This window comes from Taurulus bubalis (genome assembly GCF_910589615.1).
Source record: "Taurulus bubalis genome assembly, chromosome: 19".
In the NCBI taxonomy this organism is placed as follows: Eukaryota; Metazoa; Chordata; class Actinopteri; order Perciformes; family Cottidae; genus Taurulus; species Taurulus bubalis.
Genome location: NC_136607.1, coordinates 10,146,786 through 10,431,785, shown reverse-complemented (window position 1 = coordinate 10,431,785; position 285,000 = coordinate 10,146,786). Strand labels below are relative to the sequence as shown.

Genomic DNA, 285,000 nt, shown 5'->3' with positions numbered 1-285,000 from the left:
TGTGTGTGTGTGTGTGTGTGTGAGACCACAAGCAGAGACATGGCAGCTTGACCCTCTACATGCCTCCCTCCATCACTCTAACCCTCCGCTCTCACTCATCCAGGTGCGAGCTATGCGTCTGTCATTTGTCGGAGAGCTCGGCTGGGAGCTGCACATTCCCAAAGACTCTTGCCTTCCAGTCTACCATGCTGTCATGGCTGCCGGTGCAAAGCACGGCATCATCAACTCTGGTTACAGGGCCATCGACTCACTCAGCATAGAGAAAGGTAAGTTATAATAAGAGATCACACTGTAGCTAACAGACCCTAATATAAAATCCAGCTCATGTAGAGTTTTCCTTTGGTGCTTCTCCCAGCTGAAGTCTTTGCTCTTTCTCTTCCCCGGTTCATCAGGCTACAGACATTGGCACGCTGACCTTCGCCCAGATGACACTCCCTTGGAGTCGGGGCTGGGCTTCACCTGCAAACTGAAGAGCTCCATCCCGTTCCAGGGCCGTGAGCGGCTGGAGAAACAGAAGGAGGAGGGGCTGAGAAGGCGCATCGTCTGCTTCACCATTGATGAGTCAGTAAAGCCTGAGAGCATATGCTCCGTCGAAAGACATTAATGAAAAAGCAGAACATTGTAATGTAAAATGTAATACATTTTTTAAATGAAGCTTCCTGTAGTGGAGCAACAAATTAATTAAATGGGACCATAACACAAAATAATTTAGACAAAATATTGATGCATTTACCAAATGTGCAGTGAGAAAATGTCATGCTGATTATGACGTGCAGCCACAGATATGCTGTGTAAATGCATTAAGAAGCAGTTTAATGGAACATTATTTAACTTCACGGCTGCCTTTGGCTTTTTAGACATTTTACATGCTAGATTTAAAGTTTATATATTCTTTTTAAATACAAGCCCATGAAGCTTAAAACAAATTATGTCTTTTTTTTTTTGATTTTTTTCCAAACACATTTTAAATATTTCACTCGGTCTAGATTCTAAGATGCAGATACATTAACTCGCGGTGTGGTTTTTATTAATGTTTAATTTTCAGATGGGGGATAACATCTTCGAGTGAGTTGAGTAAAGTCTACAGCAATCTGCCATCAAGAGAACATTGCTTTCTTCAAGTGAAAGAGATGTTATCAGAGTGGGCACATTCTGTTTAGTCCTGACAGTCATGATCAGTGTGACTGTGTGAAGTTGTGTACGCGTCTGTATATACAAGTGCATCTTATGTGTGCAGGAGGGAGTCAGTCTGCTGTGTTCAACAGACTTCTGCACATGTTGCTCTGCACAAAAACATACTTCATTAAATATGCTCTGGGTTCAAGTCAAACATTAATTAGTTGATTTTGTGAGTGTGTGTGGAAAGATACAACATGTGTGTTGTTGGTTTGAACGAGGTGAAACACTCCCTTCTCTCTTTTTCTACCAGAAAAATACCGATGTTCGGTCTGGAGGCCATTTTCCGTAACGGCACTCCTGTTGGTCACCTACGGCGCTCTGACTATGGCTTCTTTGTCGACAAAACTATTGGATATGGATACATCCGCAACCCTGATGGAGGAGTGGTAAAGGCCTTAAACACACACCACTTATACATATACCTACACACTGTATTCCTTTCATTAGCCTTTTTCATGGTTATGTGTTTAATGCATTTAGTGTCTATTCAGCCCAATTCTTCCTAAATTATGAATAATGGCGAGATAATTGCACTAATCTACACCCACCCCCCAGGTATTGAGTAGAAAATGAGCATTAAGATCAAGTATTGTACGAGCATTAAGAAAATATCTGTGGCTGCTTTTTTTTTATGATTTGAAGAATCAATAATTGACCAGTTTCATATTTTCTTATATTTGCTTGGGTACACTATATCTCTCAATTGTCTTAATTATGAGAATGAATACATACACTTAACTAGAAAAACAAAGTACTGTATTGTGAGTTGGTAGGTGCATTACACTCTCTCTTTTTAAGGTATTATCGTAGCCTCAGGCTGTCGGTCGTGTCCCACCACTCACTTTTCACAGAATAATAAGTTGTATTGGCTAGCATACAGTTTCTTGTTTGTATTATTATCGAGAGAGAAACACAGACACACAAAGAATAACAGATGGAACATCAAACAGAAAGGTGGAAGCAGCAAGAGAGACACAAAATATTGGTAGAAGTGGTGTGCTCCAAGGCAAAACATGTTTTATCCAGAAAAATCCTTCTGTGATTTGAGTATTGAAATCCATATCTATGAGTGTGTGCTCAGTAGACACACACACACACACACACACACACACACACACAAACACACACACACACACACACACACACACACACACACACACAAATGTGTGCCCTGGTATGTGTGTGCGCTCATATCATCCCCAAGTCGTGACCAGCAATGCAAAACAAAACGGATTGACCCTTGGCTTTGTCGAGCACTTCAGTCTGGAAATGCACTCACTAAGATGTGGACACATGTGCTTGCACACACACACAAACACAGACAGACAGGTCTGAGGGATCTCGTCTCCTGTCACTCAGGATGACAGAGCACATCACCTCCAATCACATCACCGGCTGCAACAGAAGTGTGTGTGAGAAGTGTCTCTCCTACAAAGCAATACTGTGTCTGCACTCCTCTGTATGCTTGATCGCTTCCATCTCTTTCTTTGCCTTCCTTCTTTATGTTTCCTTTTTCAATTCACCATTTCACTGCTCTGTGGTCTAGTGGTAACGAAGGAAGTGGGTACTGTACACCATTAAAACGTATCCCCCATTATCATCGGCTGTCAGACCGAATACTGTACATGCATCGGTGGTTTGACAAGTGAATGTACTCACTGAAAAGTAAGTGGCTGTACCGTTTAGCTCGTGTGCACTACACCATCAAGTACTGTTGGGCAAGCTGGTTAATTAAGTCAACTCATTCAAGTCCCAGTGAAACAGCAGTTAGAGCATTTTCAACGTCTGTAATGTGGCATATTTCCTAGTGAAATGTATTATATGGGCAGGGTTTAATTACAAGAGGGATTTAAATCGGGTTCCTCGTATTGGATTGGATCACTTGAATGTGGGCGTGGCCTGTGCTGGCCTCCTCCCTCACCTGTGTTGTCAGATCAGGGGGAAGAGGAGGTGAATTAAAGAAATTAAAACAGCCAATGATAAAACACACAACTCCTCCTATGATATTGCTCTGTTAGCTACCTTGTAGACAAGCTAACGATTAATTGCAGTTTTATATGACGTTCAAGACGAGTCATCCAAAACATTATGTTTTACAGGAAGAGAAAAGAGAGGTATTTGGCATTCATCAAGCGATACATGAACATTTAAAACAGGCACATTGAATCAGAACTTGAAAAATGTATTTTAAATTTAGCTGGCTCAATCTGAAGCAGGGCTGCCTAAAGTGTGGTCTGCTGTGAGCTGAGCCTCATGGTAATAATGAAATGATGTTATACACAAACTATTGACATAAAGTTAGTGAAGATACCAGGGCTGAAGTGTGAATTACATTATCCTTGGAACTACCACCGATATTTCATTGTGTTGTATAAGTTAGGTTTAGATATACTGTGGAATCACTTTAGAAACATGGTGTAATTTTGTATTTTAATATAATTCAGTTTTAGCGGCGGCAGGGTTGCTTTCAAGAATCTGAGGTTAAGAGGATTTTGAGGAACCACTGAATGCAGCCAATTGCATGTAAATTATGGATCCTTTCGTTGTTTGATGTTGTAACTAGCCAGCATGTGTAATATTTGTCCATTCAAACTGAGACATTTCAAACTACTTCCTTTAACGTGTAAGTAGTACAATCCAAAGGGGGATAAGAGGGAGCTCTGGGTATGTATGTGAATAAAATAGTGACAGATCAGTGGCAGAGCTGCAGGGAGGGAAGAGGGAGTCAGTCAGTGAAAATGAGCTCTCTGGGTTACGAGGGAGCTGACATTGACTCATGAGTCAATGGATTGCTTTCAGCGTTTTATAACTCCTGCGCCATTCTTTTCTGTCAGATACAAACGCCGTCCATTCTGGAGTGCTCTGCCAGCTGGGAACACTTATTTTCACAAAGAGTGTGGATTAATTGGTCATCTCGCTCTCTGTTTTAACCTCCATCTCCTCATCTACCAAAATGTAAATCCCCTCCCCTCTCCCCTTTTCATCCTCTGATCTACCTCTTCTTTTCCCTTCTTCTTTTCAGGTAAGTGCTGATTTCATAAGGAGCGGGGAGTTTACCCTGGAGAGGATGGGAGTGATGTACAAGGCCAAGGCCCACCTCAAATCGCCGTTTGACCCTGAGAATAAACGCATCAAGGGCATCTATGCTTGAGAAGGACCATGCACGTGAAAACAGAAGGAAAAACACACTCTGGTCACTGAATGAGGCTGAGAGAGGTGCAAGTTTTGCAACTGTGGTATATTTTTTGTACTTGCAGATGCAGCTGTTTTACACTTAACATGCTGGACTCCTCGTCACTGCTATGCATCTTAAATGTGATAATTTGTTTAAAGATTATCTGTATTTTAATATAACTGGAGGAGAAGAGATGGAACAGATGGTCCAAAATCTGAATCAAGATATAAAAAGTGCTGATTTGAATCTGGTATGAATGTTTTGTTCCCATATTTTGTTCTCTAGTGAGTCGCATTACTTTGAAGACAAATGAATTCTTATTATCTCCAGTAATCAACTTAGCAGTACACCTGGGTAAACTGGAAAAGAAGCAATCGTGGTCCAGCTAACTTTGAAAAAGCCTGCACGTTTCCTGGATTGATCTCAACACCACATGATACATCTTTAGTTTTAGAAACAAAAACAAAACTGAACAATAGTTGTTCCTTTCAAACAGTCAAATGAAGCTAATTCAGAATGTGTAAGCCACAACACAAAATACTTTAGGAAGACAACAGTAACAGAGAAATACCTTGTATTCAGCTCTTTTATTAGGCTTAAAGCTAGTAGCAGGTGATCGTTAGTATGTCCTCATAGTGCACTATATTGTATTATGATGCAGTGCTTTAATATTTAATTTTCAATTTATCCTATGGTGCCATAGATAATCATGTTAGGGAATACAGCTATGCTCAAACTTTACACTGGCCCTTGTAGCCGTTTGAGTCAAATTACAGTGACTGATGTTTGTCCTGATAATTATGACTAGAAAAAGGGTTTCACCGGCTTGTTTGGTTCTTAGCCAGACAGTGTTTATCAGAGTTGGAGGGAAAGGGAGGGAAAAAAGCACCCTGAGGCACAGACTACCAGCCGGGAACAAAACACTGCTGGAGAAGAATGACGGGGAAAGACGAGAGTTATCAGAAAGCAGTTGTTACAGATGGAACCCCCTTGATTTCTGATCCGTGCCCCATGTTGCTGTGCTCTGCGGCGGTAAACTGCTGTTGCATTTTTATTTGATAAGACGTGTCTACAAATTCAGGCATTCTTAAGAGCTCTAATTGTGTGTTGTATTGCTGTTAAATCAAACTCAACAGTTTTTCTAACTGACTCCCAACTCGTCAAATACTGAAGCTTGGTCAGGGCATCGGACTTTCATCCAGGAAACCAGTGTTTGTGTCCTGTGCAAAACCAAAAGTAAAAGGAGTTTGGAGTGAGAATGTGTTCGCCCGCCCAGAAGGATCAACTTTAGGAGGTGTTGAGCAACACATAAAAAAATGCCTTTGCATCCTCATGCTTTCAATTGAAAGTATGAACGTAGGAAAGTGGATAAGTGAGTGTGGCAAGACTGTATTCTAGTATTTGTTTAATGAAAGATGCGTCGATAATATAGGTACTTTGGGACTGGTCTTAATTTGGTAATTTACTGAGTCTACTCATAAACAATTGATGGTGCCTTTATACACTATGTGTGTGTGTCTATATACAAACTAACAAGCTAAAACTGCATCCACGTTTGCTAGCTAGGTCCTGGTTTCTTTGTGTTAAACCCCAAAAAAGAGAAATCAGCAGTTGAGCACCTTGATAGCTAATCCATGTCTTAAATGCAGGTATGACAGTGATGAAATATTTTATTATTATTATTATTTCTACAAAAACAAAGTTTAGGCCAAACAAAAAAACAAAGTTCACCACACACACACACACACTGTGAACAGCAGCCAAAAACAGTGTGTGTTGAAGTAGAGGAAGGCGTTTGTATGTATGTATGGCTACTACTTGCAGTGTTGCTCCACGTTCAGCACAAAATGTTTGCTAATGTGAAATGATTAATTGATTCAGCTCAGAAGGCCATTAATCATTGAAGTGGTTAATACGAAGATGTCTCTGGGAAATGTGAAGCAGACTAATAAAACACTATCACTGCTGGTTCTCTTCCACAATATGTTCAACGGTATTTTTCAGTTTACAGAATTTCTTTTCCTTCCTCGGTGTGATGTGAATATTGCAGAAGTCCTGATTATGGAAAGCAGGTGAAGTTGATTTTTAAATGTGAAACGTCTTCAGAGAGTTGTTTGACCAGTTCAAATAACAAAAATGACCATTCAAATTGAAAACGGAATGTCAAACCACACTCATTTAATCTGTCCAAAGCAATTTTGCATAACAATAAATTCCTTTTTAACTGCCAACCTTTTTTGTGACATTTATTATTTAATGCACAATAATAATTCAAGGACACACAGGGGGCATGTAGAGTAAAAGGAAGGGGAAATTACAATTTTAAACTGTAAAAGCGATGGATGAAAATACAAGTCATTTTATTTCTTTATTTTATGTGAAAGTAGTAAAATAATATAATTTACTGTTAAATGACGTGGCAGAAGTTAACGCGTTTGTCCCAAGCAACAATTCCTTAGTCACACTTTTATTTGTTATACATGCCAATCCCAAGTCCACGTCCCATGCTTTGAAACAAGACATACAAATAGGATTTCCATTTGTTTGTTTGTAGTGATAAAACCATAGACATTGGATATAAGCATATAATTACAGCGGGTGTCAAAAAACCCAAAAGAGGATCTTTTATATCCCCAAACACTGAGATAAAGCAGCGGTAAAATCTATAAACTCACATGGAGCTTCTTTAACTTCCCAAGATGAGGGACCCTCTCGTTGGGCTGAAGCCTGCGCCGATGCCCCATCCCCCGCTCAGACGGCAGGTGTAAGTGGTTGGCTGGTGGGATGTGCTCCTCCCTCACAAGGGTAGCGATGTTTTTCAAGGATGGAGGTAACCACCGGTACGGGTTGTTTATCCCACTCCCCCTGGATAAAACAGATTTATGATATTGGTGACGTTTGATGGGTTGTTTGGCAAAAAAAAGGCAGTATCCTTGATATTAGACTGCAGGTTTTATTGGATAACTGAACAATATATCGAACTTGTCGTCGAAAAATACTATCAATGCCATTTCTTTTTGGTTTTGATTGTATTTTTATGGCACATGGCTTTAAGACTGTGAAAAGGCTGCTTCCCTCTCTTTTCACAAGGTCCAGTTAAGCCGTGTTTTGTGTGAAATTATTAATTTCAGTTAAGTTTTTTGCCACTTTACCTGTCAATTACTTTCTGCTTGCGATATTATTGCTGCTCGCCTCATTCAGTGAAAGTGAATACAGGTGGTCATTGTTATCATTATGTCCTCCAAGCAGTGGGTGATTGGAAGCTGTCAAATGATGGAAGGAAGGGTACAACTGTTAAAGTCGGTGTGCTTGTGTATGTGTCTATAGCTATATTCAAACACATGAGAGATAACTAAGAAATCTAAAATGTATTGCTTCGTATGTTATTGTGGATTATTGGAATGCTTTGTAGCTGTCTGGCTCGGTGGGCTGAGAGGGTTCAGGAGGTTGAGAGGCTGTGGCTCTCAGTTGTTGATTTCAGCTGCAATTGTATTTGAACTTAACACATTTTTGCCTCCTACCATTTTTTGCAGGGGCTCCTGTCTATAGTTGAGGCATCGCTTGTCATTCCTTGCCAAGTATTCTGCTGCCCTTTTATATGGAAGTCCACGCTACAACACTGAGATCCTGACTATACCCTTGGCTGCTAAATTACTTTGAGATTATTTAACGCATGATGGCTTCACCCAAAATATCTTGAAAGCAGTTGTCAAAGTCTTTCAACTGCCTTCCCGTGGGGTCACCATTAATGGAGTACATGCCACTTTTGTTGTGGAAGTTAATGAAATGAATTCAAATGAATACTCTTGACGGCATCTGTGTATGAAGAAATCAAGCAGTATGTGTCCTTTCATGAGCCTCATCTTGATGTTTTAAATTACAAGCTGCTTTCCAAACCCGCTTACTTTATGTTGTGCTACACCTCGAAATTGTGCAACGTTTTCATCTAAGCACTGGAGTCTGCTCCTCTGCATCTGCCCTGGTTTGCACTCACACAACTGATGTCGCACATCAAGGAGAAATCTTTTTGTCTCTGGCAAAATTATTTTTGCGTCTATACATTTTTTGTTTGAATGATTGATTTCCTCTTATCCAAACAGAACAAACCGTGTGTGTGTGTGTGTGTGTGTGTGTGTGTGTGTGTGTGAGTATGAGTGCGAGTGTGTGTGTGTCTGTGTGTGTGTGTTTATAATACAAGTCAACAAGCTGTCCGTTCAGTTGACCAAACTAATCTGTCCAACTGATGCTAGTCTGGTTTTGAACTGGTTTAATTGGTCGTTTCTCGTGTGTGTGTGTGTGTGTGTGTGTGTGTGTGTGTGTGTGTGTGTGTGTGTGTGTGTGTGTGTGTGTGTGTGTGTGTGTGTGTGTGATTGGGGACTTACAGGAAAGAGGCGTGCACTCGACTGGTTGCAGTGCATGGAGATGGGGGCAGTATTATAAAGGGAGTCCAGAACTTCTTCAGTGAACGTGTCCCACTGTAGCTGAGAATACTGCTCCGTCACACCAACCTCACCACACACACACTGGTCCTTTCCGTGGAACCTGGAGGGAAGAGCGAAGAGAGAGGTTGAAAGAAAGTCGATAAAAGTAGGAGGCAGAGGGAGACTGAGAAAGGAGGAATAGGTTGGAGGAAAAAACAAAAGCAGTTAAAATTGGCATTAGGAGAACACAGTTTCACTTTGAAGGACAAAGCATGTGGTTTTTCGAGATTAAAAGAAGTAATCACATCTCTGGTTTCGGGAGTGAAAGGCAGAGGGAAAAGGGGTGAATGCTGAAAAAAAAAATGCTTAGTCACACAGGAGACGGAGGGGCCGATGCAAAAATTAAAACAGAATGAAGGACAAGAAGAAACAAGCAAAATATTTCAGAGAGAGAGAGGTGGTTTTCTGCATGTGCTACCTGTTAATGAAGTTAAAGTATTTCTGCAGGTATTCTGGGTCAACGTGGCTCTTGCAGAGCTCCAGCTTAGTTCGAGGGTAGTAGTGAATGTAGTTCACACACATTTCCTCCATGATGCCAAAACCGCCCTGAGGACATAAGAGATTTGGATGGAGGTGGAGGAAGGTGGAGATATATAGTACAAAGAGCATATGTAGGTATTAGGGAGGAGAGATGGAAGGATTACGAGAATGAAGGAAATGTGAAGGAGAAATATGGAGGGAGGAGAAAGATTAAAGAAGGCAATACTCAAGAGTATGCAAGGTGCTGTTGGCAGTGTTCAAGGTGCATTTACCACTGTAGGCTTGCTCCTATCTTCTGTGTTATAAGTACACTTTGTTATGAGAACATCACCCTGCAGGATCAAGCAGAGACACACCTGCAGTTCACCATATGCTATGTTTAACACCACTGAGGATAATTTAAGGTTACTGACAGAAAATTTGTAATTTAAGAGAGCCAGCGGACAGTTTTTTTTCCTTCTTTTTTTTGCTGTGTGGAGCACAGCAGCTGCTGCGGTTTTGTCTTCTGTCTCTTGAGAACTTTCTATCACAGCACCGATTTCACAGCCTGTCCCTATTTCCACTTCAGTTAAGCACCTTACACAGCGGAGAGGTATTCTAATTCAATACTTTAAATGCAGTGGGAGAAAAAAAAAAGTACATCTGGGGCACTGCCATTCAGATATAGTTGGCTGAGCTCGCAGAATAGTAATTTCCCATTCTTGTCTGAATGTAACATTTGCACCGTGGAAAACTAAAACATATAACAGTCACTGCTTTTGGCAAATACAGGCCCAGGGATCAACTTCATACTTACAGGTAAAACATTCGCCATTTTCTTTAGAACTCGGATGGTCTGTAAGAAAGATGACCAAAATCAAACACAGGAGATTAAAATGAAAATCCACCCAACATTCCATTTGGGGATTCTTGTTGTTGAGGATTAAACCTAGAAGTTAGGCTTGAATCTGTGATATGATTAGAATAATGCCAATGATCTGAGTGGATTGAATACAACAGTGCTTTGTTTTAGTTTTTGCAAAGTCATAATAAAATTCCTTGTTACTACTGGACACATTTTTACAATGTATTTTCCTCTCTAGCATCTTAAGTTTGGGCATAATTGGACACTTTGAGATTTATTTATATATTTACACAGCATGTTGCTTTTGATGATTTCCTTTGAGGCAGCTTTCACAGTTATTAAGTATGTGTGTGTCTCTCTCTCTATTAGCTTTGCTGCAAATGGTTTGATAAAGTCTTCATATGCCTATAACGGGGCTGCATGATTTCAAACAACACCACACAGGTACACTCAGATTAGACTAACATCAACAGCAGCTGGAGATTTTATCAGGCGGTCTAGCAGGCAGATGTCCTTCTCTGCCCTGTGCGTGTGTGTGTGTGTGTGTGTGTGTGTGTGTGTGTGTGTGTGTGTGTGTGTGTGTGTGTGTGTGTGTGTGTACCTGCCTCAGGATATTGTGCATAAAAAAAAACACAACAGATGTTGTCTGCTGTCTCTCAACAATGTTAATGTTGTTGTTTGTCAGTACTGATGTTGGGTCGCTCCTTTCTTTTATTCATTATTTCATGCTGCTGTCGTGTGGATGACGAATATAGTGTGCGGTGCCTTATGAGGCCTGCTATAATTGTGACTTTCTGCAGAATATCGGTAAATTGCACAAGAGCTCCAATAAAAGCTCACGTATTGTCTATTTACTCCTGTTTGAGTAACACCTACTAAAAACTACTACTACTGTAATACGTTCTTACTTAATTCCTTAAAACAGCAGGATCTTAACAAAAAATTGGCAACATAATTTACGATCAATCATTTGCTTGTTCATTTCAGCTTGTTCTAAAACCTATATGGTCACCTGCTCCGAAATTACCGACACATTCTAAGCCTTCATTGTAATGAGGTGGCAACTTTTTATTTTAAAAGGTTGAAGTAGAAGCAGAGGATAATCCTCGTCTCGCTGGCACACGGCTCAGTGTGATATGAAGTAAAGCTCACTTTGATCCAATCTAATAAAGTATAAACTCACAGAGGTAGATCTCTGCTCTGAGTTCCTCCGGGTAAACCCACCTGGTAGTGTGTACTGAAGTGCTGGTCCTCCTGTACCACCTCCAGCTCTTTGCCTCCCCTCACCAAAACTGTGCTCACCCCGCGCCCCGCCAGGTGGGTGTGCAGCTGGGACGCAAATACATGGATTCCTCCTGGAGGAAAAGCCTGGATAGACAAACAGATGGACAAAGAAACAGACATTTTAAGGTCAAGCTCCAACCAAGATTGTTGTGCTTTAGGGACCAAAACCTGAATTAATATGTGGCAGGCCAGCTGGAATATTTGCCCAGAATTTTTTTTTTATACATACAGTCTGGGTACACTTGGAGGTGCAATATCCGTTAAGGTTGAAGGTGTGTTGTTTGGGTGGGATAGCCATGATGGGAGTATAAACAAGACCCAGCTCCATGATCCCTGCATCGTACCGCCTCAGACTCTGGGTGTAATGTAACCGTATCCCCGATGAGTCCCGACGGCCTGCGTGAAGAATACCATGGAAGATTCAAATATGCAACAAACAACTAGTTTACCTGTCGATCATATTAAAAGAACATGCACACAATTGTAACAGAAAAAAACTAAAGCAAGATAGAAGTCAAGAGAATTAGAATGAGATAGTTCCGTAGGATTTATGCGTATTGTAAGGTCAGCTCAGGATAACAAAGGCAAAGTCTGTGCCGACTTATACGCCCCAGATCAAAAGGTATATCTGAACATTTTAAATTAATCGCTCTGTTCAAAATAAGCCCAGCACTCATTGGGAGAGGTAGAGAGAATCCTGCCGCTGTGGGCATGTGTTACAGCATGTGCTCAAGTTCAAGTGTGTCTTTTCTTCTTTCTTTTTTGTATTTGTTCGAGAGGGACAATGTACATTGATGAACAATGAAAATGTAAATGCACCCAATTACAGCCGCAAGGCTGATTTCCATTGTCTGTCCCTCTGCCAGAATGTGTCCTAGAGGAAAAGGTCATGCCACAGTGCAGTAGTAATAAACTACAATCAATTATAGTCTATAGCTGACAATACACAACAGTTAGATAATAAAATGTTAACAATGGATGAAAAAGGAATCGCATATATATATATATATATAAATGAAACAAGAGAAAAATACATGTGTGTACCAGATATAAGGAGAGGGTTGTGGTAATGGACCTCCAGACGGAGGAACCTTGAGGAACTTGATCCACCCATAGGCATCCCTGCATCAGGAGGATAGTAAAAAGCCTGCAAACACACACACACACACACACACACACACACACACACACACACACACACACACACACACACACACACACACACACACACATTCATTATTCCTCTCATGTACGCACAGCTGCTTTAAAGTCATAGAAAGACTCTTCTTCACCTGCAGTACAGATGATTGAGAGTTGTTGAGTTGAAAGATGTGTGTTTCTCATGTGCAAAAGTCAAAATACAGGTGCATATCCTTTATCCCTTATATCTTTACAATAATTTGTGGATTGTTTTATATTCTGTTAGTAGTTATATTAGAGGTGATTGGATGAACCAAACTATTTCACAGGCTGGGTCTTAAATGTACTTATGCCTCCCCTCCCCCCCAAAAAAACTAAATCAAGCATGGAGCTGAAACCAGCATCCTTGCTTAATCCTTTTTGGAGGCAGACGTTGTTATAGGATGACAAAAATAAGTAACCCAGATGTATATCAATGTGAAACATGTGCCAAATAAGTGTTCAAACGCATATACTGTATCTTCCCTCTCTGGAGTCTCGACAGGTGTTCCTCAAACTTCCAGATAAGAACGTTTTCAATTCACCCACCCATGTCTTAAAAGTCAATTATAGTGATCCCGGTCAAAGTGGTACACACAAAGAATCACAATTATCAGTCTTATTCATCTTCTTGCACCCTGCAGAGATAATATATGCCTCTATAGCTCCACTGGTGTGGTTCTCTTAAATGTTTGGTGATGACTGCTAAAAATAACGCCAAGCCCACTTACAAACAACCACCCACAGATTCTAAAATTGTAACACGGACAGATTGTAAGACAGGAAGAGATTTTAAAGTGATTATGATAGAACAAACTTATCATTTACACAAAATCAGTTTTGCCTTTGAATCATCTATGTTTCTTGTTGAGAATGTTGTTTGGGGATCTGTGAGCTGGCTCAAACAATGTTTATAGATTATTTATTTGCAGAGAACAATTGTATTCTCATATGGATGCAACCTCTGAGATGCTGGATGGACTTGTGAGGTATATAATTGTTTCATTTAATCTTGTTTAGTGTAATACAGTTAAATCCATAGAGACTCTCAGTCGCCGCTACACACAAGCACCTCATTTTCTCTCGTGCTTTCTTCTTTCTCCGCATTCTGACATTGTTGTATATTATTGTTTCCCTCCTCTTTCAAACTTCCTCTTTGTTTCTTGTTTTGTGTTTTTGCAAGGCCACGTTTCCCTTCTGATGCGGTGCCGGGGAGAATGAACAACACTATTAAGAGGTGATGAAAGAGGCCTGAATATTTCCCACCTAATCTTGTCTTCACAGCTCACAGCTCACAGAAGGCATCCTGCTTGTTTTTGTTTGGCTGGCAGATAATCCAATCAGAGAGGGACCGGGCTGGCCGTGATACTGTGGGGAGCGGAGCAGAGAAATATGGTGACATGCTCACCGCTCCCTGTCCTCTTTGCTTTATGTGACCAGCAGGCTGCTTGCTCGGTCAGCCGGCTGGTTGGTAGCCGGTGGAACGTAAGCGGGGTGATTTAATGCCTGATAGATGGCTGGCTGACTAGCTGGCTGAAGAAACAGGCGCGTTTCTCCTGCCCCGACATCTTTTTTGTGCCATCTTTTAACTGGTTAATGAGCAAGCTGATTGCTTTGGACACTTGGAGGCAGGTGAATAAGCCGTAACTCAGCATTGATATATTACCTTATAACAATGTTAGCAGTTGCCTACAGCACACACAGGCTAACATTGGCATTCGTTTGGAATCATGTTTCTGGCCAGCTGATGACTGCAAGTCACTCTCCTTTTGGCTTTGGTTTGGTCTCCACCACTGCTGTAGTGTACAGTGGGTTAATTAGAGTCCGGCTTTTTGCCAGCTGTGAAACGACATTGATGAGGGGGCAGGTTGTGGGTGATGGGTTTTGACACTAAGAATAACCTGTTCATTAATTGTTAATATAAAGTAGTTCAACGCTAGATATATTGCTGTGTCTACAAATAAAGAAATCAGGCTGTAAAACATTCACCATGTATAAAAGCAGCATGGACATGAGTTTATTGTCCTCAGTGGTAGTTAATGTCCTGCTGACTAATCAGGTAGTCAACTTGCTAAATTTCAGCCACGAGGAAACCTTGTCTGCCTCATGCCTCTCTAATCTACCAATGCACAGACATTTGTGGCTTTCATTCGAGTTTGTGTCGAGTGTGCATGTCAAGCAGTTTGTGAATATTTGCATGTTAGTGCACTTCCCACATACAGACTGTCTCTCAGCTCTTAATAGACTTGTGCTGCGTGTGGGATCATCTTTACAAGGTTTTCTGCTTGCTGTTCTAGGCTTGGATATTACTTGCGTAGGAGTTTTTGTTTATCTCTCATAATGGATACGAGGACAGGCCCAAAATCACGATTCATTCCAACTATTTTTCAATTAGACACCTACTCTGTGTATTTAAAACTTGTGAACTTAAAACACGTGTTTATTCTGCTTTTTCTAGCGATATTTGTGTGGGTTGGTTGTTGCATCTTAAGAGTTAGGACGTGGCTTTATTTGCATCATAAATATGATATTCAGGTAAGTGGTGAGAATATGTTTGTAGCACTTTCTTCCTTTGTGTTTGTTTTTGTTTTAGTGAACTGGGAGTGAACATCAGTCAGTGGAAGGTACCCTTAAGGACAGAAGTAAGGAGATGTGTGTGTGTGTGTGTGTGTGGGTGGGTGTCTGTTTCCCATCATACCTCAGCACCCATAGCCCATGCAGCGAGCACATGGCGGCAGAAGTTGAGCTTGCCCGGCTTCATCTTGTCATCACAGGAGCCGCTGTACTCTGGAACGTCGCGGATTTCCGGAGAACATTCAAACACTTCCATGTGATGCACGATGGCCTCGTTACCTGGAGTTACCACTGACTCATACTGACAGGAACAGAGAGATGGGGAAAAGTGAGAAACGTGGTCTTCTACCTCAGACAATATCTTTTAACATACTGTGCAATTGCTTGCATATCTTATAATACTTTCTGTTGTTAAACTGGATCTCTTCAAATGTCTGAGAGAAATCTATAATGTAATGTCTGTTGTGTTTATACAGTTTCTTAGATGTATGTTTCTAACCATAACACCGCCCCTATTGTTTTGTTAGGCCTAGCCGCTAAACAAGGAGCAATAATAAAAGTCTGTGCGCAGTCTCTATCCAAAACACCCACTTTACTGTGTAAAACTCTTTGTTCAGTGTTTCCATTTGTAGAGGCATTTATCAGCTACCATAACAATGTGGTTCTTTGGCATGTTTTCAGGCAGCGCCTGTATGAAGCACCAGTAGGTGGTCTCTTGATTTGGGATGACGACGTTTGGCGCCACAACGTCCAGCGTCTGCACGTCTGCAGGCAGGGTGGGTGACGGCGTGTCGGGCCGCAGCATCAGCACCCTCTGAATTCCTGTGTGGATCCGGGACAGGTTCAGCTGATCCAGGGAGGCGATCGGTTCTTCCAGCAATCCATAGAAGATGTGCACGGTTCCCTCCTGAACAATCACAAAATAATCAGAAAAGAAAGCATGTTCGATAGCTGCAAAACGGAGCATAAACACCAGTTGTGTTTTTCAAATGAATAATCTTGAATGGCAAACGGATAACTTTTCATCAGGTTGTCATGGTGATGACCATTGGTTTTGTTTCTGCCACTTAAAGGTCTGATGCGGCACCATGGAAACATAATCATTTTAATGAATGTTTCAGTGGATATTGTTTTGGACACTTGGATCAGCCCAACTCTTAGGAATTTGTGTCCACACCAGAAACCATGAGCTTTCCATGATATTCGCTCTCATTGCTTTTTTTAACATGAAAGACAGCAGCAGAAAAATATCACAAACCGCAGACACACACCCACCCTTCCACACACACACACGTACACATTCCAAACTAACACGAACACTCTGTCGTTATGTTACACACATTGTGGACTCAAATGCCATCTTTCACACCTTCCTGACATGTTATCTTCTCGCCACCTGTTGACATGTCAAGTTCATTCGGTTCAGGATTGACAGACATAATTTTGGCGTGAGGCCATCCAACATAAGTAACAGTCATTTTTTGGAGGGGAAATCTTTTGTTAACATATGCAAACTCAAGATTCAGAAAAAAAAGTGGATGTAAAAGAGAGACGTTTCTCTAATAAGTGCACATTCGACACATCGTCCCTGACGTGCAGAGACAAACTCACAGTGTGGAAAGAAAGACGTGACACACCTCTATGAGGTAGTCCCTGGGATCACAGGTACTGAACGACCTCTTGAAAAGCAGGTAGAATCCATCAGTCGTGTGTTTGGCTTCCATCAACTCGTAGTCTTGTTGGCTGTCCAAAGAAACGTGACCCTCATTGTCGCTCCACGCATCCTGAAGGAGAAGACGCATATCATTAATTTGACAAATCAAACCCGTAGATACCATAACCACCAGAGAGAAACAATAACTTATTTAAGAGGATGTTGAAATGGGCCAATAACATTTAGACTAGACCATACATAACCTTTCTAAACTGAGGTTTTGAGATATTTTCCATTTTATCAGAGGAGTAGAGGGTGTAATTGGGCCCATTTCACCCATTACAGGGGAGTGTTATGTCCATGCAAACCCGTTGGCAGAGTATACTAAAGAAAAAGGGCAGCTACAATTATATTGCAGGAAAATAACCACTGGTGGAATTTAGTTGAACATTTTTTACGGAGAAAAGTTTTGAATAAACTGGCCGAATCAATGTCATCAACTAGAGGAAAAGTGCTATTGTTTGTTCATTTTGAGGTTAACTCCAGCCAAAACAATTGTTTCAAAGAAATCAGTGAAACGGAAGCGGTTCGTGTTGAGAAACCTTCCCAACCCGGTGGACAGGATACACGTCTCTGCCAGGAGGCTTTGCAACAGCTCAGTCTATCTGCTTCTGTTATGTTTCTCACATTCATATCTGTCCAGAATAGCACCTAAGATCGCTGTATTTCTGTCTCCCTCTCGGCCCCCTCTTATGTAACTGTTCCACACAAACTGCACAAGATTTTAAAGCCAACGATTTTGAAAATGAATACATTATATATAAATCTGAGGAAAAATGTGGCCATACAGTGTGTGTTTTGTGTTTACAGAATAGGTACGACATGCAGATGACGGACAGACAGAATCATATCTTGAAAGCCTTAAAACTGTTAAGTAAAAAGTTGGTGTTTTGTTTATAGTTATGTTCAGGTCAAGATTGGAGAGGGCAGTTAGGTCTGCTTTTGGTGTAGTTTGGCTTTTTCTGATGGACCTTCATGTCTCTCTAAATGTAAGTTGGATTGCTTAAGAATAAAAGGATAATGGTAAAGGAAAGTATGTCTTATAACACTACTCACATTCCCACGTGTACAGGTTTGGTCACTCTGATCAATCCTCCTGGTATACTGGCAATGACGAGATCCTGGTTTACAACTGGTATTAACATGTGATCTAGATACATTATATAGACATTGACATCCTATCCAATGGCCTTCGGGATCACAGTGCATTGTGTGGCCTTCTACACCTTGCATCCTCATGTTTCACCATGATGGAATATTCAGACACATATCACACCTATATATGTAAAAAGTATAGTGGACAAAATCTACTGTTTTTTTATTCCGTAGACATTGCTTGCTTGCTGAGCTTTGGTGGAAGGCCAGTAACACAAAGAGGAAATGATGTTCTTAAATGTCCGTAACTTTGGAAGATACTCTCTTGATTTGTCAAACTCAGACTGCTGGAGCATCGTTTTGACTTCAGCTGAACTTAAGAATGCAGTTTTACACAGAATGAGGATCCCTATTTCTTGCATTATGAAGGGATTTCTTCATGGCCAGTGTGGAGAGAAGGAGCAATTACCTTTGCGTATAACAGCTTCAAGTGTACATATGGGCTTGTGAGTATTGTTTGCAGACAGACTTAAACATATTAAAACATATCCTTATCCTTATTTAGGTCCTGATGGGGACCAAATTGAGAGTCCTACAAAATGTCATGTTCTCTGTCAACTAATTGATATCACTAAACATACATGTGCATCAAGACAAGACAAGAAAAGTCTACTGTCTTCATATTTCTGGTATGATGTTGAGACTCAATCTTAAAAATCTCCATTTGACATCGACTTAAAAAGGGATTTTAGAAGTCTCTGAACTAAAGCATATCTAAAATGAGCCTGCTTTGTGAGAAGGAAAACATTAAATGAATGCATTGTTTCCAATTCTACAATGCCGAGTTTTTGTTTGTATTATTTAAATACTTATATACTAATTTACATAACAATTATTATAAAGCACCAAAAAGCACCAAACTAAAACTAAACCATGTATCCAAATAAAATAGAATACCATGATTATCATATTGTAGAGCATCGACCTCAAAGGTAGTACACTATCCTACCGGATATCCAGTTCAGCGCTATTCTAGTAATAGCAACATATGGATTTAATGTGCTAGCATAAAAGGATGGACTGGATTTATGAGACATAAGTATATGTCCCCCCATCCTTCCTGAAACTCTCTGATGTGCTCCACTCAATAGAAATAGTCCTCTGAAGTCCTGCATGCTCCCTCTGGCCTCAGATATAATCGGCATAGAGATTCACAGCAGAGATTTCTTTTTTCTGTGTTTTGATCTCTGAATAAGTCAATACAACTTTACAATTTAATGGAGTTTTCTGGCCATTCTTTGTTTTAAATAAAATAAAATGCTTATTTGTCTTCCATCGATAGCGATCAGCATTAACAAATATAGTTATACATTCTGCAGCAGTCCATTAACTATTACTATGATGACAGCTGGAGGAGAAGCAAATATGTCATTCTCCAAAACAAGTAATATTAGCTTTGGAAGATTAATGTTAAACATTATAAAATGTGCTAATAGATGGTCTCAATAAAGTACAAAAGCAGGATAAATCTGCAGCCATCAAAACTGGGACTTAGTGTCACCCCTTTATATATTTTTGATCCATTAATTGGTTTACATTTGACACTTTCTCAGTTCGTATTGCAGTTAATGTCAATTTAGATTTATTTTGTTGATTAACGTTCTCTACTGTCATAAATGAAAGTAAGTGATATGTAATATTTTAGCGGTCGTTAAAGAAGAACAAGTTGGACTAAAACGCTGTCAATGCACTTCGCTTATGACCTGACATTAACTCTGCTTTTCTTTCTGCAATGACACGCCTCTGTCATTGTGGTGAACCCACAAACCCTCAAAGCAAAAAGATCCATACCTTTTTTGCGGATCGCTTTTGCCATAATCAGAATCATAATCAGAACTATTTATTGTATGTTAAACATACAAGGGGTTTGGTGAATGGTGCATAACAATATACACAATGCAATAGAAGACATCATTTAAAAACAGAAAATATTCAAATGTACATTAAAAACAAATATATTATAAAGTGTCATGTATCATGTATATTATTGGAGTAAAGATGTGCAAGAGTGTGTAAAAGTAAAAAGTTATAGTTGAGCTGGTTTCTGAACGTGCATCATGCATTCAAAAACTAATTCGATGTTATAGTCTCAATTATTATGTCAATAACACGACACTGATCAAGTAAAGCAGATCATATTTTTTGAAGGAAGAAGAAACTGATACTGGATCATTTTTATCTGCAATTAGTATCCACTGTGGCTACTGCTTCTCATTGTTTGTTCCAAACCTTGAGATTAAATGAAAAAGTCGGTAGAGTAAATGGGGTTTTCATGGAAAAAATATTTTAGGGGTAAAAAAATATTATATTTTTTAAAGCCCTGTGCATGGCTAAATGAAAATGAAACATTCTACACATCTTAATTATCACAGGATTCAATTTTGATATGCTAATAATCGCTAATGATTCCCCAAAGAACTTCAGCTATTAGTGCAGTTTGAGTGCTTTCCCATTAGCAGGGGCCGATAACATCCTTTGTGACTATGTGATCACGAAGCAAGCCGTCCGCCGGCTCCTCGTGCAAAAACACCAATCTCACGCCTCGGGGACCACAGACAGATGAGGCAACCCTCCGTTCCTTAAGGACTTTTATGTAATCCCCCTGCATTTGTGAATTTGATAAGTGAGTGAGCAAGAAAGTAAAATTATTTGATTTTACACTTTGTGTAGAAGACTGCTTGATATCCACACCTTTTTAGAGGCAAGATTTAAGTCAATCTGAGTTTTTTTAGAGTTAACTCTAAATTAAATAATCTAGTTCATATAGATAACACACATTCCTGCTTACCCCAAAGTAGCTATTATTATTAGCTCCAGAGTGCCAGAGCACCACCAGGTCAGCGTTGGTCAGCTCCCCGCGGTCGGACATCCCCAGGACCACGCCGTGTTTGATGTCTGCCACCCTCAGCTCCATGTAGACCTCCTGGTCGGCGTAGCTGATGTTCCAGGCCAGCTGGAGATCCCCTCGTGGGTCGAGGGGCACACGGAAGGGCATGGGGAGAGGTGGGAGAGGTGGGAGAGGGCTGGGGGGGTTCGATTTAAGGCCGGACACTTCGATAGCATTGGTGGGCGCCTGATACGAAGCCACCAGGATGACCATTAGAGCAGCCAGGGCTGTGAAGTACATGATGGTGATGTCCTGAAGGCGGAGGTTCTTATTGCAGATTCTCATAGCCTAAATCATGGATCTCAATCAGTGTGGTTGCAATTTTTTTTCACTTCTGTTTTGCCTTTCAGTCTCTTCAAAGTATAAATTAAAAAATAAAAAATCTTCAGCTCTGTAGTTACAGTGCCGTAGTATAATAGTTTAAACTCTCAAATACTCACTGGTTTGGTTTTGTCTTTTCAGCTCTGCTCTCCTTTCTGGCCACAGTAGACCCAGTATCTCCCTCGCAGTGGTCAGGTGAGGTTGGTTATTCTTTTCTATCCACCCGGGCTCTTGTTTTCTGAAAAGTTTGACTTTTGTTTGAGTTCCACTAATCGTTCCAGTCTTTAGGTTTCTCTGTTTTCAAGCACTTGTTGGTATTGTCTCTTTTTCTGAGCAACTGCTGTCTCTCTCTGTCTCATCCCCCTCCCTGCTTTTAAAGAGACTCCTCCCTTGTGAGTTGTCTCTTTTTATCCACTCTAATGGTATTACATTTGTTGAGGAAAATTTGATTTTATCCTTTAAGCCCTGGGGTCAACCATGATTCTGCACATCTGCCCGCCCCTAATTGATCCTAATTCAACCATGGACAACGACAATCTGCCTACACTAACTAAACTTTATTGCTCGCTCTATCTTTTCATCATTTCCTGACAAAAAGCATTCCAAACACGATAACTTTTACTTGCTTGTTGGGTATTTTGATTCAAAGAGGATTCCGGGGGCAGCAAGCCCTTGTAGAGGTGAAAACAAGGCATTGATGCATGAGGCCCTTTCCTTAAGCCGCCGCCTCAGGCGGCAGAAGACCTAATCAAAGTGTCAATTATGGGTTTCAAACGCAAGAGGGACACATTCGGGCTTGGTTTAAAAGGTTAGCAAAGCCCCTGTGGAAAAGTGTGTGCTTGTGCTCTTTGGCTTGTCCCCACCTTCCACACACATTTGAGAATCACTTCAGCACAAAATGGAAGCTTGACATTGCAGAAAATGAGGATGTAGAGCAAAACCACACACCGTCAAGAAAGACAACAAGAACCGTAAAGTTCAAAATGAGGAAATGCATTTTCATAAAGTAATGTAAAATAAACAACGCATATAAAAACACATACATTTTTTAAAAGAGAATTCAAACCAACATTAAGAGTTACGAAAGGGTGTATTGATAATAATCATATGCGGTCTGATTACATAACAGTTTATTTGTATGGTAGCACTTCACTAAACCAATGTCACAGGGGCAGCAATCCAACACCCTGCAGCTTTTAAAAGGCCCTTTTCACACGCAGGATACTTTGACATGGCAAGTAAAATCAATGATGGCTGTTTTCCTTTTAGTTGCTTCAGTTTCAGGATCCATGGTGCATGTTGCCTAAATGTCACACTCTCATGACTCACTGGGACCCTTGAGTCAAACAGCTGTTGGTAATGGTATTAGTAACACCTGTGCTTTTCCTACTATGACAAGTCCAATGCAGTGAAAAAGACCTATCCTAAGTGTTCACTGATACGTTTTTTCCCTCCCCTTTAATGCTCTATAAACCGGATTCAGAGCATTAACGTGGTAGCCAACAACTATTTGCTATGTAAAGATACAGTGGAGTAATGTCTACCACACCAGAAAAAATAAAGTCGCTCTCCCTCTCTGTGTGTTGTAATCTGAGCTTCTCTGTGCTTTGTCTACATAGCCGGGCAGCTTAGCTGTGAGCCGCCGGCTCAGCCGCCGCCATGTTGAGAGCCGAGTGGAGGCTTACAATAAATATGCTCTGATTTCAATATTGAGCACCTTTAAAGGGTTTCTGTCAATTGCTGAAGTCTTTAGTTGGAGAGAAAGTCACAAGACATCAAGCACAAATAAATAGCAATCACTGCATATCATTTTTAATAAGAAGAGGTTTAAAGGAAGATAGTTATTTGAGACATGGAGACAGCCTATAGCCCAGAACGTTATGGGTTAACAGCTCACAAACGTGTTTAATGATTCCTTCAAGAGTAACTGACCACAGTGGTTCAACTTCTCTCCTTGCTGCAGGGGTGTACAGGTGTACCCCAGTGACATCACTGTTGGGGGATTACAGAGGCTGCAAAGGACCATGCTGACCACACCCGAGTGAAACAGGCTTTCAGCCAGAGAGGGCAGTGAAGCTCTGCTTTTCAGGGATGATAGGGATCAGGACACGTGCGGGATGGATGGATGGACAGTTTGCAGGAGATGCAAACTCATTTGTACATCTATTTTATATCTAGCCATGAAGGGCTGATTCAATACATGTCAAGTTCCCGTGAATTCCAGAGAAAGCTCATCATCAAATGTGCTAGGGTGTACATGACGTCAAACCATTTAATCCATTTTCCGTAAAGGAAAAGGTTTGGATCTAAGCAGAAAGCAGAGGGAGCAGAACAGAGAGGCACCGTCTGGTTAATGTAATAAAGGCTGTTAGTCCCTCAGGCAAGATGTGTGTCTCTGGCCTTCACTTGAGGCTCAATAATCTTCTCTTTCTCTATCCATCGTTCTGTTTCGTTCCATCTTTTACACCACAGCACTTCTACCTTTTTACCAGTCTGTCTCTCCTCAGTCACACTGCTCTCTGCTACTGCTGATCACCCTCTCTAACTGTCTTCCTGCCATTTAATTTCTCTTAGATGCACACTTATCTTTCTGCCACCGCTACTGACGTGTCAGCAAACATAAATGCCGTAAAGTCAGCTGTGATCTGGAGGGAACGACAAAGAAAGAGGAGGATAGAATGGGGGATGGGTGGGGAAGAACAGATTTAGGGAGAGAATGATGTGATGGTCCTTTGTGTAATCGTGTGTGTGTGTGTGTGTGTGTGTGTGTGTGTGTGTGTGTGTGTGTGTGTGTGTGTGTGTGTGTGTGTGTGTGTGTGTGTGTGTTTATACAAAAAGCCTGGGGGTCTATCTGACATTATTCTGCCTAGAACAATCCACATATTGCTCCCCAAACTTTCCCATCATGCTTTGCTTTGAGTTGAGGACAAGCTGATGCACCGGACAAACACAAAAACACAAAAAGATGCAAAAAATAACTAGGATTCACATAGTTCTATGTTTTCTTGTATCCATGCATTGTTTGCATTGCATTTATCGCATTACATTACATGTATAATACAAAGCAATAGTTAATAGTCCTGTAACATGTTCATCATCTCAGAAACTGCATCAGAGAGAGAGTGTGTGGATTTAGCTACATTTTATTGTACCATTTTTGTGTAAGTTATTTTTGATAAATTTATGGAATTTAATGTATGATCCGTTTTGCTTATTAGTGCGACAAAATTACATCACAGTAACACCTTTTACAAAAACACACCAGGAACTACAACCTTAATAATCAGGAGAGTTGATTCAACAACTCTCTGATAAAGTTTCAAACAAGCTTCATGAAAAGCATTGAAAGGAGGCTCAAGAGTTATAACTCATTATATTTGCATTAATTCAACTGAACAACTTTTTTTTTAAATTTGGGCCGTGCGCCTTTTATAGTAAACAGTATCCAAACTGGACACAGGACCCATATAGAGTTCACTGCCTGTTGGGTAATAATACAGAATATGCCTTAGATGAAGCTTATGTAACATTTGCGGAACAGCAGCCATTGTGTGGCAATTACAGGTTCATGTTAAATGCTAAAATGTGATGTAACAGAACCACAAGAAGTACAGTAGAGTCATAAAGTCAGCAATTACACAGCCATATATTTCCAAAGTTAGCTATAATTAGCTAATGTTAGGTCTTATAATAAAGACCAAGTACAATACAACCTGAATCTATTGAACTGAGCAACAATCTGTTTTATTGCTTATGAATTCAACTTTTCTATGGCACAAGAAATGTACTTGCATAGTTTCACTTTAAGTGGTGCAACTTCTTTATAAGTTTACAAAACACCAAAAACAGTGTATGTCGATTTAGTTAACCTGGGACATTCGTGACCCCTAGAGGTCAGGGGCCCAAAGCAGATGCTCACTTTTCCTGTTTGGTAAACCAACTTGTTGCAGTGGTTGATGTTATTGTGCATCGCTGTTCATTGATAATAAACCTACATTAAAATATTAATTCAAATTAGCTGTTGACTCTTATCTAATATGAGCTGCTTCTTGGCCACGCTGACACAGCTCACCCTGCATGTGTGTATACACACACACACACGCACAGAAAGAGAGAGAGAGAGAGAGAGAGAAAGAGAGAGAGAGAGAGAAAGAGAGAGAGAGAGAGAAAGAAATAGAAAGAGAGAGAAAGAAAGAGAGAGTAAAAGGGATAAAGAGAAATGGATAAAAGCAGAGTTCACATCAACATGACGAATCCAACCATCTCATTCTCTCTTGATATGAATATTTTATTGCAGCACACTCTCAAAGTGCACTAATCTCCACTTCTGTGAGTTTGAATAATGAATGCAATAAAAACTCACATTGCTACTCTTACCGTTGCCTCAAACTGCCCCCTCCTCTAATCTGAACGGGATAGGCAATCCGTTGTAGGGGTGGATTGGATAATAAGAGGAGACGATGAGTGAAGAGCCAGAGATGAGAAAGATGGATGAGAGAGAAAAATGGATGAAGATAAACTATGAAAAAGTATCCTTCCAGGGACAATTGTGTCCATTGTGCTAATGGGATTTAATGAACGCTTTGTGCCAGACAGAGGGACAGTTTGTTTTTTCCACCTTGGGCAGAGGACAGGTGCAATATTTTAATTATCTTTATAGAGTTGGCTGTCACATATGCATTTACCTTAGGTGATTCACTGCTGCAACTGGAAGTGGGAAGCTTAATGAATCTTCTCGAAATGCTGCACCAGCTTCTGGTCTCCAGTGCAGCAAGGGGGACAGAGTGATCTTTGATTTTGGCTGCAGTGTGTGACGGCCCATGGTTGTACATTTGCAGAGTTTGACTGAGGACAGACTCTTCCTCTCTCCACTTCACCCCTATGGCACTTTTTTCTGTTACTTGCGATGATGACCTTTTGGCACAGTATTCTATTTTTTTCTTTCTTCCATGTGATGAAAATGTCTTGCCACATCCCCGAACTAAAAACCCAGCCGCACTCAATGCCTTTAAGTCCCACCAAACGCACACAGCTCACGGACCCCCCCCCCCCCCCCCCCCCCCCGTCTCCTGTCTCTTCTAGCACCTCCAGCCACTCTGAGACTGTGACTAAAGCGCCATCTCTCAGGCTGCACACTCCAGGCTGCGTTCACTCACTGGATCCGCAGGCACTAAGAGCCACCTCTGAATGCAAAGCGCATGAGACTCGTCCTCGCGCTGCGCCGGACGCCGCTCTGCGCAAATCTGCAAATATCCAACAACCGTGCGTGAAATATACTGTAGCCTTTATTCTCTCTCTACCACCGGCAAACTGCAGACACTTTGTAGCCCTAGAGCGACTGGCCGGCTTTGCTATTCGCCAAACATGGGGCGCAAAGAGAGAAACGCGCTGGCGGGAGGGAGGAGATAGAGAAATAGATTGATAGAAAGAATTGAAACGGAAGAAGAAGAAAAAAAGTCGCGCGTCCATTGGTGGCGGAACCCGGAGCAGCATTACAGCAAATATCTGACCTCGACCTCCTCGGACGGTGGGAAACTGGTTGTTGAAATGAAGACGTCGAGATTTTCTATCTCCCCGTCTCCTCCTCCAACACACACGCTGCTGAGGCTGATGATGATATTTGCGTAGGAGTGTTTTATTTTGCGGGCAGCGTTGGCGAACCAGTCTCTGCTGTTCAAACAACTCCAGACAAGCGGTGGATGGAACTGCGTGCGGCCAGCACATCTTTCCAGAGATATTGTTGTTGGAGCGTTTTTCTCGTCTCTGGGGTGTTGTTTCAGTTGTCTTTCTGCGAGTCTGGAATTGGACAGAGAATGTCTGGCATGCGAATAACAAGAATGTGTCTGGAAAAGTAGTCTGGCAACAAAGAATACGAATATTTTGCAAAAGACGCATATGATATTTCGTCTTTTTTATTTTATTTGTATTAACAACTACAGAGGATCAGGCCCAGCTTGGTTTATTTGGACTCAAGTCAGCTCATCTCTACTTCGATAGCTGGCACTTCAGTGTTTTGCTGATTACTTTGCTGACACTGGGGCTTTTTTTGCTATTGGTCTCATTATTCCGTGACTGAGGTCGACACAAACTACAACCAGCAGAGGTCGGGACCTGAGCTCCAAGGAGCCACCACTACCCTAAATGTGACCCGGTGAATTCCACTTATCTCTGGAGGTAAGAGTCTTCCCCTTTTAAGAAATAACGTGTTGTCTTCTGGTCCATTCATTCACCCTTCTGCTGTTTTATTTTTTACACCGGTATACGATACATCTGCTTGTTGAGTCATGAATGCAATTGAGAAGTTGGCTGTTATTGTTAGAACATAGATATGATTAATTGTTGAGACAGATAGAGTGAAAGACAGATAGACCAACAGACTGAGAAGCAAAGTGCTACACAAGTTTCTTGTTTCAGCACCATGGACAGAACCACACTTGTCTTACAGCAGGCTTTTCTTAATACAATATTTCACCCAGAACATTTATAATTCACATCCTTATACCCAATATTGATTTACAGAGTGTGTTTTTGAAGCTTGAATTAAACTGTGATACAGTAGTGGATATGCAACAGCTATATGTATACAAAGGCGCAGAGATAGATGAGAAGGAGTGGATGAAGGATAAAGGGAGAGGTTCAGAGCTTTATATGACAGACTCACTGGCTCGCCTGGCTTGCCACATGCTGACAAAACAGCATGGCTCGTGAGCCACAGCTACTGTCACCAACTGTTAGCCATGGTCACATCCAAACCGTTCACTCTAGATATTTTTAGGCAGGATGGAAATCATCTCAAGCAGCATTAAGGCCATACAACACAAGAAAACATTCCACTGAATGCGGTTGAATGGACAAACATATTTCCGGATGCAACCCACCACCTACTGTGTGTTTCGGAAACACAAATAAACACTTGGTGGATGAAGAAATCGCTGTTCAGCTCACATGTGAACCATCAAGTCGCTCGGAAGATTAAATCGTCGCTTCTTACATAGTTAGAGGGTAGAAGACAGGGGGAGCAGGAAGTTGGGCTAAAATAATAAATTGCACAACCCACCTGATGATAACACCTGACCTCTGTAGTGCGTGTGTCTGAAGCATAATTGTGAATATAGTTATGAGGTGTTATTGTAAAAGGATGGACCTTAAGATTCTTGGGGATCATTTGCTGAGATGTGTTTTACTCAACGCCCGGATTGGAAAGTAACTTCTTTGAAAAAGTCCTAACAATGTATTTAACGTTTTCATGTTCTCAGGATATCCTAAGTTACTCCTCATTTTTTGTTTGTTTTACTCCAAAAGTCAAGCAACATACCTTCCTGTGAGAGGAGCAAAACTCCTCTGTGCTGTTTCAGTGCAAAGTTAAGCCACAGCTCAGGCTCCATTGTGCGCTTAAGTCACCAAAGGAGGCATAATATTCATTATTCTCTACTGTGCAAGTGTATCAGCAGACGTGATTTGGAGTAAATTATTCTCACATGTCATGTATTGCGTCTGTTTCCCTTAGCGTATCTCCCTGAATGCAATTAATTCACTGAAAAGTTTGAAATCAAAAAGTTTGAAACTAGACCCCCAAATTATAATCATTACATATAATGTAACAATTGTGTGATAAAGTCAAGAAGAAACCAAAATAAATGAGCAGAGAACAACAATGCAGATGCTTCCACACAGGGCACGAAGGCATGGATATGATGGGACCCATTTGCTAAAGACTTCACAGTCACCATATCTCAATGCTCTCCACCGCCATCATCAAAACACCAAGTGGAGGATATATATTTTGGCAGAATGGTGTTCATCCCTCCAGTGTAGTTAGAGAAGGGCTCTGGAGGCTCGTTGTGTCCCAACACCTTAGATGGTTAATGTAGGTCTTTCCTTTAATTTCCCGCGGGCAAAGAGGGCTGAAGGTTGCACATTTACTGATTGATACCAGGGAGTGCTCTGTTGTATGGCTGTTCACTGAGCTACAAAGAATTATGTGGCCATGTCAGTGCTGTTATTTTTCTAAGTCATGGCCAGTTTGTTGCCTTTGTTGTAGCATCACCGTTGTAAACACTCCATATCATATCATATCATTGCATATCATAACATATTTTATAGTTTAAGATAATGTGGCTTAAAGCTGGTGTAGGGAATAACAACTGGGACTTCATTCATGTTGTGGACTTCTAAGAACATGAATTCACATGCAAACACATATTGTGCGTTTAGAGGGCCGACAACAATGAAAGAATAGGACTTGTGTTCCCATGGCGACTTCCTCAGTGACCCTCGAAACAACCTTGGCCCCCTGGGAGATCTGTCATACTCCTGCGTGAAACTCTCTCACACGCACACACACACACACACACACACACACACACACACACACACACACACACACACACACACACACACCCTCTCTCTCAAGTGCTCCTCGGAACGTGACTATGAGTGACTGTGTGTTTCTCTTCTGCTTGCTGCTTCTGCTGCTTCTGCTTCTGCTGCTGGTCTCCCAGCCTCTCAGTCATTACAGCAGGAGGGAGATGAGGAGGAGACACACAGAGAGAGTGAGAGCGAGGGAGTTGAAGGACAAGCAGATGAGTAGGATGGAAGAAAGCAAATTTCAAAGACAGATGGGTGATTAAAAAAGATTAAGAAAGGTGTAGGGACAAGAAGGCATGTAAAATAGGGAGAGAGGGACAGTGAAGAGGAGGAGGAAGAGATGCAGGTTTCAACACTGCCACCTAAGAGTGAATGCAATTACAGCAGCAGCATATCCACTTCTGTTTTTTTCTTGGGCATTTAAAGTGCGCTCACATATCAGCCTAATTACCTTTAAAACGCACAAGCGGGAAAGGGAGTCATGATAGCTCAGCTGTGGTCGAGATAAAGAGGAAATGGGAGAAGCGGAGTGGATGGATTGAGACTGGGGGAAGGGAATATGGCTGCTCAATGATCATGTTAAACAGTCACCACCCGTTTCTCCCTTCCTCCACCCGTCTCTCCTCCCCTCCCTCTCGGCAACATGCTTCGCTCTCCCCCTCGCAGCTACACCCTGACATGCTCACACATCACGCTCACGCACAGATGGGTTCCCACGCACACAACAGAACCAAGGCACGCCTGCCTGGCGCGAGCACACGCCCTCATCCCAATGAGTGATTGTAAAAAACTGAAGCTTAGTGCAAAGAGTAGAAGGGAGGTGAGGGAGGCGGGGAAGACAAACAGGAAGAGGGTGAGGAGAAACGGCAGCAGAAGACAAGCTGGGAGTCCTTCCCTTCTTGTATACCTCATCCAGGCAGCTTCATTATCGCATGTTTCTGGCTTCTCATGCTCATGCATTGTAAATAGTGCCATTAATTTTATTAGTTATATGATAAACTGTGTTTTTTTTCCTAAGATGGGCCTTATTTCCATAGTCATATCCATCATTCCCTTATGGTTACAACATTTTACTCAGCAACTTAATTGCTGAGATTTTGAAAACAAATGATATCACGAGACGCACTTTACAATGAGGCCGGGCAAATGAGCAGTCAGAACATCAGAAATAATTTAATGAGTGACTTCTGTTCGAACTTTTAAATATGTAAGAAAATATAGGGAAACTGGGGATGTCCTTATCCATCTGTTGCTGTGCTCCCAGATATCATATTGAATTTGCTCAAATATTTTAAGCTACAAAAAAAAGCAACAAAAAGCTTAATTATACCTGAAGCCAATTGCACAACTGGCCTATGTGTTTATAAAGGCAAATGGCACACTGCTCAGACTAAGTTTATAATTTGCATTTTGTCTGTTTGTAGTATAACCTATAATATGCTGTATATTTCAAATGAGTCGAGGGGCCCTCTCATTACAAACTTTATAGCCCGAACCTACTTGTTCATTATGGGAACAGTCACGCTTAGCTGTATAATGTTAAATCTGAGACTAAAAAGCTGCAAACGTTGATATGGTCCCTTTGGAAAGTGATGAAGCGAAAATAATTCAAGAACGAGCAAGCTCAGCAAGGTCATGGCGTACTCTGCCATAAGCGTTGATCGCAACAGAAATGCACACGAGAGGAGAGATTCTCATTCATAAATTCCTTTTTTTCCAATGTGCTGTATCTTATTATGCATCTCTGCATCTTGCATGACTGCATTGTGCTTCATTTCGTATCAGCTTACAGATTAGCATACAGTGAGTGAGCCGGGGAAAGTTGCTTCAAGTACAATACGGGTAGAACTTTTAAGCGTAAACCACCCACTCAAGACACAGAAAAGGCAATGGTTAAATGTCAGTCTGTAATATCTCTGTCGCCATAGTAACTGAAGACGTGTTCGTACTTTAAAACACACTGCTTCTGGAGCACTGACCATTAGCACTAATACCCAAACAATCGTCAGCTTTGAGCTTTTAACATATTTTTCCGTCAACCATCTTTACATTTAAAGGACGTCTATCGGCTCAACCTCACAAAGGTGCTCCCTGCTGCCTTTTCTTCTTCATTTGTTCTCCACTTCTACATTTTATCAGCCTTTCTTTCAGCATCTGCTCTTGCTTTGACGTCTTTTTCCCGTTATCACTCCATCTTAGCCTTCTCTACCATCTTACCTGCATCCTTCATGTTGGCATGCCTGTCTAGTGCTGCTCCTGCCTGGACCTTCGAAAGCACACACATATTCTGTAGACACATGCAAAGAGTCATATCTTCGTATCTCTCTGTCAAGCACAATACTGGAAATATCCTGCGTTTGATGTGTTATTGTTTGTTTCTCTCTCTCTGACTTTCTCTGGCAGAGGTTTGGTAAAGGTTTTAGCACAATATATACATACCAAAGTCTAGGGAAAGGTCAGAAGACACCAACATTCACTACTGGTAGAAAACAGGACATGCCAAACAACATTACCACCACCTTTGTTCCTCAAGACATTCGTTGTAATTTGCACTGCCACTAGAGGCCTTCGGCAGGTAAAAGTAAACATTTTAGTTATTTCAACAAACAACAAATGTTGTTTTTTCAGGTAAGGGGAAATATTTCTCCTTTCAGTCACATAACTGATCATATTTTGGGTGTGTGCACGTTTTCCTGTGTATCTGTGAGTATAATTTCCCACATTGCATTATACAGTATGCTACAGTTGTGTGATTATTTCATCAGGGCCTCAGATACGTAGTAAAGTCTGACTCTCCTGAGACTCTTGTGAGTTGTGTGACTTCTTGTAAATACCATGTTTGCCTGACACACTCCGCTTTGAATATTCAAAGTGACACACAGCGGGATCCATCATTCCTGAGTCAGAGGGGCTGTCTTGGCTTGTGAGTGGCACTGCCGTTCAAAGTGATGTTTGGAACAGAGGCCTGCCTGTGCCCCCTAAGGCAGCTTACATCAGCTGGACAGACGGAGAGTAAGAGTGGCGGAGAACAGAGAGAGGGAGACAAAGACGGCAAAGCAAATGGGAGGAGATGCTAAAAAGACAGAGAAAGGGCACAGGGAAAGATAAAAGCGAGAGAGAAAGAGGAGATGGAGAGAGAGGCAGTGGAATGCCATAGCAAGGGAAAGATGTCAAGAAGTATGTCACTGGCAGGGTGCCAATAAGGTTGTCCTTTCTTGAGTTGACTGGCTACAAACTTCGACAAAGGAAGGAGTATGACTCTGGTTTTTAATGTGAACTACTGTATGAGAGCTCTAAAGGAAAATAGAGATGTGCCCAAAGTAAACCGACAGCTACAAACACTGTCACAATCATATAGTGTCTTCGGAAATACAGAAAGATACAAAACCATGCAACCAAGGACATTTAGTGCAATTCTTTATAATACAGCATTCAATCTTAGTTTGATTCACTTTGCTGCAAAGCCAAAAAGGAGCTGCTTCTTGAAACTACATTCTATTAGCCTACTTTTCTGTTAGTGCAGATTGAAAAGCGCGTTATGTCCATAACATGTAACATGGCTTTACGCCTCACACGCCTTTATGTCATATATGTCAATTTGGCAGCTTATCTGAGACCCATTTCAAAACGAATATTCACCCGTCGTCCCAAACTAACTAAGCCAACCAGTCCTCTACCCAGAGCTGAAATGATGTGTGCCATGCTGTTGCTAGGGGAGAGTAAGCAAAGGGAGGAACACATCCTGAAATTGGAATAATCTCACTGTCAAGTGTCAAGGAGCAAATATAATTTAATGGTGTCTTATCTAATTCAGAAAGACGAAAAAGGAATTACATTTATTTCAGGGCAGTGTATTACCCTCAGCAGACCATGTAGCCTGAGGAAAGGTGTGTGTGTGTGTGTGTGTGTGTGTGTGTGTGTGTGTGTGTGTGTGTGTGTGTGTGTGAGAGAGAGAGAGTGCATGCAGTGTATGGCCCTATGTGATTATTACTCTTTTGAGTGTTTTGCAATAACATCTTAAGCAGTCATAGGGGAAGACTCAGCACAGTATCATGGTTCGCGTTTTTCATATCACAAGGTCCTAACGGAGCTCTGAGTGTCACAACAGACTGTCTGCTCTGTCACTGCGATTTCTCAGGCGCACACTTGACTGACACTGAACTTATGAACCAGGAGTGAAACAGTGGCAGGCAGCTGCTACTGTTATGATCCTGTTCAGTTAGAATAAAATGCACACTGAGCACAAACCGACGTCTTGCCAAGGGTGAGCAGAACGTGCTGAGATATGGCGTGCATTGTTGTTATTATTTAATATGAAAAAACAAAACAGTGCAGAGAGTTTGCATAAATATCTCTCGACAGACTGATTTTCTGTCGTAAACAGCAGTTTATTTCTGCGGGGCCCTGAAACGTGCTGTCGAGTTGTAGCTCTGCTCCTGTCGTTTATATTTATGTGCCGCTAAGCAGAAACGGCAACTATCCATGATAGCATGGTGAAGTTGTGTGTGTGTGTGTGTGTGTGTGTGTGTGTGTGTGTGTGTGTGTGTGTGTGTGTGTGTGTGTGTGTGCGTGTGTGTGTGTGTGTGTGTGTGTGTGTGTGTGTGCGTGTGTGTGTGTGTGTGTGTGTGTGTGTGATGAGAAGGAGGTGATGATGTTGGAATAAATAGTTTGCTTTCTAGCATCAAACATAACTTCTCTGCTCACCTGAAAAGTACAAGTATGTGGACTTGCCTCAACTATGACTTATGGCATGTTGAACAAAGGTCTGCACACATTCTATTTATATTCTCCACTAAGTCTGTTTTTATGCAGTGTGTTGGTTGCAATTGTTGCTTCATTACCATGTGTATCTAATGGCCTCGATGCACCACGCTGACACTTCTCCATCCGGTGGCGCTTGGCCATCATTAAGCCTCTGTAACTGACCTGGCTGTAGTTTTTGCGGCTAGTCCAACACTTGTGACACTAGTGATCAGTGGCTGATTCTTGAATTGGCAACAGTCAGTGTGATGCTGTATACTATACACAGACCTAAGTCTCTAGAATGTATGTGTGCTCTGTAAAGTGATTAAACTTGCTCATTATATTTGGCCAAATGTAAATATTAAGGTATTTAATATAGGTACTGGCAAGGCCTTTTAAAACCCTTGAACATCACCTCTTAAGTCCACCTATTTCCATGACAAAAGCTAAAGTGTGCAGAGGAAACCTTTTCACTGCTTGCATCACTCAGTTTCAAGGCTAAGAATTGCTGTTCAATCCATCAACTGTGAAGTTCAAAGAATGGTTATATCTCTGAGCCAACTTTGGCTCCTGCTGGTGCCAAGATTATAGCCTGTCACACACAGACTAGTGGTATTATTTGCACAGCAGAGGGTGGAACACGACATTGCAGAGGGGAGGAGCAGGAAGTGCAATGGCAGACTGACAAAATGTGATTATATGCAATTATTTTGAGATGATTTGAAAGTGAAAGCTCATTTTCTTCAACCATTCCGGGGATAGGACAGTTGTCAAAAAATAATGTACTCAGACTGATGGATCGATAGATGACATCCTTTAAAAATATGGTTTTGTTATATTTTCATCTACAGTTTAAAATTAGACAGTTCAAAGTGAAAGAGGCATTGTCCCTTTTTAAAAGTGCAGCAAAATGAGAAGTCTGTCTGCTGCTACATTGCACCACACACACCCATGAACATCTCTTCTGTTACACTGGATCATGTGAAGCTACTCAGAAAAGCTTCCTCATAACTTGATTTTCTCCAGGAGTCGATTACTGGGAAACAATCCATCTTCCATTACATTCTGTACAAAACAGTAGAGCTGACTACTTCTGCCACGGACTCGGGTAAATACAGGTGACAGTTATAGTAGATCCCATACTGATTATGCATGCTAAATCTATATTACATTAGTCAAAAGATATTTATAGCTAAGAGGGAGAAGAGGGCAGAATAAAGGACACTGTGACTTTGAGAGAACTGACTTGCAGAGGTTCTTTACTGGAATATTTAATTTGGAACACTTTGGGTTTTGCCTGCATAATTATTTATTGTTAACTTCAGAGGTTAAATCCAGAAAACTGAGACAAAACCTAAAGTGGCATTTTGGGGCAATTCTGCACATGATGAAGTTTTGGAAAGACTTAATTTTCTACAGTTTTACAATATCATATTGCCATGACATTGTCAAATATTCCTAAAAATGGATTGGGAGTCCAGAGGGGGGGGGGAAAAGGATAAAATACAGGATGTCGTGGACAAGGAAGGGCATGCTCCGTCGGCTCCAGTGCATGCGTATCACGTTTAAAGTTACATTACATCAGCATGCAATTTGAACTGGAAGAGCAACGAAGCAAGGTCATTCAGATGGATGAGGGACATTTAGTGAGCTATGTAATTAAATGAAGAGACCCCCAGGTCACCATTTATTTCTTTTCAAATGTCCTTGTGGTGCTATATTCATACTAGCCGAGAGCCATTTTTATGATGTATCATCCGCAGAGGGGCACTAATTACAGAAACGTTGCCTGGGTAATGAAAGGGATAAAACTACTCCTTGTTTCCAATCATGGCTACACAAGAAAACTAGTTACTGTGTTTTCTTCATCCACAACCCCAAACTCTCTCTCTCTATCTCCTACAGCCTTTGGGATTTCCCGGGTACCTGATTCAAGGTCAGAGTTGGGGGTGAGCTAAGCTTGCCAGTGCTTTTCAGTGGAGGAATGAGGTAGGAGTTGAGTGCAGGGACACAAAGAAACGGCTGCAAAAGACTTTTTTTTTTGTACGCCTTGTGAAATGTTATGCTGGAACAGGGTGAGCCAGAAGCCTGAGAGCGAAAATCAAGGGCTGCTGCAGCCATGGTCAGTGCAGCCAGACAGGATAATATTATGACAAGGCTTAAGGAGGAATTTATAAGCTTTTTGGGGTTTATATTACTGCTTGCATTGAGGCTTAATGGAGATTAAAAACTAAATAAATAAATATGCATCCAGTCAAATCAATGTTGCACCATCACATCAGTGGTAACGCTCATTTTCATGCATTTAACTTCTTCAGGCTTTGGTATCATTTGTATGCGAAATGTTATTGTGTGTATGTATTCAGAATATTTTTTTTAGAAAATCAACTGAATTAGAACTTTAACATCAATTGCAATTAAAAATGTTATTTTACTAAAGCAGAATCTAAAAGTTTGCCAGGGAAAACCCTCCGATCGTCTCCTATTTGATCCAGTCGAAAAAAGAAATCCTTTCTATTTGAAAAGTCCTCAAAGGACAGTTCAAGAAATATGCTTATTCATAGTCGAGCTTGGGTCAGGAGGCTATTTGCTTAGTTTAGCATAAAGACAGCTGCTATGCAGATTTGTGAACTTTAGAGAGAGTCGGGCTCGCCGGTTCCCCTTGCTTCCAGCCTGTATGCTAAGCTAAGCTAACCGCACCGCACCCTGGCACAAGGTTAAACTATTCCTTTAAAGCTGCACATCTGTATCACCAGCATATCACAGCAGGAAAGGTTGTGCTCCAAAGGAACATTAATGAAGTGTACAAAGTGGATCACAGTGGCGCTCCATTGTCCTCATGATGGTGCATCACCCTCATGATCACACATCAACATGTAAGTGATGGTAGATGTGGTAAATGTTGCATAATGGAAATTTGCATTCATTTAAAATCTCCTCTGATGAGATGATGCACACTGTAGGTGGATGTTGTTGATTATTTTTTGCGAACACTGGTTGAATACTATTTGATTGCACAGTTTTTAAGAGGGTAGACTAATCGAGGACAAAGAGCTGTAATTAAACTGATTTTGTCCCAAAGAAGGTTTCTTGGTTTTATCAGATTGGAGCTCTGTTATCAAAGACTGTTTAAGAGCTTGAAAACTAACACCTGGCAGAGAGACCTCAGCACTCTGAAGGACGGCATTCACTAAACTTTTTAAACACAGATACATTTTTTCTGGCTCGCGTCATTGCTTTAGCGAGCCATGCATGTGTGCATGGACTGTGTCTTTGGATATCGCTGCAAATATGTGTGAAATCACTCTTTGACAGCGACAGCAGTAATAAGGCTCATCCCGTTGTTCTCGGGGCATGTTGTTGTCTCTTGTGTACGACTCGAATCCACCACCTACTCTGTGCTTCTCCCCCATTCTACTGAAAGCCTGTCAACAGCCATTATTCCTAGCAAGACCTCTGCTGTGATCCCTGCCATGTTTCATCAAAGCGTGGCAATTCATTCCAAAGCCCACTGTCTGAGCATGTTAGCTAGTACTAAAATTATTGCATGTGAGTGTTAGTGTGTGTTTTTGTGTGCGTGTGTCCACTGCTGTTCTTCTTCTTATTACTAACCTCTTGTCATTCCTGTGGACGAACACCAGCTAAAGGAACTGAGCAGACATGTTTGCCTTTCTCCAGTTTTATTTCACAATGAAGTCTGACATGCGTGTTTGCAAGCGTGTGTGTGTGTGTGGGTGTGTGGTTAAATAATTAACACTGTTCGCTGCTTCGCTGCAACACATCTTTCACACACTGTTCTGCTTAAGGGAGCCCCGAGAGATAAACACTGTCTGCCTTCCCTGTAAAGTAACTAATGCTGTGTGTGTGTGTGTGTGTGTGTGTGTGTGTGTGTGTCTGAGTGTGCGCCTGTGTGTGTGTGTGTGTGTGTGTGTGTGTGTGTGTGTGTGTGTGTACACCCAGTGGAGGATGGTTAAGAGAGGAGTAATGTCTTTTCTTGTGTCACTGGTTGTGTACATTGGCTCTGTCTACAAGCTTGTCAAGATTTTGAGTCATTTTTTTGTAATGCAAAGACACATGTGTGGTGTATCTCTGCATTATGTATCGTGTGTGTGTGTTTTCCTTACACTATTCTGTGTGTGCACTTCTTAGAGAGGGTCAGGCGTTAAGGAGTAGCACCAATTTTGTAGAGAAACAGTTCAATACCACCACAGGAAATATTGCTCATAGCATGGACAGGTCCACAGGTGTATCGATACAAATATATTTTATTAGCATAATATATGAATATTTGGTCTTTTGAAATTCTACACCAGTATCAACAAATACATAAAGAAATGTCATTGATTGTTTTTCTTGAAGCCAGTTCAGGGAAACTTATCTCATTGGTTGTATTAATTGTGTGGAAATAACTGCTTTTGGTAAGAAATGCCAGGGTATCTGACTGTATTGTTATGTCTATAAAGCAGGAATAGTTGATTTATTTTTCCCCACCTGGAAACAGTAGAATAATCTGTAAATACAATATTGATATAATTCTACGTTATCTCATCAAGCAGAAACAGGGCAACACTCATTTGGAGTCATGTGTTTGGCCACCTGGTCAACTTAAATCCAATATTTGGAGGGAATTGTCTGCCTCTCTTGCCGCTAAATGCTCTACTTTATTCCTCAGCTAGTCACTAATTCAGTTTGGTGCTGGCAGACAGCTGAACCAAAACAGCAAAGTTGCAACTAAACAAAGAGCTAAAAGATGCTAAACCCTTAATACAGATGAGGGGAACTGCAGAGTTGGGTGATAATTCTCTAGGGGTTTTGGATTCACTGTTAATTTAAAAAAATGGATAACGTATGGATTAGTGCAGCTATAGGTTAATCATTATGAGTAGAGATAGATTTTTTATATTTAACAAAACTCTAATTTAGCAATTAGAGAAGACTTGATTAGAGGCCTACAGTATATAGGCCATTTTCCCAGCAGCCATTTTACATGTCATTGCAGGGTAAACACAGGTGTAATTGATACAAATCTATTATGGTTCCATTAAGGTGGGCCGGGCCCTGGTCTTGCGCATTTTGGATCACTGGAATAGCTGTGACGCTAAATGTAACTGGATGATAATCAATGTTATCAATTGCACCTGTGTTTACGCTGCTATGACATGCCAAAATGGCTGCTGTGAAAAGGGCCTATTACATCAATGACTCTTCACCGAAGTGTCAGACAAACATTCAAACTCTCCTTTCCCCGTTCTCTTTTCCTGACACTAGAAATCTCCCCAAATCACCACATTTCCCGGTGATGCTCTGTACTTGCTGTTCCTTCATATTGATTTGGTTGGTGGACTGTGTGGCCGGCGAATTGGATTAGAGTCCAGCTGTGTTCCAGCCTGAGGGGAGAGGAGCTGTGTTGTGTTTGTAGACCGGGCAGATAGCTCCTGCAGAGACAGTCTGATCCATTCTAACTTCATAGAGCGTCTCTGGAGAAACATATCACAATGAATGCTAATATGGTTTAGACAAGTTAGCCACAGAGGAATTCAACATGGTTTAGAGGTGTTTCAGGGTGAGAAGGTCAGAGCTGTCAGTCACTTGGTGAATAGAACACACACTATACTATAGTAAAGTGTATGTGAGTAGGCTGAGGGATGCTGATGGAGAGTGGAAACTGGAAAAGAGACGATGGAAAGTGCGAACTCGGTACGTAGAAAAAGTTTGTTTACCTCACAAGCTCCATGACTTTGGCAGTCCTGGTTCTTTTTTCCACTTTTTCTATTTCAGAAATTTTAGTCCATGTCACAGTTGAGGTGCATCTTAACAAGAACCGGTCCATACTGCTGTGTGCTTGCTGTTGATAATGGTTTGCACTATTGAGTCATAGCTTAGCAACAAGCCTGCTGTCCTATTTTTGGTTTCGGGCAATTATCCACAATGCAGTGTGATGGTGTAGGCCTATGACACTTCCAGATTGTGGATGTAATGAAGAGAAAAAAGGTCTCTAACCACATCTGTCAAGGGTCCGCAGGGTTTTCCCAAAATAGATACTAATGTTACAAAACCTGGGAACAGAGTGACAACTTTGTTATATATATATATATATATATATATATATATATTTTTTTTTTTTTTTGTTATCATTGTCCGGTGTGCAAAAAGATACAGACACTTGCAAGACAAGGGCAAAAGGGCGCGGCAACACAAACAATGTTAAGTTCGGAGATAGGTGGAAACTAAACTTTATAAGATTATGGGTTTGTAGGAATACACAATTCACTGCTTTGGTGAAGTGATTTTATTGGTGATTTAATAATAATCATAACACATTATGAAGCATGCTATAATTACATAGGGTCAAGTGTCATAATACTTCATAATTGCTGGTCACTGACATGTTCTGCAAGGATCTTAGTGTATTATAATTATCATAGTTGTAGTACATTATGCTCTTTCTATAATGCGATTATTAGTTCCGTTAAAAATGTACTGCATTTTGTGTTCAAACTCTTCAGTTAAGTGACAGCCTCAAATACGTTACAGTGAAGGAGAAGGCAGAGAAAATAATTACTTTTGACAATTTGAATGACATTACAATGTTTGTGATTATGCTTCTTTCAGGAGTAAAATTCATATTTAAAGACTAGACTCAAGGCTTCTTCCCGTAATCCAGCTGCTGTAGGGACTGAAAGGAGGTAATTAAAGGGAAGCATTGATCTAATAAATGGAGAATGAGGTCAGTTCAGCAAATGTTCTTAGGACGTCTGTAGCATTCACCCCAGCTCATTTCTATCTGCGTGGAAAACCGAACTGTAACTCTGTCCATCCGAATAACAATAAGTATGTTTTGTGAATCACACAAAAGAACAGCTATACTACCTGGAATAAATTACATGTAAATACAAATGAAACATGCCATTTTTGCAGTAACAAAAAGAAACGATGCAATCGCATAAAAAAAAAGATGAAAAAAACAGATGACAGTAAATGTAGGTCTGCCATGTAATTCTCCAGAGATTGGTGAATACGAGCTCAACGCTCTCAGGTCAGCATCTCCATTTGTCTTTGTGTGACCTCTGATATACGGTATCATACGGTCAGAGTTCACAGGTTACCCACAGCTGTCCGGTTAAATGTTTCCCCTGATTGATACAAAAAAAGGTCCTGATCTTTCTCTCTGTCCACTTTGCACAGTACCTTACATTTATTGCTTCTTTTCGATCTGCTCATTGTTGAATCTGAGCAAAAAATGAGAATTGTTTTTCTCTCCTTATATGTACTTATGTATATATATATATATATATATATAAATATATATATATATATGTATATATATATATATATATATATATATACGTAAATATACTATGAGTATAGTATGACTCATAGTTATAGTATGACTCATAGTTATATATATATATATATATATATATATATATATATATATATATATACACATATATATATATATATATATATATATATATATATATTTGTGTATATATATATGCTCCCACATTTTTCTTCTTAACTGTACCTTAACATCACTCGCCATCTAGTACTTTTGGGCATTTCTCTATACTATGCAGCTGGAACAAACTACATTTTACATCATGAATAGTTAGGAAGCACAGCCTGTCTTTCTCTATCGTCTTACCTTTTTTTCGTCTTTCTCTGATTTACGCCTCTTCCTTTCTATCTGCCCACTGTTTTTGTCTCACCTCTGCCCATCTATCTCTCACACAACCGTCTTCATCACCTCCATCATTTGGTCTCTCCATTTCATATCTATTCATCATATCCCTCTCATCATGCGCTCCCTCAAGAGTTCCCTCTCTGTCACTCTTCCTTTTTTTCTACATTGCAGCCTGAGATCCTGTCAATGTTATGAGCAGCATTTGTAGGATTATGTTATTACATGTCTCCTAACTGCTGGATAATTCAATAAGCAGCACTAAGATGACACACACTACTTAATGAAGTCACTGTGCTGATGAATTGTGTGCTTTTTCCACCGTCATTCCTTTAACACTCACTCCTTACTCTCCCTCCTCTTTCCCCTGCTTTCAATCTCTATCTCTGTTCCTCTCCTTCTTCTTGCTCTCTGCAGGGTGTTGATGGAGAGCCATTCGAATGACAGCCGGGACAGTGGTCATCACTGGTGGAATTCTAGCTACAGTTATATTACTCCTTATCATCGCAGTATTGTGCTACTGTAGGCTGCAGGTGAGGCCACAGACTGTTTTTCCTGTGAAAGTCTGCAGAGCTGCAAGTAAGGGATGTCATTGAGTATAGCACTTTGCTGATAGTCATAACTGCTTTAATCTGTGAAAGTGTTTTTGTTACCTTCAGTTACCAAGGATAATAACATATTTCTTTCAACCAAAATGTTTAATTTAGGAGTGTAGCAGCATTCATTTTTGGTGTCTGATTCGTGCTGTTTGGAGAATGGTTTAAATAGTTAAAGACTTGTAAAGCCTGTCAGAGAATCTCCTGACTGCTGACACATTCAAAACCTAAAACAAATAGTGTATTCCGTGTCCCATAGTGGACATAACACCCATCAAATTTCACCGGAGTCTGTTGAATTGTTTTAAAATTACAAACAAACCCACTAAAGTAGAATTCAACAAAGCTATGAGTCTACAGTCATGCTAGCAGCTCTATATCGAAACATATATGTACATATATATATATATATATATATATATATATATATATATATATATATATATATGTATATATGTACATATATATAAATTAATGTTTTGACCTTATGATGGGGTTAGAAGAAAAGTCAGGGGGTCACCAAAGCTAATACAGTTCATCCTGAGGGGAAAATTAATCTCTGGCCCAAATATCTTGATGATCCAGCTCATAGTAGCTGAGAGTCTGGACCAAAGTAGTGGACAGACCATCCAAATGACCGACATTGCCAGCTCTAGCTAGCGTGGCTAAAGCGTATACTTAAAGCTACTGTGAGGAACTTTAATTTTTTTGTTGATTTTGTTGATCCTAGTGCATCAAATTAAATTGGTAGCAATAAAACCTGAGTCTCCAGCAGTGTGGTGTCGGTGTTGACTCCCAGCTGGAACGGGCAGCGAGGTAAAGCTCTGTTCCTGGTCAGAGGAAGAGCCGTTGCTGCCGGAAGCAGAGCTCTCGACCTCCTGCCTGAGCGCTGACTGCAGGTCGAGGGCAGCAGTGAAGCTTGGTCCGGATCTGGGCCTGTCCACGGTGCGCTGGTCGCTGCTGGAGACCTTGAGTTTGAGCTGAAGGGGTTTCATGAACCTGCATGGTTTTCTGATTTTGTGTGGAATCCAGCCCAAGAATAGCCAGTTTCACTCGCTGATGGTGTTGTTTAATTGCATAAGTCATATAGAGGCACCAGTATTACATTGAGACTTTCCTGACCAGGTAAAAGTTCCTCAAAGTAACATTAATGACAAAAAAACTCACTGAATGGCAGTCAGTAGTTCTTGATCCTGATCTTTGAGACCAAATTATGAACCGATCTATTCCAAGGCTGCCAGAATAAAATGTGCAATCAAATCAAATATTTTCCAATACATTTTATCTTTGTTTCACATTAGTTGTGTGACAGACTTCAGATTCATGATCATTTTGTGTTTTAAAACTCATGATGCTACCCATCTTTCGTTGGGGTTGTGCTTTGATGTTCATATCACTGGTCTTAGACAGGCCCTGTACTCTCAAGTTATGTTGAAACATCACACTCTTGTAGCTTTACAAGCTGCAACTGTAGCAGTCTAAATACCCTGAAAGTGAACCTAGAAATTACACTGCATTATACCCACTCAGACCAAAGAAGGTTTGTATTGACAAAAAGAGTATCCAGTCATACCCATTTTAACATGTGGGAAGCTCAGGGTACTGTTTATTTAGCTGTAGTATACACAAGAAAAAAACAATGGGCTGACATTGACAGTGAATGCTGCAGAATGGGGTGAGCAGTACTATACATATTTTAATGCCAAAAAAATACTTAATGGAGTTTAAATAGAACAGAACAAATACAAATGATGTTATGATTTGTACATTAATATGCGTGGCAAAACATGTGGCTATTGCAAAATAATTGTCCTACACAGGGATTCAAGAGCTCTGAACAGTGGCCAGAGACATTTTCCACCTTAATCATTGGATGTAAAACTTACTCTCAGATAGTTGCCTGTGGCTCAACAGGTTTAATTACGGAGTTAGTCCGAATTGATCCCAAAGGTTAGGTTAGGGCCTCATAGGCTAATAGCTTGCCAATGTGTGTGAATGGATGAATGGGAGGCAAATTGTAAAGTACCTGGGTAAAAGCACTATACAAACCAAGATCAAGCGAAAACTAAGGTAACATTTAGTAGAGATCAAATAATCCTTTCCACTTCGAGCTGACTACAGTTTTTGGGATTCTTATATTTCACAGCAAAAATCAAAACTGATACACAAAATATGACTTCATATTAGTTGGCAGGAGGCCAGGAATGTGTAAGCTACATTTTGTGGACCAGAAATAGCAAATCCAAATTTTCCACTGTTTGAACTGTAATTTGAACTGGATTTGGCACGATGAAAATAAATAATCGAGAGACAAAACCTTTTTGACATCATACTGTAGCACACGTGCCTATGATCATTGATAGGGCCATGTGGGATAGGGAAATAGGCTGAAGCGGGGTTAGATTATGAGACATCCTCGCTCTAAAGACTGTTGGGTGAATGCACACTAACCATGGTTACCATGGTTAGTGTGCTAACCAGACAAATCTTACGTTGTTGTTAAATGTGTGGATACATTAATTTAAACAACATTTATTTTATAGTGCTTGTTGTTTGACATTTTCTCCTACTCAATATGCACAAAACCTCTGGCTTTCTGGTTGCAAGTATTGTAAAATAGTACCACATTACCATAGTTATTAGAATATAGAGGCAGGCATCAACTTTATTGGGCGGATAGTGCACATAAACTAATTTGCCAAAGCATTTGTTTGGCTGTGTTTGGTCATGCTGACATTTCAGTGTAATACATGTCCCTTACTTTCTCTTATTTTTCTCTTTATTGTTCCTAGCAGTCTGTTATGTCTCCTTTTAACTCCCCTCTTCCTCTCCCTCACCAATTACAATTTACATAATTTGGAACCTTTTTACCTAAACTATTTCCCCCGTCTCTCTCCCCTTCCTTTTACCTCATCTCTGCTCTGCATCCTCTCTCCCAACACTAGTATTATTGCTGTAAGAAGGAAGAGTCCGAGTCGGAGGAGGAGGAGCCAGACTTTGCTGTAACGTCCCGCCTCCCACCGGTCCACTCCAATCACAACATTGTGGCGGCGACGGCCGCTGCATCCTCCATCCCGAATGGCCCCGCCCTTTTCTCCACCCCTCCACTGGCCAGGAAACTAACACGCTCACAGACCTTCTGTCCATCCTGTACGCACTATGAGATGCCTTTCTACCTCCAGCCTCCTGCTCAGCCGCAGATCCACCATCAACCAGATGGGTTGAGGAACGGAGGTGACCGGATTAGCTACCGCAGCGTCCAGCAGCAGGATCTGGACCTGCCAGTGCCTGTGAACATTTCAAACTACCGTAAACCAAACCTCGGCCGGTCGGTCACAATGAGAGACATGTTCACCCGCAGCTGTAGCATCAGCACAGATGTTTAGCTGCGTGAGTTTGGTGTAAATTCATGCTTGATGAACTGGGATGGCCCATTCCGAACTGGGCTTGAGTCAGACTTTTTGTCGTCTTGACCAGTTTAATCCAGTCTAGTATGGTCTGATGTAGTCTGGTCTCGTTCTACTGGTCACCTCTTGCGAAATGGAGGAATCAGATGGCTCTCAGGACATGATTTTCAAAGATTCTATGCTCAAGTCCAGGACCTCACACTTGGGCCACTATAGAGTTTAAAGTACTTTAAAGTAAAAAGTGTTAATTTACCAATGACGTGAACTTCTTGATTTTTTTTCTTATTCTTTTTCAATAGCTCTTTTGTAAAAATAAGAATGGAATTTGTTTTGTGGTTTGATGAAGTGTGTGTTGCCCTACTTTCTGTGGACTCTTGTACCCGTGGCCTGAAAGATACACAGATTCCTGCCATGTCAAAATGACATAATCGGCAGGGATTTTCTCTCTGCCATAGCTGCTAATATGATTAGAGAAGTCCAGTGTTTCCCTCTCCTATGATGAGATGATCTGTCTGTTCCTCCATCTCCAGATTATAGAGATTTTAACTGACATTTCAGATAGACTTAGCTTAGGCCATGATATTTTACGACATAAAGGGCTCACAGAAGATGGAAATCCCTGCTTGTTTTCCACATCCTTTCATAGAGGTCTCCAGTTTGACGGGAGGCTGGTTTCTCTGAGCGCCTGCTGACAACACAAAGTGTAAGCACAGTATTCAGCAGAGGCAGACCTCTGTGTTCTTGCAGGCAGGGTGGACGAGGTGCCAAAGGGGGGGGGGGGTAGGTTCTTGCATTTGTGTGCTTGCATGCATGTGTGAGTGTGTGTGTGTGTGTGTGTGTGTGTGTGTGTGTGTGTGTCTGTAACTCGATCAGTTGTTATACCATTACTCTTATTCCATACAATTAAACAGTCTGTCACCCCTATATGTATACCGAACCCAGTGGTGGGTTGCAATAACATTTTAAACATGTATTGTAAAGGGTGAAGGGATTGTATTAGTTTGCTACTTTACCTTTAAATCCACGCTGATGCAAAGAATGACCCAACCAGATGACGTGACAAACGCTTTTTTGTAATTGTTTATTTGACTGATAAATGTTATAACACAGACTGAAGTTGTAGGTGGCAGTCAGAGCAGTAACACGTTTAACTTAAGATATATTCATTTTAAGTGACATTTAAATGTGGGGACTCTTCACTGCATTCATTGTGCCGTCTCTGTGTTTGTTGATATATGGATACATGGGCTAAAAATTAATTCACTTTTAAAGGCACATCTATAAATATACAGTCCATAGCATACACTCCAGTCTCTCTCTTCTCCCGACTCGTTGGACTGAGGAATATTTGCTCTTCCTCTGAGGTACTCAGAGAGCTCCTTCTTGGGATTGTTTTTGTTTTCTGCGCCGGGATAGACGAGTCTGACTGGAGGAGCAGTGGCTGTTTTATTATGGACACAGGACACAATAAAGTTATTCAATGCTTGATATCAAGAAGAAATGCTTGTGGTAGTGTGAGGGGCTTGAAGCTTATTGGATTTACTCCCTCTCTCTCCCTCCCCCTCTCTCTTTCTCTCTATCTCTATTTCTCTTTCTGTCTCTTTGTTAATTTTATCAGCAATCATGCTCATTTATATTCCCAAAGGGTGAAACAGTGAGAGATTTTGTTTCAAGTTATCCTCTTGTGACATGTGCTTTCCTGCAAATAAACCAAGACACACACACACACACACACACACACACACACACACACACACACACACACACGCACACACACACACACACACACACACTGTCATGGTTCCACTTTACATTGACTTACATTTTTTTTCTGGAGATTTAACCTAACTATAACTACTACCAGCCTAATCCTAACCCCTATCCTAATCTTAAACTGAACCTAACTTTACCCAACTTCACCCTATAATGTAATAATGTACATTATGGGGAGATGAATTGTGTCCCCAAAGGGAAGGTGAGTCCCCACAATGTGACTGTATGAACAGATTTATGTACCCACAACATGAGTAATACACACGCACGTACACACACATACACACACACACACACAGACACACGCACACACACACACACACACACACACACACACACACACACACACACACACACACACACACACACACACACACACACACACAGTTCTCAATGCTTTGCTTTTACCTTTAAACAAATGTGACAGTTGCACAGGAAATGTTGTGCCATAAAGAATTATGAGAGAAATGTATTATTATAATTATTAATATTATTACAAGTGTATATTCAAATGCAGTGTTGCTTTTTCCCTACAGTATTTAATTACTTGCTTTATTTTATGATCCAGCTGGTTTTTCAGACTCAGTACAGTACAGCAGAAATGTCTCTGTCCTTGTTTCTAACATATAACTAACAGACACATTGTTGCTAATAAAATGGTGTGAAAATCCTTCTCATCTGTTATGTTGTTGCCGTTAATTTCACCAAAACTAAATGTTGGTTACAATTTTCTTGTGGCTCATAATCATGCACAAAGGTTTGTAATGAGAAGCCATGGGAGGTCATTCATTCAATTCAAGTAACTTACATTTAAACGGATGTTTGCATCCTGTCCTTTTAGTGCCGCATAATTTAAAGGTTTATCAATGGACGTTGACTGGAGTGAGAATGTGCCTCAGCTGGACTCCACCGGACCATTCTGCAGGCTGCCAAATGGTGAACAGTGGACTCAACCAAAAGCTCCTACTTGACAGAAACATATAAGATAAGAAGATATTACAAGAAAATTAATTAATAAGAGTTTGAATCTGCAGAAGACACTGTTGTAGAAGACCTATATTCATGTAGAGGACCATAATGCACCATAAGCTGATTTAGAATTGAAATAAAAAAATGTCCCATCCTATAATGAAAAGCAATTTAACTCTGTTTAGCCGGGCACATATGTTGGCTATTTGTTGTTGATGAAGCTAATAAGCCAACATCTGTTCGTCATCTCAACTCAGAGATAAAATTATTGTTATTGTCCAGCAGCAGCCAAAAGTGACTCTCTGAAAGCATACAGGTCTCAGAGAGAAATCAGTTTTATTTCATGTGAAAGGTCAACATTAGACTGCAACTGTATAGAAAAGTGACGCCTGACAAACCTTTAACCACAGCAACAGCGATTGGGTCTGTTTGCACACAGATCCAGTCCGCCCTGAGGGGACGAGGTGAGCAGCGTGACGGCAAACATATTTCAATGGGAGGGCTAAGAGACAAGAATGGCATGCCTAAGTGCGATGATAAACCAACCTGACAGTAAGAGGAGAGGAGATGATAGCCACAATGCAAAGTCATCCGGCTAAAAGATGAAAATGGGAAGCTTTATTCTGACAATAAACGAAATGAGTCAGAGAGGCGAGCAGACTAATCATACAATAGGAAAACCACGGAAAACTCTTTTTAGAGAGGAAATGGAGGTAGTTATTAGAAAGATGAGTCAGAACTAATGAATGAGAAATAGCACATACCACCGAACACACAGACAGATGGAGGCGTACAGGAGCTGATATCAAACTGAGACCTCCCTGGCAGAGACATGAATAGCCATTTTGAGATGGCATTAATACAACAGTACTGCACATGAAAAAACCTTTCAGATGATGATGGATTCTGTTTAATGTGGCTACATTCAAACTCTCATTTATTTCCACATGAATTGCACTGTAATAGGGAATTACTGTCACACTAGCGTTCCACACGCAAAGAAAAAAATGCTGCAAATGTATTTATTTATTTTCTTTACAGTCACTATGATTTACATGTGATGATACTACTTGTCCGATAACGTCCCATCTCAGTGTGAGGTCTAGAACCATTTAGCGTATAGCCTGGCTCAGACATAACTGCTTTATTTATAGCTCTGTCAAAAGTAAAGACATCTGAAACATTTAGTCACAAACACCTGATGTGGGAATCAATACTGTTTTGATTGAGATGTTGTTGTGAAAGTGAGGTTGGAGGTTTGTGGCGACATCCTTCCATCACAGCTGACACTGTCCAGCTCAGCAAGAATCTGCCTCATAACTAAAGCAGCCTAACAATTTATCAGCCGCTTTCCATCAAAGAGTCTTTCACCAAGGTTCTGGGTGCGTCTGAAAAGATAATATAAACGGCAATTTTACCCTCCAAGTTCACTCCGGCCAACCTTCCAGAATGTGATTGATGATTCATATACTGGTATGGTGCATAGCAGGAGTATGCATTTATATGTGGAGCTGTGTGTGTGTGTGTGTGTGTGTGTGTGTGTGTATGTGTGTTTTGTATCTATTTATGTATTTGTTTGCATAAAAGTTTGTACTGTATTTATGTGAATAAGTGCTTGTGCAGGCTTTGTGAATTATTTAGAGGCATAATCGCCTCCAGTGTAAGCAGAGCTCGTATAGCTCGGCCTTTAGAGGTGTATCGATGTTTTATGACATGCTTTGAATCATCCACCTCATCTACCACTCATCCTGCAGCAGTGTGCTCACTCCCTCTCACCCTGTCTGTCCCCTGTGAACTCCCTTGCTCTAACTCTTTAGTACTTCATGCTAAGTGTGTGTGTGTGGGGCTATTTGATGGTTCCCGGTCATAATTTCCCAGCAGTGGAATGTAGATGCAGTACAAAGGAGTGGCTGGCCCTCCATGAATTATGAACATGGTAGATATGAGGCTTTCCAACCAACATTATAAACCAAAGCTTACTACCCCTGCTCCTCCTTTCCTGGCCTCTTCCCGCTGCTCCTCCTCTGATTCCCATTGCTTTCTCCTCTCTTGCACTAATTTTCCTTATACTTACTTTTCTCACTGCCTCCTCCCACTTATGCAACCCTTTCACATTCTGCTTCACTATGTGAGCCTCATATGCAACTTTCTTCAGACTGTGAAAGATGAATTGATATCCTAGACATCTGTATCGAAAAATCATGGTTCACTGTTTTATTTATTCTTTTTGTGTAGATTGTGGGCAAAAAACATAAACAAAAAAACACTCACATATCGAAAGGGAATTGAAATTTGATTAAGCCTGTCACAAGACAGAAATATGCAAATGTGTTGCGCATTAACGTTCATTCTTAAAGGCCTGTGTCAATTTTCCAGACAAGTTAATCACGTCTAACAGGCTTCCTCAGTAGTTGAAGTTTGCTCAGAAAACGCTAGAAAATGGACCTAAAGAAAGACATCTGAATACAAAAGTGGAAAAAATAAAATGAATGATGGCTGTATTCCCTTTAGGTGCTTTACTCTCAGGGTTCTGTCTCACTGTCACACTGTTACGACTTACTGGGACACCTGAATAGAACAGAGTCATAATTAATGTTATTAACAACACCTGTGCTTTCCCTTCTAAGTCAATCTGTCATAACAAATAATAATTCACCCATCCACACTTGCACACTTGACAACTTCTAATTATGTTTGCATAAAACACACAGAAGTGTTCTTGAGCATAGCGAGGCCATACAGAACATCCCTTGCCAGTACTTAAGTCCTTTATCTTGGTGTTCCTGGACCCCTCTCCACCAATATGGACATTACTGCCTAAAATAAACACAGGGAGTGAGTCCAAGCTTTGAGAGGTTGGTAGCACATTAGGAAGGAGCACTTTCCTCAGACTAAAGACCAAAGTACAACCAACATCGCAAACACTTCCTCACATTAGCAATAACAGCAGATGTAACATTTGCTGCGACAACAATTGTCCCTGTCATCGCTGTGCTCACTGTTTCCGTAATTAACGAAACCCTAAGATGTAAAGCAGCCATTCAGAAAATGCAACACACAGACAGACAGACAGACAGACAGACAGACAGACAGACACACACACACACACACACACACACACACACACACACACACACACACACACACACACACACACACACACACAGAGAGAGAGAGAGAGATAGGGATGCATATTGCTGTGTCAGATTTGTGGAGAAATGGACATCCTCCACAAATCTCTCCCTCTCTCTGTTACACACACATGACTGCGTGCCGGAGCCATTACCAGCCAGTGTGTGTAATCTTGTGATTTCTAAAAGGAGAAAAGGCCATGCCTCCTGTCTGAATTTTTCATTCCAGACCCTCTGTCTCTGTATAACAACTAATAAATAAGCAATGAATCCTGAGGACACAACACAGAATGGACTCAATGTTATGTCCTCCTCACCCACAACACCAACTCCCCAGGATACACATTTTGGCTGCCTCTCTCTTCTTCTCTCTATGAGCTCTGCATCTCTGTCCTTCTCTCTGTTTTAAGAGTTTAATCTGTTGCTGTGTTCCTCTTCCTTTGGTACGTCCCTCGGGAACTGTACCGGGCCTGTATATGTGATGGACAAACGTGTGCCTGTGTGTATCTGTGTTTGTGGATTGAACGTAACCTTTTGCTTTTTTTAAATCCACCACCGATTTGGATTTAGACCGCTGGTTGCTTTGAATAAGTCTGAGTGGCAGCTTTGTCAGTGAGCAGTTCAGAGTAGCAGTTTAGACGTTCACATGAATATATGCCACCACGTCTCTTTCAGATTATTACTTTTTTTTCCACAGTCAACAAGGGAGTGGGTTGTTTCAGACAGGCAGAGAGAGAGAGAGAGAGAGAGAGAGAGAGAGAGAGAGAGAGAGAGAGAGAGAGAGAGAGAGAGAGAGAGAATATTTATGTTATGAGGGGAAATCAACAGTGAGACGTTATGGAGGCAAAAATATGAGGTAACTTAAATTGTACTTTGTCGCCATCTGGTGGTCTATTAAAGATAGTGGCGTGGTTGATACATCGCAGACAAACACATGATTTGACTCTGGTTGTAATAATTACAGACTCTTAAGTTTAGCTTGAAGACGAATATTCCGTAACAAAACAACTTCATTGAAATGGTCACAAAACAGTTTATGTTGTGCGTTATTTTGGAGTCACGTAATCTATAACTCCCGTTAATGATGTACACCTAAACTACATAACTCGAGTAGTCCGTTTTGATTTAGCTTCAGTGCTTATTACTACTATGTACATTAGAATTACATGTTAGGTCGTTTATGGACAGTGATGGTGTTAAATTATTGTTTAAGAAGTGTCAGAAAGTGTAAAGTCTCCCAGAACTCTCGCGAGAAGAGTGGATTTATGGAAGTCCCGCCTCTCAGTTTCAAGAACCAATCAAGAGTCTGTTTTCCATCAGCCGCGAATTGTGAACTTCCTACTTTTCTCGGTGACCATTTGCTGCTCCTATTAGCTGTTGTACCACATTTACCTTTATATTTAAGACGATATGAACACAGAGCAGTCTGATGAAACTCACTCTAGCCACAGTAAGTGTCCAGTTTCGACACCGGAGGGGTACGACTCGAAGAAAGGAGCACAGAAAAGGTAACGTTACCTTTTAACTTTTACATTGTCGTCCTGTGTCTCTGTGATGCTCCCCCAACACATTGCATAGGTGCTGTCGCTGTAACGTCAACTGTGTTACGTTGCTATATATACGGCAACGTAACACAGTTGTTTATATATATTTAAATGAAAAACCATGTGATAATTACTTGCAATGGTGATCTAATACCATCCATCTGACTAATGCTTGGTTTGATTGAGTTATCATTATTAAACCATAGCTAGGAAAATTATGAAGACAAATTTATGTTTACATTGGAGTTCAATTAACTTATAAAGTGATATGTGTTTGTTAAACAAAGGGAAATCCCTCAGTGTTGTGAAAGGTGTGCACTCTTGCTTTAAACCTGTTGTTGTTTGTATATGTACGCACAGATAATACCACTTTTGTTGCTATTATTGTGCATTATAAATTACTTTTTGAGAGTTAATGAAAACTGATTGAACGTGCAACCAGCCACTTCAAATAAATGTTATTCTTTATACATTTTTCTGATCAAGTTTAACATATCCTATCTTTAACAATAGCCCCCTCCACTCTCTCCCAAGAACTCCCTCCTCAACGTTTAAGAGAGTGCACTCAAACTTCAAATCTCCTGTAAGTAAACCCCATCTCTGTCTGTAATACACACATCCATGTGCATCCCAGCATCATGGTTGTCTGTTTTACACCTGACAGCTTCAAGTAACAGAGAATGCGAACGTTAGCCCTGCAGAGGAAATAGCTGAGCTGGAGAGAAGAAGAGAGCAGCTGGACACAGAGATAGCACAGCTGGGGGCTGAGTGAGTACAGCTGTGTTTTAGTCTTCATGTATTTTAGTCTTTGAGGTCCAACTTCAATGATATGCTAAAAGCATGCCGTGTTGATGATTCTGTTTAGTGTGAGAGGGCAGGGAATCCATCGTGTTGATCCCCTCCATTATAGTACTTGGATTTTATATAGCGCTTTTCTGAATACTCAAAGACGCTTTACATAGGAATCATTCAGTCACTGATGAGAGGAGCTACCATGCAAGGTGCCACATCAGGACTATCTTACATTCATACACCGTAGGCGCAGCTACGGGAGCAATTTAGGGTTAAGTGTCTTGCTCAAGGACACATCGACATGGGCTAGCGGAGCCAGGGATCGAACTGCCGGTTTTCTGATTGAAGGACGACCCTGCTCACCACTGAGCCACAGTCGTCCCCAAATAATAAATATATAATACTATGAATTAACTTTAATGCATGTGTCCCATGTGTACTCTTCTTGCCTGCACATAGTTTTGTTAATCTGATGTATTTTTTTAGTTTAGTTTTTTTGTGAGACCAGTTGTGTGTGTGTGTGTGTGTGTGTGTGTGTGTGTGTGTGTGTGTGTGTGTGTGTGTGTGTGTGTGTGTGTGTGTGTGTGTGTGTGTGTGTGTGTTTCTCCAGGGGATGCAGAGTTGAGGAACTGGAGCAGCATATTGATATGCTGCATGAATACAATGACATAAAAGACATTGGACAGTCACTCCTGGGCCGTATTGGTAAGAGAAACACTTGTATAGACATTTTATGTCACTAGTCTTTAGTAGCAAATAAAACGGCATAATGGTCACATGGGGAGTGTAGGAATGGGTCTAATGTTTCTTCCAAGTGAACTGAGGTGTGGAAAATGTATTTGTGTTGCGAAATGACAGCTAACCAAAACTGTCTGTTGAATGAGTTGACTCATGTTTTAAACCTCTTGGCTCATTAATGATAAGGCTGTGTGAACACTGAACAGACTAGATGAGACATACAACCATATGCTTTTTTTTCTGGTGTGATTTGGACCAAAGAAAACCAACTGTACAAAGGTGTCATCACATCCTTAAAACTACTTAAGTTACAGAGATGAGTGTAAATATTGAACAAAGACAACATCATGTTTACCACATGGGCGTATACATTTGTTGATGTTGTTGTTGTCACAGTCTAATACCTCATGGTATTTTGATCGGTACGCACCAATGAAATATTATAGCTTAGAATTATATCTGTGGAGAAAAGAAATGGAAGTGTACTCTTAAAACCAGATATGAAGCAATGCTCATCTTTATGTGTGATGAAATTGACATTCAAATTATTTAAAAGTAGATCATCAAAGGCATATTTGAAAAAGCTATTATCTAATTAGGTATTGCTACTATAGCCTGTAGGGAAAGTGTAGTCAAGTTGTTGTACAGCCTGGCACCAGAGGGCAACAAAGACACGGCTCTGTTTCCCTCTGAGGCCTTAATTAAAACTCTGGCCAGTATTTAATCCTGCAACGCTGATTATGTTGACATTAAGATTCTGTTGGCCTGTCTATAAAGCCTTCATTCCATTAGATTAACACTTACCCGGAAAATGTCATTGGTTGCCTCTCCTAAAGCCACTAAGAGTGCTTTCATGGTCTGTGTCCAGTAATATGTTGGCTAATATTGATGAGCATTGTTGTCATCCATGATATGATGACATGCATATTAATATTGTTAAAATTGGAATACTTCCTGGTGCTATTTTAATCACTTTACTAGAATCACTGATTATTTCTCAGAGAGATCAGAAAGTTGTGTTGACACCTCATCTTCTTCCTACAACCTTGGTCTTCATTCCTGTCTTGTGTGTGCATTCCTGTCCTATTTGTGTGCAGGGAGGTCACGCATTACACTCTTATTAAGGAAGGTTTTGGTGAATCACAGCCAAGTCACATTCTGGTCTGTGCATGCATCATAACAAACATGACTTTTTGCCTACTTTTAAATGCACTTGCTTTTTTGTGTGGTGTCAAATACAATCTGGACACCCTCTGATTTAGTCGACTGATCTTTGTGGATTATATACACAGAAACAACACAGACCAGTCGTACTTTCCTCAAATGCTTTAATGTCACTTATTTCCCACTTCTGCAGTTGTTAGTTAAGAAAAAAACTAGGCTATCTGGTTTTAAATCGATGCTGTGAGTTAAAAGCTTGCTATCTCTTTAAATTCTCAGTCAGTACAGTACGGAGGCGAGTCAGGATGATAATGACCTCTTAGTGAATGGAGGTGGTGTTTTCCCTCCGTCACAATGGCAGTCTTTCACAACACACACACACACACACACACACACACACACACACACACACACACAATTGCAATCTCTGTCTTCCATGCAGACGCATGCATACACTCACAAACTGTCAAATACAGGCACTTGCTATCATCCTCTATGTCCCTCCCATCCTGCTCTTTCTCTCAAACACACACTTTCACAAAGAGTCGATGCTAAAACACTTGCCGTTGTATGTGGTTGTTCTGAGAGGGAGGGGAAGGCCGTCTGAAGAGTGAGAGGAGGCAAGAGGAGATGCCCTGCAGTACCCTCCTAAAACAACTGTCCCTTTTGTCTCGTACCCTGTCTGTCTCAGCCATTAAAGCCATTGTCACATCTCCTAACAAATCTTTAAAATGTACACATTTGCAGACATTTAGAGCTATTTATTTAATCTAGGAGTTTCCCGAATGATACATTTGACATTGTCATATATATATATATATATATATATATATATATATATATATATATATATATATATATATATATATATATATGGAGATTGGTTATTTTTCAATAGCATTTTAACGCTACTGTATATAATTTTCTCATCAAGTGCATGCCTTGTATTAAAGTGTTTAGTACTGTGATCTTTGTTCAGTGTTTTTGAGGATGGTTTGAAAAGTACACTAGAGGGAGTTGACCCTGTAATCCGCCGAAGGTGCCTGACCCTGACTTTGCTATATCTTGCAGCTACTGTGAGGGGGGCCACCACGCGGGATCTCTACAGCCACTTTGGTCTGGAACTGGATGACTGAAGAAAAAACTCTGAAATCACAGTGGTGAGACTGGTTCCTCTGACCAAGGAGAGAGAGCCTTCAAGAGAAAAGGCCAAAGAATCTTTAGATGGGAGGATTGATTTGGAGGAACTGTGTTGACATCAACTTGCTCTCGCAGACCCAGGTTCGCCCATTTTCTTGGTGATTTTGTTTTCACCTCTTTACCGAGAGGGATTTCAAAAGTGGGAATGAGCATAATATGAGGAGAATTAAGCTGGCCCTGCATGCAGACAAGATATTTCAGAGGCCATCTACTCAAACCATTAACTGGAGAATGGCTGCATGAGTGTTTATTACTTTTCGGACTTTAGTTGGTTATTTATCAAAAGAGGGAGTGCTGGAGTGTTAACTTAAAGTGTAAAATAAAATGCACTAGCTCTTGGTACATTATGCTTTGTAAGCTGACGATAACATGTAATAAATAAAGGCTGTCAGACCACCACAGACACTATGTACCCATTTGTATTGTCACCTCATTGTCCACTATGGAAATAGAGTTAGATGCATCATAGCTTTAAGCATACATTTTGTGAATTGAAATAGTTGTGCTATAAACTCTCAGAAGGTATTACGATACACCGACAATATGTAACATTCATTCCTCCAACCATTAAGTAAATGCATTGAAGTGAAATATTGAAATGGATGCATTTAGCTTGTCTATAACATGCCTGCTGAATTCCACCCAAAATATGACATCAGTTTGCTAATGTCGCTCTTACGGTCATGTTAATCACTCTATTCTACTGGAGGGGAAAGGGATATTGGGTAACTATCACACTGGTGTTTCCTGTCTTTCTCCACTGTACCATCTGAAGTTTAACTTAAAAGGATTGGTTATTTGCTTCCATTATTTAAAGAAAAAAGACTCCACAATCCTGCTCTGCTTGCATGTAAATGTGAGTATGCTGAACAGACCACAAAGGATAGCAGCCGACTATACTGGGCGTGCTCTTATCTGTCTGAGAACCACTGATAATGTGTCTTCTTGGACTGATAGCGCCGGGCCCTAATGGTGCTTTGCTTGGCTGTGTGTTTGTGAGTCAACGGGCGTTGTGTGGAGTGGTAAGTGAAAGGTGAAAAGGTGTGTGTGCTCTTTAATCTTTCATTTACAGGTCAAAGCTCATCCCATTTTTTTGTATCATGATTTGTGATTCGCCTCACACTCATTTACCATCTCACAAACTGGGGTCAGTGTGGTAAATACAGTATGATTGTTTATCAGTTAAAACCAAATGATAGATGTAAAGCTTTGACTTTTATCTGATAAGTCTTTGGTATTGTTGTTGAACATGAATCCTCATTAACTTGGGCTCACTTGAATAGATCATTAGGAAAGTAACCTTTTTTAACTTGCAGCAGAGACCCACTGCACTGTTATGTCTTTTGCAATGTTCCCTGATAACACAATGTTTCACATTGCTATTATGAACACTGTGTAGAGTGTCAGCCTCCTGCTGCCTAAGTTATTATCTTGCATCATTGTGTTCGAAAAGACTCTTCTTGGTTTAGAAGTACACACAACCAACTTTCATTGGCCATATTTTTGCGCGTACAAGGAATTTGATTGAATTTTGTTTTTTGCACAATCAGCAAGGCCATTTTTGTTTTATTATGTCCTTGTGTGGTTTTGTATGTGGTTGGTTTGAGTTATGTGGCACAGTTATATTCATCTTACTGTACTTTTAAGTATATGGAAGCAACACCCACAGTATTTTCACATTTATCAAATGCCAACTATGTGATTGCAAAGACAACTTAATTTTTTTTTTATGTGCACAGCTATGCTAGAGCTTTTAAATTCAAGCAATCCGCTGATGCAGCAAAAAGCTGCAAGATGATGGGTTTTAGGGTAGATCTTGGCCTCGGTGGCCGCAACAAGATAGGAAACAGGCTATTGTGTGACACCCTGTTCTTCCTCATTCCTCGGTCTTCTGCGGGGTCCCTCCAGTTGACAGATGCGCAATCACAGCGCATCTCGTGGCCGGGCGCGCGCTGATGAGCGGCAGCGCAGCGCTCCTTTTAAGCCACACGGATCCGCATCAGGGTCTTGTCACTACCGGGTGGAAACCCATCACGCTTTTCTGTCGGCGAGCAGGCAGGCAGGGCCGCACCGCATTTCCTCTTCGCCAGAGCCGCAGACCCCGCCCCGGCCGGATGGGATGTATGAAGAATCGCCGTCGCCTATTGGCCCGGGCACCTGTCCGTCAGCGCTTATTTCTGATGCACTGATGGGTCGCTGACGGCGGTGGGCGGGCGCAAAGCTAAGAAAAATTATAAGGTCATTTGAATTACGCTTGCTAGCGAGCTTATCGGCTACAATGATTCCAGATATGATATCAATAATTGCGACAATGGACGGATGATGATCGCGGGGTCAAAGTCGACGCGCACAGTCAGGCGAATTTGACTCGCGACCCACGGGAGGAGAGGAGAGGAGCAGCAGCTCATTGTGGTATTAGAGCAGGAGGGGATCCCGGTGCGTGTGCCTGCCTCTTCGTGCGTTTCTGTGAGCCTCTGTCAAGCCAAGCGAGCGGCGGAGAGGAGCGGACAGGGCGGCGAGGCGAGCCTGTAAGCCGATCAGGGCGATATCGCACACAACGGGTTTCACGTCTGGGATTTCTGCGCACCTACATGCTGTGACGGAGTGGACGAGCGCAAGGTATGTAAGCAAGCCCCCCTAAAAAAAAAAAAAAAAAACAGCCACAGACAGAGCTGACGGTGCGCCCCCGCGATGTTCAACTTCACGGGTGGCTCTGCCCATTGCGTGCTAGGAGAAAGGGAGAGAGCCCGGTTTTGACTATTGTCCTCTGGCAACCTTGTGGGCGATCGACCCACTGATGGGACTCGAGAGGTGACGCTTTAATATCAGGCAGCTCTCAGTCCACGGAGAGGTGATTTATGTGAACGTGGGCTGCATATTCAGCGTGCATCGCCTCCCTAAAAGAGGCTGCTCTCACACTGTCCACCCGCTTCCGAGCTAAGCCGATGCGCGCAATATGGTGCGCATCCTGCTTCCCAGGCGCGCCTGTTCCCGTGATAACCTACATCAGGTTAGCACAATACATATTGTCCAATAACGGTGGACGGCCCTGGTTCCGAATGCGCACATGGCATAGATAGCGAGGCGTAGTCTAAGAGCCTCGTTTCCTCCATCCACTACCGCAATATGATGCTACGCGCTTCTTGAATTTCCGGGTGTAGCGGCAGCGAATGATGAAGCTTTTTTCTTTTTTGCCAGTGTGATGTGGCTCATGCTCTCTTCATTTATATTTTTTCCCCTAGACTTGTGAAAAATACCATTATGTCGATCCGTGGGATATTCAGTGTGCTACTCTAGTAACACAGCGTGGTGTCTATATTATAGCAGCAGACATATTGAATTGCTATGATATAGCCATCATCATCATCATTACAGCCTCATGCAGGGAGACAGAGCCATACATATCCAGTCAGCATCTTGGCTCGAGAAAAAGAGTCCAGGCCTTCTGCCATTAAACGGACATCTTTCAAATATGCTCAGTTGTTGTGAAATTATAATCCTGCAGGGTTTTTTTCTGCATAGGTTAATTAATATCTAATAAGCAGCAGCAGCAGCAGCCTATGTCAAGCTATCGTTTACTGCTTTAGGATCATCTTCCTAGCTATCAGGTGGCACTGAACACTAATGTCAACATGCACTGTCTTCTGCTGCTCTCAGCCGCCACTATAGACACTTTGCTTTGAGTTAGGATTTCTCTCAAGGTCTCCGTAGCCTTGGGTGTTATTCAACTGGAAGAGAACATACATATCAAGGATCTTCTCTGTTTTATTCTGCCTATGTGAGACGATATGCATTTTGTTTTACATGTTTATGAACACTTGCATGACACTATACAGTATATAACCGGTTTCATATGGGTAACCTCTTCCTCATATTGCCAGCTCGCGGTGTACCAGAGCTGAGTCAGTTGATTCATTTGGGCACAGGATGTCTCACCAAAATCATAGTAAATTACATTCTTGAAGTGGTTTCCTTAAATACCATCGTGGGACTGTTCAACATCCGTTTTCTTTGCTTACCGTACCCACATGTAACCTTTCTCCTACTGAACTGATGTTTGGTCTGAAATGTGTGTGATAGTTCTGGCGGTCTGCAGCCATTATCTGTGTGTTTATGTTTATTCATACTTGTGCATTCTTTCAGGATGATGCGTCTAGCGTGCTCCACAGCCCTGCTGTTCGTGCTGAGGCTGCTGGTGGGCTTGCCTTGGTACCAGGTTCTCCCAGCCATCCTGATCTTCTACCTGGGAAGCGGAGGATGGAGCTTCCTGAAGATTTTTGCCAAAACAATTGGCAGAGACTTACAGTAAGTGTGGGGATTTTGTGTTTGCACGGTTCCTGTGTTAATGAAACACAGAAAAGTCATGTCATTTGAATGTTTTTCTTTTTAGCATTTCAAATCTTTGCTATTGATTCACATTTATTTAGCTATTTATTTCAACCTGCCAGGTTTTGTCTGCCATTAAAGGGTGCCACGACCAAAATATAGTACAATGTCACTACACTACGTAACTGTAGGCCCATCATTGTCTCAATGAACAGTTTGAAACTTTTAACATGTGAGTGTCATTAGGCTTTAGAAGGACTTGCAATGATGCATCAGTTTGGTTAGCGGACGGGTGAACTTGTTACTGTGAGAACAGGAGCAACATTTGCAAGTTACGTGTTCTCACATCTTTAACGTTGCAAAAATGTAGCCGTACATGTTTTAAAAACCAGCTTCGCAGAACTCAGCACAAGAGGTGAGGCTGCTTTTACAGCGACCAGCTGCATGCTCCTGTTTCAGGTTTCAAAATGACATGTCAAGTAGCCTGAACTAAAAGGACAAAGGACAATAGAGAGGAATGGGAAAGAGCAGATCTTTTAACTGTCTTACCTAAAGCCAATATTGACATTTGGGGGTTACCATGGTATTTGGTTTGTGATTAACTTCCTTTTTTTTGTACAGCTCTAGTCATGGTAAAACAGGAAATTGTAAAAGTGTTTATGACCTCTCCACGACATATAAGCCATACTGACCAAACAGAAGTAATCAGCGCTTCTGTGACCCATTGTGTCCAAAAAAGAGCCTCTGCTTTCTAATTGGTTAGAGAGTCAGAAACCACAGTTTCCCAGGCTATTAAAAGCCTTTTGCTGAATTATCACAATAAGAGCTTGCCATAACTGTTTCCTCTTCTTTAGACCTGCTACTAGCTTCAGCTTCCTAGTTGTGTGCACATGCTCATATGCAAATACCCCTCGCTCATGCACTCTAAGTGCAGTTCTGATAGCGTTGTCATTATTTGTCTATATGTTGATAATGGCTGAAGCCCCAAGGTTAAAATTGTACCATATCTGACACTGTCAAAGCATGCCCTTTCCCCAGTGACTCGTGCATTCCTATTTTGTAATGTACTGTGACAAGGCTGAGTAATTCCCACTGTAAGAAGCAGAATTGCTCACACCTTAATGCCTTTGTGAGCAAAACCAACCTCCAGTATTCACATTTCTGTCCCTACAAGTAGCTGTGATTGTCACCAGGTGGTTCACTTAGTTAAATAATTGTTTGTAAATAGTTGGAGTTGGAGTTTTTTTTCTCATAATGGTTCAGTGCAGTTTGTTTCCAATATGAAATTCATGAAGGTGAATAAAGAAAAAAGAATTTATTAGAATTGAATAATATCAGATGTATTAAAGCTCTTACTTAAAGTAACTTTGCCAACAATAGAACAAAGTATCTTGAGAGAAAGATGATGATGATAAAGTGGGTTCATGCAGCTCCTCAGTTTCAACAGAATGAGCTCCAAACAGCTAAGTGTACTAATGACGGAGACAACTATGGATGTGAGGTAACTTGGCTCAGTAGATTTGTATGATGTTTGTGTAATAATACAGTGATCTGGAGTTTGCCCACTGCATTTGCACCATAAATGTAAATTATCAAGTGACATCTTTTGGTAGACTTTGGACCCACACAGTTATCTCTGTCATAATGTTTTATGCCTTGTGTTTTTTGCACAGTGTAGGAAACAGATGACCTTAGTTGATCAACTACAGATGTTAATGAGCTATGTAATAAGTCTTTATAAATATTTATATTTACTCTAAATGGCATGACCAGTGCTTTGGCAAATGTGGGCCTCCTAGCTACAAATTATGCACACCTTATATTACTGCTGACCATTATCCAAAGAATATCCTAAGTTTGTTGTTCAATTTCTCGCCATTAATGCATTTACTGTGCAGAGGAGGTGACTGGTTTCCATACCTGTCACTAAAGTGCAAAAACACCACAGACTGCTGCAAGAATTGTAACAGAATTATACCAGAATTATTGTAACTGAAGAGTTATTGTAACTGTTTTCTTCAATTTATTAATATTGTCTCTTGCTCCTCCAGTGCGGCAGGTGTGCTATTGCAGGTGAAGATGAATGTCAGGCGCCACCTCAGAGACAAGAACACCATTCCCAAGATCTTTGCCAAAACGGTGGCCCGCCACGGGGACAAAACGGCACTGATCTTCGAGGGGACTGGGGAGAAGTGGACCTTCCGACAGTTGGATGAGTACTCCAACAGGGTGGCCAACCTGCTGCTGGAAAGAGGTTTCAAGGTAGGTCTGAACAAACGAAAATATTCCTGAAGGAATTGGGCGAACAAGGCTTCTTCCATCCAGGATAGGGGATGACATGGCCACTGTACACTCGCGTTAAATAACAATAAACTTCACTCAATCAGTTGATGACAAGCCCCTCCTTTTGTGGTTTCTTTCTTCAGGACGGCGACGTGGTGGCTCTTTTCATGGAGAACAGATCCCAGTATGTGGGCCTCTGGCTTGGCATGGCCAAAATTGGAGTAGAGGCCGCACTTATCAACTTCAATTTGAGACTAGAGGCCTTGGTCCACTGTGTCACCATCTCCAATGCCAAGGCTGTGGTGTTTGGCTCAGAGCTGAATGAAGGTAAGAGCTCGGAGAGTTGAGGAGGGGGTTGTGCGGAGTTAGAGTTTAGAGAAGCATCTGAAGGATCTTTTTTTTGTTATAGTTGTAACAGCCAAAAATCTGAAGATCTTCTCAAAGGGCTTTAAAATCTGTACAGCATTGATTTCTGCTGATGAGTGCTTTTAAGTTTCCTTTGTGATGAGAGGGGTGAGTGGTGCAGAGAGAAAGCAACAGAGGTCATAAATGATAGATGGGTTTCAGAGGAGGTGTCTCTTCAATATCAGTCAATGGAGCTTTAAATGGTTGATGGAAGGGAAGAAGTAATGAAGAGCGAGTTGGAGAAATATCTCCACCATCAATCTGCAGTGTTCAAGGACTGAGTTGGTCAGAGAACCAAACTGATAAAATGAAATAAAATCTGGGAAAAAAAAGTCTATAACAACTTTTTTGACTGAATTTTGTTGAGGTACGTCCTGATGGTGATTATCTGGTTGTTATAGGTGTGGTTGAAACTCGAAAGCAAAAAAATGGCATGTCATCTGTGTAAAAATGGAAACTAATATTGTGTCTGCGGATAATGTATCTTAGTAGTAACATGTAAAGGAGAAAAGCAGAGACTGGCACCTGAGGTACTCCACACATCGAAGAGTCTGTGGAAGACGTGCAATCACCAACAGCAACACTATCATATTTCAGAGATACGAATAAAACCGATCTCACACAGTGTCCACGATGCCAAGATTACAATTGAATGAGCAATGCCATAGAACCCTGAGGTCAGAACATAGAACCCTGAGGTCAGAGAACACTGAGGTCAGAACATAGAACCCTGAGGTCAGAGAACACTGAGGTCAGAACATAGAAACCTGAGATCAGAGAACCTTGAGAAACATAATAGATAAACAAATTAGATTTAAGATTGAAATCAAATATTACATGATCAGATATGTGTGTTTGTATGTACAAACAGAACATATTACTTGTTCTAATGTCTAATATACTAACCTGTGTTGTATTATTATTATTATTATTATTATTATTATTATTATTATTATTATTATTATATTGCTTACACTTGGGAGACTCTTGTGATATGAAATTGCAGCAGCTCAGTTGCATGGTCAAAAATAAATTGGGGATCTATTTCAATCTCCTCATCACCCTCTTTTGCATCCCCAATCTGAAAAGCCCTCAACAGCGATAAAGAGTGAATACGTTTTGAGCTGTTCATCCCAGGATTGATGCAACAGTGTTTGCGTTGGATCGTGGACTGGTCATGTGCTTTATACCTTTTAAGTAATTGGAAATGCAGCCTCTTTGCGACAGGCCAAAGTCAAGCCAGTAGCAGTAATACTGAGCCAGCATGACATAAGGCTTTTACATTAAGATACACTTTTTTTACAGGGGAAGGTATGAGAGCTCCCTTCTAACATATTGATACTCTCATGCCCTTTTGTCACACTGCACATTTATTTCCATTGTATTTCTCTCTCACATTCCACCTGACACCTCTATTTAGTTCAACCTACTCTACCCTTGTTACTCTGCCATGTACCTCCTTCTTCCCTTGTCTGCTGTGGTGCTTAAATGTGGTCCTGCATGAAGTCCTCTTGTAATGTGGGACAGTGAAATGTATTAAACCTACTTCACTGTGTTTCTCTTTCACTCACAGCGGTGTCTGAGGTCCACAGTTTAATGGGGAGAGAAGTGCAGATGTTCTGTTCGGGAGACTGGGACCCCAAACGAGTCCCACAGGGAACCGAGTGCCTGGAGCCCCTGCTGGATAATGCCCCGTCTCACCTGCCAAGCCGGCCACAACGCTGCTTCACAGGTAAGACCATGAACAGATCTCAATCATGTTAATAGATCCAAGATGTACGTTAAATAAAAACACATTTTTACTTTTTGGGAGTCATTTTCTGTGGTGTAATAACAATAATTCAGCATAAAACGACAGATGATGGAACAGACCCTGGTCATGAGTAATAAAATGTAGTTACAGTTAATACAGCAATTTAAAACATTGATTTTGCATTTACTGATACAACAAATTAGTTAAAATAAATTAAACACTGAACTGAAATGCCTTTTTTTTCATACAGTAGATATACATATATATATTTTTATTTTTTCAATATTGTTTTCAAATTCATTATTTTAGATATTATGGTTTTTAATATATTTCTGACAGTGGTTAATTCATCATAACTTAATGAAGTAAAAACTAAATGTATCATATGATGCTGAGGATCACTCCTAATAAGATAAATTATTATCAAGCACAATTTGCTACTGATTTACTGATGACTCATCACCAGAGATTATATTGGTTTCTTGTTTCTGAGGCAACATGGGTTAAAGGGAGTACAAATTGAATCCACGGTATTAACAACATCAAGTCATGTAAATCATATTTGTAACACACATTTGCCTCTGAGGGCTTTACAATCTGTCGAGCATACACTACAATCTCTCCCGAACGCCTCGGTTCACACAAGGAAAAACTAGCTAGAGGAGACCTGCTCACTCCCTTCTGCTCTTGAACACTATATCTAATCACGGACAGCCACACAGACTGCTGCAGCAATAAAACCGCTGACCTTTGTTCATGTTCACACTTGGCAATACTTGGCATCCACTCAGCTGATATATAAATGCCTAACAACTCAGTGAAGGGGTTGGAAGTTTGTACATGGATTATAAAGTAGCACATAGCCACCATAATCCAGATCTCTCGCCCTGGTTGGAGTTTATTACAGATACAATTGGTTGTGAGCAAGAAAGCAAAATCCAAACACAAGGATGCAGGAGTTTGGGTCTGAACTGGATCGTGCTGTCTAAGCATTGACCACTTTGCTTCCACATCCCACTATATCAGAGAAAAAGGGGACTTGTTGGTGTAATTTTACAATCTTTAATCAGGGATTCTGCTATATTCTGACTATGCATCAGTGCAGTAGCTCAGTCAAAATTAGCTTTCAAATAGAACTGTGCTCCGGCCTGTATTTAAGGATCAAAGCCGAGCATTTATACTCCTGCACAGCTAATCAGAAGTGAGCATTCAGCTACATTTATTTCAAAAAGAGTAACACATTTGAACATAACAAAGCTTAATTTTTGTGCGTACCAGTCATAGCACATTGAGTTGTTGACATTTAAGTCTTCTCACTCTCACCCTGCTGTCTTTTTTTCAGATCGCCTGTTCTACATCTACACGTCAGGAACCACTGGGATGCCTAAAGCTGCTATTGTTGTGCACAGCAGGTAGGAAGGAGCCATGCGGCTAACTAACAGACCCACAGGAATTCTGCAGCTGTTCTCTTTGTTGATCCATGCCGCTTTCATGTGCAGTATAAACAAATAGAAGAGAAATATATCAAACTTATTTTTGACTTTCTTCTCTTGCCGTGCCTCACCCTGGTTTGCAGGTACTACCGCATGGCAGCCTTGGTATATTATGGCTTCAAGATGACTCCAGAGGACGTGTTGTATGATTGCCTTCCGCTCTACCACTCTGCAGGTAAAACTATAAATGTGTGGGATTGAAGTTGATATTTTAGAAGATAAAATCTGCAACATTCCCATGTCTGTTCTTGTGTTGTTGTGTCAGCTAAGTTCCTTATAATGTTCATCTTGGTGGCCTTATCTTGAAACAGTATCCAGCCTATTCAAGCCAATTGTCAACAAAAAAGAGTTGCAACTATGTTTTTGAATGATTGTCTTTTCTAGAACATACATAGTCGTGGTGTTCTTGACTGTATCTGCTGACAGAAAATGGGGTACAAGTTGCATGTTGTTGCTTTTAATTATGTCTTTGTTTGTTTCCCTGTTGAGGCTAGCATGATGATATTTCATAATTATTTCCCCACAGGTAACATTGTGGGAGTGGGCCAGTGCATAATACATGGCATGACTGTAGTTATCAGAAAGAAGTTCTCTGCTTCCCGTTTCTGGGACGACTGTGCCAAATACAACTGCACTGTAAGTACTAATGTGGATTACAAGTCACTGCCAAACATTTGGTGAGCAGAGTAGAACACCACAATCTCAGTGTTACTCAAAAGATGAATTTCCTGTCACTTTCTTTCTAAATAGTCTTACGATTTTATGATCTTCCCTAGTTAATCCCTCTAAATCCCCTTTTTATTATTGTAAGCTCTGTATTAAATCAATATCTGTCTCATCACTAAACACTTTTTTTCTCACTATTATCCTGCTCCATGCTCCTCCAGATTGTGCAGTACATTGGTGAGATCTGCCGATACCTGCTGAACCAACCAATCCGGGAAGTGGAGCAACAGCACCGGGTGCGCATGGCACTGGGCAACGGCCTGCGCCAGTCCATATGGGAGGAGTTCATGAACCGCTTCAATATCCCACAGATCGCAGAGTTCTACGGAGCCACAGAGTGCAACTGCAGCCTGGGCAACTTTGATAACAAGGTAAGAATGTGCGACGAAGTGGTAATGATGCTCTGACCAAACAGGCTTTCAGTTTAGGTTTTTTTTGCCTAGATTTTCTTTGCGTTTTAGTTGGGAGTGTTGTGAAATACCCTCTTCTGAAATCCTCACGACTACCACCACCCACTCACCTCAGGGTGTTTCACATTACGTTCAGTGCCTTTTTCTTTCTGATCCTCTTCATGTTAAGCCATCAGTTATTCTAAAAATGTTGTTTTCAGTTTTGGTAGCTTCTCGTCAACACAATACACAGCGCTGCAGTTCGGCTCGTTGGAACTGGTCTGCCTTGTTCATGTTTTTTTGTCTGTGCTTTAGATTGGAGCATGTGGCTTCAACAGTCGGATCCTCCCCTTCGTCTACCCCATCCGACTGGTGAGGGTTGATGAGGAGACCATGGAGCTCATTAGGGGATCTGATGGCGTCTGTATTCCCTGTCAACCTGGTAGGTTTAATCTATACACCTAAATGTCAACGTTACAACGTTACAACGTTACAACGTAAGCTGGAAAAGCTTAAAAGTACTTGCAGCTGCTCATTGATTCTCTTTCATCAGTGAAATAAATCTGGACACGTAGTCTGTACCGTATGTGCTCTGTACCGTATGTACACTGTGCTTATAGAATAAAGAATATTAAATGAAAGGAAATAGCCCCATATGTTAAGAAGATTATTGAAAACTGAAGACTAATTCTGATTATACATCTATCACAAATCACTACTCCGGGCACACTGCAGTTGTTTTTCTGGAAATGTTGAAATCCAAAGTTGAGTGTTCAACCCACCTCCTCAGCTCAACAAGGATTCCCTCCAAATGATTGTGTTTATAGTGTAAGCGTTGTAGACATACAGTCACACACTCTTTGTCCTTTCTGAAACTCCTGATGGAGCTCAAACAATCCACTTAATGTGAAATGGGAACTGTATTGATTAGCCATAATAATAGGCAGGTATACATTCATAAATTATTCTGTTCTCTATCTCTCTCTAGGTGAACCTGGGCAGCTGGTCGGCAGGATCATTCAGAATGACCCTCTTCGGAGGTTTGATGGCTATGTCAACCAATCAGCAACCAGCAAGAAGATTGCTAATAGTGTTTTCAAGAAGGGAGACAGTGCCTATCTCTCTGGTTAGAGTCACTCACTCTCTCTCGCACACACACACACACATACTCCATGCTGGCTGACTAAATTAATATGATATATATCGGCCCCCCGCTCTCTCCCCAGGTGATGTGTTGATCATGGATGAGTGCGGCCACATGTACTTCAAGGACCGTACAGGAGACACTTTCCGCTGGAAAGGAGAGAACGTCTCAACGACCGAGGTGGAGGGAACTCTCAGCAGGCTGCTGGACATGAAAGATGTAGTTGTCTATGGAGTGGAAGTACCAGGTAAAATCTGTCAATATACATGCTTGAATATTTGTTTTAGTTTGGGACATGATGTCCTCAATACAATGTCCAAAGAAAGTTGGCATTTTGATTTGGAGCTGTGCAAGAGTGGGCACGAGCAACATGTCTTCTTCCTGTGCGTGTCTTTAAAATAAGTCCCTGCAGTGTGTGTAGAGAGGTGAATGGAAAACTGAACAGGTATATAACAAGAACCATACTATGTTGAATACTATCTATAGTAAGCACAGATGCAGTAACTTGGCTTGCTCTTAATTTATTGTGGTATGAAGTGAATTGTACCATTTTGAAATGTCATTACAGATAAAGCAGAGCCATAGTCGAGGCTCTGCAGAGAAGAATCACAGCTGCCACCTTTCTGTAACTGTGATTAGATTAAATATTAGATATAATTAGATAACTTTAATAATCCCCATAGCTAGTTTTGCATGATCGGTGTGGAATAACGAGATACACAAGTCAGACCGATCACAGCTGCCACAACAGAAATAACACACAGACTAACATATATTTCAAGAGAGCATTAGTGTTGCTCACGAGCCCGGCTGGACACTAAATAAAAAAACAATACTCGAATACAATCAATAATGTATAAAGGTTTAGAGTGTCTCTTTCCATCCTAGCAGAATACAAGTGTACACGTGAGATCCTTTAAAGTCATAAGGAATGTTCCGCACAGCATTCAAGGCCTCGTTGCACAAACACAAGCATCTGTCTGATCTTCAACCTCAGTGGTCCACAGAATTAGTCCTCTGACATGGCCATTTCTTTGTGCACAGGAGCAGAGGGAAAGGCTGGAATGGCCGCCATTGCTGATCCGTCTCAATCCACTGACCTAGTGAAGTTTGTGAAGGACATGGAGAAGGCTCTTCCTCCCTACGCCAGACCTGTATTCCTTCGATTACTTCCGGAGGTCAACAAGACAGGTGAATTTTATTGTCACTGCTCTTTCACACTCTTGATTTGAATTTGAATTGAACTATAATTTTGATTGATTGCTGTGAATTAGACCTCAAACCTTCTTATACCTATTATACCATTAAAAACCTTATATTTTAAAGGCATAACATGAAGTCACATTGTGAGTTGCCGATGGTAAACACAACATTTACAATGTGCCCCTCCTCTATATAAGAAGCTGAAACCAGAAAATGTTTTTTGCTTGAAAAATGACTTAACTGAACAAAATAGATTAATTTTCTGACAGTCAGATAAATGATTAATTGACTATTGTAGGAGCTCTATAATATTGTTTGAACTACAATGCTTTTTAAGAGATTACATTTAAATGTTTCTTTGTGTACTAAATAGTGCTCTTAAAAAACATTTGATTGAATATTGGTGTGTTTAATATTTTTCCTACATAATAATCTCTCTGTCTCTTTTTTAGGAACGTTTAAGTTTCAGAAGATGGACTTGCGTCGGGACAACTTTGACCCGAACGCGGTGTCGGACAAACTTTACTTCCTGGATTCCAGAAGAGGCTCTTATGTGCAGCTGGACGAGGAGCTTTACCGCTCCATACTGTCAGGAAAACACAAATTGTGATGGGCAGGCTGACCACAACATCTACACGTGTACACATAGACGCACACACACATACAGAAAAGAAGACAATATTGCGTGACCAGGATAGCAGAATGCAGGACCATGTCCCCATAATTAAATACATATAAAGTTATAGCCATACACACTCCCTTGCACCCATATTCAAATGCCCATTTACGTCTACACACACATTGTATTCCCAAAACCACTTTGCTCTTTAAAATACCTAAAAGCAGACTCGTGCGCACCACACACACAGACACACACAGACACACACACACACACATGCACAGCACCTCTCCATCCATCCGTCCCCAGCAACTCCTCTTGCTACCTCAGCAAACACAGAGAGAGGCACAAACCTAGTATTTGGCAACTTGAAACCACCGTTCATAGCCACACCATCCCTGCCCACACGGGCCTCAAGCAGCCGCGCCAACCCATCCTGGTCCACTGGACCATGTGTTGCTGGGGGACACAACTGGGAGGGATGTGTGGAGTAGTAGTTGCCTGGCTTCCAGAATGCAAAAACTATTAACTACAAATATCCACAGACTTAAAGGATGTTGAGAAGGAAAATGGAATCAGTACAAAAAATGTGTGTGTGGGACAATGGAGGTACCTATGAGGACCTCGACTGTCTCTCTGTTTGTCAGCGAGATTGTTTCATAAAACGCTTGAGGCTCTACCGCCGACTTCTCCTGCACAATCAGCAGTGACAAACCTGCATGTCAACTACAGCTTTTTGAGGTTAACTCTATCATAGTATTTCTGGCACCTTTATGGTCTCCTTGTCTTCATTTCCACCACGCTCTACAGAGCTTGAGATGGAAATAAGCTAAGGACACCAAGGTTGTGGGAACAGCATGTGGATGTTAGGGATTTCGGAAAGCCTCTGACATGTAACTCGCGGTTGCAGATGTCAAATTAGACCAGTGGTTGAAGCTGAAATATTGACTAAAGTGCATTTGGGCTCCAGCATTTGCAGAGCAATAATCAGCCGCACCACAGGAGAGCTGATATAAAACAAAGATTTGTATTTAAATATGTCTGCATCACACCAAATATATTTAAGTTGTAGTGTTTGTTTACATATTTAAGATGATATTAAAGTTGTATTATTTTATATTGCTGTAAAAGCTTTCTCTTTTGTTATAGTGGAAATGTATCGGGTTGTTTTTGCTTCACGTGTATCCAAATCTCCGCTTCAGTAACTCTTGGAGTCCTCAAAAACCAAGCTTTAGTATGCATTTTATATCAGCTGCTGGAACACAAAGTCAAGTGATCTGATTGATTCAACCTTGGGCTAAATACAATGGGCTATTTCCATAAACCTTTATACTGAGCTGACATGCAGTATGTTTGTGTGGCTGTATTGTGCAGGTTTTGTCCTCAAAGGTAGTCTTATCATGTGTATTTTCTTCTGAAACCTATGAAGAAGACTGAAGATGGAGAAGCACCAAATCGTCTGATCGGGGACTCGTGTTTTCAACAACATTCTGGTGCTAAGGACGGATGTACTGCAAGATTCAAGAGAGCCGAAAGATCCAAAGATTCAAAGTTGGGAGTGGGGACATTGTTGCGAAGGACGTGGAACGGTAGAAGAAGAAACAATTTGCTTTGTCATCGATGTTTTGTCCATTGTTTGCAATAGCTGTCATCAGAGGTTGTCGTAGCATGAATTTGCATCATCAACCACACAAGCATAGCACTGTGCCTTACTGTGAGTTCACTCCCAGATTCACAGGCCCTGGCCCCATGTTAGACCTGTTGTTCAGCTTCTATCGACCATAGTCTCCAAGTTTGTATCGCAAGGCTGGCCTCAATCATGGGAGTTTATACGTTTATTCTGAAGGGTCCATGGCTGTCCAGCAACTGGCGCCTTCATCCTGCCAGGTGCAGGAAGAGGTTGGGTTGATGTGTCATTGGGCTTATCCTCCTTGCTTGCTCTCCTTTGAGTTTTTACCTAGTCCAAACTGTAACCTTAATTTGTCTTCTAGATTTATTTTTTGTTTCTTGGGTGTCTTATAGATATTGTTCACCCAAGTTTCTATTGGTCAGCATCTTTACTTTATTTTCATACTTTACCCTCATCATCTATCTGCCAACCAGCCCAATCCTTTCGCTGCTTCTCAAACCTCTTGCCTCGTTCCTCTCCCTCTCGGTCCGTGGCTATCCAACCCTTCGCTGTCTCCGTCTGGTACCGAGCCCCCATTCTCTGCCGTTTCTGCTTCATCTTGCTGTTCTCATGTTCAGACGATGGTAAAAACAGTAGTTTCAGATGTTTCCTACTTGGAGCTCATTTAGTGTTTGATGGAGGTTTCTTTTTTTGAGAAGTCTGGTGACAAAGCTCCAACTACACACTCAAAACTGTTCTCGAGTATCTTTTGCCGATGTGTGTTGTGCGTAGTCTGCCATTACCCCGTGACTTTTTGTCATACTTTTGCAACTGACACGCATCCAAAGTCATCTACAGTACAGTCAGGCGGGCCATTGCCGACAGTGGTTGTGTAACTGGCTGTAGTATCAAGGAGTTATTATTGTCCTTTTGAGTTGTACTTTTTAAGTTGTACAAAATAGCCAATGCTTTGGCTATTTTGTCTCCTGGAGACTGATTCTCGATATGTTCAAACAGCTTTTCTTAGTTCAAACTTTGCACTGACGGACGCAGGCGACCTTGACAGCTGCAGTCTGCTGCAGTGATCGTCAAAGTTGCTCTCACAAAGCCGTTTGACCGACATCTAGATTCATCTCTGCTTCCTCTGTGGTTAAATGAGTCGCTCTTTCACTTTTATTTATTCTTTAATGATGAGTCTGAAATGTGCTCATGAATGTCTGAAAAAGCAAATGAGTGACCAATGAGTATGACGATGTTGTGAAGTAAAGGTTACGTATCTAAAGGAACACAGTTTGGCTGTTATGATGCTTGTGGCGGAGGGTTGGCAACCCTGACCGGTCCCACAGCAGAGCACTCTGAATAAGATGTTTCCATTTTCCCCTTCTTTTTTTTAAATGAGTTTAAATTATTATTTTTTGAAGGAACTGTTAATTACACTTTGATTGTTTCACTGCTATTTGTTTTTGTTTTCTTTGCGTGAAATCATAGCATTTGTGATTTTGGTATGTAAAAAAAAAAAAACGGGATTCATGCATGAGTGTAAGACAATCGAAGGGCAGTTGAGTTTTTCTAACTTTTTTATAAATGGGACTAGGAAACAGCCAGGGAGCCACCTTTACTCGATCCAATTGGTTTTATAATAGATATTGACCAAGATATGACAATTTGCCATTTCACCGCTAATGGATACTGTTTTTAAAAAGTCTCTGTGGGACTGGGGTTATTGAGGTTTTGGTTACCCCTATTTTACCACAGGGGGCGCTGTGTCCTTTTCAGAAAAGAGAGAGTGAACATTTCCATGCCATCATTTAATCCAGTCTGTGGACGAGGAATGAAAAGACCTAATGATTATTTAAACTATTACTATTTAAACTACTGTAGATGGCAATGTATTGGTGAAAATTAAACCACACATGATATATTTATAAACCAAATTTTAAATATATTTAAATGTTTGAATAAGCCTGTTGATATTATTAGTATTATTAGTATTATTGGTCAAAATCACTTGACACTGTTTCTTTCATATAAAATCATCTTGGAGACAAATTAGCTTTTTTATTATTGATCCTCTGTATATTTTGAAGTCCTTACATGACACATTAAAACAATTTAAACCCAGCCCCTAAAATACACTAGGACTAAAAATGTTGCCGGGCCACGATGATCAATGTGAATATAAGTTTATTCAGTTGACATCAAACTGTCAACAGTAGCTCTTAATGAAACCAGTCAAGATATATCTGATTACACTGTAAAGAACCAGTCACCCCTCTGGTCACAGTTAGGTTTGGCATGAGGAGATCATTACACACCAGAACCAGAATCCCTGGCTGTGTCTCTGTACCGCTGTCCCTCACGCCTCTGATCAACATTTTCTCACACTGCTTTTTGCACTTTTTGTTTGTCTGTTTCCCTGCCGTGGCCCTCAGGAACATCAAGCAATGCTAGAGAAGGAAACAAGTGTGTACGCGTCTGCCTATGTGCGTGAAAGTTTTTTTATTACTTTATTTTATTGTCTCATTGCACAAGCGACAGCTCTCGCCCTGTGCGGAGTATGTAGGGGAGGTGTGTGAGGTGTGCTGTGTGTGTGTGTGAGACACACACACACACACACTGATGTCCTCTTGTCCACTGAAGGCTAGCTGTATACATCATTCATTTCAAGAAAATGAGATAAAAGCAGTGCTGCAAATGGAAAATCATTATTAATAAAAACCTATTTAAATTGTTCACTTGTGCTCTGATTGTTGCTGTGATTGATCAGATTTGATGGACGCCCGCTGTGTTCAGTGAATCCAGAGAGACCAAAACCTAAAACATCCTGGCGATAGTTCAACCCGAGTTTCAACAGTTTAAACACTAACAGCACGGCCAGCTGTTTAATGTATCATTCGCTTAAGCAGTTCACTTTTTATTTTATGTTTTTATAAATGATGGATTCATAGCAATCTAATTAAGGGTTAGTATAACTGGAATTACAAAACGTAGGCAGGCCTTAGTCTTTCTAATTTACACAGTACTATACAAAATTTCACATATTTAATTTAGTAACGAGAGGACCTCAATATATTGTAAAAAAAAAAAACACTGCTGTTTGATCTAATACATTTATGGAATACATTGTATGTCAAGCTGAGCTCAATGTATACAATGTATCTAGCTTTTTACTGTTTAGTTTGACCTTGAACTGTGAGCGTGTTCTTTTGTTTAATTTATCTTTACACATGTAGTTGTCAAACTTCACTTTAAGCCAAGAGTTAAGACAGTATTCTTCTTTAAACTACTACTGTAGCTGACATAAGTACATATTTGAAGTATTTATATTCTAAGAGAAAGAAAGAAATATTGTTCTTTTTTCTCTACTGCATTTATTTACCAGCGATAGACTAGACATGAAATGCAACAATGTAACACTGACATTCTGCATAATGCACACTTTTGATACTTTTTGTTGCTAATACCGAACCATTACCCTCTACATTATAGAGTGTTTATAGTGTGTCATACTTTTACTTCAGTAAATGATTTACAGACATTTTCCACCAGGGCTCTAGATACAGAACTTACTGATCCCTCTAAGTTTCCTCTTTCATTTGTTTTTGTGGGACAGCGTCTCGTGAAACCAGTGTGCCTCTGCTTGTGAGGGCAGCACATGAGCTTCAGCTGATTTTGAGAGACCACAAGCATGCGATATTGTTGCACCTACGGGAAGGGAAGTCTAAGTCGGGGTTGTTTTGGAACCACACATCCTCAACACTTGGCCACTGTTCTCTGATCTCCAGCCATGATTGGCTGACAACCAGGTGGGTGGATCAGGAGAAAAGCAAACATTGCCACAGGCTTTGCCACTCTGTACCTGTCTGTTTGACCGCCTCCAGTTCTCTCTCGACTCGGGTCAGATACCCTCTCTCAACCTTTCAGCCCATCCACCTCGCCGCTTGCTTTCTCCTCGCCGCCATGAGGACCACTGTGGCCGCTGTTGTCATGGTGATGTTGTGCGCGATGATGGTGGACGCAGACGTGAAGCCACAGAGAGATTTCAACCTGCGGCTGGTAAGTCAGACACACGTGCATCCAACTTTTTGTAATTTGTGGGTTTTTTTTAGCATTAATGTGTTTGAATCAGTTACATTTGATAAGTTAAAAAAAGCTCTGCTGTCACTGTTTGCTGATTATCCACAGACTCCATTGGTAAGGGAACACTCTGTGTTTGTTTGTGTCCGTGTCCATTTGAGATCAGCTACCCGGTTACTCGTCCTCAGCTGGAATTGTTTATGATTATCAAATCTGTGACTCATATTCCTGATTACCTCATACACAAGAGGTTGAGAGAGGTCGGCTTGACATTTCCCACTAAACAGATCATAAGAAATGTCCTCTTCATTTGATACTGGATTTATCCCAGAAGCTTTTTAAAGATCCCTTGTGTGATTGTTCCATATTTATCAAGAGGTCAGTTACTTGCCATCATTCTGGTGAGGTTTAATGTAAACTTAAGTCAGAGAGACTGACTTAATTTACAACAGTTGGTTTTGGTGTTTTTCTTGGGATATGTTGACTAGTATCGTAGTAGTGAAATTAAGGAATTACTTGTGTGTGTGTGTGTGTGTGTGTGTGTGTGTGTGTGTGTGTGTGTGTGTGTGTGTGTGTGTGTGTGTGTGTGTGTGTGTGTGTGTGTGTGTGTGTGTGTGTGTGTGTGTGTGTGTGTGTGTTTAGTTTGCAGGGAGGTGGTACCGGGTGGGCCTGGCCTACGACTCTTCAAGCTTTGCCCCCTTCAGAGACAAAGTGAAGGTCTCCATGGGCAGCGTCACAGCACTGCCAAACAGCAATGTTAACCTCACCATGTGGGACGCCACGTGAGTCTGTGTGCGCATGACATATAGTACATTGTGTCAATGAATGGCCAAAAAGTGTATGTGCTGTTCAAAGAACAGAGCAAAGTGAGGGATGTTTAGAAAAGATAAAGACTGTGTTTCCCATGTGTGCTTCAGACCTTTTGGTTGTCAGAGGAAGGTGTACAACTATGAGAAGACCAGCGTTCCTGGACAGTTCACCTACTTCAGCACACGTAAGTCTGCTCTCTTCTAATCTCAATTATCGCCCTGACAAGAGAGAAGAGAAAGGATTTTTTAGTAAACTCTGTGACTTTGTATCAGTTACAATGTCAATATTTGCCTAGTACTCAGTGAGTGCCTGCAACAGGAGGACGAATTGGATTCTGGATTTGCAACAGTATTGAGCAAACAACTACAACAAGCACATAGATAAAAGCCGCAGTGCCCAGGCATGACATGTGACAAATATTTCAGTCAATACACATTTTAGTTTATTGGTGTGTCTCTGTAATGTGATGCTCTTGAACAAATATGATCAAACATGGCAATCATATTTTATCTGAGTTGATAAATCCCACATGTGTGGAAGTAGGCAGCCGTGTGGCAGCGAGGATGCAGCGCTCCGAGTGGTTGTATGCAGACTGAGTGAGCCGCAAAGGTTTAAATGGACCGCCTACTGCGAGAAAGAGGTGGTGGACATACATGATTTAAAGGATGAATGGAACATGTGACCAGAGCTGCTGTGCGGCTGTATTACTGTGTTCCCAAATATAGAACGCAGGAAAGGAAATAAAAGCAAAGCAGAAATATAATATTCTATTTTATTTATTTTACCTTTAAGAAAACAAATCATTACAAAGATTTTTTACAGATAACATTTATTACAATTGTTGACTGTTTTTCATTTGTGTTATATCTGAAATTATAGACATAATAGTACATCCTGCATTTGGGCTGTGCATTTGATATATATTCTAAATCCATGCTCATCTTCATTTATTTGTACTACATTTATTCATATTTGTTTTATTATTTTATTTTTTATTGTTGTCATACTGCACTATATAAACTGTATTATAGTATACAAATGTATTCAATGTTTTATTATATTTTCATTTATATACAGAATATTTGAATATGGTTGCCTTTGGTTTACTACATCCAGTTGTATCGATATAACTCATTCTCTGTGGACATGTTCATTCCTAATCACATGTAAATCATCCAATTATAGGTTCTTTTACTTTTCAGATTTTATTAAATATTCTACAAAGTGTGTTACAGTGTCACTCACCTGGATTTCCATTCATTCTTATATTTCTCTGGTTTAGTTACTATTTAATACTGAATGACAGGAAGTCTTTGTGTTTTCTGTCAGGCCACAACATCGTGAAGGACATCACAGTGGTGGACACGAACTATACTGATTACGCCGTGGTTCTCAAAAACAAGGTTTTTAACAGAGAGTACACACAGGTTGCGCTTTACGGTGAGACAGAGGCTCATTGTTACATCACATCCAAGCATGTTCGTATGCAGAGGCCACACTCACTAAATGTGTTTTTATTCTTGTTTGCAGGTCGCACTCAAACGGTCTCACACGTGATCATTTTGAAGTTTAAAGCCTTTGCCTTGTCCCAAGGTTTCCCCAGAGACTCTATTCTGACTCCACCTCCAGCAGGTAAAGTAGAGAGAGCACATATGCAGGACACACACAGATCATGGGGAGCGTTAAATGACACTGAAGTTTTCCTATATGTTTTCTGACCAACAGAAAATTGCCCACCAACAAGACCTGGGCGTTAGGTGAGTCTTTTTCCAAATTGTATTTTAAAATGTTGACATGTTGAGTTACTTGTACATTCAGTTGTATGAGTGACTTCACATCTTCATTGTAAACAAGTTTGTGTGTCTCCTTGTAGGTTCTCTGATGTACCGGAGATGATGGCGGCATGCATTCCCTGACGTGCTGCCGGTTCACTTTTTCCCAGCATTTAACTTTTCCTCAGCAAACATCATCATTGAGGCTACAAAAATGCTAAATAGCAAATATCGCTGATGAAATGCATTTGTCATTCTCTGTAATGTAGTGTTTAACATTGTTTTACATAATTCATAGTTAATTAAACAATATTTACCTCCAGGCTATTTAACTAACTACATGTTTTTTTAATTTAATGTTCACCACCTGAATGTAATCAGATGTGTTGTTTCACAGTGTTGACATAGTCAAATAAACCATATTAACATCCATCCAGAGTGTGTGTGTGTGTGTGTGTGTGTGTGTGTGTGTGTGTGTGTGTGTGTGTGTGTGTGTGTGTGTGTGTGTGTGTGCACGTGTTTAATCCAAAGTGTGTGCTTCCTTGTGAAGAGATGTAGTTAACTTCTGAACACCAGGGGGCAGATACTACACATGCTTGCACATCAGTATCTTTCTACTGTGAGTTTTCTAAACAAGCTACTTTTAAAGCTGTCTATGTCACCTCATATCACACAGCAGCAGCACATATGACAATCAGGATACTCAGGTTCAAGCCACTTTCTGTAGAATCAGGAAATAATTGACTTTCAATAGAGACACTGTGGGACACTGTGGTCCTTTTTCCTAGTAATTATTAGCTGTTAAATTCCGAAATGTATTGATCGGTTGTTTGTTTAAGCTTCAATTCTGAAGTCCAATGACTCATTGCTGATTATATAAATTGCACACACTCGGGCAAAGACACGCAAAGACGACAAAAAAAGACAATCCAAATTCCGCTCTTGTAGTTTTGTGTTTCTTGTGGTGTTGTCGGAGGGGATTTAGAAAACCCAAACATACAGAGGGTCAGTTTGATCCAGAGGGACTGACAGGATGCAGAGAGGGGTGAGTGTGGTGTCTCTGCTGGTTCTGGGGTCAGCCTGGATCGTGCACACGGTCCCCGTGCTCCTGGAACCTTTTAACCTCACACAGGAGAACTTTGATCTGGCCCAGGTGAGCGGGCGGAAATACAGATTGAATTGTTTCATTCATAAATGAAAACGATTCTGTTGCCAAATTTTCCCCTTGCATATTTTTTTTGTCTTGTTCAATGCTTTGCTGTAGAGTAAATATGTCTGTGTCCCCTGCAGTTCATGGGGAAGTGGTATGAGGTAGCAGTGGTTTCTACTTGTCCTCACTACATGCAGCGCAAGAGGCGAAACCCCGTCATTGTTGCACTGGAGCTGCAACATGTGGCCTCTGATGGCAACTTCACAATGACAGCCACGAGTTTCAGGTCAGATTTACATGCATTCTAGTAGTTTAATTAAAGATGCTACCATTCAGTGTAACCAGTGATGTGTTTGCATGCATGTAGGAATGGCTCATGTCAGCAGATGTCCACAGATTATGGTTTGACCAGCACTCCGGGACGATTCTTCCATCATATTGCAAGTAAGTTTTCTCAGTTTTCCCTCCTCTCCACAAAGTTCTGTCCATTCCTTTCACACCACATAAACAAGGTAATACTAAACTAAATATATCATGCAAAGCATTGTGAACACTTTCCATTCGGCAGGGTTTGAGGCTGATGTTGATTCCTTCGTGGTTCATTCCAACTATGATGAGTATGCAATGATTCGTCTGCTGAGCGTAGAGAAACCATCAGGAAATAAAACCACCTCATTCAAGCTTTATAGTGAGTGACAATTGATTGCCTCTATCAAAGTGATTTTCATTCAATATGTGGATCAGTTTGTATAATGGTAGTTGTGTCTTCTTCAGGTCGAACTATGAGTGTGACGGCTACTGTGCTGGAGGACTTCAAAACGCTGGTGAGACAACATGGTGGGAGTGATGACGCTATCATCATGAATCAGGACAAAGGTAACACACTACTGATAGTACCATGTCTAACTAAAGCCCTCCTCAAAGTTTGAAACATGAATTACATTTACTACTGTAGGACTGTTTTGACACACAAAGACACATATTGTCTCTATGTAAGACAGAAACCCCTCTCTCCAATATACTGTCTTCCCAGGTGTGTGTGTTCCAGGTGAGCGAGTGACACAGCCCGTCACTGCTCAGCCTCAGGTACGTACTTTTACACAGTGATGTGCTGAATTGACATTTGCATACTGAAACCACAGATCTGTATTTGTACGTATCAGTCATTGGTTGTGGGTTCCATGTGTATCATCCAGATTCTTCTTCCCAAGAGCCGGAAAACTAATCCGGTGCCACCTATGGTTCCTGCACATGAGGAGTACGCTGGTAATGGTCTACCAGGTGAGGCCAAGCAACTCACTGTTTAAAGGTGCATGATACGAGATTGGGAGCATTTCGATTGTCTCTTAACGGCTCTCAACATGGTTACGCCTGAGCTAGCTTCTCACAGCGCTAACAGTACAAACTATGCCAAACGTGCTGACGGAGCTAACTATATCTTTGCAAATAGTTGTTTGCTGCTATATTAATGCTTTGTTTATGCACCTTGAAAGGTAACATTACTTAAATTCTGATACATGCTTAATTCCACTATTTCATTCCACAATTCTCTTCCCAGTCCATGGGAAGAGAATTTTTGATCTTCATTTGTAAATATAGAGATGAGGGGAGAGCAATGTTGAAAAAAAACTACAGCAGGCATTTTCGACAATACTTCTAAAAATATAGAAATATCTCATCCTCACACGCTCCAAAAGATACAACTGTGTTGACATTAATTTTATTTCTGTACAGTTTTAGCATAATAATAAATGCTTGTTTACTGTTACAGGATGACAGATCATGTGGATTAACGGAAGAGGAGGATCATCATCACACAAACCATAGATACAGCACATACTGTATAAACACCATATGCTACGATATCACCACTGTATTTTATTGGCTTAAATAAAATGCTTGGTACGCAAATTGAATTTGTAATGTAGATGCTTTTGTAATAAAGTGAAAGCAATATGAATGATTTAGATTGATTGGTTAAAGTTATCATTCTTACTCTTTCTCTCTTGTTGTTGATTATCTATGTTTTAAGGATTCATGGAGAGAACTCAGCTGTAGGTCCTTCTAATGCAAAATGGACAAATGCTCTTTGGATGTAAGCAATAGCTGAGCTTTTCCATATATCCAACAGCATTGTAAAACGTGTTGTGCTTATAGTATTTGAGAGAATTGTTCTTTCTTCTCAAAAAACAAACATGTACATAAATAGAACACATATATGATATAATATCATGTTACTCATTAGTGGCATGTATTGATTTGTTGATGTTGCAAAAACCAATCCAAGGTCCAATGTGTACCTGGTCAGCAGCCCAGGAAGATCAGAGCACAAAGTGAGAGACAGAGAGCAAAACTTTGCTCTTTTGCTTGTTTGCATTCTGCTTGGCTGTGGGAGTGAGTGCACTGCACACACAACACAGGTCAATGCCCTTTCCCATTTGAAGAGTTGAGTGAGGTGAGAAACACTGAGGAGGAGACACTTTTCCTGGGATTCAGTGATTCAGTCATCATTCCTCACAGACGAGTGGAAAGACTGATAGGATGCAGACAGCAATGATTCTGGTTTCTCTGCTGGTCCTGGGGTGGTCCGGGGCCCTTCAGGGGGTCCCTGTTCTCCCAGAGCCTCTCTACCCAACGCAGGAGAACTTTGATCTGGCCCGGGTGAGTTCTGCAAACTTGCACATGCTGTTTTAAACTCATACATTCAGTATAAAGGGAAGGATGACGCGCAGTACTTATGTGCTCTCTTTTCCACCTTTTTCTGTCTGTTAGATTAATAACATCTATTTAATATTTTGGGGATTAAATCTTTCAATATCTGTCAAGCCAACCCTGTGTCCTACAATATTAGGTTCCCATTAATATATATACATGTATTTTCTCCTGGATTACAGTCAGTTTTTAAACAGTTTGAAATACATGGTTAACATTGTTACTCTAAACAAAAATAAATTCAACAAAATTATTTTGTTAGGTTTCGTGAAAAGCACCAGGGTTTGGCTTAAAATTACCACACAATTGAGACATAACTAAATTAAAATGCAACACAAGTATGTGATTTAAACAGAACACAAACGGCAGTCTCTTGGGCGATAGTCCTGTTTTTTGTTTTTTTACCCTACTCAATGGAGCTCAGTGGACACATTTTAAGTTAATTTGTGATACGTCAAAAGCAAAGGTAAACCACGACAACATATGTTGGCCTAAAAACGTAAATCAGAATGCCATTTTTTTCGCAGATAGGGCAGTGGAACTTTTCATATTAATTAACTAAAAATTAAGAATAGAAGATCAAATCTAATGTGATCTGTGTGAGTTTGGGTTAGAGACGACAGTTTCAGTTGCATCGAGGAAAAGTCAAGTATAAATTCAGTAAGCACACATGAGTAAGTGTTACATCATCTGTGTGAAGGGAGATTGTGTGTCCTGAAGTGAAATGTTATTGTGAGATGTATTCTAATGAGCTTGATGTCTATAGTAAAATATTTAACTTTTATGGCATCTTTATTTTTCTTTCACCTTTATTTTTTGTTTATTCAAGTGAGGTAAAAAAATATATATGTTAATCTGGTACGCTGAATCAGCAGTCCACATTTCAATTATAGTTTGTATGTGTATTATTACACATTAACACATTACAGTTCCTATTTCTATCTTTTTTTCTACTAGTTTTTGGGAACATGGCATGATGTTGCTATGGCAAGCACATGTCCCGATGTGCAACGTAGAAAGGGAGATGCAGCCATTGGTAAACTAGTTCTGCAGACCGGCGCCACTGAAGGCCAACTCAAGGTGACTCGACGTATGCTGAGGTTTGTAGGAAGTGCATGCATCTCACATTTACACACACACTGACACACCAACAGACTAATGCAAACAATTTGTGTTAACACAGTTTGAACTTTGACTCTCTAGAAAAAGTTGTCCTTAAAAACGTTTTAGGAAATGTGATATCCAGCAGAAAAAAAACATGAATGTGTAAATAACAAAGACACATATTTTGTAACACATACTGAACACACATTGGCTAATCCTGGCAGTGTTTTGATCCGACAATATCTCAGTATCCAAAGTGCAACATCCAATGGTGGAAATTAACTAAAGTACTCAAGTACAGTTTTGTGGTACTTCTACTTTCCATTTTCTGCCACTATATACTTCTACTCCATTTCAAGGGGTAATATTCAAATTCACTGTTTTTATTTGTCAGTTTTAGTTTAGTTGAGTTAGTAATACTGTACAAATAAATGATGATGAATTATTACAGATCCGGCTACTGGATAGTATGAAACGTGGTTCAGATTAGCCCCACAACATTAGTGATACTGACACATTAATGCAGTAGAATTAGTATCAATGATATAGATATTATTCTGAGTACTTTTACTTGTACTTTTACTTGTGGTCATTTTATTTCAGTCGCATTTTTAATGCAGAACTTTTACGTAACAGAAAATGTCAACAATGTGGTATTGCTACTTTTACTGAACTCAAAGTTCTGACTATTCTTCCAACATTGGTCAAATGTAAAGGTGACAGTGCCTATACTGTGTATTATAAACATCCAAAATATTCAATACATAGAATGTCTTATACTTTGTTTATGTGCAGACTCGGATCATGCAAGGAAGTCACTATGGACTATGACTTGACCACCACACCAGGACGATTCAGCTACCATCTTAAAAGTGCGTCTCTCTCTGTTTAATCCTGCAGTGGTACAGCTCTCTGTTCAGTTTATTTTGTCCATGACGTTTTTACAGGTATAATTATCTCCTATGTCCTTTCCACAGGGTGGGACGCAGACGTGGACGCCTACGTGGTTCACACAAACTACGATGAGTATGCGATAGTGATGACGAGCAAAGAGAAAACATCTGGCGAGAAGAGCACCTCCGTAAAGCTTTACAGTGAGTGGACACTCTCACTCTAACATCTCATGTATTATATTACATGTTTTGTATCCACCTTATGTATGTTATGATAGGCCATCTTCTTGGCCATGAATACATTTTATTCAAACCATTTACATCATGTTAAAGTTTTTATTTCTGCTTCATCTGAATTACTCTTCCTCTTCAGGTCGAACCATGGCTGTGAGAGACACTGTGCTGGATGACTTCAAAACACTGGTCAGACAACAGGGAATGAGTGATGACACTGTTGTCATTAAGCAGGATAAAGGTACACCACAGAGTATCACACATATGCTGTACTTGCACAGATCTCTGAATATTATTAGATATTTGAATGCGAGATGACGATAGCTGGTGGGAGACTTTACCATCACTGTTCATGAAACAGGAAATTATTTTTGCAGCATACAAATATAAAATGTAAGCGCAATAAAACTAGAATAATACATTACAAAATAATACATTGTTTGGCATGTATGATGTGTTTTCATTTATAATCTTCGCAGGAGACTGTGTTCCTGGAGAGTTGGTAGCAGAGCCGTCAGCTCAGCCTGAACCTCAGGTACTTAAACGAGTGTAGAGAATTCAGAGCAAACTATGATTGAGGGATTGCTTTCACACTGATCAGCATGGCAATGGCTGAACCATATCTCAATGTGGAGAGTGCATTTCATGTTGTTGCTTTTTCAAGACATCTATAATGTTAGGATTTTGAAACACATTTAGTGGAATATCTGGGGTTCGGGTGTCTTTGTATCTCTAACTGAGTCTGTCGGTGTTACAGCGGAGGAAGAGAAACTTGATGCCTTCTTTGGTGACTGATGACGATGAGGGTTCTGGTGACTCTGCAGTTATTTTCAATGGAACCGGTAAGTGATCTGCTGACTTTTGAATTACGCTGATCCACTTTCATAGGATAGCACAGTCATGAAAATGTATGTATGTATGAATGTAAGATCCTGATTCTGACGCTCCAACTAATGGGTATCTATCCCTCCTCATGCTATATCTCTCTCCCTCTCTCCTCCTAGAGTCCTGTAACGCAGCACCAGAAACTGGACCCTGTTTTGGGATGCACCAGCGTTACTTCTACAACTCCTCCTCAATGAGCTGTGAACTCTTCCAGTACGGAGGGTGTATGGGCAACCAGAACAACTTTGAAAATGAGAGAGAGTGTCTGCAGAGATGTCGCACTGAGGGTGAGGAATGAAACACGAAAAACAACATCCGCATATGGGAGAAAAATACAATACATGCAGCATCAATATGTTGCCCAATGCCAGTTTATTCTGTGTCAGTGCAAAGTTTTTTTTTCACATTTCATAATTTTTCCCCTCATGTGTTAACTGTGACTCTTTGAATACATGAAAATATGTGTTGTCTCCCCAGCGGTGTGCCGTCTGCCCATGGCGGCCCTACCATGCACAGGCCAGCCACCCATCTGGGCCTTTGACTCCTCCGCCGGTCTGTGCGTGGCTTACAAACAAGGCTTTTGCCAGGGCAACGCCAACAAGTTCTACAGAAAAGCAGAGTGTGACGAGTACTGCGGGGTAATGAATGATGGTGAGTTTCTGCAGGAAATATAAAACCAACAAAAAAACACACCACATCCCCACCAGCATATGATAAAAACATGTTGTGTATTGTTGCTCATTTCCAGAGGGAGAACTCCTGAAGGCAAACTGAGTGAGATGAGGAAACATTGCTGCCCATCTGAACTTGATGCAACTTGAGGCAGCATCACACTAGAGAAACATGATTTTGTCTCAGCACTTACAGAATATGTGACGTCATATCACAACAGATCACAAATAAAACAAGTCATAACTCTGATTGGCTGGTGTTTCTTTTTTGTTACTGTTATTTTTGAAATCACTGTGACCACTGTCCCTCACTGCAGTTTCTCTGTATCAAATGTAGTAATGACTGTCCACACTGTTGTTCTTGATTGTACATTATTTTAGCATTTCTTTCAATTGATTTTTGCAAAATTCACATACCTCGTACATACATGTCTAATTTACAGCAGATCACCACCCAGGTATGATCAGATAATTTCTTGTATGTATGCTGTTTTAAGAAAGAAGTTCTCCCAAAGCAGAGGCAGACCAACTAAAAGTCAGTCCTGGAGAATGTGTTTCTTAAAGATAAACTGAGTGAGATGATAGTTAGTTTCACAACTAAATATGTGAAAAAAGGAAAGCCAACTAGTGTGTTGCGTTTTTATCGTCCAGAAGTCCTCCAATGAAAACCAAATAACAAAGGGATTAATTTTCCCTCAGTGAGGAATTACAGGGAGCTTTACCTACGTCGTATTTGGGGCTACTGATTAACTCCATGAGAATAATTTTTGACAGTGTAAATATCGATGTTTGCTGTTCGAGTATGACATGTTTCAGAGGTCATTGTCTGTAAATCCTTGAGATTAAATCCTAGTTTGTGTTCAATGTGAGAGCGAGATCTACCTGGGAACCCTAACGCAGGGCAAAAAGCACACGGCTAAATTGCCCTTCTGTTCCCCATATACTAGCTAAGGTAACGTAACTGTAGTCTACCTGACGATAGCTGGTAAACTGGGAGAAAGTAACACATGGTGAGTCCATTCGTATCGATTACGTGTAATTTGCGTAATTCAATATGAATTCGCTTGTCAACACACTGGAAAATAAAGTCGGCTGTGCGTTGGCGATCTACTGAGGCTCGAGCTAGTCAGTGACGAGCTAACCAGAATAACGTCTCTGGCCAAACTAACCTAGTGCCATGGTTTTCGCGCTCACAATCAGAAACAGCCGAGCAATTCTGAGGTCAACACGCAGCAACATGTGTCGGTAGTCGGCTGGTGTGATTTATTTGTGTCAGGCGAGCTCATGTTTGCTAACACGTAGCATGAAATCAAACATTCGGGAAGTGATATGTGTTATGTTGCCACTAGGGGGCGATAGAGGATAATTTACGCAACACACAATCTGGTTCTTCTCCTCCTCCATCCCATTGAAAGAAGCTGCTTCTACCCTTAAATATAGGTTACCCTTAATAGTGCTGCATCAAAGTAACATTCAGGTCAGTAAACAGTAATACTGTAAAGAGAAAGACAACATGGCTGTATCTTACTAACCCAGCTCTCTATTGGACTAATTTCAACAATTGTCCAAGTTAGTATTTCAACTACATTCTTATAATATGTAGTCGTAGATATGCATGTTGTTGGTGCCAGACAGGCTGGTTTGAGTATTTCAGAATGTTCTCATGTACTGTTGTCAAATTAATTGGCTTTTTTATCCACTGTATCAAATAGTGTTATGACATAACATTTGTTTGATATCCAATTGATTCATATTAATCTTCAATGCCCAATAATCTATTGCCATTGTTTACATTTAGCAGTAGGTGGTGATATTTTTAAGGCTGTTGTAACTTGCAACGTTTTCATGAAATCGTTTTCATGAAATCGTTTTCATGAAATCCTCCAAAGAATGAAGAAAAAAAAAAAACCTCGTTATTTTCTTGATCATAAGCTTTAAACAGACAGTTTAAAAAGGAGAGGACATTCTACATCAGTAAAATCAATTCTTGGGTTTTAGAGGTTTAAGCCTGCAGGCATTCAGATGGGAAGATACAACCTCACTTCATGCCTAAAAAAACATCCTCAGCCTGAAATCAAATTTCCTAGCCAGCTGGTATCTTGCCCTTTCTCAGTCTGCTGTTCCCACAGGTTTCTCTCTATCTGTGTGTGTGTGTGTGTGTGTGTGTGTGTGTGTGTGTGTGTGTGTGTGTGTGTGTGTGTGCGCGCGCGCAGTTGCTTTGCCATAAAACAAAAAGTACAAAAAGAACATGAATACATATTTTGCAATATAATTATCTTTCCTTTCATGTTGTGAGGGTAATATATTTGGCCAAAGGTGGTAGTCTTATTCATAGCAATGTTGTTTTGTGTGGCTTCCTCAACAGAGTGACAGCAGCACACCATACTGTGGACAGTAATGGACCATATGACTCCGGGAGCAGTGGGTATGTATCCCAGTTTTAAATGGTGGTTAAAACGAGGGTTGAATGCAGAGTGGACTGATTTGTGAACAGACGCCAAAAGTAATATCGCTTTCAGAATCAGAAACCGTTTATTGCCAGGAATGTTTACACAAACGAGGAATTTTGCTAGGTGGAAGGTGCATTTATACAATGGTTAAAATGTGTGTTCCCAAACATTTTATTCAAACTATTTTTTACTTACAAAATAAGTACTTTTTCAGACAGGTTTGATAAAGTTTTGACCAGACGGTTGTTGCGCTAAAACTACTGTGTGACTATGTTATCACTCCTTTGGATAATGTATGTCCTAATTTAAAATGTAAAGTTTACTTAACTATGAAACAAATCCCAGGTCTTTTGATAGATTACATTTAAAATTGCAACTAACAAACTGTTTTCTAAAGTATAGATGTGTTGCCACTGTGTAGTTACTAACTTTGACTCATCTCAGTAACTATATCTATACGTTTCTTAGCAACATTAGTTGGCTAAACACAGGGGGCTCTTGGGGTGTCCAATGATATCAGCATCATCACTCATTTTTTCACTATAGTGTCTGTAGGTATGTGCCAGTCCACATTTGGAGAAGTTTTAGTCAATTCTGGAGAGGTAATTAAAATGCAAACACTGCTTTAACAAGCATCAAATTCTGCAAGTGCTTGTACTCTCTTCACTTTCAAGATTCTGTCATAGCACCTGTTGAAAAGTTTTTTTTTCAGCTCCTACTACAAAATACAAAAGGAGAGAAGTACTTATAGAAGAATGTTGTGGCATCCTTCCAGTGGAGTTGAGCCACATGCACAACCTCTGCCAAGTCACACTGAAGCTGTTCTGGTGGCTGTAGTGACACCAAATGCCCCATTTAGACACTTGATCTTTGTGTTTCCTTTATTTTGGCAGCTGCCTGGCAACAGGCGGTTCAACCTGCCTGTGGATTTAATCTCTATCTAATTTTACTGAAATTTAAGTGACATTTTTATTGTTTTGTAAGGGTGGGAGTTTAGGATAGTGTCTTATTATCTTAAAATCCACTTAGTTTAAATACAGTGGTTTCTCATATTTCAAATGATCTTGTGCCAAAAAACAAACAATCACCCTCCCGAAGGTGAATGAGTGCATGGACTGTATGTGTGTCTGTGTATTTGTATATGGTGATGATGGAGGTTATTATGTTGCAATGAATGGGGAGTCTCCAACTCTGTCATTCATCCACCAGCCAAAACTCTAAAGAAGCTGCATGCTCCACATTCCCCTCCTCTCCTCACCTCTCCTCACACAAACAGTGAGACTGAAGTGGGCTGTGCTGTTTGTGTGAGTCCCTGTGCACGTACGCGTGTTCGTCCGTGGGATGAATGGGCTGGAGTGGGGTGTATAATCGGAGAACCACGGAGAAAAGCAAAGGAAACTCTGTAGCTATTCAAATTCTTGAAATTAAAGGACCTTTCAGGGGACCATTGCAGTGTTTTTGCATGTCTTTGCCCATTTGCTACATATCCAGTCGTCTATGCTGTTGGCAGTTTTCCATAGCGTTCTGTCATGTTGCTGTCAAAGTTGTGGCCCCATGGTGAGATACTGAAGAGTAGGTCGATTTTAAAAGCCTGTGCTGCATTGCCATGCAACAGCTAAGCATATTTTACAAAAAGAAAAGCAGATATTACAGCCATTGAGATGGGTTGAAAAGCAGCTTCTCAAGCAACTTCTTTGACCTTGAAATATATTGTTATATCAAGAGGAAACTATTTGAAAAAGCCCTTATTGTCTGGAAGATGGAAAATGTATTGACAGAAATCAGAAACTAATATACATTTCTAAAAGTGACTGCCACTAATGTAGAGAATACATGAAGTGTATTTAATGAACTATAGAACATGCAAAATGTAAAGCACTTGGACCCAGTGACAGTGGAAATGATTCTGGTTTTGGCAAAGAGGAGACTATTTATCAAGTCACTGTGCATTTATACAATGAGACACAAGACCAACCAATCTAACAAGGGAAGAGGCCAAATTCAGAAAAAAATGTGATAAATAATGAGCGTGGGAGTGAAATAGAGTTGGCAAATCAAAGAGAAGCATAGTGACTGAAATGAAAAGTTGAAGAAGAGAGGGTGTAGCTGTAAGATAAATGTCGAGGAAATATTCTCAGGCAGGTAAAGTTATTGTTGAAGAGGCAACATGAAAAAGACCGAAAGTGTCAAGCCAGAAGAGAGGCAGTAAAGAAAGAGGCCAACACAGAGAGAGGGAGAGGTCTTTTGGTCTGCTTTCCCAGGCTATGCATCAGGAAGGTTGTATTTTTTTACACCATGACCACCACATAGCCCTTTCCTGGGGAAATCCGAGACAAAATCGAGAGAGGCTGCTGCAGGGAGGGAGAGGAGAACAGGAAAACTAGCCCTGGGAAGAGGGAGGGAGGGAGGGAGGGAGGGAGGGGGGGGCAGGTATGGTAAAGCCCACACAGCATGAGCGACAGAGAAAGAGCTGGAGCTTTTGGGAAGTCTAAGTGGAACACACGCACCGGCAGATAGACACAAAACGTGGATGCATGCTCTTGTTTCTGGGCTCTTTTACTCACCATGGCTTTCCAAAAAATTTACCCTGAGAGTCTTCTCTAGATTATTTCGGCTGCAGATTCAGCTGGAATGCAGAGCTAATGTCAGGTTCCTCTACTATGCAACCAGCCTCAGCTGTTAATCCGATGTTATGGCTGCTCTGCTATGCCTGTTAAATAAATAATATTTGACATTATGACTTCTCAGCTATGCCTGTTTTAAATAACACTATTTCCAGTGTATCACATTACCTGTAATATAAGATTTAGCTTTGAAACAAAACAAGGTATCTCAAGACAAAGTTTGACTTTTTGTTAATATGACCAGTAATTATGATTAAGGGCAAATCTGTATTGCATTTTTTCTATAACCAAACTTTTATTTATAGATATTATAGGCAGGCTACATTGCATTGAAGAGTTGTCCAGGCAGGTAATGGTGTTAACTGGAAAAAAATAATGTCTTGTCATTGGAGGCTTTAGTATATAAATTAAATGGATTTTAATTGTTGGCAAAATGTACTACTTGCATACCCTCTGCATATCATTTAAAGAATGCTTTGAGAGTTAGATCTAAAGCATTTCGATCTTGCAAAAGTTTTCATTTTCCCACATCAGAACTCTTTACTTTAAGGCTCAAAATACCTGAATAGAAAACCATCAAGTGCCTCATATGGTGAAGAAAAACAACCCAAAAAATACTTTCAAGACTGATTCCTTGACAGGTTGATAGAGGTCAAAGGTCAGAGTGAAACCCCACCTCATCTATGTGTGTGTGTGTGTGTGTGTGTGTGTGTGTGTGTGTGTGTGTGTGTGTGTGTGTGTGTGTGTGTGTGTGTGTGTGTGTGTGTGTGTGTGTGATCCTCCAGGTCTTGACCCTGCCGTGCTGAGAGACCAACTCTTCGAGCTATGGAACCGGAAAGATCTGCAGACGGTGAGGGTCACTTTCAGAGCGTGTGTCAATTCCCCACACATGCAGCAATTTTGTGTGTGTGTGTGTGTTGACAAAGGTAGAGAGATGGATTACGTGTGTCTGCAAGAAACACTTGCACAGTAAAGAACACATGAGAGAAAGTGAGGGATATGGCATACCAGCATGTTTAAATTAAGTTTACGTGTGTGTGTGTGTGTGTGTGCGTGCGTGCGCGTGTGTGCGTGTGTGCGCGTGTTAATGGGGAAACCAGAGTGTCTGTCAGTAGGAGTAAGGAATTTGCGTTGCACTGAATGAACTTGAGATCTGTGTGAGGAGGATATTGAGTGGATGACATCTGTTTTGCAAATTAAGACTGAGCGCAAGCCATTCTCACACAGATATTATTTTCTTGTGTCGGAAGTTTCTAATGCCAGAGTATGCATTCTTTACAAGCCTCTGCGTCGGTTGGGCGCAGCGGGGGAAGTTAGCCGTTTGTCTTCACTGGCTACTGTGTTTCGGCTATTCCAAAAATGAACCTTATCATTTACCTCATTTTATCAACAACTTTGACTCATGTACTACTCATATTTATAGCACATTTTTGTTCCACAGTTGGTTCTTCATAAATATGTCACTCTGATGATTTTAAATGGTAACTCCCCCCTCCATAATCATTAAACTGTTTTTTAAAAATTCACAATTTTCACACAAATCATTATATTTAAATGATGGCAAACAAGCATGTTTTAGTTCCAAACTAAAACAACTTTGTTTTGCACACAAATGAGGGAGATCATCATGACCGACATGCTGCAAAGGTTGTGTGTCATTGTCAATGAATACCGTGTGGCTGTAATATGAATGATGCACAGGGTTCAGATTTAAATACATCCACCTAAGATCAAGATTAAAAAGACGATTAAGCTGTGATATTTTATACATTTACCTTTCTCCTCTCTTACATTTTGGTTTTAATTCACACTACTACCTCCCCTTTCTCCCCCCATAGCTACATTTGGCAGCCCTCCAGGGATTTTCAAAGCTGTCTGAGCCTCTGGAGGCTTTGCTAACAATCCTGGAGGGCTGTCCAGGAAAACAGAAGGGTCGGAGCCACACCCTCGGCCTTCACATCCTATTGGAATTCCTGACATGGATGAAGGAACGTCCTCAGGTAAACGAGATTCATCAACCAAACAAAAATGTACCGCAGAGTTGCAGTTCCATCATTGTCAGACCTGCATTTTTAGACACATCAGCTCTTGTACCGTACAAGTCCAACCGGCTTCAGCAGTTGAGTACACATACCATGTGCTCCAAATAGTCAAAAACATGTTTTCACACTTGTGCCACCTGCAGACAATGATTGTTACAGGTATCGTTGAATGTTGAATAATTATCATATATATATCATCATATATATATATCATCATATATATATATATATATAAAATATAATTTGTCTTTTTCAAACCATGTTGGCAACATGTTGAGTAGCCAGTGCACTAATAGAGTGAAGTGATTGAAGCCATCTTTATAAGGTTCACATCATCTCAAGCGGCCCTGTATATTTTGCATTTTGTATCACAGACATCCCCCTTCATGGCTACACACGTACAACCACTTCCTCCTAAAACAGCGATATTAGCTCCAATAGTTGCTAAGTTGTCCCATGAGTGACTTTGTTCCAGAATTCTGTCAGCAACAATTATTGCTTTATGTTCCACGCTCTTTTTTTCTATTCTCTAGTTTTTTTTAAATATTTTTTATATATGTATATATTTATTTTCAGGTGACTCTGAGCTCACTCTTAGAACACCAAGCACTGGCACTTCAGCAGCGAGCTCTGAGCTTAATGACAGATACCCAGACCAACTTTGTAGACAATCTCATTAACATCTACCAACTCAATTCCCTGGATCCAGCTATTCTCCGATTGAGCATTATGAGGTTGCATGCTCTCCACTGCTACAAGGAGGTGAGTCCCTCTTTTGATGTTAACATTATTAAACATGCCAGAAAGATTTCAGACGAAAACATTCGTCACTGCACTGATTTATACTTTATGTTTTCCACAGGCAGCAGTGCTCAGCATAAAGCTGAAGTTGCAGAAAGAACTGAATATGGAGGAGGTGAGACCAAATATGTTCTGCAGACATGTCTGTGTAGCCTTAATTCACAACCAGTGAATACATAAGCATACTTAAGACATGTGAGGTCTGAACCTTTCAAAATGGAATCTCTAAAATCTCTAACCAGTTTTCATCTTCAATTTACTTCTGCAGATGTGTGTACCACTGATCTTGCAAAATAAGTTGCCCATGGCAGAGTCCTTCGTCACAGGCCACAATGATCTAGAACAACAACTGGTCACACTGCTAGACTCGTGGTGCCACCCCTACTTCCGTGAGGAAGAGATATACAAGTATGGATCATGTGTTGGAACCTATTGAAACCTGCAGTATGCATGTTAGCATCAGTGAACTCATATGGTTGTGTCTGCATGTGTGTGTATTCCACAGGCGGTTCCCTCACTTCTCTGTAACCAAACAGGGCATGAGCCAGATCCAGGCCAAAATGCTCACCAAACATGTCTTCAGACTCATGGAGAGATTCAACATAGACAAAGGTGTGTGACTGGGCGCGAGTGGAGTGGTTAATTTGTGGGTGTAGGCTGAAATAATTGTGATCTTGTCTCTCTGACGCAGGTCTGTGTCCCAACGCTCTGCACAAGAGGAGATTGGACTCTTTACATTTTCTCATGTACAAGAGGTTTGTGGAGGCAAGTGATGAAGCATGCTTTATATTTCATTTCAGCATCATAATATATATCAGGTAATCAATCAGGCTTCTCATCAGGGACATGCATTTTTAGCTACTACAAATTAATCACTAGGACAGACGTCCTTTTATTGTTTTGTGACCATTTATACACTTTTTCACACTCTTTATCACGGACGAAGTTCAATATTGCTTCCTACAGTTTCTACAAATTAATGTTTGTTTTTTTATACTACACCTATATGTCTTTTTAATTTGATTTCAAGGTTGTACTCATGCAGTGCATGATCTGTCAGACTAGGTCTTGGGAGAAGGAGAACACTTTCTCAGAAATAAATCTCAAGCCTAGCTGGTTCATTTGAGCCATTTGAAAATATACCATGAATATTTGCAGAAGTGATTTAATCACAAAACCATTCAAAATTAGATAAGCTGTATTTCAATATTGGTACAGTGAGAAATGCAGATTTATTTATTGTATTAGGTATATTCAGTTCCATTAAATATAGAAAGGAAAGAAAAAGAATGGGCAACCTTTTTGTCTGAGAAGTATTTTATTCACAATGTTATGTTTTTCTACTCAGATCTCGTGTTTCTGTTTTATTACACATATGTCAACTTTAATCACTCGTCAAAAGTATTTTTTCTGCCGTTTTAGCCAATAAAAGCTGGTAACAGATTTCAGTGGAAACTCAGTGTTCAGTGATTTTACGGTGTGAAGGAGAGACTGTTTCTGAAAACATGAGCAGACGGAGGTTTTCTTACTTTTGTGGTTGACAGAACAAATAAAATATAGTATTTACTTAACTAACTTTATCAGTAAATACATTTTACAGGCACTTGACAAGAGTTTGCTGTAACCAACAATCATTTTATGAATGAAGTCTCACTGTCAAACGTGTTGAGCAAAGACGTGTTTTGTAAATGTTATTTCAACAATGTCACAGTATGGAAAAGACAATATTGGAGTCAGATTTACCAGTTATATAATTAAGTAATGATACACCATTGTGCACTTATTATTTATTTGTGTTTTGTACTCAATTTTCATTTTAGAAAAGCATGACGGATGAGAACTGGAGTGACCATGTACAGGTATGTGTTGTACTGTAGCTGTGTACTGTATATAAGTGTACAGAAAATATTTAGCATGTGTTCTATGTGATTTCTTTAAGTGAATATGTTTTTTGTACGTGTATGATGTATCTATAGTACGTCGTGGCAGATGACTCTGAGCTGCAGATCCATTTGGTGGAGATGTTGCTGAAGTACTGTGGTTTTGATAAAGCCTCTCAGTGGTCACTGAGATACAACATCCCCAAAAACCGTCTTCCCTTTGGCGTATGGGAAACGCAGCAGAGTCTACCGCCTGAGCTACAGTGAGTTGATTAAGATTATGCACAAACACGTCTTATTTTGCAACAACCTCAGAGTATTTACACACACACGCACACGTTTTGTTCACCACATTCTCTTCTTTCACATTTCAAGTCACTCTGTTGTCTTTCTCGGTATCTTTGGCTGATGTTGCGTTTTCTTTTTTCTTTGTCCCTTTTTAATGTGCACACTCGCAAAAACACGCACACGTGTGTCGCCTCTGCTCAGACAGATAGGTCCGAGTGGTTCAGAGAAACCTGAGGAGTGGAGACCATCTCGGTCTCACTGTCAGAACTTCTACCAGGTACCGCTCACCAAAGACAAGGTTCATTTTGTGAACTCGCCGGAAGCTCTTCGGAGATGTCGAAACATTGTGCTGAAGGTACAGAGAACCAAATGCTTGATTTCTTAAAATATTTTGTTTTCATAACTTGTTTTAAACTATTAATGAAAATCTATATATCCAGTGGATAGCAATTTTTTATTCATTTAGTTTTTGCTCCTGTCGTGTCTATCCCTGTCTTCATCCTATCTTAGGACGGTGGTATAGTAGGAGTTGACATGGAGTGGCAGCCCACGTTTGGCTGTATCTCAACTCAGCAGGTTGCCCTGATACAGCTTGCCGTTTTGGACCAAGTTTTCTTATTAGACCTTTGTGCAAATGGATTCTGTCAACACCCAGATACTATTATTTTCATCAAGACCTTGTTCTCCCAAAGAAACATCCTTAAACTGGGTAAGAAGAGAACTTGACAAATGTTCATTCAAATACATCTATTTATTATGTATTTCTGTTTATGCTTCTGTCTCTAACATTTCTCCTTTCTTCTCTTTCAGGTTATGGTATGTCGGGGGATCTCAAGAGTCTCATAGCCACCTGGCACCAGCTTTTAGAGGAGCCATTGAAAATGGAGGCGATGCTTGATCTTCTTAATGTACACCAAAAGGTAACATTCATGCTTCTTTAATATCTAGGAGTGTAATGTTTAACTTGATTCTGGTCTTGATTCGTAAGATTGGTGTCACAATTAATTTGAAGGAGTGATGTAAGATTCTGGTCCACTGTACCCCATTTAACCAGGGTTGCAGGACCTGAGGATTGTAACATTTGGGCCTATGTTTCATTGCATGGTCATAACTCAGGTACATGCTGCAGCTGTGGCCCTGTAGTCTGTGAGATATATGTAGCTATACGCTCAGAGTCTCTGTGGTGGACAGGAATGTGGAAATGGCAACATGGGTCTGTAACTGATGAAGTTGCTTCACCATCTGATGGAGTAGCCTGCATGTTGCAGGATGTGAGGAATCCAAGAAATGTTTTTGAACATCACAAGGAATGTGGTAGAAACAGGATGTTGTGACAGAACATAAAATGGGAGGGACTGTTTAAAAGATCAAAAATGCATTGTGTTCATTTTAAATAAATAGACTTGCTGTAATTGCAACCATGGAAACAGGACCTTGGGACGAGGACTATTTAACACTGAACTATACAATTTCATTCTCACTTTAATGCCTTTTGCAGATCCAGCGGCAAAAGGTCAATAGGACTCAAAACGGACCTCAAGAGGTGCTGGTAGGAAAGAACTCTCCAGAGAAAGGCCTCAGTCTGCTGGTACAACAGGTTCTGGGAAGGCCCCTAGACAAGACGGAGCAGATGTCCAACTGGGAGAAACGGCCACTGCGCATCAGCCAAATTAGATATGCAGGTATGATATTATGCATGCACACACAGACAATGACAGGGAGAGACAGATGGTCGCAGTTCTTTTCTTTATAGAATACCACAGATTATTTTGTCATTCATGGGCAAACTGCAAACCAATAAATTCACCCCTTTTTCCTCTCTACCTCTCTTGTTTCTTAACCACCTTTTAGTGGCAGATGCCTACTGTTTGCTGGATGTGTACTCTGCCCTCTCCAGCAACCCATCTTACTTTGGGCTACCAGCTGACCTGTGCAGCATCTCATCAAGCCAATCAAAGAACAGTGGAACCAAGAAGCAGAAGGAGAAACAGGCCCATGGCGAAGAGGTCAGGAGTCAATTCATATTTCTCCATTAATTTGCTTTTACTGATAGGGATTTTGTAAGGTTTTAATTGATCCAAATGTCTTTAGGGCTAGAATGTTAAAATAAGTTAATCTTCAAGGAGGCCAATATTGTCAGGGATATCATTTCTGATGTGTGTTTAACTTTTACGGACTGCAATGCTTTGGAGCCAACACTTTTTTTAATTTTATTTTAATAACTATTGTACTAATTCTAAGAACTTTGAGCTTTCATATGACACAATAAAATATTGGAAAAAAACTGAAGTACTTGGATTTGAGCATCCAACCTGCAGGGAGGGACAATACCTGTTTGACCGAGACACTTCAGCAGCTTCTATCAGCTCCAGGGGTGCAGTTGTATGGCTCCCCCTGTGCTTTGACCTCCCTGCACTGTGGTGCAAGTGAAAAGAAAATCCCCTTTGGGGATCAGTTAAGTATCACATTATTGTCTCTGTCCATTTAGGAATGTCAGGGGGCTCAAAGGGTCAGTCCCCCTAGCTCCAACACAGAGAAAGGCCTCCTGTGTGGCGAGAAGCCCTCAGAAGACACCCCCCCTCTGCACCCCCAGCAGTTGCGGGTGGTGTGTGACAACATGCTGCAGGGACTTGGGAGGTACCTGCGCTGTTTAGGTGTTGATGTGATCATGTTGGAGAACACTGATGATCACAGAGAAGCGGCAACGGTTAGTTTGGGTCCAAGCTAAAGACACACAAACATTTGTATACACAATAAATACATACAATAATAACTTAAACAACATAACCATATTTCAGATAATACAAGTATTGCATTTATGTTTTTTTTTCTTTCTTTTTTTTCTGATGTGTACTTGTTGTGTGTCAGTTAGCACAAGCTGAAGGCCGCTTCATTCTCACATGTGGACAACCATTCCAAAGTGTAAGTACTAACTAATGTGAACTCACGAATGATCTCAAATCTACAAACGCTGCAAGTGTGTGCGTATGTTCCTTGTTTGCTTGTATACAAGTGTTACCTCGGTCTCCCCACATAGTTGCGGTCCCAGGTTGGTGAGGGTCGCTGTCTGTCCCTAGACTGTTCAGAAAAGGCCAGAGACCAGGCTGTGCGAGTCCTCAGGCACTTCAACGTCCAGCTCAGTCCCAGTGATATATTCAGCCGCTGCCAGGTAAGAACATTCACACTGATTCTGAATGTATTTTTAAAGCACAGTTCATTTAAAAAAAATTAACTGTGCCTCAGTCGTTCTACTTAATGAAGTAATACCAGTAATTATCAAAGTGTACAAATGGGTAAATCACAAGTTCACCAGCCAAAAACAAATCATCACATACATGCAATATTTGTATGTAGCATGGGCTCCATTTCTGTTTTATACCATCAGCTGATTAGACAGAATAGCTTTCAATAAAAAAGAAGAATACATTTGAGTTAGTTCCTATATCGGTGAGAGATACAAGCAATATGAATACCAAGCAATATTTCTGTGGTTATAAAAAGCTGCCAAGCTTTTTCAGTTCCAGATTTCTGAGAAAAAAGATTGTGGTGTGTAATACTGTGAAAAAGGGGAAGAAATGAATATATGATATGGGGAAGAGGTGCTTTTAAAAAAAAGCAACTTTTGTTTAACTTTAATTGCGTGGGTGTTTAGCCAAAATGGGCAAGGATGAGGAAGGAGCTTGAAGTGGAACTGCTGCACCTTCCTGTTGAAGTTGGCCAGTTGAGGCTGTGAGATATTCTTGGCATGGCCAAACCCTTGGGGTTAGATCAGGAAACACTGAAAGAGATTTCATGTCCCATATGGCCCTAGAATGCCTCAGGGACCCCAGGAGGAGCTGGAGATGCATGCTGAGGAGGAGGATGTCTGGGTTTACATTGTTCAGCCTGCTGCCACCACAACCTGCACTTGTGCAAGTGGTCGAAAAATGAGGGATAAATGGCTGGATGGACAGAATGAGTGGGCTTAATAAAACACAGTGTATTTCTCTAATGTAACCACCAGGAAACCAGGATGTAAACAAGTTAAACCTGGAGGAGAAATGAAACTGGATATGGTCCTTTCATTGTCATATTCTTCTTTCCTCAACTACAGAATCATTGTTACTTGCGTACGGATACACATAATCTTGCAATACTCTGCATACTTCTAATTCCTATTTCGTGATGTTTATGGGACCTGGAGTTTGTTAGTCAGCTGGTTGCCAACAATCATTGTTGACAATACGGTACCTGACCTGTAGATATCTCCATGGGTGGCTGTTTAGGGAAACCTGTGTGTGTTTTGACGGTGCTGTTTGTGTGTCTGGGGCGGTTGTGATTGGGAGGGGGTGTCTTTGCAGGACAGTTTCTAAACTTGGGTGTTCTTACTGCTCCTTGTGGGGGACTCTAAATGTGTCAAGATACACCACTTTTGGCTCAAGATGTGAAAAACCTGGACCACCTTGATGATGGAATGATGACGCAAACACATACACAGTGGCCAAATGGTCTTCCGCCTTTCCCTATTTATTGGTCAGTCTGGACACCACTTCAAGGCAAAGTCACTTTGATATATTATGGCTCAAGAAAGGCCAAATGTGGCGTTAGTGTTACACACGACCCAGTAACGGCTTTGCGTCAGCGCTTTCCCATCAGTTTAGATAGATACCTAAAAAAAAACGTTTGCCGTAGCATGTGGGTAATATTTTACAACCTCAACATGGTCATAACTTTCACTGTAAGAATAATGAATGTAAATAACAAATAACTCAAAAGGGACCTACCTTTTTGCCTTTTCAACTAATCCGTGATAGTTTTCTGGAATTCAATTTTTTAAGATTCTGAAAAAATGTCCTGGCGTACAATGTCTTGAAGACGCAAGCTATGAAATACGATGTGCAGTTCATATTCAAATTTTGTTAGATTGTGTTTGTATTTGTGAGTTCGAGAGAGGGTTTCCCCCTGGGGGCTGCTCTGTGGCCCACCCAGGCGAAGTTAACCCCTTTGTTGTCTGATTGTAAAGCTCTGTGATTAGCAATGGATGGGTTAGTTTCTCTCCCTTTTGTCTCTGTTTCTCCCTCATGCACATACACCACTGATCAATGTCACGAGGAAAGGGAAGGGAAAAAAAAAAAAAAGACAGGTAAGAGGAGATTAACCACAGACTTGTGTACGTGTGTGTAAAGGTTGTGCAGGGTAAGGGTTAATGTTTGTCTGTGTATCAATAGGCGCAACAGAGATTTTAGAAGCATAGGAATGTGTGTCCACTATGGAGACCCCAAGAGGGAAAAGGAGATGGAGAAAGGCCTCCTGTTAAGTGTGTCCTTGTCTACATAGTTACATGTACTTGTATACAATAGGGTGGTCAAAATAAAAGAAACACTGCAGTTTTTGATCACGCAATCAAATGATTCAATCTCTGTTTATGGTATTTTATGGATTAATGTGCACCTGGTGTATCATCAGTGTGGCTCTGAGAGTATCTGACTCCAGAAAACTGGAAAAAAAACTACCTTGAAAAACATATATATTTGTGTATTCAACTCCAAAAGAGGAAAATTTCAGGTTAACTTTAAAGCCACGTCTGAGTGTAAAACTGGATTCAGTCAGGTATTTAAAGTCCCATTGTAAACTAGCTTAAACTATAAGTGATATGGTATACTGCATTGTGCCTGATACTGTTCATGTCCATATCAAATTAAAATAAGTGAATAGACAAATAAATATGCATGACAGCGGCCTACCTCACACCAGAGATAATCAATATTCTGTATGATGATCACACGGCCAAATGCATCGGTTTCTGGTTTGTAGCCACATTAATACACACTTTTATAAAGTTTGGTTCTTCATAAAGTCAGTAGCAGGTTAATACCATTGTTGTTCCAATACATAGTTTCACATGACGAACAAATATATACATATATATATATCAAAAATGGCTAAAAAAATATATTAAGAAAGTTACATTTCACTGTGTCAAGATGTTGACTTGTGTCACTGTATTTAACAAAGTCTGTAATCTTTCAATTTCATCCGTGTGGATTCCTGTAAGGGGTTCGGTAACAGGGTGGAGTTGGCTATTGGTCCATTACAGTTTCCTTATTCAGCTATATCCTATCCCTACTCTAAATCCTGCTGCATCTATACTTTCCATGAACACACACACAACACACACACACACTTCCGTTGGGCTTCCGTTCCGTAGTTCCATCAGATGTCCCATACTGGCCTTTTATAGACATGTTGAGATCGCAGAGATATCCTGAGAGATAGACGTGAAGCCACACACACACACACACACACACACACACACACACACACACACACACACACACACACACACACACACTGTATATAGTGATAGGCATACACTCTCAAAACCCCAAACTTATAAACACACACAGTCACCTCCGTACCTTTACACACACAACAGTTAAGAGCCCACAGACTCAGTCGTTGACACTATTGCAGCAGAAATGCTTGTTCCCACGCACCAGACTACTGAGGAAGTGAAAACAAGAGCAACAGGAACCGCCACACCATGAGAGGGAGGGGTGGGAGAGATGAGGGTGCTAGGGAGAGGAAAAGGGGAGGGAGGGAGAGAAGTGAGACCAGAGGTGACGGCAGGGAGGTAAAAAGACTGATGGAGCGGCAGTGAAAGCCAATCAGAAAGAGACAGTTGGTCAAGTTGGCATGACTCAACGTTACAATTTTTTAGGGTCAGGCATGCGGGTCAGAAATTTACAAATTGTTTAACTTATTACAAGGTATCAAATGATAACAAACACCAAAGTTAATTGTCATGTTTAGTCTTTATGTAAGTAAATTAATCTGGAGTTTTGCCCACATCCTCTTTATGCCACTTGCCATCATTTTCATGGGATAATTGCAGAATTGATATTGTGCATGTGCAACTCAACAGAGATGAGAAGGAAGCAAGATGACTCACTCCTTAGCTACTTGCATCATCCGCTGCAGATTAAAAAGTGTTTAGTTTTATTTTTTTTATTTTACCGTTTTCACCTTTAGAACGCCTTGGCGTTTTACTTGCCTCGGTTACGCGGGCAATCCTTATTGTTGACCTCTGTAGAGGAGAAAGACAAAAATAACACAGAGCCGTTGAGAAGGAATTACAGAGAGATTGTGCGAGAAAGTCTGAAATAATCTGTGTGTGTGCAAGCGAGGCGAGTGTTTGTTGAGTGAGGAAGAGGAAGAGAGAGTGACTGAGAAAGGTGGCATTAAAGGAAGAGGAGGGGTGAAGGAGGCGATAGAAAGACTTGTTGTCTGTCCTTTGATCTACAAAGAGAGCCGCGGGCTGAGAAACAGGAGGAATGTGAGAGGTTGAGACACGTTTAAAGTTACCCTCCACTGGCTGTGTGTGCATGTGTGTGTGTGTACATTTGTGCATGTGAGTGAAATCGGGTTGGTCAGTATCGGGTTGTACGCATGCGTTAAAATGCAGTAGAAAACCACATTTTTTTCAGTCCCTTTTTCATCAACTCGTATGTTCTCACACCTTAATTCACGACTGTTATTTTGTTATTATTTTGCACATTCTGCTTGTTATCATTTGCAGATAACCACAAATATGCACAGTGTTTTCACACAAGCCATGAAACCCTGACGCGCAGATTTATAAACATGTACAAATGTTACGTGTCTATGTGCATTTCAGCTGTGTGGCTTCATTTGCATTTGTGTGCTGTCTCTGTGCATGTACTGTTTTTTTTCGTGGTGACAAAATAGGTTTTGTGTGTCCCGCCGTTTCCCCCCTCTCCCTCCCCTCTCCGGAGACGAGAGGGGAGCGACAGAGAGAAAGAGGGGTGGGGGGGCATTCCATAGGCACGCCAAGACATTCCGAGGGAAACCATCCCAAATATTTCCCACTGTGTGTGGCGAGGGCTACGCGTCTCCTGTTACACACACACGGTTCCAGAAAGTACTAAAAGCAAATACACACACACGTTGGGTGAAAGCGTTGCTCACACACAAACACTCTCTCCGCCACACACACATTCAGACAGTTAGTGGGTGCACTTATGAGAGACCGATGAGCAGCCTGAATGTCTTTTTGTCTGGAGGGTGAAGGGCTGTCGCTCTGTCTGTCTGTAGGGGATCCAAATCAGGAAAGGCCATTGTGACTGTTGTGTCACTTCATTGTGTTGAGTTTATGAATAATCATAAGGCATGACTCAAATATCAAGCTGCTCAGAGCTGTAACCTTTTCTGTGTAATGGGATGTTGACTCTTTTGAGTCATAATTCATGAAAAATATGAGAGTGTTCCTGTGTGCTTCACTGGCAAACAATGAAAGGGGAACAGTGGCTCACACTAATGAAGAAGTCCTATGCAAATATGCAAATCATTAGGTCTGGGTGATATGGTTAAAATCACTGTCCTAATATAAGTTAAATATATACTGCTGATGGAGATATAGCATAAATAAATACAAAATCACATATTGTGTTAATCATATAATATAATCAAACTGAAAGTAGTCAACTGTGTTCCAGTGTTATACCTTACATGAGCCCAAACTCTTTGTATCTATAATTGAAAAAGCGTCGGCAACTAATGTGTAGGTTCTTAGTCCCAGCTTGGTCAGGAGAGGTAGAGGTATGTCATCATAAGATCATATCACAATATGGCTGTTGAAAGTTGCTAATTGATAGTAACATGATAAAACGTACTGTGCATTTTGCGCATGTGTTAAAGAAATACTTTTCCCACAAAAGGACCATTTGTACACAGATCACTCACCATCTGTTACCTTGAATTCTTAAAGGAAATCTTTGTGTTTCTCGCATGCCTCAACGGTGAACGAAGAATCAAAAACAGAGATTGAGGTTGTTTGAGGAAAAAGCCTTTAGTTAGAATGTGAAATGCTGAAATCACACTGTTTAATGATTAGGAATCCCTGTTAAGATAAAAGCATAGATACCAACATGTGATAGCTGCACCATGTGCTTAGTCTGCTGTTGTGAATAAATGTTGACATTGTGAGAAGCAGACAGTTTCTTTGGGGGTGGGGGAAGTGGTGTGAAAATCCCACAGAACAATTTGCAGAAAGAAACCTGTGAGATGCATCTTTAGTATCCCTGACTCATTTTGAAGTTGATTCTTATGTCATGGCTGACAGAGCAGACGCAATAGCAGATACGCGTACACATGCACACAGACAGATAAGGTGGAAGATGAGCCATCACTCACCCAGCATCTGGTCTTTATGAAATCATGCCTGCTCTTTTTTTCCCACAGTCTAGTTGGCCCCAGGACAGCACAGCAATGCAATGACACCTCTGTGTGCAGGTGCATGCATGATATGTATCTGCATGCTTGTGTGTGAATGTGTTACTTAAGCACCACTGAGGCTTCTCTTACCACTCAGAGGGGCGGATGAATGTTTGTTAGGTTGTTTATAGGATATTTAATTACACATCTAGGAGTCATTCAAGAAGTGATAATTTGTTCAGAGGACAGTTTTCTGCTTCTCCCAACTGTATGCACGTATCACTTGATCACACCATACAGGTGTTGTCAATTACATTTTTGAAGCTCCACTTAAATGGAACATTGTGTTAATTAGCCTTGATAAGTAGGTAGCCTATATGGCTGTCAATCATAGGATTTGTTTTACAGTTGTGCAGTTGTAAACCAGAATTGGAAATATAGGCCAATTTAAGCACCTGCGTTGTGCAATCTGTATATTGAAACATGTTCAAACAACGTCTTTACTAGTTTGTGTTTCAACTGCCTAAAAGAGCAGGTATACAGAGAACAGCATTCATTTTTTTTTAATGTCACCATTTGAATATACTGTAAACTGTGTTTTTTTTAAATTGACCTGCTGCTCTCTAGATGTGGCCGTAGTATTTCTATCTCTCTCTGCTTCCAATCTCAGTCTCTTATTCGCCTCCCCGCTGTGTTGTACCACATCTTTTCTCCCCTGTTTGGTTTCTTTACCCTTTTTTTTGGTTTATACACATCATTCATGCCAACACATTTGTGCCTGGTTGATGATTTCAACTAAACACGCATACAAATACCATATTTGAATCTCTGATTCACATTCAGGTATCAGGTTTCATGTATCAACATTAATATCATATAATAACAAAAGAATAGACTTTCCATTTGCCGTGTCTTGGCGGGTACTCACAATCTACTATCATATGCATATCACAATTTGTATGCATATCACAATACGCATATACCTTCTTATAAGACACAAGGCCATAATTGTATGCAAACATGGATTTTACAGTAACACATTATTTCATACAACATTTTGCGATTCACATATCCTTTTTCAGTTGTTCTCACCTTCTCTAATCCCCCCTATTCCAATTTCCCCTTTTTTTTCACCCCAACATTGCTCCCTCTCGGTATCTGTTTTCTCCTTCTCACCCTCTACTTGGCCTCTGGCCTTCTCTCTCTCTCTCTCTCTCTTTCTCTCTCTCTCTCTCTCTCTCTCTCCACCACCGTTCTCACCCTGCCTCCCGCTCCACTCCCAGTCTCACTCTCCTCCGTTTCAGATTAGCCAAGGCGAGGAATCCGGTGCAGCCGGCAGCTGGAATGTCCTGTTTGTCTTGCTGTGTGTGTGTGTGTGTGTGTGTGTGTGTGTGTGTGTGTGTGTGTGTGTGTGTGTGAGAGAGTGAGAAGTTGGTGAGGCTGGTGCTGCTTTTTGATGTGTTCCATTGTCTGAGAGCCAAGCTGCTTCCTGTCCCTGCTTTCCCCATAAGCCTGAGAGAAACAGAGAGGAGGAAAAAGAAAAGGGAGAGAAATTGAGAGAATACATTGCAGGGACAGGTTGAGATGGAGAGAGAGAAGCAAGGAGGTGGAATAAGAGGGAGTATGTTGAAAGGGGAGATGGGGGAGATGGCTAGGAAGACAAGGATGAGAGAGGAAGTGATGGAGGGATGGAAAAGGGAGGAAGAGAGGTGAGAAGGAAGGAGAGAGAGCTTCAATAGGGCTTTTCCTCCAAACACCAATACAATGAAGTAGTGCGTAATTTCCCATGTCCCCCACACCCACACACAGACACACACACAAAGTTTCTCAGTAGTGTTATAGCTGTATTCACTATATTCAGCCAATTGCACTTGAGTGTTTATAATTTTTCTGTGGTCTGTGGACAGCACAGGCAATTCAGATACAGAGAGGATGAGAAATGATGAAGAAGAATGAGCATAACGGGGTGATTGAGATGAGGCAAGAGAGGCAGAGGAACACAATGTCTTGTGTGTAGCGAGAAATGAAAAACAGTTTTGAGAATTGCTCAAAATTACATTTGCGTGCATGCTGTGTATGTGGTACATTTCCCTGTGAAAATGTGGACGTGCATAAATCATTCAACATGTGTTTTTGCGAGTGTGTGTGTGTGTGTGTGTGCGAGCGAGCGAATTGCTGGCCGGTGGAGGGGTTTTGACGGGGCAGAGCAGAGCATTCCTGCTGGGTGGTGATGTCATGAGAACTAGCTCTCCGCTCGCAGACAGACAGCCCTGTTTATGTTCCCCTCCAGAGGAGAAACCACACTGTGTGTGTGTGTGTGCGTGTGTGCGAGAGAGAGAGAGAGCATGAATGTGTGTGTCTGTCTGACTGCGTTATTGGCTCATGGGGGAGGTGGGGAAGCCGAGAGGCACTCGAGAGGGTCTACTTTCCCCTGCCGCTCAGGGAGAGGGAACCACTTACTGATGCCTTCCTCTAAAAAACATACACAGAGTAAGAGGAAGTTTCTCATGTTTTTCAGAGTACAGTAGCTGCGCAGCCAGACCTCGCTGCTCGGAGTGATTGCCCTCTGCGTCTAAATATTCTCCTTTGGGAGGCAGAATTCTTTGCAACGTAATAACAAAGCTTGGGTCAGCAAATGACAACAGCACCATGCAAGCTATTAAAAATGCATTATTCTTCACTGTGTTGTATTCTTGGCAAATATGTGCATTTTTTGTAGGTCCATAAATCAGGCTGAAAACCTAATGAGGGCACGCTGAGTGCTAGAATATATGATACCATTTGCAAAAGTAGGTCAAAATCTGTTGATTAGAAAATATTTGAACAATTGGATTAAAGCCCCATAAAGCGTGTGTTCAACTATCTTGTCTACAAACTATCTTGTCGCAAATAAAGATTACCCACAAAATGTGCTTCCACCAATGAGACGGAAATTAAGTAGGTAACCGTAGGAACATTTTGTGGGAACTAACTTCGGCAATCGTGTTTTCCTCTCCCAGACACTGCTGGTATGATTGTCTTTGTGTCTGTGGTCATGGTATAATGGTTTCCCTTGCGATAGTGAAATGTGATCTTCGGTCTTTGCAGCTTAGTGAATCATAGATCATTCTCCCACACTCAACACGCTGTGCAACATAGCAAACCATCCAAACTCATTCTGCCTGCGCTGCACACAGCGAGGATGATAAAGAACTCTTGTCAGCCGTGCTAATACCTGCCAGTGAGAAATAGCTGAGAGGTTTAGGGTCGTTATTATCACAACCCTGTGGCACACGGGCCCACTTTAGTAGCTTGGGTAACTCCTCCACATACAGTCATGCTTTGGAGGCAGCCATGCTTGCTCACATGTGATATTACAATTGAGTCCTTTTGGCAGAAACCCAATGTTTTTAACCTTCTATTTGCTGTGACTTCCAGGAGAGAGAATAACTTGATTGTAGGTTTGAGCCAAGAATATGAGGGTTACATCAGTTTGTCTGGAGGCAAACCACTTTACAGGCCAACATGGAGCCAGTCTTCTGTTCACTGATTGATTCAAGACTGCTTACAACCCTTTTGTTGTCATTCTTCCAAATTTGAAGTTAGGATTTTATTTCGATTTCACTACGTGACCAAACTGCATTGTGGCACCCAGCTTTAGGATGCAAAACTAAAAGTTTACAATTGATATGTGGCATATTTTTTTCCCCACATTTAGGCTCTAGTAGGCATTTTATTGTTAAAGACAATATCTGAGAAGAAAAGATGCCTCGGCCTCAGCTGGTTTGTGCTTACAGTGACAGCTTTAAGGAGTTCTAGGAAGCGAGTCATGTTATCCTTCCCTGCTGTGTTTTGCTAATGTTAGGTTATTAACTGCATAATTTTAGCTACCTTTTAGTACATGATTGCTGCCTCTGTTTATGCTGAATGTGTGTGGTCTGTTGTGCGTGTTCTTAGAGTCACACAAGAGTAGGGGTATTGAAATTCTGTGGTTGAATGTGTCTTCCTGTCTCCTTGTTTATAGAGTTTTGTGACGATATGATTGGCGCTGGGTGTGCCTGCTTCAACGTACACAGGCATTGTGTGTATGTTGAAGCAGGCACACCCAGCGTGCGAACCATGACAAACCCAGCTGGATTCTACCATTAACTTATAATGTAAGGCTCCTTACATTCTTGTTAATGACTCATTTGATGAAGTGGTTCTCCAATATAGGCAGCGTTGTTCAGAACATAGATAAACTAACAGATCGGCATCAATGCATTAGTTTTGGAAAAATTTCATTGGTGTTGACACACTGACCATTTGTAACCGCCGGATTTATTCTATTCAGAAATTCAGGGAGCCTTCTGCACTGTTTCCCTGCAAAGTATGACTGGTTGTCATTAGACAACCAGCATGCCCTTCTTTAAATCAGAGGATAGGTGGTTCGAGCCCCGGCTCTGCTAGTCCATGTCGATGTGTCCTTGAGCAAGACACTTAACCCCTAATTGCTCCCCGTTGCTGTGTCTACAGTGTTTTGAGCAAAAATGTAAGTCGCATTGGATAAAAGCGTCAGCTAAATGTAATGTAATGTCAGTAGACCCTTCTGGCGACGGCAGAACGAACATGTATGGGAAGGCTAAGGGCGAGGGGAGATCCACTAGTTAATCCTTAGTGAAAGCGGGTAAACAAATATCCTTATACATGGTCAAGTAAAGTCTATGTGCGGGAAACTCTGAAAAGCAAGCGATTCTGGTCCACAGGAACCATAAGCCCTGTAGGTTTATTTTCTAGCATCAATCAAGAACTGATTTACTCTTTTAGTGCCACGTGAATGTGTTTAATGCAAATGATGGGATGGAAAACCAGCAAGGTGGGAACCTCTGACCTACGCAGCTTGACAACAATAACCCTGCACCCTTTGTGGGCTGAGTTTATTTTTTAGACACCCCTTCCTATGTGCACGCTGTGTGTTAGGGCAAGCGTGTGTGTGTGTGTGTGTGTGTGTGTGTGTGTGTGTGTGTGTGTGTGTGTGTGTGTGTGTGTGTGTGTGTGTGTGTGTGTGTGTGTGTGTGTGTGCGCGCGCAGTTTCCAAGAATGAGTTGTGTAAACAATTAAATTTAAACCTCATGGAGACAGAGATAATAGATGGTAACCCCCCACATAGTCTGTGGTTTGTGAACTCAACCACTGTACTGTGTGTGCGTGTGTGTGCGTGTGCATGCACGTGTGTGTGCGTGCGTGTGCACGCACGCGTGTGTGGATGCTCCTGGGATATACTGCTTTTTTCGCTTGTCTCTGATGTGTGGACCTGTGTACATCATCACTGCGACTCTGCTTTCACAGTTTATGTTCTGGGTGTAGGTCTGTACATTCTGTGAGCATTCTTTACATGTCTGACCTGCGCTCGCGTCTTGTTGTACTGCTTGTACGTGCATGTGTAGGTCTTGGGAATGTGAGACCAGTTCAGCCTTAAAACTTTTAAACTAAGTCTTGTCGTGGTTCTTCCCAAAGCCTGCAGTTTGCGTGATGTGATGCTATCAGGAGGTTAGAAGTCTGTTTGCTTTGGGAGCTGCAGGCTTGGCAGGCACATACACGCACACACACACGTTCTGTGTGTTGTTCTCTTTTCCTCCTCTGTTACTCACAGTCAGATTAAAGGAAAAGTTCTTGCCGGGTGGGAATGGTCACAGCCAGGACCCCCCACCCCAGGGAGCAAAGAGGTAGACGGCTGGAGAGGTCAGGCAGCTTGACCTGGGAAAGGCCTGAAAGAGCAAAGGGGGCTGTGTAGATAGATGGATTGATAGAAATCGGAGGAGAAAAGAGGCGTGAGAGAGTACAGAGAAGAGATAAATATGGTGAACACAACAGAGAAAGTAGGAGAAAGAATAAACGGATAGATACTGTAAATTTAGGGATTGGAAGATGATACACAACTTAAGGCCCATGTGCCAGGTGGCATGACGACCATTTCTAATTCACAATTGCATGTCTTTGTATACTTTAATTTAAAAAAGGTGCCACAGAGCTTAAACAAGTATATAATTTGAAACATAGATCTTGTTTATAAAAAGAAGTGCCAGGGGATAGAGAGGTCTGGGTGAAGTCCAGAATGTCTTTAAATCCTAAAAATGTCATCCAGTTGCAGCTATTAAATACTTGAATAAAATACCATATGTATCTGTAATTACAGGCTTGGTTACAATCCTTGTGCCAATGTAGTTGATAAGTTAATAAATCAGTTAATTTGAAAATAAGGATTTTAAAAGAAAGCCTTTTACTGTTCGTCATTTTATTGATACATATGATTTATGTTACTCCCCCTAGCCTCCTTTCATTTTACAAAATTGTCCCCTGGGCAAAGCAAGCCACTGAGAGACACGCAGGATATAAATGGGATGGAAAATTTTACCCAAAGTAGGTAAAAGAAAAAATGATGATGCGCAACTTGCGTCTTTTCCCCATTTCCTCCTCCTCCCCTTTCAGGCCAAGGAAAATCACTGTCTAATGTTTCTCACAGGAACTGCAGTCCAGCATTTTAACTGATGAAGTCTGAGAATTATGTTTACATGTGTGCAGCATTTCCAATGCATCAATACGAACATGCCAAACAAGTGTGAGCAGTTTAGATACATTGTCATAGTCATTTTTTATTTTGTAATCCTCTTTTTTAAGTCTCTATTCGAGCTGTGATGTTATCATTGCTGGGAATCACATCTCTCACACCCTTCCATATTTTACTATGACAAAGGGCCCAGTAAGGCGATGATACACACACAATGAAAAATCCTATGGTACCAAATACACATAATCAAATTAATTAAAAAAACAACGGCTATAAATAAAGGCTTGACCCATTTTAGATAAATGCAATGAGATGATAAAACTGAAGAGTGACCATGATTACAGGAAAAGGCAAAAAGTGAATATGAAATTGTGACATATCACAATCAAGATGTTTCATTGATTGAAGTGTACAAACCTCCCATCCCCTGGTATTGATTAAAAGTTACCATTACTATTTGCTAATGTTTAATGTTAAAATACCAATCATTTCAGTCATCTCACTCTTCACTTTTAGACTGAATGCTTTTGTTTGTGTGCTCTCAGAGGTACATGGTTGCGGGTGTTACTGGGTGTGTGATGGTGTAATATTAGTGTTGTTAGGGTGTGAGTGTTTGTGGTTACGGGTGTAGCCTTTTTGCGTGGGACGCTTGTGTCTTAACTGTTGGACCGTTAAAAGTGTGTGTCTATGTGTGAGAAGGAAAGCTCTCGGTACGTCCCACCAACTCAAATCAAATTGCCGTATCCATTGATCAATTAATGTTGCAACTCAAGCCACCCAGCGTCCCCTTTGTGACGATGGAAACCAGAGGTGACTGGAGTGCCTGAGTACCTGTCTGTCTGGCTGATCCCATGGACCTCCGACACACACACACACACACACACACACACACACACACACACACACACACACACACACAGGCCTCCTTGGATGCAGCGAGCCCTTTCTTTCTTTCTTTCCCTCCATTTTCCTGCTGTCTATTTTGGTCAACTGGTGGCCCGTTCCCACAGTGCTGCTGTTCCCATGGTTATCGCCGCGGAGATAGCGAATGGGGGTTGGGGTGGTGGGCTTGACAGGGAGCGGGAGAGACAGCGTTGCTCTGTTCGAGGAGATAGGGGACTCTGTGGCTGGAGGGGGTGCGGGGGGTGGGGTGGATTGGGGTGGGGGGTGAAGTGTATGGGGTTGAGAGTGTGTGTGATGTGTAGCTCCCATGAACATCACAGGTGGCCCGTGGGGATTAAGGCAATGGGATCTCATTAGATCCACAATTTAAATTTAATCTGCGGGTTGATATTCATATCTTCAATTAAAAACATATGTCGTATGTATTTTGAGGCATCCGTCATATTCGATGTGACGCAGACTTGCAGATACGGTTCATGATGTGGGGTCTAAATCGGCCTCGGATATGAACATGTCTTTCTGACCTGATGTGAGACTTCTTTCTGAGGGTAGATGCTACTTAGCTTAGGTGGGGTGCAAAAAGAGAGGTGGCAAAGGAAGTGGAGGGGAAGGGAAGGGTAGGAGCCAGGACCTGGGAAGGGGGGCGGGGGGTGAGGGCAAGCGAAAGGAGGGATCAAGGGAGGGGTGCGGGTGGGAGTGCGGGGCTCAGAAAGAGGGACGGATTCAGTTCCCACACTTCTAATTACTGTGTCACTGGAGACTGAAAGGGGACTGCCCCTGGCCCTAGGGAATTTGCTGGGACCGGTCGCAGAGAGGGAGCAGCGGTGGAGGGAGGGAAGGGGGCAGAGGAGCGGAGGGAGGGAGGGAAGGAAGGGTGGAATTAAAGTGGGTGTATGACACAGGAACTCTCCATCGTTCTTTCTTTTGGTTTTACCTCATTGCATTCACACTAGAGGTGAACCCCTCTACTGCGAGTCCCATCCCTTCCTCTGCCCTAATACCCCAACCTCTCACCTCCGACCCACTTCTCCTCAACCTTCCCGTACCCTCCTCCACCTCGATCCTCTCTTTCCCCTCAGCCTTTGTTCACTATCATGTACTGCTTCCTTTTTACCCCCGCACCCCCTCTTCTTTCCTTTTTTTTAACCTCCCCCTCCACCTCTCTGCGTTTCTAATGCTGCGTTCTTCTCCCGTGTCTCCTGTTGACATGAACAAGGCTCCCAGAGACTCTTTGATGTGAGTTTGAACACACACTGATGTCTTATTCTGCATCATTATTGCCACTTAACCCCGAGCCCTTTTGCTCTTTTATTTGCCTTTATCTCACCCATGTGTGTGTGTGTGTGTGTGTGTGTGTGTGTGTGTGTGTGTGTGTGCGTGCGTGTCATTTTAAAACGCACATCTTTTGCTCTATCTTCTGAGCGTGCACACTAGGCCGGAGTTTTAGAGCACCGAAAATGCTCCCAAGGACGAATACATTTGAAAACTCTGATGTTACCTCCTAGTGTGGATGCATAAGTTTGGAAATGATGACGTAGCAATCTCGACGTGTCCTGCCCTGATTCGTCACGCCTGTATCACGTGACCCTTTTCCGGAAGAGCACAAACAACAGCCTTTATTATTGGATCGACTACCAGTGGTTAATTCAACATGGGTAACCGATTACAGGCGCTGCTGACCTTGTTTTCTATATTGGCAGCTGTTGTGCAGTTACATTCTGCATTTCATAATTCTGCTACTGCCGACATGCAGGAGGCAGCTGTTATTGGAGCGATTAGCGAGCGGCATGTCCAGCCCTAGGAAGCAGACTTTTGAAGTTGTGGTTTGCGGCTTTGAGCGGGGCGATGTACACAAATGAAGGCCTTTTCCTTTTCTTATTCATGCTTATTTTGTTTTGCACAACTATTGTGAAGTCCACACAGAAACTGTAAAGGAACAAAATCATGAATTGCACTCCAGTACAACAGGGACTTCAGCTCTATAACTTATATAAGTACCTACAAAATGTGTCTGTTTGAGTTTATAGAGGCAGATTTTAGAAGATCACTACCTTTTCATTTTTAAAGACCACTATAGTACTCTGTCATACCAATCTGCTTCCTGTTTATTCCAGCACCCACATGCCCCAGTGTACATGAATAGTCATGTGAAATTTGTTGTTTGTTTTAGTTTGGAAATAATTTCTAAAACGATGCCAAAGTATTGGTCTGGATGTAGCCTAGTAAGACAGACATAGACATAGTGGGTGTGTCTGTCTGTGTTGGTCCACAAGCTCAGCGGTGGTTTGATAATGGTTTGAAGCAGTAATGATGTCTATCTTGCTCAGCATCTCTCTCCATTGTCTCGTGGACCAGTTGCTCATTTGTGGTCCCTGTAAATCACATTGTCACTCGGCTTACTTACTTTTTTTTATAGGACAAACATCAGCTTTTTAATTGTGCACAGACGTTTTCTTCTTGAACCCATTTCCTGGTCAGCTGAAATATTGATCCACATTGAATGTGGGTTTATGGTGTGAGTTAGTTGTAAGGAACAAGTACCTGTTCTTAGTAACCTCCTCAGCTAAATGCGCCTATTGGGAATTTCATGCTTATTTAAAACTACTAATGGCCCATAATACATTGGAGAAAAATATATTTGCCCTGGCAAACAAATGGCCTGTTTTTAAGGTTGTAATAATCAAATGTGAGCATGGAAGCTTAGTGGGTGTATAATAACTAAATAATATATGTTAAAGGGTCTATTACAAGCTAACGTTGGTCTCAAGCACTTCTCATGGTCTTCATTCAGCGAAAGAGCCCGAGGATGACTTTAGTCACGGAATAACAGGTGGTCATATATGGAGGGGACATCGTAACTCCTGGGTTTCGGCTTTGCATATGAATGGGCTCCTTGATCTTTCTCTGCTAAGTGTTATTGTAAATATGTCAAACACCCCCAGAATTGGTTTACCACTGACTAAGGCTGGTCGAGTTTATAATGGCTGGTGGATCTAGTCCTAAAACGGGGTGTCTGTGTCCACATGTTTGTTGACGTGTACAGTCCATGCTTACAGTCCAAGGACATGAGCAGATGAAAATGTATATCACACAGACGGATGCAGAAACTATACATTGCTGAATACTGCTTGGGGTGTTGTTGCTCTATCTGAAATAATTATGCACCAATGATGCAACTATTTGCCCACAGAAAAGGATAAAGTTGTCTCCCTTCGTCTGCCCACTTACTCCTCAAATGGCAACAAAATGAAAAGCCATATTTGTTTCATAGGGATCCTGCCTGGGTGCTTTATAAAATAGAGACATAAAGAAAACAAACCAGCACCCACCTGTGTGAATCTGACCATCAGTGTATGCCTCAAACTGCAGAATTAGCCAATTAGAAGGTCACCCAGTCTGTAAAATGATCTGTGGGTACCCTGACCCAACGCTGACACCTTGTCTGTCAAAAAATGAGAGCCTTTTCCTCAGCGCTCCCTGATAGCTTTTAACGAGAGGACAGACACCACAGTCACCACTGTCAATATTTATCGTGGATGATTCACTCTGCATTACAATAACATTCCTTGCATGCCTGCGTGCCTTTACATTAGGAAGAGATGAGAGAAAAAAGGAAAAGTGAGTGAAGGGGAGGAGCGAGTGTATTGAAGTAGTGAAGTATGCGCCAGCAGCGATAAACGTTGAGCAAAGGAATCTGCCGATGGCTCTCCTGTGACAGAGCCTTGTGTGTGTGTGTGTGTGTGTGTGTGTGTGTGTGTGTGTGTGTGTGTGTGTGTGTGTGTGTGTGTGTGTGTGTGTGTGTGTGTGCAGATGAAGTTCAGGTCGATGGATTCAGGTTGAGTGGGTGGAATTTCCGTTAAATGCGTGTGGGTGTAGTGACAGTTTGAGAACTGTTAGCGCATGTCGAGGAAAGCAGTGGATGTCGTAACGATATCGGGTTGAATGGGTGCATTGAAGGCACAGGGGGACATTTGGAGCACCATGTCTGCCTCGAAAAGACAAATGTTAACAGTTGCATGGATGCTTTATTTTGGAGCGAAGCAGTTGTCTTTATTGCACATATGACAGCACCACAACACCCACCATCTGTCTCATCAACAAGTGTGCCTTCTCAATGAAAACAAGCAGAGAAGGATCACAGAGTTTGTGGCTTTTTCTTGGTCTTCAATAAGGTTGAGAACAATTCAGAGTGCTGTTTTGTTTTATTGATAAAGTAAAGATTATTTGTTACTTCTCAGGCTAAAACCAAAGAGTGCTGAAGTGTTTCTCTAGCTTCTGTAAGGCAATTTCTCATTTACTGTTTCTTTCAGTTGACCTGCTTTTTGTCCATATTCCAAGCTACCTGCTACCTACCGACCTACATAGCTGTCCACTACAGCATTTGTTTTGGGGGGATTTGAATGCTTGGTGAATTATTTTGTTGGTATTTAAAACTACAGCTACCAAGAAAATGTTTTAACGTAATGTACATAACATAGTTTGTCCCGTAGCTATCTTTTATCAACTCTTCCTTCTAATGCCATCTTTCCAACTTATTTTTAGCAGCAATCTCTGCTTTCTAAAAAAGTCTATCTAATTGGTTGTGGTTGTTTTGTTTTGTTTTTTAAGGCCGTCTATTGCTGTCTAGACAAATTAAGTGAACAGTTGAGCAAAGTCATATTATGAGGATGGATTTATTTATCATTTGTGTTGCTACAAATGTCAGTTAGATTTTGAATGAATTTACCACTGTTTGAGTCTTTGGCTCATGCATGAATATAATTAATGTGAATTAAGATAATTACACATCTAGAAAGAGATTGGGGATCCTCTGCAAGTTTATTTTGATTAGGGCGCAACTATTATTGTCAAAATCAATATAGCTGCGGTTTACTTTTTTTCCACAACTTTTTCCACAACTTTTTTTCCACAACCATAAGAATTGTGTTGTCTAACACCCAAAGACATTCAGTTTATTTTATTAAAATACAAAAAACAGGTAATCCTCACAATTGGTTGCTACTCGACATGTAAGAAACATTTGTAATTTTTGCTGAATAAACAACAAAATGAACGACGATAAATCCAGAAATAGTTACAGATAAATGTTCTGTCGAACCCATTATTGGGCTTATCATTTCACCTTTGGCTGGTCGGCTCCGTCTGAAGCCCCGAGCAATTTTCAGTTTTCAACTCAACCCGACACTGACATTGGAATTAACTGCTTCAATTGAAAAGCACATTAGGGCAAGTGTTGAATGTTATGTGCCACCCAACACATTGTCCCTCCAACTTAGAATGTTTAGTCTGGCTGTTTTAATTTCAACTCATAATCCAAAAAAGCAACATATCAATAGAGGCTGGCCGGTTGTTTAATCCATCTTTTTATGTTTCCGAGATGAGCTGTTTTTATCCCTCTTCAAACCCCTCTGCCCAGTGAGCAGCATTGTCAACGGACCTTTTCACTACGTTGTTCTCCCTGGCTGTTTGGCTTAGACCGGCCCCAGCTATCCGGCGTCTGAAGGGAGAGAAAAAAAGGGTTCTTGGAGATGGAGAGAAAGGAGGAGGTTAGAGGTGAGCGACAACTAGAGAGAAGGAGATTGAAGGGAACACTGGGAGGGGGTAGATGGAGCTTCAAGCAAGACATGGAGCAAGAGAGAAGACATAGGTGCAGTTGGGAGAGAGAGAGCGAGAGAGAGAGGTCGAGGTTGAAGGTTGAGTGGGTAAAACCCAGAATGAACTGACTGTGCCAAGCCAAGGGAAAGCATTAGAGCTATTTGTGTGACGGCTAGACTGTTATCTGCTAGACTCCAGACTATTATCTTCTTCATTACCCCTTTTACTGAGCTCCAATGAAGAGGGAACTAAGGGGCGAAAGAAAAGGCAAAAATGTTGAGGCCAAGTGAAGGGTGAGAAAATGGTCGGAAGTGGAAAACAACGTTGACGAGAGAGAGAAACAAAAAGGGATTGAGCAGGAGTTAAACAGACTGAGGGAGCGGGACTAACCGAGCAAGGCAAAGGTTCCTCTCCATATTCTGAAGGGCGGAGACATGAATGCATTGCTGTGCCTCGTCCTGTGTCGCTACTGATGACCTGTCACAACTCCCAATGTATACGTTGAATGGGATAGTGAGAATTAAACAACCAATATAATACATTTTACCTCAGTAAGTGTATTTATATTGCACTTATCACAGACAAAGGTCACAAATGCTGTACAGGAGTCGAGAAAACAAAAAAACTAAACATAAATTAAACCAAATTGACCATAACAGGGGCCAAAGCATTACAACAGTTAAGAAAGCATAATAAAATACACACAAAAACGGTGCAGTAAAATACACAATAAAAACAATAAATAAATAAAAACAGATAAAAAGCCTACCATAACCTAGTGTTGTAGCTACTCTATCCTATTACAATAAAACAATTTGAGCAGTTAAATTGATACAAACCAAAGAGATCTTTACATTTAAGTCAACCACGTATAGTGTTAAGACAAATATACTTCGATGAACATGTACGTGTCTCTAATTTCTAAAAATAAATCAAAGTTCAACCACGTCAATTATGCATGTAGAGGCTGCATTTTATAAATGTAGGACATGTATGATTTCACTGAGAAAAGATGAAAGCATAATATAAAGGGAAATAAATAGATTTAAACTCTTAACCTGGTAGTTCAAAAGGAAAAGTTATTATTGGCAATAATTAATGGATGTTGGCGCACTGGGTCGCGGCCCTTCAACCCCCAGAGAAAAATAAAGAGTAAGGCACAAGGGTCAATTAGGTAGTGTTGAAATAATAAAGCAACTTGACATAGAGGCCATAACACATCTGTCTCAGGTGACTTGAAGTTCACTGGATTTGTAATATTTGTAATGAATGCAGGCCAATTTACATTTGGTTTATATTCTAGGAATATAAACCAAATGTAAATTGGCCTGCATTCATTACAAATAGTGTTGCATTTATGCACAACAATCAAATGAACAGCAGGCTTTCACAGTCATAGTTTATGCAAGACAACTGGATGCAACCCTGGGAAACTCAGGGAAGACATAATGGGACTTGCAGGTGAAATGAGTGGGTGACTCAAGGGGAAGAGTGTGCGCGTGTGAGAGAGTTGCACGTGAGTTTTTACATCTTCTGCATGCCTGCGAAGTAAGTGTGAGTGTATATGTTTGTTCATGTGTGCGAATGAAGTGAGTCAGAGGAAGGTGTGTGTGATGTCAAGCCCAGACAGGCTCTGCTGTGGTCCAAGTTCAGGTTGCTGTCAGGTGGTAATGGTTAGTTAACAGAGCTGGTAATTACCTCAGACTGTCGGGCTGAGACACTGGCCAGATACCCTCAGGATACTGTGGGAAAGTACATGTGTTTAGGAGGTCACTGCAGTTTTTCCCTCATGCTCCTGCTGCAGCAGAAAAGTGGCCCTGCACCAGGTGTTTTGATACAGTATGTACAGGAAGGATTTTCTTTTTAAAAACTGCCTAAACTTGGTTCTTTCTTGTTGTTTAATTCATTATATTTCCCAGTGTTTTTAGTGGAATCCCATCTCTCTGTCCATTTCATTATACACTTTATTTATTTCATTTCTTAAGTAAACCATTTTTCGAGTAAATTTAGATAAACAATAGCTCTGAATTTAATAAATTATTTACCTGTGCACCCTCAGCTACTACCAGCTACAAACCTCTTTTTAATTAAAAGTCAATGCATTTCTGCCTTCCAGTAGGTGTAATCAGTAAAGAGAGTGTCATGACTCCCTCTCACCTCTTTCATGGCAGATCGCAAACTGGTATTCAGACTTTATTCAAACCACTCAAACATCACTCGATTTAAGAATTGACACTGACATGATGTCAGAGTGTTAAATGAAGCAAGATGTTTCCACTCTTTCTGCTTCCGTCTGCCCAGCCAAAGAAAATGAAAACAGTCACTTTGCCAGAGTTTACATGCCTAAGTAAAAATCCATGTGTGAGATTGTCAATTGTTGTTGAACGGTTAACAAGTCACCTAGCATGACCTTGGGACTGTGTGGGAAAGCAGAGAAAAAAAGCCAGTTAGCTTCTCCTTACTCATCATTTTTATAGTAGTATGAGACTGCTTTTTCCAGTTCAGCGTGCCATCTACATCATTTCACAGTGGCAACAAAATGTTATAACAGAATGATAGAGCACAAAATATGGCAGAATGTCCAGGACATGCATTGCTGGGAGCAAACAATGAATCTCTGAGGTTTTCTTGGATGAGATACTGAAGTTTCTAGAACAAATATGTCCTTTTCTTATGTATTGTGTATATTCTTTAGACCACAGCAACCTTGATTAGTGGAATCAAGTATTTTTAACCTCAATTTGGATTATAAAATGTACATTGAGACTAAAAAGACAACACTTTCAAAGGTAAATGATGGTGCAGTTCTTCCTCCACTCTCGCTCTCCTTCTCTCCAGTTCCCACGCTGCCCCTTACCTGACACAATTTGAATCAAATCACTTGTGCCCAATTGGCTGCTCTGACCATGTGACCTACATCGGCCCTAAAAGCACCGCCTTTTGAGATTGGTCGAGGATTTTCCCATGGGAGCTGCCTACAGAGTGTGAGTGTGTGAGTGTGTGTTTGAGAACGTTAGGGAAAAATCTCCCACCCCCCTGCCTCCTTCTTCCCCCTCCCTCTGTTTCCTACCTCCTCTCCACTATCCCCCTTTCTCCTCTTTTTTTCCACCACCTCCCATCCTTTGAAACACAGTATCACACTTTAGATAGCCTTTGTTGTCACGGCAAGGAGCATTCTTTCTCTGGCGCGGCCACACGGAGTGTGAGAATGCAGGAGGTTCCCTGGAAAACAGAATGAACAAAAGACTAACGGAGTAAGAAAATGCACCAATGTAGCAACTGCCCAAAACTATATAGAGTATGATACAAAATAAGATTTTATTTATGTTTGATTCTTTCATTTTTGTTCCTTTTTGATCTTAAGGCCACAACACACACAAAAAAGCCTGGTGAGAACATTGACTTGTCGCGAAATATAATTTGTTTGCAAATGCAGTCGAACTTTGAGAAAGAAACAATGTCCGTGGAGCTTGGTCGGTACATTTAGTGCCGTGGGGAGAAGCATGTGAGCTGCGGTTAGAGAAGACATGCATCCAAAAGACGCTTGTGTTCAAATCACAATCAATAACATGGCGGTTTGGACCAGTTGCATGCAGCACTTCTACAAAAACTTTCTTTTTTAAAGTCCAGACTGTGGTGACTGACATGTTGTTCTTCTTGATCACAAACATGATCATTTGCCAGTAAACACGCCAAACAATGATGGGTTTGACATCCCTATCAGTGTAATAATGCTTTCTGTTTCGCTAGACATGCAGAGGACGCACCTTCATACGTTTATTCGTCTTCAGCTCTCTGTGGCAACTGCGTGACTGAAAACTCCAGTAGTTGAGTACTGTGGAAAAATCATATCCTTCAGCAAGCCCAAAACAGAAAAATATCACACCGGGTTTCAAATCTTAAATGAAGGCCATCTGTGTTTATTAAAATATAAGGCACCATAAAACCACCCCACTGTGACCAGGCTCGTTTCGTCACGTACATTTCCATGAGAACCGTTAATGCATATTTGTTAATATCACGATAATGTGTGTTAACGTCACTGCGACGTTTGTCATTATGTATTTTCTAACGTTGCACGATTTCACTTTCTTCAAAAACGTCTTTGTTTTATACATTTTGTCTTATCGATCTCCGCAGGATCTTTTGCATTCTTAACGAGCAGCGTTTTGATTAATTGTAGATTATATGGAACTACTTCCGTGTGTGTGTGTGTGTGTGTGTGTGTGTGTGTGTGTGTGTGTGTGTGTGTGTGTGTGTGTGTGTGTGTGTGTGTGTGTGAGAGATGCTGTGCGTGTCTGCCTTCCCTGTCTGTGGCTTAGCCTTGAGAGTTCAGAGCAGGTTCTGGCTTGCTCTACTCTGGGAAACTTTGAGCTGAGCAAATAGCTGGGTCTGTTTTCCTGGCTGTCGCCACACTTCTATGTGTGAGCCATGTGTATGTGCTGCTTACGTACGTGTGTGTGTGTGTGTGGGGCAGAATACAAAAGAGGAAAATACAGAGTGCACTGACGGAGAGATGCGCTTCATTCCCACAGACGACAGGAGATGACACCTCTGCTATTCCCACACCTCCACTGTCTCGCCGCTCTGTCCTGTCCCGGCCTCACTTACCACAGAGGCAAACACCCTTCTGCATGTGCACACAGAGGAGGGGGACTTAGGGTTGCATTTCTGAGTTGCAGTCTTCATTTAGGTTTTCCTGGATGAAGAGAGAGCGAACTGGCTTTAAGTGAGCCCGTCAAGGATCTTGCTTTGTGAGGTTTGATTTACAGCCCTCCTCTAAGTGGAATGCTGTTTGCTGGGTGGAGCTCAGGTGTGTTGACAAGGCTTTTAGCACTGACATGCTGTCAGGATGGCTTACAGACGAGTGTGTGTGTGTGCACGTTAGGGGCCGGCAAACAAGAGGTCACTAATGTCCCACCGGGGAGACCTTTACCATGGAGAGCCAGGACAGCATGGACATGTGAACGTCACTGAGGCGTAAACGCTGTCCACACGCACACTCGCACACACTGATCGGATCTTTCTGTAACACTTAGCCCCTTTCACACCAAAGCGACCACGGAGGAAAATGTCTGTGTGAATGGGTCAACAACACATATTTTCGTGCTCTTAAGATCCTGAGCTACACACAGTTTTAACGAAGGTGTGAAACTTTTCGACAGGTGATCTCTGGTCACTATTGTTCCTAAAGTTAACCTACAGTTTCTCACCCATTGCTGCTTCATCTCCATGAACAGATTCTGCACAATATACAGAATCTGTAGGCAACGGGACAAGATTTTGGTATTGGAAGCGTTCTGGTTTCCGTTTGTAGTCGGGGTCGTTATTAACAAATCAGGTTCGAGCAGGCTTCGGTTGAATGCAGGTGTACACATTGGCAGAAATGCAATCTTGGAATGGACTGGCTATTGTCCGACAATGATTTATATTTTTGGTTTAAAGTTAGTGTTAACCGGCTACTTGTGAAACAATCTGGTCGTACACGTCGTCTCTGAACTCCAACCCCAGTCTCTCATCTCGAGTTGCTCATGACCCTTTAAACAATGAGCAGCCCAGGGAAAATTCATAGTTTTTTTTTTGTTGTCTTTTTTAAAAACCAAACACTCCCACTTCATGCATCACTGGCTCAGGTGTGCCAAAGTGAGATTGTAGGCAGAGTTTTAATTTCGCTCTCAAGCTTTTTCCCACACAAACTAATTCCGTCACTTTTCATGTCCAAGCGCAACACCGTAAATTCCTATGAGGAAAGATTGTCTATGAAAGTGTGCTGTTTTTTTCCTATTTGAACGGTGTTATTGCGACTCCCGTCTATCGATGACACTAGGATTATCACCTTGCCTTCAGGCTGGAGCCGTTTGGAACGGATATAATACACCTTTGCCAGACGTCACCCAACTAGTTTCTTTCAAGCATAACCCGACTTTTGCAGTATCTAAAGCTTCAGATGCTTTGCATGAACACTGACCAGTTGATATGCCCGTGACCATTAGGATGCAGGTTTAGTTTACTTGTGTTCAACATCCACTCTTCATCCACTGTGAAGAGATAATTTTAGTCTTTAGGCTGCAGTATGTCTAACATATTTCCTTTTTTTCCTCTCCCTCGTGTTTTACTCTTGGAAAAACTGCTAATGGCTGTTTTCATCTGTTTGTCCAGGCGTGTAACAGTGATCAGTACGCAGCGGTGCCCAGAAAGGACATGGTCAGGATGCTGAAACAGAAAGGTCAGTCAAACATTAGTGGAGTCCTTGTTGTGATATAATGTCTCAGGATGTATCTACCATCACTTCTTATGTCTTCGGTTTAATGCAGTTTGGAAATGGGTATAGCTCACTCACTTAATTAATTAGATGTCTGTATTTTGTTTGTAGGATTTCTGCAGGGCCAGGACAACATTGACTACACACAACAACAGGAAGAGGAGACGCTCGGTCACATTCTGACCCCAAGTGTGACCCCTGAAATCCCCAGGTATGTTCAGTGTCAATGGGCCCCCCTTTCAGGGCTGGACCCCGACACCCTGACCTTTCCCGGAGGGGCACCCGTCCAGCTCCACGCCGTGCCCCCTGCCCTCCTGCCGAGGATATCGCTCTTCTATGTCTGCACCAGATGTGGCAAGGTGTTCTGGGAAGGCTCTCACTTTGGCCGTGTCCTCTCCATGTTTCAGGATGTCTTGCACATTACAGACGAGGACACTGAAGCAGCTGCGGCTGCACAGCAGAACTGACATTTTGTCGAGCTACTGCTCTTTACCTGACCTCAAATATTTCCATAAGAATAATTTAAAACTTTTAGAACTGTGTTCATCAAATCAATTACATAATTTATTTCCCTTTTCTAATTGACTTGATAAAAGTGTAGTAATAATAAGAGGCGTAAAGACTGAATTCATCTGACATCACAAGAGACACACCAACTTCAAAACCTTTTGAAATAATTGGATTTCCTGTTCAGCATCTGATTTTACATTTGTCATCCCAAAAATCTGATTCCCATACTCTCAACAGTTTTAAATATTTTGTGTTTAAAGTTAAACGTTTTAAGTTTAAAGCTCAGTGAACCAAAGACGGGTCAAGCTTTGATCGAGTTTTGACTTAATTTTTGTTGTTGATTGTATTCACTCATTCATGGTGGATATATTTTTTGGGATTGTATTGAGATTGTTTAAATTGTTACTCAAGGACTTTCCCCTCAGCAGGAATTTCATCCTATCATCAAACTATAAAGTTTGTTGCTATTTTATTTGTTTCGTTATTTTATTGATTTGATTTTAAAGTTGCTGGGCTAAGTTCTGTGTCATTTTTTTAGCAGTCTTTGGTACTGTATATTTCCATTCTCTGTGATTTCATCTGTATCATTTCTTTAATTATTTAGCTAAAAGCTGAATATGTGAAAATAAAGTGCTTTTAATTTCATGTATCATAGTGTGAGAAGTCCCATTTGTTTCTGACAGTGTACAGGTATTTTATAAATTCACAGGACAGGTGGTAAAGGATCAAGAGTGGACAGCATGAGCATCAACACTGATGTCTGTCAGGTGTAACACTGACATGTGGGGGTTTGAGCCCCGAGGCTGAAGAGCAGACGAGTCGGTTTTCTCTCAAACATGAAACATCATCACAGGTGTTAGCATTTGGAAACAAATCACACAAACACACCGCCTGAATCCCTTCACGTTTTCTCATACCTTTATTTACAACTCTCCTCTCCTCTGCACTCCACATTGGATTTGTGTTTTTGCAGAAAATAACATTGCCTAAAAGAGTTTAAATCCAATGTGGAAAATTATGCAATTAAATATGTTCTGGTGTTTTGTTCATAGCAGGTGTTTTATTGAGACTATTGGAAGGCTGTTTACACTCATGAAATCTGAAGAAACCAGAACCACAGACATATTTTTGCTTGATTTAATTGATCACTTTCATCAAAAAGCCACAGTGACTTCCAAAGACAGTTCAGACTGTGAATCACGGAGGTAAATGTGTTTTCAGTGCGTATGAATCACAGCGGCTGCAGAAGGAAGTCAGAGATTTCAACCTCTGGATGATTCAGTGACCCTGGACAATGATTAACATTTCCTCTAAGTGTTTAAAGTGAACGCATTTCTCCAGAACTTGTGCACAATAATCTAAACTATCATGAATATGGAGTATTCAGATGTAAAGACTTTAATGTGTTAAAGCTGAAATTCTTGGTTCACCAACTTCCCATGCTGTCAGTTTACAGCGAACTCAGCTGCTGCCAAATCTTAATCAAAGCAAGTTGTGGAAAGAGAAGTTACTTTGGAAAGAGGTGTTATCTAACCAAATGATTGTGGAAGAAGAGAACAATTTTCCACATTACACGTGTGAAGAGCAGGTCAGGACCTCAACATGTGAGTAATGGAACACCCTCTACCACATTGTATAACCTTGGGTGCAGTACAAAATGAAGGCTTTGGGCTTTTTGTTGCAGTAAGTAAGTGTTAATAATGCCGTTATCTCTGAGGACTTCATGAGTATTGTCACTTCCTAAGAATAGTGTTACACAAGTGGGTGTCCATGGCTTAATATGTGAAGTTCACTATCCATTGTTGTGAGTGCTGGGGGAGCCGGATCTGAACCTGCTTCTCATGTGTCGGAGTGACAACAAGAAACTGTTGGACAGAGGAGATCATGTGATTACGGTCCGTCTCAGACATGACTTACAGGTTCTCAATCAGAGCATCCTGAAATGATATATGCTTACTGGTTGAGCTGCACATCTTCTAGTTTAGGATTTTTTAGGATAATCCTGTTGTGAATTTTTAGAGTAGTTAGTTTGTAATATTTGGTATTTCCCCAAGGTATCGCCTATATGGTATAGCTTAATGGAGCCAATTGCAAAGAAATGCCTGAGAAAACACGTGACTTTGACGACACTCACATTTGTTATAGAAAATATGGATTTCCATTTCATACAGCGCTTCATTTATTCACTACTTCATTAATGCATTTAGACCAATTTCCAACTGTATATTTATTGATCTCAATTTCAGACTCTAAGATGTAGAAAAGGGTTGATAAACTGGGCGCATGATGGATTTTGCCAGCAGAAGAAGGCCGTTGGGATGCATCTGTAGGGGACAATAGTCTGATTCTTATCGTCCAGACGTTACACTATTGAAATAAAAAATATCTATCATCAAATTGAGCGTTGAAATACATGCTTAATTATATTGTTTTAGAACTATATATATAGATATACAGACACAAGCACTGCTCAAATCCAGGAGTAGAAACGTCTTGGCATATTGCCTTTTTTTTTTTTTTAAAGCAGACTGTATAATAACCACAGTCACATTTAATATACCCTGAAGTATCGTTATTGCTGTGGGTGAAGTCGACACCCTGACTCCCGAATAAGCCGCTCTCTGTGTCTTCTCCTCGTCCGGGTGGTCGCAGCCCCTGCCTCTACGCAGAGCGCGAGCTTTCTGCTGCAGCACCGTGTTATTTGATCCTTGCTCTTTCTTTGCTGGGAAGAAAAGCTCGCCTCTTTCCCACGCTCTGAGGACACGTGGTGCCCGGAATGAATTGGATTCAGAAGACCCTCCCTCCCGGTGAAACGTCTCTCTCTCTCTCTCTCTCTCTCTCTCTCTCTCTCTCTCTCTCTCTCTCTCTCTCTCTCATCTTCATCTCTCTCCATCTTTCTCTCTGAGAATGTAAAATACTAATATTGCCTAAGCTTAATGCTGAAAACAAATCGCCACTTTGATATGATGCTGTTTCTTTCGTGTGTACGTTCCCCGGTCCGGGACTCTCCGCGAGATGCGTGCGCACCTCCTCCCCGGACGGGACGTGAGGCTCCTCCCGTCTCGTCTGGCCCCGGCTGTCCCCGATCCGTCCGTTTACAAGACCGCCACACAACACTGCACGGCTCTGGGTTCTCTCTGTGTCGCTGAAATAAAACAAAAACCACGACTTGTTTATCGACACACAGGAACAGAGATATGGCTGCATAAATAGAAGCAGAGTCACGTTATTACTTGTTTTATCTTTTGTGTGTGCAGTTTGTGGAGAATTGGCCCCCAGCACAGCCTCCGTGCTGAGGCGACCCCTCAGACTGACTACACAAACCCGGACTGTCCTCACTAAAGGTTGTCCAAAAATACTTTGTCAATCGACTATTGCAAATTCATACTTACTGTGATTGGCTTGAGTTTTCTCGCACATGCGTCGTTGCTCATTTTAACCGAATTGCAGCTTAATTGGGGGTGTCAAAGGGAAAATAAGAGATTGTAAAATACTTGTTTAAAGTGTTTCTTGAAGTACCTACACAGCAGCCGCATGATTGCATCTGGTTTTGGCTGCTACCCAGACGCACATTACCAGGAAAGACTCTGGAGCGGAGTGGTGGGGAGGGCAGAGGAGAGCAAATGCCACAGAGTTTGGGGGAGAAACTCCTCCAATCGGAGAAACGTTTGGCTCCTGCGGTCTGTGCAAATGTTTTCCAAGTGTCCAGACGCGCTGCAGCCAAAAGCTTTGAGAGCGGACAGATGTTCCGGATTTTCCAGAAGATGTTCTGCACCATTCACTAACCCTCAGAAAACACTCGCGTATGTGTGTGTGTGTGTGTGTGTGTGTGTGTGTGTGTGTGTGTGTGTGTGTGTGTGTGTGTGTGTGTGTGTGTGTGTGAGCACATAAGGAATCGTTGTATATTTCCTAACATGCTGTGCGGGGTTTGGACTCAATATGCCCATGCAGGTCAATGCTGTGTCATATCAGGACTGTCGAGAGGAACACATCTGTTACTGTTTCCTATCTTAAAAGGTCTGACTGAGGTATTCAACATATTTCTAGGAATGAGTCAGAGCAGCTCTTTGTTTTGGTGCAGCTGTGGGCGGAACAAACAGCAGACCGACTCGCAAACAACACTTGCAGATGCACCTAAAAGTGTCGAAAACAGCTGTATCACAGTCTCCCGCACACACTCTTCTGGCTATTGTTCATCATTTGAGTCCCAACTCAAAATGCATTTTTAAACAGTCCAGCAGAACTACTTTTCTTTATTTTCTTTTCTTCTTTTCTCTTATTGGCTGGCAGGTGGTTGTTTAAATCCCATAATGGGTTTACACGTAATTTAGGCCAACAGCAACATACTCTGGCATTATAATATGCTAAAACCAAGGAAGGTCAAATATTGATATGGCCCAAAATCATAGGCTTGCCTAATGGATTACAGCCTGTACATTATACAACACCCTCTATCTTGAAACTAGGACCAAACTTTAAAAAAGTGGATCTACTCAGCTTTTGTAGTCATATTTACACCTTGATAATGCACACCAGGGCGTCCTGTTTAGAATATTAGACCGAAGCAATACAGTTAGATGTACATGCTCGCTTAGTCATTCTATTAAAAACAATTGATTGAGTTAAATTGTTATTGCTATTAACTGCTATTTTCTATGGGAGTGCTGCATCAAGCTCCTATGACCAAACGATATGGAAAGATTAATATATTTCTCAAGTTAATTTTAGTTCTTACATAACACAACTAATAAATCATGTCATGGGGTTGAGTACCTGTGGTTTTGTGAACCCGCTTGCATTGATGTAGAAGTGTGGTTGACTTAGTTTCAGGTAGCACACTGTATGACTGCACCTGTCAGTCAAAGTCTCAAGCAAACATCCATAGCCATGATAATGCACGGATGTCAGTCAGTCAGTTGTTGACAGCTTTTAGTTAATTTTTATAATTTATTTTATACTAAACAAAGCAGATTGCGACCTTCATATGTGGGGTCTCTCCCACGCTGACGCACAGATGCACAACCCTCGCGCAGACAGATGCAGCCACACACGCGCGCCACATGTACAGTTCAGAGTGTGGGAAAACGAGGACAGTGTGATAGCCACCAAACCATCAGAGCGGTTTATAAATTGTTGCACAGATGAGATGCAGTGCGAGGCCGCCAAACGGAGCAAACGGCCCCTTGGGAGGCTGAGATGCTGAGATGTAAGCTATACCTGGTGTGGTTTCCACATATCTCTCCGGCGCTGTCACTTTCACATGCATTCTTTCTGTCAAACCCTGCGTCTATCTATCAATATCTATCACCACCTTTACCCTGTTTTTCACACACGCACCCAGTTCCCACGGTAAATGAGGGAGGGGCGTGTCAATCCGCACACAGCGTCACTTCTTTTCACTTGCAAAAAGGAAGTGGCGCAGGGCTTTTGTTGTTCTGAGTCCCACACAACTGGAATATATCCGCAATTTATGATTCAAACAGCCACCTCTAATGTAATTTACTTTACGGTCGTTGCCATTTGGTTCGGAGGTAATAATCACTGTCTTGAGGTTTTAGATTCACACTTCAGACAGCCACTAAACCTATGTATGTGTCTGTCTCCCTCGAGCCGCAACCATTTGGAGAGTAGAGCTTGTAACTGTAACGCACCAGAGCACATGCTGGACACAGCATTATGCGCCTTCATAATTCACAGTTATTATTGCACAAATTCACTGTGATGTTCACTGACTTCTAGCCACAGAGAAAGTTGGGCCACAAACAGCAGCACAGCTGTAAACCACACCCTCTCCTGGGGTGTCACCTTTTCTCCCCTCATGTGAAATGAGCCCAGGTACTCATTTACTTAAAAAAAAAATTAAAAAAAACATATGAATGAACCATTTGACTAATATTATGTTTAGTCTAATTTCCATCTGAGAGTCAAACTTAAAGTGTGCAGCCGAATGTCTCATTTATTTTGCGTAAAATCTCTCAACAACGTGAACAAGTAAAAGTGGCCATTTAACTTTGTTTCATGAGACTTTTTTTTTTTTTTTTTTTTTTTTTTTTTTAAGCATGAATGAAAATCCTGCCCGACGCCCTCTGGTCACCATTTACATCGCTGTCACTGTGAAGAGGCTTATTGGCGTTTTGTTAGGAGTTCCTGTTGATGTTAAATCCAGTGGATGATCCTTTACAACGTGGCCGCTCTCTCAGCACTTTACAGCCCTGGCAGCTCCGCGCCTCTGGCTTCCAGTCCGCTTCCTGGGGTCTGCTACAGGAGATCGGATATGGAGCTCACCATTGCTGCGGGCGGCTTGTTTAATATTTCTGCAGCGAACATTTGGCTCCCTCCTCGGAAGACCACGCCTCCTCCCTGTGGATTCACAGGGCACTTACCCCGCCCCCTAACCGAGCCGGCAGCCTATAACCTCCCCGGGTTTCCGCCCATTCCTCCACAGTTGATTCTTTGGGATGGCATTGTCATGCAAATAAAGGACGCGTAAAATATTCTCCCAGAGCGCAGCGCAGGGCAGAGACTCACACGGACCGCGCGGAGGACACAGACCGGGCCACACGGCGGATTTGTATCGTTTTCCTCGCTACGGACCCGTCCATCTGTCACAGGTAAGTCACAAATGTGCAGCGGAGTACACTTCCAGACATGTTTAGTGGCAAAGCAGTGTAACTGTGCGTTAACCTGTGCGCATTGGAGGGCTCTATCGGGCTTTGGATGTGGCGGAATGTGGGGGTCTCTCTCTCGTTGGTGAGGAATCGGGATTCATGTGGACTTCTCTTGTCTTTTTTTTGTCTTTCCCAGACACCCTGGCCACATGAGCAGCGACATATAGCCGGGACGTGTTGCCAGGAATCAGGTCGGGCCGTTCAAGGGGAAACCTGCGCAGACTTTCCAGTGGAGATAGTGGTCATTCTTCCAATTTCCACAAGTGAAGCCGGAGGTGCCTCTTCTCCATCCCCAGCTATCGGCGACCTGCTGCTGCTCCGGAGGGGAACTACGTCCAGAGACGCGTGGATCTCTTGAAAGCATCCTTCTTGTATTTTAGGGATTTTAGGATCTCTCAAATATTAACATTTTTGCACACCAAGTGTGTTATTTCCTCTCTTGTCCTTTTTGGGATATATACAGTGATCTTTTTTCTATTTTAGTACTTAAAAGTGCCTTAATAACTGGTTATAACCCAGTGTAACTGTGGCATTGTCACCAGACCAGAGACGCTCAACAGGGAGAAGACGATTATCATCATCTTTAGAGCCCAGGCAGGATTACTGGTTCCCCAAAAACCTCCAGCGAGCTGCAACCATGAGCCAGGCGGATGTGTCGACTTGCTCCGCGCCGCAGAGGGTTTTCCAGGAGGCGGTGAAGAAGGGCAACACCAAGGAGCTGCACTCTTTGCTGCAGAACATGACAAACTGCGAGTTCAACGTCAACTCCTTCGGGCCGGAAGGGCAGACGGCCCTCCACCAATCTGTCATTGACGGCAACCTGGAGCTGGTAAAACTGCTGGTGAAGTTTGGCGCAGATATCCGACTGGCCAACAGGGAAGGCTGGAGCGCGTTACACATCGCCGCCTTCGGGGGCCACCAAGACATTGTGCTATACCTCATCACCAAGGCCAAGTACTCCTCTGGCGCCCGGTGATCTATCTCTGCTGTCAGGTAAAATAAGAAAAATAAAAAATATCAACAAGTGGAAAATAAAGCTGCAACACACGGGAAAGCCAGGCGCGTGAGAAAAAAAAAGCAACAACAACAAAAACTGCCATCATCTACATAGTTGTGCCAAATTATATATCTATATATATATATCTATATATAGAAAATAAATAAAAATAGACCTGCAGAATAATCTTCCCTCATTGTAAACCAAACGGGGTCCTCTCTGCACTCCTGAGTGAAGTATCGCATGGTTCATACACAGCGCTTCAACACGACTCTTTAACAAAAGAAACGCCATTTCGGTGAGTTTGTTGGTACTAAAGCTTTCCTCTTGAATGTGTATATTAGATCTTGTCGTCCAATATAAAAGAAGCCGGTGTCTGTGTATCACATGTGTGTGTGTTTGGACTCCAGAGTGCAGATGGCCCAGTTTATTTCTACCCATGACCTCCCATCTCCAGTATACAGTTGAATATGTTCTTTGTGAGGGGAGGGCAGTTGTTGCTCCTCATTGTTCACCCGTTTTAAGTTATTTTTATATGAAACACGGCACTTGATGCTAAATGGCTGCATGCTGGAATATCTGAAAGGGAAGACGCATGAACAAGAGAAGAAGGGTTGCCCTCTGTTGGCTACCAGAGGTTTAGTTATGTTTTACTCAAAGAGCGGCATTATGGCTATCCAACACGCTTTCACATGTGTAATCATTATGTAACAACAAGTGGCTCCATCATTGTTGTGAAGTACTGTACACAATAGCTTTACTTTGTTTTGGGGGTTTTGTTAAGAGAGAAAAAAAGAAAAGAGACAGTAGCTGAATGCGCTCGTGCAGATCTTGCCATGCTGGCGTCCAACTTTTCAGGCCGGTTGCGAGCACTTTGCCGATGGTCATTGTGTATAAAGAAAAAAGAAGAAAAAAAGAAGAAAAAAAACGCTGCTTTCGCTTTGTATCAAAAAAAAAGTCGCATTTGGAATTCACTTTATAATCTCCTTTCAGTATTTTATTAACATCCTAGTCATCACTGTGAAAGCAGGCTGGTTTATTTTTTTTTACTTTACTTTTATTTTTTTTTATTTATGAAGGTACATTGAGAAGATGCGTTTCTTTTAACATGTTGTGGTTCTTCTTAAACACATATATGAATATCTAGGGTGACTCAAGCTGCTTCAGACTCGAGGTATAAACTGTTCCGTGTGGTATAAAGTGTCCCGTGTGGAGGTAGACTTGCCACTCCCCCTCTGTTAAAGCCTGTTGACCCAAGAGGACTTTCTCCCCTTCCTCCCATTAAAAGGACTTTGTTTGGTTGCCTTTTGCCAGCTACCTCGACTATAAAGTATTCTCAAGTTGTTCAGCTCTCTCACCACTCTGCCACGTTGTTTGGAGTCTGAGGAGATTCACAATTTGTCTGTGATCATCCGCATGCCAGTATGTTTTTTTTTTTTTTTTTGTCGCCTACCAGACCGATGGACTTTAGTACAGAAGATGCAATGAACCCATTCCTGCAATGAACCCATTCGGGGCAGTTTATTTTACACTACAACCAAACCAATTCTGTCGAGCAATGCATTGTTTTGCCTTTCTGCATGGGAGTCTGTGGTTCTCTCTGTCCGTTTCTCTAACACACACACGCACACACACACGCACAAACACACACACACACACACACACACACACACACACACACACACACACACACACACACACACACACACACACATACACACACACACACACTGCCATTGTCTTCCCTATAAGCCTCCTCTTCCCTCTCTATCTCTGTCTTCACCAGCCTGTATTTTTTTTTTCCAGTCATACAAAAAAACATGGAATTGTATCGCGTGACTTATAAATGCAGGGAGTTTTATTGCACAAAAATGCGGAGCCTTGTGCGCCCCCAGTGTTTTTACGGGGTAACTGCAGGAGCCAAGGCTTTGGAATAGTTACTACTACTGAGCAGGACCCTAATACTGTTGGACGATGAAGACTTCAAATAGCAACAACACATGACTATTGCAGGATGTCACTAAATAGAAAAGGACAAATAAAATGGTTTCATAAACTTGCCTGCTGCATTTTGAAAGTCATGGCACCCTAACATTTGTATCAATGCTGCTTGTATGTTGTTGTTTTTTTTGTTGATGTTATTTTTTTAAAGCCTACTGCTCAAACAGTTGTATAGAAGCTTCACAGCAGCACTGGTTCACCACATGAGAAGCTGTTGAAAGAGTGTGTTTTTAAAATTGAAGTGTGTTTGTGTGATTCTGAGCTTCTCATGGGGGCCCTGTGTTGTTAAAACAGTCTCCAGACTGCCAACTTCCCCAGAACAACCACAAGTAATCTGAAGCGATAGATCCATCACATCAAGATATAGATTGGTATCAGGCAACAAATTAAATATGCATCACTTGTCTTAAACTTGATGTTTTCTCTTTTTCTTTTCTTTTTTTTTTTGAATATTGCACTGATGACTGTTGTTGAAAAGTTGACTTTTATGTGTCGACATTGAATTTTTTTTCTGAATAGAAAAAAACAAACACAACAAAATACTATTGTATAAATATATGCTCCAGGTGATAAAGTCCTATTGTGTGTGTTAATTTGTGGGAAAAACATTATGTTTTTTTTCACAAAGATGCGTTTATCTCTGTGATTGGGTGTATGTATATATACATATGGATATATATATATATATCAACGCTGATGATGATGATATCTGGGGGCACTTTCTTTTTTGAAGTGCTGTCTTCCTGTTTTTTTGAAAGGGGAATAATACATTTGATGGTAAGATCATTGTAACATGGTTAAAAATTGCACGGTTGTGTGGTTGTTTGGCTTACCAGGGTCATAACATTTATGACGTAAGGAGCCAGCTGCCAGATTGGTGTACATGAGTGAGATGATTTTTTTTTTTTTAAAGTGCTGACTTCTTTGGACCAAGTTGTGTTTCTGGTCTTGCTTCATTTCAAGCAAGAGGAAACGGCTGATTTTTCATGAGTGATGCAGATGTTCCATCATGTTTCATTTTGTCTGTATTCTCTTATTTTTGAACGTTTGTAACACTGTGATGATGACGTGATGTCATGTGGAGATGAGTGCTGTATTATTTTTGTACGTTTGTGTACAAGCCAGTAAAGAAATCATTAAACTCAAAAATCTGTGTATGCATACATTTCTTATTCAGCGCTCAAGCAAAAAGCTACATTTCCTTTAACTCAGCCGTCCTCCTCATCCTCCCTCCTGCATTTTTCATAGAAAAGGCTGGTTTGGGAAACACACCCCATGCCCTCCTCTCTCTCTTTTCCCTCCCTGTCTTCCAAGCCGGGCCCAGCCCAGATCCCCATTCTCTCCTTTTGTCATTCATCTGGCCTCATCCTTTCACTGCCGGGATAAAAGAGCCCAATGCATTGTGGGTAGGCTCAGTTTAAAGAAGGGTCCCCTCCCCTGTGTGTGTTGCGGGAGAGCTAGTTTTATGTTACATCCACACACTCAAAACATTTCCAACACACACTCCTCTCTTGTGCTCCTTTTCTGACGATTAAGGCCCAATCTCTGCTCACAAACCTGCTTTTGCACACACTTGAGTGTCTCTCACTCATCATCTCTACTCTTTTCCTCAAATTATTTTTGTTCCTTTCACTTCACTAACCTCTTCCCATAAGCCGTACAACTCTGCTTCTAAGGAAAGACATGCTAATTTTCAATCAGCTGATTTTGTTGAAGGGGAAGAAAATGTACTCTGTACTTTTTGTGATTTCTTTTTTGGGGAAATATGTACTTTGAAGCTTTCTGTGATGGTGCATGAAATGGCCCTGATAATGGTTGGCTAAACTGTTAAGCACTCTCACCTCATGTAGGTCGGCCTTGGCCAAAAAGGTGAGGAAACACTGCTCGTCTGTGCATTTTGAAGTGAACCCTTTAAATGAAAATGTTCCTGTCCTCCTTCAAACGTGTAGCATTTATAAAAGTACAACATACTGGCGGTTACGTTTTGCTCATGAGTAACCTTCCATTGAGTCACCTTCTCCCCGTTTTAACGGAAGCGCTGCTTTGAAACTGATATTACGCTGCTGTGGGAGGGTCGTGGGAAAAGCAACACTACAATACATCTTCCTGCATGTCGGACCCGTTTGTGTTGTAACATTAGCTGCAACTGTTTGAGTAAGGAGGGTTACCATTTAATGTGAATGAAATAACATGTGTGATTTGAGAATTTTCCTTTCAGTGTGATCCTGAAGTTAAACTCAAAGTGAAAAAAAAGGTTGTAGCTGCTAAACTTGTATTCCGAGCTGCAGCTGAACCATCTTTGACCTCAAATGTTCTGCACTGACCACACCGCGTCCGACCTGATGCATTTAGCTCCTCTAAACACCAGCCCCCTCTGTGTTTTGATGCCGCAGCAGGCCGAATGGGCTATCTGGCTTGCCGCTCGCCCGTCCTTTCCTCTCTCCCCCCTGAGTCTCTCACTTCTGCAGGATGTTTTTGTTGAGCTGGGTTGCCTATTGTTCACACACTGAGCTGGCTGGCCTCCCAGGGTTGCTGCTGGCTGCTAGGCCCCCTAATAGGTTCTTCATGTGCCTTGGCTTTCCTTGCTTGTCTTGGTCTGGCCTGTGCATGAAGCAGAAGACAGAGAAAATCAGATGAAGAATTGATTGCTTCAAGTCCAGAAATCTAAGGAAAGCAGCATGAAAATTGCCTTATAAAAAAAAGCAAACAGGCCACATTGGCATATTTAACCAGTCACAGTCCTGTGTGCGCATGTGTATGCATTGTCTGTTCTAGTTCACACATAAATCGAGTCAAATATTGTTGGCGCGCCGATGGTACAGCAGCTGCAATCAAGTGCGTCTGTGTGATAATCTTCCATCTCCATTCAAAAGGGCATTGTTCTGCATCTCATAAAATATTCATATCCATGCTTACACCCCTCTTTTGAAGGGTTACACTTGATCTGTAAGACACAAGATTAACTGAACATCTTGTGAAATGTGTAAAACACAATTTAATTGGTTTTGCAACACTGAATTCCTCATTTTCAAACGGCTCTGTTCAGCATGTGTACAATGACAGGAGCGCCTGTCTGTGACTTCCTCAAAGTGCCTCGGGATTGACATGATTGCAGTCTGATTGGGTAATAATGTAATACAAACGGCTCGTTTGAATGTTTTGAATAAGTTTTACATTTACGACGAGAACACATATGAAGAACCGATAGACTTGCTGCAGGAACCTGCGACCACGTAAAGAGGAACGTCGAGAAACAGTTAACAGTCTTTCCAGTATCTTAGTTTTGTTGCACCTGTTAAAGTCCAAATTTAGCTTATTGGTGCACAGAGTTGGATGTGGTAAGTCATTTCCCATCATGGCTCCACCCAGCTGCCGCCTGACTAGAGGTCTAATCAGCCGCAGTAATTAAAAAATATCAGTGTGGGTTTGCGGCCCCTTTAAATGTGTTTATGATAATGAATTAGCTATGGCACAGAGGTATAGCATACCTGGCATTAGTGATCACAGCTGTTCAGGGAAGTGCACATCTGTCCGCCCGAGGCCTCGTTCATACATTCTTATTTCTCAGATCCTGCATGTGATCGACTCCTGTACGTGATGATATCAAATTATAAGATATTTACATATTCATTTGTAATTGTACCTGGCATTCAGTCTAAAGCCGGCATGAAACTGCTTCGACACCAAGTTTGACAACAGTGAAGGTATTTCACTGTTGTAATTAGACACACACCTGTAATTAGTTTGTTTTTAACAACAGAATTCTGTAATTTGCTTAAATAATGTTGGTTCTTAAGTGGCCAAATGTTCCACTGTGTTCACCAGCTATGCTCACTGTCTCTCTATAACATTTGGTGCGAGACACATAGCGTATGTTGTTTGAAGCAGCCAAGTTGGATGACAAGCACTGAAAACCAAAACAATAAGTTAAACATGGTCAAAGGCTCCGTAGAGCTGAGAGTAACGACAGAGTTGGGTGGCATGAGGGATATTCTCTGTGCTTTGGTCTCCTTTCGCATTACATGTAGTCATTTGATAGGTTATTCGTATATACATATTGATAATAGCTGCTATATAGCTGATACCAAACCACAAACCTTAAAAAAAACTGGTGAGGATTTGTATTCTGTGGGTATGAGTAAGAAATTGACATTCTTGATTGTTTATTTGATCAGCTTATCATTGTCATTTATAACTGCAAAAAGTTTAACGTGAATAAAGTATGTATGCAAACTTTGCTTAACAGCTGCAATGACGATGGAACATTGAATGTTGCTCACAGAATGGGAAATGTTAGTTGCATTAATTCATTAGTTAGTTACAAGTTAGTTACAAGTACAAAAATACCTTTAGAGAAATATTGTGGGTGTTCTTTTTGTTGTTTTGTGGGTGTAATAAAATCATGAAAAGCTTTACCTGCGACATACTTAAATCTTAAAGAAGCTGTATTTAACATTCTCAACATTAATATAGCAGTTACCAACAATTATCTATGGAAAGATATATTGGACCTGAGCAGAATATTGCAAGTTACTCTCCCTCTGCATGTTGTCATCTGAGCTCCTCCTTGCCTTGTTGACATAGTCGGGTCGACCACGGTGCTTTTAGTGCATGTTTGTGCATGTGAGCGGGCCCCACTGTTCAGCTCACGGCTGGCGTTCTGCACTGCTCCCATAAGTCAGTTACAGAACGACAGCGTCATTGCGGAAGCATAGCACCCATCCACCGGTTCCCCCTCGGGTGCTCAGTGCTAGCTTTGCTCTGTCAGCACTTTTGTCGTTGTTTGCACTGTTTACACTGTTAGCTGCAAGCTGCGTTGCCATCCAGCTTAAGTTAGCAAACGCTAACATTAGCCACCAGGTAGTCTATACGCTAACAATTAAAACAATGTTCAATGTTCCATTTCTTTATTTAGACGTTACTTAGGCTTGCTTTATTTTAAAACAACAGGCAGTTTTCCTCTGACCATTTAGAATTGTATAACTAACCAGCACATTTTCTGCGGGTTCCTCCTTTTTGCACTGTGTGCATCTCACAGATTGGAGCACAACAATCATTTAAACCACAGCACCGGCCCAGTCAGTGTCATGCTGGTGGATGACAGTGAGCTTGAAATCCTGCTGATGCAACACTTTCTCTCCAAAAACATGTCTGCTGCTCAACACGACCAGTGAACACCCCCTCCCCAAAGTCTGCCTGTGAGTAAGAAGGGGAGTAAAAGGAATAAAGTGAGAGAGAGAGAGACAGGTGGTCGGGCCGGTCTCTTCCTTGCCCTCCGCTCCTTTTTGAACTTTTCTTTCATTCTTCCAGTTCATTCTGTGCTTCTTTCCATAGCGCCAGTGACAAGGCTCTCCATTCACTGCCTCATTCTTCCACCCCTCCCTCCTCCCTCCATCTCCCTCACACACCCCGACCCCATCCCCTCCCTCCTGGCTCCTTTGTCTAGCTTGCGGGGGCCTGCTTTAGCTGCTATTCACCAGCCAGACGGACCGCCATTGACTGGACTCCCCTCATCCTCCCCCCTAACATCCCTCCCTCCGACAAACACCCTCACACACACATATGCACACAGCAACCTGGCCATTCCCCACCCTACGCCCTGTATCAGGCAGCTGCTATGCTAATAGGGAGGAAGGAATGGATGGAGGGAGGGAGGGAGGGATGAGGAGGAGGAGAGACAGAGCAGCCAGCCTATAGCACAGGGACAGAGGGAGGGAGAGCCGGGAGAGTGACCCTGCTCCTCCATCTCCATGGCCATGCCAGAGCAGCAGCTCGCCTCCTGTTACACAAAGGGAATCCCCGGCCCTCCTCCTCCTCTTCCTCCTCCTCCTCCTCCTCCTCCTCCTCCTCACCCCTCTCCCCCCTCCTTCCACCCCTCTGTTCCCCTCTTTCTCATTCAAATCCATTTTATACCCCAGTGGTAAAGGGAGCTGTAAGTGCAGTATGTAAAGTAACCTTACTCCTGCCCCGCGGGCGTAACCATTCAGGGCTCAAGACACAGAGAACAGCGTGTGTGTGTGTGTGTGTGTGTGTGTGTGTGTGTGTGTGTGTGTGTGTGTGTGTGTGTGTGTGTGTGTGTGTGTGTGTGTGTGCATGTCCATTCCCGTGCTTTGTTTAGGACTGCAGCCCATACCTCCACACACACACACACACACACACACACACACACACACACACACACACACACACACACACACACACACACACACTGACACCTGTCCTTGAGTCAAGTTGCATCTCCCTTCATGCTCAAATAGTGAACACATGAGACACACATTCTACAGACATATTTAAACATCCACCAATCACTGTTTTTATTAAGCAATATATGCTCAAGTACACTCAGTTACCAATGTATTTGGTACATCGAGCTAGAAGACTTATACAACAGCCCTGCATCAAAGGCTAACTTTATGAAAGTTACAGTCGTCAATGAAAGTCGATTAAACTTCACTGTCATTTTTGGAGGATGTTAGTTTGAGGCATTGTAGAGAGAGGTGTTTTTATTAGGTGTTAACATTTTGTCCACCCCACAGTGGACTTCAATGTTAGAAGTGAATGGACTAATGCTACATTTAATTGCATTCATGATTTAAACTAGATTGCCCCTCCATACTTTTTGTGTACAAAATAAAAGAAAAGAAGGTTGACAGTGCAATAAAAAACATAAAATAATACAATATCTGAAGAGCATGGATGTTGCATAAACAGTTGCTTCAATTTTATAATATGAGGCCCAGGTTTAATTTATTCCTTATTTTCTTCTGCATGAAAACCAATTTGAAACTTGACTCATTTTGAACAAACGTCAGGTTTACAAATTTACTTTATACATTAATGGTTTGTTCGACTGATTGGAATTCTATGCCCATAGCTGTGTGTTGGCATGTTTGTGTCAGCAGCTTTCCTTTGGTAGCATGTGTACACATCTCTTTTGGTGTGTTTTGGGGAGGGTGGATGGGGGGTAGTTGGCAGGAAGGCATTTCTCTCTCCTCTCTTTCTGTCCCTCCTGTTCTGTTATTTACCCCTGTGCAGTGTGACCCTGTGCCCCACCAGGGAGGCACGTCCCATTTGACATCTGCCTGTTTGCAGGGGGACGGATGGGGGGAGGGATACAAGGGGTGGGGTGCCCATATGGAGCTTCCACCTCCCCGCATCCCCCCACCCGACCCACCCGACCCAGCCTGCCCCCATCCCTAATGCACACAGAACTCAAACACCACATCTCCTGCTGCCTGCACCCTTTGTTTCTCTCTCTGTGTGTGTGTGTGTGTGTGTGTGTGTGTGTGTGTGTGTGTGTGTGTGTGTGTGTGTGTGTGTGTATGTGTGTGTGAGAGAGAGAGAGAGAGAGAGAGAGAGAGAGAGAGAGAGAGAGAGAGAGAGAGAGAGAGAGAGAGAGAGAAAGATGTCATGCCATTCCAACACACAGACCTGCTGCAAGCCAGGTGGGAGACAGAGGACTGAGGGTTGTGTTTGAAGAGATGGATGACTGGATTGATGGATGGATGGATGGATGGATAGATAGATATATAGACAGACAGACAGACAGACAGACAGACGGATGGATGGATGGATGGATGGATGGATAGATAGATAGATAGATAGATAGATAGATAGATAGATAGATAGATAGATAGATAGATAGATAGATAGATAGATAGATAGATAGATAGATAGATAGATAGATAGATAGATAAATAGATGGGTGATTCATTGTTTATGTATAATGTATAACATTATGTTCTACATGTTTAATGTACTCCCTAACTATGGACAATATATGGATGGGCCCACCCATCCACCCTCATCTAAATCCTGCTGTCCTTATGTGTTGCATGATAGGGAGTACCAACTACCCGGTATGGATTATCCTCCCACACAATGATTCAGTGTGCTGGATGTACAATGAGCAGGCTGGCCGCAGGGCTGGATCTAGGCTAACGAGCTCGGTGGAGTTTAAATGGCCCAGTGCAACACTGACAAAAAACTGTTGGTGATACTGCACTCTGTGACAGCATGTTCTCTGTCAGGGCCCGCTGCCTTTGTCTGACAGGCTGTTTGCGATAATACCTCTTGTTAAAGGGTTTACAGTGAATTAGGTTGTTAATACATATTGTGACACATCTGTTACAGCTATTTTTTCTATAACAGTGAAGAAAATGAGGCTTAGATGGCTTTCGAAATTAATCTATATGCACTGGCTGAATTGTTTCTTTCTAGCTGGGTGACTGGGAGCATGCACACCCCGTCGTATATTTAGGTCAGGTGCAGGTGTACAGCAAATTAAGGGGACGAGATGAGTTATGACTGCAATACCATCCAAACATTTTCACCCTATCAGATCTTCAAGAGCCAGATGGCTTACATGACAAAGGGAAAGTTATATAAAGGCATGAAACATACAATAAGACACTCAATCGAGTTGCAAAAATAGAGAAAAAAGAACTCACAAAAAATTATGAAATGTCAACATTGCATAACATTCCATAGACCACACAGTACTAAATAATGGAAAGGGGAGAAAAATATCCTCTCCGAATATAGGAAATGTATTGATACATGTAAATTAAAGTTATAGGACAACCGGTATAAAAACATAATGTCATGACTCACTTGAATGAAAACCTTTTGTTCATTTTTTTCCCATGGTCTTCCACGATCAATGTGTATTTACCAGCATTCCTACATGCGTGATGAAGGACAAACTCCATGTGTGCTTGTCTACAATGATGATTTATGCTGTATGTTCTCTTAACTTACGCTGTAACACTTGCCTTTTCATATTGAGAGTCATACAACATCTGTGTGGACATGCACCAATGTAATTTGTTAAAACATCAAAACATTCTGAATATTATAAACGTAAGGTTCAGTTGTTGTGATGAAATATTGAGCGAATATTCATCGAATGACTAAACTGACACTTGACATTTCAGACTGTCAAGAGTCAGCCTGGCTGTATTATTTTTGGGATTATTGTCTACAATCATTCATATTTGTAATTATGTATGCATGCGTATGCATATGTGTATGTATATGTGTGTGCGGGCATGTGCGTATACATGTGTGTCAGGGAGTAATTATGGAGAATAAAGGCCTGGTTGTACAGAGTGAAACTGTGGGTTTTGAAGTGAGATGGAAGATGCTTTTCTGTTTGGCTGAGCAGACTCAATGGTCCCATTCAGCCAGCCCCCTTTCTGCCCATTGTCCTCCTACCACCAGCCTTCCACACACCACACACCACACACACACACACACACACACACGCACACGCACACACACACACACACACACACACACACACACACACACACACGGCTGTAAGGACACAGTGGGATTGGAGTGGAGGCCTGGAGGAGAAAGAGGGATGGAGTGAGCTTCTGCTGAATCTGAGAGCTATTTCGGGGTAAAGTGAGAAATAAACATCCATCTTTTTAAGGAGTGGGGTCATTGCAAATACCCAAAATGTTTGGTGTTAAATTAATTGGTGGTGAGAGAAGTATTTAGATTTTCCTTTCAGGAATATGTAGCAACACCACAGTATAACAAACTTAAATACATTTGTATTACATTTTGTATTTAAGTCAAAGCACATATGCGTCAAAATCACACCGCAAAAACATGCAAAAAAAGATGCATGCATTCATATTTTACACATAGCGAAACCAGAGAAGTAACTGTTAAATGAATGTGAGGTAAAAACAACAATATTTTCCTCTGAAATGCTGCTGAGTACAAGTCTAAAGTAACATGAAATGGAAATACTAAAGTAAAGTACAATTATCAAATTGTACTTGAGTACTTTGGTGAATCTACTGTCTTACATTCCACCACTGTCTGTCTATCACCTTTGTGGGACACCTTCTTCGGCACATGTTAATGTCCAGCTTTTCTCCATTTCTTCAGGTCAAGAGAACACATGTTGTCACCATCTAATGCCCTAACTTAGACCCCTCGTCCAGCAGTTAACCAGCTCCACACGGCAGAAAAAAACCCTCACACAATAGTCTGTATACGAACACACAGTGGCCACACAATAGTCTGGCTCGGAGTATGAGGAACGCACTCTCGTCGGGGGTTAATGATCGGCGGCCATTGGTTTGGAGCCCATTAGGCCATTGATCTGGATGTGTCTTTTATGCCACCTGGGGAAAGGAATGTGTCGGGTCTCCTATTGTGTCTGTCTGCGAGTGTGTGTGTCAAAGAGAGGTCAATTAACGCAGAATGGACCAGAGTGTCACACACTGTGCAGAGACAGTGGACGATTGAATATTTTTGAGGTCAGTTGGTCAAGGGTCATTTGCTCTGGATTGATTTGCAAGCCGAAATGAAGACACATAAAAAAAAAAAAAAGACTTGTAAACATTTATGAACTCACACTGACTACACACTTTAATATTCTTACTCAACATGAGCAGCAGTGCACAGTGCCTGAAACACCAGGGAGGTAGATAGATGATAATGCAGAGCTCAGCACCTTTGGCGACTACGTGAGGCGCATACATACACGCCTCACACACAAAGGGAAGAAAGGAGCTTCATTCATAGCTGCTTCTATTAGTTGGCTGAATTTATTGCCTCGTCTTATAAAGCATCCCTCTTTATAACAATAAAACTTCTCCATGGGTGAAAACAACTAATTACAAGCACTCTTGTCCATTTAATTAGGCAGCTTTTTCATGCACTTCTATTTAAAGAAAAAACGAAAAACGGTCTTAAATCAGAAACTCTGCATTCGCTAAAGTAGAGTTTGGATGACTATGAGTAAGACGTGCGTTACAAGGGGTGTATAAGTTGTAAATTACAGCTTTATTAGGAGACAATGAATCACTGATTAATGTTGTATAGATAAACAATATGCCATGTGATAAAACAAATGACTTTTTGTGAATGCTTTTCTATCAAGACATCATGAATGCAGTTATGTAAGTGAATTACGTTTTATGTTTTTGTACCTCTTTTAATATTTAAGAGAATTACGGTTTTGTGTCATTTCCCCAACTTTCCATATGTATTTTCATGTGTTTTCTATGGATGTTTATGGGAATCTGTCCTCCTTATTAGTTACATCACCAGGCCCCTCACCCACATTATTTTACACAGCAGGATAATTTTACTTGTTTTATATGTGTGAACAATATTTGTTGTTTATGACTGATTTAGACAGCAGTTTTACGTAACACTTGCACTTGGATAAAGTGTTTGCATTAGCTTTGTAGCGTTGCTAGCTTAGTCGTTGCTGGTATGGAATTCCAATCGTGATTTTTAGCTAAATGATAAGCATTTATGTTTTACAAAAACTATGTGGCCAATAGGCTATAGGGGTAGTTTATGACCCACTTATGAAAGACTGATGCATCTAAGGGTTGACAAAGCAATAAGTTGCAACTTATTAAGTATCCCTAAATATTTGTGCTACCATATGCTGCCAGGGCCTAAGCCATTTAAATTGGATATGAATCTTTTGTCCCTCATAAAGTTATTTAAGAGAGAGTTGTTGGTCACCAGAGCAGCACTGGCAGGCAAAGAGATGGTGTTATATTCATTTAGAAAAGGCCACAGTCTTTAAAACCAATATTTTTCCCCGATTAGCTTTCAACCCGAGAAATCTTACTTCTGGTTGAGTGATACAAGTATTCATCATTTTCTTGCTTTCTTTCCACGCCTGAACTTTTTAGCAAATTTGTCCTGATTCCATATTTTGGGAGCAAACATCTGTTGGATCTCAGACTTACTGAAAAACACTCAGATGACACAGCTGGGGTTTCGGGGAGGGGGTTAGTGGGATCTTTAAATGCCAGTTGGCCGGCCATGTAATCAGAGTTGAACTTGAAGAAGGAAAGAAAGTGATGTCCAACACAAGATGAGAGACAGAGGGAGAGTATAATGTGCATGTGTGCGTGTGTGCGTGTGTGTGTATGTGTGTGTCGAGGGGGGGTCCTCCGTCGAAAGGACAATAGACAGTGGCAGCAGCAGCTGACCAGAGAATCCCTTCTTCTTTTGTCTTCCTGTATAATGACGTCTCCACCACACACACACTCTGTCTCTCCCTTTCCCTCCCTCTCTCCCTCTTCAGCCCATCACTACTCATCCCTCCTCCCGCGCCGCCTGATTTGGCTTCTGCATGTTCTTTCTTTCTCTCTTTCTTTCCTGGCATCTATTTACCCCCCTCTTCTTTTGACCACGCCTCCCCTGAAGACTTCCATGTCTTCTTCTGTCCATCCTGCTCTTTCTGTATAGTATTTGCTGTGTGCATGTGTCTGTCTGTGTATGTCTGTGTTTGTGTAAGTATGTGGGTTTGCATTTATGTGTTTTCCAGCCTTTGCTCCTGAAGAATGTAACCTCTGAGACACTCTCTAGACTCAGTAAATATCTCCACTCCAGTCCATGTTATGTTAACTAACGCCAAGCTCCCATCTGTGTGCAACCTGTGTGTTTCACTTTGTTCAGCATGTTCCTCCCTCTGTTTGTAGGGTTGGACAGCCTACACCGTAAAGATCCTGTAAAGCATCTCAAGAGTGTGGGATGATTAAAGGATTAGACAAGAAGAAAAAAGTTCTGCCACAAAACTTTGTTTTCATTTGGTCTTTGCTTTTATTGTGAAATGAGGGATGACTTTGTTGAGGGTTGTTTAGGGATGTGAGTAACCATCTGGATTGAGGTGGGAACACGTGGTTCGTTCATCCTGTCATGCAAAGTTCTCTGCACTTGAAGTTATCGCTTCTTCTCTCTTTTCATGGGAATTTTTCCTCTCTCATTCTTTCTCTGACAAACTGAAGTGTGTCAATGCAGTTTCTCAGTGAATGTGTGTGTACTGAGAAAGAGAAAAGTATGTGTTTCTGGCTATTTCTCTCTCTCTTTCTGTGTGTGTGTGTGTGTGTGTGTGTGTGTGTGTGTGTGTGTGTGTGTGTGTGTGTGTGTGTGTGTGTGTGTGTGTGTGTGTGTGTGTGCATGTGCGTGTGCATGTGCATGTGTGCGTGTGTGTTCTCCTCCAGTCTGCGCCAGGTGATATGGCCTGGTACGGAAGGTCACCGCTGTGATGTCACTTCCCCATCCTCTCCGGATATTCCCAGCATTCTGCTGCCAGGAGCCGGGAACTCTGGGAACTCAGAGCAGGAAGACAGGCTCCTTCCAGAGAAAGAGAGAAAGAACGAGAGAGAGAGCATATCTGTTTTGGGTTGTTGTTTTTTGCTGCATTGAATGACTCATTTTCTTTACACACAAAACACACACACACACAAGCAGCAAGGAGAGAGTTAAATTGGAAGTAGAAGAGTTAATGGCACAGGAACGAGGATGGTGCTGTTGTGTAGCCTACTGTTTGTTTCTCTTAGTGTATACATGTGTGTGTGTGTGTGTTGCAGGCCTATTTGATTGAGATTATGCGAAATACACGTATGGTCTGTAAATGGAGCAATGTCGCCCCCTCCTGGTGAATTCTACTAAATGAAAAACAGTAGGCGTTAAGAGTATAAATGACAGAGGTCAAAGTGGGAAAAGAAAAAAGTAGTCACAATTTATGTATAGGAAGCAATACTACTATAAAATACTATGTCACAGATAAAGGTTCTTCAAAATTCAAAATATTACTCATGTAAAAGTACACAAGTATTTGAATCAACATGTACTTAGAGTAAAAGTACATATTATGCAGAATAATAAATATTACTGGATTACAATTATTGCTGCATTTAATGGGTTCATCACTTTAATGTTGCAGCTGGGGAAGGTGGAGCTCATTTGAATTACTTTACATAATGGGCTTATTTAATCTATAATAATACATCATAATTCATTAGTTTATTCATAGTTTCCATATGTTCTATTAATAATCTGAATCTGCAAAGTGATTAAAATACAAAGTCCCTCTGGGATGTAGTGCAGTAGAAAGTAGTAGTACAAGTAAAAGTAGTACAGTACAGTACAAAAGTAGTACAGTACAGTACAGTTTCTACACAATGAAATGGGGAACTCATCTCTGTCTTCTCAATACTACTACTAATTATACTGACATTTTTAACAACACAATTCATAAAGCTTCAGCTGTCCCGCGCCTGCCCTCCGGCCCAACAGATGGAGGTGTGCCCACACTGCTCGACCCTCAGCGGAAGCTGTGGAGGTATTGTGGGTCAGCGTGTTGAGGTCTTACGACATCTGTGCACGTCGCCCGGCCGGCAGCGTCAGACCCAAACCCTTGGGCAAGCCGCACAAGGTCAGTGGCACGTGCATGAACTGCTGCCGTCAGCTGGCGCGAGCAGAGCCGAGCAGACCGTGAGGAGGAAAGCACGTTGTAGAAGCAACGACACAACGACCCCCGGCTTTAGTCAGTCCATAAACGAGACTTTGAGTTGCTTTAAACATGGCCAGAGGAAGCCGCAGCCGTCCCTCCGCTCCAGCAAGGTAGATACACTTAGAATAAGGGCAAAACTGACTTTTTCCGTGGTGTTGGGATATTGCATATGTTGATATTCTGTTTGAAGCACAGGAAATATTTCTCATTCAGACTTAAAACAGATACGATATTGACCATATAGAGTAGTGTTTGAAGTCAGGCTAATAACCACATCATACACCGGGACGACACAGTCTAAATGTTGCGTCACTGAGACAATGTCAACTCCGTTAGATAACTCAAGCAAAACTCCACACACGTTATGAAAGTTTATTTCTGATTGCTATGTATTTAGTTTTATGACAGCAGTCGACTGAACAGTCACAGATACGGGACTTTTTTGGTTTGGTTGTTTAGTGCAACAGAAATGTGTAACTTGCAATTCACCAACACAAAATCATAGGGAAGTTAGCAAGTAAATGCCAGTGGGGTTACTCAGGTTAGAGAGCAACACTGATGTAAGTAAATTAAATAATTATACAAACATACACATAAATTAGTGGACAATTAGACAGTTGGAAGATTTTGTATGAAGGCCATCATATAGTTGCTTGATTTACACTACGCCCTCCACTACAGCTGATGCAATGCAATGTGGCTTTATTGGCATGGAAGTTTAAAAAACAATGTTGTCAAAGCATCAAAGGAAAAACTATTAGTCTATCATGTATCAATTTTTTTGTTTGTTTGAGGAATTTAACAATCGGCATTAGTTACTTTTCCTAGCAAAAAAAGGCATCACTGTCTAGTGCTTGTTATATACATGTTATAGACAAAAAAACGGAGACTGAAAAGCCCCAAGTGATATAGTAGTAGTGGTATATGAAGGTATAATTCATACTTAAAGTTCATTAGCTCCACCTCTGATACAGTGGAATGGACAGAAATGTTATGTACCCATATGTCCTGTTGAACCTCTGTAATGCAAAATAAATGGACTTTTTCTGCTACGTTTGTAGTCCAGCTATGTCCCACGCTCCGGCCCCCGCTCACCCACCTCCCGCTGCGATGGCCCCGGCTCCAGCTGCGTCCCAGGGTCCAGGCATCATGGCCCAGATTGCTACCACAGCCGCTGGGGTGGCAGTGGGCTCGGCGGTGGGACACGTCCTGGTCAGCGCCCTTTCAGGATCATCTGGTGGAAGCAGCAATGCAGAGCCAGCCAAGCCTACAACCCAGGTAAAAGCTGTCAATTGCTCAAGTATTATCATTATTTTGTTATTTTTATAAAATGGAGATCATATATTGACCACACACATAATGAGGAAGCAACTTCGTAAGTAAAAGTCATGAGAAGTGTTTCTGCTTATGGCCCTACTTGTGTGTTATTTATTATAAATAAAATGATTAATATTACATCAAGTGAAAAAACTAATCAGATTCATAGAAAAACGTGGCATGGTTGCACAAGAGACTTTGGTCTGATTTTATTTATTAATTTAGATTTGAGAACCGTGAACCATGCCAGATGGACAGGAGAATTTGGTTAGGATTTTATTATATGGAGAGACAATAAATTGAGCAAGATGTAAAACAGGTACCAAACACTATCAATGTCAGCATGAATGTTCACAATCTTCTTGAGTTGAGTTGAGTTGAGGCTTTCCAGCAGCTCTGCAGTTCTGACACAATGTGTGATGTGTTTCTTTCCTTGCTTCTACAACTCCAGGAACCCCCACGGCCGGCTCCAGCCCAGCCCGGCCCATGTCACTTTGAGGTCAAACAGTTCCTTGACTGTGCCACCAACCAGTCCGACCTGAGTTTATGTGAGGGCTTCAGTGAGGCGCTCAAACAGTGCAAGTTCTCCCACGGTGAGTCCGTCCTGAATGATGGCTAGAGCCACATACTACAGCACTGCTCCAAGCCAGCCACGCACACTTTGGATAATTATCTTAACATAATACGAACACATGTGTATGTAATTATTTATGTACTCTTCATGTTACTACATTTGTTTATCCTGACATATCACATGATCAAGAACTTTTGCAGTTTTTACACTTTTCCAGTTCAGATTTTGGACCTGATTTTGACCTCTTTCTGTTTTACTGTAGGTGTGACATCACTGGTGTGAATGATGGATCATCAGCTGTCATGACGGACATACTTCAATAATGAAATGTACTGTAGACATGACCACATAACACAAACATGTGAACGTGTACCGCAGGCAGTGAGCATGTTGGTTTTGTTGATTGACGACAGTGTAATGTATGAAATGTTTTTGGCATGTACAGTAATAAACCTTTAATAAATAGCTGCTATCTACTTTCACATTCTGTCAGAGTGGGTTGTCTTTATTTCATGTCATGTCCCGTTTTAGCCAAAAGTTGCCCTTTACTGTAGTTTTTTTTGTATAATTGTCAATTTATGTATTTATTTTCCACTAGTTTCGTTTGGTACCACGCCTCTTTCGGCTCAGCTGTAATGGTGAATATAAAATAACTGCTCTGTGTACCCTCAACCATCACAGCCTGCCAATATGCATCACTTTTAATGCATCCAGGATCATATATCCTCACCTTGCTTTGGAGCTTTGGAAAAAAATCACCATTGGCAGTACCTCCGCGCCCCTCTAGATGGCGGTCTGGGGCGCACCAGTGGGCCACGGCCCAGTCAGGACCTCTTGTACAGTCTATGGTGATGTCATGATTTTTTTTTAGGACTTTGTATGGACAGATGATGACCAAAGAAAACATTGACAGAAAAAATATGAATTTGTTAACCTACATAGCGACGTTAAACCTCTTATGAAACGCCTTTAACATTCCAATAAGATAAATCCAAATAGACTTATTGGGGATTTGGGACAAGATAGTGTGCTGTGTAAAAACTAGTCCTCATCAATCTCAGATATAGAGCATGTGAAATGTTTCCTGAGACCTCAAAGAGAAGCAATGCGACTGTATCTGTTGTGGATAACACGTGTCACCAATTCACGTTGTTAAGTCAAAGTAATTAAGTCGAGGTAAAACAAACAAACAGCAAAAAATAGTAATGCGCAGTTGTAATGCGCGAGCTCTTGTCACGTGGTCAAAGTTGTTTACCACGTGCTCTGCGTGTCACCAACAGACGCCTCTTAAAACGGCAACTTGGAGCAGCCAGACTGCTGCTCGCGATGTTAATAACGGGATCTAAACTCGGTGCGCCATATCCCCCCGTCGGCTCGCCTCGGCGCTGCTGACATTTGTTTCAGTCTGGTATTTAAATCCTACATAACTTCAGCCGACAGCTGACCCCGGACAGCAACACCGAGCTTCGTCCGGCGCAGCAGCTAGCAGCAGCAGCAGCAGCAGCTAGCTGGACCGATGGAGTGGCTGAGTAACGGAGCTCCGGTCCGCCGCGACGGGGAATCGAGCTGCGGACCAGAGGGGTCCAGTGGCGTTCGTCCTCACCCTCAGGTAATTAGCTCATGCTAGCGGCCGGGTTGTCTAAACACCACTTGGCATCGCAGAGGTAACTTAACGGTATTACAAGCGTGCTAGCTAGCTAGCTAAACCTGTTTGAGGGATCAGTGAAAGGACTTCAAGCCGACCTCGATTGCTTGTCTGTTGTTCAACAGGGTGAAGATGTATTCCGTGGCTCTGTTTCCACCTTTTGTCTTATCAGCTAGCTAACTAGCTAGCTAAATGATCACAGTCGGCCAATGACTCTCATGCTGCACAACCCCAGTGGTCCAGGCTGCATGTTGGAGTGAATACTGCCCTCATGCACACCCATACGTGTGCAACCAAGCTGTCTATGTCCCCCTTAACGCGGTTAAAGTAGTTATACAGAGCTCACTTGCTGTGTCATCATCCTGTTAGGACATGGCGGAAAGAGAGACCCTCATGTGTGGGATGGTGAGGTGGTAAGAGGCCACAGCAAGACATCCAGCAACAGCTCCCTTGTCCTGTCCCCCCCCCAGGTTCTTGATATTCTCAGACACCAAGTGACGTGTGTGTGTGTGTGTGTGTGTGTGTGTGTGTGTGTGTGTGTGTGTGTGTGTGTGTGTGTGTGTGGTTACTGTTGTTGACTAGATAAGGCTTTCAGCTGTTTTGGTAGCCATGAGTCAAATGGATACAAGCCTTTTTTTTATTTTTAGCCCTCTTGCTCCACCCTGTACTAAATACAGCATGGTTGTGGTGTGATTCAGAGGGAGCATGCAGTTTGTAGTGGTTCAGGCTATTTTGAAAACTTGGGGAGGGAAAAAAAGAGGATGGAGCTTAAAACTTAAAGTTAAAGCCTTTGCAGGATGTTGTTAAAGTGGCCAACCCTTGGGTGCTTTTGCTGGTTGAATATAAAGTACACTACCACAGGATTCTTGCCGGTGCTTTCGTTGTAGATGTGCACACTTTATTTATTTTTAAAAACTTAAACCTGTTGTTCTTTTTGCATAGGATAGCATCCTCGTGTTCTCAATGCTTACTTTCCATCAGTCTAGATTTAAACCCCAAATTGCTTTTATCATCTGGGCCCTGATAACATCTTATGTTGGCTAATTTACCTCCAGTGTGGTTGGTGGAGAAACAGAAAGTAGTATGTGCATGTTTGAGGTGTACCAAACACTACGGTGGGTAGACAGGAAATACTAGTTTCATGCTCTCATTTGTCAAAGGCACAATGTGTACTGCTAAGTCCCTGATACTATATAACCTTTCTCTCATAGTCCTAATCGTCTCCATTCTTCCTCCATTTACCTCACACCAGTCACCGTCATCACACGTTTGTGATTGTGCCATGGCGTCACTTTGCGAGAGCCAGCACCGCTGTGTGAAGGCCTCCATCGTCTCCAGCTGGAGACTGGCAGAGGCCCAGGAACAGCTCTGCTCTCTTGGCGTCCACAGCTCCGAGTCCCTGGAGCAGGAACGTGCTCGGACTCAGGCTTGCCCCACCGAACTCACGCACACTGAGGAGGAGTGGCGCCGCAAGGAGAGCATGCTGGGATGTCAGGAACCCAGCCACAGTCCTGTGCTTGGAGCTGTCAGAAGTTGGGATGTGTTTGATAAGGTCAGCAAACTGATTTCAAAGAACTAATGTATCGTGGGGTTGTCTAATAACATTTTCTTATTATTACTTAAATGTGTGTACCTACTGTTTATTAACCATTTAATAACTTTATCAACAGTTAATCAATGTCGTCTCTCTCTTCCAGAGCATCATCAATGGCCCAAGTCAACCTATAGAAGTGGATCAGTGCAAGAGCTTTCTCCAAAAGTATGACCAAGAGCTCAGGCATTTTGGTAAGTGTAATCTCAAGTTTCTTATAAGACTGGTCCTGCCCTCAGACTAATAGTAAAAAACTAAAAGGTTGGGTCTAGTATGTTTGTAAGTACATACAATATCATATTGTAGCTGTTGGTTGCTGCAGGATTTTTTCCCCAGCTTTACTAAAATATTTAGTTTTCGTGCATACTACATTTTATGATAAATGATTCAGTTTTATGCAGAGATTTCATCTCAACACATTACACCCAACTGTGGTAGAAGTACTTATGTTTAATGTTTGTGCCTCTAGCAAGGCAGTTTGGCTGCATGAGAGTTGTGCCGAAGAGTCCATGTTACAGTCCGTACTTTCAACTTTTACCACATGAACAATCTAACTTAAAAAAACAACAACTATAAATTTCAAAAAGGTTTCCATAAAAGCCTGAAGAGCACTGGAAGGACGTCAGTCTTGAAACATTCAGGATGCTTTGTAAAATGATCTGGATAAGTGTAGAACACAGCCTACACATTTCTTAATGTTGAAACAGAAAAGCTCGACAGTTTAAAATGTTAAGCAGGCACTGATCACTAACTTATTATGAGCAGTTCCAATTATAGATGCTTTAAGTGCCCAATGATACAAAACTCTCTCACTTTTAATTGCTGTAAATATTTCTGATGTCAATTTAATAAACACAATAACATTAAACAAATATTGGCAAGCACCTGAGTTTTCCATGAACCAATATGCTTTTTTAAAGATTGTATCCATTTGTCAGGTATGTTGCGGAGATGGGACGACAGTCAGCGGTTCCTCGCAGACATGCCTCAGCTCATATGTGATGAAACTGCCAACTACTTGATTCTGTGGTGCATAAGACTGCAGCAAGAAGGGGTGAGTTACTTAAAGGATCAGGCTGGTGTTGTTTTTATAATCACAACAATTATTCCTCTATGTGTAATTGCAGTCAGATAAAGTTGATTCCTCTGTGGCAGAGAACTCTTGACGGTTTCTGTCAAAAACTATAAAAACAAATAAGGGCCATCTAGTTGCGGTCGATGGCATATTGCATCGTTATGATGAACACTCAGTGTAGTTCCTCGAACCAGTACAGCAGTGTAAACACAGACCCACGAGCCTGAGCATGTGCCCTGTCATCCACTAACATTGAAAATACAGTTGTGGGTTAGTTAAAGCCTAAACTCCCTCCTGCCAACAGCGAGTATTACACTTCAAAATAAAGAAATATCTTCCCCTGCTTTTGAAAGTCTCATATGTGGGTCCTGATTTTTTTTTTACTTTGATTAATCATATTATGTATGCAGATGATCTTGTACTTTTTTGTCCATGTAGTGCTGGTCTCCAGCAGCTCCTGTCTGTATGTAGTCTATGGTGTGGAACATGATATACAATACAATGCTAGTAAGAGTGCTATTTTGATTTGTAGAACAAAGGAGGACAAAAGTCTAAAATTCCCCGACTCCAAATTGTCTATAACAAACTCGGTGTCTGTGATAAGGTAAAATATCTTGTACATTTTATTACAGAACAGATGACTGATGATGATATTTATAGGCAATGTCGTAGGATGTATGCACAAGCAAACATTGTCTCACGCAAGTTTGGTGTGTGTACAGACGGAGTGAAGATTTCTCTGTTTAGAGCATATTGTACACTACTCTACACTGCACACTTGTGGTCTAATTTCAAAAAAGCAAGCCTACGGAGACTTCAAGTAGCTTACAATGACGCCATGAGAATACTACTGAGGAGACCGAGATGGTGTAGTGCCAGTGAAATGTTTGTGGCTGCAGGAGTTAATACTTTCAAAGCTGTTTTAAGAAATGTTATGTATACATTTCTCTGTCGAGTTAATGACTCTGAAAATGAGATCATCTTGGTTTTATCAAGCATAAAGTATAGTACCACACGCTACCAGTCCCATCTGTGGAGACACTGGTACAGCTATCTATTTATAAAGCATTGACAGGTCTATGTATTGTAATTGTGCTTTTATGTATTTTATTCTATTTATGTCTTTTGTATTATCTGGACCTTGAGTCTGTAATAAAAGTTTGATTGAATAAATAATGCACCATTGTGCTTCATTTAGAAATCTCCTAAATAGGATCATAAAACACTGAAAGTAGCTAGAAACTCACTATATACAAAAGCACATCCTACATGGATTCTAGGTATCAGAAATAATTAATCACGCAGCTCAAGTGACTTGAATCATTCCTTTTTAAAATCGTGTATTATCCTGTAGAAACAAGCGCTGATGGAGCAGGTGGCGCACCAAGCTGTAGTCATGCAGTTCATCCTGGAAATGGCCTCGAACTCTCAGCAGGATCCTCGAGGCTGCTTCAGACGCTTCTTCCACAAAGCCAAAGTAAGATAAAAAGCATCTAATTAATACTGTGAACGTACTGCTCCTCCCTGTGTAGGTGCATGCCTAAGGCAGCGTTCCTAACATTGATACCCTGGTTGCTTTGTAGGAAGGACAAGACGTCTACTTAGAAGTCTTCCATGCCGAGCTTGAGGCCTTCAAACACAGAGTGAAAGAACACGCAGTCAAGTCGAGAGATGATGCAACCAACAATGTTGAACAACAGAAAACTGGCACAAACTGCAAGCTCGGCCCCAAAGAAGCCTTGGACTCTTTCCCTCCAGTAAGTGCTCCTTCTCTCTTCTTCTTCTTTTTAATAGGCTGTTGCAGTTACTCCACACAGCTGTAGGGTGGCACCATTGAGCTGTTGTATGTTAGTCCTGTGAGTATCTACAAGTAAGTGTCCTTTTAGTTGGATGCTAGATGTTAAATAGTTAGCACTATTCTAGTACTAAGTTCTATTTCTTAGTGATATCTTTGCCACAAAAAATGCACAGAAATATTTACTTAAATAAATAATAAAAATGCAGCAGCTGCCAAACATTGATGCTGCGTACCAGGACCTTGAGTTCATGCTGCTGATGTTAACAGTGAGACCAAACAGCCTTTTTTTTTGTTGTCTTGCTTAATTTGAAACCTCTGCCATACAGTAGCGACTTGATGGAACATCCTGGCTTTTAGTTCTAACCGACTCACTCAAATGTGCTGGTCGTGTGACGTGGCGTTCAAAGTTAAAACTTGATAACCTAGCAGTAGTGCAAAAGGAAATAAAAGATCAATTACATTTGGGTATCACAAATTCCACTGCAGGGAAATCTTGAAACTGTTTAACAGCACCACAGTGGATTTAGTTTTCCAATAGATGATGTCCTCACCTCTCACATCAGTGTCTACTCCCACTAATCTTATTGTCAGCAGCTTGGGTATCACAGAAAATCCCCACGCATCATGATTAGATAATTATTCTGCATCAATCAGAGGAGCTTTACCTGCTCCACCATTTTAAAGGGATAGAGGAGTTATATGTAGGTAAATGTTTACTCTCTGGACTGTTTTTTTTTTTTTTTTTTTAAATTGTCTGCAATACCAGACGTGAAGGATTCAACATGCTTTCTACTAAACTTGATCCTTGTAGTTTGAAAGCCTTTTGTAGTCTAGAGAGAGTGAGGCCTCCCCTTTGTTGGTCCCAACACTTGACTAGCTGCCAAACTTAGTACATAGAGAAAAGGGAGAAAAAACATCCTCCCCTTCTCCCACAGAGGAAAGATGGCTACCCAGGAATGTGATCAGGCCTGTTGCAAGCGAAGCTCGGCTCTCAAAGTCCTGCTTTTGTATTTTAGCTGTTTTCTTCTCTAATCTCAGTTTGAACTCAGTCTCTGAGGGGTGATTTGAGTAGAAATTACGCATGAAAAGCTTTTCTTTCCCAAGAAAAGCAGATGTTTGACTCCTCACAGATTTGCTTTAGTTCATTGTGAAAAAATCTCTGCGCTGGAAAACACGTGACTTCATGATCAAAATTCTAGTTATAGCTCAGATTAGGGCATTGGCATGTTTAAGAGTGCAGTTGCATAACCATCATAATCCTCTGACCAGGAAACGGTGGATTAATCCCCCAGAGTCTCTCTGCAGCTTCATTTTAAACTTGTATTTGATTTAAATGTGTGCATGACATTACTCATCTTTGAATGTTTTTGGCTCTTCATTGGACCCTCCTGTCTTCCTCTCCCTCCACTAGGTGGCAGAGTATCCCATGAAGCATTGTTTAGAGGCTGGACTGTGGCCGAGCACAGGGAGGTGGACAAAGGATGACGCTACTGAAACAGACGATATACTCATGATGGAGACCTAGGGATTGTAGGATCGGCCCTCGCTTTCCCTCCATCTCCATCGCCTTCCCATTTAGGAACAACCTGAGTTTTTAGCCCTCTTTACACAGCAGACCAGGCTGAATAACTGCAGTGCAAAGCAGGAATAAAACGACAGGATGTCTTTTAAACTGAAGGAAATAATGTTTGCTGATGACAAACATTTCTCAGTGTTGTCGCTGTTGTGCCGCTGTGATTGTTTCACTGCAGTGTCTCTTGCCAGCTGAACCGACGTGCAGTGCCATAACCATGCTTTTATAGATGGAGTTCTTTTATCCTTCAAGCTGGTTTATCTTTATGTCTCCTGAAACAGAGAAGCATCCTTACTTGGATGCCAAACAAACTGACAAATTGAACAATTCAACCAGGAACACAAAGAATACTACACCAATAAAGCCTTTGGGCAGTTGGGTACCAAATCTAATGGCTGACACTGGTCAGTGGACGTCTGAGGAGTTTGTGTTTTATTTTTTAGCTGCTTAAAATGAATCATGAGAAGCACAACTGACGGATCAGTGGCTCTGTATCCTGTGTGGTGAGTTTTGGTTAATGGTGAACGTTTCATACACTAGAAGGTCTGCTATACTGTTGACATTTATTAAGGCAACGTGTCTAGTATAAGTAACATGAAAGTACCTGATCATGTGCAAGTATGCAGTAACTACTGTATACGAGAGCCAAGATGGTCACTCAGCAGGTGTGATCTGTTGAATAATTAGATTCAAGCATGAGGGGAAAAAGAAGGCGACGCTGTGGTGGTATGTCTGGAATGAAAGAGAAATCTCTTTCCCGGAGAGTTTCCGACTTCTCGTCAGTCTCTCAGCCGCTGTCATACCTTTTTTATATTTTGGCATACATGACCTCACATATTTTGTATTATTTTACTAAAAGCTTTCCTGCTAGCTGTATGCTAAACGAGCAAAGCGCAGTTTGTGTGCGTTTCATGGCGTAATGCCTGAATTTGTACAAATACGGTTCCAGTTGTGGGTTCTTTTGGATGTCTGTTTTTCTTCAGCATTTTACTTGTCAGGCTAAAAATGAATTGCAATCTTGGAGGAAAAAGGTTGATTAAGGAGTTTGGGGTCAGATTCACCCTGCAGGCCTTGGCTCTTACAGCTCTCAGACTCACAACTGATACACATGTATTGAGTGGCACACAACCCACAGGTCTCTCAGGCTTATGAGGAGAGGATACATAATGCAACATGCGTGGGTGGCTCGTCTGTTATCTGGCTCAGTTGTCTACAGTAAGCAGATAGCGGTAGAAGAGTGGTTTTAGTGGTTATACTTTTCTGAAAGAAAGTATTCCTCGTGTTGTCTGGAGAGGCTTAAAGGAGCAATTAAAGTGCTGAGTAATCAAACTACCTCCTTTTACATCTTCCATTAACATCTTTGATGTTCAGAATGTTTCTAGTCTTTGCTGTCGGACAAAAAACAAATTCACCCAATATACACAATGCTTATGAAATCCCTGTAAAATAAATAGTATTTCACATAAGACAACGGAAGATGACAGCGGTTGTTGTTGTTGTTCACTTGGCTGCCTCCGCTCATATTGTCCTCTTTTACACAAATAATTCCGCTTGTCAGAATAAGTCAGTTGCTAATTTACTGAAGTGGCGCACCATAATGCACAGACAAATATTGAGCTACAGACATGAGTGCATGCTTCTTCATGTGAGACAATGTAACGACTCTGTTTTTATTACATGGTAAAGCAAAGATGCATTTTAGAGGGACAAAGTCAAATTTGATGAACTTGGTGTTGAGTGTAACTGAACAATCCATATCTCTGTTATCTGTTATCTGGGTGCAGAAGGCATGGTAATGTACGGTGTAAAGAGGGCACTACAATTGTTGGCTAACATTCATCAAATGAATTAGGCTCCTCCTCCTATGAGTTATTTATCAGACTTTCACATGATCAAAGCTTCAAATTTCAACTGGCACACAGGTGATAAAATAAAAGGGTTTACTAGGCCTGCATGGGCTTTGTGTATTTATTTTCCCTGGCTCAGCGACAGGCCAGAGTAAAGCCATCGTACGTTTTCTTTCCCAGGCTTCCATCCACAATTCTCAGTGTCGAAACCGAATCGCAACTGCCAGTTTCCTGTTGCAAGTGACAGAAGTCAGTCTTGTGTTGGTTAAAGTTTTAAATTCTGTGATTTACACCGAAGGAGCTGAAAAGCACCGCTATGGAGGCGAGGGATGAAAAGGGCTGAGCCCCCCATAAAGACATCTTTGTATGTTTGTATGCAGAAATGAATCCTCTGCATCTGAATGTGTCCTGCACTTTATATTTCTCTGCTGAGATGGAGTATTTGAAGCATGTGAATTTATAATGCTTCCTCCTCCTGTATTTAGATTTTTCTACTTTTTTTTTTTTTTTTTTTTTTTGTGTGTCCCCTGTCGTCCAGAATTTAAAACAGGCTTTAGATTAGCTTGCGTTTTGAATTGTAGACATTTTGTTTGACTTTTCTTATGCTGTTTGCTGACTTTATTTTCTTTTTATCACTGTGTTCAAGGGAGTTTTTGCCAGGTTTATCAGGCTTCCAATTAACTGTCTCCTTGTTAATAGTTTTCTTTTTTTTTGACAGCCAAAATCAGTATGGAAAATCTGCTTGCGCAGTAAGAGTTTTACTGCAGACTGGGGAATAAAATATTCCATGTGATGCATTAAAGTTCAATGCATGTGTGGAGAACTGAAAGCTACTGTGTGCTGCATAGTTCTGCAGCGCACATGTCGTTTCACTACTCATTATTTCCCAGCTTTACGTCTAGAGCACAGTGCTGGTGTCGGGCAGTACCATACAAACTGTAAACATGAACAGAGGAATTGTAAGCAGTGAAGCTGAAGCAATGTACTGTCGTGGTTTGAAATGTACTTTTTAATTATTGTTTTTGGGGTCCAAAGTGACTAATCCACTATGCAAACTAATTGTATGGCTTAAGGCTGTTGTACTGAACCTGTGGTTTATGTTCATGGTTTCTCAACGTCCTAAAATATTTAAAGATTATCACAAACGTTGTGAGTGAAGATTGAGACTTGATGTAGGAATTTCAGTCACTAATCTTTGAGTTATAGGAAAAGTATACACTTCACAGTAGACTACCGTAAGATTTGTCTTCTCTTGACGCTGTCAATGACTATAATATAAAACAAGTGCTACATGTTTGTGTCTTGATGTCAACTGCTACAGTTCTTTGTAGACCTGCAGTATTTAATGTATACAACAATACGACATTTAACACTGAGGAGCCTGAAATGTTGTCGTCTATAAATCCTTATCGAACCGATTTAACACATCAACATCTGTTTACAGGCCCTGGGTAGCACTACTGCACATGTGGGGGAAAGGTTTGTCTGTCTGATGAATGTAATTCGTTGGAGCTACATACAGAACAGGATATTGGCTACATGTGAGACAAATATATAAGTCAGAACAAAAAAATATTTTTCACGTGTGGCCCTAATCCTTTTTCGTAGCTAGAGATTAACAGAAAATGTAAAACAATCTGGGGGTTAGAAAGAGTTTACCAGAGCACCTTATCTCTGCTTGGGGGAAAATGGCTTAAGTCTTCATAAACTAGCAATAACATCCAAATCTCCAAACAACTGAAGGCACCAACAAAATCATCCAATTTTTTTTTAAACTGTCCATTAGAGTATGACGGTAAAAAGAAGCGTACTCCACCGATGTGTCAACATTTGTAATTAAATCAATGACTGGAAAGTTACTCAGTTGTGTTATTGGTGTACAATAATATACTACATACAGTGACTAGTATCAGAAGTTTATTTTGACTTGTTACAAATGACACAGTTGTCTGTGACGAGGAGACTTGCTTTTAAATATTGTATTCAAGTGTTTTAAGAAATACACACAGTACAATTCAAGAAACATTCTTTAGTACATTTGAAAGGCAACTTTTCTCTAGCTTTTAACACGGTGAAACATTCTGAAGACTTGAGTGCAAAAACACCAAACTGCAGATCAACTTTGAATGCTGCGATATCTTCGAACAATAAGACAAACTGCTTAAAATGTTTTAGGTCAATACAGTTTTTCAATCAAGTTTTCAGTTGTCAAGTCACATTAAATGGCAAACATCAATACACACTTATTGACTTTGCCATAACAAGGAGCGCCTGGTTGAAATGGAAACATATTTCAGAGGCAATGTAATTAAGACTTAAGGTGGTTAAAAGAAGCTGTTACACAATGATGGTTTGGTTAAGAAATACAAAATATTCTATATAAGTGTGGTTTATACATTATTCAATCTGTGGTCCATATTTAGTAAAAGTATCTTCAAACTACATTCACTGAGCTACTTGTTATCTCTAACTTGTTACCCTTGAGTGCAAAAGTGAACTTACAGTAAGTTGTATAACATGCAGCAATTCCCTTTAATAATAACCCATTGCACAAGAAACAGTCCCAAGTTCTGCATACATTTGTGACGCTTGGGGAAAAAGCCCATGCAATATTGCTTTCAAAGGATTTCTTTGTGCAAAAGCAGGAAAGTCTATTATTTAGCTCAAAATTTCGTATTGCTTGGGCCCATTAGTCATCAACTAAGAAAATAAATCATGATTGTGATTTATAAAACCTAAAAATAAAATTATATTCTACAGTTAAAGACTGCAGTTACTATTTGATTCAGTGAACTCTTCTGGCTTTAAGGCACATTGTTTCATAAAGAAACCAATTTTAAATTCTAAGGATTAATATTTGAAAGATTGCATGCACACCGGAGAGTTTCCCAAACTAATGTCATCAACGTTGTGGAAACAGTGCAATGGTGGCGTTCTCTCCAACAATATCTGCAATCTTACTTTCACTTCCTGACAAACTGCATGAGCTTGGTCCTCCTTATGAACATTCAGAATATATTATTACACAGATGGCGCTGCTCTTGTTTCACAGGAAGCAGCAGCTGATTGGACAGAGTGGTTTCTGGCAGTAAACGTTAACCCTTCTCGCCCGCGTCTGTTCAGGCTTTCTATGCAACTTTCTGCTTGGCGGGGGAGAGTTTTCTGTGGAGGAAAGCCTCGACGTCTGGCCAGATCTTGTTGGTTTCTGTCCCAGAGAAGATCTCTAGTACCCCTTTGCTCCTGGAAGGGCAAAGACAATCAAAAATGTGATTTAACTACGTGAACTCCTATTCCAATATTTCACAGCAACGAGAAACACATGTACACGATCTATACACAGTTTTTAATGTGCAGAAAACTGAACACTACCGTAAGATATTTTGTAAGGCAAATAAACAAGTAGTTTTTCATCCTTTCAAGTGAACACTTGTCCATTTCTATTCCCAGTCTGTGCCTGTACTTCTTCAAATGATGAACAGCCTCATGCTGTGGTAAAAATAAGTGGCACACTAGCTAAACATATCCCTGTGGTTTGAGGAAACAGAGTAATATGTTTTCCTGTCTAATTAGTCCAGAAATAGAAAGATGGATGAATGTACAAACTGGGTCGGAGGCCTTGCAAGTCTCGTATTTGTACTTTTTGTTTTACATTTCTTTGCTTGGGTTATTGGTTCTGGTAAACTTTCTTGATAGAAAAATATATTAAAATGAATGTTTGTATATTCATTTAACTAGAAGAAAATGGGTGTTTGCACTTATTAGCTTGTCCTCTTGGTTCTTTAGCAATTCCTCAATCATGCAAGTAAGTATGATGACTGTGTAGGGAGGATAAGGCCAGGGGTCAAGGTTCAGTGGCATTTGCTTATTATCTTTTACTTAAGCGATAATGAGGCGTGCACTTCAGTGAGATATTAAACTAACTAGATTCTGTGTTTAGGGCTGTAAAATAGGTTACTGTAACAAGCATGTCTGAATGTAATCGACATAGACAAAAAATAGGTGGAGGTGTATTTTGATTTATCTGTACTACCTGTAGTACTCCAAGACGGGCTCCGTCTGGGTTTGATAGGCCTTCAGTCTCCGCGTGACCGTGTCTGGTGTGTCATCGTCCCTCTGGACCAGAGGCTCCCCCGTCACATCATCGAAACCCTGAAGGACACACAAACTCCAGTTAATGCTGACTTAATTAGTTAAATACTACAACTGTACAGCATGCTGGAACATGCTGTACTTTTTAAATGCATGGTTTTTGCAAGCTGCAAATGGATGGATGCTATAAAATAAGTGGAAATATATAATACGTATTTACCAGGAAAACTGTGAGAAACCAGCTGAGCCAGAGTTGCTTGAGAAAGGCTTGAGGCACTGTAACTTCCAGTTATGGAACTAGTCCACAACGGAAAGATTTATGCAAACACAGTTCAGGGACTAGAATGTAAACACCGCTCGAGACACAAACATGTTGTCTTTGCTTTCAAACCAGGCGCCCAAAAAGGAGACACAAGGCCGATAGTAATGATGCTGAATAATGTAAAAAGACATTTATTGCGTTGCTTTGTGTGAACAACATTTCAACCCCGTGTGAGACATCATCTCTACGTTGCCATTGAATGCACGTTGACCAACAACCCAGAATAGCAGTTGGTCATTAGATAACGATCTCAAACAAACAGTAGCAAAGTAGAGCACATCATATCTTTTATAGCCACATGCTGGCCAAACCCACATGCTGTTTCACAGCAGACATTTCCCCGTGTAGGGAACAACACAAGTGTTACTAATAACATTAACGACGGCTCTGCTCTATTCAAGTGTCCCAGTGAGTCACGCCAGAGAGTCAACATGCACCGTACCAGGAGCCTGAAAGTGAAGCAGCTGAATGAAATTAAGCCATCATCAATTGTATAATTTACACCTGTGACATGTAACAATGTTGTGGGAACGGTCAAAATCACACTTAGCTTACATAGCAAAGTGGATCTCTGTCTACTGTATCATTTATATAACATTTGTAAAGACAAACTAAACACAAAGTACAGCTGAGGAAGTATTGGACAAATACATGTTTTGACGCGCTGGTTGTGTGAGAGAAAAGTTGGGAGACCAAAGTCAGTAGGGTTCACCATCTGGACGACATGTTCTGCACTAAATTTCCCGGAAATCCATTCAGTAGTTGTTGGACCGACCAACAGACCAACATTGCCATCTCTAGCGCCGCTAGAATGACTGAAATTCAGGTGTATTGAACTGACTTAATTAGAAAGACGAGAAGGAAAGTGTGCACATATCTCAACACTATCTCAAGCCAGTCTAAATAGAAACCTACACCACACAGAATATGGGTCATAGTAATAGCTTGAGGTACATCACGACCACCGACATCCCTTCAAAGTATCAGTCTACTCATATGTGCATTTCAGCAGATGTTATATGATATATTATATTATGTTGTGAAACATGCAGAGACTTGCTTCTTCCGTTTACTCAGAGAGCATGCACAGGCGCTGAGGAACACTTTGAGGTGTATTCATGCATCAAACTATTCAAGTTGTCCTGAGCGCTTAAGTCAGATCTCTGGTACAAGACGTACGTGATGAAATGACCTCTAAGTGTGTTCACTGTTTTAAGGGCAGGTGACAGCTGCTTCAAGAACTAGAAGAAAGAAGAGACACTGCCATTGTTTTTAAAACCCTTAACCTTCATTCCACTTATTATGTCCGTTTCTGTCACATGGTTCCCTCTCAAAAAGGACTGTGAGGAGTAGACTGAAGCCAATGATTAACTCCTCTTACTGTGCAGGTAATCAAGCAGGAACGTGCTGCAAAGCACTGCCTCAGTGAGAACCTGTGACCACAAGCACATCAGCTATGAATCATCCATCAGTTACGCAAACAAGCGGAGTACTTTATAAACCCTAACTCTGCATATGTGGTATATATAGTTAAATGAGTAATAGCTCAGAGGGGATGTACTTACAGAGACTTTAGGAGGGTTGAAATCTACGTTGTAGACTCTGCCGCTGGGAAGGTGAGTCCAGCGTGAGGTGAGCCTCTGTTTGATGGTCTGGAAAGGTACATTAAGGTTGATGACTGTGTCCACACTGTAGGCGTTATCCAGAGCTTCTGACTGGGATACAGTACGAGGGAAACCTGGTAGAGATGGGCAGAGTAAAGCAAAGCAAAAATTACAAGGAGGAAAGAAGGTGATAAATAACTATACCAAAATCCCATCCTGCAGTTGGGTTCATCAATAAAGCCCAGGGGATATGATCAATCCTACCATCAATCAGCCAGCTGCTCTGATCCATCGCTCTCAGGTCCCTCATGATGAGACGAGACATTACGTCATCGGGTACCAGCTGACCTTGATCAATAGAGGACTTCATCAACAGGCCGAGCTCTGACACACACAGGAAACAGAGATAGAGAGAGGAGATACTGTCCATTACAAAACTCTTTGTCTTTGTTCTAACAGCAATGCTACTTACACAACAGTAGTAAATATTAACTGTCCCTCTTGCTGAAAGCATTTACTGAAATTCATTTTCTCCAGAAAATAAAACGTTTGCATGATTTTAGCCGTTTCAACCCTGGCAGTGTTTGCAGTGAGTCCCTCATTGTAAAAACATTCCATATTGTCAAGCGTTTAACACCACAGAACTGTAGTTTACATCGTTAAAAAAAGAACCAAAGATTTACAGACATAAACTATAATACTGGATGACATATGTATAAAATGGTGCACAAAACAGTTTTGACCTTTTGGGTTTGAATATCTAACTATAATCACCATACAATCAAGCTGCATAAGCAAAACAATGTGTCTGCTCTAAAGCTACTTAATGGAACATTTTGCAGGATAATGGATAATAGAAGTTCAGGCATGAGACCAGCTGAAGAAATTAATTTCTTGCAGCTTTGCAGAAATTACCTGAATGTGCTAATATACTGCTGTGATGTAACCATAATAAAAAGCAATGGGTAAAACACAACTCATATGCAGCAAATAACTAGAATTTAACAAGGAAATAAATGGGTACAGCAATGACTGTTATTCTGTGTTGTGTATGTGACACAGACTACTGAATGTGTTGCTGTTTCCTTTATTTGTTTAGCAAACATAATAAATGAAGATGGCACACCAATACGCTCTTGGCCGGTACACTGAACCCAGAAATAGGTGTCTACAAAGCAAAAGGCCTTGTTGCATGGCTACCAGATTATCAAGACAAGTATTGGCAAAGTAAGGAGGAGTCTGCTCCTGATAATGTATCAGTCCGTTTGAAACATTGTGATAGGGTTCATTTGCAGTGCACACACCCAAACAGGCATTTCTGATGTTCAGTTTGATTTGTGAGAAGGTTAGTCAGATGCCCTCTTGAAGTGGAAGGTCACCGGTTCAGTTCAAAGGACTGTTTTGAAAGATTTGAGCTGGGGAAGTCAATAAGACAAAATGCTTTGACTGTCAACTGCTGCAGTGGAGCCGCTCAGCTGAACAATACAAACTGAGGAGCTGGAATGTGTACGACAGTTTAATGGGACATGATGTGGGGAAAGCAGAGACTCCTAACCTCACTGTAACCTTGCCTTTCTGCTTCGATCCTCAGCTGTAAAAACACACCTCTTGCTCTGTAGTCCCTCCTCTCAAGGAACAAAGGTGCAACCTGCCTTATCTTTACACCTCTCTTTATCTTCCTCCAAGGTGATATTGAGGAACAGTGGGCCTCCTTCCTGAACTGGGTAAAGTGTTTCCAGCATATACAGAAAAACAACATCCTGTATAACTTGCAAGTTAGTTTGACCTTGGATCATGAGAGCACATATACTCAGATTCACCACAGCAAGACAAGGAAATTAGCAGTGCTAGTGACTTTATGTTGCACACTTTATATGCTATATAATGTTTGAGTGTAATAATCTGCTTATATTTTATTTTGAGCATGATAATACATGGTGTAAGTACACAGTGCATCCAAAAAACAATGATGTTAAATAAGATTTCTGAAAGGTATGTTTGTTAAACATCTGAAGTTGCAGCATTTTGTTTAAAACCACATCGACACTTGTAAAGACAGGTAACTCTCTTACCGGTTTGGGCATTGACGTTGGCTCTCAAAATGTCCCCACTAGAAATGTGTTTCAGTCCAAAAGTTTTGGTTATGCGCGCAGACACTGTTCCTTTGCCCGACCCCGGAGGTCCCATGATGACAGCACGGAAAATCCGCTGAAGAACCATCTCTGGACGAGTATTTGTTCAAAGTGAGTATTTAGCAACAGGATAGCCGCGTCTGTGTCCTTCCCATGAAACCTCGCTGGATGCTGTGCCTGGACTGGACTGGACCGGAGACGACTAAGTGCGCAACCAAAAGTGGGCGCGTCTTTCGCAGTCTTGACTTTTATTTCCTTACAACATCACAAGGACGAGGAGGAGGAAGCAAACGAGAGTTGTATCCTCATCTGGCCCCGCTGCCACGGAGGACGCACACCGTGAAGAGCTTCTCTAGCAGGCGTGTTGACACACTTCCTCGCCAATGTCACCGTTTACACTGTACGGAAGATGTAACATGTGCATTGTAGCTCTGAGCTGGAGCACGGTTATGCAATTGATCTACCGAAGGGGGAAGCTTGTTGTGAAGGTTGCGGTGATTAATCCCTGCAGAGCCGTGATCCCCTCAGCGGACAGACCTGCAGACTGGCAGGCAGACGAGCTGGGTTGAATAACAACCAGTCTGCTCGCTGTTTTCAGCCTCTAAAACAAAAGAGAGGAGGTTTTTCGGCGAGATTTAAGCACCTGTGTCTGTTTATTCAAAGCAATCTCCGGTTTACTTTGATCTGTTTACAGTCTGCATAAAAATTATGGCACAGTAACCCATTTGTTTACATTTTTGATCACGTTATGTGCCTTTAAGACCCAAAGCTTCGTCAGGCCACGCCCACCGTGTTTTCATGAATGGTTAACTGGCGCCATATAGTGGCCGAAAGTAGCGACGTACAGTTAAAAAAAAAATATTTTTTGTCCTTCCTGCCTTTCCGTAGCGTCGCCTCCCACCAACTTCTTCCTGGACAAACACACGTGGATTTCCACTGACGCCAGGCAGAAACAATAACATGGCAAGCCAGGGGCTCGCCTACGACGGCTGCAATTTCTTCAGACAGAGGCTAGTTTTGTCCACACTCAGCGGGAAGCGTGTTAAAATCTCAAACATACGGTCCAAAGACGACAACCCGGGGCTCCGCGGTGAGTTGCATCTTCACTCTGCATGTGGCGTCGCAGTTAGCGCGGCGGCTAACGTGCTAGCTGTTACGCAGTTGGGAGTGTGTTTGCGTCGGATGTGGGGAAGCCATGGGACAGTAGTGTAGATGTGAGATACATTATATCTTACCTCACTGTACACATTTGTGTCGTTGTTTTACTTGTCAAGAGCATTGGACAAGTGTTTGCAGAGGTGTGCCTCATAATGAAGAGTAGCACATGTGAGGTAGGGTCCTCCGAAGTTCCCACAGGACTTAATCCACTTGTGTACATCCATATGTTTTAAGTACTGTATGCAACATATACTAAATAACGCATTAGTTTGTTCTAACCAACTTGTTGGTATTTCAAAGTTTTGGTAGACTTGGCTTTAATGGAAGAAAACATGTCTTTCGTCCTCAGATTAAGCTGTTGGAAGATGTTTGACTAATTGAATACCTTTCTGCTGTGTCTTTTCCAGATTTTGAGGCCAGTTTCATAAGACTGTTAGAAAAAGTGACCAATGGCTGCAAAATAGAGATTAACCAAACAGGTGAGTGTTATCTTTAGGACAAAACAGTTTACTGCCTGGGCATTGTAGAACTTTTAGGGTTGATCAACACCAGCAGACGGACATCTTAGATATGAATAACAGGGTTTTAGCAAAAGTTATTTAGTGTTTTCAGTATTTGTGTTCTTTCACAATTATTTAACATTTCATTGTACTCTTTCCATGTGGCGTTAGGTGTAGTAACGTTCAGCTTCATTACATCTAGACTGTAAAGTACCACATACTACGTTATGGACTCACTCTCTGTCCCTGTGTCTGTCTTCACAAGGTACTATGTTATTCTACCAGCCTGGCTTGTTGCATGGCGGCTCTGTAGAACATGACTGTAACACGCAGCGCTCGGTTGGCTACTATCTTGAGGCCCTGCTCATGCTGGCTCCATTCATGAAGACCCCCCTAAAGGCCACACTGAGGGGAGTCACCAACGACCCCATCGACCCGACGGTGAGGACACGCATGCATGCGCCCGATTACCTTCTAACTATCTTTTTTTATTGTCATTTTGCACCTTCTGATTAAATTTAGACTCAAATAGCTTGTGAATACTGGGTGGAGCTGAAGCATGCTTTTGCAAAGAAACCTGTCAACTTCTTTACTTTAACCCTTGAATTTATGGGTACCTCCCAAATGATCACTGCTCTCTAGTGCACACATCCTTTCATGCAATTATGGCGGCTCAGATCAACAATGTTGGCGTCTTCACAGGCTGTTTGTCTGAGGTGGCGTTTTTTAGCATAACATAATGGATAATAGGTCAGAAGCGCATTCAGGTTTTTAAATAAATCAGATGTTTTTATACCGACTTGAGAAATTATATTTACAAATGCAGTTTGTTCTCTTCGTTGTGGGTGCCACCCATTTTTGCCCCTGAGTTTGTTTGCATGTTTTAACAGGTTATAGCGGTCTAGTCTCAGCCACTGCATCATTATGTTTGTGTGTGTATAACAAGTGTATAATGTCAACAAAGGACAGACTAGAAAGCAGAAAGAAGTATTGGGGATTCTGGAGAAGGGGATGTCACAGAAAAAAGATTGCTGCTGTGATGGGAAATTGTACATTTCTACGACTTACTAGTGAAGACGTAGAAGCATGTTTTAAGGATGTTAACACTCTGTCTCTTGCAGGTCGACATGCTTAAGTCCACATCCCTCCCTCTGATGAAGAAGTTTGGCATTGATGGAGAGGGCTTTGATATTAAGGTGAGGACATAATGGTGGTCTGTTGATAAGCATGGTGTCATGTTATACATTAAAATATAGTGCTGCAACTTTAGACAATCCTACTCTTGTCTCACTCTCTCTGTTGCTGCTCCCTCAGGTGGTGAAGAGGGGTATGGCGCCTGGTGGGGGAGGAGAAGTATTTTTCTCATGTCCTGTCCGCAGGACCATCCGGCCAGTGCAGCTGACTGACCCAGGAAAGATTAAGAGGATCAGAGGAGTGGCGTATCCTTCTCAGGCTCACAGTCATGGACTTGTATTCACCTGTACTCATGACTGATGTGATACAAACTGTCAATTATAAGCCTTTTCAATCCTGTTGTCTAGTCTACTGATTATTCGTGTTTATAAAAAAGGGTATTGGGGGGAAATAACAATTTTTCCTCTAGTAATATCCTTAAGCCCAATGTGATGGCTTCATATGTTTTGTCAAGAAGCCAAAGATCTTCTCAAAGCAAATCCTCACAGTTCAGTTGCTGAATAAGTTGTGGACTAATTGACATATCTATCCCATCATTAATGTCAAACTAAACTCAGTGTTTTCTCAAGTTTGTGCTCCTTTCAGTTTTAAGTTGAACTGACTATGTCGTATGAGTTTTCAACGGTCCTTGACCATCTGAACCCAGATATTCAGTTCGAGTTTCTCCTCAGATGGCCAACAGGATAGTGGATTCAACCAGGGCCGTCCTCAACCAGTTCATTCCAGACATCTACATCCACACCGACCACATGAAAGGAGCCAACTCTGGCAAGTGAGTACCTCCAATATACATTTTTCAAACGAGCCATCGCTTGTTGCTAAAATAAATTCAGTTTTTAAGTTGTAGTCACTTTATTCAGAGTTTTCAGTCCTCACACCATCATTACGTAAAATTCATACTGACAAACCACACCGGTACCGTAGCATACTGGTTATATGTAAACATAGCCTGGGAACAACACTCTTGCTGCATTTATTAGCAATGTGCCAATTATCCCAGCATATTCAGAGATAGACTCAAAGTAATTCATGTTGGGTGACTGCAGGTCTCCAGGTTTCGGTCTCGCTCTGGTAGCCGAGACGCTGAATGGCTCCTTCCTCAGCGCTGAGATGTCGTCCACGCCGCAGGGGCAGGGAGACCCCATGCTACCAGAGGACCTCGGCAGGAGCTGTGCCAAACTGCTTTTGGAGGAGGTGCATCGGGTAAGTACTGAAAAAACCCATACGGTACTTTCCACACACACTCATCACGTTAGTGCTTTTGGGGGGTTGTCCATTCAAACATAACTCCAGATATCAGTCGTTTTGGCTTGGGATCTGATTTATTGTGGTCTGTAAGTGAAACTAAATGTAAGTGGTGAGGGTTAGTGGCTCACTACCTTTTAGCTGACAGCATGGTTGGATGGTCAACCCTCACTTTGTGTAGGGTTACAACATTGGTTCATTTTAGTCTGTAAGATTATCTCAGGCAAAGTTCCTCTTTACTTAAAGAGATAGATTGGCTTTTTTGAAGTGAGGTTGTATGAAGTTCTCATCCTACCTGCAGTAGATGGTGGTCAGTATGCCCCTAGTTTGGAGAAACCGCCATCCCCTGCAGGTAACAAACTATGGATAAGTAACTCATACAACCCCGCTTCAAAACAGTCCAACTCTAGGACCAACATTTTTTGTATTTGCAGCGCAATCATAGTCTTAGTTAAACGGCTTCAGTATGAAATGCCATCTATTAGTACAGAGGCCGGCAAAACAAACCCCGGAACAATCTGATGCTGATGTAATCAGATTTTTTTTTTATTGCCCACGTCTGGGCTCACTTGATCTCAAAGTGCCTTTTTAGTAAAATAAAGGTTATATGTAGAGAGGCAGACCAGTGAGGATTTGCAAACATAAGGCATTGCAACATTTTTTTTTTCATAGTTTGTGTGTCAGTTGCTCTGAAACTTCAGGCAACAACTGACAGCTCTTTCTTCACCTAACTGATCTACAACGCAACTGCCATTCAAAATACCCCGTCTGTCCTGTTTTATTACCACAATTGAAGCCGACATATTGGTAACCTGCCCGTACTCATCTTTAACAAGTCTGATTTAAAGATTACATCCAATGCTAATTCATTATTGGATACTTTTGAAGGGATGCATTTTCTTCAAATGCTAAGCAGCCACTTCCATGTGGTACACATATTTCCTAGTGAAACTTTATCTGTTGCCTCTCGTTTCCAGCTTGTCCCTGGACAATTCAAAATTCTTGGGGAATACCTGACATAGACAGACCGGACACATTAGAGTAGCACATTAGATTAGCAATACTGACACTTGCTGCCCTTGTTTGCCCGCATTCTCCGGTAATGACCCCACTCTGGAATTCAACTGAAAGACAGTTCATGGGCAGAACCTCAATGTAAATTTAAATTTCATTCAAATCAAATGTTTTGGTTACACGTTTTCTCACTTCCATCTGTTCCATGCTATAGCCTGTTTTAGTAAATCCTGTTTAATAAATGTTGGAAACGGTAGCCTTGCTTTAGAAGAGGTTCCTTGTCCTGTCAGGACTTGCAACTTCTGATGCATTGTTCCCAGTGACAATTTGGTTTCATGCCAGATTTTCATAATTTTTCACAATGTGTGCTGAGCCAGAAGAGGCCGTCGACAACCCACACGTGAACAATTTCATTATAAAATTAAAATAATGAACGTGTCTGTTGTTGAGGAAAATGCCATTATGAACTAAAAACGGACATTTGTGAATTTAAGTCACAGATATGTCGGTGCAGAGGTCAAAGGTCAGTGATCGTTTCAGCAGTTAAGAGGCGTGTCAGCTGAAGAGTGATTGTCCGAACAAGCTTGATGAATGAGGATTCCATGACAGGTGATTTACGGTTATGTTTGAGGCCTCAAAAGTCACATTTTATGTTTCCATATCTTTCTGCCCGTGTAGTGTTTCCCCAAGTGTGCCTTAGGGAAACACTACAAGGCACACTTGTTAGTCTAGTTAGTCTTGCTGGCTGTAAGCCTAACTAAGTTGTCTGCGAGTAAAAACATGTACAGGCAAAACATTATTTCACATAGTCGGGGGGAAAGAGCCCACCTCATCAGAATTTTTACAATTAGATCCAGTGATTGTGTGCCTCCACTCTCAGAGGCTCTTTCTCTCAGCCCCCTCTCATAGGAGCCATGTGAGTCCAGTTAGCTGGTCAGGGTAGTGCTGATTAACTCTGAATCAGGAATATTGTCGGACGCATCCTCTTAACAGAGTGGGTAGCTAACATTTCTCTTGAGCAGCTGCAGAGATTGGTGGACTGAAAGAGTTTTGTTCTTTCTTTTTTTTTTATTATACAGCTGATGATAGAAAATGTAGATCCAGCAGTTCAGTGACTGCACAGCATTTGAATAACTGCTTTTAATACCGTAACTGCAGCGGGAGGACAGGGTGATTTCGAGAGCTGATAGGCGTAAAATGGGAGTGTGAGTCTTGTGCTGGAATAGTTAATTTTTGAAAACCCAGAAAGTAAAAGAGGTTAGCTGGATTCACATTGAAGGGCATGTGCCCTCTGTATCGTGCGTCTTGTTTGCTTAATGGTTAATCAGTACCGTCTTCTTGTAGTAAACCAAAGCTACCTGATGGACATTTTGTTTTTGGAAGCAACATCAACACAGGACAGGAGCTGATGTAAGTGGTTCCAATTTTGTTGAGTTTTGATATAAAGTGATCTTTAAGAGTTTTCTAACTTGGCTTTGTTGAGAGTTTTGTTATGTAATCCAATCCCAATATACTCAGAACACCTCAGGATGTGTTTTTTCTACTAATGTAAATTATGTTGTTCAATGTTAAACTAACAAATACAAAAGATCTCTTTAATTAGTTTATTTCACCCTGTTGACATCCACTCAGTTTGATTTCATTAGGTTTTACAGGTTATAATAATGCTTGAGTTTGTCTGTACCCTTGTGTTTTTCCCCGTTTGATGGTTTGAAAGGGGGTTGCCAGTTGCTCGAAGGATTCAAGGGACTTTTCCATGATGGTCGGTTGGTGTCTGCTGGCCTCTTGGGACTTTAACTGTCTGGCAGGGCCTGAATCTATCAGAGATGCGTTTTATTTCTCATGCTTTACTGAAATGAAGCTGCTTATTTAAAAGGATATGTCGAACAAAAAGTGGGAAACCAGAAACTTCAGGGAAAATATAAGTAACTTCTGTAGCCCAGAACAACAGCACAAAAAGGTAAAGTTGCTCGGACATGGCACTTTTTCATCATTTTTTTTCATCTACAATGACACTCCTTTCACATTTTGCACACTTTAAAATTGGTTATGTTTTTTGTGTATAATGAATCATATCCACCGTTGACTTTTTACTGGAGGCAAATTGTGATTGGTAAAATGTCTTGGACGTAGAAATATGAAAAATTCCCTCATGTAGCCAGATGAATGTGTTTGACAGAATATGGAACATGTGAAGGAGGTGTAGGTATTTGTAAGATTGTCTAGTTAAAGTCATGAAGTATTTGTTTGAAATTATCTTTACAGCATACTAAATTTGATAAAAACATATTCACTGAGCGATGGATTGCAGTGGGCAAAATCTCTGCCTTATTAGCAGTAAAGACAATAAAAACAATGTCGCCATGGTTGGGATGATATGAGTATGTATTTCAATCACATTCCTGCTGACAAGCTGTCCCAATACCATAATACTGGTCTACTTGCATACTTGGTTAGAATGGATGCACACTACAAGAAACACATTTTGTTTAGCTTACTATAAACAGCATTCACAGAATGGGCATCCAGTTTAATGTTCATTTGGGCTTATAAACAGCTCCCTGAGTGTCTGGTAGTCTCTTCATACCAGCTGGGGAATAGCACAGAGCTGCTGTCAAGTAATCACGACAACATGTGATCACTTGGATACAGAGAGTGGATCCTCTGTCCTTTAAATGTCAGAGGGAGGGGGGGTCCTTGGCAACAGACTAGAAGGTCATAGGGGGCAGGACAATGCAGCATTATTAAAGAAAAAACATATTGTAGAGAGATAACAATAAATATATCCGCTGTCATTAAGGATTTTTTTTTTTTACAAACTACTTCAGGAGATTGACATGCATATACAATTTTGGAAAATGATCACGGTACTCAAAACGCAACAAAACTGTAAATATATATGCTACATGAAGTTTAATGTTTGTTTTTCAGACATTATCATCTGGAATTTGTGTCGGCGCTAAAACATCTGGCCTACAAACCTAACTATGTTATGCAAGTGTAGATGCTATCAGTGTTGGACCTGAGATGATCAATTCCCTGTCATAGGGTCGTTGAGTCCTTTTCGAACATCTCCGCCTCCATGACGTATATTTCTGTGTTGTTTTTGTTGTTAAAACGAATTGCCCCTCCTCTCTCTCTCTCCCTCTCTCGGTTTTAGGGTGGCTACGTGGACTCATCCAATCAAAGCCTGACGCTGCTCTTGATGACCCTTGGCCAACAGGACGTCTCTAAGGTTCTGCTCGGACCCCTCTCCCCATACACGTAAGTCATCCTCACTCAATAATAGACATACAGCCGTGGCTTATTTATAAGTTACTACACCGATGCACTTTGTTATTCTTCTGCTTGGCAAGTGACTATTCCAAAGTTCTCGTCCCGCTGTAGAGCATGAAATACTGGACAAATTAACGGAGGCAAAAAATACACTCTACTTTGACTCATTGTTTTTTTTTATGGATTTTCACTGAAAAATACCACAATTTGCTAAAGGTTATAACTAAGTTGCTCTTAAATTGAATGTTCCATGCTCCCAAAAGTTGTTGGTTCTCGCTGCAAACACACACTGAGCTCTGCAGTTCACATACACAATATGCTCTTGCAATGAGTACAGCTCAAAGTATATGCTTGTACAAGGGTAAGAGAGCAAATGCAATTTCATGCATTAGAATTTGTTTTGATTTTATTTATTGTGTAACAGGCAGAAGAATAACAAGACTCCGTTACATTCAATGGACTTTGGATTGCTCTTTTTTTCTTTTCACAAATTGTTGACGTGCTTTTGCATTCCTGTGTTATCATGGGACTTGGCCAGCTGTGCTCCCATGGCTAGTGTCCTCATGGAGTGTGCGCTTGTTGAATGTATGATGAATTAATATATTTATTATACATTTGAACTAGTATTTTTTTGTAAACTAATAGAAAAGCAACTGAATACAAATTTGATTTCAGACATCTTTATCATCACGAATGTGGAGAGAACTATGAACTGTCCATTTTCAGTTATCATGGTACCGGTGCTGTGTTCCTCTCAAGTACAGTACTATGATAACTGAAGATTGGCAGTGCCATCACAATGCGCTCCTCATTACTCGGGTAATGCTGATTTTTCTTTTCCTTTCTTCTGAAGACCAATGAAATCCAGTTTAAATGTTTTCCATTGTTTTTGATCCTATAAATTGGAATCTTTTACATTTTAGACATTCAAGCTTTAAGAATTGAAGGTAAGGTTCATGAGATAAGAACGGGCTGATGCCCTTTGACGGTAACCTACGTCATTTGAAGCACACAGCATGCAGTAGACGGAGGACACTATGTTGTGAAACTCCCAGTGTGTAATGTGTTGACAGTTGGACTATATTTCCTCCAATTTGGGGTGAACGCCTCTCCTTCATGAAACTGAAATGATATCTCCCATTTGTCTTTCTTCCCCCACCGTCTCTACAGAATCGAGTTCCTCCGACACATTAAAGATTTCTTCCAGATCATGTTCAAGATCGAGGTTCAGAAGCCTTCAGAAGACGAAAGGAAAGGAGGGGACAAGGTCCTGATGACTGGTGTAGGAATCGGTTATAGCAACATAAACAAAACCCTGAAATAAATACTTTTTTTTTTTAAATAAACATGTCTCGTCTTAGTTCACTAACATCAAATGATAGAATAGAGTATTTATTTTTTTAATGTGAAAGTTATGACATTGTTACATTATTTGTGTTACGATATGCTAGAGGATAAATGTGAAGTTGATGGGTATCAGTCCCTTGGAATACAAACATTTTTATAAATTCAAAAAGACATTCAACAGAATCTTCACTTCTTAAATCTGTGTGTTAATAATCAGTCTGCACAGTCTGGTTGAACATTACTGTAATTCCACATTCTAAAGCATTTCTAGAAGGTTAGTTTCAGCTAAGGTTAAGTCAAATCTATGTAGGACACTATCGGAAAATGACGGGTCGTCCTCCTCTTTTGCTGCGGTTCTTCCCACCGCATGTTGTCATCACTGGAGTTGGAAGCTGTTAGTCTTGGCCACATAGACGCTTGAGGGTGTCGCCATAGCTGCTCCCCACTTCAGACTACACAAACATAAAGAGGAGGGGAAAACAGGAAATTGTGTTTTAAGATGTATCTTCTGATAACGACCCAACAAAAAGATTGTCCAACTTTTTAAAAACAAGATACTATGAAATTGAAAGATTTCTGTCGGTGTATATGTCATTTCATGTCTCTGGGCGTGTGCACTGACCTCTAACTGGGAGTAGAGGGACGATCCAAACAGCTTCTTATACTCTGCTCTGATGTCCAGCAGGTCTATCTCTGAGCGACTGACTAGTATCCTGGTCAGAGTGGACTCTGTGGTCCCCGCACCCTGGACAAAGGAACATTTGGGACAGAAGCAAAAGGCACAGATTGGACCATGTGTGTACATACATTATCCTGCAGTAACTGCTGCTTCTATGTCTGCTGTCACGTGTTTTTTGGTCAGCTGCGTTCGAGCCTGTCAACACAGTTCAACCCGCGGTGCACGTTTAGTCAAAGAGGCCACAATAAAAACAGTGGCTTAGCATTCCTTTCCCCACCACTGGAGACTAATACAAATGTCTGCTGTGGATATAAAGGACGGGATGCAACCAAACAATATGTGGCCTTTGTTTTGGGAGCCGGTGGCTTTGGGGTATAAAGAGCCCTTAGGATACACATGGACAATTTACCTTCATGCTCTTGAAAAGAGTCTCAGCCAGGTATGCAGGAACAGACTTCACACACTTAACTAGACACACAAAAAAAGGATCACTATTCAACGTCAGGGTCAGAAATAGACTGATGGTATGATGATTTATGAATGAAAATGTATTATAAATAGGCATAGATGCATTATTCTCACCAACAGCCACCAGTAGACACTCCATGCTTCCAGACATCTCACTTTCAATGCTTTCCTGTAGAGTCTTCTTACTAATATTCTTGTACTCTACCAGAGCTGCAGAAACAACAATAGTTGAAGAGAAGATGTAGGCAAACACAGATTTTTTATGAATTTAGATTTTCAGCTATGCTAGCGGCAATACTCTGAGGCTGCTAATGTCGGTCCACCATCTTTTTTCATGTGAAAATGTGTGTTCCCCAGAGGATGAATCCTATCGACTTTGGTGGTCCACTCTTTCTTTTAACTAGCGCCACCATGAGGTAGACATTTTTATTTTAGTGAAATATCTAGAAACTAAATGTAAGATGGTGACCACACATTGTACCTGTTAAACATCGGTATGTCAGAATTGTCTGTGTGACCATGTAAGCATGCTGACGTTAACATTTAGCTCAAACCACCATTGTACCACTTCTCCCGCCACTAACATGGCTGCACACATGTCCGTTTTATTACATTAGCATCCACAGAATAAACATGTAAGGGGTCAACCCACTCTGTCGGAGCTGGGAAATACTCCTGTGGCACAAGATGTCAATAAACTTCTCCTCGTCAGTTCCCCACTTCTTCTCCCCTGCTTCATACAGGGCCTGGGAGGGAATAAGGGGGAGTGTGGAAATACATAGCTTTAGACTACACGTCGATGGTTAAGACAAAGTACATCGAATTGTATAAAGTGTTCATAGAAAAAACGGCAAGAGAGCTGCGTTAGGGTGTGCGGTGCCTTCAGGCCCCATGAAGTCAAGCTAAGAATGTCAAAATAACAGAAGTATGCCAACACCGCGCTTACAGATCTATCAGAGAAAGTAACTAAACTGCTCTGTAGTGTTTTCCAAGTAGTGAATATACCTTAGCATCTGCTTTAGCTTTGGCACTATCCACATTGGTGCTCTCGTCTCTCTTCCCCTGTGAGGAGAACCAGAAAAACATGACGTTTGTAATACATAGAAGTAATCCATTGTTATTACTATTTATTACGACTATATTATTTTTGAAGATGGGATAGAAACGTTTACACCCGTCTATCTACAATAAATTGAATGCTGATTCTCATGATTTGTGAATGCGGTCACTGTTTTAATGTAACATACGGTACCTCAGCCAAGATGAGCAGTGCTTTGCCGTAATCTCCCGATACCTCAGACTTCAGATCATGAATCAGCGCTTTTCCAGTTTCTTGAATGAAATGATACAGAACAGCCAATTTCACAACAATCTAGAAACATCGTGAACATTTGCCAACTGTTTCACAATAATCCAAGTTCCTGTTTAATCTGTGAAATTACAAACACTAACCTGCGAGGTACGCTTCAGACAGGGCCTTGATCTGCCGGTTGGATCTCGAGGCAAAGATTTCTGTCAGCGTACTCTCGGTGGTCCCTGCTCCCTGTATGCAAATCACACAATGTTATACGCACAAGTGAATGATATCAGAGTGAAACACGATCGCTTTTCAGCGCTTCTTACACCCCAATATAAGTGCATGGATATTTTATGAATCCAAACAAATCTGAAGAAAATCAAGTCTGTTTAAACAAATGAAACTTGAAGTACTGGTGTCTCTGCTCCCAATGATCCGTTTTGTTCGGTTTCTTTGAACACTGACGCACTAACAAGCCAATACACTCTGGTTTGAAGCAGGTTCATGTTCAATCCGACGCCGTCTCACCTTGATGGCTTTGATGACTTCGTGACAGTCGTAGACGGCAGGAGGGGTTACCAGGGCGACCAACACATCCTCAAAGTCTCCGTGGGTGTCGCCCTCCAGGTCAGCTACTAATTTCTGATGGAGGAAAGTGGATGCCCCACATGTTTCTCTGTCTTTGTCGCAACACTCAGAATTGTTATTTAAAAGCAAGTGTATATACCCTGCCTGTGGCTTTCTCGTAGGCCTTGGCAATAAGCTGACGCTGAGCATTACTTCTCTGGGTCAACACCTCAATTAGTGTCTTTTCTGTCGTACCTATAGAGAAGTGACACAGCACAGGCTTACCACCGACACTGCACTATGCAAACAACTATATCAAATGTGTTCCTGTGTGTGCTTTACATGTTGGTCTGATATAGCAGAGTACTGATAGCGGTGACTCATTAACTTACCAAGGCCTTCTATGGCTTTCCTTAGTGCAGACACATCTTCTTCCACTTTGAAGTTTGCCTTGTCCTTCACAGTTCCTCTTGAACTAGACTGAAGAACACAAACACACACACGCACACACTAGTAAGCATGTTGGAAAATGTGAAACATCTCTATCTGCAGGTGTATGTATTGTTTGCAGTTTACTATTTAATATTCTACGCTTTCATAAAGGATTTGTCACTAACCATTAAAATAATCATGTAATCATGTAATCATCATCATCATCTTAGGAACTAAAAAGTAAGAGTGTGTTTGACTTACAGTCACAGTGAAAGAGGAGGGGGAGTCTAAAAGTAGGTCCAAGTCGCCCTACAACACAAGTCAACAAATATGCTTTCATTATCAACTGTATTTTCTGTTAAAGGCCGACAATCTCATTTAAATACAACTACTCACCCAGTCAGCCATTGTTGTGGTTGAAGTATCAAACTAGGGAGATGTAAATTCTCAAAGTATCAGTACCATGCATTTCCTCAGCACTACAGTTCTGCTTCTGATTCACTCTCATCCTCTGACTTTCACTGTCTGCGCGTTTGGCATCCACGTCGGGTAAAATAAACACATCTAATAAACTAAATATAGTCGTATGAATCCGTGTTAACTACGTGAACTTGACAGTTTATGGTCGACCAAGCCTTCATACTCGTGTGGACACGTGTACGTGACTAGAACTGCAGAAAAGGAAAACCATAACATTGTAATGTCGACCGCTGCAGTCTGAAATGGCGTTTTCTCGATAAGCAAAGCATTAAAAAAAACAGTATTCTTACCTTAGGAAGGGGACTAGGTGGGTGTCAGAGGAGGAAGTTCTCAGTGTCCCGAGAAGATCGCCACACCTTTCAGAGAAGTTGAAAATTGGCAACGCCCTTTATTATCTGAAGGAAGTTGAATCACGGATACTTTCTTTTTCATAAACTCCCCCTCACTGATACACAGTAACTAGCTGCCCCGTCACAGTACTGAGGTGGAGGATGGGGAAACGGTGCCTGCTCTCTGTAACGCGACTCCCTTGCAACAATATACCCACTTCATCCCCAGAAGCCTTTAGCGTCGTGTACGTTTTTATTGTTTTACAGTTTAGTTGAAAAAACAAAAATACAGAAATACCATGTTTTTTTCGTTTTCGTCTGAATCCAAAAACGAAAATACGAAATTAAATACTTATTTTTGTTATTTTCTTATTTAAATAAAAGCCAAGGCAATATAAGGATTGTAGGCAAGACGTGTTTATTTACAGTGTGTGATGCAAACGCATAAGGTAACATTAGAAGAGACATACATTAATCAATATAAATAAATAAGCATGGGCCGATGGGAGCATGTTAGCAACAGTAGTTTCCCCCAGGCGGTTTAATATGTATGTACACAGCAATAATTAATGAATTTAGAGTAATCGTTTTATTGTGTAATGCAACACATTTCGTAATATAGTTTAATCAGTCATTTTGTATGCTGAGTTGTTGCTTTTAGCGCTCATATTCATTTTTCCATCTTATTTTTCCCATTTCTGACAGAGAAAAGAAAGAAATAAGATGAACATGAAATGGGGTTATACTTACTCCACACAAATATATACAAAATAACCCCATTTGACTCCACCCACTTTGAACGCGTGTCTCAGTCATGTATTTAATGGAAAGTATGCCCTAAGCGAGGCCTGCCAGGGGATCTTTCTTTTGTCTGGAGATTAACCCGACATACATTACTTGTCCAACTTCAACCTTAAGCATAAACCAAATCTAAACATTATATAGTCAACCACCAGAAGAGTGTCACTTGCTGAAGGGGAGAGTTCACGTTAGCCTACGCGGGAAAACAACTTCCCTTAAATGCTAAGCTCAGGGCAAAGAAACCCCATGTAGCTGATCAGCCGGGTAGCAAAATCGCCTGTCCGTTCTTTGACAGCTCGGTACTCGACGTCAGGGTACTGTATGGCAGCAGTGATACTTGACGACGTGTCATTGCCCATTTAACTGTATGACAGTCAGTTGAAAGTTCAAGTCAAACATTTATTTTTAGCCAAAAATAGGTTTGCTTTATTTCTGTATTTAGCCAATGCTAATGCTAGTTAGCTAAAAGGGCAAACTAGCAACTTGTTAACGTTAGCTAGCAACATGGACCCTCCCAACACTGTTGTGGCTAGCAAGCGTTAGCTACACTGCCTCTCAATTGTGCAGCTACCTCAATATTGGTTATAATATTTCTTCACTTTTATTAATTTAAGAAGACGCGTGCAGTTAAATCTAGTCTGTTTCGTGGTCAGTCTTGTTTATCTCATCAGGCTAAGAGTTATTGTTTATCGAGGTTCAGCGGTAGCCAGCTGCCTCTATTGTTGACACGGATACGGTCAGCTGAGGTGCACTGTGGGCATGTGGTGGTCTTAACAGTACTGGATCAGCTACACACCAACTACAGTGAACATATGGAAATGGGGCTGGGAGGAAGCTAACAAGAACTCTGCAGCCGACTCATACCTGAATGAGGATGATCGGGGCTTTGGAGGACAGCTGTGCCTGCTGGACTGTTTGACTCTGTGTGGGCGTTGGACTAAGGACAGGAGTTTGTTTGTCCATATTACAGCTTATACTAAAACAAGACTACATGAGGAGAAAAGGGAATCTGTGTTGGGATCTGATCCACACTTCTGGCACTGGGATGTTGCTGAGGACCTTACTGATCACCAGTCTTCTTGGCTGGGGGAAATGTCAAGAGAGCCAGAGCATGACACCAGAAGAGAAGACAGATATCAGGTAAAACAAAATCTAGAGACAGAACTATACAATGCGGTTTACATGTGTTTGTAATAACCTTTTACAGCGGATTTGCCATTTTCACTTTTGATTCATTTATATTTTTCCTTTTTTTGCAGGGACCAGATTATTGAAATGTTTGACCATGCTTACGGCAGTTACATGGTAAGGGGTTCACTTTAATGTACATTTAAATACATTGTATTTGTAAGAGGGAAGTTATGAAAAGCTGAAGAGGTCAAAACTCTGGCAAGACTTGAAGTATATAAAATAACTTTATTGTGAGACTAAGACATTTTGGTATTCATCAAGAAAAGCTTGAATCAGTGGCTGGACAGAGTCCTCAGGGCAGTTGGATTTGATTTAGTGGGGTTGTGCAGAAAGCGAACTTGCAGGATTTAGTTGCAGTGTCCGACTGGTGTAACAGATACCAGCAGAACATTATGTGATTCATGGTGGTCCTAATAATATTGATTCAACTCTTTTCAGTGATGAGATCCCTTCCAGGAGTCATGATTCTCCCTTTCGGAAAGCAAGCAATGAGAGTGAACAGCAAGAGATGATTGGGTCGTACGCAGCTAGACTCATTCAGTGGCTCAGCGTTTTAAATTTAAGCTGCATCTTAAATTTTGGGCAATATTGTTTTTAACATAAACACATGTTTTTAATTAAGGATCTCTGGAATTAGTTTTCAAAATAATTAAGACAAAGATATTTACAGTAAAAACAATAAGATGCTTAGTATTCCCTGGTGTACAAACTATGCAATGCAAATTCATTTTCCTTTTTAACTAAAGAACATTGTGTGAAAAAACAACAGGTCCAATAGTGATCCATCAGTTGTGTGAGGTATTCAGCTTCAGGCTGCTAGTTTAATTTCCTTCCTAGAGATTTTTCAAGCCTGCACCTTTCCTTAATGACACCTTTTCTGTAGACTATTAAATGAAGCTTGAAGACAGTAACTGTTGTTTGTGTTGCAGAAATATGCCTATCCAGCAGATGAGCTCATGCCTCTAAGCTGCAGGGGGAGAGTCCGTGGCCAGGAGCCCAATAGAGGCGACATAGATGACTCTTTGGGGAAGTAAGTTTAGTTAAATTTCCTCAAACAAACAAGTCATATATTTTTTATTTCCCATTTGAAACCAGAGTTGTCGCACACTTTTAAAAGTCTAATATTTACAGTAACTGGCTTGAGTGCTTTGTGTCTTAAGAGCATTGCTTCATAGAGTTGTGCCACAGTTGCTTTTTAAACTCCTAACTGAGAGTGAAAAAATAAGAGTGTAAAAATGAAACTACATTTTTATAAAAAATGTCTTGATTCTGTCCAGTTGTTTTATACTGTATATGTTTTGCCTGCCTTCAAGATTCCCTCTTCACTGAGAATGTTAAAAGATAGCAATATAACTCAAGAAGAAAAATACACCTAGCATTTGCGGCAATTTTATATCCAACTTTTTATCTTAAAAAAGTTAGGATATCCTAATTTAAATTGCTCATCTAAAAGTATGTTGTGGGTCGTAGTGTTATATCACTATCCACGCTATACTATGAAATAAAGCATTACATTTATATTTGTTTGCAAGTTTTTCTATTTTGTGATAAATAACTAAATCAACGTCCAGAATAGATTTGTATTGGAGCAAATATGCAAGTGAATGTAGATTTAATACACAATTGGACATTTATGTATTGTGATCTTTTTTTTTTTATGTATTTTTGCATTTTAAAAGAAGACAAGGATTACATTTTTTTATAATACTGTGCTGTTCCAAACATACTGAATTCATCATGGAGTTAGATGCTCCAGTTTTATAGGAATACATTAATTAAATGCAAATGTAGGTCAATTTAATTTACAAGAAGTCAATAAGTCACAGACGTGCAGTGTAATACATCATTTATGCACCATGCAGCATAATGTAATTTACTGCAAATGCAATATATTTGACATTTAATAGTCTGTGGTTCATTAATATGAAACTGGATCCGTGATGAAGTGGGACATCAGCTCCACCCTGCTGTGCCAGAGGCTCTCCTTGTAACATGTCCGTCTTTTCTGTAGGTTTTCCCTCACACTGATTGACACCCTTGATACCCTGGTGGTGAGTTCTTCCTCTGTTTACAAGAATAACAGTAGTTTGATCAGCTTTTTTTTTTCTCCATTTTTTTTTTCCATCCTTTTTTTTAAGTAGATGTATTCGTCCCTGCGTGTGTGCGTACAGGTGCTAAACAAGCTTGATGAGTTTGAGGACGCAGTGAGGAAGGCCGTGACAGATGTACGCCTTGACAACGATGTGGTGGTGTCTGTGTTTGAGACCAACATCAGAGTTTTAGGGTATGACACATGTATCTGATTTATGTACTTTTGCACTGTGTTTTTAAACTTCTGCTGGTTTGAATAGATTCATCTTGAATCATTTAAATAAAAAAATGTTCTGAATGTAGAATTATTCCATATCATCACAACATATTGCTAATACTAGATCTAAGTATTTCAAGCATTCAACCTCGACCTTTCGGTTTATAATTTTGTATGTTTAAAAGAAAATCTTTCTTTTCTTCCTTCATATACTTCTCCCCAGGGGGCTTTTGGGAGGCCACGTTATGGCCGACCTGCTACGGCAGCGCAGGGAGAGGATGCTGTGGTATCGAGATGAACTCTTACACATGGCCATAGAGCTGGGCCATCGATTACTACCTGCCTTTAACACCACAAGTGGCCTTCCCTACCCTAAGGTATTTCTTATTTTATTGTTAAATACCACAGGGTCTATTTTAGATGTATAATGTTCAGAAGGAACAGACAGCCGACTGACACATCTTACCAAGGATGACCCCGGAATTGAACTCAATGCATTGATAGAGAATAGTTCCTCCACAGTCAGTGCACCACAGAGGAACAATATAGTATTTATTTGAGTAAATAACTAGAAATGATTTGAGCTGAGTTTATTTCAAGAACTTAAAGTAGACAAGATAAATGTATCTTTTCTTTTTTGTTTTCCAGGTGAATCTGCGGTATGGAGTTCTAAACCCACTTTCGCGCACAGGCACTGAATCGGACACCTGCACAGCATGTGCTGGAACAATGATCCTGGAGTTTGCTGCTCTCAGCAGACTGTCAGGAAATTCTGTTTTTGAGGTATTATCTCCACTCTTTTCAATACAGCCTTATTGTGAAATTACTGAGCTATAAGAGTAGAGTACAGTCATTTTCAAAGAAATTATAGCTGGCTAAAACTGATGCCTGTTGCTGAAAGATAAAATCATTTAAGGATGATGTAGCTGTTTTTCCAGAAACATCTTAAGGCTATAATACTTGTTACTGTTTTATAGAAACATGCAAGGAAGGCTCTGGATGTCCTCTGGCAGAGGAGACAGAAGGGAAGTGACTTGGTAGGGACCGTCATCAATATCCATAATGAAGAATGGGTCCGGAGAGGTGAGGCAAAATGTTGATATAGACAAGAGATTAAAACTGAACCTACACATAGCACACTGATCATTCATAATTACATGTACAGTACAAACATATTCCACAGCTTTTTACATTAACCATATTATACTAATCTTCTCACTTCCGTTTGCAGAGAGTGGAGTTGGTGCTGGTATTGACTCATACTATGAATATCTGATGAAGGCCTACATTCTTCTCGGAGACAATGTTTTTCTGGACAGGTTCAACATTGTAAGTCATCCGTTACTGTACGCCTGCATAGGAATGTATATGCTGTATTGTCCCCACTGTTACATAATGGGCCATTTTGTTCATATTGTGATTGTGGGTTGACGCTATTTTGAAATGATTTCTAATATACGTTTCATGTTTTTCTTTAACAGCACTATAGTGCCATTATGAAGTACATCAGTCAGCCTCCCCTGCTGCTTAATGTTCACATGCACAACCCCACTGTGAGCGTGCGCAGCTGGATGGACTCTCTCCTGGCATTCTTCCCTGGCTTACAGGTCAGGGATCCTCGATTAATCACATTTACTACCATTAAACATTGTACAAGGCATAGACATTGTTGAACACGTGTTTCTGGAGTCAAGTGACATTTATTTTTCATACAGGTTTTGAGAGGAGACCTGAAACCAGCTATTGAGACTCATGAAATGCTTTATCAAGTCACCAAACAGCACAAGTTCCTTCCAGAGGTAAATCATATTTGCTGTTTTTGTTTATTTAAGGACATATACGGTACTAGGCATATATAGGCAAGATATAGAAAACATTACGCTCATTTGGGTTCGGAAATATAGATACAATCATATGTCTCAATATACATAATTGTGTATCACAATATATATATATATATATATATATATATATATATATATATATATATATATATATATATATATATATATATATATATATATATATATCTCATTATCGTGAGTTTTCTGGAAATTCAAATGAAAACTCAAAACAGTAATCAAATGGAAATGTCTGCTACTGCCTACCTATTATTCATTGAGTTGAATAGGACAAATAAAGATACTTCTTCATGATGATACAAACATCCTGAAAAGTCTTTCTAATTACAACACTGCCTGTAATAACCTGATGGAGGCCGTAGTATTGAGGGGATAACAACCTCAGTATAAATAGTTTAACTAATAGTTTCCATCACTGAATTTATATCGTTATATCACCCAGTATAAAAGGTTACTGTATGACATATTCATACTAAAGGTGATGGGAAAAGTATCAATGAATTGGTGTGCAGCAGGTGTAGCAAATCATAATGGTTAAGATGTATTATTCTATGCTATTACATATACTATTAGTCGTTACATTACACCAAGTAAAGGAATAATAAATGGAAATGTCTTGTTGCTGAGCCTCTTTGTCCCATTGTTCATGAAATCTGTTCGTTAATATAAAAAAAACACTTAAAAGAAGCCAGTGTCACTTATGCATTTGGCTTTCTGTGCTTAATCTCCCTGCAGGCGTTCACTACAGAGTTTAGAGTTCATTGGGGCCAACACCTACTCAGACCAGAGTTTGCGGAAAGCACCTACTACCTCTATAAGGTAAACACATACACTATAACATAATACTATTCAAACATACTATTACTAATAATTAGAAAAGTCAACTCTGCTATAAGTAGGCTAATTAACGAAACTGCTCCAATCTTGTACTATATACACAAAGCGTTTTTGTTAGGTGTGTGGTTGAGATTATATTTTGCTTTCTGCAGGCCACTGGCGACCCTTACTACCTCAGAGTGGGACAGTCCATAGTGGAAAAGCTCAATGCCTACGCCAGGGTGCCTTGCGGGTTTGCTGCTGTGCAAGATGTCCGCACTGGGATGCATGAAGACAGGTATACAAATGCCATGACACACATGTTTACAATGTCACATTTCATTTGGATAAGCAACCTCAAAAGGTCAGGTGATGAAATAACTGTTGTTATGAAAACACAAAATATCTCTTATGAATGTGTGATAACATCCTTTGTCTCTGTGCATGTGGATGTTTCTGTGTGTGCAGGATGGACTCATTCTTTCTGGCTGAGATGTTTAAATACCTGTACCTGCTGTTTACGGATAAGAGTGAGCTGCCCATCGATATTGACGACTACATCTTCACCACGGAGGCTCACCTCCTCCCTGTTTCTCTCTCCACCACTCAGCCGCCCTGTCAAGGCAACAAAACGGTGAGAGCTCTCACTTTATCACAAACACAGTCACAAACATTATATATTCATATTATGATATTGCTATTTTAAACTCTGATATTTTAACTCCAAACAACATTATTTGTAGACAGTGTAATTAATGACAGTAACTTAGTATGAATAGGTATTTTATTCAGTTTATATATTTCCATAATTTATACAGTTTATTGTATGTGAATTGACATTTTACTGCATGAGCTAAAAGTGTTGTCTGTTCAATTGTTGTTTCTGTGCTTCAGGAGAATGTTCCTGTTTCTAAAGAAGAAGATCTGTTCACACACTCCTGTCCCAGCATGGAGACGTTGTTTCCCAACAATCCATCATATGCCAAAACCATACGTGACAGCTACAAGTACCTCACTGGAGTGGGACGCGCCTTCCACCCCTTACCTGTCAGGTGTGTTGATTACTAGCCGCAACAGCTATAGAGTGCTGCATGAAAGAGTTTTAAAGCCCTGAAGTTAGTTAGCATTGTTGCACTTCCAGTTCCCTCGTCTCGAAGTCAATTAGTTTTTTGAATGGGTTTTTGGTTAGAAGCCTGAACTAAGGTATGTGGTTAACACAAGCTGAAGAGATTTCAAATATTTGTTCTACAATATAAAAAAAAAAGTCAGCAAATAACCCTCTCGTGAAAGCTTTTACAGGTCTTGAGAAAGGCAGTCACTAACGAGTGGCTAAATGAGACCACACCGCTCTTATTTTTTTCACCTTGTGAGTCATCATGGTTAAATGTGGTCCTGGACACCTTCTATGGTAGGAACGACCACAGAGGAGTACTACAGAAGAGTACTTTGAGAGGTGATTATATTTCTGTCTGTCTGTGGACAGATTGTATCACTGCAATTGCATCAAAACCAAGTCAGATGCTGTCACACAACTTTACATGTGTGTAGTTGAGATTAAAGTGAAGGTCAAGTTTGAAGATGTGCACGTTCTCTAGGGGATCTCCAGTTTTAGAGCGCATTCACTGGTGAAACGAGTTTGCCTTGATTACTTTGAGTTTTAACTTGGGTGTGTTTGTGCTTTACAGGGAAATTGAACTACCGCTCCATGATAATGGGATGGAGCCAGTAGAGTTCTTGAAAAGCATGGGTATTTCTCTCACTCCACTGAATGACGTCTTTGGACAAATCGGAAGTCGGAAGGTATTTTAGTTACTTTGTACTCACCTCATGACATTACGATCTGCCTGTCAGTCAATGGTTTGCTCTAGACCCCAACACTGTCCCAATGACCTCCTAAACAGAAAATGTTGTCCCTTTTGATTTCCTTTAAAACAGTAATTTTTACAAGCATGCAAAACATGTTTTCAGTTCACGATTTAAGACCTGATTTTTTGGTTCCAAAGATGCACTCAAACTGATGCATTTTCATGCTGTGAGCATGCTTCAATGGAGCTGTCAAAGCAAGTTAATTATATGACCTGCCCTTGAACCAAATAACAAGGCATTGAGCAGCGTGAATGTACAAAGGTTGTGAGCTGTTCTTTACATATTACTTCATTATCTTAACAGCAAAGCTATGCTCAGTAAATATCATCTGGTATCATGAGGTGTCCCAACAGTTAGGGGGGAAAGGAAATCACTCATTTTTAAATGGTTTATAAGCATCGGGACTAGAGCAACTTTTATGGAGTGAACATTGGGTCACGGTAATGAATACATGGCTGTAAATAATGCCTGAAATGTTGGTTACTAATCTTTACACTATCCCAATGTCCACAAATTCCCTGATAAACCGGGATCAAAATGTAACTGGTTGTAGCATAACATTGTCACTGAACGTCCTTTTCTTACCTAAAACATGTCCCTTGACATCATGGGAAAACATTGAATTTAAATGACAGATTTTTTTATATATGAATCCCTTTAGGAGCATACAGCAGTGTACCGGGTAAAACTTGTGGCAGAGGTGAGCCACACCACGGAGGAGGAGGAGGAAGTGTTTCCCCATGTTGTTCAGCTCATATCCCCCCCATTTCTGGGTAGGACAGTCCTCACAGCGGGACCTGCCAAGTTTGGGATGGACCTCACCAAGCAGGAGCACGGGGTGAGCTTCCAATGTGACCATAATACAGTATACAGTGTCAACATCAAAGCTCCCAACAAGTCCTGTAGAGTAGCTTTTAAAAGAAACAGGTGTTTGATGATGATGATAACATGCCGAAATAATAGAATGTTTTCAAATCAATAACTTTTCAGCAAAATGATGGACAAAGCCAAAGCATTGACTCCAACAATTACATTCCAGACCTTTTCTGATCCATGCAAATGCTACCTGTTTTGTTTTACCTGCACTTCTCTCTGTCTCAACACAATAACTTGCAATAACACACTCAAACTTTTGTGCCGCAGGTGAAGGGCAGCCTAGTGAGAGCCTCTCCATACACTGCATGTGAGGAAATAGACAGCACAGTGGCACTTAAAGGGCATATCGCTCTGGCACTGCGTGGTGAATGCATGTTTGCTGTAAAGGCCCGTTGGCTGCAGGAAGCAGGGGCCATAGGAGTCATCTTTATAGGTAAGGATGATTACCAGAGGAACTGAAACCCCTTTTTGTTTTCTTAAAGTCCACCTTTAAAGCTCAATGACTCTCAATTACCTCATGGAAAATAAATAATTCAAATGACTCCCTTATTCTTTTTCTCAGACCACCGCGAGGGAAGTAACAGCGAGGACACTCCCCTCTTCCAAATGGTTGGAGATGGCGACTCCACTGAAGACATCACCCTGCCTTTGGTCTTCCTGTTCAGCCATGAGGGTGCCGTGCTCACAGCGGCTCTGGAGGAACATCACAATGTGGATGTGCTGCTGCTGCCCAAGGAGAGGCAGTTGGGACATGGTGAGGAGCAGGAGGTGGAAGATTAAAGGATAAGGCTAGTGAAAGTCTAAAAAGACCTCTTTGATCAAATTGTATTTCCTCTCTCTGTTCTTATTCTAATTTTGCATATCATTGGCCATCCTTATTGTACAGATAAGACAGAAAAACATCTCGGCATGAATATCAAACTCCGTCTGGCAGAGGAGGGGGAGCTGGAGGACGGATCAGCCAGAGGGCCCACCTTGGAGTTCGTCTTGGAGAAACAGGAGGTGTTTCTTAAGGAAGAGGAAGAAGAAGAGCTGAGAGGACAACAACAGCCACAGCAGTTCTGCTCAAAGGCAGCAGAGAAGGACAGAACTGAACCTTGTTCAGCAGATTCCTCTAAAACCGCAAACTTTAACAGTAGACCCACCGCAAACCCTTGACCAATGCTGATTCTGAAGCAGTCAAGTTTCCTAACACTGATTTCTCGTCAGTTTCTGAATGGCGTGTGCCTCAGAGCCCCTCACTGCCTACATGGAGCCCAAACTGACCCAGCCTGCACGTTTACAGCCGATGGAGGAGAGGAAAGCAGTGTGATGGCCACATTCACATCCTGTTTTGACTTCTAAACCTAAAGATGGTACTACATTTATTAGACAAAGAATCAAAGTGGGGCTTTTACTGAGACTACTGAAATGAGTGATGGCATGAGACTAGGTAGTTAGAGGCCAAAAGCTGTAGGTTAAGATGGCTGGGCTGGTGCTGCCCACACCCAGCCTATAGTGTTGCTAGGCACATACAAGTGTTCGTGGTGATAATGACATAGATCACTGACTAGAATTTCAAATTACCTCACCTAAGAGGAAAACATAGATAAGGCAAACATGTACTCAGCTAGGTTGTTATGCAATGCTGTTGTTTTTTTTTTAATGTGGACCTTTTCACTTCAACAGGTACTGTTAAGTATTTAGTGATGGGGAATAGAATATCACCTGGCCAGCAGGTGGTGTGAGCTGCCGTAGCTGCTCAATGGTATCATGGTAGAAGATGAAGGAGATGAGCTGGGGCCAGTTTGGACTTTATCTTTTCTTTTGTACTAGTAAATATCTTCAGGGAATTTCAAGAGTGGATGCAGTTTGCTAGGTTGACTCATTTCTGTGTGTGTGTGTGTGTGTGTGTGTGTGTGTGTGTGTGTGTGTGTGTGTGTGTGTGTGTGTGTGTGTGTGTGTGCGCGTGTGTGCGCGTGTGTGTGCGTGCGTGCACACAATGTGTTTAATAACTAAAACACATAAGAAAGAGTCTCAGCTAAAACATTGCTATTTGATGAAACCCTTCCTTTTTTCTTTTTTTTTACAAAGTCACGCAAGTAATAAAAAGTCTGTAGGGTCAACCACCATGAATTTTAAGAAATTAAGTTTGGATTTTCAGGCTGTATGCTTCTTGTTTTTAAGCCTATACATAACTTTGTAGTCATTATTGAATTGTAATTTGTCATGCCATCTTAAAACATTGCAAAGAAAAGACCAAAGCTGGTTTTCTTGCAACTGAAGTCTTCATGTAAGTCTGCTTTAGTTCCAGACGCAGCAGCACAGGTTGGTCTGCGGTCCCGGACTGCTATGCACTTTGAAACACGGGTATGATGATCGTCTATGGCAATTGTTTGTGTGTTGCAATAAGTAACTTATCGTCCAATTTACATTGTGCACTGATGCAATGTTTTAAGCCACCTATACGGACAACTCTACAAGGATGGTTTGAAAACCCCCCAAAAACATTCTAATATTTAGTGAGTCGTCCATTTAGATTGCTGGAGTACAGCAATGTTTTTGCATCCTCTAAAATGGTAACAGTGGAACTAGAAAAGGCCTATTGAATGCTGTATATTGTCTCAAAGGTACGATGGATACAGTTATCTCACTCTCTACACAAACTGAACTATATAATATGAAGATTCACTTCATGTAACAATTCAATATATGCAGAACTGTTTGTTTTATCAGCTCAAAGTCACTTCATTCTCACTGATAATTGGTTGCATGATTATTATTTTTTTGTGGTACATTAAATGTCAGCTTATGTTTGTGTTGGGGGAAAAAACACTTTTCATGCCAGAGTACATTTTCTTTTATGTCTCTACAGTGGACATATTTTTGATGCTGCTGAGTATATTTTTCGTCTTAATCCAACATTACTTTTGTTTTTGTTTTGTTTAGCCTGTATGAGGTTTTGCCAACCCGTATACCTCAGGACTGTGTGTGTTACAGTTCACACAGAGAAATGCACCATGGAAAAGAAGTATGGGAATCTTTTTTTTTACATCCTTTTTCATGCCATTTCTTTTTCAGATGTTCTCTAAGATTTCTGTTGTTTAGTGACTGAAAGTCAAGTGCCAAAAGAGATGCATGACGTGGCTCCAGTTTGTTTTGCATCTTCTCTGTATTTATTTTCCAACTGTGAGCCGAGGCATTCCTGTCAATAAATTTGAAATCACAATTATCAAAGCTTTTACCTATGTTTTCCTGCATTGTAGATTAAAATGACTTTGCATTTTCAGCAGCTCTGGATTATATCCTTTTGGGAATGAATTTTTTTCTATTGAAGTCATCAAATCTGGAATATCTGGAACTTCAGCAGTATATAAAATATATTGTATATAAAATGTTCTACTCTATCACTGGATGTTACTTTGGGAGGAAAGCACTTCTTTGTAGTTTGAGCTTTTCCCATTACAATAAGCTATTTAAGCATCACGATGTCTTTCCTGTGAAGTATTCGGAGAGGAAACATGAGGATGTATTGTGTGTCTAAACAGCAAACCAAAAGCCTCTGGGCTTGAGCGAGCAGGTTGTGTATTGGTAAGTGCACTGAATGTGTATTATTTGTTCTCTTGTTTTGTCTGGAGAAGATGAGACAGACCTTGAAACCGTTTGTGCCAGATAGGAACAGCTACTTCAGAACAGACAATCATAAGAAACAATGACGTTCAAGATGACGTCATTGATAATGACAGTGGTGAGCTTACAAAAGCAAATGAGTCACACATGTTGTATCATGAAATTACATGCATGAGGTTCCCGGTAGTATGTTTTAGATGAGATTTTACAAACATGTATTACTATTCATTGTAGATACATTGATATATTCTACCGGTGGTAGTGTATATTTGATAACTGACAGTGCTGTCAAGTGATGGTAGCCGCCTCAAGGTTTTTGTTTCTGCTCTGGTCAATGCATTTTGGCCTTTGCTTGGTTTAGTCTTTCAGCTCTAAGCAAATACACTGTCACCAGCTGTCATTTAACATATGTTAACATACGTGTTTGGAAAAAAATAACAAGAACAATGGTAACAAATCATAGAGGGAAAATCTATACAATATTTGTTTGATTGTGTGTTCATTCATAAAATATGTATTGTGTCATTATTTTACTGCACCTGCTACATCCTGATAAATTGGCAAACAAACACTACTTGCTAATCAACTTTCACAAACACTATCGTCATCAGGCCATTATTAGCCAATCTGTGTTAAATAAATATTATTTATATAAATTATTATTATTATTATATATAAATATTTGGTTGATAAAGTGGAAACTCAACAGCATGTAAATATGATTATCCCTTTTTATCAGCACATTTCTAGTGGTGTGTAAACCATGTAACCAAACACATAATAATCTAATGTTATTTAAACCAATAAACCGGTTTATACGTCATCACGTCTCACGTCCCTGAATGTAATCTCTCGGTAAACTGCTGCCTTCAGGTACTGTGGGAAACGATGACATCTCGATTGTAAGAATTTGCAGGAGCATGGTTAATCTTATGATAAAGGCATACAAACATAATTTAAAGGTGCATGTCCAAAACTGACGTTCAAAATCAATACGCATAATTTAGTTGTCAGTGAATGGACAATTTTCTCTTCTGGTTTGACTCCGTTAGCTGTTTAATTGTCATGTTTGACTTCAGTAGAACAATTAATGCATTTGATCAGGTTGATCATGGATTGTCAGTCTGACGGTATGCATGGAAATATAATTATAATAATACTATGGAAAACAAGTCTGCTTTATTCTAGGTAATACATCCTTTTATATTAGGGCGTTTACGAGGAGACACTGAAGGCAGCATGTCAAACACACGCACGCACACACGAGCACACCTCCCCACCTCCCCTCCTGAAGCTCCGCTATCTTTAGCACCGCCACGGATTACAGTGCGCAGTGTGTCACAGACTGCGTCGCGTTTCTGCCAGCCAGGTGCATCGCTGTGCGTCGCCTCATTTTACCGCCTGAAGCTCTGTCGCATACAACCAAAACAACCCAAATAGAAGCATAAACCAGAAGTAATGGGGGAATGACGACGAAGTCCGTCTGCGGTTCTCCGTCACCGAGAAGACCCCCAGGATGCTGCTGCTCTGCAGCCCGCAGAGCGGACGCCTGCACCGGGCCTCGCTGCTGCTGCTCGCCGCGGTGCTCCTCTGCGTCGTCCCCGTCAGTGCGCGCCTTCCAGGTAAAAACACATCAACACGGAGCAATTACCCTGAATACCCGTGACTACGGCATCAAGAGGATGTTTTTATTTATTTTTTAAAGGTGACACGTGGGATTTTTGTTCATTTAATCGTTGTTTATGGTGTTAGTTTAGCTGCTGATGAAGTTATGTTATGAGATAACCCATAAATTGTGGACAGGTTAGACAGGTATGTGTACGTCTTAGTGACACCAGAGCACAAAGAAAAGGATAATTCCCTTTCTTCTTAGGTTGCTCAGTGCATTTCCGTGTGTTCACACCGATTTGTATTCTGCTTTTATTACATTTGTAGGTCCAATTCAATAGAACATCCATGGAAATATACCACATACTATTATTACACTGTGATATAGATTGTTATGTAAATTGATTATGGTTTGATTCAGTATTGCTTTGATTTGCTGATTAATCAGTATGTAATATCTCTTCCTGAATGTGTCATCTTAAAAACAATAGCCTACTTCTCACTTCATCTGAGCAGCAGCCACGAAAAAAATCTAAACTAATAATTTGCTCCACATTTGGAAAAATGACAACTGTTTGTAACATGCATGGCCATCAGTAAATCTTCAAGATAGTCTGAGCACTGTTTTAGATATTGGAAATATATTTGAGTGCAGTCTTTGAGTCTGTGTGAGTGTGTGATGGGTCTCCACACAGTGGTGATGGCTGGGGAGATAATCTGCTTCTGAGCTTTTAACACAGAATCAATGTGGGAGAACCAACAGCTGTGGTTTCACATGTAATCTTTCGCCTTTATCGGAGGACACACACAGTCACACACTTGCACACTCACACTGGACATTTATTGCTGTGACCTGGACAAAGACTTGTGCATTTATGGACTTTTCCCCAGCATAACATAAACCCATCCATGCAGTCGTCGGGTTCCACTCCAGCTCACCGAAGGCTGTGCGTGATATCACATAAGGGGGTGCAGCTTAATTTTGCTAGAGAGAGAGAGAGAGAGAGAGAGAGAGAGAGAGAGAGAGAGAGAGAGAGAGAGAGAGAGAGAGAGAGAGAGAGAGAGAGAGAGAGAGAGAGAGAGGCTGTGTCGCAGTGTCGGTGTTATTGTTCTTCTGGAGAGTAAATTTGTGAAGTCTGGCAATTTTATGCTTTTCATCAAAATGTAACCAATCCAAATATCATACTTTCCCCTCTCCGGTGCTGAAAAACACATCTGGGGGAGGGGGGTGGTGGGTTGGTGACATAGAGAAGTTGTCCAGTGTCAGAATGAAATCACGGTTTTGTACAAAATGGAGACACACTGTTGACTCCTCTTTTTTCACAAAGAACAGGCTAGTGTGTTTTTTTTTTTGTCGGTGTCAGTATGTGGGCTGTTGCTTGCCTTTGTTGAGTTTAAATAACACGTTTTCTCACTCCCAAGTGAAGTAAAGTGATTTTTTTTTTTAAAGTAAATGGTACTTTATATATCGTTGAATATATTAAAGGCATCTGCAGAACCACCCAAAAGCACATTCAGTATTACCAATGACTCAGGTTTCAGGGTGATTTTGCTGGAGTGTGACAACAGCCTGAAATGCATAGCAATCAGGTCGGTTGATTCAGCAAACGTCAACACATCATCATCTGTAAATATGCCAGAAAGCTTTCTCGGAACATTTGGTTCTTGGGATTGAAGTTGTCTAAAATCTCCATAAACCCAATTGATGCATCGTCTGCTTGCCAAGATACAGAATGAATTTCCATAACATGCAGAATATGTTGTATAATTCAGGCTCATTGATGCCTGTCGAATCAGCAGCAGAATAGTCCCCTTTTTCACTCATTTACTGTATATGAATGTTCTTATTCTAATTTTAGCGTTTCCCTATATCAACATCAATTCTCAGTATTCAAATTCATCCGGATCATCATTGTTGTGCTGCCACGTTTAAATGCCAGACGTGTCATTCACCAAACCCACGTTGAGCTGGTGTGATGATTATTCAGAGACCCTCTGCCTCCGGCCTTTCCTTCCACCAGGATTAGCCTTTAACGATTAAGATCTTCGATGACACTCACACACACACACAGTCACACACTCGCACACACAGCAACTGGCTGCAGTGTTTTCCAATCACCTTTTGTGTTGCCCTGCAGCATAATTAGTCATCTGCGGGCGTTGTAGATGGGATTGAGAGCTATGGAAAGTCAAGGGAAATGACGGGCGGGCGCACACTGCATGCGGTATAAAGAGCACAAAGAAGATGAGGGTTTATATGTAAGCGTTTGTATCCTCACTGGAGATTTAGTGGATCTATGTTAGTAAGCAATTAAAAGACTGTAAAGGTTACGTGACATTTTTATTTGTCAGACTAGCCAATAATAATGATACCACATCTAAAAGGTTTTGATGGCAAATCACTAAATCTGCCTCACACATTAGAGTTATAGTGAACTAAGTGCTGCCAGGAAGTCACATAGAGTTTAAAGCTAACACGTGTTTCCTCTGCTTTCAAATGGATCTGTTTTGCAGCTTGACTGGTCTTTGAGGGGATTTGACATTACCAGCATTCTTCAGTGTGAGAAAGGATAAATGATCACCCGAATATACGTTGGTAACCATCAATTGCAACAGTCAGGAAATATAGTATTGATCTTCCCCATTGTGGTCCTCGTTGTCTCAACTTGGAGGTCTGAATAATAAGTGGTCAGCCAAGGCTTTGCTGTGGCTTCTTCAAACCACCGCTCTCTCGCTCTCTGTTCCTTTCTTTCTTTCTTTCTTTCTTTCTATCTCTCCCCGACCTTCATTTGAGAGCGCACCGTCGGCGACCAGACCTCTCCAGGAAATGAGAGGGCCACAATTAATCAACTTACAGAGCGCTTCCAGACATCGGATCAAGCCAGAGTCAGCACGGTTTAGCTGGAATGAAACGCACTATTCTCCTTTAGTTTCAGTACTACCCTTAATCTTAATCGTGGAACCGACAGTTGTCTTCTTTTTTTTTTCAACCCAATCCTGCAATCAAAATGCATTAATTTTCTGATTTAAAATCAGAAAGGAAACAATTTACTATGTCAGCGGTTTTGCATGCGTAGGTTAGCATGTGTGTGTCGCCACATCCTTACCAGGAATGTCAGTCTGACACTTCTTCCGTAGTGCTCGTACTCAGAAATCTGTCTGTCCTAGATACTGTAACAAGTTACTTTGTCATCATGGCACCGGGTTAAAAAATACAACAGCTATTGAGAAACTAAGTTCGAGGTCATTGTGAGTCAAATCAGCCCAATCAAATTGGGGGTTTTAGTTTGCATTGGTCAATCCACTTATTGCATACTCAGCTCTCAATAATGGAATTTGTTCATAACGGACTATTCCAACAACTGTACCAGCCAGAGGCTAACGAACATGGTGACCATGAAAAGGAAAATAACAAAAGAGTCTTTTCTGAAGCTTTTACCGACATTGCTACCATTGTATAATCTCTTTCAACCTTTGTTATGTTGTTTCAATGTTTGTTATGTTTGTATGTTTGTTATGTTATGTTGCTGCGGGGTATTCTGCTCTGCCCCGCGCTCATGATAATGACACCGTAATTATCCGCCATGTAATGATTTGGACTCGTCGATGTGTGACATGACATAAGATGCTGCAACAGAAAAGAAAAAAGGACCAACGCGGGGAGAGATAACGCAGGAGAGACATGACGGCTCCACATCACGGGGAAACAAAGTCTTGTTCCACCTTCTACAAACTTGACGAGGACATTCTTTGACTTATTTTTTTCTATTCACTTCCTTTTCACCTTCATGTCACCTAACCACCTCTACAGCTATTTCCTTCCTCAGCATTACAATGAGGCTGTGTTGAGCAGGTGCTAAGTCATGCCCCATTTTCCATGAAGCGTGGCGAAAATGTTGCATGAGTCACTGAATCTGATTATGGTGGGAACCCAACGCCTACATTACACTGGTACTGAAAGTGATAAGGCAGACAGTTTCCACACATTTAGTCATTTGATGTGGGCTCATGGCTTTCTTGCACTGATTTTCGAGAAGTGAGGCTATGTAAGTTTACGTGGCAGCGTTTTCCGCAATTTTGTTGAAGACTCAAAGCTGACAGCAATTTTCTGATCGGAAGTGATTTTCTGATCACACACGTGTTCTGTTGTTCTGTCTGCTCGATAGTAGTGGGCAATATGGAAAAAGCTACTGTCAGATGTCATTTTATGTGACAATATCAGTATTTAATATGATATTTAAATCTTTCTGGATTAGCAATTGAGAACCTGCTTTTAGAGAAGATAAATACACAGAACAGTGTTTTTTTTCTTCTAATCCATTATTAAAACTATTAGAATGGATCCTTAAAAAAATCTGTCACTTTATCATAAAAGACTGTCCATTAAGTTTTTACAGAAAATATAAAAAAAACGTATAACTGCGTTTCTGTCCAACAAATCCCATATTTGTGGATAAAAGCTACAACTGTATAATCAGGATGGCAAAATATCTGACTGACAAATGTATATTGTTTTATGGCTCACACAGCATAGCGTCATGTTGCCTAATCCTGACTCACAGCATACAATATCAGCGCCTTTCCCAAATGATGCCCATTAAAACAAAGCACAGAAACAGGCTGCTTGGCATTTGTGTGTTTTTGTCATTTTTGGAATGAGGCCTGTTGGATAAACAGGAGCATAGCAGCACGGTTACACAAACAGTGACACATGAGCACACATACACACACACGTTATTCATGTGGAAATAAACAGAGTGGTAATATATCAAGTGAAGAGCACCAAGCAAGAGCTCTTAAATGTTTCCACTTGATTTGGAGTGTTTGTCTAACTTCCTGCCTGCTATCAGAGGGTCAGGAAACGCACACAATGGGAGTGTATGACCCTCCCGGCCTACCCATTTCCCTAAGTCTCCTCCAAGTCTCCCTCACACACACACACACTCTCGCACACGGACACACGATTCCAGATTGGGTGACATTTTATTGTACTGTAGCTGTAGAACAGCTTGAAGGAGCACAAGTTAATGGCGACATGTAAAAGTGTGTATCTGTGTGTGTCTGCGAATGTGGCTGTTTACCAGGCTGTGACGAGGCCTCTGTTTGCCTCTCAGCTCTCTCTGGCAGAACTGCTGCTGAGCACACAGCCTTGCAACAGCAGCAGCAGATGGTTTAAGAAAGTCCTTTTGCATTCGTTCCAAGGACTACTTTCTGTGTCTCCGAGTTGCATAATGTTTTTTTTTTTTTTTCTCTCACCTCCGCTGTCTTCGCCGATACCAAACGACTCGATATGCTGCAGGAACGTGTCTGTTCCATCTCCCTGTCTGTCTCTTGTTTTGTATTTATTTTCCTCCTTGATTGAGCTTTCTTATTGGCACTGGCACTGTGTGGGAGGCTTGTTGGTGCAGGGCCGCCCTCCTGAGGCAACTTGGCATTCACTTGTGTGGCTCCTTTGTTACGCTGCTAGATTTGAGCTGCTTTGTCATGTAATTATCACGACGAGCATCTTCATGGGTTCAGCTGTGTTTTAGAAAAAGTTCCATTTTGTATTTCTGAGTTTGGTAAAATAATAATATTGAAATCTACTTGTGCAAGCTCTAGGGCTGTACCAACAAGTTTGCAGCTTTGAAGCATAATTTACAATGTTGACGTATGCCTTTTTATTTTTTTTGCATGTTTATTTATCCTGTGTAAACACAATATGTCTGCACAGTTGCAGATGCACTTTGGCTACACTAATATTATTCATAATTCTCCTAACATTTCACCAGAGCCTGGTAAAGTGCACATTTATTCAAAAGATATGGAAGTATAATTTCCAAAATGTATCTAACATGTATTCTGCTTCAATCCATACTCGTTGCCATTTGTTCTATTCAAAACCAAAACTCTCTTCTTTCAGGCACACTGAAAGATACTAGGCTATTAATGCGATGGTCTAACAGCACCATGATTTGCATTTATATGACTACAATACCGTCTATTATTTTTATTTAGGGTGAAGAAAAATGACATTTGGTATAACCCCATTATGTGGTGCACTAAATTATCACAATGAAGTTAGAACAAAAAGGTTTTAATGCAGCTGTTGCTGAATAGTAATAAATGCAGTTTTTGATGGATTGGGCTGCAGCTCTTCCCTAATTTTCAAACTTGCTTTGCTTTTTCCACCTTTCTTTTTCTCACGTTACCGGGCCTCACATTCATAATGAAGCACGCATCGAGTCGTTTGTGTCCGGGTGTGTGTTTGTGTATATATGGTTGCGTGTGTGTGTGAGAAGAATAATCCTCTGTATTCATGTGACCGCAGTAGGTTCCACCATATTAACATCTAACGTGATGAATAGCAGATCAAGCGCTGGCTAGAGGTGCTGAGTTGCCGGCTCCATTATCATAAAGACGGCAGATTTCTGAAATATAGAGGAAATTGTTTTCTCGCTTTCATAACAAGGTTTTAATGCCTCTTCCTTTTTTTTGTCTTTGACACCAGGGACTCATTTATGTGCCAGGATTTACAAATCGTCTTTTTTGTTTATGGTCATATGTGGGGTCTGGACAAATACAGCGAATGATTCAGCTATCCACTGAGATACAGTCTCTTGCGATGCTTTATATTATAGCGACATTATTGCAACAATACCTCAACACACTTTCCTGTGATACGGAGTCAGATGACACTTTCATTCTCATTCTCGAGTCAGAGACTAAAGCCTTGTTTGTCTCTTTTGTCCAAAAGTAGGAAACATTGTGAGTGAGTCTGTGATTGCCAACACTAACAACATGCAATCATACAAACGCACATATCAGTGAGTCACATATTTTACCAATTTATATGAAATGGTCTAATCCTCACAACGAAGACCGGTCGAGGAGTTTTACACGGGGATGGGTTGTTTGATCTCTGACTCGAGTGCTGCCATCTGCACCTGATCTGGGGCCAGCCCTTGATCCTCCGACAGTCACCGGTCGGATCAAAGAGTCGTAAAACAATGGTCGGTGGAATAATTTGGCGACAGGACTCGAGGGGGTGCCGAGAAGAAGAAGAGGGAGAGAGACGTGATGCCTGGGCAGCATGTTTTCAAAGATGCCAGCAGAGACGATGTACTAAAACCCTTGCTTACGGCATCTATTTGGGCAGTGTTGAACTAATCACAGCCATGCAGAATTCAACGCAACAAAGGCGTTTGGGATTATCCGGAACATTGTCATTGTTTTAAAATAACAATCTTTAGAATATAGCAGACTCTGCAGTTACTCTGGGGCGGCTGTAGCTCATGGGGAGAGTGGCTGTCCTGAAACCACAAGGTAGAGAATAATATTTATAATATAATAATTTCCTCTTGTGGGACTATTAAGGGATTAATAAAAATAAAGAAGTTTAAACAAAAAAAATGTTTGTGATCGAGAGTAAGAATAAAAGTTATCAGGTTCTTACCTGATAACTTTTATTCTTACTCTCGATAGTAGTTTACAGAAGGAGTACAAACAGATTCAGTCATATTTCAACTGACTAAGACGAAGTCTCGCATGGGCACACGCCTCTAAAATCTATTTACAGTGACATTAATGTCTTCCATAAGGTCATGGGGGTTGAAGAAAATCAATAAGAACATGTGAAATAGATCTCTGGAGGGAAATTAAAAGGAAGCCATGTAAAAATAGATGCCACGACAACTGTGGGAGGAAGAGGAGAGAAAACAATTAACAGAGTGAGCAATGAGCACGTGACCACGTCACACTCGCAAGGATGTGGAGTAACTTGGCGTCGGGGCTGAACAGGTGAGGCAGCAATTAAACATCGAAGTGACAGTGGTTTTGCCAAGTTGTTGGTGAGAAAAAAAATACTTTAAACGACAAACAACGACTGAAAGCGCTCCAGGAGTCGTCTATATATCTGCGTGTTGGTTTTGTGGCGGTGAATACATCACTGGCCTCGTAGATGTCACACAAACATCCCCATCCTCCTGCTCCTCCTGCGTCTTTGACGCAAACGGAAAACAACGCTTCTCAGATTACACATGCGTCACTCCACCGCTCCCTCCCTGAGGCCGACCATGAGAAGATGTGGACGTGTGTGTCCATCTCCCTGGCGGTGTTGCGATGCGTAGACGAGTCAAGATGTGTGTGTGTGTGCTCGCATGGCCGTGTGTTTAATGAGCATGTCTTCGGTTTTGCTTTCCAGTCTGGGGTGTTTTGCCATTCACATTTGTGACGTCGCTGAAAGATTGAGATTTGCATTCGTATTTCTTGAGTGTTTTAGTTTCCAATAGCTCATTTTTGCTTCTTTTTTTTCATATGGTTTTAAGATTTACGTTTAGGATTTGATAAAAATGTAATCGGTAAATCCTCTCATAATGTTGTCACATTCCCTTTTTTAGTGCATTGTAAAGCTACTACAAGGAACTTTGATTTTGTGTTTATATTGGCGGCCCTTGAAGACACAAATGTCAGTGTTTCCGAGCGCCAGAGGCACCAGAGTCCCTTTTTATAAACCTCTTATTTTACTGCAGCAGTGACAGTCTGCCTCCCCCTTTCCTTCAGTGGGCCCAGCAGTATGGCCGGGGTCTTCAGCACTGCTCCTCCCGGCAGAGCAAAAAACTAAATGTTAGTTTATGAGTGACAGAAGGAGAGAGGGTTGTGCATTTAGTGCAATGACCTACGTGTATCATCCTATATGATAAGTCAGGCAGAGGTAGAGTATGTTGAAAAGGGGCAACGTACATCCGTGAAGTCAGACATATGTAGTCAATGCACACAAGTGCAAAGTAATGAGCACATTTAAACACTGAGAGACAGACAACAGTAAATATAAAATCTTGAAATACCTTTGGTCTATTTTTATTTAGATGACGAAATTATTTTGAAAAATGTATCGATGAATGGATGCATGCATATTTAGAAAACTCTCATCTGCTCTTCATCTCTGCAACCCTCCCTTTCTGCACAAAAACACGCCTTTCCCTTGTTGCCAGGGCGGTCATTGAGATATCCCCCTCAGCGATTTCCTGTCATGTGTTATGAATGTGTAATTCTCCTCTTATGGAGTAATTGGGAGAAACAATCTGGTTTACAAAGGAGGCGCGACTGCACTCAGTAGCACTAGTCAGAAAGACGAAGATGCAATATTGTATCTATAACACCTCATTTATCAAAGCAACAGCGGACAGGTAGCAATGAACACATTTATGAAAATATGAATTATACAGTAGACCTGTTTGACCTCTTCAGTAGATCCTTTAAATACACCCACCAAGCATAACCCTTTTTTTTACACTGTTCGGTCACCTATAGACTTGAACAACCCTGACCTTTGAGACCCATTATCCTCCAGAAATACCTGGTTCATCATCTTCTGTCTTTCCTCCATATACCTCCTGTCTGTTATGTCAGCATAAACACCCACTGTGCTGTTCACCTTTTATCCAGCCTGCTGTGCACCTCTGCCGGGCTCATTATCCGCTCTGCACTCCAGTGTTCCTCTTGCCCTCTGCTGCCAAACACTGTGGATCTGCGACACACTTATTCTTGTGTGTGTGTGTGTGTGTGTGTGTGTGTGTGTGTGTGTGTGTGTGTGTGTGTGTGTGTGTGTGTGTGTGTGTGTGTGTGTGTAAAAAGTATATTTATCGAACCTGATTGAGGGCAGTTCTGTAAGATCAGTCTTTACTTTACTGGTTGAACCTGACTCGGATTGTCAAATGAGTGGTGCTTACCACATTGCATAGTGCTGTAAAACCATTCAAAATGTAAATTTCTTACCATCCAAATGTTCTCGTCCTATCTAGCTAACCGTGGCCATATGGAAGCCTTGATGAGGTTACAGTAAAGACTATGATTTGAAAAAAAACTCAGTGATGCTGTGACATAAGCAGAGGCTTTATTCAAGGACAGATATTTCATCTCAGAATGAAGCGTTTGTTGTAAAGTTGAAGCATCTCTTATTGAGAGCACTTTTATAGCAATTTTTTTCCACACAAAGACTTGTATTTAACTGCCTCATTAAAAGCGCAATTTCTGCATCACGTTGTGGTTGGGATACGAATGAAACTTTTGTTCTCTCTCTCTTTCTCTCTCTCTCTCTCTCTCCCAGCTGGCAGTACGTGCCCTCACCATATAGACTGTGCTAAAGATGGACGCCATTTCTGCAGGCCTGGCTCCTCCCGATGTGGCCCCTGCCTCTCCCCATTGGAGGAGAACAAGGAAGGTCGCTGCATGGTGAGGAAGAGACACCATCAACATGGTATGAATTATACGGTCTAAGCATTTCACACACACAAACACACTCATGCACACACAAGCTGGTTTTCATTTGATCACATTATTGGTGAATTGAACTGACGCAGAAAGAAGGGAAGTCAGAGAGGACGCCCTTCCCCAGATTTTCTTATACTACCACTGACCGGCTACCTCATTCAGTGTTTTTATATGCGCATACATACCTTGTTATGGTAAAATCAGGTCATTGTTTTACATTTACAATGCTGTCTGGTAGCCTGCAGGTTAACATTTGAAAATACTACCAAGAAATAGAATAAAATGTATTGTATATTTCAATCTTTATTTCTTTGATTTTACTGTGCATGCAGTAAGTTGACACACGTAACACAAGCATTACTTCTGTTCGGATTAGAGCTGAAATGACAGCTCCCATTTTAATCATCAACTAATCGTTTTAAGTTCATTTTTTTCAAGCAAATATATCAAATGTTGTCTGGTTCCAGCTTGTGAGGATGTTATGCTTTTCTTTGTCTAATATCATTGCAAAGTGAGTATCTTTGTATTTTGGACTTTTGGTCGACCGAACCAGGGAATGAACGTCGCCTTTTGTAGACAAAGCAGTTAATCGAGAAAACATAATCTGTGCTCTTGATGACTAGTTATATTTCTGAATGAAAACACAGAAAAGATTAAGCTTGACGAGAGTAAATTGATGATTGACTAACACTGACAAATTGCGACCTCAATTCTACAGAGACAACCTGCTTAAGTTCCATCAAGCGTGCATGTAAATGCACTGACTGATTTGCTGCTGTTCTTTCTCTGCTTTCCTTTACGTCTTCACTGCACATCCAGTCTCTGTCACTGCCTCTTTTATTTTCAGTCGATCTCCGCATCCTGTTGCCCACATCTCTTTTCCACTCCACCTCTTTTTCTCAGTTGCCTATTGCTTCTGTGCCTTCCTTCTCCTCCCCCGTCAATCTTAGCTTCCTTGTTTCTCCTCCTTTCCCATATCTCATGTATCTCCTCTAATTTGCTCTGTTCTTGTCCAATTATCTTGTCTCTATGTCCTTGTTGTGGTCCTCGCTCTCCCTCCATCTATATCTCTGGCAACTATGGTACGGTCTGATCCTGTGTTTTTTTTTAATCCGCCCCTGCTGCGTTTGCAACACACACACACACACACACACACACACACACACACACACACACACACACACACACACACACACACACACACACACATCGCCCCCGCACCGGCTTTAATCACTTAGACGACATACCCCATCTCTCTCGCTCTCTCGCTCTCTCTCTCTCTCTTTCTCTCTCTCTCTCTCGCCCTTCATCTCCATCCCTGAATCTAATTTAATTCAACGAAAGAGCAAAGCAGCAAAAACAATAAATCATATTTTTCTGATTCCCATGGCATGACATCGCACTGCTGGCACGCTCACCGTGTTTCTATGGCGCTGCAGAAATAGAGAGAGAAATTTAAACATCTTGTGTATGTTTGAGTGCACTGGCTTGCGTGCGCGTGACTGACTGACTGCATTCATGTCTGTCGGTGGGCACGTGTAGGATTAATAATTTAGATGGGTCTGCGTCAGGAGAGGATACAAACTTGGCTCAAATTATTGTCGGCGGCATCAGAGAGAGAAGAAAAACACGAGAAGGAGATCAGTGTGAGGATGTATTGGAGAGAAAGGTCACATCATGCCGAAGTAGAGAGGAGGGTTTATTTTATGACGAGAGAACCTGATCAGTCATTCAGACTTGGGATTGTACCTCATGTGTGACGCTTTTGTTTGCGTGGTGTTATGAATCCAGCACATCATAAGCCTCAGCTAAGCTCCCGAGTGGTTACATAAACCCCGGAGAGACCACGGCACACTGTGATCCGCATGGGAGACCAACTCTGACTCTTTTTCACACTGGCATGGACACGCCTGCGTACACATGTACGCAGGCACACGCACAATGTTGAAATGAACAGATGAAATCACATTTGGTTTATTTGGTTCGTCAGAATGCATCAAAAGCCGACTCTGCAGTCCAGCTGCTTCCTGGGTTGTTTGGCAGCATCACACACTGCAAATAACAATTTAATGGCTGTGTTTTCAGGACTAAACAACTGATTATCTCAAATGTTTGCGCACTTGCTAAAGCATGAAAAATACACATCATCAAAACTGTTGATTCTGACGCAGTATTTCCCTGCACCCCCAGGAGTAATAGTAGTCGGTTCAATCTCTCTTTTTCTTTTACTTGTCCCATTCACGCACATATACGCTCGTGACTAACCCTTTGTTTTGTCAGCAAGCACAGCTCACGTCAGAAAATGTACCCATTTGTTCTTCTAATTCAATTTATAAAAAACACACATCTTGTCATCACCATCAAGCTGACTCACTGGCCTTGCAGTCAGGTGGAATTTTTAGCGTTTCTACTGTTCTATAGAATAATCACAGAAATATCACAAACACAACATGTTTTGAGAGAATTAGATGCTGAGATGTTTATGTGGGTCAGAAAGGAATACATAATTTAATTTTTGTACTAGAGGGCAGGAACTATCAGTACGTCATCCTTGTTTCGCAGCACCCAAGATTCTACCTCATCACTCTCCTGCTTTTCCTTCCTTCTCTGTTTAGCGCTCCCTCTTCCCTGTAATGTCACGGCTCTTATCCTTTTAGCCCATTCCAGTCCTTGCAGTAACACCACATCGTTCACTGAAATGTGAACCGATGCTCGTCCTTTTTCCCAACATCCTCTCCTCTAAACCACACTTATGTCTTACAATTAAAATGACTGCATCAGTGCTTCTCTGTGTGGCACATTGTTATATGTCTGTGGCCTTGTGCTTGTCGGTCACTTTGACTGCTTGTAAATTGCAGGAATTCAAAGTTATTTTCATCACTGGAAACCCCTCTGTAAGGAGTCTAAAATGTCAACATTACATGAACTCAAAGAGGATGAACGAGCATAGTGGATGTACAAGGTTGAGGCCGGCAGCACTTTCTATTGAAAGTAGGAGCTGCTTGTATTTGACATGGAGGCGTGTGCTGCCATTGGTAAACATACAGTATGCCTCGAAGCCGTGTGCTTTGTTCAGCCGCCGCACGAAGTATGAGACTTGTATGAGACTTGTATGTTTTCTTTTATATGCAGGGAAATTGTGCATGTGCTAAAGGCAGGGCTGTCTCCATGTCGCCTGGCTTTTTACAGATTATTTTTGTGCATGTATTTGATATATTTTTACTTTATATAATAAAGCAATTGACAAACTGAAAAGACAATGGCAATCAAACAACTGTTTTAGGGGCTCAGCGACACAAAACATGAACAGAAAACCTGCAGCAGTTTTAATTAAGTAAATTTACTTAATTAAAACTGCTGCAGCTTAGATAGCTGAATGGATGGAGAGCCAAACAACAGTTTTAGTTAATTCGCAATTAAATAAAAAATGTTACACCTTTTTTTTAGTGATTGAGTGAATTTGCGAGCAGGCGCCACTGCTTTTAACCTGTGACATGATTGGCATCACCGTCTGATGTCTATACATGATTGTTGATGTTGTAGCCATCATTTCTACACATAATGCTTTTCCACTTTGCACAATCATTCTGTCAAATAGCTTCAACGTGACATTTTTGTGGCTTTTAACAATTGTAAACAGTCTCAGGTTGTAACTGCCTTGTGTCATGTTCACAACAAACATTTTGAATGTTTAGAATTTTGAAGCTAACACTTTCCTCAGTGTTTCCCATCAATTATATTAGTATTAATATAGTATATTTTACTCCACCATAGTTTCATAATGTTTACACTTCTCATATCTTGTCGGACAACACTTCCGTCTTGTTTGAGTAGAAAGCAGCCACTAGTTCCACAACTGCAGTTCTTACTTTTTCAGTTCAACCTTCACCACCTTTCAGCAAGAGGAGTAACCGCAGTTACAGCAGCTAAGACCTGCTCATGTGGTGTATAGACGAGGAGGAGGAGGGTGATTCTGCGCCCTCAATTTTCATGCATCAACACCTGCAGTTTTTTTTTAGATTACTTTGAAAAACAAAATTCTTAGAAGAAGAAAAAACTTTCCGATATTACAAATATTTTCTTTGAAAATCAAATTCATTTTATATTTTCAACATTGTCCCTTGATTTTGAAATTAAGAAGCCATGGCAGACTTACGAGCAGATACTGGCAATGGCAACTGAAGTTCTGACACAAATAAATAGGTCAATTTTTTTATGACCTTATTTATTTCAAACAATGGATGAAAGACAGACGGGACTGTTTACTGAAGGTGAGAACATTGGAACAGATTTCCTGTTTTTCCTTGAAGCTCTGCAGTCATCTGTGACTTAGTTTGTATAGCAGGTGGGGGCAGCGCCACTGCATAAACTTATCAACTTTAGATTTTATGGGCAAAATGACATTTTAACTGTACTCCACTCCCTCATTCCAAACAGGCTGACTAACAAAGTCGATACGAGTTTCTGTTTCAAACTGTGACCTTGTCGATCTGTTTTCTTTTATTCGCCTATCGGGCCTCTCCAAACACTGTGGAAGGAGCACATGAATTAGAAAGATCTGAAAGAGGCCGGCCCTGTTTTATATTTTGTTATCTGTGGAGTCGGGCAATATTCTGGTTTCAGAGACTTTGAGAATGATGTCAGTCAGACCTGAAGTCTCTCTGGCTGTCTCTCTCAACCTTCTAAGTACGCAACATATTGCATTTCCCACTAGAGGGCAGCAGGACACACTGAGTATGAATCCATAATCTTTGGAAAGGACTGGTGACATGCTCATTGTGAGGGAGAGGCCCGGTGATCACTTACAACTGGCCCTTCTACTTCTAAGAACTCGACTCTGGTAAACACAATATTTAAAATGTTGCTTTTGTTGAGAAACTCTTCCAGATCTATCGATTTTAAAATAAAATAAACGATTATTCGACAAAATCTAGTGAGTTTAGATTAGTCAAATCTCCACATTTATGTCGATCAAAAAGTGGCAAGATCTGTAAAATCTGTCTGATTTTAGAGTTTTTAAACAAGGACAAGGGGGCAGGAGGCGAGAGACACGTTCGTGCTTGTGGTTTGGGGGGAGGAAGAAAGGTGCATGTTTTTTAAGAGGGAAAATAGAACAGCACAAATGTGTGTGATCCTCAATCCCTGTTGAGCTGTTTATTGTTTGTTTGTTGTACCCAACTGCCCCATGGGTGCCTCTCAAGAGGTTATGGGTCATTATCAAGCCAGTGACAAAACTCTCTTACACAAGAGAGGTGTGCGTGCTTAGTCGGCGTGTGACAAACCACACACATACAGAAAATCACCGCCTTTCTTTTGTGAATTATCAACTTCGACCTCGGTAGGGTCCTGAGGATTTCCATATCAATACACACTGCTCGCCCATTTTTAACCATCTCCTTGCTGATTTCAAATAAATCCACACTTAAGAAACACGCGATAAACATTGCATCTTTTTTTCCTCCTAAAATGTAATCCCGCATTACAACATGCTCCTGGTGAGCACGCGGGCACAGTAGGAGCTCTCAACCACCTGCAAAGTACAGATGGTGCATCCCGCCTCCACAGACACCTGCCATGGAGTGCACTAAATGGCCATTAGAGGAGGGGGGTAAGAAAATAACAAAGCAGGCAGTGAAAGTGCTGGCATGTCATATCATACACATTAGCTCAGCCAGATGGCTGGCCTTCTGCAGCGAACGCGACAATGTAATCATTAATGTAATGTAGGTGGTGTCAAAATGTGCCTTAACACATTTTGTTTCGATATATTCCTCCGCACTGATCATTTATTTATCTGTGCTGGCTTCTACAGCAAACAAAGCTTGTTTTGGCAAATGATGCTGAATGGGTCATCAACTTTAGCAAGCAACGCAAGCAACTTCAGCTTTTTGTATTCTTCTTTTCACATGACTTGCTGCCTCTCCAGCTTTGCGTTCAAATACCTATAATTTTGTATTTGATATATTGCAGGGTAACTTTTATGAAGGGAAATAGCACTTTGATCACCGCCATTAGCGGTGAGCTATGGGATCTATTGTGAATGTAGCTACTGAGACCCAGTGAAGCCAAAGTTGGGCTGATTGCTCCGGCCCCCCGCGGTGCTTCCTCCCCCGGCCACACACACACACACACACACACACACACACACACACACACACACACACACACACACACACACACTCTCTCGGCCCTGGTCGCCCTGGACACCTCGGCAGTACTGCAGGAATGCGGCTCACTGTCTGGCCTTAAGGGCTGTTAACAACGGTTTAGTATTGTCTCCTTTTTTATCAGTCCACAAACAAACAACACACATGGGCACACTCCCTGTTCATCACTTCAGAGGCAAGACCCTGAAAAACACATTGATATGAGGCTAAACCGTGTGCATGTGCTTCCTTTCTTACACTCAATAGTTATCATGAAAGTGGCCACGCTGAAAAATTCAGACAGAAAAGACGAACCTCAAGCTGATGGGAAATGAGTTGGTACAACAACTAAGAAAATTAGACCTGATTAGTTAATTACTAAACTATTTTGATACAAGTTTAAAAGTTAAAATATTATTTTCAAGCCAAAGGGCTTTTCTTAATAATAATAATTTTGGATATTATTTTCCACAGATTTTATAGACCAAATGATTAATCGAAGAAGAAAGAAATCTGTAGATTAATTAACAGAAAAAGATTAAATAAGTACACCCCTGAATACAATTATTCTGTTTGAAGATTTGGATGTTATTAATTATATTATGGCTAAATGTTTGTTAATATGGGAACTTTGGTCATTGTCACTATCATAAGTTAGTAGCTGATTTCTATGTTATATGTTATGTGTGTGGTACTTTGTCTATATTAAGAAGCCCTTTGTGTCACCACAAGTGGTACAACATTACATGCAATCTGTATTTCCTGTTGCCTTTCTTATTTTATTTTAACTTATACTTCAGTTAATTAAGGTAGAAGTTGATCAGTGTAACTTTAAATCTTCTCTGTAGGTAAACCGGTATTCTACCCTGACCTGGATGAAGAGATCGATTACCTTCACGCCGTTATTGAAAAACAGGAAGTGACAGAGATCAAACCACAAAGACAATCCAAACATCCTGGTAAGAGCCTTGAGCACAATTTAAATTGGATGTGTGGGGTTTACTTCAAGTTCTTCTAATATACAGAGTATTTTAAGTGATTCCGTGATTCATATTATCCCCACATGCTCTTTTATATGTTATTGTGGTTTTCCCTCATGACTCTATTTGTGTCTTCCTGACTTTCTCCAGTGGCCAAAGCAGATGATAATAAAAGCAGGACAGATTCCCTCAGACTCCAACAGGCAAGCCAGGACGGTGTCTCCACTGAGACCCTCAACGCCACCACTGCAGCCCCTGCAGTGTCTGCGCTCCCCAACACACCGACCCCCCAGCCCAGGGCCACTGGAGTTCGGGGCCGAATTGGTCCTATAGCTGTGCCAGCATCCAAAAGGGACAACATTATTGTCAGTGAGTATGACCTTATGTCCTCAACACAGAGTAGAAGGCTTAACTGCACCCAGGAAGTGAACACCGGATGGTATGAAACTCAGTGATGGTGCGAGATAATGATACAAGCAGATGGTGGATAAAAACCTCAATTTAACAAATTACACGTTGTTAAGATTTGCGTCTTTTTGTCAGTCTCGTCTCTTGTTAAGCAGTTTGTTGCTCGCTGTCAGGATGTTTGCCAGCAAGATTGTATCACTTCTGATCTGCATTTGTCCCAACTGAACATTTGATTCTATTCATCCCAGTGTGTTTATATGCGTTGCATATCATTTTACCCAAGATGATCATAACAACCCATAATGAGCGAATGGGCGAAGATATAATTATATTTATCACCCATTTAAAAAAAGATGTCTCAGCAGGGAAGTAATCAGCCTCCCTCTCAATCACTCATGGTTTACTCCCTAACACGCTCTGCTCCACTTTGTTTTCCTCTCTCTTTTGTATCAACCTGCAGTTATGATCTCTCTGTGTGTGGTGGTGGGCACTGTGGCAGTGATCCTGGCAACCGTCTGTTACATCAAGTAAGTCTGAACACCTGAATGCACAATTAACGGCAGGGAACACTTGATTTGATCTTTTTGTTGTCGAATAATTTCTCAAAACCAAATGAAATACACTAGAAAGACCAATCTGGGTTTGAGATTTAATTGCATAATAAACCACATGATGTCGATTGTTAATACTTATACATTGCAAATGAATGGAGATCTTAAAAAAATATATATACATTTAGAGAAAACTAATTTAGTCTGGCTTCATGATATTACAAATGAAGTATGCATCACATTTTTCCATGCAAGCAAGAAAACAACATCAACTACACTTTTACACACATTTTATTGAGGGGTCAGCCTTCCCCTCCAGCTGTTGATGAATTCAACTATCAGTGTGTTTTCTGGCAAGTTCAGCTTGTGAGAACAAAGTATCTCCTCACGCTTTGCTGGTTGGTTTAGTAACACTTCACAGAAAGAGTAAATAACTCTGATTAAACTACATTTGTTTTGTTTATTTTTTTTCATTTTGTCACCAGTGATAATTTGTTGAATGGACTTCTCAGTCAATTTAACTTTATGTTGGTTGTTTCAACTCATCATATTGATCACCCTTAAAAGCCGACTTCCACTTGAGGTTCATGTACCATCAGATATGTGAGCTTCAATAAAGGTTTTTTTGTACTGCCAAACACAGGAAACAGCCATCAGAATTGCAGGAAACTCAGATTCATAATGTCGCCCACAGGTTGCAGAAAGACGCGCGTTTGGCTCAGAAGGTGGACTACCCTGCGTTCAAAGGGGCCGGCGTCCCCACCGCCACCACAAACGTCCCCTCTGTAAGCGCACAGCTTTTTCTTCACCTAACTGCTATTGTTAGAGCTTGCTTTGTTTCACTTTCTCACTTCTTCTTCTTCTGTGAAAACAACAAGACGTGATTGTGCACTGAATATATGTTTTCTAACGTGTCAGCCACACTTCCTTCTTCTGTTGTATCCTCAGATGGGAGATAAGACTCTGGCCCAAAGCGCTCAAATGTATCACTACCAACATCAAAAACAGCAGATGCTCTCTATGGGAAAGTACGTTTTCTTTTCTTTTTTGTCTACACTCTCTGTGCCACTCCCTCCCATTCCTCTTTCTCTCTTCTCTCATGTCTTAATACAGAGTTCAACCACTTCCTCTGACCATGTCACCTGTTCGCCTTAACTCCACTGTCTTTTTTCCCCTTTTTCAGTAACAAACCTGAGCAGAAAGTTGACTTTGAGGTCACATCAGATGAGGAGGAAGTGGGCGGAGACTTTACTGTATACGAGTGCCCCGGACTTGCACCGGTGGGAACACACACACACACACACACACACACACACACACACACACACTAATAAGTTGTGATCATTTTATATGACTGAAAACTCATTTTCTTCCCTCCTTTACAGACTGGAGAGATGGAAGTGAAGAACCCGCTGTTTGATGACTCGACTTTACATTATATGGGGAATCACAAGTAAATCTTGGACACTTCACACGCACACACATTTACACACAGGTATACATACCACTTCTCTGGCGGAAACCACTGGATCTCACATTGCATGCATGTAGAAATGGAGGATCCTGGCAGAGGTGATAAAAAATGATTGTTTTCTTGTTGCCCCTTTACTATATCTGCCCCCAGTACGGCTTTTACTACAAATGTATGTTGGATTCTTTGTTAATTTATTTCTGCCACTGATTGTGTCATCCCTGTCTTTCCTGTCTATCATAGTTCTCCCAGATATGTCCCTGTAGGTGTTTTGTCTCTGAATTAAGATTGTTCCTCCACCGTTGTTACTTTCCTTAATTTCTGCAGCTATTTCCAAAGAATGTGATACAATAGCAGACGTGTACAACAGACAGACAGACAGACACACACACACATACTTAAGATGAGAAACAGGTGCCCTCTCCTTGTTTTGTCATGCATAGCTAGTGTCTGAACCACATTCCTGACAGATCAGATCTCTGTGATACCTCTGTAAAAACTCCCGAACACAACACAAGGTGGTTACCGGTGGTGTTGCCGATTTTATTCCTTGTCATATAAGCTGCACATAAAGATTTTAAGATTATAGAATATAAATATATATGAAAATGAAGTACTTGATGATGTCTGTTTGCATGGTTTGACTTACTGTGTTTGAATAATGGCAATGCTTTGCTGAACTACTCTGCCTCCTGTATGTATGCATCTTGTTGCTGGAGGAGGAACGTTCAGTAAAAGTGACTTATGAGCACTTGAATGAATTGTTGGTGATTGACTATACTGATGGATGTGTAGGTGGTAAGTATCACTATCTTGTATCGTCCCTCTTTCCTCTCTGTCTTCTTGTCGGGCCCAAGTTAACTTCTTGCTGCAAAATGTACATACAAAGAGTGAATGTGTTCACTTTTTATAGATATTTGTACATGCAGACCAAGGATTGGAATTAAAGTTTTTACCACATGTGGAAATAACTTTTTTTTTGTGCTTGACATACACTCATTGGAAATGTTTTATTAAATATATATATATATTATATATATGAGGGAAAGAGATGCAACAAAGGTCTAAACGTAATGCAAAGAATGTTGGCAACTTTGATCACATTCTCTGGTGTTGAGTGAAATACACAGAAATGATGTGAGACATTATTTTTTCAGGACATTCAATACAACCTAATTCTGTGCTGTCAAACACAACTGACTTTTAGATTGTAGTTGGGATCCCAAACTTTCCAAAGATATCAAATATTTCAGACTGACTTTTAGGTATAAAATGCACAAGACATTTTTTTAATATTCCCCTTGATTAAATGGTGCTGCCATAAAAACATGAAGGCACTCAGTTTAAACATCATAAAACTTAAATTAAGAGCTGAAAGAAGCTGATCCATAACAGTATGTGATAGTGTCAGCAGTGTTTTAGACCAGACCACGAAACCAATTCATGACCATATTGAGAATTTATCAAGCACGAGACCTGGCCAACACTTTGAGGTGTTGAGACGGAGCCGAGACCAAGAGCGGACCATTATGAGTCCCACACTGCACGAAACATGTAAGGACCATGCATACTGTAGGCACTCTTGAATTTATCTGAAAGATCCACTTCCCCATAAAAATACACACACAAAACAAGTCCCTAGACCACTTTAGTGAGCAATTCAGTAAAAAAACATGTTGATGAAATAAGGGGTGTCGGATACATTTAAATATACATTTAGTCTTTCTGAGTCAGCAGGTCAAACTGCAGTGCTGTCAGCATTTCCTGTTCAGATGAGCTCTGCCATCACACAGACTCATTTCACCTCGCAGTGTGACTCATTTAGTGTTACCTCCCTGCCACAAGCCCTAACTTTCTGTCTAGTGTGTGTGTCTGTGTGTGGGGGGTTGGGGCAGAGAGAAATCATGCATATACCTCCATGTGGGTTTTGTGTATGTGGTTGTATGTCGGTGTGTGTTGGGGAGGGGATGGGTCAGTCTCCTGTCCCCATTGAGCCGCATGCCGAGGGCCATTAAAAGCCCTTTGTGACACTGGAAGGAAGGCAGCCATTGGCCCTCGGATAAAAACCTGGGTGGGTGGAGGGTCTGTAAAGGTGGCTATCAAAGGCAGGGCTGAAGAAAATCAAAAAGCCATCAGACTTGTTTGAGGGGGACGTTTGAGCTGCTCAACAGGATGGGCTGTATTTACATTCCAGTGTTATTTCTTTGTTAAATCAGTAACTTTTTAAAAGTAGAGACTGATTCTTATATCCATATTTATTTTATTAAAACGCATCACAATAAAGCACTTCAATGAAATTGTAGTTGTCTAGATTACAGTGTCATTATTCAGGCAGATATTTAGACCTCCCCCTCATTTCTAGTAATCTTAAAAAAAGAAGACCAGTATTTGGAGCATTTCTAATAAACAGCACTTCTCAGAAGTGTTTATTTAGTAACCACATCAGCCCCTAAATGAAACTCACCTTGTCACCTCTTGAGATGACAAGTGTAGCTACATGTCTTGACATGAAAAAAAACACACATCCTAAAATGAAGGACAACGGTACTTGGCAATAAAAAAAACATTTACACAAAAAGCTGTAAACAGCTCAGAGATCATCTCACAAGTTCCTTACTGCTGGACCACACAGGCAAGTCTGTTATCACACACACACACACACACACACACACACACACACACACACACACACACACACACACACACACACACACACACACACACACACACACACACACACACACACACATGCACAAACTTTAGTTTCAATGCACACAGCCCACAGTGAAGGTGTGAAGGAGGAGAAATAAAGATCATCATCAAATCATTTTAAAGAGCAATAGGCGGTCTGATTATTTGGTGGTTGGTTTATTGGTTTGTTTATTTGGGGGTTGGTTACATTGCTTATGGTAGAAGTAGTGTCTCCAGTGGTGTGATTGGTTGAGGTGTGCAACACATTCACACTGCTGCTACATCAACAGGCTTTCTTTTATCTGAAACTTTCTCCCTTTCTCTGTTTGACCGGACTTGCCCTGCGAGCAGATCTCTGAGGTGTCTTGAAGAGGCCACTTAAAAAGAACTAAAGACAAGATCTGAGACAACTGGGATGGGGGGTGATGGGGGGAGGAGGGGGGGGGGACCCAGATACTCCCCTCACACATCTCCTCCTCACTGTACTGAGCTATTCAACACAATCCCCCCTCCCCTCCCTCCTTTGGACACCCTGAGAGCTCTGTGCTCTGCTGTCCCTTTCTCTCTGAAGCCCTGCCTGAAGTCTGCTATCTCTCTTGCTGTCTGTCTTTTGCATGACAATTATTCCCCCAAGTCCATGGCCCAGAACAATGCTTGTATGGTTGGGGTTTGATGTCTTTTAAGCTATTCCCCCTCAGGTTCCCTGTTCGTGGACCTATGTAACTTTGTATCTGGGAGGGCATAGCCCTCTGACCGCTTAGTTACAGTGTGAGTTCATCCGTCAAACTCAGAAGAAGAAATGGTGTCTCTATTTAATAACTTGCTGTTTGCAAGCTGTGGCCACGAGATAAATGAGGTGTAACAAAACGATATATTTCTGCTATACTTCAAGACTAGAATGTTGTATTATTCTGGTGTTATTCCATTCCACACTTTTTGTGTGAAAATAGCATCATTGTATAATCAAATGTTTCACCATGAGTATCACTTAATTGTAAGAGGCCAATGCAAAAAAAACAAATAACTGCTAAACAAGCTTCAACACAGATGAATATGATACACATTCGTATTAAAATGGAAGATATATTCAAACTCAGCCGGATTATTGCATTTGACCACAGCACCTCAGTCCTCAGACCAGTTTTGTACCTTTAGGCCATATCAAACTGAAAGCCAATGTATGTTTCCTCAATGAACCCCGGACCTGCAGACCAGGGGGAAACTCCAGCCTGGTGTTTGTTTCAGAGCACGGGAGGGGGTGAGACAGGAGGAGGAGGTGGGTGTGGGGCGGAATCTTGTTGAATCAAAGGGTTGAGACTTATTGTTCCAATCTGAAAAGGAGCTAATGGTCGACCATCGCAACTCGGGATCTGAAATCCACGGGGTGCCCCGGGGCCAGGTCGTACAATGGCACCCCCTCTCCCTTCCCGCAGTGTGTCTTCCTGCCGCAATCTGCAGCCAACGACTCGCACTGGGGGAGCGCATCTGTACCAGTGCTCCGGCCATCCAGGCTTTTGAACGACCATCGATCAAGGGTGAATGGGAGACGTTCACCTGAATGCTGTTGGGTGGTTTTATGATTTAGTTCTCAGTTTTTTTTTCCATTCATAGTTTGGCAAGAACTGCGGAATCAGAAGTAGCCCCGATTTCTCAGTGTTTTCCAGCTTTGGCTGGCAACCTCAAATATATAGCTGTATAAAAAGTATTCATCTTGACAAAGCATGTATTGAGACATAAGTCTTTAACTTCTGTTAAAAAGTGCACCAAGGCTTAGTGTGGCTTATCATGCAATTCTGCTTATCTCATGCTTTCCAAACAATACTTTGAGGTGATTTCCAGTATACATTTCTACTTCCTTATATGTTCCCCAAATATTCTCAAAACATTAGTCAGTTAGTCTCATATCTGATTGTTTCAAAGTAAATGCGACTCGATTCATTAAGTTAATTTGCCTTTATTACAGATGCCAATCTATTTCAGTTGAAATGTTAGTGATTACATTAACTCAGGTCTAAATGCCAGGGATTTTAATATCAAAGCCATGTCCTTAAAGAGGAATAACTTAAACAAACCGAGCATTATAATTAATGTATGAGGTGAGCACGTTATAGTGTTACAATATGTATTTACAGGAGCAGTGACTCGTGCCTATTTAGCAATGTAAATATGCTTCTTTTTTAAGTTGACTTAAAACGGTTGATTATTGATATGTTTCTGTATAATGGTTACGATAAATTTCCAAAATCACTTGAGAAAAGCTAAACACATAGTTGGTCTACAGCAGAATGGCTTAAAGTGTGTGTGAAAACACGCCCACTACTTTGGGGAGAATCAAGGTCATCAGCAAATTCACCATCAGCTGTGCGCAATTGTCTTCGTCAGCCAATGGGTGAAGAGTTACGGCGATCGCCAATACCCGCAGCTGTGATTAGCAAAACTTGTGGGAGCTGAGGCCGGAGAGGAGCATTTGAGCTTGAAGGTGAGGTGATTAGAGTTAAAGTAAGAACTTCATGGACTAGGCCGTAGGCGTATTGGTGGTTATTCACCATAACGACAACTTCTCAGGTCTACATTTTTGCATAATATCCCCCATCCTCAAAAAAAGTGACTTTTTGTGGTGAGGTGCTGGGTTCTTTTTGGAGAGCTTCTGCTCCTATCATCCCTTCAACTTTTAATTTCGGACTTGTTGACTAGTTCTCACGCAGTTTGGAAGATGTCTGAAAGATCGCAGAGTCCGGAGTGCCAAATCCGGCCGTATGACTTCAGTCGGAGCAACCCTTGCACCCATGTTTTGGGTCATGAGGGTTCGGGCAGTTCTGCGTCATTCCAGCTTCCCCACGGCGTCCTGCCAGACCCGGGCCTCTTCTACAACAAGGCCGCTTATGGTGGCATCACACCAGCATCCGCGCAGACCTTCTTCCCTTTCCCACACGTCACCAGTGACTACAGGGGATCCGATCTTCAGGCTGGGGAGTTTGGGCAACCCAAGCACTGGTATCCATTCGCTGCGCACGAGTACACCGGCCAGGTACCCGGCGTAACGGCAGCTACCCAGCCTCTAAACCTGAGTCCCCCCATAGCCGAGACCCGGGAGCAAATCAAACTGACCGAAATAAAGACTGAGAAGGACACCAGCAATGACTACTCCACGGAGATTAAGGTTCAGCAGTACCCAACGGCGCCAGCCCCCGCCACCATGTCCCATGGCGTCTTCTACTCTCCGGCCTGGAACCCGTCCTTCTGGCCCGGGATCAGCCACATTACACCACCCGGTAGCAGTAACCAAAACCCCTCAACATCATCTGCATCTTCACCGTCTATGTCCCCCTCTCCCCCAAGCAACGGGCTTCCAGGGAACGCGTTTTTTAGCGTGAACACTACCCAGACTGCCGCCGGGCCCCAGACCCAGAACCCGGCCTCCTCCACGCGGAGCAGCGGGTCCTCCAGCGGCGGGTGCAGCGACTCGGAGGAGGTAAGACCAGCCATGGAATCAGTGCTCCAATTGTCTTATTGTGATTACAATGTACCTTAATCTCACAAATGTGCCCTCGTTTTCCATCTTGATGTTTATTTTGTATTTGTTCCTGTTCAGGAGAATCTTTCCACAGAAGAATTGGAGCTGTTCGCTAAGGAGCTGAAGCACAAGCGCATTACCTTGGGTTTCACTCAAGCTGATGTTGGCCTTGCCCTGGGTAACCTTTATGGTGAGTTTGGTTACTTGATGGAGATACTGATGTGTTTATGTTTGTTTTACTTTATTTTTTTAAATGAAAGAGTAGGAGTGATTTTAAATAACAAAGGGTCAGCGTCAGATGATGCCAAGCTGATACATTGTCATATCATAACTGAGTCCCCAGTCTTCATGGTCCATCTGGGAGCTGCTCTGTAAACACTGTATGGAAGTCCAGACAGACACCTTCTGGATTTCTAGTTTGGGAGTTAGATCAGTTAATTGGAACTAACGCCCTGATAAAAGGAGCAACTGATCTGGCATAAGAAAACAAAATTCTGTAAACTGATTCAGAGTGAGGTGTAAAATAATCTTCCATCGTTGTCTGGGCTATAAAGTCAATAACCCTTAGTTTATTGTGATTTGATGTGTGTATGTGCTCGTAGGTAAAATGTTCAGCCAGACGACCATTTGCCGCTTTGAGGCTCTGCAGCTAAGCTTTAAGAACATGTGCAAGCTGAAGCCCCTTCTCCAGAGATGGCTGAATGAGGCAGAGACCTCGGACAATCCCCAGGATGTAAGTCTGCTTCTCCGGCATCTGCCGACTAGTTTACAAGACAACAGATGATCCCCAAGCTTCATGGGTCTTTTCAGGCCTGGCTAACTTTCAAGCAAGCCTGGATCAGGACTCTTGTGAAGTGTAATATGCCACCTAGTGGCCACAAGAAACATGATTTGACCTATGACTTCAATTTGTGGCACGCACCAATGTATACAATACACATCTTTCATAAGTAAGCCTCTACTCGACACTGCATGACTAAAATGTTTCTTATTTGTCAGATGTACAAGATTGAGAGAGTATTTGTTGACACCAGAAAGAGGAAGAGAAGGACCAGTCTGGAGGGAGCTGTGCGCTCTGCTCTGGAGTCTTACTTTATCAAGTGCCCCAAGCCCAACACTCAAGAAATCACACACATCTCTGATGACCTGGGTCTGGAGAGAGATGTAAGTACAAAGTCTAAAAGGATCCCCCTTTTGCTTTTTTAAAAATTATTATTATAAAGAAGCATCTGTCTAATTGGTCACATTTTAAAAGGTGAATGTCGTTCCTGGCAGGTTGTTCGTGTATGGTTCTGCAACCGAAGACAGAAAGGAAAGCGCCTGGCCTTGCCTCTAGACGAGGAGTGCGACGGCCAATACTACGAGCAGAGTTCTTCCCCACTGAACATGGTCACCTCCTCCATTCCCAGCCAGGGCTACCCTGCTTCCAGCTACCACGGTGCCCCTCCTCCTACACTCTACATGCCCCCGCTTCATCGGCCTGACATCCTGAAACAAGCCCTGCACCCTGGACTAGTTAGTCACCTGACTGGATAAACTCAGGTCCTCAGGTAGGCCAGACCCACAGATTGCCTTCCCACGCCTCTCTGTCTCCATCTCAACTAAAGCTGGAGCCGAGCCTCTAAGATTTATCACGTCAGATTGTGGGATAGAAACATTCCAAGTGGGGAGGCTCTTCTACTGACTACAGCAGGGAGATTGATGAAAGTGGTTACTTGTTCCTGTTTTGCTGGTGAAATTCATCAAACTGCCATGGGCAACATCCTCTTACCATTGTAAGAGGATGTTGCCTGCAACTCAAACATTACTTGCAACTCCAACAACTGCTTCAATTTCAAAATAAGAGATTTAAACTGAATATGCCTTTTTTTCTTTTTTTCTTGGGGAATGCATAGTAAGTTATTCAACAGGCTTTATTTATCATTGCAGGTTTAGAACAATGTCAAAGTGAGATTTGGTAAGAATGTTAACTTGCTACAATACATGGTCCAGTTGTTGGGTGAGAATGTGGTTGTATATGTGAACCGGGGAATTCCTTCCACTTTTGTCAAATCCTGGGAAGGTTTTCTGTGGTGCAGGTGAGGAAAGATCTTGGTTGTCAATGGGATCACAATGTCAGGGGATTTAAACAGAAACCGCCATCGACAGTTCGTCAATGTTTGTGCAATACTTTCTTTGTTTCATCTGACTAGAGCAGCTGCTGTATTTGTCTGCCTGAATGAAATGAAATTCTCCCCTTTTCCCCACGTTTTTGCACAAAGTTGCTTTTGTATTGTTGAATATTATATCTTTTTTTTCTTAATCTGTAAAAGAAAATGCCCCGCTTGCATACTGAACACATTTTGGCCTAATGGTTGTTTATCAGTCTTTAGCCAATATCTTTAGCATCATTTTAGGGGATGAGGGGGTTGTGAGATTCTAAGTAATTAACTTGTTACTCTTGTGTTTTAGCTGCTAATCTGCCATTTGCACACAATCAATATTTTTCTCTCAGGTGAATTATGAAATTAGGTCGACTCTGACCTGGATCAAGTATGCTGTCGAACTGTTTTTCAATACTACTTTTGTTTTTATTGTAAAAGATTTTTATGTTGATGAAATGTTGAATGACACCAATACTTGAGACAAGTTTGTGTGCTTAGTGGAGTATTTCTCTCGTCTGGTCTTGTATTAAGATATTTTTTACTTGGATGACTGTCATGTTTAGACATTAAATGTCATTTATTCACTCTTTGCCTATACCTCAACTGACTTAAGATGCCTCTGCATGTATTAACAAGAACAAACTAAGTTATCAAAACATTCAACAACCCTTTAATATATAATTTTAGACTTGTGCAATCATAACTATTTGACTCAACAGATTGTAAATGGATTACATTTTAAGATGGCTAAACTGAGACGTTTTCAATCAAATATAACCTTAAATGCATATCTGCATCTAGTAAAACTGACTAACTGTCCATGTCTTGAGACGTATGTCTAAAAGTATTGCTTTTTTACTCCAGTAAAGTTTATGCTCATGGCTTGCAGTATATTAACGGGCCTAACGCTTAGAGACCAACATCATAACTTGCGATCATCTAAGGCACTGAATAGTGAGTCTTTGGTCTCAACGAAACATCTAAAAAAACACGAACTGAAAACCTACGTTTTTAGGAAGTTTTTTGAGACAAAGAGCTTTGAGACAAAGTGGTGTTTCCTGCAATGAAACGGACACATTTATGTAAACCATTGTTTTTACTTGCAAGGGAAGATGGACATGAAATAAACATAATCAAATCATACATGTATTACCTGCAGTGCAAATATAAAATTCTTCAACATGGTGACTGCCTTTTTGAATGGTCCAGTATTATCAAACAAAATGCTGACATAAGGATATACTGACAATGCAAAGACACAGTAATGTGCCTGTGTTTATATCAGTGGGCTGTGTTGAGGTAAATTTAAAGGAATAGCCTTTCTCACATAAGATTGTTAGACTATTCGTTTAACCCTAGTGAGGTCAGCAGTTAAAGCATGTTAGCTGTCTGCATATAAATATACATGTTTGCAGAGTGTCCTTGGCTAAGGTTTCCTAAATCTCAAGGCTGCTATTGGTCTATGTGGTAAGTGAGCTCAAGCGTTATTAGCATTGACCCAGGCCTCTAGGTTGGAGTAAACTTTCTCCTGAGGTAAATTGTTGTACTGTGAGCAGATCTTACAAAGTCTCTCCCTCCAGTCTGTGTACAACTTCACTTTCCACTGATGTGTCCAGGTAAAGTATTCATTGTAGCGTTTATTGTCCCCTGCAAGCTTTTGTAGATACTTCCCTAAGTCTTTAACTGATGCAAACTCATCAACATGGATGAAAGAATTAGGTGGAGCCACAGCTTTGTAGTCAGCTAATGGCGGTCCCAGGACGACAGGTACCGCCCCACCTTGGAAAGCATTCCTCCACAGCTTCTCTGTGATATAATCTTTGGTGACTGAGTTCTCAAGAGCCAAATAAAAGTAGCAGCGAGATATTGTAGGTAAGAGGGCTTTAGAGGAGAGGGGACTCTTTGTCCAGCGACCGTAAACCTTTACAGGAACTGTGGCATTGAGCTCTTTGTACACTTTACTTCTCCTGTGATGGCTTCTGTAGTTGCTGACCACCCAACAGACCAGGAAGCTCTTATTCAGAGGAACTTCTTCAACCAGATGTCCTTCGGCCTCCTCTGGTAGCAGCTCACCATAGGGTATTGTGATATCAGCATCTCTCCTGTAGGTAATGGTCATGTTGAAGATATTAGCATACTTCCACAAGTTTCCGTCGTAAAAGGGGGCTTCCAGGGACATCCAGGCCCACATCTGTCCCTGTGGCCGTGAGAGGTTAAGGGGCAGCGGCTGGTGTCCCATGACCAGCTCTTTGTTGTGGAACACGACCACATCAGCCGAGGGGAACAAGGACCGCTGGTCCACCAGTCTACAGCGAGGGATGCGATAGAGGTCCCAGCACACGTCACCGCTCAGGCTGAGTGGCCTTCCGAAGGGCCAGTACCACAGCAGGATGGTGACGTTTCTACTGCTGCTCCCATTACGGAAGGTGGAGGGCTTTATGGCTTTCAGTCGCCAGAATCCTCTCAGCCATCCATTGAAAAGACACAGTTGTAAAACACAGAGAAAGGAGAGGAGGAGGCGCTTCTTCCTTGAGCCGAGCAAGGTCCTCTTAATGTTAACACACCCCTGTCGCAAAAAGAATTAAGAAATGGGATCATAAAGGAGCGATGAGATTTTGTGGCTTTACCTTTTGTTTAAGCAGATGTAAAATCCCCATATTAGGGATTTTAAATGAGTGACATCAGTGATCCAATTTAAAGCCTACTTATTACAAATCACTTAACATCACATTCAATGATTTTGCTTTAGAAATGTGGATGTACTTTTCTTACTGTTTCCTGCATTCATCAGTTTCCATTCATTTCCATATGATAAAAAATAATAATTGCAGTGCGTTTTTGCAGGCAGACTTTTTAAATCAATGTTTGGATGCCCTGGTGGTGTTTGGGGTATAAAGCAATGATGATGAACCACAAAGTCCCCAAGTTGAGGCCAGCTGGGGATGTCATGTCATTCCCCAGCTCTATCCTCAATTCCTGTCATCTCTATACTGTCAACCAGAAACATAAATTGCCCCCTAAATTATATATGGAAACCATGACCAATTCCGAATTTAGCACATCTTTTATAGTATTGTAGTATTTTGCAACGAGTTAAAATACATTCAAACACATTCCTTAATCTATCTGAATCCTGAGAATGACCCAATTAGGCTCTCCTGGGCTTCCTTGGTAAATATGATGTTGTGCACATGGTACCAGAGCTCTTTAAGATCTTTAAAATGATAATTTGATCTACTGTAATAAACATCTTTCACTATTCCTCTAACCTCTAACAGTTGAGAATTAGAGTCGCCCTTGGATGGAGGAATCGGCTTGATGAATACATGACAAGTAACCACAGCATCAGGAACACATTGTATTAAGTACTACATCAGGTTTTCATTCAAAATCTACTAAAGGTTACTAATGGAGGTCCACAGACAGTCACACAACACTTGCATGACATGGCACTGAAAATTAGGCTACTATCTCAAACGGAGATTATCAGGGTGTGGCATGACTGAAGCAAATACAGTGCACCAAATTATGTTCCTTAGGGTTACTGTAAGGTAAAAATACCTTTTTGTACAAGTCATGCAGGTTTTGTCCCAATCTGTGCCAATATCAGATCTGTCTCTAATTGAGCAACATAAATGATGATCGTAAAGATAACTCACCATCCTATACTTCAACTCGGCAGTCTGACTCCCAGAATGAAGAAGACTCACCACCACCCACTGAAATCAGAGACCTTGACGGGTTCCTGTTCAACCATGACTCAGGAGAAACATGAGCTTCCTTTTTTCTATATGGACAGATCAGCATTAGGAGAAAAGTTATAAGTGCTGTAGCCGAAACCGAAACACAAACATTTAATGCGTTACCATGAAATATATAGATATAGATATTTTCTGTAATGTCTAAGGAAAGATTGCAATTAAAGACTTTGTTTGGCAATAATGATGAAATAGTTCAGTCAACTGAAAACGTCTCTCTTTTTCTAGTTGTTAGCTTTACTGCTGTACAGAAAGTTTCCTATTTGAAATCTTAAGAAATAAGGGTTGTGCAAAAGATCACAGAATTTTAAAAAATAGTCTCACATTGGGTAAAACAAGAAAAATCACATCTAAGGAAAACTAAAAGGCAATAAACACCAAAAAAATCTAAAAACAACAACACTAAAACACTAAAACACAAATACTGTTCATAATGATATACAAATGTATTTTCCAACCTGTGGAAACTACCACCAAAAAAATCCTCTGTGTTTTTAGTCCCACAACGTTGGTGTTTATTAAAATGGGATTTATCAAGCATTTGATTTGAATATGTAAAGGTTGATGCTTGCATCTGGTACCATAAAACATCCTGCTCAGTTAAAGCTTGGTTTATTCCCTTACTTTGAAGACTTCAAATTAAGCTTACAAGAACAAGAGAGTGGCAATTTGTCATATAATAAGAATATGATGGGTTATTCTTACAATCATTATTTTTTAAGTGAGCCTCTATAGTTGAGACTTCAGGACAATCTGTGAACAGGATGTGGTGCAAGATAAATGATGGCAGTGGCACTCTTCGACTCACTGGCAGTTGCTCAGTGCGAGAAGCTGCAACGGGCACACCAATTTACTTTCAACCCAGAATGTATATATTCACCTAGTGGACTAGTATACTGCCAGCTTTGACATTGTACTTCATGCAATAGACAACATGCAAGAATCAGACCATGCATGGACCATGTGATTCATGTCCAAGAGAACCCCAAACTTCCTCCACTAACCTGATCACCAGATGAGCAGCCAGTCCTCAGTCACCACTGATACTATTTTTGGTCGCTGCTGGTAGAAACATGATTGTGCTTTTAAAGCGCTTAGAAACCAAAAACGCAGCCCCTTTCAAGGAAGCAGAGGTGTGGCTCCCTGAAAGATGGTTGAATATGATTTGAGCTCAGCATCCTGCTTCAAGCCAGCCAGTCAATATAATGCTGTTCTGCCCCTTGTCTCTTTGGCAACTCTCTAAAAGAGCAGAACGTTTCTGACACTTGCACTGGCAGGGAAAGAGGAAGCATGACCAGAATTAAGATGGGGGTTGCCCGAGAGTGAGCACACGCCAGTGAGTCATTATGTAACTATATGTTGTGGAGAATACAATGTAATATATAGTAGGTGGTAGTTATTGGCCACACAAATATGTTTTTTAAGTTAGAAATATGTACATTCACGTGCAGTGCAAAAATGTCATCGTTGCAAAGGCACTGAAAGGGATAATGCTCTATGCTTCTTGTTGTGTTGACTGTGCACATGTTTGCTTCATGTTTTATACTACTTTGATTATTTTCTGTTGTTGATTTTTTAAGATTTGGTGCAAAAGGTGGACCCGGGAGCAGAACACAACTAGGAGACAGATGCAGTTAAACAAATGTATTTAAAAGCACTGCAGTTGTGGCAAAGATGAGGGCATTGGGGCAAAGAGGAAAGGCAGCCTGGCTGAGCAAGATGGGCAGGGCTGAGGTTGCACAGTGCATCAGGCAGCGAGAAGTAGGCTGGCAGGAAGGAAGGCGAATGATACTGAGGCATGAGGAAAATAAGGTGAAGTAAGAAATCTAAGACTACCGCTGTAGCTGAGGGAACAATTTAACAAGGACTTGGAGGAAAGCCAGGGTTGATGTACTGCAGGGCTGATGCGCTTCAGAGCAGGTGAAACAACTTGGCAGAAATCAGGCAGCCGGTAGAGTGAGTTGTAGAAGCCACACCCACAGACACACACAAAAAGAGGAAGACAGACAGGGGAGAACTGTCTGTCAGGCCGTGTCTGGGCGGCGTAAGGAGTTGAAACATCAGCCACTGTCATCATGGGCTCAAAAAAAAGTCTCAAAAGTCAACTTGAAGAACGAGCAAGTGGTGAGCTGTTGCAAGTTGTTGGACTGCATTTGTGCATGCAAAGCAGAAGTCTCCCTGCTTTTTTGCTGGTGCATACTGTTGTGAACGAGCTCTGTGTATGTTCCTGGGTTTTGAGACTTCAGGTACATCCCAAGTGTCTTTATTTCCTCGCTTGAACCGGACGTTATTCTGCGGCGCCATATTGACGGCCGTCCCAAAGCTCTTATTTCTGTTCTGAGGAGCGAGGATCGAGGATCGAGGAGGGATCTCTGAGAGTGAAGACAGATCACAGATTAAACTCAAGTTATAATATCGTATTTGTTAAATCATTTATAAATAATATAAACACATTCTGCCAGTATAACTTGGTCACATGCTTATAAGCAGGACACAAAACCCTTTATAAATACTGAATGCAGTGTGTTAAACAGGTAACAGACTACAGAGAGAAAACAACTCTGGCAGTGGTTATAACAGTCTCTTTATTAGTATAAGTACAGTGCATGTGTGCAGACACAAACTCCTTCAAAAGTCTCTCCAGCTGTTAAATCAGAATGACAGCTGATCCAGTTGTGATCAATTGATCCAATTAAGCTATTTGGGATGTACTCTGTGACTTTCTCTCTATTGTAGGAGACTGGTCATCTTTAATTGCTAAGATAGGCCAAGTCAATTCCAGTCTTGGTTTTGTCAGCTGTTTCCACCACATTTTCAGCATTGCACGGTTACAACATAACCTTTTACTCTTGCATCACACAACTTGTGATGTTCCTTTCTCGTGTTAACAGGACAATTGAGGTCAAAGGAGAAAACCTTTCAATGAAATCTCTAACATGGAGCAAATTACTTTAATTGACCTTGTACAATACGAATCCGATTTATGGATTCCACTGCACAGAGTCATAGTGACTGCCATCACGCCCTCATGCTTTCCTCCGTGCATCCACGTTAATGTAATGACATGCATGACATGACATAGCGCCACCAATCTGTGTTATTCTGTTATGGGAGCTTTATCCCACTCCTCCCAGCTTGCTACATTGTTGCTTCCCTTTATGTCAACTTGCTTGAGGGGTGTATCTGCTTCCTCTCTCCAATCACTGAAACCTTGTGAATACCTGCTTGACATGAGAGCATTTTCTGTCAGTCATGAATGCAGATCAACGACTGAAAGTAGGCTGAGGGTTGAAGGCAAAACAAACACATCAAACGAAGAGGAAGACAGAGAACAAGCAAGAGACGCCAAACTACAAAAACACAACTGATAAATCTGAGAGAGAGAGAGACATATAAAGGGAGGTATTTTATTTCATGAAAGTGCATCTTTTCTTGTGAAACTGTAGACTTCAAAACACATTTTCTCAATTCTCCATATCTTTCTGACACAATAGGAAAATGCACTATATGGCCCAAAGTCTTAATATTTGATATGCTATATATTTTAGCTATAAAAGGATTTGTGCAAGGTGTATTCCTGCTTCAACATGACAATTCATGCTCTGAGCCAGGTCCATTAAGAAAACTTTTTTTTCAGAGTTTGGTGTGGAAGGAACTGACTGGCTTGCAGAGCTCAGACCTTAACCCCATCCAACACCTCTGGAGATGAATTAGAGTGCCACCTGCGAGACAGGCTTCATTGCCCAACTTCAGTGCCTGACCTTAATGATGCCATGAGGTTGAATGTAAGCAAATCCCTGAAATCAGGTTCCAAAAATCTTGTGGACAGCCTGAAATCCCAAGGGCGGAGGCTTTTATTGCAGCATTTTAATGCTTTTAGAATGTCCAGTCACATATATTTGTAATGTTCACACATATGCCATATACGGTACACAGGGATTTAATGAAGCACTTAAAGTAAATACAATTAGTTGTGTTATACAATCATTGTAAATCAACATTTTAACTATACATTATTCTAGCAACACAAAGCCTTACATCAATCATTCTATGGCTTTACTCTCATTTGTCTTTAAAAAACAAAAAAGAAGCCTCAATGATGAGCTAATAATTCACTGACTTATTACAGTAAAAGAGAGAAATGAAAGAAGGTAAATGGTGAAAACAGAGATAGATAAAAAACAATGTAGACTGACTGAGACAGTCACAGATTGAGTGGAAGATTTCTTTCAGAGAACATGCTGGAAGGCTGACAGGAGAGATCCAGATCTACTGGTCTGACTGGAAAGGCCAGAGGGGGTGTGGCCTGCCTCCCATAGCATGGCAGGTGTGGTGACAGACAAACATAAAACAGAAACAGGCGCAGAGAAGAGAGAGAAGAGAGGAAGAGGTGAAATACTGGAATAAAAACGGTAAAGATGTTCTTGGTTCAGTGTGGACTGTGAGTATAGGCTTCAGTATCTTTCTACCAGTTTCATCAAAACTGGGAAAGAGTGAAATAAGGAGATTGCTAAATAATCATAATTACAAAGGAATGTAAAATTTACAGTCAGATTTCTTGTTGTCTTGTTTTCACATTGACAGGGACTGAAGCTACAAGATACAAGACGAAATAGAAAAAAATAAAGATGTCAGAGCCCCCCAAGATTGAACTCTTTGTTAAGGTAAGACTTACTTAAAAAAAATCCTGTTTAAACTCTACAGATGTGAATAAAACAATACAAATGCATTTGTTATTTGTATATATTTTGAACAGCAAACATCCAGCAAGCTTGCAGTTATTTAAACTAATATATAACTCGAGTAAACATATGTACATCTCAAAAAAGCGGACAAAAACAGATGAAAAAAAGAGATCGAAGTGTCTGCTTTAATATTGTTTTTCATTCATTGCGTTCATGCTTAATGTCACTATATCCAGCTCTTGTTATTCCTGGAAAGTGTCAAAGTGGATACTTATGGCAAACAGTAGAAACTAAAAAGAGGCCGGTCCAGTTTGTAAACCTGTATCCTGCCCTTTCAAAAAATATGTGCCTACACGAATGCCTGTGACTCAACAACAATATCAGGCTGTAGTAGAACATGTATGAATAATGAATACTGGGTTGTTTAATCTGGGTGTAAAGCGTCCTTAACTCATTAGTTGAAATTCCTCAGTGGTTGGTTTAAACTGTCGGAGCGGAGCAGGCTCGACAAGAATACCTGTGCAGGTATTCATGATGTGGTCAGGTAGATTACAACCCTGATGCTGGAACGAACGTATTGGTGTCCTATTTCAAAAACAAGATCACTTGCAAGCAATGGGAAGTGCATGTGTTCATAATGTCATGTGTGTTTGTCTGTCAGGCCAGTGTTGATGGTGAGAGTGTGGGGAACTGCCCTTTCTCTCAGAGACTCTTCATGATTCTTTGGTTGAAAGGGGTCAACTTCACCCTCACCACTGTGGACATGAAGAGGTGAGAACATGTCTTTTTTTCTTTTTCTCAAAGTGAAATGTATTGGTCTTGTTTTTGAGACAAGTATTTACAACTCACAATAAAATGTGATGAAATACAACAAGAAACAGCAACCCCCCTTTGTAATATAGTCTGAACAAAAATTAATATTGGGATATATTTACTAGTTTGAATTGACTGAAGTTTATCTTATTGTACGCAACCACTATATTTCAAGGTAATTGCACATAAACAGTTGATGTGGGGCATACAACTCACAAGACAAAGACAAAAATGATGTTTGAGTATTAAGCATTTTACTGCACTTCAATATTTCATTCATCCATTCAGCGTGCATGGTTTGCATAGGGACTGCATCCTGTGTCACGCATGGTTAAAAAGGGTACACTATTTACAATAGGGGTACAAAGATAACACGACATATAAACAATATTGATATTGAGTTTCTTTTGAGAAATGAACATACCTTGAGAACACACACTCACATGAGGGAACATAAAAACCACAGACAAAAATGCCCCAACCGGCCAAAGGGATCAAACCCGGGACCTAGCGACTGTCCATCATCAATTCACTTTAAAGCTGGGGTTGGTAATCTTAATCGAAAACATTATTTCATGTTTGTTGATATTATCTGAACATCCCAACACCAATCAACAAATGAAATGCTCTCACAAAAAAAAGAGCGAAAGAAATCCGGTATCTGAGGCTGTGGCAGATTCATAATAAACCTGTTGAACGGCTGACTTGCATGTCTACCTACCTGCCAATTGGCGAGCACTTTGTGCATGCACTCATTGCGTGTCAATCTTCTCAAATGTATAATTATGAACGTAAACATATGCCTACTTAGTACTCACAGCTTGCAGCTTGACATTTAGAGCTAGTGCTGCTAGCTACTTTAACTGGACAGAGTTGGCAACACTTTTAGTTGTGTGTGTATATATATGTTTTAATCTAGAATACTCTTGCTAGTTTCTTCCAACCGTGCGAGACCAACAATATTGAAAAAGACTACTACTACTACTACTACTACTACTACTACTAATAATAATAATCAATAGGAATTAAATATATAATAGTACAATTAGTATCGAGAGAGTAAGAATGAAACAATAAGATACAGTGTGGAAATGTATCTTGAGGAAACTGTAAAGGAAATTAACCTGTAAAAGTGAGCTCATTATTCCTTTATACTCCTTTGTCAGTTTTATCATTTGACCATCTTCGGTGAGCTTAACTTTTTTCTGGTTTGCTGTTTTGTTGCAGGGCTCCTGATGTACTGAAGGCTCTGGCTCCAGGCTCTCAGCCTCCGTTCCTTCTCTACAACGATGATGTCAAAACCGACATTAACAAAATTGAGGAGTTCCTGGAGGAAAAATTAGCCCCACCACAGTGAGTAGATTATAAAATGTTTTCTGTCAAATATTTGTCTTGAAACACATAAATTATTGCACTGACACACCTTCATTCAACCAATGGCAGGTATAGAAAGTTGTGCTGTCGATACAAAGAGGCCAACTGTGTTGGAGAAGACATCTTCCGAAGTTTCTCAGGATATATAAAAAATCCTATTCCTGGATTGAATGACCGTAAGGGCATTAGATGGATGACTCAAACATAAATGTACAATCATTTCACATGCTAGAGACCTGAAGGATAAGAAAAGCCTTTTACACTTTTTCAGGGCTAGAGAAAAAATTTCTGTCAAAATTGGTGAAGCTGAACATGTACCTAGAGACTCCTCTTCCTCATGAGCTGGACCAGAAGCCGAATGCCACTGAGTATTTGCGCCCCTACCTGGATGGTGACACCCTCACCTTGGCAGACTGCAACTTGCTTCCCAAACTTCATATTATCAAGGTAGGCAGATTTTAGCAGTATTAAAAACTACCTTTCAATTATTTGGACAGAGACAGATTAGTTATAAGTCATAAGGAGCTGTTCCAGGACTTTACATTCTGCTGATGTTTTTTGGAGAATAATACAATCCTAACCCACAGGTGGTGTGCAAGAAGTACCGCAACTTTGACATCCCTAGAGAGCTGAAAGGTCTGACAAATTACCTGGACAATTCCTACAAACAAGATGAGTTTAGTTACACATGCCCAAAAGACTCAGAGATCCTCTTTGCCTACCAGTCTGTGGCAAAGTACCTGAACAAATAACAAAGCAAGAGGGAGAGATGAAGCTGCGTAAGTGAGAACAAAGAAGAATGGAGGGAGAGTAATGTGGAGAACAACAGAAAAAAATGTCAAATGTCTGAAAACTTAACATGTATGTTTTGTTTGTGTTAAACTTAGAGTTTGGATAATGAAAATGGTTTGTTATGGCATGTACAACAATTGGCTTTTTAAAAAAAGTATTATTGTTTTCATCAATTGGGTATTCATTTGCCAACTATTAATTTAATTTGCTTACATTTTGGAGTTGTATATATGTACTGATGTATATTTCTTATTCAACCCCAGTAAGTGCGTACATAAGCGCTGTAAATCCCAGAAAATATTGATGTTGTGTCTTGTTTTGCATGCATATATTGTGTCTAAGCTAGTACATTATGTTGATTGCAATTTATTAATGACATGTTGACATTAAATCAGATGCAACTTTAGATTAAATATCATGTTTAAAAAATTACTAGCGTAAAAAAAGAAAACAGCCTTGGCTGTAGACAAGGCAGATTCCAAAAATATTCTTTGCTATCAAAGTGTCTTTTAATGGTAGGGTTTTAAGCTAACAAGGAACACTGTTTCTCTTGATAGAAATTAGTTAACAATCCTTAATGTTAATAATTCATACTCCGTCCCGTTTATTTGTTTTGTGCGTGTAAATGACTTAATGTATCTCAGTAGGAACTCAGTGATGTTTTTAACTTTGACATAAATGTAATCTAACTGAATGAGGACAGGGAGAAGAAATGGATATTTTGACATAGTATATATTAAAGACTTGAAACTTAAAGTTATGTGTTGGTTGTATGAATATGTAGTGGGTTTGCAATGTGAAAACAACGTACATGTAAATGTGAGGAAATATATATGTAAGACAGTATATTGCCTGGAAGCTAATAATTATATATATAATAGTAATACAATAAAAGCTTTTAATCTTAAATTTAGCCTATATTATTTATACCTTCAATAATTATCACTGACGAATCAATCAAGATAGAGCAGCATTTAAATGTTGTAACTGTTCATGGTGGTGTTAATTTGAACTACTTTATATACTCTTGTGTAATTTATTTTCTGTACAACTATACATCAATTTCTTATGCGTAGGTTTAACACATGTTGTTAATCTACACAGTAACTATTAGCTACAGCTGCTAAATGAAGTGGAGTAAAACATACTATAATTTGCCTCAAATGTAGTAGAAAATAAGTATTATGTAGCATATAGTGGGGATACTTAAGTAAAGTACAACACTTCAGCATTGTACTTTACTACTACTTCCACCATTTGATTTATTAAATCCTTACTCCTTTAGTCGAAATTGTTTGTTGTGTAACGATACAATGGTACAGAATCATGTGCCTGGTCCGTTCCTGATTGGACCAGGAACAGAGACAACAGCAGATATCAGAAACGCTATTGGTGGACGGGCAAACGTGGGCGGGGCTAAGCAAGTGACATGCAGCATACTGAAAACTTTGAGCTACCTGCTAACTTTCCTCCATCGTCTGTGAGGCGATGTCACTAGCTTAACGCAGCACGCCAGAAACGCTCGAAAAGTAAGTCTAGTGTTTTCTGTCCACTGATAATTGCATACTGCTGAGATGTGACGTTGACTTCGGTTATTTATAATCACTGGCAAGACGGGTTACCTAAGTCAGCCAGCTGCTAGCTAGTGTTGTTTTAGCTAACGTCAAGCTAAAGCTACAAATACAACCATAAACTGCACATAAATTAAACAACAACAGCCGTGAATGACATCGTCCCAAGCTCATCGTACTGGTTAGCTGTTAGCTCATCGTGTAGCTTCTTCAACGTGTCATTAAGTCGTATTTAAGTGAGGACACGAAGCCAACTGATGAGCGGCTGGTGGAGCCTGCTTGTTCACAAATCCATCTTCCGCTTTACATAGTTTACCTTTTCCCTCCCGAAGAATTGATGAGTTTTCCATAACATATCATCCTCACATACAGTTGTATGTTGCGATCATACCCACATTTCACCGTATACAGGCGTTATGTAAATTAGCGTTTTTTTTTATCAATGCTTCTTGCCTGTTTCATGAACTCACTTGCTTTTGTTGTATTTTCTCTGCTATGCTCATTATGTACCAAACATCAGGGCAAATCCCTTGTGGGTGAAAACCTGCTTGGCTTTAAACCTGTCTCCAATTCTGACTACAGGATGGACTGCTCAGGAGATGATGGAGAATTCTGCAGATTGGCGAGGGCGAGTTTAGTAAGCGACACTAATATTATTACATTTTCCTTTGAGCCACAGTTTTGGGGGATTTAAGAAATTGTGCTAATCTTGTTTATGTTTTAGCTGCTGATGAACAGCAAAAATGAAATCAGCGCACGACTGCAACAGTTTGTGGAGGAAAGGATGCAGACCACCATGGTATGAAACAACAGTTCATTGTGACAGCAAGCAGAGCACAGCCCTCCCTGTACACAGTGATGCCAGATTGGGATACTTTTTAATTAATTGGGCAGTTAATCATAGTTTTGGGTCGGTTGTGATTATCTGGATTGTTTTTTTGGTCATATTTCCACCAATTTAATATATTCCAAATGTATTGGCCCCACCTCTCTTCTGATTTGCATAATTTAGATTATAATTGTTTCCCTGTTCACATTATTATTCTTTTCATAGCTTAGAGATAAAAGACATGTAAAACATTAGATATGTTACGAGTGTATATTAATCATAGTTTTGAGTTTCAGTCAAATCTGGCAACACTGTCTGCATAAAGCGTGGGTGCATGTATCATGACATCAAAAGCAAAGGACTTGTGCTGTGTCCCAAGACCAAACAATCTACAATAGTATACAGTTAATTCCAATTAATATACAATACATCAATACTATACTGCTTTGTACTAACAAACCATGATGATAGAAGGTTCTTATCAGTGTTGTTTCACAACTATCCACAATTTTTCCAGCAGTTAGCAACTCCTCCTGTTTATTTTTGGGATTTCCATTGTGGGGCAATATTTTGTTTGTAAACAGTAGACTCAATTACTCAGTTTTAGTATACATACTGCTTATGGCAATACTGCATACTTTATTTAGTCTCTTTTCCATTGTGAATACATTACATACTCAAAACTAAAATTAGTATGTGGTATTTAAATGGGGCACAGCTTTGGACTTTTGACAGATAATGTTGCGAAACCAGCAGATAAATAGCATCTTATTCTGTGGGTAACTACATTACAAAACCTTCTCATGTGCCTGTGCTGTTGTTACAATGCTCTTGTCTGTCTTCTAGCTCACAGGTGTGCTGATTGGAGCTGCAGTCGCCGTCTCACTGATTGGGATTGTGGTGCTTTTCCTTTACAGGAGATTCAAGCTGGCTCGTAAGTCACCCGACACCCAAAAGAAAACTTTATACTTATTCTAATGCTATAATGCATATTTAAGATTTTTTGGTCTGGCTCTTCAGAAAATCCAATGTTTTCTTTACAATTTTCTTCAGAATGTGATCTTAACATGAATTTATCTGCGTTTTGTTTTTTGATTCTGTGTCAAGGTGAAAAACAGCCCGGTGTACCACAGTATCGCTTCAGAAAACGAGATAAAGTGCTCTTCTATGGAAGGAAGATAATGCGAAAGGTTTTCTCTATTTCCATTTGTCTCGCACTCATACACAGACATCTACAGTGGGGTGGACTCATGCAAATTTCTTATTTGTACATTTTCCCTGCATGAAACTAAATGTTCTCCTTTGAGTGTTCCTGTCTTGTTGCACTACTACATGAAACCCACGCCACTGGCAATATAGATGCTAAGGCTCCACTAGCTTGTTGTAATACACTCTGAAATAATAAGACGAAAAATTACTTTTGCATTTAGCTTAGTTATGAATGCAGGTCCTCAATATTGGCTCCCTATATTTAATCAATAACTTTCTTGTTTTTTGTTCCATCTGTCTCTATCTATTAGGTCTACACTTGTGTCATATAAATAAATCTGTCTGCAGTAAACAAACTGCAAACATGAAAATATTGCATGTGTTTGTCTTTCTAAGGTCCAGACGCTGTCAGCGATTCCTCCTCCCAACTCTGCCTCAGTGACGAAGCAACCGCAGCGCATACGCAAACGAACCAAAGTGCTCAGCATAGCTAGCAAGTATGCTTGATTTTTTTATTTTTTATTATTTTGTATGCGCGCAAGTGAAACTTTGAAACAGTTGTTCAGATTTGTTTTATTCTTGTTTAGTCAATTGATAAAGAGAAATCCTGAAAAACAGTTGACCAATTTTCCACCTGTTGACAACACATGGACAATGGAATTCTTGGAAAATCATTTAAATATTTTCCTTTAGCTGAGAATGAACTACGAGGCTATCGTACAGAGCTTCCCAAAACGGTTAACATCTCCATCTGAAAGGGCTAAATTATGTTCAGGATCAAATTTTTTGTGACACCTCGAGTCACATCACATGGTAGCATGTGCAGGTTGGACGACATTACATTATTGTCTTCCCAACTTGTTTAAAACTGTCGAATAATGTTATATTTGTTAGCATGTTTGGTTCAGTTGCTAAAGTTGACATGCTTTCTAGCTTGTTTTGCTTGCAAAGGTTTAAGGCTTGTGATTCAACTCTAGCTAGGAGCAATGGTTTCAAATGTGTGTTAGGCATTGCTCAGAGAGTTGGATAATAATGAATTGGAAGGTGGGGTCAAAACGATGATTGGGGTTGCTGGCTAACATAATTTTTTACTTTGCTAGCATTGTCATTTTAAGCGCAATGCTGCATTGTTTACGTAAAATGGACCACAACATGAACATATTAGTGTATGGACGCAACCTGGTTTTCATACCTGCTTGATCATGGCTGAAAATGGCCTAGTCTTTGTAAGGAATCTCTAAATGGGACTGGGAACCCTGAATTTGTTAAATATTTTGTTGTTGTACCTGTCATCAGAATCCTGAGGATCCGCAAAGATCCTCCCACTCTGCAGCCGAAGGAACCTCCGCCCTCCCTGCTGGAGGCTGACCTTACAGAGTTTGATGTGCAGAGCTCAAACATGCCCTCTGAGGTCCTCTATATGCTGAAGAATGTCAGGTTGAAAAATATACAACTTTTCCTACAGATTTGACTTTTCCCATTCTGCCATTAGTTTTCATAATGTTTGTGTTCTGCAATTTTGTAGAGTCTTGGGCCACTTTGAGAAGCCCCTGTTCCTAGAGCTGTGTCGCCACATGGTGTTTATCGAACTGCAGGAGGGTGAAAGTCTTTTCAGGCCGGGAGACGATGACGATAGCATTTTCGTGGTCCAGGATGGACGACTCGAGCTCTGCATCCACGAGAACGTATGTGGATATCATGTTACATTTTCAGCAGTTTTCTTTTCAGAAGAAACTTTGTTTTGTATTGTTTCTTGGAATCTTACTCATTTATCATATTACGTGTGGTTGTTTAATACATTTTTGGTATGCAAAAATATAAAAATGAGAAGCTTTAAAATTATTTCTATACAGCTCTTCAATCTTGTGCTGTTTTTTTAATACATAATGCTAAAACAGGGACAGGTCATCCACCACGGTGCCTCTGATCAATAACACATGGGACATTTACACTGTTAAAACTGTTAGACTGGCCTCACAATACCCATGAAAACATATGACCATCAGAGGGCAGTAATGCAGCATTTATCTAGATGCAGTCTGCTGTCTAAGGCTCAACAAGCAGAAGCAAAAGTATTGCTCTCAGTCTCCACACCTTCTGTTTTTGTATTTGAATGTGTTTTTCTGCTGCAACTTGCTTCTGTCAATATGTAGGAGCATCCCATCCAATAGTTTAATCTCACCACTAGTTGTAGTCGTATTATTTCTCCAATCTCATTGGAATCCTGCAGATTTCTTTGACAGGTGCAATATATACTTGGCTTCACAGTACAGTTTAAATAAAGACTCTGTTGTTGGTGTCATTGCTTGTATTTTTGTTTTCCTGTTTTCCAGGATGGTACTGAACCAGTAGTGAAGGACGTGCTCCCAGGAGACAGCGTCCACAGCTTGCTCAGTATTCTGGACATCATCACTGTGAGCTCCTTTTTTTTTCTTCCTGCATCTGCACATCAGACTAACTCCTCTGCCTCTGTCCTCTTTTGCTCTCTGATCTGTTTGTGTCTCAGTTCTCTATCCCCTCTCCACTGTTTATATTTCCAATCATTCTTATCTTGTTTAGAGGCAAATCTTTTTGTACTTCCTGTTCAACTGAATCAGTTTATCCATTACACCTTACATCCCTGTGTCAAGTACTTTTATTTCGGTATTTTCTCCATTCAGATTATTAATTTTATTGAAAAATACACTTATAATGCGATTGGTCAGGTTGGATTCAATTAATCGGTTAGTGTTTCGTACAAACACTGAAACTTCAAGACTTCAAAGTTTGGAACAACTTTGAAAATAAAAAATGGTATCACTAATCAAAGAAGATAGTGATCAAAACCTGTATCATATTATGTTTATTTTAACAAGTAATTATGCTAAAGGTTTTAATAATGCATGTACAAGTAAAAAGTGCTTTGTCCAATTAATTATTCCACGGACAGTTCTAATTAGGTTGCTATCAAAACTGCAATCAAATATGTATATGAGGCTCTAGTGACTGCCCCCTTTTCTTAACTTCTTTCTTCCTGTTTTCTGCTTCCTTTCCAGGGTTATCCAGCTCCATATAAGACTGTATGTGCACGGGCTGCAACTCGTGCAACCATCTTACGTTTACCTGCATCAGCCTTTGAGTCTGTGTTTAAGAAATATCCAGAGACGCTTGTTCGCGTCATTCAGGTAACAGATTGTGTGTGTGTGTGTGTGTGTGTGTGTGTGTGTGTGTGTGTGTGTGCGTGTGCGTGTGTGTGTGTTTACGCACCCAGTGTGTACTGTTTTCTTTGAGACATGTTTCTATTTCCTGGAACACATCATTATAAAATAAAACATAATCACATTTTAATGTAATTACAATCTAATGTATTATATGTTCTGCTCTGTTTACCGCTGTGTTTGATTTTGTGTGTGTGTGTTACAGATAATCATGGTGCGCCTCCAAAGAGTCACCTTCTTGGCGTTGCATAACTATCTGGGCCTAACAACTGAGCTCTTCAATCCGGTAGGAGGGAAATTAATTAGTTCACACATGATTGTGTATACACACACATACACTCACACAGAGAGGCTCCCATTGAATACCTAAACCAATGTATATGAATTTGTACATAAACAAGCACTGCAATGCACATACACACTCTGTCACACATGCAAGTTAATTTCACACAACATTAAGCATAGTATCACAACTTGGTCCTTCATAAATCTCAGTGAAAAGGAGTAAAAATGATTACAAACCCTCCACAGTAAACAGGGAGGCGAGTAAACCTGACTCGCCTCAGACTTTATGATGATGACCCCAAATGCTACGTAAATGATGTTTGGGAGGAAATATGTGGAAGGGCATTCACTTTGCCAATTCCTGATGTTTTTAAAACTGTTTTATGTATAATTTGTGTCCTCACCTCAGTGTTACTGTAGTCCTGACTAACTGAAATGTAGACGCTTATTAATATTTTGTTGCTTAATTGACAGGAGAGTCGAGCGGTGCCCTTGTCCAACATAAACGGTGTGATGGGAGATGCGACATCTGGGAAGCCGGCTCGTCGTTTGTACTTCCAAGACGAGTTTCCCACTGGGGCCACGGAGAGCTCCACAGAGACAGGTCAAACTAATAATTCTCAACATATACTGAACACGCATTTGAAAAAGTGCTTTGTGCTGTGTTGAGACTGACCCTGTGCTGGCACTGTGCAATAAGCAGATGGTGTAAAGGACAGTCCTTCAAGCAGCTACAGGAAGCTGCGATCCACCTCGATGCCCACCGACTGCGCAGGTGGGTCACTGACTTGGACGTGATGGCATATGCCTGTACTCATTTCCTGCAGTCACTGATCTGAAAGGAAGGACACGCACGCACGCACGGACACTGATGCCAACATACCTAAAATCCTCCTCATTTGTCCTGAGTTGCAGGTAATGACCTGAACATGGCTTGTGAACGGGCTCGAGTCACTATAGACGAGGCTCCACCCAGTCCTGTCACACCCAAAGTAAGACTCTCCTGCCACGTCACCTCTTCACATTGAGTCACAGTTTGGCTGTATAGATTTAAAACCATATCCCAGTATTCACTGCATATTATGCTGCTGTCGTCTCGTTCATCCTCATAAATCCCTGTTTTATGTCTGTCCTTGTAGTCCAGTCTGAAGAAGAGCGTGACAATGCAGCACACACCCTCTGAAGTGTTTCACTACACGGACAGTGGGGGGCACTCTGATGCTTTTCACCTCAGTAAGAGTTGCACAATCCTCCAGGCTGCTAAGAAGGACCTGCTGGGAATCATCCAGCTGCAGGTGACCGGTTGATCACAGAAAATGAACAAAAATGTATGACTTATTCTGTATATATATTTTTTTTTGGTCAAACCTTTTTTTGTTGCAGGACCCCAGTCTACTTGAGGGCAGAGTGACCCTCCATCAAGTCAAAGCTGGTTCTGTTGTGGCCCGTCAGGGAGACCAGGTTAGGAGAACACCACTTCAAAAGCAGTTATATCTTCCTTCCTGTTTCTGATACCTAAGATTAATTTAATGTTTTTTTTTTTTTTCGAGTTTTACCCTTATCTCTTTTTTACCAATGGAGGCTGTAGATGCATTGCAGGTCCTTGTTTCTTTTAATGTGAGAAACTTGCTTTGTGGTCCCATCAACAAAAATTTTTATTGTATTGATGTTTTCTCCTGTTAAACTTGATTTGACAGCCTTTTCCACAAATTTGTTGTAAACACACTCATGTAGGGCAAAGGCCTGATCTGAGGCCACACAAATAAATTAAAGTTTTTAATCTTTTCTCTTTTAAGCTGGCATCACTTAAGACACTTAGCTTCACATGCCTTTCTGACTAATTGTAGTGTCATGTAAGAATTGGGAACATTTGGACCAAATTATGTCACAGCATGAAACATTGAATATCTAAGAAAATGTTTTTAGGAAAAATATTATTTGGAATGCATACATCTTATTCATTACAGTAATATGCTAATTCTCTAACTAATGAAATAAGAACTCCCATTGGCACACCTGAATCTTGGCATCCACCTTCAGAATGTTAGATTTGTGCTCTCCTCTCCTCACGGTGCTTTAGGAGGTGAGCATCCAGTTTGTGATCTCCGGCCTCCTCCATGTTTACCAACGGATGATTGACCGTGAAGAAGAGACGCGTCTGTTTGTGACGCACCCCGGAGAGCTCGTCGGTCAACTTGCTGTCCTGACCGGAGAGCCGCTCATATTCACCGTTCGAGCCCAGCGAGACTGCATCTTCCTCTCCATTTCCAAAACCCACTTCTACGAGTCAGTCACACATCTGCACACACACATACAAGCAGAAATGTGTTCTCAAGATGTGTAGTCTTGCATTTCAAAGGCAGAGAACAGTAACTGTAGATGGTGAAGTTTGAGTGTATAACAGATTTATAAATTGTAAAACCTTTTTATTTTGATAATTAATAATGATCACAGACCTTATCTAAAATTTAAACATTTAGATAAACCGCAGTCTGTTTGGGCCATCACTGAAAGCACAGTAAAAGCACAGTATCTACATACCAAATGTGCATACCAAATGCGCAAGGAAAGCACAGTATCTACATACCAAATGCGCAAGGAAAGCACAGTATCTACATACCAAATGTGTTCTTTGTTTTCTACTTCAGCTGTCTTGTTAATTTTAATAAAGAGCTTGTTTAATAAATCAATTAGGAATTAAATACATAAAAATATCTGATATAAAAGGTAGTTTACAACATAAAATCATGTGCAACAAAAACTCATATCATGTGAAATGTTTTAAAACTAACTTTTAAAACTTGCTTACCAGTTAATTAAGTTTGAGTTTAACCCCTGTTTTCTCATTGAAAACTAGAATACATTTTTAATGTTGTTTTTTTTTCCACCCATAAATGACACATTTTTATAGTGTAATATTTTAATGGTAAAATAAGACGTCAAAGATTCTGATTCCAGAACAGTAAAGTGTCAATAGTCTGTTGTTTTTGTGTCGTCCTCAGGATAATGCGCGTGGAGCCCAAGGTTGTGCTGAACGTTGCTCACACAGTGGTGAGAAGGATGTCGTCCTTTGTCAGACAGATAGACTTCGCTCTCGACTGGATGGCTGTGGAAGCTGGCAGAGCGGTCTACAGGTACCCTATCATATCAATCAGCCTAAAAAAAACATGAACGTACAAACAATTCAAAAGTGGAGGTTTTGGTTCACATGCATATTTGCAGTGTTTTTGAAGTTTTGTGTATATTTTTCAGGCAAGGAGAGAAATCCGACAGTACTTTCATAGTGCTGAGTGGTCGACTGCGCTCTGTAATCATGAAGGAAGATGGAAAGAAGGAGCTCATAGGAGAGTACGGACGCGGCGACCTGATTGGAGTGGTAAGGACCATGACGGTGGGGGGGAAGACAGTTGGTGGGTCGTAGTTGTAAAACTATAAGTATCTTCATAAATATTAATGACTGCATATCAAGAGGAACATTTCTGAGTTTTTCTTCAGAAACATAGTTAAATAAAATATGCATCAGGAAAGCTGTTTGTCATTAACGGTAATTAATCCTTACACAACATATTCTGTCAGTATGTTCTTCAAAAACACCAACGTTGGTCTAGAAAAAGTGACTAAACACTAGCCGCAAGCCTGCTGAAATTGATTTTAAACAAGAAAATACTGTATCTTTATTATCCATACTGTATGTTTATAGTGTACATACAATTCTATTCATTTATTCAGCATACACCATGAAATAAACTATTCTTTGGGGCTAGAAACACATTTAGACTAGCGTTTGTAGGAAAGACGCAAACGTTGTGATCTATATTCTATGAAAAACAACTTGACGTGAGACCTGTACGGAAACTCTGACCCATGTGTACACACGTTTTGGGGGACGGGAAACTGGCGACGCAGATGATGAGGTGGAGAATTGAAGCCAGACATGTGAGAGGCATCATTGTACGTCTAATGATGCCTCTCACATATTCAATTTCCCCTAATATCTCACGTTACTTTGCACTTATAGATACACTTTATCATGAACAGTCGAACCAGTAGTGTTATTTGTGCGTGTACTAGTAAGCCATAACTTTATGCACGGTTTAATAGTAAAATGCAGAACCGAGTGCCACTAGTTTTCAATAATCCTTTAATACTGTGCATCTATCACCAAGTCTATCTTAGTTTTCATAAAGTGTTTGTGAATATAATTGCTGCAGTGAACACAACTTTATTTATTAATTTATGTTTTATAGGGACAGATGCATCGGCTAAATGTTTACAGTTTATTTGTGTACAGTCACCTCACCTGGAAAATCATCATCACCACCACCTGCACATTTTGTGTAAATTAGCAAATAAAGCCATAGACCGCTCTCGTACAATCACTCCATATTCTCGCTATCGGGCACAATCATAATAACATATGAAAACATCAGTAAATAAATATATGAAACCTATCGCACTCTTTTTAAATGATATCCAGGGTAGGAGATGCCACTGATGGTCGCAATCATTTTATCAGATTCCTGAAAACATAAATACTGCGGTGACACTCGTGATGTGTTGAGTGGGTCCCTTTAACCACAAGCACTTTGATTTCTGTTGCAAAATAAAAATATGGTTCCTCTCGTCAGGCTCATGTCTAATGTCTTTGCATTAACATTCATAAGGTGCTTTTTCATTAACCATTTATGGTTGAATGAAGGTCGGGATGTGAGGCTGAACCAGCTGCATTCATTTAAAAAGGGAATTGAGCACTGGCAGGTGTACAAAAGCATGTTTTTTGGTGTACGTGCGTTTATTCCTTTCATTGTACTCAAACATTTAGTGTTGCTCCTTTGCACTGTTTTATAAATGAGGACTGTTTGTGTTTTTCGTTTTGATAAACTATGTAAAGCAGTCACTTTGTCACACTTTCCGATTGGCTGCTCTCTGCCGCGATGCTTCTAATAATACCCGGGTTGATGGAGGCTATGGTTACTGTTACCTGGAGGAGGGAAGCTGTTCGCAGCTCCTGCGATGGTGGGAATGAGATTGTTCTGAAGGTGGCTAACATTCTGAGACGTATTTAGCATTGCTGTGTTTGACGTCAACTCTGGATGAGATGGAGAGATTTTATTTATAGTTTTTTTTTTTTTTTTTTTTAACTTTGGAACTCGTGAAACGAACAGTCATGGACTAACATGCATTAAAACTGATCGGACCTTTCTCTTTTCTGTCCAAGAAAACAATGTGATGTGTGCTTTGTTTCTCTGCAGGTGGAGACCCTGACCTATCAGAACAGAGCCACCACAGTGCATGCTGTACGAGACTCTGAGCTGGCCAAGTTACCAGAAGGAGCTCTCAGCTCCATCAAGAGAAAGTTCCCACAGGTAGAGTGAACCTCAATCGTTGAAATACTTTTCAGCTAATGTGAAAACATTTCATTTTCTGTAAATGGAGAGTTAATTGCTTTAAAATATGTTGATTAAATCTTTGATAATGAGAATTTGATGAATTCATCAACTGGCAAGTGATGTGGTAAAGGGTTCCAAAACGTTTTTTTCTTAACATTTTTAATGTAAAATACTTACTACAAATACAAATTTTAAGCATCGCTTTATACATGGTGAGGAAACTGCAGCTGACAGTCTGATGCCTCTTTTGTAAAATGTGCTTTTCAGGTTGTCACCAGGTTGATCCACTTACTGGGACAGAAGATCCTCCAGCAGGTCAATGGTCCTCTGACAGGTTTGTGCATCTACATGTGTATTTGTGTTAATCTCAACTCGAAGGGGGAGTTTACGAGTATGGATGCATGTCCACAGCTCGCAGTTTGGCCCTCCACACTCCTGGCAGTAAGTGGGATGCAGGGAACCAGGCCTCCAACCTTTCCACTGTGACAGTCCTGCCTGTATCAGAAGAAGTACCTCTCACTGCCTTTACTCTGGAGCTGCAGCATGCACTCATGGGAATAGGTAAGAAAAAGAAATACAGGAGCTGAAAATGTTCTTAATTTGTATGTTTCACTGCCATCGTCAACAGAGAGATCAGAGCATGAAGTTGAGGACACTTAAGGTCCTGGATGGTCTTTTTGTAACATCTGGTCACACTACTGCTGCTATCTTAGACACACACAGCCTGTCTGATGTGTCTAGTCATCTTGTATTAAAGCTATACTCCCTGCTACGGTCTAGCTTTTTGCCAAATTGTAGAGGACCTGTTTACTCCATAGGCCTTTCCTCTGCCATGTGTGTGCTTTGGGTCAAGTAAGATAACCATTGTCAGTTCATATTGAACTAAGGATTTGGGTTTTATTACAAGAACATTTACTCTTACCTAAAGAGTGACCATGAGAGGGGTGACAGTATATTACACTCCTTTTGCAGCTCTCTTGCTTGTTTTCTTGTAATATTTTTGATTTAAAACTCTTCATCAACTCGTCGTGCCACCTGTCTAAGTGGTGGACCACTTATGGACTGACCAGACTTATTGAATGTAACTGCTGTGATCTTTCACATACAGGTCCGACTCTTCTGTTGACCAGTGAAGTTATCAAACAGCGACTTGGAGCTGCAGCACTCGACAGGTATGTTTGATGGCTGACTGAATATTGCGTTCTCTTCAGCTCCCCCCCAAATACTTAGGCCAACAAGTAGTATGAGTAGTAGTATATTTAATTTTTTCCTTGGGCTCTTCGTCTTTCTGATTCCCTCATTAAATTCAGTTTAAGCATGCTTTATTGGCACAAAATGGATCTACTGTGTGCTGCCATTTAATGGACTCCTATCCTCCTCAGTGTCCATGAGTATCGTCTGTCCAGCTGGCTGGGCCAACAAGAAGACCTCCATCGCATAGTTCTTTACCAGACGGACTACACACTGACTCCGTGGACACAGCGGTGCATTCGTCAGGCTGACTGCATCATTATTGTGGGACTAGGCGAGCAGGACCCTGCCGTGGGGGAGGTGAGGTGTTAGGGCTGGGTGACGGGTGGAGAAAGGTGAGAGGAGAATAGGTGGCAAAGGTAGCTCTAGGAATTTAGTTTTTGTTTGATGGGTGTAGGGTTGCTTAACATTAGTTTGATCATTGGCTTGTTCTGTAAACCGTAAAGAAATTGTGAAAAATGGCCATCACAAGTTTTTAAAGTCCAAGGTGACATCTTTAGATTGCTTTTTGTGTCCAATCAACAATCTAAAAGTTAAAGATATACATTCTTTTCCATTTAATTTTCTTTAACATTGCTTAAAACAACAGTTCCCAACTGTCAAAAAGAAGTTATAGTTGTATCTGTTCTGGACTATTTTCAGTGGCAGATTTGGTGAGCTTATAACTATTTACTGCAGTGAACAGTGCGCATGTGGGAATGACTCAAATAAACTATATACCCATACCTAAATACCCATGTTTATTGGAAGTGAACCAGTGGAGGTTTGAGAGAGAGGAATTGGCTATATCAGGCTTGGGATACATGGACAAGAACAGAGGATAAGTTAATTGTTGGCTTTAAAAAAACACTAGACTTTAAAACAATATTGTCAATAATACACTTTGTCAACTAGATGGGTTTTGTTATCTGGAACTGAAAATATGAACCTCTTGCAAAGCTGGAGGTGAATTAATAATGTTGGTGTGTTAATGAATGGTCTGTGTTTCAGCTGACTATACAATCTCTAGCCTTTTGTTAGGATTTCTCTCTCCAGAGAAATCACACCAATTACTATTAACAGGTCTTTTTCTGTTTTTTTATTTATGCTTTTATCCAGGGGTTAAACAACTTAATAGTCACACCGGCTTTGAGAGGTTTGTATCTGACCATTGGGCATATTGGCGAAATGAGCAAAGGGTGGATGGATGTTGTGAAAGAGAGGTGGGGTGCGAGAGAAAGGAAGTGCCGTCCAGCTAATTAAGGGGAGGTAATTGCCTTCCAAGATAAAAATGGGCACAGAGAAAAGTAAGGAATGTGTCCCTGTTTAACAGGAGATGGTGGGAGAAATGGAAAGAAGAATCAATATTTGCTCAGAATGAGTCATGACTCTGGGTTTTATCTTTCAGAACACACACATACACACACACACACACACACACACACACACACACACACACATACACACTAAACCTTTAGCAGTGGGCCTGTTGCAGGAGTAAGAGATCAGATCTTCCTCTGACTATTCAGCTTTTAAAAATTGCACATGGAAAAAATGTGAATGAAATAAATCACAAAATGTCATAAAAATAAACCTTTCAAATAATCTCTTCCTGCTACCCAAAATGAAAATGTAGCTCTTTACATAATAAAACGCATCTGAAATTATTCTCAAACATAAATATGAAAGTGCAATCACATACCTGTACACATGCTGGCATTGTGCTCACTTAAACCCAGTGTAGTCTCTAGAAGTCGTGAGTTTGCAGTTTATTTCTGGGCTAGCATTCAAAATTCTGTCCACGCGCTCCACAGGAGCCACTCTGAAGTAAGAAATGTTCTCAAACATCTGTGCTTGCCGTCTTCCCTTTAGCTGGAGCGTATGTTGGAAGGCAGTGCAGTGCGTGCCCAGAAGCAGCTGGTGCTTTTGCACAGAGAAGACGGCCCCCCACCCAAAGGAACTGTGGACTGGCTCAACATGCGAAGCTGGATCTCCAGACACCTCCACCTCTCTTGTCCCCGAAGGGTCTTCTCTAAAAGGAGCCTGCCCAAACTGGTAGGATGTCATTGTTTTTCTCTCATTTCTCATCGTCAGATGAGTCGTTTGTCTCACTCTCTCATAATATTTTCTTTTTTATTTAACATTATATTTTCTCTGATCAATTCAATCCTTGCACCATCTCCCTTCATCCTCTCTGCTTTTGTTACAGTAATTTACCTGTTTTTCAGTTGGAGCTGTATCAACGTGTGTTTGAGAAGCCGGCAGACCGTCACTCGGACTTCTCACGCCTGGCTCGAGTCCTTACAGGCAATGCGATTGCTCTTATTCTGGGAGGAGGAGGGGCCAGGTAATGCCACCCCATTGTCTGTCTATACAAACAGTTGTTCTAAATGTTCTTGTCATAATATACTGTAATCTAGGACATAAACTATTAAATACAACATTTTAAATATGAGGCCTCCTGTGGGCTTAATGGATTTTATAATTGTCAGAGGCTCAGACTATAATTACAAAGCTTTCTCTCTGTTGGCTTGGTATATGTGACTTTTTTTAATCAAATTTCTCCATGTCTTTCTGTTTCTTTCTCGAACCTCCTGTTCAGGGGCTGTTCCCAGGTGGGGATAATGCGAGCTCTCTGCGAGGCCGGAATCCCAGTGGACCTTATTGGTGGCACCTCTATCGGTTCCCTGATGGGGGCAATATATGCCGAGGACCGTAGCCACAGCCGCATGAGGATGAGGGCTAAAGAATGGGCGATGGTGAGAGTCAATGCAGCAATGACATGAATCTTGAAATGAAACGGATCAAATTTGATCTCTCATCATCAAAAGACCAGTTCAAGCCCTGTCTCCATACTGTCATTTATTAGACAGGAGATACTATGGAGGTGACAGTAAATTATTATTGAAAGATGGATTTGGACCTGCGTTTTAGGTCACCGGGACCCCTGTTGAATTTACTTAAACATGAACATTGAGCATCTGCTGACTGCAGAGTTTATAGAGACGACCTAGATAGGGTATTTGTAATTGCATCTAGATTTAAGCTACGTAATTTTGACAAACAAATGGTTTTTGGTGGGATTTAGTAGACATAATTTGTTTTGTGGAAAAAGAAGCTGAGTTCAACAGCGACTCCAGTTTGTAGAGGAATATTTTTCAAGTCATTTGAATGTTCTGCTTGTAAGTCTGTCCTTGGGAAGGTGACTGTTTCTAACAGCATTTTTTTAAATGCAGTTTAGACCTCTATTCTACCTTTTTATTAAATTAACCACGCCGTGCTGATTAACCATTAAAAGTAATGGATCGGTGTTGCACACTGCCTTGAATGGTTGGTGCATTTAGCTCATGGACAGCACTTTTTTGTTAATGTAATATGAAGTTCATCCTTGTGTGTTTAACCCCGTGACTGTCCATGACGGCTGATTGGAGACACCTGCTCAGTCTCTAGGTCTGCAGGCTGAACATGTGGCATGATTCGTCTTCCCACAGTGTTTCCAGCCCCTCCTCCTCAGGCTCTGTCCTTGGTCCGAATCATCTGTGTGGCTTAGTATCAAACTAAAATAACCACTGTTGTAATAACACGTTTGTCCTTAGCAAAGTCAGAACCCGACAGTAGGCTGTTAAAATGTCGAGGCCTTTTTTACGAGGAGTGAATTTACCCTTTTTACGAAACATGAAGAAGAACCTTCATATACACTATCATCAAAATACAGAAGGTTTTCTTTAGATCAAGTTTAACTTTAATTTTCAGGAATTAATTCTGCTTTGTGATGAAGAAAACATATTGTTGTGTGGAGAATAGAAGACATTTTTACACTTTTTTTTTTTTTTCTCCGTCTGATGTGCAGGAAATGACATCTGTGTTTAAGAAGGTTCTGGATTTGACGTACCCAATCACCTCCATGTTCTCCGGCGCTGCCTTCAACTCCAGCATTAGCAATGTCTTCAAGAGCAAACAGATTGAGGTGAGTTCCCAAATAACTATAAAAGAGGACACCGAGATAACAATGAATTAGTTTCAGCTGATTTAGATGGTGTAGGATAAGCAAATGCATCAATTGAACTTATTATGTTTATCTGTTTGGATGGAACCTTTTGTGTATGCAGGACCTTCGGATCCCGTATTTCAATATTACAACTGACATTACTGCCTCTGCCATGAGAGTACACACTGATGGTAAGTACTGTGTTGTGTGTTTTTATTTTGTATTTTAATCCTTTGTTTTGCCATATGATACTTTTAGGTAAGAAAACTCTTTTTTGCTTAAAGTATTGTCTGTCCATGGTAGCAGATACTTTCGGTTTGATCTGCCTCTGAGATTTCTGCCACTGGTGAACTGACCCTTTTTTAATTAGTGTCGGTTCAGGTTTGTTGCTTTTAATGAAATGCATAGTGCTAAATAGGCATTCCTTGTTTGCTGTTTGAGGTTCTCTGTGGCGGTATGTTCGTGCCAGCATGTCTCTGTCTGGGTATCTGCCTCCTCTCTGCGACCCCAAAGATGGACACCTGCTCATGGATGGAGGCTACATCAACAACCTGCCCGGTGTGTTACGCTCAGTCTTTTTTTAGTTTACTTCATTCCTCCCGGGACATTCGTTCTCTCAAAGCCTTGACCATGTCGTTGACCATTTGATTATTTCTCTCTCTCTCGTTCTCCTGGCCCACCATTGTTTTCCGTTTCCTCCTCTTTCCCAGCTGATGTGGCACGCTCCATGGGGGCCAAAGTGGTGATAGCTATTGATGTGGGCAGCCGGGATGAAACCAACCTCACTAATTACGGCGACTCACTCTCAGGCTGGTGGCTGCTATGGAAACGTCTCAACCCCTTAGCTGAGAAAGTAAAGGTAATGGATTGATTAAAAATAAAGACACAGACAACAGACTGTGCAGGGATAAGTTTTAAAACTAAATTTGTTCTATGAATAATGAGGATATTTTTGTCCGTGTCTTCTAATGGTACATTACTCTGTGTGGTCTTAGGTGTTAAACATGGCAGAGATTCAGACCCGGCTGGCCTACGTGTGTTGCGTGAGGCAGCTGGAGTCTGTGAAGAGCAGCGACTACTGCGAGTACATCAGACCTCCAATCGACAGATACCGGACACTGGAGTTCGGCAAGTTTGATGAGATTGCCGTAAGTTTGAGTAACAAAAATCTGACCAATTTCCCCAAGGATTTCTGGTGTATCTTTTAATGATTTTGCAGTAGAAAAAGTAATAGTGACTAGTGAGTGTTTGTGTAATGTAGGAGGTGGGATACCAGCACGGAAAGACTGTGTTTGACGTGTGGACTCGCAGTGGAGTGGTGGACAAAATGTTGAAGGACCGACACCAGGAGCAGTTTCACAACACCCAAAGCAAGAACAATGTAAGGACAGAGGGAGGGAAAACATTAAGGAATGCTGTAGAATACATGGCAAGAGAGCCATTAGGCACAGTTCAATGCAGAGCAACAGCAAAATGTTACTATTACCACAGATTGTCATCACATTTCCAATTCTTGTCTACAGTGAAGCAGCTGACGGGAGACATTTTTAACTCAAATGTCTTGCGTTCATGGTTTAATGAAAGCTATTTAAAAAACGTATAACTACCAAGCTGGAAGGAAATAGTTTGTCTTCAATGCAATCAAACTGATTGGGTCACGAACACATTATGTCAGTAACTGTTCTGCATTGGTACCCATCTGGGCTCTTGAGTTTGGTCTATCTGTAATCTCATTTGCAGTCCATGTATGTTTATCATCACCATGGGTGTACTATATTTTCTCATTGTTTTCTCAATTTTACATTATATCGTAATTTTCAGCTGTATTCTGTTGTCATCCGATTCATATTAGGCCGTGGGCTACACTGCTGTTAAAGTAATAATATTGAAATGATGCATCCATCTGCTCTTAAAGTACAGAGGAAACAGATTTGTCCCACAGCAATGGCAAAGTAAGACAAAAGAACCAACTTAACAAGGACGGAGACAGAATGACGAAGAAAGATGAGATATTTACCCCCAATCTGAACAACAACGACAACATGGGGAGGATGAGGAGAAAAATAGCAGGGTCGACATTGAAATGAGTTTTGACAAAAGCCCCAAAGCAACAAACTAACAAATGAACCTGACTAATTGTGAAGATAGGCATGGCGCTATAGTCATGGATGCAGTTTTGAAACTGTAATGCTTAAAACGGTCTTAGATTGATTCCAATTTTCATTATTTAGTAGCTATGATTGCAACTTTCAGGGGAATATATGCATCTCTCTCTATGGTGTGTTCAGTAATGTTTCACAAAACAAACAGGTGGCAGAGATTTGAAAACACAAAAGGAGTTTGCTGCTAAATCTAACGATAAAAATAAAGTAGTCAAGATCTAGAATAAGCAACTTATGATTCCAAGAAAAAAAAAAAAAACATTAAATTGTTAAATGAGCCTGTGTCACTGAAGAACAAAAACAAGGCAATAGCCTGATTTGGGCCTCACCAAAATGTATATGACTGCACATTATATGGAGCCAAGACTAAATCTGTATCAGCTTCCCTTCTTCTTTGTGAATCTGCTGGCTGCTTTTTCTTAAGCTGTTGATGCCTGGCAGCTGAAATAGTTAAAGCACAACTGGTTAGTTGTCTTTTACCAGATTATCGAGACCCTATGCCTGACTGTTTGTTAGCTGAGTCTATTTTGGTATTACTTTCATGGATATGAATGTGTTTCTGTGTCTTTCAGGTGGTGTCATGTCCCAATGCTTCCTTTACTGACCTGGCAGAAATTGTGTCCCGCATCGAGCCCGTCAAACCTGCTCTTGTCGACGGTAAAACTCCTCGCACACTTTCACATTCAGCCATGATCATATTTTTTTTTTGAGTGCATGCACGCAGACGTGCAGGAGAAACGGTAATGCCGTGCATTCTGCCACTGTCTTTCCTGTGCTCCCACTGATTTGATTTTAGATGGGTTTTGTTTTCCTGTCACTGGAAAGCATGGAAATAGGTTGCTGAATACATTTCTATCAATTATTTGTTTAACTGTACACGCAGATTGGTCCCATGTGCTAGTCACAAAGCCACTATGGGATACGTGTTAAAACTCTGTGTAGATTCACAACTCAAACTGTGTGTCTGCTAAACCACAAAAATATGCATAAACATTCCTTTCGTCACATTTATGAAGACGCGGGCGCCTGCTTTTTTTTTAACATATCATTGTGGAGCTGGGTGCACATGAACAAGTTTCCACTCCCACAGGTGGCTATGAATGTAGAAAGACCCTTAAAACAACCATTTACATTTAAAAAGTTGTGTCGAAATCCGTCGCATCGAGATAAATGTTGATTTATGTCAATTTGGGGGTTTTGATTGATTCTTATTTAACAAAGTCTTTGTCTTTGAAAAGGCATGATGACAAGCTTGCAGCGAACCGGTCTACCGGACTCTGATCCTTGAAGCAGCGCCACACCCCCTCCTCCCGCTACATCTCCCTAAAATTCTGAATAGTAACAAGGGCATGCTCTGGAGTGGGACTTTGTCTAATTTTAATTTAGCAAAGTCTCGGCTTTCACAATATTAAACTAATCAGCGATTAGAAAATCATAAATGCAGAGGACCTGATTGCATATTTGACTGAATATTAGAAGATAACGATCGTCGGTAACACTGACTTCATTTAACATACTGTACTAGGTCTTAGAGCATAGAACCCTGAGAGCATAGAACCCTGAGAGCATAGAACCCTGAGAGCATAGAACACTGAGAGCATAGAACCCTGAGAGCATAGAACACTGAGGTCAGAGCACAGAACCCTCAGGTCAGAGAACCCTGAGGTCAGCATAACTATACTATGCAGTTTTATGACTTTTTGATGTTGTATATGTTTTTATGACATGGAACTCAAAGCGGCTTAAAATGTATGTTAAGGGCTCTTACAAAGAAATACATTTAACATCAGGATTCCTTTATATGCCCTGTTGTAACATGCTGACGTAAAGTAGGAGCTCTGCAAATATTTAATTAAGCTTTGCAATAAAATGAAAACAATTTCCACATTTAAGTCTTACTTAGAAACCATCTTTAAATAATACAGCAACCAATGGTTCTCAGCTATTTCCATCCATAGTCTTCTTTTCTATGTATATCATATTTGTATTCCTTCACTTGTCACACTGCCCTGTTATTTTTTCTTTTCTGAACTATTCACCTGCACACCCTCATTCATTGTCAGCGCTTCTACACCACATATTCCAATTTATGTACCCACAATGTGCTCCTTTGCTTCCTGTTTTCCACTCCTTCCCTTCATCAGAGGAGTCAGACTACCACACTGACTATGAAGAGGAGGCAGTGGAGAGCGCTCTGTCTGACATGGAGCAACACAATCGCTACGGAGAGCACACTGAAGGGGAGGAGACTGCTGACACGGTGTGAACCTCTGCATGAACCACTGCTGTTTAGGGTGGACAGGAAGGGGTTTTTGTTTTGTTAAGTACAGCACTTTACAGCTATTGCATTTTAGTCATGTCTCATATAAACAGATTTGTTTTCTTCTCTACACAGATCATTTTTAATACACTTTGGAAAAGTCAAAAATGTTCTGTTGGTCATTGTAAAGGAAGAGAATAAAGGTTATTCTGGAGCCAGGCCAGTTCGTGCTTAAAAATGTGATCAATAATAACATAAAACATATCCTAAAGTTAATTGGAAGACCTAATTTAACTAAAGCACATTATTTTAATTGAAGTGCCAAAATAAGAACATTAGGCCAACACTTGAATAATGGTTTCAAATCAGACAAAAACATAAATATTACATTTTCCAGACAAGACGCAGGTCTACTGGAATCTGAGTTTAACTGGTAAGTACAGCTGTGTTGTAGGATTTAAAAACTAAAAAACATAACTTCACCCAAGAGAAGGGGAACCAATTTAAGATGTGAGGATTATGACACAATAGAGACAAATGTCAGTGTTGGAGTAAAGAGATGATCATTTAGAATAAACTGGAGGTGGCAGAGATTTAAAAAAAGAAGGAATTTTACTTCTACAATCAGGCAAGATGAACAGTTCAAATCTGTCAAAGAATAGGTTCCGGTTTGGGTAATTATTTATACTCGCCACTAATTTAATAGGTAACAAATTCCTTTAAAATTTCAAGCAATGAGGCCGATTTATAAAATAAACGAAACAAAGGGAACCAAATTCCATTACCAATATCAAGCCGATGCATTGGACAAGGCTCATGTATCATAGTAGCCATGGTATTTAATAGTGGCCCATTCAGTGGACTCTTACGGATTTCTAATCATTCAATCGTCAATCAAATTTGATCATTATTCAAATGGCATGATATTTGAACTCTTAATTTCTCCACTGAAACATAACTTTACTTCTGATTCTCAGGATGAAGAGCTTGAAGGGAGACGTGCACACTACAGCACCTCACTCTCCAGCAGCCACCCCCAAACTCCCACCACCTCTGACAGTCCATCAAACCAGGAAGTCCTCTCTTAAGTGAAGACCAGTCCCGGGAACTCTGCCCAATCAGCCCGTCCCAGATGAATCAAAATGACTGCATTTACCATGTTGCCCTCTGTAACCTGGCCTTGTTAGCTGTGTGGCTGACACAACAAATGGCAATACAGGCAGCTAGTATCACATTCCCTCAGCTGCAACTCCTATGCATTCCTATTACCCAAGAGCAGCTGCAAGTCTAATCATTTCTCACATTGACAGTCCAGAGCATTTTCTGTAACTTTACATGAATCACAACAGTCCGGTGGAAGATAGAAGTTTGCCGATACTATTTCAAGGGACAAGGAAGGAAGGAAGGAAGAAAAAAAAAAAAAAAAATGTTCTGACTGTGTGCTAATATGAACCCTTTTGAAATTCAGCTATGAACACAACTCTTCACAATCTGGATCAATAACACCAGAACGATCTCCCTGAATATCTTACTTTCCTCTAGTGGTATCTAAACACGTGCAGTGGCCACTTCAACAGGTACACCTGTACAGTCTCATCCCATCCAATACAGCAGATCTGCCTCCAGTCCATCTTTAAGAAGCTCATCAATTAAAATGTGTTTATTACTGAGGTCACAAAGGTGTTGTGCTGGACTGCATTATATTGAGAGGTGTTTCTCAATATAATGCAGTCCAGTACTCGCCACTAAGTTTGAGCTCGGTGCTAAAATATCTAATTTAGCTAACATCTCATGACACTGTCAAAAAAGAAAACAAATATTGTTTGCATTATGGAAGAACAGTTGTATTGGATTGCATTAGATTGTACCTAATGAAGTGGCATGCAATATTGCATTATGTGAAGATAGACTGAATGTACAAAAGACTAAAGGATAGTTTCTGATGTCTTATGTTCTCATGATCTACATCAATTAAAAAACAGAGAGCAAAACCAGCAGCACACACTGTGGCCATGGCTGTCAGCGAAGCTTTGTCCTGCCAGTGTGCCAGGGACATGGAGGGAAGTAATGATTGCAATCCACTTCAAAGCACTGGTTACCCGCTCAGCCAGCAAGGGACCCCCCCCCACTCCCCACCCACCCATCTGTTTTCTGGTGTGGATGTGTTGGGCGAACTCTGCAGCACCTCTTGCATCACTTCAGTTTATGCACCGCGTCTGTTTGCAGCAGCAGGACCACAGGAACATGCTGTAACATAAGTTATTTAGCTTGTACATGTTTGTTTTTTTATTTGATTTGCATCTTTTGAAACTGCCATTAAGATCAGCAGATGCTTGCATATTATATTAAAAAAAAGTTAATAAATACATATTTTCATATTTAAGGCAAGAATGTATACAAGCTAAGCCCTAGATGATGTTGTGCACATGGCACACCAGCTGGACAATCACTCCAAAAATGCAACTCAATGCAAAAATACACTAACAAATAGTTATGTAGCCTTGTTGAACATGTCACTTTACTGATTTTATTAACTTCCCTACCTTAACCTCAATCACAGCTAGGGCTGCAACTAACGATTATTTTCATTATTGATTAGTATGATATTTTATTAATATAGGTCAAAAGACTAATCTCTTATGTCAGAAAATAGTGAAAAATGGCTTAGAGCGCAAGCTGACATCTTTTAAATATTTTTTTGTCTAGCCAACAGTCAAATACCCAAAGATATGTAGTTTACTAAAAGTAATTCCAGGAAAAGCAACAAAGCCTCACATATGAGGAACTGGAAACATCCCAAGTTTGGCATTTTTGCTTCATGAATGGCTTAAACAATTAATTGATAATAATAGTTTGTATTTTTATGTTGATTCACTGTTTCAACCCTAATCACTTTATTGCCACAGCCCTAGCAAAACTGCATGACAAACAATTTTGATGTTGATATTCTTTCTGAAATAATTATGATCAAAATATATATTGTGCGACACATTTTTTTTTAAAACTAATGTTTTCTGTGTTCTATGTAATGGGAATTGTACTGCAATTTCTTGTTACTTAGTGGCCAACGCATTTTGAAATACAAATATATCAGCCGGGCTCTAATCATAAGAATAAGAATATGAATATACATTTTGGATTTAATTTTCTTCCCACTTGATCTAGCACCCTGTAAGCCTCACCATATGAAGCTGTGATCGCGGCTAATACTGGTGCTACAGTTCCTGCAGCCTTACATGTGTAACAGTAGAGACACCCTGTGATACACAATATGGGATCCCATATGGCGTTGGTGAAATGGAGTCTGGAGATAGAAAGCAGATGTTAGTACTTGACCAATGAGGTAATGGTGTTTGCACTGGTGTTTTGTTGTACTTTTGGGTGGTTTCCAAAAACCAAGCACAATGATTTGATGTTGTCTGGCAGAATGAATGTTTCACTACTTTATTAAATGAGACATGGTAATGGATGACGTGCTGATGTCATGTGTGGAACTGTGCCATAAAGTTTATGTTACGAAGCCTTAGACGACCCATACGGGGGAAAAAAAAAACACTTGTGCCCACTTTTAGCATTTGTGTACAATGATGAATGTTTACCACTAAGCCTGTACTGTATGACATCAGTTACTTGTCTATAATTGTGTTATTTGATAAATATAGTTTTTGATAATCTATTGTTACTAATAAACTGTTTGCTGTTGTATTCTGTGTCTTTCATTTTTCAATTTCCTGGCTTTGTATGAAAACTATTCGTTTCAACTTTGATTAATGCCTCGCAGCGCCCTGGAAGATAAGTGACACATTTTAGCAGAGATAACGGATTCAGAGGAAAACGTTATGTATGTTGTATTTCAGCCAAAACAAGAATACATAAATTTGCATCATGCTGTTCTTAATTGAGATCAGACATTGGCATTTAGACTGCAACCTGAATCTTTAACAGCTTCAAAGTTGTATAAAGCTCTCTTTCCTGCAGAGGTAGACGCACAAACCAGTGGTTTGTGCTGTCTCTTCATAGCAAGAATCTGGGTTTGAATTTCATGTCTGGTCCTGTCTGTGTCTAGCTGAAACTAATACGGTCTAATTTAACAAAACCCTGAAATAAATCCTATTTTCAGCCAAGTTATATCAAATGGTATACTATAGTATGTCAAAAAAGTCCTAGTATGTGATAAAAAGTTATAAATCAGAGTTTAGTATGTCATACAAAAAGGAAAAGTATGTCAAAGAGGTAATTTAATAAAAGCCAGTGTAGTACATCACAAACGTAGTTTAGTATATCATAAAAAAAACCTTGCCTCGTATTTCATAAAAACAGTCATAAGAACGTTATAAAAAAGACCGTAGAGAATGTTGCATAAAGACATAACAATGAATGATATAGTATGTCATAATGGATCCTATAAAGAAATCATAGTATAGTACTGTATGTCTTAAAAAAACATGTGATAAAAGGTAGTATACTATGTTAGAAACAGTTTTAGAATAGTGTGTCATGAAAAAAATCATGACATAAAATGTCCTGCAAAAGTCAATGTTATACTTAAATAGCATGGTAGACCATGGATGGATGCAACCAGCTAGGCTTTTTAAATATATATTTTTAGAGATACAGACTGGATGAGTGCTAAAGAAAACTGAGATCATCATGAATAAATGAAGAGGTGTCACACCTGCACACGCATGCACAAACACACACAAAAATGGATGATTAATCCCAATTTATTGATGTGTCCTATAATGAGCTTTTTTCTATCCCCACCCTCCCTGGGGAACTTAGACTTGCATCAGCTAATTAATGAGCATGCAGGAGGGAATTTAGGTCACACGCAGGGAGAAGAGAACGAGAAGGGAATAAGTGGCACTCGCCTCGATCAATACATCACAGGGAAGAAAGCAAAGAGCCGAAAAACAGGGTGAATGAGTCCAGGCTTCCAGGATATTAGAGTCTTTTGGTTGACATTGTATAAGCGGTACCACATTGCTGGCAGACAATGACCCCAGTCTGGACTGAATTACTGCGACAGGCAGCCAGAGATTTGGAGAACCATTTATGGAGAAATGAGGCAGGGGAAGAGCGGTGACAAGAAGTTTCTGCCCTCAAACAGACTTTGATTCATCGAAGGTCAAATGTAACGGTCCACAGACACATACTGTATATCTCTCTCCATACAGCGCCGCTCTTTTACCTCCCTCTCGTTTTATCGCCTCTCATTCTTCTCACCCTGCAGACAGACTTTTGGAAAATGGGGACAAAAAGGACTTGAAACAGGTAAGTGGGTCACACTTTTTGTTGCTGTAGTGAAACAAAAAACTACTCTTTGATGTGTGAATACACAAATAGAGTTACCACATACAGAAAGGTCTCTATGCCAAAATGTATAAGCATCATTACAGAACCTAAAATGCGTATATAGAGGTGAGCTGTAGGTTCTCTGCCTTGGACACATTTTTTTTTATAAATTTAACAATTATTCCCCCCAAAAAGTCAATAGATTAATCTAATAAAAACAATGATATGGAGTCATCCACCAACCACTCTATAGACACAAAGATGATGTATTAATTATTGATCTCCATCAACTAATTGCATTACATTTAATTTTCATTGTGTCTCAGAGCAGCTGGTCAGTTATCACCATGCTGGGACAGATGAAGGCACCCATCAGGAGGCACACAAATCCATTATTTATTGGCAGGCACTGAGTAGCAATTTCATACACACATAAGAGAACAAATACCTGCACACTGAAGAAGAATTTGAGGACGAAAGCCGAGTGAGAGTATATTTTGAGACAGATGCAGTCCTCACAAAATAAAACTCGGATGTGGGTCCAAGTAGAATTCTCCACTAAAGCACAGGAACCATTTTGACTGATTTTGAGGCCTCGGAGTCATTCTGCTGCGGTTGCTTCTCTTCTCCACCCTCGAGTTCAGAGCTCCGTCAGCCTGCAGCTACCACTTGTGTCAACCTTTCCCTCTCAGTAGGCCTCTGCCATCCATAACATGTGACACTTTGTTCCAGGACAAAAGCAGCAGCAGCATATACTAACATGCTCTTCTCTTTGTGAAAAAGGCTCTTGATAGATGAGAATTTAAAACCATAGCACAAGGTGTCACCTTGGTAAACCAGTTCATGCCAGTGCTGCGTAGAATAGTGGAGAAGAATTTTAATTGCTATTCACTTGAATACAGTTGGTGCAAATGGGAGCATTAAAAGAGCACTTGATACTGAAAGACTTAGGCACAAGATTCCCTCTGAATGTTAAAAAAAATATTTTGGAAATAATTCCTGCTGGGGGTGGATCAAAAGGTGCAGCAAGTATTTTAAAGCGGGTTCTGTAATCGATTTAATGTACCTTCTGGTTTCTCTTACCTCTGTCAAAACACTGCAAGTAAAAATGCAAAGAGAGCAAACCAGAGGAGACGGATACAGATTAATCAGATGGCTATAACTACAACAAATTAATGCTACAGAAATACACTAAATACGGTATGTCCATAAAGTAGATATCAAAGGCTCATTAGCAAAAAAAATGTTAAAACATGTTTAGCTTTTGCAAGTGTTGGTCAGACAAAAAGCAATTTGAAGACGGCATGCACCTCGGCCAATGTTTTTTTGTTTGTTTATCTTACAGACTAAATTATTAATCAATAATTAAATTAACCATCACTTGCAAACCTGGTTCCAATACATATTTAAAGAAAACTAAAAATTACACTACATTTGAGTTCATCTTAATTAAAAGAATGACAGTGTGCAAAAGCAGAATGAAGCTTGAATTTTACTGTTGGTGGCAAAGCAAAGACCAGAGCACTGAATAAAGATAAAAATAAATACAAAAAGTAGAACCACACATTACTAACTTCAGGTTGTATTGTGTCATGGACAGAAACTAAATGCCAATTTGATTTGTGTCAGAGTTTCAAACTCTAATAAAGGATAGTAGTAATTTTTTTCCCCAAAAAACCCATCCGACAGCTAGCTCCATCCGCTCTGGGCTCTAAAGTAATTTAAGGTTGTCCGTTATCTCTAGATTTCTCCTTTTTTGTCTCCGTTTCAATCTGTCTCGCTGTGAGTCCGTTGATCACTGCCGCCTCAGGTCTGTACAAGATGGAGCGATAAGAAGACAAATGAGATTGTCTGTTGTTCCAGTAACACTATCAACATGCAGCTGTTGCCCCTGCACCCACAAGTGACGCACATATCACAAAATGAAATCTGTTCACGACTGAACTACTCTCATTTACTGTACACCACTTAAACATCTTCACATTAAACACTCATTTAGTCAACTACCGCTGATTACCTGGTTTCCAATGACAACATGCGGACATATAGGTGAACCTCTGAGCATTTCATTGTTGTAAGGGAGAGACTATTTCTAGAGTGCTGCTGTCTGAGATAAAAATCAGTTAATATGCAACCAGGGAAACAGGACAAGAGGGTGGAGGAATAAGAAGAAAACCTTCGCCCACCATGCAGGTGTCTGCATCATCGGACCAAAATGGAAGAATAAATATACTGTCTGAAGCTAGAGTGGAATAAAATGTCAACTGAACAGAGGTCAAAATCCCAATAGTAACACATTACAGAATTTAGCTTAATATATATATATATATATATATTGTTACGGTGATTTCTGTTCCGTCTGATATATTATACTGGTTCACTTTTCTGGATCTTCTACTCTCCAATGAAATACAAGAAGATTTTCAGAATGCATCACTGTAGTTTTATTTTGTCTTATTTCAGAAGTCTTCTCTCCTCTTTAGAAATGAATTCCATTGCAGTGGTGGGAGGTACTATCTACTATTTTACACCCAAGTCCGTTATCATCAAGATAAATTCATCAGTTTATCTGTCATGTTTATGCAAATGTCGGTCAACAATTGAGTAGTAAACAATATGCAGCCCACATTTTCACAAATAAATATTTCTTCATCTAAAGTCTCAGGAACAGCCTCTACCACCGGTATCCAGAATTAAGTGGAGATAAAAAGGCCCATTCACACATTTGTCTGGCCATACCAAGACTGAGATACTGTTATCTCTACGGTCAAATACAATTCACACAAGAGAAGAAAAACAATTGTATCTATTGAAACCACTTCTTAACATAAAATCCACAATGAGAACCCTGATAACAGATTTTGGATGACATTTATTTTGTTTATCTTCATGTCACATCTGTAACGGACTTACTCTTTTGAGCTTTAAAGCCTCACTTAAATAAATCAACTTTCCCTGAAGGAATACAACAAAAAGAAAAGGAAAAGAAAGCACGTATGAGTATGTTGCCAGCTAAAATAAAAGCATGTCCTAAACTGACATCGTATGTGGGTGTGGATATGAGTCTGAGGAAACCCAGTAAGAATATGGCTACATATTTGTGTGTGGGAGTGTGCTGTGTACTCTGTAATACGCTCACAGACACTCAGCATCGGAGGTCAGGATGAAACACAAAGATGGAGTCACAGCTGCTGCTGGTGGATCCAGCATAAGATTCGGGCAGAGCTGCTGCCTCCTCCAGCACTCTGCCAGGCTAATAATATCCTGCTAACGCTGAGGATTGGGAACACGAGGTGAGAGCACCTCGCTGCCCAAGTACATCATCGGTGTTCGCAGCTGCTAAAAATGAAACAGGGTCATGGGTTTTTGAATATGCACAACACAAATACTCCCACATAGTTGATAGAGCCTATAGAGAGCTTATACAGACTACAATGATATTAGTCATGTATTTTTACACCAGGCTTCTTTAGGTTTGGTCTGACGTATATTTGAGGTAGGCTTTAAATAAATGATAAACTTACTTTTGTGTATCAGCAAACAGCTGAAGAGGGGGAAATGCAAGTTTTTAGAAACACACTTTAACCGTATTGCCAAGTTGGTTGGGTGGCTCCAGGCCTTACAATCCTGTGTCGTCATTTTCTATTTTTATGTTGTTTTTTTTACAGTACATTTCTTGTTTGACAGTTCAGTTAGCTCACTTATTTTGAGCCATGGGAAGTTGGATTCTCTCCAAACTTGCATTGAAGGCAAAGAAAAATCAGATTTCCAGTCTGACAAACGTTTAGAGTCTCCAATCTAGATCGATGTCTAAACCCTCAGAAACATGGCAACATGCCACCGCGTATTTTTGTATATCAGTATATGAAACAATCAGAATTCAGTCTGTCGACTGGACAATGTTTAACTAGAACATTTTCACTCACTATGGAAAGTGAGGGAAGAGAGGAGAAAAGGAACTAAATTAAAGAGAGCATATTTGAAAAGAAGCAGGAACTCGTAATGCAAAAATATATTGAGATGCAGTTCGCTAGAAGCATTCTGGTTTTATTAAAGTTGGTAAGAAAAGCTACGTTTATTGTTTTTCTATTAGAGGCTTTAGTATAACTTCTTCCAATGTGTATTTCGGTTACAATTTTGTAATATATAAAAAGGCAGCAAATGTCACCTTTAGGTCCATGTGTCCCTACAGACCATTTAACATGTTTCAGTGTCTATGAATGGTCAAATGTTCACACTCTGTTAGCCTGAGCACATTGGCCTTTTCCTTGAAACTGGTGTGTGTGTGTGTGTGTGTGTGTGTGTGTGTGTGTGTGTGTGTGTGTGTGTGTGTGTGTTAGGGTCTAAAGGAGTGCAGTCTGTCAGCACTCGGGTCTCCCATAGCTCACCCACCCAGCTTCCTGTGGACCGCTCGTTTATCACTTTCGCCTCTTGCGCTTTGCTCGCCTGTCCATGTGATCCTGTACTAGATGGGCTCTCAGCACCAGCCCGTTTACATCCATGTTTCATTTCTGTATGTATTCACTCTCCTCCCCTTTTCCCCCTAATCCTGGATTTTCTTCTCTCCCCACTTTTCCATTTCACTCACTGACCACGGCTTTCTCTGATTTCTGTTTTCATTGCAGGAAAAGCCCACTTTCTACAGTGCATTTTCTCTCATTGTTTGCCAAACCACAGAGGTCTGAGGCGTTTTGGCAGGACTGCTTTCAGAGGCATTAGGCCACAGTGAGTGAGAAACCAAGTTGGAAAGAAATTACCTTTTCACATCCCAGCAGAGAGCTGGGAAGCAAAAAGGTTTAAATCAGATCAGTGTCCCCTTTGCCATCTCACTGTCTGCCCTGTCAGTCTGATCTATCAGATTATTTGTTGCCCGATCAGGATCTATTTTCTTTGTGCCTTCTATTTATTTTAATGTAAACACATGGGGGATCTTTTGTGGAACAGCACTATTTCTACATTGGCGTATAACAATATTTATTTTATTGTCCAAAATAACAATAAAGATTTAAGCAAGTTGCATTTAACAAAACTGAAAGTCAGCAGCCACAAGAGCAGTTATGTATGTGCATGTACATGCTGCGGACAGTAGCGCCCATAAATTCCGCTCCATTATTAATCTTTTAATTTTTTTTTGCGTGTTTATCACTAATGGCCTATGGCAGAATACATTCATCAACATCTGAAAAGGAAGCGTGGGAATTGGATTAAGTGCAGCAGACTTTGAGACGATCACCGCTCACGGCCGACCAACCGGCCAGACCTGCCGGACCAAGTGCCACCGACCTGCCTCAGGGAGGAGAGGGGAGAGGGAGGAGATGGAGGAGAGGGGAGAGGGAATGGAGGAGATGGAGGAGAGGGGAGAGGGAATGGAGGAGATGGAGGAGAGGGAGGAGGGAGGAGAGGGAGGAGAGGGAGGAGAGGGAGGAAAGGGAGGAGAGGAAGGAGAGGGAGGAGGGAAGACAGGGAGGAGAGGGAAGAGAGGTAGGAGAGGTAGGAAGGAGGACAGGGAGGAGAGGAAGAGATGGAAGAGAGGGAAGAGAGGGAAGAGAGGGAGGAGAGCTGTGATGGAAGCCAAGCTAACCCAGTTAGGACCGAAGGCGACTCCACCACCCAGCCTACTGCTGGCTGGCTGATACCCGCCTCCAGAAGAATAAGATGGATGAAAGCAGCGGGAAGTCGGTGACTATTGAGCCGGCACAGAGACCCGGCTCCATCGTTCATCCCGGATCAAGCTGCACTTGACGGGCGGACAGCAGGACAGAGCGCAGGACTCTGGATGGACGAGAGGAGCTTGATGGACAATGTTTTCCTCATGTTGAATTTTTAATGTGAAGATGTCGGCCATATTATCTGCCCAGAGAATTGTTTTTGTTGCTGCAGTTTACATGTTTGCACTGCAGGAATGCACTACTGTTTTTGTTTTGTTTGTCATGTGTTTGTTGTGTTACAAACTGACTACAACAGGATTCCGTTGTCCATTCCTGTGTTGAATAATGACAATAAATTATCCTTGAATCCTTGAATGTAACGCTGTCCTTATAGGAACTAAACATAAAGTACAAACAAAGTACTATTTTGACCTAATGATGGCGCTACATAAGTTCAGGGACTTGTTAAAATATTTCATGAGGGGAACATGAGTATAATTCAAACTTTTCATCTACAATAAAAATGATCTACTTCCTGGTGGTGCTAGAAAATAAGTGATAAGGGGATCACCAACATCTCCATCAACCATGAATGTGTTTACCAAATGTTGTACCGAGCCATCCGGCAGATGTTGAGGTATTTCACATGATAAAGTAAAAACTGATCTGCAGATCTGCGACACCATGGCTAAAAACTATAAAGGTTTTGAGTTCAAATGCTTCTCTGAAATTGACCGTGAAAGCTATCCATCCACTACAAATGTATTAAAGTCGACAAGAAGTTACATACGGTGTCAAGCGGTATACATTCATGTTATATGTGTGTTTTCTGTGGGTTTTATCTGTTTTTCCATCCATATATCACTTCATACATCACAGTCTGTATGCGTGCCCGTTTCCATCTTGTTTGTGGTTTGTCAGCTGTTCTTTGTCACTACACATTTCTGTCTATCTGCCTGTATCGCCCTCTGATCACGGTTTTTGTGCAGGGAGAAGAGCACAGAACAGAAAGACACTTTGGATTCACATTCAGCTTCATCATCATCATTCATTCATCCCCTGGAGCCATAGTAAATTACTAGCCTCCCAACGACGGACACATTGTTCCTGATGGTTTTTGTTATTCCGCAAACAGAGTTCTCAGAATAAAAGAGCAGTGTGTTTGCGAAGGAAATATATTATCAGCTGATGGTGACATCATTGAGCTTGGATTTTACATCCTTTTCCTCTTTTTCTCTTTCACATAAACACAAGGAGAGTGAATCAAGTCAAACAGGCCTCCATAATTCATAATTCAGCCTCTGGGAGGACAGCCAGGCCTGGCTCAGCCTCTCCATTCATCTGCAGTGTAACACCACTGCACTGAAGCACCATTCACTCTGGGCAAGGCTTAAATTCACCCAGTGGACACGCCCCAAGGAACCGCTAAAATGTGTTTACATTCTACCTGCTAACGCTGCAGGAGTTACAATAAGCCCCGCTGGATCTGCAAATAACAAATTCATGCTGGTGCAGTCATAAATATTGACAAAGTAATAAGCCTTTTTACGTTGTCTAAGATTGTTTTGCAGTTTTATATGATGCAAACACACAGCCAGAACATCATAACCACTGCTTGGCAGAGGTGGACCTATTCCTTTTGTTAGGTTGCTGGGTTGTAAGTACCTTTCAAGTGCCCCGTTATTGTCTTGAGGTAATGCCATTGAGCAGTGACCATTTAAAAAAAATAAAAAATCCTGTCGGTGCACTCAAGAACAAGGATTTTAGATTTAGCTGCCAAACGTAACCTTTTTACTGAGAGAAACAAATTCACATTATCCTTTTCACAGCCACCATGTTAATATTTTTTTTTCCAAAAAAAATGTGTTTCCTCATTATAGCAGTGTTTTCGGTGGCTCACTCTGAAATGTCAGATGTCAATTTGAGGACAATTTGACAAATTAATCATGAAAATATGATGGAGGAATGGCGAACTCTTCCACTAACAATAAAAAGTACTCTATAATGAAATAATTACGAAATATAAATACATTAAATGGTTATTTGGGAAAAATGGTGAACATGAATAGTACCATATATATATGATACCATGAAAAATGTATGGTTTATACTTAAACAATGCTTATAACAGAGTTCAATCCCTCTTTGACCACTCTTATCTGCTCCTGCAGATGGCCCATCAACCTGAGCACAATTCCTCCATTACACACACTCTTTCTACACTTTTATTCCCATTTCTTCTAATCTATTCCATTTCCCCTTCGCCATCTCTCCTCATTCTACACATTCTCCCCTTCCAACAGCTCTTTAACCAATCTCTCCTTCACCTCTCAGAGAATCAAACCACTGCTCCTCAGCCAACCAGAGAGCGCAGGAATCCATTAAGCACCATAGTGGAAATATGTCACCTGGGAGCCGATGTTACGAGCGATTTAGTATGGAGGGAAGGGTGGAGAAGAGGAGCAATGGATGAAGGGAGGTGTGCTGCAGTACCAAGGTGAGACAAGGTGGGGATAGACATGGGTGTCACGTACGGAGAAGGCCTTCCCTCTACTCCCACACACACACACACACACACACACACACACACACACACACACACACACACACACACACACACACACATACACAAATGGCATTAGTCTCAGAGGTGATTCTGGACCAGTAATGAGATTGGAGGACTGTCCTGTTAAAGTTATATTACCCTTAACAACATCGTAAATTCACCTGCTTAAACTGCAGTGGACAGATATACATGACATGTTGAAGTTTTTTCAATTTCCTTAGACTATATTTGTATTGTTTTGCACTGGCTGGTTCATATCATGTAGAACCACTGAATCAAAGTGTTGAGTTGTCATTCTGACAAAGATTTGGAAACACCATGTTGACTTATATACAGTTTTGATTGAAACACTTCTTCTCACACTTCAAAAGTACACTATAAACTATTAAATATAGTACATCTAGACCGAGTGCATCAGAGGAGTCTGTGTGTTACTGCATTAGTACAGCTATAGATATGAATTAGTTTGCTTTTTTTCATTACAATATACATTTGAGGTCATAAATTGTGATGAGTTTAAAATATAAATCTCATAGATTGGGCATTTTAATTAATATGAAGATTTTTTTCATTTACTTATTATTATTATTATTATCTGTAATTGATTCATAGAGGTAATTTAATCATGGCCTGATTGCAATGGGTCTATGAGACGCATGGAACATGGACCAACTTCACTCACCCAAAATTGTGTACTGTGTGAAAGTAATAACATTTCAGATAATTTCTCCCTTTAAAGGGTCTTGTAATATAACTCTTTAAAAGAGACAATTTATAGTACATATAATATAGACACGTATGTTGTATTTACTTTTTTAACCGTTTTTTTCCCAAGCAGCTTCATACTGTGAGCAATGAGATCCTACATTTAGAATTTTCCACCAGAGTTAGATTAATTTCTGTTTTCAGTATTGATATTGTTCATATCTGCCGCTATGATGTTTAATTTAAAACATCAGCTAATGTTTGAATTGCTGTAGGTTGGCCAGATATTGTGGCACATTTCTCAGCTTTCACTCTCCCCGCACACACCAGCTCCCCATGTTTTAATTACTACTGTACTTGGTTATGGCATCTCATGCCTTTTACATTTTGTGCATCATTCAGTGATACTGAATGCGTCTGCTTAAATATGTTCTATAGAGTGATTTAAGGGCATGCTGCGCTGCAGATAAAACCAGCAGGCAGCACCAATAAGAGCAGAGATTATTCTGTCAAATTATATTCCATAACCATTTACGGAATCAACTGTGTTATATCCTCTCGTTCTGAAATGTGTAAAGTGGGACGCTGAATAGTTGCAATCCATAGCTTCACATTAATGTTCAGCAGACCCAAATTAAGATAGTAGTATAATAATAATAATAATAATAATAATAGTAATTATATGACGTATATGTACGTACATATTATACTTGTACTATGTAATTTCTATAATAAGGCTATTTTTTTCTCCTATTTAGCAACTGAACAATACATTAATCAGTTTTACAAGCCTTGCATGTTATATGTATTGGTCCAATTTGAACATTATTCCACAAGTCATTGTGAAGTGTAGTTTCATGTGTGCATATGCAAAGTGCTACATGTCTGAAATAACAGCATCTTCTGTCAGAGAGCCATGCGGAGGAGGAGGTGACTGTTTGACCTTATAGCTGAAGGAGCGTTAGCCTATCTCTTCTCCTCTTCTCTGCCTCACCGTACGAAAAAAAAGAGCCTGCCTTTGTTCAGCAGTGTACGGATGACAGTGATGAGATGGCCCTTTGCTCTACAAAGGCAGCTATATCTCTGTCAGCTCTGTCAACACCCCACAGAGTATGAAGTACTTGCGGTGCCACTGAAGCAACTCAGTGAACACAATAAGGAGGAAATATCTTTGTATGCAGCCAATATCAAGGTTTGAGTACGTAGCATCTAGAGCTTTCTCCAAAAATTAATGAAAAATAATAATTGAGTTTACTATTAGTGAGACAATTGGAGCAAAATGCTTATTCCGACAAACAGATTCAGTTCAAACATTTGTTTGATAAAGACTAAATGATTCCAAGTGTCAGATGAGCAGTCCGGAGCAGCAGAGGATGAGGATTGAACAGACAAACAAGAGAAAGAAGGATGAACACCATGATGGATGTGATGGGGGAGCGAGCACGGCAATATCTAAGCTTCGCCATTTCCTGTGTAGTGACATTCCAACGTCATGCAAATGAATTAAGACCTTTAATCCTCCACATCATCTGCAGGGTCCTCATTTATAACAGTGCTGTCTGAATGTCAAAGGTACGTGGGTGGATTACGTGACCAAGGGGATTCCCGTTGACAATTACCATCCAGACACCTTTGTCCAGCAGGGATGAGAACAGACATGGAGCGATGGCGGATGAGTCACCAGAGGAACCACCCTCTGATGAAGCTCATATCCACTGGTGATAAATAATGAGGGCTGCCCTAAGTCTCTGGGAGGTGAGGAGTGACGCATGTTCACTTTTTAAAACACAGGCGGACACAGACACCCCCTTATACTCTCTATCTCTCTTTGTCTAACATTTTATTTCATTAGTCGGTTTCCTTTCCCTCCGGCTCTCTCTACCTCTGCTATTAAGTTCGTTTTTCCCATCTGCCCACTTACTGTCCTCTATTTTGACGTATCTCTTCTCTCCTTTCTGTGTTTCCCCTTGAGCAAATTTAGGGTCAGCCATCTTTTGCCAAGACTCTGCCAAATGCTCTTTCTAGGTCATTGTCAACATTAGTATTCACAGACGTTCTTTGCCTGAGTGGTTCTCCTTCCAGTTCTGGAGAGTGTCTGGTTTCAGCACCATGGAGAGCTCTGCATACTTTTACTTCCACAGGATTTATACAACCTTGTTTTTTGTAATCATTTATTGGCGTTCTGAGAACATTTCAGTCACGACTTACCTAATGGTGTCACAGCATTGGAGCTCAAAAGAGACCGAATGATTTGATACTCCAAATTAAAAATCAGTAAACGAGCCATTTGAAAAAGACAATGACAACAGCCAAACAAACTCTGTCAACAAGGCAAAGTCCTCTTTTTTTTTGTTTTTAATGTTTCTAATTGCAAGCCTTTTGTTAGTTTAGTGACTTTTATGCCCAAAACCAAGCAATTCCTATCAAAATGAACTCCATAGCTCCTCTCACTGATAGTGAATATTACATATTGTAAAAATGACAATGTAATTTTAAATTGAACAATTTGTCAAAAGCCACATTAACATAATTCCCAGTAACTTATTTAGACAGACCAAACAGCTCATTTAAGCTGCTGCTGGCAGCTTGTCTGCTCCATTTAGCGGACAAGTGCGGGGCGCTGACATTTAGTACAAATTGTGGTGCATGCTACAGTCACAGCCCTCGATAGGGATCTGCTTGTATGGCATCTTATTCCATGCACAGCCTGCCTGCCTTTGGAAGTGCTCATGGTTCGTTTATCAGCTACGGTGAAAGCGAGTGCCATTTTAATTGTATTCACACAGGCTTCTTAGGGTGAGATTGATGTGGTGACTAGTCCATGTATGCAAAAGGGAATGAATGTCTCTTGGCCAACCTTGTTCTTTGGTTTATTTGCCACAAGCTCAGTTGGCTCGGGAAAGAAAAAGTGGAGGAGCAGCAAAAACAGAATTACTGCAACAAAAAGGATTTGTGGTTTGGATTTTTCAATCCTTATTTTGCGGAGGAGCAATATATCAGAGTTAGATCAAGAATAGCCATCCCTGCATTTTAGTAGGTATTTACAAGGACAAGTCCTGACAGAAACTTTGTTTGGCTTTGGCAAACTGGGTGAAATACAACCACACCAACAGATTTAAATAAAGTGTTCCCTTTGGCAGCTAATTGTTTTTTAGAAGCTGCAGTAATGGGACATAATATGTTTTGTTTTTGTGATATGTTCTGGTAGTTAATCTAAACACACACACACACACACACACACACACACACACACACACACACACACACACACACACACACACACACACACACACACACTAAACCCACCTTCTCTCTCCCACGGATTGCACTATCCATCATCTGCCCATGAAAATCTCTCCACACCAGCACATTCCTGTGCCTCGCTTTCTGTCACTTTACAGCTGCCATCCATCTCCTCTCGCCCCTCTCTGCCCTGTCAGGTGAGCTGGGTCATCACTTACACTCAGATATGCAGTAGCTTTTTGATGCCCCCTTTTTGAACAGAAACGATGATTCTTGGCAAATTAACAAACACATGGATGTAGATGTCAACCTTTTCTTCTGTCCATTTTAATATTCGTGAAACTTTATTGTATCTCTTCTTGCCATCTTTTTAACCCTTAAGCTGTATTCTCCTTTGCTTTCTTCCCATCACTGTCTTTCTTCTCCTTCATATTCAGACAGCCTGCCTCAAGAGAATATGGTTTACTGCAAAAGTCCTTGATGGTTTTAACGACTGAGATATAAACTTCTTTAACAAATGTGCTGTACAGATTGCTGCACAAATCAGTAATCTATTTGTGTAAAGGGCCAGGAAAGCTTCTGATTTTTTTCATTGATGTATGAAAGCCATGACATTGGTATGGGAGTTACAAGCATGGTCCTCATATACACGATTGTCCTTTCCTCTTTTCGGTATCTTACTAGTTATCATTCAAAGAAGACTACGAGTCTGCAGCCATGCTAGCAGCTCTGTGAGGCTGTACTGAGGAACAGTGGTGCTGTGAGCTTAATGCTATAGTCAGCAAGCTAACATGCTCACAATGACAATCTGCTCTTTAGCAGCTGTAATGTTTATCATCCTAGATTAGCCTATTAGCATGCTAGCATGTGCTAATTTGCACTAAACACAAAGTAAAGCTGAGGCTGTTGGGAATGTCAATAGTTTGCAGATACACTAAGCACAGCACTATTGAAATTAAGACCCAATGATGGTGCTGGGTGAAAATGTCAGTGATGACTGAAGTAAAAAGGATACATCATCTCAGGACTATCAATATCTATAAAAAATGTTGACTAGCTGGCAAGGTTGGATGCAAAGATTGTCAAAGTCGTCATCGTCTGAGGATCTTAAATATCTGTACCAAATCTGACAGTTGTCGAGATATCTCACTCAAACCCAAAATTGTTTAACTCATATTAGCACTGGAGGATAAGTCAGAGGATTACCAAAGTCGTTGGGGTCATCTTCAGGAGACCATGAATGTCTGTACAAAGTTTTATAGCAATCGTTCCAATAAATCCTGAGATATTTCCGTCTGTTCCAGAGTGGTGGACTGACTGCTACATGGCTAAAGCACTACATCAATGATACAAGGAGGTTAACGCCCCACTAATCCAAACAGATAGACTGACCTAGCTTGTTGGATAGGGAAGAATGCTCTAAACCAAACTAAGGTTTGGTGTTTGTAATGCGTGTATTACGATGTGCGTTACAGCAGGAAGATGTAAGAGCCAGAAAAACAACATATGTGCTGAAAGCTTAGCAATCATTCTACCAGTAGGAAATCACTTCAGACAAAGAGACAACGACTGTATCATTAAAACCTAAAAAATGTTTTATGTGACATTTCTCAACAGTTAATAGTTAGAAGTCTTCCTATTGTCTATTGTAACAGACAAGGTTAATTGAATAAGGCCATGAAGCACTTAACAATTAAGCTTTGTGCAACTGTCTTCTCTAATAGTCATGAGACTTAATTAAGCGGTCAAATGTAGCAAATTAAATCATAATGTACTATCAAAGTCCATCACCAATGTGAAGCATCACTCTTTAATGTGGGTTCAACCATTTAAATCATCATCCTTAAATTAAACAGTGCATTTGAAGATACAAGAGTTCAGTGCTATTAACACCCCCTTGAGTCGTTATCAAAGTTTAATATCGTCTCTCTTAAAGCCTTTCTGAGCTTTAAGAGTCTTAATACACTCTTAAGCTTTGCTACCCCCCCACTATACACACACATTATCCTAAAATGTCCTCAAAGTCTCCAAAAGTAGGCCACGCTTCATGGTTTTGTTTCATGTTTGCCTTTACACGTACAGATAAAATATCTGGCCCAAGAGGCACACTCACATTTTCACTCATTCTTTAGCACCGTCACCCAAGTTCTTCCTTTGGTCATTTTTAATCAGCTGGTTTGTTCGCATTTTCCCACTGTCAGATGGACCGATTTGTGCTAAATGTGTAGCATTTGTGCTAAATGCTACGATAAGCATGCCAGAATGCTCACTTTACCACCAACCTGCATTTTAATGAATTTATGTGTGTTTCCATCCACTCATTGGTTCATCAGGATAAGCAGAGGGTAGCGCTGACTCTCGAGTCAGGGACAATTATGTAATTTCAGAAGAAGATGCAACAAGATGACTTCATTAGAGGAGCGCCAATCAAACCCAAACGGTGGGGAACATTTTTTTTTTCAAAGATGTAAATATGGTATTTATGTTGGTTTCATGTATTCATTTGATGAAGATTACAAAATGATCAAAGTGGAAAATATTTTGTCTTTCGTTACAACGATCACAAGGTAAACAATACAAATAAGCTGTTCATGTAAGTAATCCATCAAGAATGTGCACTTGAATATATGTGACAAATGCAGCCCCTAAATATGTATATACACAGGTATATAGAAAGAAAGTGTGTGTCTTCATCAGTGGGAAAATTGCTTATTAGTAATATTAAATTACACTTAACATATAAAGTGACAACTTGCTTTTGTTGTTCATTAATACGGATTTACTTTCTAATCAGTATTTGAGAAAAAAGAGTGTTGCTGTTGCCGTTATAGACTCAAATATCGATCTGCTTTGCAATCCATCAAATGGAAAGTGCTTGTCATGGTCAGAGGAGACACTAATATCATGGGCAGATGTGGATTTATTGCTGCATATGTCTTTCTTGTCCTCCCATCCTCACTGCCTTTCATCTATGTTATCGTTTCTTTCCTCATCCATTTTCAGCATACAGCACAGTGCTATCCCACCGTGTGATGGCAGACACATCACGGCACTCCTTTTATAGAATGAAAAACATGAATCGCTTCTTTCATTCATCCTTGTGTCTCTCTCTATCTCCCGCTGTCATTCCTTTGCGTTCTGCCGCCCTCTCTGCTCTCCTCCCTGTTTGGGATTTCTGTTGTCCATTCATGCATCCATTCATTCATCCCTCCACTTTCAATCATCCTTCTCTTCTTTTTTGTGTGAGGAGCTCCATCGCCGTCCTCTCTCCATTCATTCATCCCTCCTTCTATTGTGCTCATCTACAGTACTCACGCACATTCCCTCAGTCTCCTCCTCAAATTATTTACTGCTTAATGGCCAACAGCAGCTTTGCTTTATTTATGGGTTTACGTTCCTATTGTCTTGTGTGTGTGTGTGTGTGTGTGTGTGTGTGTGTGTGTGTGTGTGTGTGTTCGTCCGTGCATGTGCAGGTGAAAGCACATCTTAAAAGATATAAAGCTCAAGGACGTCGTGCACATTCAGGGCTGCTGGTGAAATGACCTGTGGGTTGAAAGATTGACCGATCTGATGTTTGAAGGCTAATCGACCATTACTCTCTGCAACCCGAGATCTATCTGTTTATATAAAGTGTGCATGCGGCCATATGTGCGATGGCATGTGTGTGTGCAAACACCTCAGGGATCACCCCTTAACATCTTCTTTTACTGACTAGTGATTCATTATCTCTGAGCAGTGTGAGTAACATATATTTCTAAAAATAAAAGAAAGAAATAAAGCTGTATAGTGTGTCATTATATAATTACAACTTCTGCATACAGTATTGGTTTAATATAATCTGGTTTAAATGCACAGTGTATGGTTTTCTGGCTTGTTATTGCTGATGATGCAAGTCTTTAGGTCGTATTACACAAAATAAAAGTGAAGAGATCTGAACTGATAGTTCAGCAATCGATAAAAACACTGTATAGATGTTGACACTTTGTTACTAAAGACTAACTCTTAAAGCACTTAATCCTTAAGTCTCCAGACTTTCCAACTACTTTAACAAAGACGATATAAAACATCTCCCTTGAGGCCTTTTTCCTCCAAACCATTTAGTGCTAAACAGAGCATCTTTGTTAGTTAAATTTCAGCCTTATAATTGTATTTATCCCACGTCAGATGTGCCACCAACCAACACAACCATTGTTGTAGTTTTTTCAGCCTGGTTGGCAAACCTTTTCTGGTTTGTGAACGCTTAAAAGAAAGCAGAGTTTACTGACCGTCTCATTGCAGGTTGCATGTATACGAGATGTGAGCAGTCCAACAAAATATTGCTTCTCAGACTCATTTCATTGAAGCCATTTCAGAGACCTAGAGACAAAGGGAGATCAATCATATATTCAATCATGTTTTTTCTATCTTTCTTTCCATCCCATTAATAATAACAACCACTTATTGTGTGACTGCTTGGTGAGGTCCACAACACCAGAGTACAAACCATTGATACTCTTCTGAAATAGTGACTGAGTATACTCTTCTTGAATACAAATTGAGATATTTAAAATAGCTTTAATAAAATATATTTTTCAGAGAAGGCAAATCATTAAGGATATCAAGTGTATGCAACTTTTGCAGCCACAATTGTAATAGAAAGTAAATACAAAATGGGAGCATTGTGGATCCCTGATTGAGGAGAGAAACCTCTCATCAAAGTGCTCCTATACCTGCAAGGAATTTCTGCTCTACAGATGCAAGGAGCTGCCCTTTATGATCTCTCCATCTCCTACACTCTTTTGAATACTGATCACATTTGCTAGAAAAAAAATAAAAAAAACAGTCTAAAGCTATTGTTATCATGCTTTTTGAAGTGATGCTCACAGAGCACCGCAGAGCCTCAACCTCACTGCTCCCTCTGTCCTTGGCTGTGAATGAGAACCATTTCGACGTAAGAGAGAGAGAGAGAGAGATAGAGAGAGAGAGCGAGAGAGAGAAAGAGAGAGAGAGAGAGAGAGAGAGAGAGAGAGAGAGAGAGAGAGAGAGAGAGAGAGAGAGAGAGAGAGAGAGAGAGAGTGGGACCTTTTTGCCAAAATGACCGTTTACATAAAATATACGCATAATGATCCAAAACTGGATGAGATGAAGGGGAGAGGCTATATGCTTGGATGGCAGTATGTGTCCATTGCACAGTAGACCTGCATGCCCCCCGAGATGATGACGGTGTGGTGATATCACCACCCCAACCCTCTTTCCATTTCATTTTCAGATCAATGAGAGGCAAAGAGGACCGTGTATTTTCAGCCACACGCTGACAGCTGTGCAGCTACCCCACGTACGTGCTCATATCCGGAGAGAGAGAGAGAGAGAGAGAGAGAGAGAGAGAGAGAGAGAGAGAGAGAGAGAGAGAGAGAGAGAGAGCTCTGTGTGCATCCTTTGCTCTCTGTCTGCAGACGCGTGCGTGACATGCTGGCTGCTCCCGGATTTTCCGTCAACTTTTTTTGCGGTTTTTACTCTGTTTTCATTGTCGCATTCCCTCCCTCCGTCCGCAGAGTCTTTGGAATGAACCGTTTCCCCGTCTGCGTCGTTTCCATGTCAGCATGGGAGCTGCCGTGTCCAAAAGGAAGAATTTAAGAAACGATGCGATATCCTCTGTGGCAGCAAAAGTTAGGTGAGTATCACCCGGAGGCTCTCCGCCTTTCCAACCCATTAAATGGCAGCCGGGGGGAGACTCGACAGCCTTCAGGTGCGACGTGCGACCCAAGCGAAGTTGCCATGTGTGACAGTTGAATTACCACTGCGCTTTCCTGGGTACAGCTAGTCCTGGTTTGTAATGCGCAGAGAGGCTCTTTGAGCTTTTCGCACGTCTGCCGACTGTCCCGTCTAGCCCTGGGTGCATCTGTGCAAATGTGCGCTTAAATGAGTCTTTATTCCCTCCAAACAGCACCTGTGGTGAGCAATACAAGTCAATAGAGAAGGTGGTCCTTTAATTCCACGAGACTGTGTTTTATTTGGACTAAATTAGCTAAGCCATTTGCCCATGCAGCGTCTGAGCTTTTACTGATGTTGTGAATGAAGCATCATTGTGTAATGAAAGTCATGCAGAGGCAAAGCGAGGGCTGCTGTGACTCACATCGGCTAACATTCTCTGACTTTGGTAAAATATATCATCATGATGATCAATCATGTTGTTGTATACGTGAAACATATGTATTATCTTTATGGGGATTTAAACAAAAGAACATGTCTTTCTGTCTGGCCGCATCGACCCGAGGCTGCCGACTTCACACCCATGGCGTGAAAATGATCCAGCCGTAAATTAATCAATCACCGCAATCGATTCGGTCGTTTGCAGTGATCACCGATCACGATCAGTTATGGAACCGGTCACAGAGGGCAACGCCAGTAAGCGGCGTGTTAATTTATTCAGCCTGAAAGAAGACAAAAAAAAAACAGTGGGACTCAGACTGTTTGGCACGAGTCCAAGTCGTTAAAAGCTGTTAACGACTCATTCGTTCACTATGGATTTTTTTTATGGCCAAGTCCGCATCCAGCTGTTCTAGCACAATGCAGGCAAAGTAATAGCTTCCCTATCTCCATCCTGCTTGACTGGGGTTGAGCTGAAGCTGCAGTTTGCAGAAAAGCACGTGCAACTGTGCTCATGTGTCCACACTATGGAGTGCGGACGG

The 285,000-nt window shown here is 40.9% G+C and overlaps 22 protein-coding genes across 25 annotated transcripts in view; 18 read left to right on the top strand and 4 right to left on the bottom strand.

Moving 5' to 3' along the window:
* sardh (sarcosine dehydrogenase) overlaps positions 1-4,600 on the top strand; it is a gene marked incomplete at its 5' end in the record, with an annotated part of 33,475 nt that extends 28,875 nt beyond the window's left edge. The window contains 4 exons of the mRNA XM_079235573.1: positions 104-266; positions 393-561; positions 1,430-1,565; positions 4,202-4,600. Coding sequence (XP_079091699.1) covers positions 104-266; positions 393-561; positions 1,430-1,565; positions 4,202-4,330 — 597 coding nt within the window. The 3' untranslated portion in view covers positions 4,331-4,600. The remainder of the gene's footprint in view (positions 1-103; positions 267-392; positions 562-1,429; positions 1,566-4,201) is intronic.
* A 2,304-nt stretch (positions 4,601-6,904) lies between these two features.
* Positions 6,905-21,237, bottom strand: dbh (dopamine beta-hydroxylase (dopamine beta-monooxygenase); the record flags this gene model as incomplete). Its single annotated transcript, XM_079235538.1, has 12 exons — positions 6,905-7,219; positions 8,737-8,896; positions 9,254-9,381; positions 9,588-9,647; positions 10,112-10,150; positions 11,384-11,527; positions 11,673-11,839; positions 12,488-12,590; positions 15,321-15,497; positions 15,846-16,103; positions 16,834-16,980; positions 20,854-21,237. 12 exons carry the CDS (start codon positions 21,235-21,237, stop codon positions 7,106-7,108), a joined length of 1,881 nt encoding a protein of 626 aa, XP_079091664.1. The 3' UTR covers positions 6,905-7,105.
* A 21,270-nt stretch (positions 21,238-42,507) lies between these two features.
* LOC306751707 (protein FAM163B-like) lies at positions 42,508-46,049 on the top strand (the record flags this gene model as incomplete). Its single annotated transcript, XM_079235327.1, has 2 exons — positions 42,508-42,600; positions 45,609-46,049. 2 exons carry the CDS (start codon positions 42,508-42,510, stop codon positions 46,047-46,049), a joined length of 534 nt encoding a protein of 177 aa, XP_079091453.1.
* A 7,304-nt stretch (positions 46,050-53,353) lies between these two features.
* swi5 (SWI5 homologous recombination repair protein) lies at positions 53,354-57,314 on the top strand (the record flags this gene model as incomplete). Its single annotated transcript, XM_079235719.1, has 5 exons — positions 53,354-53,451; positions 54,022-54,070; positions 54,152-54,255; positions 54,890-54,984; positions 57,250-57,314. The coding sequence occupies 5 exons, from the start codon at positions 53,354-53,356 to the stop codon at positions 57,312-57,314; spliced, it is 411 nt and encodes a 136-aa protein (XP_079091845.1).
* A 4,208-nt stretch (positions 57,315-61,522) lies between these two features.
* slc27a4 (solute carrier family 27 member 4) lies at positions 61,523-71,710 on the top strand (the record flags this gene model as incomplete). Its single annotated transcript, XM_079235067.1, has 13 exons — positions 61,523-61,683; positions 63,756-63,966; positions 64,131-64,314; positions 65,966-66,124; positions 67,488-67,557; positions 67,722-67,813; positions 68,165-68,274; positions 68,526-68,735; positions 69,069-69,195; positions 69,742-69,879; positions 69,980-70,144; positions 70,942-71,088; positions 71,553-71,710. The coding sequence occupies 13 exons, from the start codon at positions 61,523-61,525 to the stop codon at positions 71,708-71,710; spliced, it is 1,932 nt and encodes a 643-aa protein (XP_079091193.1).
* Positions 71,711-77,288: 5,578 nt separating this feature from the next.
* Positions 77,289-80,346, top strand: ptgdsa (prostaglandin D2 synthase a; the record flags this gene model as incomplete). Its single annotated transcript, XM_079234710.1, has 7 exons — positions 77,289-77,384; positions 78,048-78,187; positions 78,323-78,399; positions 79,545-79,655; positions 79,746-79,847; positions 79,941-79,972; positions 80,089-80,346. 6 exons carry the CDS (start codon positions 77,289-77,291, stop codon positions 79,970-79,972), a joined length of 558 nt encoding a protein of 185 aa, XP_079090836.1. The 3' UTR covers positions 80,089-80,346.
* A 674-nt stretch (positions 80,347-81,020) lies between these two features.
* On the top strand, positions 81,021-82,444 carry LOC306751372 (protein AMBP-like; the record flags this gene model as incomplete). The annotated part of the gene is made up of 7 exons (XM_079234938.1): positions 81,021-81,140; positions 81,278-81,423; positions 81,505-81,581; positions 81,706-81,825; positions 81,912-82,013; positions 82,171-82,223; positions 82,334-82,444. The coding sequence occupies 7 exons, from the start codon at positions 81,021-81,023 to the stop codon at positions 82,442-82,444; spliced, it is 729 nt and encodes a 242-aa protein (XP_079091064.1).
* Positions 82,445-83,678: 1,234 nt separating this feature from the next.
* LOC306751371 (protein AMBP-like) lies at positions 83,679-87,639 on the top strand (the record flags this gene model as incomplete). The annotated part of the gene is made up of 9 exons (XM_079234937.1): positions 83,679-83,798; positions 84,807-84,949; positions 85,749-85,825; positions 85,931-86,047; positions 86,220-86,321; positions 86,560-86,615; positions 86,838-86,922; positions 87,085-87,252; positions 87,443-87,639. 9 exons carry the CDS (start codon positions 83,679-83,681, stop codon positions 87,637-87,639), a joined length of 1,065 nt encoding a protein of 354 aa, XP_079091063.1.
* Positions 87,640-92,203: 4,564 nt separating this feature from the next.
* Positions 92,204-127,369, top strand: exd3 (exonuclease 3'-5' domain containing 3; the record flags this gene model as incomplete). The annotated part of the gene is made up of 20 exons (XM_079234936.1): positions 92,204-92,228; positions 93,496-93,560; positions 94,549-94,710; positions 95,329-95,514; positions 95,615-95,668; positions 95,822-95,961; positions 96,059-96,165; positions 96,245-96,318; positions 97,374-97,412; positions 97,530-97,696; positions 97,923-98,076; positions 98,232-98,430; positions 98,532-98,641; positions 99,220-99,403; positions 99,573-99,727; positions 100,210-100,428; positions 100,590-100,643; positions 100,759-100,890; positions 126,118-126,184; positions 126,332-127,369. 20 exons carry the CDS (start codon positions 92,204-92,206, stop codon positions 126,685-126,687), a joined length of 2,649 nt encoding a protein of 882 aa, XP_079091062.1. The 3' UTR covers positions 126,688-127,369.
* Positions 127,370-134,035: 6,666 nt separating this feature from the next.
* On the top strand, positions 134,036-135,485 carry nrarpa (NOTCH regulated ankyrin repeat protein a; the record flags this gene model as incomplete). The annotated part of the gene is made up of 1 exon (XM_079235502.1): positions 134,036-135,485. One exon carries the CDS (start codon positions 134,036-134,038, stop codon positions 134,372-134,374), a length of 339 nt encoding a protein of 112 aa, XP_079091628.1. The 3' UTR covers positions 134,375-135,485.
* A 15,142-nt stretch (positions 135,486-150,627) lies between these two features.
* On the top strand, positions 150,628-153,058 carry chchd10 (coiled-coil-helix-coiled-coil-helix domain containing 10). Its single transcript, XM_079235499.1, has 4 exons — positions 150,628-150,796; positions 151,748-151,964; positions 152,455-152,596; positions 152,840-153,058. Exons 1-4 carry the CDS (start codon positions 150,756-150,758, stop codon positions 152,857-152,859), a joined length of 420 nt encoding a protein of 139 aa, XP_079091625.1. The 5' UTR covers positions 150,628-150,755; the 3' UTR covers positions 152,860-153,058.
* Positions 153,059-154,045: 987 nt separating this feature from the next.
* Positions 154,046-160,618, top strand: cdc37l1 (cell division cycle 37-like 1). The gene is made up of 7 exons (XM_079235007.1): positions 154,046-154,186; positions 155,475-155,774; positions 155,920-156,007; positions 156,752-156,867; positions 158,243-158,365; positions 158,472-158,645; positions 160,098-160,618. The coding sequence occupies exons 1-7, from the start codon at positions 154,094-154,096 to the stop codon at positions 160,209-160,211; spliced, it is 1,008 nt and encodes a 335-aa protein (XP_079091133.1). The 5' UTR covers positions 154,046-154,093; the 3' UTR covers positions 160,212-160,618.
* Positions 160,619-164,036: 3,418 nt separating this feature from the next.
* On the bottom strand, positions 164,037-170,341 carry ak3 (adenylate kinase 3; the record flags this gene model as incomplete). The annotated part of the gene is made up of 5 exons (XM_079235450.1): positions 164,037-165,346; positions 166,137-166,255; positions 168,083-168,255; positions 168,386-168,505; positions 170,194-170,341. The coding sequence occupies 5 exons, from the start codon at positions 170,339-170,341 to the stop codon at positions 165,235-165,237; spliced, it is 672 nt and encodes a 223-aa protein (XP_079091576.1). The 3' UTR covers positions 164,037-165,234.
* Positions 170,342-171,193: 852 nt separating this feature from the next.
* Positions 171,194-179,982, top strand: rcl1 (RNA terminal phosphate cyclase-like 1). Of its 2 annotated transcripts, XM_079234674.1 has the most exons (9): positions 171,194-171,343; positions 171,819-171,890; positions 172,177-172,352; positions 173,033-173,107; positions 173,226-173,350; positions 173,752-173,877; positions 174,152-174,308; positions 178,525-178,628; positions 179,811-179,982. In XM_079234674.1, the coding sequence occupies exons 1-9, from the start codon at positions 171,214-171,216 to the stop codon at positions 179,962-179,964; spliced, it is 1,119 nt and encodes a 372-aa protein (XP_079090800.1). In that variant the 5' UTR covers positions 171,194-171,213; the 3' UTR covers positions 179,965-179,982. The 2 variants fall into 2 exon arrangements, with proteins under 2 accessions (XP_079090800.1, XP_079090801.1); XM_079234675.1 differs by lacking the exons at positions 171,194-171,343; positions 172,177-172,352 and having other exon boundaries at positions 171,821-171,890.
* Positions 179,983-180,014: 32 nt separating this feature from the next.
* On the bottom strand, positions 180,015-184,262 carry LOC306751138 (annexin A3-like). Of its 2 annotated transcripts, XM_079234676.1 has the most exons (14): positions 184,201-184,262; positions 183,827-183,859; positions 183,692-183,739; positions 183,391-183,478; positions 183,159-183,253; positions 182,960-183,073; positions 182,587-182,677; positions 182,387-182,466; positions 182,140-182,196; positions 181,787-181,880; positions 181,249-181,344; positions 181,076-181,134; positions 180,610-180,732; positions 180,015-180,439 (listed from the first exon to the last, which is right to left on the bottom strand). In XM_079234676.1, exons 2-14 carry the CDS (start codon positions 183,836-183,838, stop codon positions 180,383-180,385), a joined length of 1,014 nt encoding a protein of 337 aa, XP_079090802.1. In that variant the 5' UTR covers positions 183,839-183,859; positions 184,201-184,262; the 3' UTR covers positions 180,015-180,382. The 2 variants fall into 2 exon arrangements, with proteins under 2 accessions (XP_079090802.1, XP_079090803.1); XM_079234677.1 differs by lacking the exon at positions 184,201-184,262 and having other exon boundaries at positions 183,827-184,066.
* A 1,785-nt stretch (positions 184,263-186,047) lies between these two features.
* Positions 186,048-195,544, top strand: LOC306751136 (ER degradation-enhancing alpha-mannosidase-like protein 3). The gene is made up of 20 exons (XM_079234673.1): positions 186,048-186,180; positions 186,300-186,345; positions 187,161-187,261; positions 188,243-188,282; positions 188,403-188,515; positions 188,763-188,916; positions 189,188-189,322; positions 189,517-189,622; positions 189,771-189,868; positions 190,021-190,146; positions 190,255-190,338; positions 191,137-191,220; positions 191,391-191,515; positions 191,686-191,851; positions 192,112-192,269; positions 192,903-193,017; positions 193,745-193,921; positions 194,227-194,392; positions 194,522-194,713; positions 194,846-195,544. The coding sequence occupies exons 1-20, from the start codon at positions 186,086-186,088 to the stop codon at positions 195,115-195,117; spliced, it is 2,553 nt and encodes an 850-aa protein (XP_079090799.1). The 5' UTR covers positions 186,048-186,085; the 3' UTR covers positions 195,118-195,544.
* Positions 195,545-199,034: 3,490 nt separating this feature from the next.
* npdc1a (neural proliferation, differentiation and control, 1a) lies at positions 199,035-219,943 on the top strand (the record flags this gene model as incomplete). Its single annotated transcript, XM_079234776.1, is given in 10 exon segments — positions 199,035-199,083; positions 199,086-199,190; positions 209,264-209,413; positions 216,422-216,532; positions 216,704-216,922; positions 217,422-217,488; positions 218,207-218,297; positions 218,461-218,540; positions 218,696-218,792; positions 218,898-219,943. Coding segments are annotated over 10 exon segments (1,041 nt in total). The 3' UTR covers positions 218,970-219,943.
* A 4,444-nt stretch (positions 219,944-224,387) lies between these two features.
* pou5f3 (POU domain, class 5, transcription factor 3) lies at positions 224,388-226,724 on the top strand (the record flags this gene model as incomplete). Its single annotated transcript, XM_079235306.1, has 5 exons — positions 224,388-225,146; positions 225,267-225,378; positions 225,791-225,921; positions 226,188-226,352; positions 226,464-226,724. 5 exons carry the CDS (start codon positions 224,388-224,390, stop codon positions 226,722-226,724), a joined length of 1,428 nt encoding a protein of 475 aa, XP_079091432.1.
* Positions 226,725-228,809: 2,085 nt separating this feature from the next.
* On the bottom strand, positions 228,810-233,394 carry fut7 (fucosyltransferase 7 (alpha (1,3) fucosyltransferase); the record flags this gene model as incomplete). The annotated part of the gene is made up of 2 exons (XM_079234935.1): positions 228,810-229,898; positions 233,341-233,394. The coding sequence occupies 2 exons, from the start codon at positions 233,392-233,394 to the stop codon at positions 228,810-228,812; spliced, it is 1,143 nt and encodes a 380-aa protein (XP_079091061.1).
* A 2,053-nt stretch (positions 233,395-235,447) lies between these two features.
* On the top strand, positions 235,448-239,604 carry clic3 (chloride intracellular channel 3). 2 transcript variants are annotated; one of them, XM_079235692.1, is made up of 7 exons: positions 235,448-235,502; positions 235,675-235,754; positions 236,437-236,546; positions 237,816-237,941; positions 238,032-238,138; positions 238,234-238,409; positions 238,550-239,604. In XM_079235692.1, exons 2-7 carry the CDS (start codon positions 235,719-235,721, stop codon positions 238,712-238,714), a joined length of 720 nt encoding a protein of 239 aa, XP_079091818.1. In that variant the 5' UTR covers positions 235,448-235,502; positions 235,675-235,718; the 3' UTR covers positions 238,715-239,604. The 2 variants fall into 2 exon arrangements, with proteins under 2 accessions (XP_079091818.1, XP_079091819.1); XM_079235693.1 differs by having other exon boundaries at positions 235,452-235,531.
* Positions 239,605-240,908: 1,304 nt separating this feature from the next.
* pnpla7a (patatin-like phospholipase domain containing 7a) lies at positions 240,909-264,480 on the top strand (the record flags this gene model as incomplete). Its single annotated transcript, XM_079234934.1, has 35 exons — positions 240,909-240,962; positions 241,050-241,124; positions 242,001-242,088; positions 242,262-242,344; positions 242,760-242,860; positions 243,660-243,800; positions 243,889-244,048; positions 244,697-244,777; positions 245,399-245,527; positions 245,766-245,846; positions 246,320-246,449; positions 246,549-246,620; positions 246,761-246,837; positions 246,985-247,140; positions 247,229-247,306; positions 247,926-248,131; positions 248,848-248,979; positions 249,098-249,221; positions 251,098-251,211; positions 251,503-251,569; positions 251,647-251,796; positions 252,344-252,407; positions 252,618-252,786; positions 254,338-254,520; positions 254,694-254,812; positions 255,068-255,224; positions 256,316-256,432; positions 256,575-256,644; positions 256,895-257,011; positions 257,164-257,312; positions 257,449-257,601; positions 257,715-257,834; positions 259,188-259,272; positions 260,760-260,875; positions 261,853-264,480. The coding sequence occupies 35 exons, from the start codon at positions 240,909-240,911 to the stop codon at positions 261,961-261,963; spliced, it is 4,029 nt and encodes a 1,342-aa protein (XP_079091060.1). The 3' UTR covers positions 261,964-264,480.
* Positions 264,481-283,911: 19,431 nt separating this feature from the next.
* nsmfa (NMDA receptor synaptonuclear signaling and neuronal migration factor a) overlaps positions 283,912-285,000 on the top strand; it is a gene marked incomplete at both ends in the record, with an annotated part of 32,718 nt that continues 31,629 nt past the window's right edge. The window contains one exon of the mRNA XM_079235630.1: positions 283,912-283,982. Coding sequence (XP_079091756.1) covers positions 283,912-283,982 — 71 coding nt within the window. The remainder of the gene's footprint in view (positions 283,983-285,000) is intronic.

Coding starts and splice junctions, on each gene's coding strand:
- chchd10 (XM_079235499.1), top strand. CDS start 150,756: ATGGCCAGAGGAAGCCGCAGCCGTCCCTCCGCTCCAGCAAG. Junction 150,797..151,747: donor CGTCCCTCCGCTCCAGCAAG/GTAGATACACTT, acceptor CTACGTTTGTAG/TCCAGCTATGTCCCACGCTC. Junction 151,965..152,454: donor CAGCCAAGCCTACAACCCAG/GTAAAAGCTGTC, acceptor CTACAACTCCAG/GAACCCCCACGGCCGGCTCC.
- cdc37l1 (XM_079235007.1), top strand. CDS start 154,094: ATGGAGTGGCTGAGTAACGGAGCTCCGGTCCGCCGCGACGGGGAATCG. Junction 156,008..156,751: donor CCAAGAGCTCAGGCATTTTG/GTAAGTGTAATC, acceptor TCCATTTGTCAG/GTATGTTGCGGAGATGGGAC. Junction 158,366..158,471: donor GCTTCTTCCACAAAGCCAAA/GTAAGATAAAAA, acceptor GTTGCTTTGTAG/GAAGGACAAGACGTCTACTT.
- rcl1 (XM_079234674.1), top strand. CDS start 171,214: ATGGCAAGCCAGGGGCTCGCCTACGACGGCTGCAATTTCTTCAGACAG. Junction 171,344..171,818: donor CGACAACCCGGGGCTCCGCG/GTGAGTTGCATC, acceptor TGTCTTTTCCAG/ATTTTGAGGCCAGTTTCATA. Junction 173,351..173,751: donor AAGAGGATCAGAGGAGTGGC/GTATCCTTCTCA, acceptor ATCTGAACCCAG/ATATTCAGTTCGAGTTTCTC.
- LOC306751138 (XM_079234676.1), bottom strand. Junction 182,197..182,386: donor CACTGCTCATCTTGGCTGAG/GTACCGTATGTT, acceptor TTCTCCTCACAG/GGGAAGAGAGACGAGAGCAC. Junction 181,881..182,139: donor AAGCTAAAGCAGATGCTAAG/GTATATTCACTA, acceptor ATTCCCTCCCAG/GCCCTGTATGAAGCAGGGGA.
- LOC306751136 (XM_079234673.1), top strand. CDS start 186,086: ATGTTGCTGAGGACCTTACTGATCACCAGTCTTCTTGGCTGGGGGAAA. Junction 189,323..189,516: donor CAGGAAATTCTGTTTTTGAG/GTATTATCTCCA, acceptor ACTGTTTTATAG/AAACATGCAAGGAAGGCTCT. Junction 191,516..191,685: donor ACTGGGATGCATGAAGACAG/GTATACAAATGC, acceptor CTGTGTGTGCAG/GATGGACTCATTCTTTCTGG.
- clic3 (XM_079235692.1), top strand. CDS start 235,719: ATGTCAGAGCCCCCCAAGATTGAACTCTTTGTTAAG. Junction 236,547..237,815: donor ACCACTGTGGACATGAAGAG/GTGAGAACATGT, acceptor GTTTTGTTGCAG/GGCTCCTGATGTACTGAAGG. Junction 237,942..238,031: donor GAAAAATTAGCCCCACCACA/GTGAGTAGATTA, acceptor AACCAATGGCAG/GTATAGAAAGTTGTGCTGTC.